The sequence below is a fragment of the Eublepharis macularius genome, chromosome 3 (assembly GCF_028583425.1).
Source record: "Eublepharis macularius isolate TG4126 chromosome 3, MPM_Emac_v1.0, whole genome shotgun sequence".
NCBI classification, from domain to species: domain Eukaryota; kingdom Metazoa; phylum Chordata; class Lepidosauria; order Squamata; family Eublepharidae; genus Eublepharis; species Eublepharis macularius.
The window spans coordinates 22,924,697-23,165,444 of NC_072792.1; the positions used below are offsets into that span (position 1 = coordinate 22,924,697).

Below are 240,748 nucleotides of genomic sequence, written 5' to 3' on the forward strand. Positions count from 1 at the left end.
GAAAGTGCGGTCTCAGAAAAGGCGCTGAAAAAATGGAAACCAAGCATTCTGCAAACAGAGACGTCTGGAAACCATGGAGAAAGGCCGCCAGCATTCTGTGAGTGGGCCGTCCCTATAAGAACATGTGGAAACAGCCATTAAGCATGTTCAATGGATCCCAGAAATCAGGTAACTGTAACAGACCCTCTCTATGGCTGCTACCTGAATAAACAGCTCAGCAATCTAAGGACTGAGGCAGGCAATGTTTGCTTGTTAATTTGGGTATATTCATTCAATTTACCTGAGTTTTTCAATTTCTGGGGCATGCATATTTAAACAGACAATTTTGCTGTTGAACTGAACATACTGAGCTTTTGTTTTGAAGCTTAGAAATTACTGAAACCAATTTGGTATGCGATTCTGCCAGGACACTGTTATAATATTCCAAGAATAGTGTCAGGTCTGTCTTCCTTCTGTCATATCATGAGCCACTCATCCAATATTCCCTTTTAAACTTTTTTTTTAATAACTGCACTGAATCTTGTTCAACAAATTAGTAGGCTGTGTCATTCTGTACCACTGCTTAATTATGCATGTAAGAATTCGTATTTTATCAGAAAAATACCTTTCTTGTGCAGGTGGCAGAGAACCAAGTTACAGTGGAAATTAAACTGATGTCTTGTTCAGAAGTGTTGCCTATGCTCACAGATGGCATTATTCAGGCCAGGTTGGATAAATATTAGCAGGGCTTTTTTTCAGCTGAAATGTGGTGGAACGGAGTTCCAGCACCGCTTGAAAATGGTCACATGGCCAGTGGCCCCCGCCCCCTGATCTCCAGACAGAGGGGAGTTTAGATTGCCCTCCGTGCCACTGGAGTGGCACGAACTGCAATCTAAACTCCCCTCAGTCTTGAGATCAGGGGACGGGGCCACCGGCCATGTGACCATTTTCACTGAGGACGATTTAAACTTTAAAAAACTCCCCCCTTGTCCCAGCTGACCCAAAGTGACGTCTTTGTGCAGTCCTGAGTTCCACCACTGAGTTCCACCACCTCTTTTCCCAGAAAAAAAGCCCTGAATATTAGCCAAAGAGAACAAATTAGGTGAAACTTTTCAAAGGGAACTTGAGAAAAGTCAAAAATTTCAATAGATTCCTTTGGAGGGATTCATCACACATTCCAAACTGTGACCAAGAGAAATTGAGTCCTCTCTACTTGGAAAAACATAGCACTGAAGTTCACTGTTGTAAGAGACTAGGAGCTCAAAGCTAAGGAACGCCAAGTATTTGGGGGCAAGTGTGGAAGTCAGTAAAAGAAAAATAGGGGACTGGGTAGTTTGTTGGCGCAGAGGGGTAAGCCTGGTAACCTCCTTCAGTAACAAGTTGCCCAGGCTGAAGACATGGAGCAGATCTGAAAGCTTTGTGTTATGCGGTAGTATATGATTGACTCTTCTTCAGCACCACCTGAGGCACAGGATTAGGACTCTTGGCTGTTTCTGAGCTTAGCATGACTCCGTTATTTGTTTAGGTGTTTCTTAGAGCATATGTGGGAAAGTGTGTGTAGGTAGAGTGAATGTGGACATAGGATTGCCTGCTACAGCTGCTGTCGCCATCTCAAAGGAAGCTTGCAGACTCACCGTGGGTAGGGTTGCCACCGAGGGCCAGGCGAAGGTGGGAGCAGGTGTGGTCCAAGAGGAGAAAGAGGAGGAGCAGAAGGAGGCCTCTTCCGAGGAGACAATGTGCTGGCACCATTCCAGTGCAGCACCAGCAGGAGCAGGACGCTTTCCCGCCCACCCACTGCTTTCCAGGCGGGCAGTGGGTTGGTCACAATTTTATGGGTTTGGCGGTTTTGAGGCATTGGGCCGGATCCTCAAGGGGTGAGCAGGGCATAATGGGCGGTTCACCCCTGTGGAATCAGGAGGCAAGGGCCAGCCAGCAGGGCTGGGGAGGAACACTACTTGCCCCCTTGGGGCTAGCATTGGGCGGGGGCATCATGCATCGAACTGCTCAGGGCCTTTTGATGCCAGATGCCTGGCCAATGCTCCAAACTGGCGGTAATCAATCAAGTTGTGGCCATTCCAACCAAAACGGAGGTGTCTATGTATCATTTACTGGAATCCAGCCGAAACATAGCACATAGGTGGCAACGCCCAGTTTTCACCAACCGCAACAGCTTTCCCAAGTGGTTTACATTTCTTCCCTTTGGATGAACAATACCAAATATTCTATGTCAGTCAAAGTCAAGCAGATGGATTTGAAAAGGCCAGTGGTGTGGGAGGAGGAGGCGAGAACTGCTTTTTGCCCTTGGGCCATCATGTTCCAAAGCTGCTTCTATTCATATTGCCCCATCCTGAATGCTGTTCCTTGGTCACGCCGCAGTGTGACAGAGGACTGGAAAGTGGTTAAGTCTTGACTCATACATTCAGGAGTGGGAGGCGAGAAGGAGGTGATTCATACATGCAGTACCCGGAGGTGGTAAAACGGACTCAAGACTGCAGGTGTAAATTCCAGCTCCGAGGGTACCTTTGCATCAAAACTTCTCTCAGATTTTTGCAGGAAGTTTTTAACATGGGGATGCCTTCCGAAGTGTGACCCCCATACAGACCCAAAGTTACAGCACTTTTTATCTCTTCTATCCATTGCCAACTCATCCCCCTGCATGTACAAACTAAGCTTTATACGGTACATTGTGAAAGATGCAGGAAATTTCACAGGTGGGGAGGGAAGCAATTGCTGCTCCCCCAGGTATTCTGCTGCCCAGATCACTCTCTTCCATTCATTGCATTCATAATTGTCTTCTTGTGCAAAACAAGCCATAAAAACTCACTCAGGTCAACATAGATCTGACTGTCATTGTTACTCACAAAACCTTGTTTGTTCATGAATTCCCCTAGTGCAGAACCTAAAAGCTTTTTTTGCAAGCTGGTTTTCGCCAGACTGAATTTCTGTGACACGAACCACAAGCAGATTACTGAACTGCACACAGATGCTGGGAAGTGCTGCTGATGTAGCCGTGTCTCTGACAAAGTCCTCGTTTTATTTGCTTTGCTAAAAGATAAGCTTGTAGGTTGCCTCCCGGCATGTACTGTGCAATGTGGATCTCGCTGCTGTATATATTTATCACAGTGAATATCTTACGGCAGCCTAATGAGATTTTAGGAGTATAAAAATTCAAGTTTTGGTACTCACTAACCGTGCAATCCTAAAGAGAGTTACTCCAGTCTAAGCCCATTGAAATCAATGGGCTTAGACTGGAGTGACTCTGCTTAGGATTGCACTGTAAGACAGGTTTGTTATGTTCCACTCAACTTAGCTAAACTAGTCTCTTTTGACTGAAATGTCACTTGATTTCAAATATGCTCTAGCCAGGGAAAAGGGGCCCTGGATTGGGAAGTAATCCAGGGGATATCTACTCTAATTCCCCCTTCTTCCCACAGCTATAAAACATGATTATCATCCTTCTAGTCCCGTCAGAAAGCATCACATCTCATCTAGACCTCAAAGTGTCATAAGCAGAGCACAGAAAGGTGCTTATAGAGCTAAGAGTCAGGCAGCGCAAGGAGAGAGCAAAAACTCTTGAGAGGAAGACACTTCCGTGCACCCACATATAGTATTAGTCAGCTATTGAGCACAAGCAAAACATACAGATCTGAGTGCAAGCTGTGTACTCATAGCAGATACTGGCTGTTTCCCTATGTCCTTAAAGGGGTGGCCCACTCACCGAACACTGCTGGCTTTTCTCCTTCACTCCACACATCTCTGATTTCTAAATGGTAACAGACAGTTTGTCAGTGCCTTTGGGGGGACTGCAAGGAAGCGTGTTCTCAGAAAAGGCACCAAAAAAAATGGAAGCCAAACAGCCTGCTACCATTTTGAAATTGGAGATGTGTGGAGTGAAGGGGGAAAGCCAGCAGTGTTTAGTGAGCGGCTTTAAGGACGTGTGGAAACAGCCATCCTCTCCACCTGATCATACTCATAGGACTTCTATACAATACTGAAAAGGAGAAGGAGAGAGAGAGAGAGAGGAAGGAAGGAAGGAAGGAAGGAAGGAAGGAAGGAAGGAAGGAAGGAAGGAAGGAAGGAAGGAAGGAAGGAAGGAAGGAAGGAAGGAAGGAAGGAAGGAAGGAAGGAAGAATATCTGGCAGAACTGGAATCAAGTCAGCATTTCATGTTTAGCCATGGCAAATTCTTCCAAGCAATACGCGTTTATCTCTCTTCATATTCTACAGATACGCAATTAAGGCGCTGCCTGATCTAACCTTTACAAACCAGTACTACACAGGCTAAGTGATTGGAACATGAGCAACAACAAGGCACCCAGCTCTCCCAAACAACAAAACAAAGTCTGCTCTTCTTCTCCCTTCCTCATCAGAGTGGAGGTGAAGAAGAGCTTTTGTCCAAGCAGAAAGCAGCTTCTTCTCAGGAAGAACACAAAAACATCAGCAGTTAATTGAGGCTAGGCCGCACCACACTAACACTGAGCATCCAACTGCTAGCTCATTAGCCAGTGCAAAGATCTTAAGAGGCTCTGTTGGTCAATGGATTCCATAGAAAACAGTGGAGGAGCAGAGTTGTTCCACGGAAGGTAAGAAATGGTTTACGGGGTGAGTCGGTGGCTGAGCCAATGACCAGGACTCGCATTCTTTCCTTTCACTCCTGGAGCTCCTCCTCTTCCATTGTGTCTTCCTGCTCTTGAAGAGCCTCCCTTTACCCTGACCCTTTATGGGATGCTGCAGCCGCACATCACTGGATATTGCACTATTGTCCCGTTCCAGTTATTTGCAGTTGGATTTTCCTGTGTGGAAATAAAACTATTGTGCGAGCACAGTATCCAGCGCTGTGTGGCTGCAGCCTCGGTAGAGAGGGACTTGGAGGCTGACAGGCTACCACCACTCCTGCGTAGGGCCAACCCCTCTCTCCCGGTCCTGGCATCAGGTGTTTTGTGGCAAACTGGAAGCTGCTCAGTAACAGAGATCCTTTCATGCTGAAGATATTACAGAGCAATTTCAGAATGGTAAAAATGCTTACCCCTCTTTTCTCCACTATAGGAAGCCAAAGCAACTTACAACACCATTCTCCTCAATTTTATCCATACAATCACTTCCCTGTGAGGTACTTGAGGCTGAGAGCAGGGTGGTATTAACCCATGGCTGGGCCCCTCGGCTTTCAGGTATTTCAGGCCCCCTCCGGCATGTCAGTCTTTCACCCTGCTACAGCTGACAGCCTGACCCTGGTACAGTAGGTACTAGACTGCAGTACATAGCCCTACATCCATTTTACATTCCTGAAGAATTTTATTCAGTTTTTAAAATATTTTTATTATGCAAGTAGAACTCTTTAGGAAAGCACATTTTGGGAGTATAATTTTATTTATTACTGTCACCTGTTGGGATAGAGATATGGACAAAAAAGGAACCAGTAAACAATATGGCATTAAAGTAATGTATATAAATATATATAGTATACTTATGAGTGTGTGTGTGTGTGTGTGTTGCTACAGCACAGAGTGCAAAGTGCCTTTAACCATTGGAGCCCTAGTGTGCAAGTAACAGTGCCTCAGCAAAAAAAATTGGCGGGCTCCTCATCCCTGCGGGGCCCCTTGGCTTCGGCCTAGTCAGCCTTATGAATAATACAGCCCTGGCTGAGAGAGTGTGACTGGCCCAGGGTTGCCCAAGTGGGCTTCCACAGCAGAGTTGGGTTCAAATGTGGCTTATCCCCAATCATCTTCTGGCCCTTTAATCATTACACTACACTGGTGTAGGTATCCCAGACCCCTCTGACTGGGTAAATATATTAACAAAAACAAAACAAAAAAGCCCAGTCCCCCCAGAGCTTCCTCATTGTGGATTCGTTGCATGGGTGGCCCCCCCTACCCCCCACAGTAAAGAGGTGTGGTGTAAGCAGGACCGTTTCACAGAACTGGGAAGCCAGTGTGCGTTGGCTATGTGAGGATATCACTGAGAACAGGTGAGGACAATGGTGCCTGAGAGGAAGATAGGGAAATGCAAATGAATCCAACAAACATTTTCACAAGGCATGCAAAAAAAATGCTGCTAAAAGGCTGGATTTTTCACCCCTGCAAAAATACCCCCCCCCCTTCCGGAGTGGTTTTGACTTTGCCCCAGTTGCAATATAGTGCAATTAACTAAGTTCGTAAGACTACATTATTTTATTTTGGAGTACTGATGCTAGAACAGCTATGTCTAACCTCATAATTAATTACTTGGAATTTAAGTTCCATTTGATGTATAATTAGGCATTGAATATAAATAGGATGTAAAATTGTCCTCAGATTTCATCGAAAGCAAACAGTTGAAATCTGGAGTGTCTCACACAAACAAAACATCCAAAAAAGAGAACAGAAAAGAATGTTTCAGGCACCTTTGGCATATCAGTAAGGTCCCATCTTCCTTACTTTTGTTTAAAGCAGAGCGTGGCTGTAACTTTGACATATCCAGGGCTTTTATTCAGCTGGAACACAGTGGAACGGAGTTCCGGAACCTCTTGAAAATGGTCACATGGCTGGTGGCCCCGCCCCCTGATCTCCAGGCAGAGGGGAGTTTAGATTGCCCTCCGTGCCATGTGGTGCCGAGGGTGATCTCAACTCCCCTCTGTCTGGAGATCAGAGGGCAGGGCCACCAGCCATGTGACCATTTTCTCCGAGGGCAACCCACTGAGTTCCACCACCTCTTTTCCCAGAAAAAAAGCCCTGGAAATATCAGACTGTTCTTTTTCTTTTTTCTTTTCTTTTGTTCTCTTATTTCTGGTCAATGTCAAGCACCAGTCTAAGGACTGTCAGAACGTGAATTTAAATGGGTATATATCGGCAACCCAAATCAGGAAGATGCAAATCGTCCTAAGTACCTGCCATAAACAAACACTTTTGAGATGGTGATGCTTATTGGAGCTTGTGTTTTAACTGTGCTATTAAAGACATATTTATTATCCATTCTGAGATCAGTCCAATGATAGGCTTGGTATATTCTGGGCGACCTTGCATCATCTTTGACTCCCGTTTATTAAAAAAGAGTGCCCTCTAAACAAGGAGCCAAATGCACGGAAAACCTCAACGCAAATTGAACTCTCCAAGCAAGTTCACCCGCTGACACAGAGAGAGCAGCCAAGGCTGAAAAGAAAGGAACAAAGAAAGATAGAAATGTACATCGTAATCTAATGGAGCTAAAGAAACAACTCGACTGTCAATTTACTGAGCTGGAGATGTAGGAGCAGGCTGGGCCTTTTCAATTCGGCTGCCTCCTCCCTGGGGTTAGAATCAAGACTGGTTGCCATGGATATCTTGGATTCCTGCAGCTAATGGGAAGGAGTTCTGAAGCCGTGGTATCCTGGGGACTGTCTAGGACGAAAGATGAAAATGAGGCCTGTGGGTGTGGCGGTGCGGTAGTGGGAAGCAGGAGGTTAAAGGGTCAGCTTCCAACTGAGTTAAAACTGAAATTTCATTTCAAGTCACATTCATCTGGCAATCTCCATGTCAGACCTCGTTTGTTCTCCTCCCCTGTCTGTCTTTTTCCAATATCGTTGCCTTAAAATGGTTATTATCGGAGCACTAAATATCGTACATAATTGGATGTGCGCCAATGGGCCAGGGGATCTTTTTAAATCACATACCTTCAGCACTGGTATAATTTGAGCAAGCTATGGATTTTTTTTTTAAAAAAAAACCTGCAATTCCAATTTCTAAACATGAGATAGCAACGGTACTACCTGGATTTACATCTGCTAAGGGCACAGTGGAATTTAACAAAAGCGGGTGGGGGGGGATCGCAACTATGCAATTTGGAGGCTTCTACGATTTTCTTATTCATAGTTTTAGAATCAACGTTTGTACAGTTTGACTTGAACAAAATTTTTGTTCATAGGCGCCGTTGCAATTAATGACTATAATCTGCGGGTATTTAACCAGTGCATTTTAAAAACTGGTTTTTAATAATAATTATCATCTCAACTGCTCTCCTCTGGAGCGTCCTCAGAAAAGGGGGCATTTCTTCAATTGGGGGGAGTTAAAGGCATCCGTCCCAGCTCAGCTCAGGCCTTTATATCTGCAGAAGCAGATTTTTCGTTGGAAAATCCTGTATGAAAAATGGGCATTGGCACCCAAGCAAACGAGCAGTAGGAATCGGCTTTTTAAAAGTGGTACAGCCCAAGCTTACATGCAAACACCTGGTTAGTTCAAAGTAAACTTTAAAAGGTACAGTATCAGTCTATCACAGTCCCACTCTTATACCAAGGTCCCAGTAGTTTTCTCTAGATAATCATCAGGTGGCACCAATGCTGGAGAATCAGTCATTCCCAAGCTATTCGATGGGCCTTCCATTATCTGAGGTGGAAGTTAAAACTGTGATGTTTCTGCTATGCAAATCTAAAGTTTTCTCTGAGTTTGCATGTTAGAGCCATGATTTTACCTGTCAGCATTTGTTCTCCATGGAAAACCTGTCCCCAAGTCTAGTATGGGAGCCAGTACTATGTAATGAGTATCAGACAAGAATCTGAGGGCCAAGCTACAAGTGACGAATGACACTTGAACGGCAAGTGGATTGAGTGGAGGGCAAGTGAACAGGGAGAAATACACTTGCTGTTCAAGTGTCATTCGTCATGTGTAGCTTGGCCCTGAGAGCCCAGGTTTGAGTCCCCATTCTACCATGGAAGCCTGCTGGGTGACCTTGGGCCAGTCTCTCTCAGCCTAGCCTACACCACAGGGTTGTTGTTGTGAGGATAAAGTGGAAGAAGAGAAAACAATTGTTGTAAGCTGCTTTGGGTTCCCATCAAAGAGAAAAGTAGAGTATAAATAAATAAATTTTGTGCGGTAAGTTGTCGCTATTGGCATCCATCAGGGAATTACTGATCTTTTATTAAGATAGGCACATTCTACTTAGGACAGTTTAAATGTATTCCTCCCAAACTGCCCCATCTTGCTTGTAATTGGATGCTGAGAAAGAAAATGTGTAGCCCTGTGATGGATCTCCTGGGGAAAAGATACCACCCCACAGGATTTTTCCTGTCACAATTTCTTTCTTACCTCACTGCACCAGGATTCCCAGTAGGACATTGAAACAGTTGAGGCGATTTCGGGCCCAAGGGAGCATGCCATGCTGCCCAGGAGCACACCCATGAAGCCTGTGCTTCTCCCGCCAGCCAGCCAGGTAAGTGGGGGTGGGGGTGGAGAGTGGGAGCGGGGGATCCTCTGCCCCCTACACCCAACATCTGCACTGGGCATTCTTAGGAGAAAGCTGAGCTTCTCCCAATGTTTTTGGAAGCCTGGAATAACTTTAAAAAGTAGAATTTGAACAGCTCATTTGAATAGCTCATAGCAAATGCATCACGCAACACCAAGGGGAGACGAACAGCAAACTCCTGAAGCAAACGAGTCCCACTGCACGCACACACATATAATAACACCACCACCAAATGTGTCTTTTGAAACACTTAGATAAAATTATAAGGCAAAAAATATTCCTGAGAATGTTGTTGGAGGATTTCAGGCACACTAGACTATTCACCCACAAGCAACGTTTGCCAAGCAATTTAGACAGTATTTTTAAAAGTTAATTAACCAATCAATTAATTGAGTAAAAAGCTCAATATCACTGGGTCTCAACAGACCTCTTGAAGTTTCTTCCCATAAAAGCACACAAACCCTCAGAGAATGGATTCCTCTCTGATTCCCCAGGCCTAGAGACGCTTCCCCCTCCCAGATATGTGCACAGTTGTCTAGAGATTGACCTGTGCACCACTGCTAAGAAAGAGGGCTGCAAAGACCCTGCCTAGCAAGCACAGGATTGAATCAAGACCTAGGCTTCCTGTCTCATTATCAATGCTGATTTCTCCGCACCCATCACCTCTCTGCATACCCCACTCACATTCTAGCTGCATCTGAAGAAGTAAGCTGTGGCTCACGAAAGCTCATACTTCCACAATTTTTGTTAGTCTTATAGGTTCTACAGAATTCTTGCCCTTTTCTACTGCTACAGACAGACTAACATGGCTACCCATCTTGATCTAGCAAGCACTGGTTTGCTAAAATTACTTTTAAATATCTACAGCGAAGCCATCTGCAAATTGCTCTAAACCATACAAAACAGATTTAAAAAATCATGTGGAAGATGGCACGAATATGTGGATATTTCTTTAAAATATTGATACCCCAGCTCTCCATATAAATATCTGTGAAGCAGCTTGCAGCATAATAAACAACAATAAAACACCAAACACAATAAAACAACAGTAAATCAAATAAAACAAACAAACCTAGCAGCACACATAGGATTACAAAAACAGCAAAATGTCTCATGAAAATTAGTATAATTGTCCTGAAAAGTAGCACACTGTGAAAGCTTCTGAGCCCCTGGTAGTATTAAAAGAAAGAATAAACAAACTTTTTCTCCCAAGGGGATTAAAAAAAACTTGATTAAAAAAAAACTTCACCGGTCCCCTAAAAAGATTGACTTGGACCCGATTTCATTTATTTATTTGAAAAGTTGATGAGCTGACTTTTTTCCAAAGGGTCTCAAGGTGGCCTACTAAGTAAAATACAAACTACATTGGTATATCAAAGAACAACAGTTAAAAAGAGAGTTAAAACACAGTTACCATCCAGCCCCCTTTAAAAAGCTATCCTAAATAAAACAGTCTTTCTCCTGTGAAAGTCTCATGCATGCTAGATATAGGATTCCGAGGTGCCCACCAGCAGTGGGCAAACTCCCAAGGGTATGCCTTCTTGCCCATCACCCCCGCCAGTGATCGGCGAGAAGTGGCGAGCCCCCGAAGGTCACCCACCACCAGCAGGCATGCTGGGAATACATGCAGTGCGCACACTCCCTGGGGGCATGATCAGGGCTTTTTTTCAGCGGGAATGCGGTGGAACAGAGTTCCGGCGCCTCTTGAAAATGGTCACATGGCCGGTGGCCCCGCCCCCTGATCTCCAGACAGAGGGGAGTTTAGATTGCCCTCCATGCCTTGCCTGACCTGTAGCCTCAGAAAGTGGAAGCATATAGAGTAAAGCCTCCGTTGATGATTGTAACCAACGGGTTGGTTCATAGAGGAGAAAGCAATCCTTCTGGTACCAGACTGCGCAGAGGATTGGAGATAATAAGCAGCGCTTTGAATGGTGCCCAGAAGCAAAATGGCAACCAGCAAGGTAAATTTACCAAGATGTGATCCCTGTAACTTGAACCTCCCAGCAGCCTATCCGCTTCATTTGGCTCTAATAGAAGTGTTCATAGGCAGCCCAAATAACAGTGTCGTGCCTTTAGGGATGCCAGACCCAGCTTGCCAAACCGCAGGAGATAGGTTGCCAGGCTCAGACTGGTAACCCCATAATAAACAAGTCAAAGAAACAGGTCGTGTTATCCACGCTCAATCACCAGATGAGTCCAGGTAAGTACAAGTATGAAAATCAAAGTCCATATAACAAGGAGCCCCGCTGAAAAGCAGGTGGAGAGAAGACTCGAGGCTGCACAAGGCAAAGCCCACGATGCCCTGCAAGCCGCACCGGCTTGTTCCGCTGTTCCGTCGTCCTGACCTCCTCTGGGGGAAGTTGTCTCCAATACTCCAAGAGTTTAGTCAATTCAAGCACGGTACCAATATAACTTTTCAAAGCGCTGCACCATCTAGTCAACATAGGCTGAAATACGCCGATGTGACTGTGTTGACTCAGCCTCGTGTCTTCTCTCCACCTGCTTTTCAGCGGGGCTCCTTGTTTTATGGACTTTGATTTTCATACTTGTACTTACCTGGACTCACCTAGTGATTGAGCGTGCATAACACGACCTGTTTCTTTGACTTGTTTATTATGTGATTTATGTGTGATTACATCACCTTTTTGTGAAGTATATTAAGTGTTTTTGACTGCTTAGGGCCACTCACTCCTGTGGTTATCACTGTTTGTTATAACATATGTTACGGGTTCCTCTTTCCGTTTTCTGCGTGTCAGACTGGTAACCGGCAGGAGGATTGGGGCTGGGGAAACGGAAGGAGTGTGCGACATTGGCGGCATCACTAGGCAACCCTGGAAAAAATGTGGAAGTGATGTAGGGTAGCTCTAAGAATCACTAAAAATTCTATGGAAAAATCATGGAAGAATCATGTCTTACAATCTCTGGGAAACCAGAGTCTTTATTCAGAAGGAGTCTTTTTTGCTGCAACTTTGGACAAAAGCCAAGTGCTGAGGGGCGGGGGGCAGCTCACCTTACCAGGGCCTGCAGTGGATGTGCACAGAAGTGCCTCCCAGGCCCTCCGCACTTCCCCGCCCCTCCTGCAGCATGGCAGCTGCCATGTCCCCCCCGCCCTCCTCCCTGCACGGCCCGCAAACTGGGCCCCCGGTGAGTCTGGGGGCCAGTGCATATAAAACAACAGTGCTAATTTTCAGTGAAGTGCACATAGCCTACAGATTTTTTTCTTGCATGCTGCCAGTGACTGTGCCAGTGACCATGGCAGAAGTTGAAAGAAGTTTCAGGCGTGGGGCAAGAACAGTTAAGCCACCTAGTCATCTTATCTATTGTGTGTGAATTTGCAAGAGAAATTGACTGGGGGGGGCAGCAGCTAAGGGTCTCTCTACACCAGGAGTGGGAAACCTTTTTTCTGCCAAGGGCCAATTGGGGAGCGCCCTTTTTTCCACCCACGTGATGACGTCGCTCCCGAAAATGACGTCATCATGCAGCGTGCATGATGACGTCACTTCCGGGAGCAACGTCATCATGCGCACGGGAGAAAGGGCACTGGTGTCCCCTTTCTCCCTGCCACAACTGCTGCAGCCCACTCATGGTGGTGGCAGCAGCAGCAGCACCTTGCTATCAGCAGTGGCAGTGCCACTCGCTGTCACCGCTGCTGCCGCTTGCTCTTGCTGCTGCACCGCTGGCACAAGCCGCTTTTGCCACCGTTGTGGCTTGCTCTTGGTGGTGGCGGTGGCAGCAGCCGCAGCTCTGTCGCCAGCACCAGTGGCCCTTGTTGTCGCCGCCACTGCCGCTTGCTTTCGCCACAGCTGCACAAGCCGCTTTTGCCAGCGCTCAGTGGTGGAGGTGGCAGCAGCGGACGGCACTGGCAACAGCAGGAGGCGGCAGCAGCGAGAGCGGCCTGCTTTCACCACCACCTGCTCTCACGGTGCAGGAGCACATCCCCTTGGGAGGGGGTGCCCTAGGGAGCACGCCCCTGCCAAGTAGGTAAGTGGGAGCAGGGGGAGGGGGGATCGGGGGATCCGCCCGCTGTATTCACCTGCAGCGCCACTGCTGCAGCCGCTCATCTTTCTTCGCAGCATCTCCCCACTGGTGCTGGAGCTGCTGGGCCCATTGGAAGCTGGACATCTAGGGCCAGATGAAATGATTTCACGGGCCATATACGGCCCGCGGGCTGGACGTTCCCCACCCCTGCTCTACACAATACGTTTCTGCATGCGCATGCACTGGTGTTAACATGTTCCTTGCAGACACACTTCAGCCGTGGGGAGCTGCTCCTGTTTAAAAAAGGAGAGCTTGAATGAGCTCAGAATAGAACTGCAGGGGGAGGAAAGGCTCCTGCCCTCCCCCCAACACAATTTTCTCATAGATCCAGAGGAGTCAGCTGTGTTAGTCTGCAGCAGCAAAATAGCAAAGAGTCCAGTAGCCCCTTTAAGACTAACCAACTTTATTGTAGCATAAGCTTTCAAGAGCCACAGCTCTCTTCATCAGATGCATCTGATGAACAGAGCTGTGGCTCTTGAAAGCTTATGCTACAATAAAGTTGGTTAGTCTTAAAGGGGCTACTGGACTCTGCTATTTTCTCATATAAAAACCATGTGCACGGGGAGTTATTTCACTGAGTTTGCAGCTCTCTGTGCATTGATTCTCCACGTGGAGCAGCAAAGTCGGCAAATAACTCCCCTCCCCACATCCTGTTTTTGCACAGAAAAATGGCTTGGGGGAAGGCCGGAGCGCTCCTGCTCCTTGGGGCTTTGTTTTGAGCTTGTTTGAGCTCTCTCTTTTTAAAGAAGCCATTCCTTTCTGCTGAAGTATGTCTGCAGGGAGCACTTTAAAACCAGTGCATGCCCATGCAGAAATGTATCTTTGTGCAAGACCCCAATTCATGATTTTGCAATGAAAAGGGTAAAAAAAACCCCTTAAAGTTAATTGGTCTCATGTTTGCAGCCACGTTGGTCCATTAGAATTAAAAAACAACAACACTTTGGTAGGTTAAACCCTTTTTTAAATGACCCCAAAGTTACAACATAGTTAGCAAACTTGTCGGAATCTCAAGGCAGGTGTTGCCACTAAACAAAAGTAGCAAGTAGAACAATACTCGGGAGGAACAAAAATAACAACTGTTATAGTAAAGTCTATTATCACAAATATTTACAATGGCAACACTCTCCAAAACTTATATAGATTACAATGGATCATACAAAACACAGTTACAGCAGGCAGATCCTATCTGCAAACATAATATACACAGCAAAGTAGTTTTCTTATGTATTTTGAATGTCCAGAAAATGGATATGCACAAAAAGATTCTTAAAGGTGCAGGATGTCTCAGAAATGAGGACATGCAAGGTGGATGTTCCACAGGTAAATTCTTCGATAGTTCAGCAGAGATAGTCAGATCACACCCGATCCGGGGCCGGCTAATTACCGCAGATTTCGTGCCCTTGCTTCCTCAGGGGCGTGATTCTTAAGAATGACATTAATTCTGAAATTTAGTGCAAACAATTCCAAACATCTGTTGCATGTAAGGCGTTATTCTTTAGCGTGCAAAACATTTCTCTGCAACATATGTAAGCTGCTTCTTCACTAAACAAAAGTAGCCAAGGTGGCTATTTTTCAGAAATGTAGAACATGTAATGATAATTAATTAAAACAAACATTTTCCACAGCTCATGAGATTGTATGTATGGGATGACAAACTGTGGTGTTGGTGGGGGGGAGTGAGAGTTATAAGCAGGGCTTTTTTTCAGCTGGAACACGGTGGAACGGAGTTCTGGAACCTCTTGAAAATGGTCACATGGCTGGTGGCCCCGCCCCCGATCTCCAGACAGAGGGGAGTTGAGATTGCCCTCTGCGCTGCTTGGCAGTGTAGAGGGCAATCTAAGCTCCCCTCTGTCTGGAGAGCAGGGGGCGGGGCCACCAGCCATGTGACCATTTTTGCCGCAGGCAACCCACTGAGTTCCACCACCTCTTTTCCCAGAAAAAAAGCCCTGGTTATAAGTTTGTACCTGGCTGAAAAAAATAACTCTTGGGCCCTGTTAAAAAGTGCTGCATGCCACAAAGAAGTTTTGTGTCTCCATCTGAAGCCCCAGACGTAAAAGACACCCAAATGGCACACCTGCCCTTTAAGGAGGAGTGCAACCCCATCCAGAACGAGCCAGCCAATCCTGGCTCCTTTAGATCCATTTGATCTGCAGGTATTAGGTGCACCTCATATTTGCCTCCATGCCATGAAAAGCTTCCCAGGTGATCCTTGCAAAGTGAGCTTCTGTTAAAGGTATAGAAACAACCTTCGCCATTCCTTCTTCCCCCTTCCCCCCACTTCCTCCTCGAACAGCCATTAGTTGGGGACGGATGTAACTTTTCTGACAGGCAGATACTTTCTGCTGATGTGTGATCAGGCAGGAAATGCACGGCCATCCCTTTTTAATGAGGCTACAATCTGTTCCCGTGCTAACCATCACAGTACCATAAATCCAGTGCTAAAACTTTATTGAAAATCCAGCGGAAGATAGAAGGATGGAAGCATTAGGGAAGAAATGTTTTATGAAATAAACACAGAGAACTCTTACCTGGGCAATGTAGCTGCTGGTTTACAGGTTGCTATTGGGGATATCGAAAAGTTTTTTCTACCCTTGTGGCTGAGGTTCCTTGCAGGGATATCTAACATGGAAGCAACAGACTGCCAAAGGAGAGCATCACTTACATGGAACCGAAACATAAAAAGAACTTCCACCCCTCCATATGGGTGGAAGTTCTGAAATGATGCTGAGACCAATATGGAAGCCTCAATATCGCTGCTAAAAAGGGTGTCAGAAGCAAGCTTGAGAATATTTATTCTTGGAGATACTATTTAGAAAGCCCAATGTGTCTGAATAGGATTTATTTATTTTATTTTATTCCTTTATTAAAACATTTTTATCTCACCCATCCCTGTGTAATGTATATGTATACCTTAAGTGAGCCATCCTAGTCTTTGTTTTCCCCCTCGAGGTCTGTATGGGAGGGGCCACCCTTAAGTCTCGTTCTGTGTGGGCAGGGGTTTTTTTCTGGGAAAAGAGGTGGTGGAACTCAGTGGGTTGCCAGCACAGGGGGAAACTCCTGGCGGGAGGTTGTGCCCCTGGTACCACAGGTGCATGTGCAAATTGTGTGCACACTCCCAGGACTGCACAATGATGTCACTTTGGGTCAGCTGGAACAAGGGGGGAGTTTTTTAAAGTTTAAATCACCCTAGGTGAAAATAGTCACATGGCTGGTGGCCCCGCCCCCTGATCGCCAGACAGCGGAGAGTTTAGATTGCCCTCCGCACCGCTCAACTCCCCTCTGTCTGGAGATCAGGGGGCGGGGCCACCATCCATGTGACATTTTCAAGAGGTGCTGGAACTCTGTTCCACCGTGTTCCAGCTGAAAAAAAAAGCCCTGTGTGTGGGTCAAGCTAGATGTGCAGGTTTTTAAAGAAATGGCTCCGTGTTCCTCAGACCCAACTCAGGTTCCTTGCAGCCACACAGCAGCTGTGGGGAACGGCTGTTAAAAATGAAGGAGAGCTCAGACAATCTCAGAATGCCACAGCAGGGGAGGAAGGGCTCCTGCCTCCCCGCTTAAGTTGTTTTCCAAAATAGCAAAAGGGTGGGTCTGATTTTGCTGCTCCAGTGGAGTATAGTGGAGTATTCTGTGCACATGGAGCAATAAAAGCAGGGAAACACCCTTTCCTGGGATATTTAGCTCCTGCACAATTCCACAGAATGTGTAAAACTGAATTGTTCAGGAGGCACTTGTGTATACAAAATAGGGCTGTAGGTTACGGCATTGTTTATTGATGTTATTCTGACGGTATTCCATGCAATCCCATTTGTGCATTGCTTATATGATATGTCTTATGCTGATTTTTTGTTGCATGTTTTTTCTAATTTTGCAATCCAATCTTATTGCAGATTATTAATAAAATAATACATTAACTGAGGCGATCATACTTTGGTCCCATCATGAGAAAACAAGACTCACTGGAAGAAGACAATAATGCTAGGAAAAGTTGATGGCTGTAAGAAAAGAGGAAGACCCAAATTCAGATGGACTGACTCGATAGCCATGGCCTTCGGTTTGCAAGATGTGACCGAGACTATTAACGATAGGACATTTCGGAGGTCATTAATTCATAGGGTCGCAATGCATCCGAAGCGACTTGATGTCACATAACACAGGCAAGTAAATAAATAATCCATTAGTGGTACATACTGAGTGAGTGTACACCTCCTGTTAGAAATACCAGAAGCATGCAAAAGTTTATGCCTGCTCCTCTTTGGTGTCATCACTTATCTCTTCTTCCAATTGTTGTTTTGAGCTGTGGGTGTGCCCTATGGTAACCAAAATTAAGGTTGCATTTCTGTCTTTGACGGTGTTCATCCTTTGCTAAGCTCTCCTTTTTCCTTTGTTGTTCTCTCCACTATCAAAATTTAGATCATAAATTCTTCCAAGGCAGGGTCCTGATTTCTGATGCTCTATGAAGTGCCATGTATATGGTCCTTCTAATATGCAGAGTATATCATAAGGAAAGCTGGATTAGATCTAGAAGAAGGTGGAGTGAAAATTGGTGGGAGGAACATTAACAATTTGAGATATGCAGATGACACTATGTTACTGGCAGAAAATAGTGAAGACTTGAAATGTCTTTTGATGAAGGTTAAAAGAGAAAGCACCAAGGCAGGATTACTGCTGAACATCAAGAAGACAAAAGAAATGACTACTGAGGAATTACACGATTTTAAAGATGACAATGAGGAAATTGAAATTTGTTCAAGATTTTCTATTCCATGGCTCAATCATCAAGCAAAAGGGAGACTGCAATGAAAAAATCAGAAGATTGAGACTAGGAAGAGCAGTTGTGAGAGAGCTAGATAAGATCCTTAAAGATAAAGATGTATCTCTGGGAACCAAGATCAAGATAATCCAAATAATGGTATTCCCCCATTACAATGTATGGATGTGAAAGTTGGATGGTGAAGAAAGCGGACAGGAAGAAAATGGATTCATTGGAAATGTGGTGCTGGAGGAAAGTTTTGTGGATACCAAGGACAGCCAAAAAGAAAAATAAGTGGATACTAGATCAAATCAAGCCTGAATTCTCCCTAGAAGGTAAAATGACAAAACTGAGGCTATTGTACTTTGACTTCTCTCTGGAGAAGTCAATAATGCTAGGAAAAGTGGAAGGCAGTAGGAAGAACTAAAACAAGATGGCTTGATTCAATAAAAGGAGCCATGTCCTCCAGTTTGCAGGATCTGAGCAAGTCTGTTAATGACAGGATGCTTTGGAGGTCTTTCATTCATAGGGTCACCATAGGCCATAACACAATAATAACAGGGGGCAGGGAAGACTTAACACAGTGCAAAAAGTAGATGTGCATACAGTAATCTTAAATTATGACAAATATTTGCAAAACAGATTTTCTTCAGTAGGGAACCTCATCAGACCAGCATCGGTAAAGAAACTGAAATTCATAATCTGAAGGGTTTCAGTACTTTAGGGGGCAAGCCAAACAAGTCCTACCCAGAAGTAAGTCCTATGTCATTCAATGGGGATTACTCGCCGAAAAGTTTTTTTTTTTACGGCCGCCGCTTTAATCATCGCACCAGGCACGCTATTAACAAAAAGCCTCCATGGAATGAGCTCTCATCTATTCTTTAACCAAGGGACGCATCCCGCCGTTGCAGAGAAACGGTTGCTGCTTTGTAAGTCTTTTTTGTTTCGAGTGTTTGTCCCAGGAGTACTGTAATATGTTAACCTGTTGGACACCAAGCTTCAAAAATCAACAGGAAGAGGAATGTTTTTTTCCAGAAGCAGATGGGGGAGAGCAAGGGAGATTTTTTTTTCACATGAGAATCTGCAGCAGAAGAGAACACGCTGTAGGTACTATCAAATAGACAAATCCCTCTTCATATGGATGTTAGATATATGAGCTTGCTTCTATTCCCTTTCCATCACTTCTGTACAGAAGAACTTTTCCTGCACCAAGATAATGAAAGAAAGGTGGGGTTATTTTCTGCAGCAATTTTTGTGTGTAAAATTAAACTAAGGAATGTGTTTCATGGAGGCTCTCTCTTCATAAAATCATGAGCTGGCAACCACGCATAATCTGCATATGTGTCCGTCTGTTTACATTTTTACAGAACAATAACCTGAAAAATCAGGTTGGGAATCCTCCAAACCATAAACGTCAATCATCTGAAAGTACTCAAAGTTATGTTGCCATCTAGTGGTCACTTCAAAAATCACAGTGCCTTTTGCAGAAAACTTTTATTTACGGAAATGTTTTTAGATTAAGAAATCTGGCTTGACAAGAAATGGAACATAACCCACAGCGGAGCATGTCGAAGTAGGTTTTCTCCAATCAGGATTCTTGCACTATAACAAGAAAACTGCTGTGGATACCTCCAGCGAGAAAGGTGCGGTAAAAATGTCTAAACAAATGCATTTTTGTGTAAAATATTTTTAAAAATTTTAAATTTAAAATAAAATAAATATTTAATATTTTTTAAAAAATAAAAAAGCAGGGGGCACCTCATTTCCCCCATATCCCCCCTCCCCAACTATTTTCTCTTTCCCTTTCTTGGTAGTTCCCATGGTGTCTACCCTTTTCCTGCTTCCTTCCCTTCTTCCCACCGAGCAGCCAACAAAGAGCTACCTACCAGAGAGCCAATTTTGTATAGTGGCTAAGAGGACTCTAATCTGGAGAACTGGGTTTGATTCCCCACTCCTCCGCTTGAAGCCAACAGGGGGACCTTGGATCAGTCTCAGCTCTTCCAGAGCTCTCTCAGCCCCACCCACCTCACAGGGTGATTGTCATGAGGATAACAACAACATACTTTGTAAACCACTCTGAGTGGGTGTTAAATTGGCCTGAAGAGCGGTATATAAATTGAATGTTGTTGTTGTCCTCGTCACCATCTATCTTCTCCCCTGTCTTCAGCTTTCCCTTCTTCCCTCTACCTGGCAGCCTTTCCCCAAACAAAGTCCAAGTCCACCCCTTCTCCCTCCCCATAGCTTTGCTTCACAGGAGCCAAGGCTTAGAATGCTTCACAATAATGTGGTTGCCTAGCAACTTCCAAAATGGCAACTCAGAGCTCAGTGGGCATTCTTTTCTTAAAGTTCCAGGCATTGTTTTTATTATTGGTGTGTGTGTGTGTTAATTTCCCTTTTCTTTTTTTAGATTTCATATTTTTTAGCAAACTTGGAACATCTGATTTGTAGAGAAATCATCTTTCTGTCCCAGCTCCGTTTTGTGGATCCATTAATCCTTACTCTGTAGTCTGGTTTGGGATTAAATATATGATTGTCCGTCCCTGTGAAGGACCAAGTACATATCTGGTCCCTATGTTATGAATGGAAAACTATATGGAGGAAAGTGAAAACCATGCTAAAGCTGTGGAAAAGAGCAAGAGTCCAGAAGCACCTATAAGACTAACAAAATTTGTGGTAGGGTATGAGCTTTCGAGGGTCACAGCTTACATCTTGATCTATCTCCATGGACAAGCAGACAGTGCTGGAGTAAAAATTAAGCCTGTTCCCCACTCTTGGTGACTCCAGGGACTGCCACCATTAAAAAGCAAAACTGCTTCTTATTTGCCTAGTTCCAGCCAGCTTTGGTTTCTTGGTCCCACTAGAATGTGAGAGAGTATTTGTGAGGAAATGGAGATCAACAGTAGAGGAAAAGTCCCAAAGGCAACACAGCTGGGATTACATTTCTGTGGGTTAGAGGGCATTAGAGATTTATGATGTCTTTAGAGAGTTAAGATTTCTTTGCAATAATTGCTTTATTTACAAAATAACCAAGCAGAATAATAACAACAACATTCGATTTATATACCGCCCTTCAGGACAACTTAACATCCACTCAGAGTGGTTTACAAAGTATGTTGTTGTTATCATCATGACAATCACCCTGTGAGGTGTGTAGGGATGAGAAAGCTCCAGAGAGCTGTGACTGACCCAAGGTCACCCAGCTGGCTTCAAGCGGAGGAGTGGGGAATCAAACCCGGTTCTCCAGATTAGAATCCTCTTAGCCATTATATCAAACTGGATCTTTGGTAGGTAGCTCTTTGTTGGCTGCTGGGTGGGAAGAAGGGAAGGGAGCAGGAAAAGGGTAGACACCATGGGAACTACCAAGAAAGGGAAAGAGAAAATAGTTGGGGAGGGGGATATGGGGGAAATGAGATGCCCTTTGCAAATCCTTGCAGGTTCCCCACTTGTATTCCCCAGGCAGAATGTATATGGAGGTAAATTTATTCCTCTATGCAGCCTGCAAAGGCATACAAAAATACATATTAGATTCTAATTTGGCTTAATCTTTCCCCCTTCCCCAAGTTCACAAAGAAAGTCCAGCTCTTTGACTAATTCCAGCTTCACAACTGCAAAATGCTTGTTTCTGTCACACACACACATACACACATTGCAGAACACAATCCTCAGACCTGACCTCTGCAGGTCAATTGCCATTTAAAGGAAAACATCCAGGGCCATTAAGGACCACGATGTTCTCATGTTAACTAGTCCCCGACTCCCATACAGCAACGCTTGAAACAAAAGTTTAGGGACAGACCAAAATGATCAAGTCAGAACATACATATGAAGAACAGCTCCCACCTGGAACTGCACACAAAGATTACCATGCATTTCCACAGGGTTTAGCGTTAGCAACAGCTCCCCTTTGTGGACCGTGGCTTCTGCATAGAATAGGAAGCCGCAAGCTCTTGGGGCTATCTCCAGGGAACGGCCTATTTTGAGCTTGCCTGCCGTCCTCTCCCGGCATTATGTGCTGAATTTTCACGGAAGAATGATTTAATCTCCATTGCCATCATTAATTTTTGACGGAGGGCAACGTTCGACATCCTGTTTACAGCCCACTAAATCTCCATTATGACGCTCACACTTACAGAAGGCAACCTTATGAAGAGCCACATTAACTTTTATGATTGCATTCCAACTCTGAAAACACAAAGGAGGAGGATTAAAATTGCCAGTTTTTTTTAAGGGGGGGGGGGAGAAAACAGCTTTCAAGGGCGACAGAAAAAGATATTTTCTAGCTGATTAACATAACCCCAGCAAAGTCAGCTAAATAACAAGTATGCTGTTTATTGATCCTGCCGCATTTACTGGACGTTGTATCAAATAGGGAGGGTAAATCTGAGTGACGGTGAGAACGCACCTCAGTGTGCCACTAGGCACATGTCGGAAGTCAGCATGGAGAAAGTCCACCTTTTGTGGCAGATAATGGCAGCAGCCAGTCAACTTCCATATACTTGAACTACACATGAAACGTTACCTCACACATCTGGAGAGCCGGGTTTGATATCCCACTTCTCCACTTGAAGCCAGCTGGGTGACCTTGGGCCAGTTGCAGCTTTCTCAGAGCTCTCTCAGCCCCACCCACCTCACAGGGTGATTGTCAAGAGGATAACGACAACACACATTGCAAACTGCTCTGAGTGGGCGTTAAGTTGCCCTGAAGGGTGGTATATCAATCAAATGTTGTTGTTGTTATCGTTATATTGTTGGATATTGTACAACAACATGTCCCCAAAGGGTACTCTTACTCTCCAAGGTCTTATAATAATAACAACAACATTTGATTTATATACTGCCCTTCAGGACAACATAACACCCACTCAGAGCAGTTTACAAAGTATGTTATTATTATCCCCACAACAGTAATCACCCTGTGAGGTGGGTGGGGCTGAGAGAGTTCTGAGAGAGTTGTGACTGACACAAGATCACTCAACTGGCTTCAAGTGGAGGAGTGGGGAATCAAACCCTGCTCTCCAGATTAGAGTCCCTCACTCTTAACCACTACAGCAAACTGGCTCTCTTCTGAAAGTCTTTCACCTTTGGTCCTAGCTGCTACAGGGCTACGTTCCAGCTGCTGCTACTGCTTTCTTGAGGCTTTCTGCTTTCTGCTTTCTGCTGCTACTGCTTTCTTGAGGCTCTTTCTCAGGTTTTGCTGTTCTCATCCCTGGACACAGATAGCTTTTGACTCCCTTTTCTTCTCAAAAATTACCTTGGGAAATTCTTTCCTCAGGCCAGTTCTATGACCCGCCTATCAGGTGCAAAATACCATTTTACCACCCCCCGACTCCAACACTGGGCCAAACCCATAGGGCTACAGAAGGGGTTTCTCACAGTGGAGCACAAACTTCTCACCTTCTCCCTGGAAGATGAAAATGCACACACACACCCCAAGAGTGAAATCATGCCTCTCTAGGAATTGCTGGAAACTGCATGTTAAAACCATAGTTGTGGTAATTATTAGAGGACTGACATGACTTCTGAGTGTTCTACTTCATTTGAAACTCAAAGAGAGACTTCATTTTTAAAAACGTCTTTAAAATTAAAGACTTGAGGGCGTTCAAGTCTTTGGACAGTACGATCCCACATTGCGATACGCATCGATGAGAACAACCAATAAGCAAACTACCAGTATCTTTTCCCTCTTGTCATACAGAGACTGAAATGACAAGGTATATTTAACAATAATTAACATGAAACTGTTCAGGCTGGCCGAAGCCGGGCAGACCTGGGGTCTCTCAGCCTCCTCTGACTTTAACCAAGCCAGTCTCTTGGAACTGAATGGGCCCACATCTCTGCTCTACCATGGTGTGTTGTCTGCTCATTATTTTATTTATTTATTTATTTATTATAATCCACCTTTCTCACTGAGACTCAAGGCGGATTACGCAGTGTGAGATTAGTACAGTCAATTTCAAGGACATTTCCATAAATAATGCCGTAGGGTAAATAAACACAATTTTACAAAGGCATCGCGTTAGTAAGAATCCAATACAGAGTTGAAGAAATGCTGAAACAGAACATAAGCAATTCTAGAGCTGACATTAGACCACATGAAGCACAAGTAGCTCATAGAAGAACATATTTAAGACAACGGGAAGTACATAAGGCAACATAGTGGTGAAGTCTACGGTCCTTAACTCATTAGCGAAGCACCTGAGAGCCCCTCCCTACAATACAAAAGCCTTTTTGAATAATTTGGTAAATACAGTAAATATCAATAAATACAGGGCTGGTCAAGATGAGCTTCCACCATTCAACAACTTTCTCCCTCTCTTCTTCGACTGAGCCTCTGGCATTCCCGGTTTCTGCCCAAATACCTCACCTTGCAGCTTCAGCCATTAGGAAAAAAAAGACGAGATGATCAATGGTGTAATGGCATCTCCCCCTGCCCCGCCCCCATGCTTGTTGCCTTGGAACTTGCCCTCACTCCGTAGCATATTGTTCAGCCCACCAGTTGAGATTCTCTTCCAAACCCCTGCTCTTTGTGTGCCTCCCTGCAGAGGTAAGGTGGGCGGTGACCAAAGACAGGGCTTTTTGGGTGGTAGCAACTCACCTTTGAAATGCACCTCCCCAAACCCTGCCTGGCACCTTCTTCAGAATCCTTTAGGCACCATGCTCCTGAGGAATACCACATGAGATGAAGCATGGGGAGGTGCACACACACACATAATCCTTATATTGGCTAAACACAAACACAAAAGTAACTTTTGTGCAAGGCAACCACAACAGGATAGGAAAATGACATGTCTGTAGTAGCTGATGACACCAGCCATTTCTGCATGTCCTTAGAGGTGTAGTTCATCCTCGGAACTCAGGTGGCTTTCCCCCAAGCGTGCACACTGTGTGCATACTTTTTTTTTTACTGGGTTTCTGCATTTTTCTCGGACCACACTTGCTCCGATGTTTTCTTTTACTGCGGGTTTCCAGTGGATTTTTTTTTTGCAATTTTCTGGCATACGAATTTGAAGAAACTGCCTACTCCTCTCAATCTCCGTCCTGTTCTTCCCCAGAAGCACTTTCCCTTCCTTCTTCCCATTTCTGTTCAGCCACAGAAGCCTGCTTGCAACAGTAGCTGCACGCAACTGCGCATGTGCAAAGTAAAAAAAAAAAAATTAAAAGGAGGACAAGTGTTTTTAGTCTATGATAATGAAACTGTCCAATCTCCCTTCAGAAACCACTTTTTGGGGGGGGGGGAGGGGAGTCTTCAGGTTTTCCTGCGAGTTCACAACCAAAGGGAAGTGAAGACTCGAGCTTCCATTCCTCAACATAGGAGAAGGCATGTGCTGCTAACTGGGGACTCCCTACTGAGAGGGGTAAAGTGTGCCGACCGGACTTGTCGTCTCAAGAGGTATGCTGTCTACCAGGTGCACGCATCCAGGATGTGACAGATAGGATAGGAAGACTTATCAAACCCACAGATTATTATCCCTTCCTCCTGATCAGGCCCAGCGCCACCATTGAGGCAGTGAGGTGGGAACCGTGGGTGCTGCTGGGCCAGAGGGGGCGCCGGAGGGGGTACCGGGGGTGGAGGCGCACCACAGAGCTGGTGTGCATGGCCCGCGCTGCCGCCTGCCAGCCCCACACCACCACTGCCGCCACACGCCCCTGGGCGGGTGCAGCAGCCACGGGCCAGGGACGGCAGGCGGCTGGGACGGTGTGCAGAGTGCGGGCAGCCTCCTCGCGCCACCCCAGCCACCCGCTGGTCAATGGCCCCGGCTTTACTGCATGATGTCATCACATGATGTCATCATGCAGTCTGGGGGGGGGGGGTCGCGCACAAGCCTGGCGCTGGCGGTGCTCCTGATGCACATGGGAACAAATTATATTGCCCGGCACAGTCCAGAACGCATTAAAAGAGACTATGTGGCTCTGGGTAAAAAAGTTAAGGACCTGGGAGCACAGGTTGTGTTTTCATCCGTTCTTCCTGTCATAGGCCGTGGTTTAGGAAGGGAAAGGAGAAAGAAGACTGCTGCAAATAAATGACTGGCTATGTAGATGGTGTCATCAGGAGCGTGTCCTTTGCTGGCCAGAAGCCTTCTGTCTTCTTCCACTCTCTTGCCAGGAGTCAGGCCCAACAGAAATGAGAACCACACTATTTTCATAGATTTGTATATATGTCCATTCCGGAGTTATTAATGAGCAACTGATACTGCCTACACAAACATATGACTGGAAAAGTTTTAGAGCACTTTTAAAAAACCATTAATTGGGCACTTCAAATCTAGGCCTACAAGGAAAAAAAAATTCAAGGCTTCTTCTCTTGAGGTTCAAGTGTCCCCTCAAGGAGTGAAACTGGCTATAATAAATAATAACATTCAATTTATATACCGCCCTACAGGACAACTTAATGCCCACACAGTGTGGTTTACGAAGTGTGTTGTTATTATCCTCACAACAAAACACCCTGTGAGGTGGTTGGGGCTGAGGGAGCTCTGAGAAGCTGTGACTGTCACCCAGCTGGCTTCAAGCAGAGGAGTGGCTAGACGTACTAGATCTGATCCTGTTAGTCTGGCTACTGTGGCGTAGAAAATATGAAGCAGCTACAAAGAAAAATCAGGAAACAAAATATTTTCCACCTTACCTCAACCCTCCACCCCCAGTAACTCCGAGAAGCCCTCAAAATGTTTTGGCAACACAGATATCAGATCCCCGGTAGCAATGGTCCTAAATGTTTGGAGTAGAATTCCAGATACAATGAGATAAAGTTGCCGCAAGAGAAATCTAAGCTGCTGGTAATTTCTCGCTCAAGCCTAACCCTTGCTTTGCACAAGAAGAAATTGCAAGGTAGGTCACAGAAAAAGGTCTCATGTCTTTCCCCTTCACTTGGAAGGGAAATGTTATTTTGCTACCTTTTAAGAACCACAAGGTCCTTGTCCCCTCAAGCAAAATCATGAAAGTCGTACATACACTGTGATTGTTTCAGAGCACAGGACTCGCTGTTCGTTTTAAAAACAAACGCAAGTTTCCAGTCTTCATGGCTGTGAAGAGATGCTTGAAAGCAATTGGTCAGTGTCTTGCTGAAATCTCAGAATCCACAGGAAGTGCGGAATAAGATTTTCAAAGGATAAGCAACCTTTAGTTTTCTTGACCAACTTGGAAAACCCAAGATGAGGAAAATTACAAATTAGTCAAATAATGAATTCGCACGATATATAGAAGTTATGTAATTTCACAGAATGTTAGTAGCATGAAATACACAAAACTACAATCGGAATATTTTGGCACGTTAAAAACCATCACAGCTGTAGCCTGGCTAATTTGCTTATATTTAATAGCGATCATCTTTACAAGATTAGAAATCACACATCATGATGCAAACAATGCTAAATACTTCTAAATAAATGACACTCGATGATGTATCTGCATAGTTTATTCCTTCTGTCAGTAATTCTGCTGCCAGGTTCAGTCCCAGATGTTTTGAGTGGCCCCCAGAGAGAAAATAGGCTTCGAATGTTAATAACTTTCCTACCATTCTATTTGTATTGATTGCAATTCCTTGATGTTTTTGTGGGGAGTTTTTCCCCATGGTGTAAATTTTGCTTCAGAATCAGAAAGCAAGCGAGCTGGATCAGATTAAACATACCAAGGGAAGCGGTGGGGAGATTTCTCTACCCAAGCTTTCCGTATTAAAAAAAAAAAATCCATATTACAAACAGAACCAAGCCAAGGGAATTGCAGCAATGACATTTATTGGAAATGTCCCAGGTGATGAATGAACAACTCAAAAGTCAACAGAAGTCCAACACAGAGTAAAATGTTTTGTGCCTTTCAAAGAAATTCAAAAAGAAGTGCAAGGTGTGTCTGGACAGCTCGATTGTTGCTGTATACAGTTCCACGGTTCTCTGGGACTTGATTCCGTATGCACCAAATTAGCTCAAATGGCTTCTCCTCTCCCTTGAACTGGTGAAACACAGTATTATTGCAATGCCACCTAATCCCGTGTGAATTTAGTCACTCAGTAAGAGGCAATAACTAATGGCATGTAAAGAATACTGGGTACAATCTGTCCAATTTTTCTCTTGCAAGACAAAAATTAATACATCAACGCCTAGAATTTCCGTTTTTTCCTGCTGGACAGTAACCATGAAAATCACATCAGTACTAGAAGAGGACAGATGCTGAAGCACACACAAAAAAAGCAACATAACTTTCTAACACACACACACACACACACCCACCCCATTTTGCTTGTCGCTTGCATAATGCATGTTACACAGAAAGCCCTGGCACCCTCCACATACACACATACACACACACACCTGCTGTGAGTAAGACAACTTGGCAGAATTTGGCACTTTTCTTATTATTAAAAACAATGTGACAAATAATAAATCCCTACTGAACCTCACAATAATTCAAGCATTTTCCAAAATGCACATTTCCTGTGTATGACTGACAGCTATTTTCATAGCTTTGTCATTCCCTATATATCGTCTATTTTTTTTACTCCGGCATCTGGCAGAAGAGAACCCTCTCCCAGCATCAAAATAACGCAGAGCAGCAGCTAAAGGCAGAAGCTGTCTGAAGAGCATCAAACGGTATCTACAGCCTTCTTTTTTTAAAAAAAAAAGAGTAAAGGAAAGAAAGTGTGCTACAGAGCAAATATTTTCAGCTGAAATGTATCAACCACTAGATCTAGATTACAGCCTCCCTGGAGAGTTAACACAACTAAAGCCTACGTGCTTCTCTGGGGCGAGTGCATCTTTGCTGTGTTGTGAACTTACATATTTAAGGAACTCTTAAAACGATTTCAATTTTATCCAGTGCTCTAGTTCCAACAAAGAGGAACGTCGGAAGGATCACTGATCCCAACGGTCCTTGAAACACAAGAAAACAACGAAGCGTCTTACAAGATTCCTTTGGCTCCTTGAAATCCTGTAATAACGGCACATGCGCAATTGCAGGACAAACCATTTGCACTCAAAAGTACACCAAATCTTCCGCTCCTCAAGTGCTAAAAATGGATGAGGAGAAACCCCATGCAAGGAACCCACTGCTGGGCTGTACCACGTCAGGCTGTAGGTGGGAGATGAAACATTTGAACGTTCTCTCTATGAACAAGGCTTGCACATACAAAAACCTAGCGCCTTCTTCCCGACAGGTTAGTTGCACGCGCGCTTCGGCATTTCCTCTCCCACTGACAGTCTGGGATGATACGGGTCAGCAGTTTCAGCATCTTGGTGAGACTGCTGCCATTTTAGCTCTTCGTGGAGTAAGGGGTCAGGAGCCGAAAAGAGGTACTTCCGACCTTTATCTTCTCCCTCCTCAACTTTGGGAGACACAGCTGGAAAAAGAAGGCCAGGCTACTTCGGCATGCTGCAAAATCCCCTTGGCACTGGCAATTCTCAGTAGCAAAGTCATCTCTGGGCAGCCGGTGGGGATTATTGTTACATACACACAGTTGTCAGTAGAATTCATTACAGGCACATGAGAGCTTGTCGAGATTTTCCTCATTTCCCCTCTCTCCTCGCCACCCATCATTGCCTCTACAAAAGAAATTCCCCATTACGATGAGAAACATGCTTTTCTTTGGAGGGGAAAAAAATTACATTCTTGTTTCTTTTTCAAGTATTAATTAATGTACAGAAAGACACAACAGTGTTCCTTTTACTACATGTCAAGAAAACATACCGAGGTTGACATTTTTAAAGTTATCAGTGATCTCCATTAGTGAAATTTCACCCCCCACCCTGCCACACACACACCACCTGTAGATCAATCCTAAATATATATAATCTAATTGTCTTCATTAGATTTTACCTCCCCCCTCCTCTATTTTTTTTGCATTGCAGTTTATGTACACACATTATGAAAAACATTTAACCTGGGATTTGCATATCAATGTTGAAAAGGCCTCTCTTCGTGCTCTAAGAATCCCGGTACCCGTGTAAGGTGGAGCAGATATTCTTTACATCAGCTGGTCTGTCCCTTTCCTTTATTGTCAGAAATGGGGTTGCCTGCGGCTCTTGGTTTATGGCTTTTTTCTAGATTATGTTTGGTTTACAGTCTGCCTCCTTCAGCAGCTGCTCACAGGCCGACAATGCCTCGGCAGACAGGTACTGACACATCTTCTCAATAGTCTTTCGGTAAACCCCCTTCTCTTGTTCCAGTGACACAATCAGGCTCTTCATTTTGCTCTCTCTCGCCAAGACGTCTTCCAAATTCAATTCCACGCTCTGGAGCCTAGCATGAGCTGCCTAGCAGAAGACAGCAAGATGGAGGTGTTAAAATAAGGAGGCACTCAAAAGGGGCATCGCACCAAGCTCTCGGAGCGACAGTGTCTTCCTGGCACGATTTTGCACGAGTTCACACAAAATCGTGCCAGGAAGACGCTGTCATTCGGGGAGCTTGGCGCGATGTTCCATGGCTGGTAAGCAGTGTGAATACGGCCACATTCTCATATGTACACACTCACACTCCAGAATACTAGAAGCTGTTACAGATTTTGCCACCTTACGGCTTCAGGAGTCCAGTGGACAACATGCCCAAATGCTCAATCTTCCCTCCTTCTCCAGGCAAATAACACTTTTTAAAGTTAAAGTCTTTTGAATTCTGATTCAGAAAGTGTCTGACAGTGACCAGATGTTTAGGAAACACCACTATGTCAGCTACAGCTGCAAGGGACTCATGAGAGACAGAAAGGTCCAGCAGATGCAGCCATTAAAGGGCTTAATCTGGGAGCACTATCTTCTCTGTTATAGTGACAAGAGATTTAGGAAGCCTTTCCTAGAGAGGCCTGTCTTTACTGTGTTTTAGGAAGGCAGGCTTTTAGAGATGTTTAAATGTGCAGCCGTCAATTTTGATGGTTTTAGCTGGTTGTTGTTATGACTGTATAAAGGACAGTATTACAATGTCATCTACCTCTGCAAACCTATATTTAGTATAGATATGTCATACCTTAAGACAGTTTTCTCGCTTTAGGGAGTTCTTTACCTACACTGATTGCTTTCTTGCATCAGTTTTTTAACTATTTGCTTGCACCGTCTTCCAATCTTAGCCCGCTGCATTGTTTTGTTTATTAATGATCTGTGCCGTTTCATTGAATTTTTTTTCATATTTTGTAATCCACCTCGAGTTTGAGTGAGAAAGATGGGCTGCAAATAATGATGCTGCCACCACGTGCTAAGGAGATACCTCACTGACTCTTAGATCTGGGATAAAATCCAAGTCGGCGAGGGGACCAAAAATTCCAGCCCAAACATGTGGTGGACTGTGGAAAATAGAGATGATGATGACGATGATGATACGTCAATTCTGCACCAACAGCTTAAAGTGATACAGTACAGCCAAACATTCTGCTAATTGGCTACATGCCCCACTGAAAGCAATCAGATGGGACTGCACCATAACTAATTTGGTGGATCCTGGTCCAATACAGGTCCTAAAAAGCCAGTATGGTGTAGAGGCTAGAGGGCTGGACTAGGACCCAGTTCAGATCCCCACTCCGCCATGAATCTCATCAGGGTGTCCCCTCAGGACTGTTCGTCTGTCTGTCTGTCTGCCTAACCTACCTTGAAAGGATGGTGTTAGGATAAAATGGGACGAAGGGAGAACGATATCTATGCCAGTCCCTGAATTCCTTGGGGGAATGGCAAAACACGTATGAGAGAGAGAAACAGGGATAATGATTGTGGCCAGGGATTTTTGTCTGGGAAAAGAGGTGGTGGAACTCAGGACTGCACAATGATGTTACTTTGGGTCAGCTGGAACAAGGGGGGATTTTTTTAAAAGTTTAAATTGCCCTCGGTGAAAATGGTCACATGGATGGTGGCCCCGCCCTGATTTCCAGACATAGGGGGGTTTAGATTGCCCTCCACGCCGCGGTGCAGAGGGCAATCTAAACTCCTTTCTATCTGGAGATCAGGGGGTGGAGCCACCGGCCATGTGACCATTTTCAAGAGGTGCCGGAACTCCGTTCCACCGCATTCCCGCTGAAAAAAAGCCCTGATTGTGGCCAAACTAAATATGCAGAAGTTGCGGAACTCCAAACATCTAAAAAAGCAGTGAAGATGTGATTTGGAGGGGATGTGATTTGGGACCCCGGATGCATAATTCTTACCCCCCCCCCTTCCCTGATGCCTCCCTTCCACAGCCAAAAGAAACGTGCATGTGGAAAGGCCATCTTAGGAATGGGCCTGTGAGGAAATTAATCACCCCTCTCCTCCTCGCAACAAGTTTTAGACATTCAGCAGCGGTCAAGAGTCCTAGGATCTATAGCTTCTGTTGAACTCTGAGACCGGCCCTTTGCCATTTACCTGCAGTTTCTCCAAGAGCTCCATATTCTGTTTCTTGAGCTGACTGTTCACCCTTTCAAGTTTCTCCGGAGCCTCGCCATCGTCGCACGGGTTCGAGTCATCCTGAAGTTCGTCCTGCAGAACGTGGTACTCTACCTCATAGGCATGAAGCTGTTTAGAAATATCCATCTCAAATACCTACCAGGAAAAGAGGAGAACAGTGTGCTTGTAAAAGATGCTGGTCATGACAGATATTACATGGGAGAATTTGAGAAAGGCAGGCTTCTTTAGGGAGGGGCTCAGTGGTAGAGCTCTACTTTGCATGTGGAAGTCCTGTGTTCAACCCCCCAGGCTCTTCAGTTAAAAGGCCCAGGTAGAAGGCTGTGCAAAAGACGTGAGGACCCTGGGAAACTGTGGCCAACAGTGACCTTGACAGACCAAAGTATCAGGCAGCTGCATGTGTTCAGGTAGGTGCCTACTCATCTCCTAAGGTGAGATGGCTTTGATGGCTCCCCAGGTAAATTAAGAACAGGAGTCATGTAACAGCAGGAGTGTCTGAAAGGTTTGCGATTTCTAGCTAGCATGCTTAGGATTATCTAAAGAACTCAAAAAGACTTGCATGGAGTCATGTGACAGCAGGAGTGTCTGAAAGGTTTGCGATTTCTAGCTAGCATGCTTAGGATTATCTAAAGAACTCAAAAAGACTTGCATGGAGTCAGCAACTATTTGGACTTTTTTTAGAATGCGGAAAGTAGCAGGTAAAGTTGCTACACTGGCCCACTGAAAAAGAGTTCACAACAGCTTTTATCACAGGGTACATCCAAAACAGAAAGGCACCCAAGCCTGTTGCTTCAAGCAGAGGAGACACAGAACAGACAGCTTTACTCATCTCTCCTTCCGAGTATGCACAAGAGGACTCATCTAGGGATTTCTGCTTCCAAAGAAAGATTGCAGTCCAATGTGACAAGGGGCAGGCTGGAGATATTTGTCCTGGTCAGAAGATCTACACATAAGTAACTCATTCCTATTTGCTTTCTGGGTTGTGGCTTGCAAAGAACACTTTCTGATTCAAAGCAGTATAAAGTAAATAAAGTTGAAGAACACCACTGGGTCAGACACAATCTATGAATCAGGACTTCAGGAAGCTAATATAAGAATCTCTCTACATGAGACATCTGACATGTGAAGAACCCGTGTCGGAAGATGCAATGGTAGCTGGAAAGAGTAGTTTAAAAAGACACAGCTGGCAGCAGGGTGTGTGAAGTTGGAGCTGTGTGCAGGGGCTATGAAATGCCAGAAGAGAAACTTCAGCCCATTATAATCAATCCGGGTCTAAGCCCATCTCTGGAAGGCAGCTCCAGCCCATTTCCATTCCCCACTGCCCTCTGGTTGCAATCCCACACAGTTTTAGACTGGAGAGGTGAAATTGACAGAGCCTTTGGGGAGGTGAAGATGAAATTAACAAACCCTCTGAGGAGCAATCTCCACCAACTATGTACTTTTAAACTTCCCTACCTGGCTTACATTACATCTCCCTACACTTGACAAACATGCACTGAGGTGTCTCATGTAGAGAGACTGTAAGAATCCACATCGTGATGCATTAAATTGGTGGGAAAGGATGGCAATTACCTGTGTGATAATCTTCTCCATCTGGGGCTTCGTCATATCCGGAAGAGTGTTCTTCAGAAACTCCACTATGTTCTCAAAAGTTTCACACATCATGATTTGTGTCTCTTGGCTGCTAAGCAGGCTGAGTGCTACTTTAAATATAACTTCTGTTCCCTGAAGAAAAATAATATCTGGGGGGTGGGGACAAAAAAGTGATTCAATTACTATTCAGATTTAATCTCCCATTTCATTACTGTCAGTTATTAAAACTGAAAAACATATTTGATACAAGAGACACAAGGACAGACAAAAAAATGAACACAATGGACCGTCGGCTCTTTCATCTTCCAGGAAATGAGTGTGGTGGTGTTGGAGTGATTTGTATGTTGATTTGAGCCTTTGAAAAAGACATTGTCGAAACGGGATAGCAGGCTGGCGACACCCGTCAGGCTCTTACAGCCCATTTTTGGATGGTCTCAGCTTTAACCACTGGGCAATGTTGTTGTGTGAAGATATTCCATACGGATATGAAGAGTTCTGAAACTTCTAACAAATATCAACAGTTTTGAAACAGAACAAAGAACAAGATCATACAGGTTTTCATAGCCCAATCTTGGAGATTTTTCAGCTGTAACCACTAGGCAATACAGTCATTTGAGGATACTCCACACATATTTATAGTTTTCAAGCTCCACACAGATATTAACAGCTTTGAAATAGAACAAGAACTAAGAATATACAGTTTATAACTCTGGCATTTGGAATTCAAAGTGGACTGGAAGGATTGGACGCTTGATGAATATTTATGATTATTTATGAAGGTTTATTAGCTGTATATTTACTGTAGTATATTTATTGTAGAATATTTATCACATTTGAACACTTGCACTTTTGTAAGAATTAAAAATATAAAAAATTACAAAATATATTTAACATATAACCTTCGAGGTTTGTAATTTGTTTTAGAGTGTTCTACACTTGGAGGACCCCTCTTATCTGGCTATATCTTTTTATTAGGAACAAAAATTGTGAAAGAGTTCCAAGAGCACAGGAAAAATGTGTCAGTCCTTATTTTAAGGCAATGGGGAGTTTTTAATTAAATGAAGCCCAAGGTCACAAGTCAAAGAAAGCCAAATTGGGTTGATATCCCCTAGTGCGGGAAAGGCAAGAAATCTCCACAAATGGACTCTAATCTCAAATCATCTTGCAGTGGACTTGTGTGTAACAATTTCCATTATAAGAAAATCATTCATTCTTCTCTGTTGCTCACACACGTGCACACACTTTAGGTCAACAATTAAAACCAAGACAAGACAGGGTATTTCCAATCTAGATACAAATGATACGGGTAAGAACTTGACCATAGGATCTTCTTCTCTTTTTAAAAAAATCCCTAGCATAGAAAAGAAGGATCAAATGCCTTCCAGAAAGGTATTGTTAAATTGCCAGCTTAGAAGGAAGCACTTACAGCTATCAGTCCAGAATAATAATATTAGATTTATATACCGCCCTTCAGGACAACTTAATGGCCACTCAGAGCGATTATTATCCCCACAAGGTGGGTGGGGCGCAGAGAGCTCTAGAAGAGCTGTGACTGACCTGAGGTCACCCAGCTGGTTTCAAGTGGAGGAGTGGGGAATCAAACCTGGCTCTCCAGATTAGAGTCCTGCCGCTTTTAACCACTACATCAAACTGGTGTAATGTATAATGCTAACCCAAAAAGATACTATGTTCCACGTATCAATTAGGTAAAGTGCTTAACTAGAGGTAGTACTTGAAATATCAAGATACTTGCCCCATTAAGAGACTATCATGCATGATTTCAGTTTACATTGTGTTCTTATAGTCTAATGTTGTTTTTTCTAAATACATATTTCCTTATTTGATTTCAGAGGACTGTGATCTATGCTGCGTGTACTCAATTACAAAATACTATGTTTCCTTAAGAGGCGATTTTGTAGATTATATGCTTGATGTGGACATCAGCGTGGCAGACAAGTTGCAACAGTTTTGTAGGGAGGCAAGCCAGCATGTGTGCACACATGCACACACTAAATAAGAAAAGAAACAAATAAATCAAGGGTCAGTCTGTCTGAACGTCATGCAATCCTTGGAAACTAATTCTTAAGCAATATTAATATATACGGTGAGCCATGTGAGCCACATGAGCCATTTCTGCACTAGAAGCTACATGGAGCAAAGACTCAACAGTTTATGTTTCGTACAAGGCTTGAACGGAATGTACACCACAGAAGTATTCCTCCCACTCTCATGTCTTCAGTGGAGAAATGACTTCACTTGCAGGCACCAAAGTTCCACTAGCCACTCAGTGGCCGTGTGCTTGCATGGTGCAGCCATCATGGGCTCAGCTGACCCTCCTGATGCCCACTGGAAAAGCAGTGCTTAGTGGGACCCACTCCACAAGCCGTTTTGCTGCACCGCTTCCCCCCAAAGAACACTGGGAAAAATTTTATGCTAACAATTCCAAGCCCTTCTCGCAGAATTAGTTTCCAGGGTGACATGGGAAAGGTGACGGATGGACAGAACGATCAGCTTATACCTGCTGTGTAAATACTGTATTTTATATTTATTGAGGTTTTTATCCGGTCTTAAATTAACATGTTCATATATTTTATGTATGTTGTATTCCGCTCTGAGCCCATTCGCAGGGAGAGCAGATTTAGAAAGAACAACAACAATAACAACAACCATCATCATTATCTGCCCACAAAAATGCATCTTAATACACAGCTAAAAACCCGGACATTGTTTGTTTGTTTTATATATATTTGATTTATATTCCGCCCTCCCCACATCAGCAGGCTCAGGGCGGATTACAACTAAAATTTAAATTACATATCACAATTTATACGATGTAAAACCATAAAACATTTAAATACCATAGTTAAAATACATATATATAGAATCACAGTGGCACAATGATCTAGCCGACCACCTTTTTAGCCATCTCCAGAGCAATTTGGCAGGGAAATATGTGAGAGATGGAGGGTGTAACTAGTAGGGAGGGCATGAGATGTACTCCTCCAGCTAGGAGGCACCACCTCACATCAACCATATGCCTGGCGGAACAGCTCTGTCTTACAGGTCCGGCGGAAAGGTAACAAATCCCACCGGGCCCTGGTCTCATTGGACAGAGCGTTCCACCAGGCTGGGGCCAGGACCAAAAAGGCCCTGGCTCTGGTCAATGCCAGGTGGGCCTCCCTGGGGCCAGGGATCTTTAACAGATGTTTATCACTGGAGTCCTCTGGGGTTCATATGGGGAGAGGATTCTTCAGGATAGGAGAAATCTGAACACAGCCTCAAATTTTTAAAGAAAGATCAACCGTTTTATCTTCTGGTCTACTCTCATTCAGTCAGATTTCTTGGCTAAAAAGATAACTGGAAATCACCCGAATGGTGCACAAGGGTAAGGGGGGGGGGTAGGTGGAACCCTGCTCTGATCAGGCCAACCTCAAAAGTTAAGCATTGTCATTCCCTTTACAAATGTACCAAAAAGGTCTTACCAAATACTCTGGCTACAAATCCCAGGGGAAACTGTGAAGCCAGTAAGGTGAGAAACCAAGGTGCAGCATAAAGGCAGGGGCTGATTTCGTTCTCTTCAAGGTGGTTGTAGAGATCCCTGTGGTAGTCATGGAGAAGCCTGGACAGCTGGTACATCTGGATCTAGGATAACATATGGAAAGGGAAAGCGATTAAGATCATCTTAGGATTCATCTAATGGCTTTGCCTGAAATGGGAAAAGCGGCAACAGCTCGCCTTCCAGGTTTGGAGCAGGCTGTAAGCCGCTGTAGGCCAGAGGATCATCACATTACTGACTTTTGGGGGTGGGGGCACCATCCCAAGTCATCACTTGGCGAGATATTTCTTAAACTTTTCCGGCATGAGGATGGCTCTGGTATCCTCAGACTTTGGAGAAGGTAAAAGACACAGGACATGAAGGAACCCCTAGGGCAGTTTGGCGTAGTGGTTAAGAGCAGCAGGACTCTAATCTGGAGAGCCGGGTTTGACTCCCCACTCCTCCGCTTGAAGCCAGCTGGGTGACCTTGGGTCAGTCACAGCTTCTAGGAGCTCTCTCAGCCCCACCCACCTCACAGGGTGATTGTCGTGTGGATACTAATAGCACAATTTGTAAACCACTCTGAGTGGGTGTTAAGTCATCCTGAAGGGCAGTATATAAATCAAATATATATAAATGAATGTTATGTTATTAGGCAAAGATAATTCCTCATTGTTTGAAATGCCTGAAAGATGACTCTGTGGAGAAGGGCGCAGGTAAGTGGCAACTCTTTCGCTGGGACATTGCTCAGCTTTTGAGGCTTTGGATGAACAATATGGGTACTCTGCATTTCCCCCTGTGAGTAAGAACAGCTCGGGGGTATGTCCTGTTCTCCAGGGAACAAAAAACAGCAGGAGGAAGAAAGGATTAAACTCCCCTCATGCCCACCCTTTCCTCCATGAAAAGGCAAGCCCTTCAGTTGCATTTGCAAAAGAAAAGAGCATGGCTTAACATATACATGGAACAAGTAGCAGGGTGTAGCTGAGCCCTCAAGCGGAGAAATTAGTAGACCCCTATCACAAAATGCCAAGCTACTCCCTGCAGGAAGCTGAAATCTGGAACTGAACAGTTAAAACTCAATGGATAAAGTTTACTTTGCAAGAAGGTTTTCAGTAGGTAGCTATGTTGGTCTGAAGTAGAACAGCAGGATTTGAGTCCAATGGCACCTTAGAGACCGACAAGATTTTCCCGGGTTTAAGCTTTGGAGAGTCAGAGCTCCCTTCTTCTCTGCCTCTCAAAAGCTTATACCTTGAAAATCTTGTTGGTCTCTAAGGTGCCACTGGACTCAAATCCTGCTGTTCACAAGATAGATTGATGCTCTGACTCAGAGCAACCAAAACAACACCTGGAATGGAATGCTGAGTTGCCGGAATTCATGCGCCTCATCAGGTGGTAGCAGAGTTCATTTACCTCCTCAAGGAGTCAGGAACATATATCTCGGTTTGCAAAATGCTCTGTTTCTTGGGCATTTTATAGACTTCCCTCCATCCCAGTCATCTTTCTTCTACCCTAAAAAGCCTTCCCAAAAAGCCTTTCTTTGATCCAATTTCTTGATCGTTCAAAAACGACCGCTCCTCAGTTGACAACAACTCCGCACCACAGGCTGGTCACCCCCATAGGAAATGGTGTGCATTTCCTTGGCTTATTGCCATTCTGAGCACACAGACTCTCCATATCCTCCAAAGAGAAATGAGGAGCAGGCAGGTATTGATTAGTTGTCAAGTTCTATTACATTGTTAATGGAGTTTTTAAACTTGAGAAAGAAGCCATTCCTAAGGCAGAAAACTGCTGGTCAAGAGAGCAGTGTGCTTCCAGGCAAAGCTACCCTGAAGTAAGTTCCACTGCACTGAAAAGGACACAATTTCCAAAATATTGTCACCTCTGCATGCTACCCTTCATGGAGTATTTGACTACATCTGTACAACAACACACACATTTACTGCTGCAACCTAAGCAAGAATTATAAAATGTTGAACCACACCTAGCTGGGTAGCTCCCTCAAACGAGCACCCAGGAATGATGCAAAAAGCATCCGGGCGCAGCTTGAAGGAGTACCCAGGGAGAACACGCGCAAACATTCACACGTCCCACACCACACTTCCAAGTCACCTAATGCCTCTGGTTAAAAGTCAAGAGCAACCGGGGAGGCGGCTGGTAAACAGGAGTCTCTCCGTTCTGAATCCTGGGCCTTGAAACCAGGCTCCAGCAGATGCCGCTTGAAAACGTGTTTATGCCTTCCAAGTAGCTGGCGAGCTTCTACTGCAGACGCCAACTCTGTCCAGTACTGACCTCCAACGGCCTGTCAGATCGGGAATCTGCGTGGCTTAGGAGAGAATAGGCAGACAGCCCAAATATCTCCCCAAACAGAGCAAACAGCAGCTCCATCTGGAGATCAGAAACACTGCAGTGGGGGGCGGGGCGGGGGGGGTAAGAATTGTTCCTCGTCGCCCAGCCTTGATCTGCTCCTTTCCCATCAGCAACTGATCAGTAGAATATGCTCAGCAGTTAAATCTGGCTGATATATACTTGTTGCTATTTTAGAATACATTTTTTAAAAAATATATATATATATATATATATATATATATATTATTTTCTAAACAGCAAAAGGGTTACAAAACAAAAATGGAACAAAAATACAAATTATACTAAAGGAAGATTAAGGTGACCATTACAAAGATTGCCTAGAATACAATAACCATATATCCAGGGCTTTTTTTCTGGGAAAAGAGGTGGTGGAACTCAGTGGGTTGCCCTTGGAGAAAATGGTCACATGGCTGGTGGCCCCGCCCCCTCATCTCCAGACAGAGGGGACTTTAGATTGCCCTCCGTGCCGCCGAGCAGCGCAGAGGGCAATCTAAACTCCCCTCTGTCTGGAGATCAGGGGTGGGGCCACCAGCCATGTGACCATGTTCAAGAGGTTGCGGAACTCCGTTCTCCCGCATTCCAGCTGGAAAAAAGCCCTGCATATATCATTTAGATATATTTGTATTTATAACAACCGGAAACATTTCCTCTATTTTACTATATCTCACTTTTAGATCTAATATTGAAGATATAATATTCAATATTTTGTACTTTTCTTACCTCCAAACTAATTACTTATAACATATTATGATCTAAACATTTCTAATACTAATAATAATATACTATAATATACCAAACTTTGCTCCTTATACTTTATTAGTTAAATAATATATGTTTCTACACCATTTTGAAAAATTTGAAACTTAAAGTAAACAGCATTTTCTATTTTAGAGTACAATTTGATGAGTTTTGTGTGTGTGTATGTGCAGTAACTTTGCGTACGAAGAACAAAAAGAGAGTAAAAATACTTTCCGTATATTAAAAATCTTAGAAGAAACAATTAACAGCTCTGGGCTCTTAGGTGGGAACCTCTTATGATAACCTGCCTCGGGGGAGGCAATTCAGCCAGAGAGAAGAGAGACACTTAACGATAATAATAAGTAAATGATAAAACTCCTCCCAGAATCTAAATTGCTAAATCAGCACAACTCCAAAGCTTTATTATGTCTGCAACAGCCACATCCTGAAGGACTAGCAGTTGCCTTCAGCTGCAGCACTCAATGATTCCATGAGTGTTTTATTTGCCACTCAGAAGTATGCATTGGATGCTCTGGTCCACACAAAAGGAATCAACTTTGGTTCTTCAGTATTTCGGAGTTCATTCTCCTTGGAGTTTTCTCAATTCTGAAGTTACTTCCTTCCCGATATTCTCCTCCAGCAATTGTGCTACCAAGTATTTCAGTGTTCAGCCCACCACTTTCACTCTGCCACTGCTTTTCTCAGTTCCAACAGAATGAACAGGAAGAGAAAGGAAGCCAACTTGCCACCTCACTTCCTATCCTGCACTCTTCGGGTCTGTTCAGTAGGCTTGCTATTCGCCCACTGAGAATGGGCAATCCCCTGCTCTCAATGATTTGAGGAGTGGGAAGAAAAAAAAAGGGAGAGCCTCAGTGGTGATGCTCTAGGAATCTCCCCAATCTCTATGGTAAAGTTCACAGTGACTTCACATCCTCCAAACCTCCACTCAGAAGGAACGGCACATCCTCTGTGATGGACTATGAATTTAATCAGTCTCCGTGGTTTTTGTGAACGAAATTCCAAGAATGTCACGGAGGATGTGACGTCCTATCCCCTGGAACTCCACCCTCCCAAGGCATCACCCCAAAACAGCTCCCAGCTTTTTCTGGCACAGGGCTGGCGATCCTACTATTCAGTCACTGCAATGAGCAAATACAACCGCATAGTAGCAAAGCATGGCTAGCAAAACAGAACTGCTGAGGCTAGCGGGCTGGATTCAGCCCATAAACTACCTGGTGTGACATGCACTGCTGTAACACAACAACTTTCTCCCAACTGATTTTTGTTATTTTGCCTTACCTGTAGCGACATCATGTCAGGCCTGTACTGCTTCCGGAAGCCAAGGTCATACATGAGGAATTTCAACATTTCGAAAGCTTGCTCTTCGCTCATGTGCAGAAGCAGCACTCCAGCCACAAAGCTGATGCCTTGGCAATAGCCCACCTCCTTGTCCAGCAAGGAATAAGCTTTCAGAAGATTGAAGAGGGACAGCTGCCCTGCTCCCAACTGAGTAGAGAAATAAGGGTGTGTCGGGAAGGTCCTTCCTGGAAGAAGAGCAGGGAGAGAGAGAAAGAGCTGCTGTCAGTTTTTAAGAGTCATTTACATGCTTTTATAACAGAAGCGGCAACAGGTTCATATAATGCAGGGAACACACGGATCATTTAACCAACGAAATAAAATGTTAAACAGTATGCATGCAAATGCTTGGGGAGCTATTAATCTGAATAATGAACTGGTTTTCCAAGTGGTTGCAGACACATTGCCGTAACGCTTTTTCATTTTACCACACATCTGCCTCTACGAAACCTGGAGTAGGATGGGAATGGTGAAGTCAGGACTGAGGCAGCTCCATCTCCCTTCCCCTGTTCCTCACACTATGCAGGTTGCAACATCTGCCATGCAGAAAAATAGCATGAAAGCAGAATCACCCCGAGCTTCCTTTCCTTAACGAGGAACATAGCGCTTATCGACAGCAGTTTTTTCTCGATATTCCGACCAGCAGATCTGCTTGAGCGGAGCTGCATGGAGGTCACAATTCCACGGCAGCCCGGGAGGAAAAACTGAAAATAGGAATTTGGCAACAAGCAAATCTCAGCTTTTATTTTTTAAGAAAATACTGGAGCGGGGTTAGCGCCCCACATCAAGTTTGCCAAATGCAGCTTGGCAAATTCCTGATGACTTGGAGGTGGTGCTCGGGGGGGGGGGGGCGAGGTTGGGAAGCAGAGCTTAGTGGGGGAGAGTCCACCCTCCAAAGCAGCCATTCTCTCTAGGGGGAGATCAGTTGTAATCTAGGGAAAACTCCAGACCCCACCTAAAGCTTGGTAACCCCACCCTTCGCATGCTCCTGCCCCTTTGATTAGCAAAACTGGAATATAAATTGTGCAAAAAAAAGAAAAAAAAGAAATTAAAACACACACATTATTTTGCATAACTTATATAGGTCATCTGAGCAAGTCTGTTAAAGACAGAACATTTTGGGGGTCTTTCATTCATAGGGTCGCCATAGGTCGGAAACGACTTGATGGCACATAACAACAACCAATATAGGTCATAGAAACCACTAACTTTGGGTGTAAAATCTGAAGTGGTTTTTAGCCTGCCTATGGTTGACCCAATATGGATGGCTCTTTCACAAAACCATGCCGTCATGCAGGAATCACAGTTAAGAATGGTTATGTGCACAGGAAGAAGTGTTGCAGAATCTAATTAACTCTAACGCACAATATGTGTAACAGCCACAATCAAGACAGAAGCATGACAGAACTACCAATTGTGCACAAAAAAACCCAAGATGGCTAAGCACAGTAAGGCACAGTCACCACACAGCACAAGAGAACTGATCTCCTATCTGGCACATATCTCCCTGTGCGCCTGTCAGCAGTCCTGGATGGTGAGGAGTCTTATCTGGCCTATATGCATAGCAGACCTTCCTTCCCAAAAGGGGATCCTTGAATTACCTAGATCTACGAGGATGGCATGCTGCTGAGTCGTCAACTGTTTCAAGAGCTCTTTGTAGGAGATGTCAGGGGGTTGCTGCTTATTCGTCAGCCGATGTCGTACACGATGCTGCACAGCCAGGAACTGCCAAATCTCTCCACGGCGACTTTTTGGTACACCTGAAGATAAAAAAAAGAAATTACATTGGAGGAGGAGAAACTCACCAAACCAAGTTACTTAAGCAATTAAGCAGTATTGCTTAAGAGCAGCAGGAGTCTAATCTGGAGAGCCAGGTTTGATTCCCCACTCCTCTACTTGAAGCCAGCTGGGTGACCTTGGCTCAGTCTCAGTTCTCTCAGAGTGCTCTCAGCCCCACCCATCTCACAGGGTGATTGTTGTGAGGATAATAACACACTTTGTAAACCGCTCTGACTGGGTGTTACGTTGTCTTGAAGGGTGGTATATAAATTGAATGTTATTATTATCATATTATTATAAATGCTTAGGATTACTCAATTTCTATTTACAGTTATTTGCATCATTACTTTGCCATTTTATACATCATGTCGTGGAAAACTTGAAGACTTCTAAAAATAGTAGCACAGAAATAAAAAGGCGGGTACGTTTATAGAGAGGAATATCGTTATTGTACATATTTAATTCCAAACTGCCTGGAATTTCATTGATATGTTGTTTTGTTTGTTATTAAAAGTATTATTGTAAAAAAAAGAAAAAGAAAAAGGCGGAATTTGGAGGGCACTGATGCTCTGTCATACATGATGAGGAGACTGTAGACATTCACACAATACCTTCTTCTCGGCCACAACAGTCCCGGTGTTTTGAGCTACTAATTTATAGGGAAGGTCACCTGAAAGTTTCCCCCGAGGTTCACAAATTTCTTCGGGACCATGTTGATATCTCTATGACATCTCTACATTCAGATAATATAGCCTTCTTTTTTTGTCTGTACATTTTGACGGCTGCTATTTTTTCCTGTTTCCTGAGAACCAGTGTGGTATAATTGGTTAGCATGTCAGACTAGGACATGAGAGACCCAAATGCAAATCTCTACTTGCCATGAAACTTACTGGGTGACCTTGGAGGCAGTCACTCTCTCAGCCTAACTTAACTCATAAGGTTGTTCTGAAAACAACATCGGACTACCACGTAGACCACCATGAACTCATTGGAGGGGGTTTGGGTAAAAAGGGTAACAGACATCTGCCAAGTAGCAGAGGTCTTGCAAACCCTTCTCAGGCACTGAGTACAGTTGTACTTATTGTATGAATTTAATTTTAATGACTTTACACTTCCAATTTCATAAAGAGCATTGTTTCATGCTCTAAAGTCTAGGTTTGCTGTCCCCTCATGCACTTGTGAGTTCTTAATTATGGTTGATATAGTTTAAAAGTTGGTTAAGTCAGTCTGTATTGAATATAGCTGAATTTTCAAAAAACACGTCTGGGTTTTTTATTATTTAGAACCAACCGAAATGACACAAAGTAGCATGCAAGTTTTCTTATACATTGTGCAATAAGAGTTCTCTAGAACTTTTTCTGAAGCTGAATGTTACAATTAAAAAAAAAAGAAAGACGAATAAGTGTGTGTGAGGAGGGGGTAAAGGAGGTGTTCCAGGGAATGAAACAGGCCTTTTTGCCAGTATCTCTGTGCTCAGAGCTGGTGGGCAAGTAGATACACATTGGTGCCTTTGGCATAGGCTTGCCAGGGCGAGCCTGGCAACCAGCAGAAATGTTGGGGGCCCGGAAATAGGGGGCGAGTAACAGTGGCTGTATCGTGATATCACTTCCAGGTGGAACCTGGAAGTGATGTAGGGTAGCTCTAAGAATTGCCAAAACTTTTTATTAAACTCTATGATTTAGCTGGAAGTGATGTTGTGACGTTGCTTTTTTTAAAAAAAAATCTCCCAACACAGCTCAGTGGGAGGCCTTCTGCCACAGTAGGAAGCCCGGCAGCCCTGCACCCTAGTTCCTCTGAGCAACAAGGATGTTTGCACACTGTCATTTCAGGTCGATCTTAATAAAAGGTATAACATGGGTTAAGGTTTTGAATTTGGATTTCGGACCAGCACAGCTATAAACAACTTTTTTTTACCTTTGCCCTTATTTTGGCAAGAACAAAGATGCCCTGCCTTATTTAAAATCATTCAGTATGGACACATTCAAGTATCCGGATCTCATCACGTCCTCTTTTACTTGCATACGAAGTGTGATCAAAAGCTTCCAACGAGGGGTGCGCAGATAGGTTTGGAATTCAAATTAAAATCCCAAAACTTGGCTGATTCGGTGAAATCCAGGTACTCTGAATCAACAATCAGGAGTCCTGAATTTTTACCGAATTTTCAGAAAAAATTCGGTCAAATTCAGCCATTGTTATCTATGGGAAAATCACTCTGGGAGTTATCCGGTGGGACGGAGGGGTCATTTTTCAACCAAACTTCACCGCATTTGGAAGGAAACAACTCCTGACTGTCTTCTAAAGACATCCCAAGTTTCATGAAGATTGGACCCTTAGGGCCAACGTAGCCCAGCAGAACCAATGTCATTCACAGCAGCCAGGTACTGGGTTCAGCCAGTGGGGAAGTACCACAGAACAGAACCAAACAGTGCCCAACCACAAGAACAAGGCATCCCCTTGCTTCAGTTTGTTTCTGTTGGGCTAAGCTGCAGCAGTGTTGCATGCTTCAGTTTGCTTTGAGCAGAATTGATGTGATTCTCTGATGAGATGTTGGTATCCTTTCTTCACTTTGATTCTGGAAGGATTCCCATTCCTGTGCTTCAGTTTGATTCTGTCTGGGATGAGCTCAGCTTGCATTTGGGAGTGTGACTTGGCCATGGCAGCATTGTCCCAGTGTGTTTCTGCAGTGGGAGTCAGCTTTGAACTTTTTCCCATAGGAAACTATGGAGTGGCTGGGGGTACATTTTTCAGAGGCCTTTAGCATTGGCCCCTGGGGTCCAATCTTCCTGAAACTTAGACTTTAGAGGACAGTCAGTAGTAGGTTTCCACCAAATTTGGTGAAGTTTGGTTGAAATATAACCCCCCCCAACACACACACACACACACACTAAATATCTCTGAGTGATTTTCCCATAGAAAACAATGGCTGAATTTTTCAGAAATACTCGAATCAAATTAGAGAATCAATTCAGAATTTGGGGGATTCCATTTTTTCCTCAGATTTGGATAAAAATTCAGATTTACCAAAAAAAAATTTAGGTGTACACCTCTACTCCCAAGTGTGTGAAGCCTTCCAAATTTGCAATAAACACTGATTTAGATACTAACTAGCCCAAGATTGCAATGGAAACTAGCATTTGATTGACAGCTCTGCATATCAGAAAACTTGCCACTGTACTTTGCACATGAAGGGAGGAAGCTCCAGTACACATGTGCCTGTGACAGGGAATCAGAGGTCTGTTGTGTGACATCTAAATAGTGCCTTTACCTGGTCTGCAAAAAGCATGCTCCAAGAATGATTTGGGTATGCAGGGCCTTTTTAGTTTAAATCTTTTGCCTTGAAGCTAAATTTAACCCATGCAGTCATATTATCTGGTTCTGTTGGGAAGCCCAGTTTTAATCACTACTGTTGAAACACTGCTGAGCATACAGATGCTTATTCTGACCAGTGCTAAACTAAGGGGTCAATAACTCAGTTTTCCAATTGTAAAAACCATGACAAAGAAAAAAGGACATGGCATCACCCAGTGGTTTGCCAATTCTGCATTATGCTCCTGTGTTCCCTTTAGGTCACCTTCAAATGGGAAAACCCAGAGTGAAATAACTCTTGCCTTTCTCTACTTCGACAGAGCTCTCATACTGCACAAAATAAATTACCGTCTTTCAGAGTAGCATGAATATCTTCCATGTCACATCTGATTTTGGCTCTGCAATTTAAGAGCTTCTTATCCCAGACATTGATAACATCTTTCTGACAAGTGCCCACTTCCTCATAGTCCAATTTAACCTTTCGGGATTGGAGCTCATCTCTGCTTGCTGCAAGAGACACAGAGACAGAAAGAGGATGTAAGGCAGGAGCTGCTTCAGATTAAGGACCACATGTTAGCAGTTTACACCAAGCAAATCATACATATGTTGAATTTTATGCACATCAACCAAAGGTTACGTCTTGCAGGTCATTTTCCACCAGCCAGGATGAAGCAAGACCTGCCTGAGGGAAGGCGGATGTAGGTTCTGCCCATTTGCAGCCTGGTCTGAACTGGCTCTTATGTGGTGGCCTTCCACAACGTTTTGTCGTAAAGAAAAATAAATCGTAAAAGACTTAAAGCTTGTTTTGAATAAGCACTAGAATTTTAGCAAGTTATGAAAAAAATAGTTAAAATGCACATAAAACATGCACAAAAGAAGCTACATTTCTACCACAAGCCAAACTGTCAAACACAATTAAGCCCAACATCAACTGATGCTCATCGTAATCTTTTTGGTAACTCGCACTTCAATTCTAAGCCAGTTACAGCCCTTCAACAGTCAATGGGCCTGGAAGGGGGCAACTCTGCCTAGGACAGCACAGTCAAATACTGAGGCACGCAAACCTAATAAAAACGACTCCAATTTTATTTCCAATAAAAGTACCTCTGCCAAGGCCATTCATCCTCTCCATATGGATTCTGATACTGGTGGTAAATCTATACATCCTACAATGACCAACAGAAAATACAATGCGGGGGCTCCACAGTTATGCTCTCTTCACAGATAAATCAGTACTAACTTTAACAGTAAATTAACAGTTATTAATACTAACTAGGGTTTGTTTCGCAACGTCAAATCCTAGAGCCAAACTAGCTGCGACGGCAGCCATACATCTGCCTCAAGGATGTCCCTGCCATTTTGAAGTTGTTAAAGAATGTTGCAAGGGCCCTGTCAGGATTGAGCCCATGTGGAATTTTTAAATATCTTTTTAAATGGTGGCCGCGTCATTGTGGGTGACACAAGGGCACGTCATTTCCCATTTGGTCGGTAGATAAAAGGGAGAACTTGATGAATGTTAACCATGCTGAGGCTAATATATATCTGCGGGACCGCCTCTCCCCATATGAACCCCAGAGGACTCTCCGTTCCAGTGAGAAATATCTGTTAAAGGTCCCTGGCCCCAGGGAGGCCCGCCTGGCATCGACCAGGGCCAGGGCCTTTTCGATCCTGGCCCCAGCCTGGTGGAACGCTCTGTCTCAAGAGACTAAGGCCCGGCAAGATTTGTTATCCTTTCGCCGGGCCTGCAAGACGGAGCTGTTCCGCCAGGCATATGGGCAGTGCTAGGCAGAGCCCCCCTGGCCGGTTGATGAGGCCCTCCCCACCACCAATACCCCCCCCCATTTTAAAAACATTTTAATGCAGAGGTGCTCTGAAGTTATTTTAAATTTTTGATCAGTCAAATTCTGTGCCGCTATGCTGATATTTATAATTGTATTTTAACTGTGTCAATGAGATGTTTTTAGAATCATTAATTATAATAATTGTTTCATATATTTTAACCTTTATGTATCTTGTAATCCGCCCTGAGCCTGCTGGAAATGTGGGGAGGGCAGAATAAAAATCGAAAATAAATAAATAAAATAAATAAATATCCTATGACCAAAACTAAAGCAGCAGGAGTAAGTTCGCTTCAGGAAAAAAATGAACAACTCCATGGGTCTTAAAAGCTATTTTAAAAGCCAGCATTACATTTCTACTAACCCAGGAGAGATTTATATTTGTCTTTCTTGTAGGCACTGGTTTTGCATTTGGCTTCTGCCACCAGTCTCCCTTTTCTGTTTAACTGGGGACAGCTACATATGTGCATTCAATCTGAAATTGTAGGATGCACGTTCTTGCAGGACAAATACAGCCCCCGAAGACTTCAACAATGTTTTATTAACTTTATCCTTACAAGAACGTTATGAAGGCTGAGAACCTCACTCATATTCACAGATGCAGGTGCAAAACCGGGGCCTGGAAAGCTAGGCTTTCTTGGGCCAAGTGGAGAAAGATTTTCAACTCTGCATCACACGTCAAAATGTTGAGGCATAACTGTGAAGTGAACTATGAGAACGGTTAGCCGAGCAAGGTCACAGGAGTTAGCCGAAAAAACCAGTGTGAGAATGAAATGGGAACACTGCAGCTTGTCACCAGTTAAAACGTCAGGAAATACTAATATGCTTCCGCTGTTCAAAATCTCTCTGAAAATTAGTAGGCTGCTAGACTTCCACTTTATCTTTCAGTTGTTGTTTAGTTCTCTGCTATGGGCTTCTGGAAGACAAGTCACCCTAAGCCGTTTCATGCAATGTTTTGGTCTGGGGATTCTGCATGAGATAATATTGCGAAAGAGCCCCAGGCTTGCACAATCCCTGGTCCCCATCTTTCTTCTCCATTCCTCTGCCACCGAAATACTTAAAATACGTCATCTTCCTTGATTTGGCAGCCTTAACACTTAAATCAGAGTACTTCATTGTCATTATGTTTGTCCATGAAGTATTCTTCTGTGAGGACTTCTTCTTTAAAATGGGGAACTGGGGAGTCAAACGGGTTTTCTGGTAGTTTTCATCTAGCGCGGTGTGTTGATGTCAGAGTGAATGTTTTGTAGTTACAGCAACATAAAAATTCCGTGAGGGAAATGTTCAGTAATTGTTTTAACCAGTTTGAGGCTTTGTTCAGTAGGGCATTACCCACAATGCAATGGGGTCTCTACCCACTTCCAACATCACATGACTTGTAATCACTCAGCCCAGCAATGAGGTAAATCAGTGTGGCATATCCTTTCATGAGCTGCTGTAACATAGTGGTTAAGGGGTTGGGTTGTGAATCAGCACTCTTCTGGTTCGAATCCCACTACAGTCATGAGCTCAGCTGGAGGCCTTGGGTAAGCCACTCCTCTCTGCCCCAGCTCCCCAGCTGTATTGTGGAGAGGATAATAACACTGACTTCGTTCCCCGCTCCGAGTGTGGCACTAATCTGTCCAGAAGGGCAATATATAAGCACACTGTTTCATCCCCAGGGTGAAAGGGATCTCAGTTTGGCAGAGCTCTTTTGACTTGACTGTAGTTCTTACATTATAAAATTCTCAGACTGTGTCTGGGTCTGCTATGAGAACTTGGCAGTCAGACATGCATGGCCAATTCTGTGCTCCAGACTCAGTTTCCAAGCAAGCAGGGCACCTAATTCAGATCGGAGCCACGGTGCACAGGAAGAGGGTGCTTAAACCTTCCCCCCCCCCCTCCATGCCATTTTCCTGACCTGAAATAGCCTGATTTGGGGGGGGGGGGGTAAGCACCTTCTCCCTATGTACCATGGCTCAAATCTGAATTAGGTGCCCTGTTTGCCTGGAAACTGAGTCTGGAGCACAGAATGGGAAAGCCCATTAGTATACACAGAGCCCCCAATGGGACAAACAATGCTCCCAGGGTCTGTTCCTGGTCAGGAAAACAGCATGGGAGAGAGGGTGGTTGAACTAGATGACCCTGGAGATCCCTTCCTATGATTCCAAGGTGTAAACTCCTCTCCTTGTATACTAGAGTCCCAATCAAAATCAGACGCCCAAGCAATTAGGAATTGAGTTCTAAGCAGAGGTCTGATTGAAGGTCCTTGTGGTCAACCCAAGGATGTCATAACATACAGTTAGGCCCTAAGTGTCAAAACAATATTATGTTCAGTAAATGCAGGATCTTGTATACTCTTTACTTCCCAAATATGGCTAGTAGGGGAGAAAAGTGTGAGACTGAGCTTTTAAGTTGTAGGCCCCCTCCTGATTTCACCTCCACTAGAATCCCAAGACCAAAGTATAGAGTGAAAATCCTATTGCAATTTGCTCACATCCAGGCCAGCACAACATGAGACTTCTGCTGGCCTGGGCACCCATCTTTTTGCCTGTCAAATGTTCTTTAGTGTACAGAATTTACTAGCAGGAAGAACCTCCTACTCCGAGGATAATAGAAATGACGGTGTAAAAAGTTCTACTTTTCATCTCACCCCTCAGGCTTTTCAGGTTGTGACTGGAATTATTGAAGTCACTAAAATGTTTTGAAAAGCACAGGAGAATGGAGTCTGTGGTCTGGAGAGAAACAGAAAAGAAAATCATCTCTACGTGCATCTTACCTTCTGTAAATACAACAAAGTCATCATTCAAAGCCTCCTCGACAGCATTAGAAAGAAATAGTTTATTAGTATTTTGTTGACATATTTCATGCAAAGACCATTAAACAGATGAAAGCGCATGCATGCAAGAGACAAACAGACAGACAGACAGAGAATGAATGGAGAGAGGAAGAGAGTAATTTCACAACTGAAGGGTGAGGCCCTCAGTAACCTGAGTGTGGAAAAGAACAGGTTTCAATCATTCAATTTTACCATAAGTGATATGTGGTATCACAATGAATTTGGAGTTGCTGCAAGTCAACAAAGCTAATTCTGAAGACTGTGTGCCAGGAGAATGATTTTCAAGATTCCTACCTTCAAGGAAACTTCCCCTTTCACCTCACCCACCATGAAAACTTTGCACAATGCAGAGGCGACCAGTGTATGTCTTGGGGCTCACTTACAGTCCATACGAGGGAAAATGCTAAATAAAACAACAGTTTAACATACTGAACTCCTATAGGTCTCCCCAGGGCTTTTTTCAGCTGGAACGTGGTGGAACGGAGTTCCGGAACCTCTTGAAAATGGTCACATGGCCAGTGGCCCCGCCCCCTGATCTCCAGACAGAGGGGGGTTTAGATTGCCCTCTGCGCTGCTCGGCGGCACGGAGGGCAATCTAAACTCCCCTCTGTCTGGAGATCAGGGAGCGGGGCCACCAGCCATGTGACCTTTTTCTCTGAAGGCAACCCACTGAGTTCCACCACCTCTTTTCCCAGAGAAAAAGCTCTGGGTCTCCCAGCTAAGATCCAAGTGTCTTGCCTGAAAGTAAGATGGATTCGGCAGGTGACATGGATTTAACCAGGATTCTACAGGGAATTCACTAAAGTGGATCCTACCCCTCAAACGAGCAAATATTTGAAGCCTTTCTCCAACCTAAGTGGTACTTAAGTTACAGGAAGGCTCCTTAAGATGGATATACACCATAACCGATACACTAGACTCCTGTTTCTCCCAAGGCAGAGTGCCATTAAGCCTCTCTCTTAACCTTCACTAACCTTCCAGTTTCTGGTTCTCTTTCTCCATCCGAAGCAGCAGTATTTGTTGATGGATAGCTTTTCTCCACAGGCTCTGCAACTCTTCTGAGTTCTTCTTCTCCCCCATTTTATCTTGGGCATCCTCGTTTTGCAATATGGAAGCCAGGGGATCTTCTTCCAAAGATGGTGCAAGAGGAGACAGGGGCAACAACTCACTCCCATCGCCTTCATCTGCAAAGAACTGTGCATTAGCCATGGATTAACCTTCCTGCTTACACTGTTCATGGTTTTACAGAAGAACACAACCAAACCTACATGCATTTAACTGCCGTTGCTCATATTCACCCTTCGCTGTCTTGCTCATTCCTCCTCATTGTGGACCATAAGTTGTTTGTAGCATGGACTTTGTTGTGTTTTTGCTTTTTACTTCTGTTGTGGAGCACGGTGACCATTAGCAACATCAGCAGTAGCATGTCTGGGACAACAGTCCATTCTGGACTTGCAGCCACTGCCGCTCCCACCTGGGCAAGACGCTGCCAGTCCACTCAGTGAAGACCAGGGAGTAGTGCCTGGAGAAATCCCACCCACCCCGAGCCAACTCACCAGGGATGGAGGCAAGGAGAATGCGGCCGTAGCCACCCACAGTGAAAACATGGGAGGCGATGGCCAAAGAAGCCCCCAGTGCCCAGCCAGTCATGTCATCAGCTGGTGCCTCAGGAGAGGCTCCTCCCCAGTGTCCCGGGAGCCGCATCCGACTAGACAGGGCAGAACATGCAAAGCTGGGAGAAAGGGGAGGCATCAAGAAGGGGACAAGTTCCGAGGGGGCGGGTGTGAGACCTACAAACCCTCTCTGCCAGTCTGGGCTGGGAGAAGAGCCAGAATGAGGAAGAGGGGCAGGCTGCCAGCCAGTGCCCCTTCTCCTACCATCCTTCCGGGGGGGGGGAGGAGTCAGGCAGTTGGAAAGGTCATTGGCTGCCCATAAAAGGATAGTGCCATAAAAGGAGAAACCGGGCATGACACAGTGATGCGGACACGACTCTGGGCAAGAAGAACAGTAGTGATGCAACCCCTTCCCCTGAGGTCTGGGGGAGTCCTCCTCAAGCATCCCATAGGTCGGTCAAGTGGCAACGGGAAGGTGCCAAGAGGACAATGGCTCACGTAGCACACAGGCTGCCAACTTATACAGAGGCACAGCCATCATCACAAATTCACCCGGCTTCTAGGATGATCCCAACGTAGGATTTGACCGTCACACCAATATTGCTATTTGCTTATTATATCACGCAGACCAAACTCTCAGTTTACATAATCTCGCTACACTATGAAGAGGCAATGTGGTCTTTAATCACACTCTGTTTTGAACACAACGGACAGCGTCATAACTTTCTCCAGCCTAGAAAGGCTTCATCCGCTTTAGTGGTTCTCCCACTGGAGGAAAAGTCACTTAAGTCAGAGGAAAGTTTCAAATTTCAAACTGGTTAGTGGAGTAGTACGATGCACGCCAGTGGGTTTACTGTACAGTCCAACTAGGAGCAGAGAGAATTTACAATTCCACAGGTTTTATTTTCAACAAAGAAGTACCTGGATTCTTATACATGTAATAAATTGGTTATATAAACTGGCTTCAGAAGAAATATGAAAGCTGACAAGACACTGAGTAACGGAATGAACTGTACGGGGCCTCTCTTGAATAAATATGACCCTACAGGTAGTTGCCAAAAGCAATTAGTACTTCCTTTGATTTATCATTTATTACTGCTATTAAGCATCCTGAATAGCCCAGACTAGCTTGTTAGCTAAGCAGGGTCAGTCCTGGTTAGTACTTGGAAGGGAGACCACCAAGGAATACCAGGCCTCCTAAGCAGAGGCAGGCAACAGCAAACCATCATCTCTTGCCCTGAAAAGGTTGCAACTTGATGATGCTTTACTATTATTGCTGCTGCTATTAAAGCACTCTACTAGCAGCACCTGACAATGTTATTGGGATAAGAAGCAGAAGAACTTGGAAAGAACAGACTCAAGAAATAGAATTTAGAATATGCCATCATTTCCTACGAACTTTCCTACAAACCCCCACAATTCCAGACTTATTTGGTCAGGGATTATAGATGTTGGAAGCAGGGCTCATTTCGAGGGGGAACGCGCAGGAATGGAAAGAGGTCACATGACAGGTGGCCCCGCCCATCTGACTCTCAGCCATTTTGGGCCCGTTTTGGCCTGGATTGGGGCTGAAATAGCCCAGATTGGGCCTCTGACAGGTGGTGTATCACTCTCCCGCTCAGCAGCGGCCCGATCTTGACCATTTCATGGGCTCTTTTCGGCCCTTTTCAGCCCCTTTTTGCCATTTTGGGCCCAATTTTGGCCCTAAATGGCCAGGATTGGGTCCAAAACAGCCAGGATAGGTGATGTCAGGGGGTGTGGCACATGCAAATCAATTATGCTAATGACACACTTCCAGTGATGGCAAGGGCGTGGCATATGCTAATGAGTTATGCTAATGAGTTCCTCCAGCTCTTTTTCTACGAAATGACCCCTGGTTGGAAGTAAGAATTCTTATCATCACTTGTATAAGACAGCCAGGCTACAGTGGACCTCATCATGGAAGTCTTAAAGCTGTCTTCTCTCCATTCCTTGGCCCAGAAGATAACATCTAGAGGGTATCTCAAAAATTCCTAAATAAAGATTACAGCAAAGCATAAAGAGAAAACACGCTCGGCCAAACCCGCAGTAGAAATAGCTACCTCACTTGCACCTGGGAGGCAGCCGAGTACTAGCATTGGTCCCGGAGCACCGACATAATTGAGTTCCAAGAAACAAACCCTTATCCATCATCAGGCTGCCACACTGTATGAACCATTAGAAGACTAGTTCTACACCAAGCTCTTGAAGTGTTACCCAATGCATGCTTTGCATGAGAAACCTCAAGGCCTTTTGAAAAGTTTTCATAGGACCAAATGGCATATTTCCCCCTTAAATCTCCAAGCTACTGCCACAACGTGGCATGGGCTCAGTAATCAGGTATCATCCACCCGGCTTGTCATTCAAAGAGGATGCCGTAGCCAGCTTGGGAATTGGTAAATACTGGTTCCTTAAGCAGGGTATTGTCTCAAACAGCCCGTCTGGAAAGAAAGTAAAAAACACTTTTCCTAGCAAAGCCCTCACTAAGAATGTGCACTTACTCACTCACTAGACTGGTGAGCAACACCAACAGGAGATTATTCATACAAGCAGGGCACAGATAAGGTACTCTGACCCCAAGTTTTGACTTTGTACTGGAAAGATTATAAAGGGTAGGAACTGGTTTTGAAGCCATTAAAAGCTATTAACAGTTAACCAAAGCCCAATTCACCTGCACTGCTGCCTTCATTATCTTCCTAGAAAAATAGTTAAGATCCAAACTGCACATTGCATGAACATGCATCTATTCCTGCTTCCAAGTCACTTATAGTTAACACATGGTATGAGAGCACTGCACTCAGTGCTACTTTTCCTCCTATGATTCAGTGGGTTTTTTCTTCGTGGGGGAAACACTGAGCCTTGTGGCATCCTATCATGAATATTCAAAAGCTCAATCCTACTGCCCCGTGGTGCAGAGTGGTAAGCAGCAGTACTCCAGCCCAAGCTCTGCTCATGACCTGAGTTCGAGCCCGGCAGAAGCCGGGTTCAGGTAGCTGGCTCAAGGTTGACTCAGCCTTCCATCCTTCCGAGGTTGGTAAAATGAGTACCCAGTTTCCTGGGTAAAGTGTAGATGACTGGGGAAGGCAATGGCAAACCACCCCGTAAAAAGTCTGCCAAGAAAACGTCATGATGTAACATCCCCCCATGGGTCAGTAATGACTCGGTGTTTGCACAGGGGACTACTTTTACCTTTAAATCCTACTGGGGAGATATGGGAGTAGACATGGATCAGTAGCAGCCATGTATTCGTGGCTAAATCTTCCATACAGATAACAAAGTATATTCAGTAATATGAACACCTGTGGCATACTGAACCAAGGGTGTCAAGTATTTGAGTTTAATCATACACTTTGCTTAACACACAAAACAGAAATGTCAACTCTTGGAGAGAAATGCGACCAAGAGACATTGCACAGACAGTTCTCTTGATGTTCACGGACCTTGGTTTTGCATTGCTGAGGGCGATTTCTTCATGGGTGACGCCACCCTGAGGAAGATTCTCTGACGCCAGGAGATCCGGCGGGGGGTAAGAACAATTCCACCAGCATTCATAGAGTCATTGCTGCAGACAGAGGACGTCCTTTTGCGTCTTTCCCCATTACTGCAGAAAGGAGCAGGAGAAAAAGAGACAAACCAGCAATCACTGTGAAGTTGTACCGACAGAGGGCCAGTGAGGAACAACCTAGGAAAAGCCTGAAAAGATGCAGAATTACTCCGCATGATGTAAACCGGTTGTCAAAAGATCCTAAATGTTTTCTCAATGGCAGTCATCGAGCCGGTCTTGACTCAAGTGATATCCATGCATGTCAACCCTTGGCACTGAATTGCTCAACCCACAATACTGCAGTCAAAAGCCTGCCAACCTAACCATAGCAATTCTGTTAGTCACGGATGGGTCCCAAGCGACCATTCTGGGATTACTAATAGTTTTGAAGGGCAAGGGAAAAAATATGGTTAAAACTGGGCACCGTGTAGGAAATATAAAGGAGTTACAGTATGCTGTAGAATCTTACCATTCAAATCCTGACAATGAGTTTCTCCAAATTTGTTATGTGCCCCTCATGTCAGCCTCTTGAATACAGAACAGCATTCGTAGTTATTTCAGTATTTGAAGAATCAGGAATGCTTCAAGGATTTTTGATAGTTCAAGCTAAAAAGTGCATGCAAAAATGCACTGTGGGGGGGGGGCTTATACTAAATTTATCAAAGCCTTCTTTTTCTGGCTGCCTTGATATTATTGCACGCAAGGAAGCAAATCAAGAACCAGGTTAATCGCCCATCTTAATTCTCTTTGTAATATGATCTCTAGAGCCATTAAAGGGTGGGGCCGCGAAGACAAGGCCTCCTCAAAGAAGCTTCTCCCCTCCCCTTTTGTTTTCGTTTATTAAAATATTGCTCCAAATGAAAAACAACTCAAGGAAGTGAAAGAAAAATGATCAGGGATTGATGGTCCTTATGAAATTATGTTCCTTCTGCCGAATCAACCAATGGAAACCCAAGGAAGCAATAAGCATGCATAAGCCAGCCAGATCTTTGTTCATCCCTAATGCACTACTGTTGCAGAGATAAGCCTCTCAAGGTGAAAAGCAGCTTGGCTCTTCAGCAGACAAAAGAAAGTGAAAAAGTCTAGCTGCACATATGGTTTCCCAGCCTTGCATGCAAATCACTTGTTTAGATTGTCCTCATGGTTTTTTAAATAAAAGTCACTGCTTATCAAAATCACATCTGGTCTCCATCAAGGAATAATGTTGCATCTGATCAATCAAGTTGCCTACTGATAGAAGAATGAATTGACTACCATGCCAGACCCATTAGTAAACCTTTTGCTTGTTTGTTACCTACCTGTGCTCTACACTTCAGCATATTATGACAGTGACATGCCCTTTGCATATTAGGAGGAGGGCCTACAGTATTGTGCTTTGCATATGTGAAGTTCCAAGCTCTAAAGGTCCTGTTAAAGGAAAACACATCCAAGACTAGAGGTAGACATGAACCAAAATACAAACCAAAGTTTGTCATGAAGCGGATCATTTTTGTGAGCCAGCAGTTCATCGCAGGGCATTTCTGATGAACTGCAATGATTTGCCGGTCGGTTCATTTGGTTTGTTTTTCAGTTTGTCATTGCAGTCAGCCTGGCCCCGATCAATCAGTTTCCTAGGCAATGGGGGGATGGGCTTTCTGCAGACCTTCTGCTGACCCGGAAGTGACATGTTCATGAAACAAACGAATCAGTTCGCGAACCAGGCAATTTCATGCCAGTTCATGGTTCGTGAAACACGACGAACCACAATGAACTGCCGTTTTCCCAGTTTGTGCCCATCTCTATCCAAGACCTTTGAACGCCAGTCAAACTAAGACAGTACTGGATTAAATGGACCAATGATCTGACTCTATATAGAGCAGTTTCATACACATACCATCACACCTCTAAGGTGTGAGAAGGGGCCATGAAAATAAATATAGCTGCTACCGTGCATGGCAATGCGAGAGGCAGAAAGCACACCACCGTTAAGTTATATTCTCTCTTTGTGAACAAAATCAGCAACAGATGGTGGTGTTAATAGCGTAACAGGTTCTAAATCTCAAGATGCAGTAGTCTGCACAACAGAAGAATTAAACGGATGGATTCAATCATCCTCTGTGTAGCCTTCCTTCAGCTTCAATGCCTCTTCCTCTAATGGAGGAAGGCTTCAAATCTGAGCCAAAAGGAAATCTGGGATATAAATATTTTAACAGATAATTAAACTTGTCTCAGTGGAAAGGTAGAATAGGGGTAGAATCCACCCCATTGTTTTCAGAACTTCCTTAAGCATCTGGATCTGGGATGACTAGATTCAAGTCATTATGAGGCAAAGAAGGAGTAGCAATCACAAGTTTTCATTCACAAACTCAAAGAAAGCTTCCCGCAGTCTATACTTGAAATCGAACTCCAGACAGCTTAACATGCATCATTAAAATGTCAAACATACTGAAAAATCACAACTCTAAACCTGTTTCACAGAAAGCTTGCCCTAAAATACAAGTCTCAAACATCCACTGTTAACAAACAGAAAGACAAAATATCAATGCAATTTTTAAAAATCATCAAGCAAAATCCTCTGAAATAAATGTCTCTACAATGTCAAAAATGTCAAAGTAGGAGTTTTTAGAATATCCTAACAGACAAGCCTGGAGCGGGGGAGCAAGGATGGAGAACTCAACTACTCGCATAAAAAACCCCCAGAACTATACAAAGGAAGAAACTAGGACAGGAGAACTAAAGAGTGAGGGGCTTTTGTTAAAGCATAAAACATGTCTCATTCAAACTTGCTCGGATTTAAACACATTAATTTCTGAAATGCAAAAAAGTTATATGGAGTCCATTTATTTGGTAATTCTTGACTTTCAAGGAGTGGACAGAAGGGAATAGGTCTGCACTCCCACCCCTTTTTCAGTAGCTGAGATAATAATTCTCCCACAAATCTGTCCCAAACTTAATTTGGTTATTTGAGTGCAAGAATCTTATTAGAAGATTTTTTAAATAAAAACTACTTTATGTTTGTAAAAACTTGAATCAGGATACTTTTTATGGACAAAGTCAGAGTCACACTTAAATTAACCAGAAGCTATACTAAATGGATTCCTGTGACCAGGAAATGTAAGTACTGAATAAAGAAGAATGAAGCAATATATTCATTCTCAAGTAGTCTCTTATTGTGAAAAGTACATCATCGAAGAGCATAGCTTCCCCAAGCATAGATCTTTAGTGGAAGAAACCTCAAAACTGTTGGAAAGAAAGTAACCCCTGCCACGCCTGAGGGGTTATTGGGTAGAGTCCACAACAGGGGGTGAAGCTGATAGACTTATTATCATGTTTTTAGTGTCTAGCACACATAAACAAGGTGTGCTGGCAAAAACGAGATGTGTTTATGGTTTAAGTTATTCCTTGCACTTTTAAACATGCAGCAGTACACACCCTTTGGCTTCAGAATATTTTCACAATACTACATCTCAGTTCTGAAAACAAGAGTCAGTAAAAGTTTCCCAGAAATAACCATTATTTAGGACATAATATGACTAATTCTCCTCTGAAGCCTCCCCGCAGCTATGTCTTTGCAGTGAAGCGGTAACTAAACCAGAGGTACCGTGAAGAACTTTGGGTTCATCCCTTTGCACTTTAACCTTAAGCAGCTTAAACATTGTGAAATAAGCAAAAGAGACATACAAAATACGTCACCTACCGGTAGGACCACTTAAAAAACAACCATACATCGGTAGCCTCTTTAGTTCAAAGATCCTTTCAGAGACCTGCTACCAAAATTCACACTGAAATTACAGAAGTCCTTTCTTCTTCCTTCAAGTTTCAATAAATGCCTGCTGAGCTTCTCCAAATGCAAAAAAGGTTCTTTCCTCAATTACAGGGAGGTGTCTCCCCCCAAACGAAACATTAAATCTTTGTAGCAGTTTTCCAAAACAGGGATCCCAAAATAATACCTTCCTCTCCTTTAGAAGCATTCCTATAGGCACAATAGTTTAACCAGCCAGCTATACCTGACCAAGGATTTGTACTTTACTGCTGTTGACAGAATTTGCGCCGTCTCTCACACAGGCAGACACGGTTTGCTTTCAGTTCAACTTCTCCTTTCCTCTGACAGAAAACAAACACACACAAAAATTACAGCAAGGTCACCTTACTTAGTAATCTTGAAATCAACTGGGGGGAGATACAAGAAAAGCACTTTAAATTCTTACTTCATCAGGGTAAAGAGAGCTGTAACAATCAAAGCAATCTTACCCTGAAGGTGCAAACTACTTATCAGCTGTGATCTTCCAACTGGCAGATCCCAAAGTAGTTCATCTCTGCACATCGGTCTCATTATGGTAAAAACACTTCCAGTTTTTTTGCTTACTATTCTGTCCTGAGCTTGTACACAGAAAAAACCTAAGCCCAAACTGTGCTGCTAAAACAATCTGTATCTCCTATAACAAGATACAATGTGGTAAAATGTTAGGAAGCTCACCAGCTTTATACTGAGATAAATCACTTGTAGATAACAGCAGAATACACCATTATCCAGTTACCACAAAAAGCCAACATTATGGCGTTTCTCCTCCCACACATTGGGAGGGGAGATGGTGTCTGGGGCTGCATCCACACATCAATGGATATTGTGCTACAGCAATCGTTCTCAGCGGGACTGTCTTTCCCCGATAGGATAATCCAGCTGCAAACAGTTGCTATAGTGCTACGATGGCACATATCCAGTGATGATGTGGCCTCCTCTATAGCTGTAAAGCATGGTGGAATATGGGCTCCAAAGAACCTCTGGGGTAGGTAATTAAAGACTCTCTGGGTCCTCTCTTACACAACCTGGTGGTGGGGAGTGCCATCAAGACATAGCTGACTTATGGCAACCCCTAGTAGAGTTTCCTGCAATCCTGGTCTTCACTGGAGGTCTCCCATCCAATTACTAACTACGGTCAACTCTGCTTAGCTTCTGAGATCTGACGAGATCAGGTTTGCCTGGGCTATCCAGGTGAGGGGCCATACGTGACCTAGACTGAACCAAAATACCACATGAGAATAAATGTCATAACTTGCTTGCTTCCATAAAACCCAGGTGATCAGAGCCCTGAAATTTGTCTCCTACCTGTAACTGGCTCTATTATGAGGAATTTTTGATCTCCATTCGGATACCATGTGCAGAATGAAATGTATAATGTAACTGATAATGCATAATTGAATATTTTGGCGCTAAACTTTCAGTCCATGGCTTGGATCCAGAGTAAAGGCAGCTTTGTCAGTGGAACAGAATCCTCCCCATTCCCCAAAATGCTGCTCCTGGGAGACAGGGATCTTTGATCTCTCGACTGCCTTAATTTGTTTTGTTCTCAGTTCCGGGGGTTAGATTTCTGCCTTTTAAAAAGAACTCTCCTTCCATTTGGCATCCATGCTAGCAGCATCTTGGACCTGCTTGGACCTTTCTCAGTTTTCACTGCTTTGCAAGCCACAATTATTCTGTAGAATGTAGACTCTTGACCCTCCCTTTCAGCTTCCTTCTAATGAATCTCCTCACTTTAGAGACTTCCTCTTACAAAATCAAGTATGAATTTGTTGGACTTTCTGGACAACGTTCCATTTATATGTATCAAAGTTGACGGTGCTGTTCAGTGTTCTAATTGGCTCAGTAATACTTAGATCTTGTACAGAGTCACCTCCTTTGTTCCTAAAATTGGTATGTTCCAGAACACTAGTGTGATAGTAACTGTTATTACCCACTATTATAACTTTTGTTTTGGCTTCCCCATTTTCTCTTCCATCTCAAAATTATTCTCAGAGGGCTTTTGGAGGGGGAGCGGGGGGAACAGGAAACAGATCTCAAAGATAACAGTGCTGGAGATGAATTAGATCTTCCAATCACCATCTCCGTCTTAGCTTCAGCTTTCTTAGGCTATCTATCACATATTTATCCTATTCTACCTTCAAGGAACTGAAGGCAGCATTCATAGTTCTTCCCACCTCCATTTTATCCTTATAGCCATTCTCTGAGTTGGGTTACGTTGACCAAAAGTAACTGTTTCAAGGTTGCCATTTAGGAACTTAAACCTGTGTTACCTACTCGAACCATCACACCATATTGGCTGTCCATCAGACACCTATATTCCTATCTTGAAGATAACCCTCCAAGATCTCAATAACTGTCAATTTCTCTCCCTTTGAAATATTGAGGTATTAAGTTAACAGGCAGTTTGGAATGTCACATAACATATGATTTCCATATATTCCATACCAGATTTCCAGATTTCCATACCAGACATAAGCACTAATTGGTACTTCTCAGTGTTTTCCCTCCCCGGTTTTTGTTGCTTTCATCTGCTGATTGTAAGCGGCCCTCATGGGCCCAAAACGACTATATACGAGACTGTGCAATGAGCGCTGCTGAGTGTGGATCTCTGAAGTGTATTTGCTCTTTTATGCTACCGGTTTTATCTGTTTTATTTTATGTCTTTTAAATTGATGTGATCCGCTTTGAGCCGGCTTGCAGGGAAAGTGGACTATAAATTCAATAAATACATTTCAAACAACACAGAAATGATTTGTACATTGTTCTAACTGAACTGTGACTGAACTTTTTTTCCCCGTCAACATGCCCTGTCTTCTGTGTTGCCTTCTTCATAAGTATGATTCTTTTAACATTTTCCCAATGACCATTTCAGTCATACAACCCCAATGTTCTCTTCTTAGGGGCTGTTTTCTCTCTCCTAGTACTTCAAATTCTCCAAAGAAATGAACTGTCTTTGAATGAATCACTGCGAATAGCTTTTGAATCCTACGTGCTAGGTACCAACTGACTGGCATACTGACAAACTATTGTAACAAAGAACAAAATTCCAAAAGACCACACCCATCCTCAAAGTTGTGAGTCAACAACTGCTAGATATTGTCCATAGACCTCCACTGAGAGTAGGTAGTTATCACTGAACAAAAACTATTAAGGGAAGAATATAGAAGCATCACATATGTTATCATCTTTGTAGTAGTGCAATGCTCTGTTCCATTCACCATGGTAATTTCACAAACCATTCAAATACAGATCCTGACCAAGGAAATTAAATCAAGATGGGTAGCCATGTTAGCCTGTCTGTAGCAGTAGAAAAAAGCAAGAGACCAGTAGCACCTCTAAGACTGGGAATGAGCTTTTGTGAGCCACAGCTCACTTTTACAGATATAGCTTGCTGTATCTGAAGAAGATGTATCTGATATTCTAATTGTATCTGAAGAAATGAGCTGTGGCTCATGCAAGCTCATATACCTTACCACAAATTCTGTTAGTTTTAAAGGAAATTAAAGATTACTTTATTATACTGAAAGCAGAATAGATGCTCCCACCGTGTAGGCATTGTGAGACTTCAAAAGTATTTGACCAGCTGAGTGAGAATATATATCTTTCTGCCCACCTCTAAGGCTGGAAAAGAGCTGTCAGATTGGAGAGCTTGGCTTCACATATCTCTCAACCCCAAGCTAGAAAAGCTGCAGGTTCTACAAATCTGAGAAGATGGATGGCCCGTCTGTATTTGTGTACTTGAGTTATTCATCAAGAAGCAAAAGCTGCAGCCCAATACAGTTGTAATTATGGGGTGGCATCACAATACGAGCCTTTTGTTTTTTAGAAATATAAATATTCAGGTTGGCCAAAGGGAGCCATCACCAAGGATCTACCAACCACAATCTACAACAACTTGTGCTGATACTGGTCATTAGCACACAAACACAGCTGATGAAAGGGCAAATTCTGTGTAAAGCGTTTTTTAAAAAAATATCATGCCAATGTTAGTCTGTCAAACATCCTTAACACAACACACACATTATAGAGAAGTTAATTAGTAGTGAAATACTCACTAAAATTATCAACATTGCCAGCTCTTACAACCTACTATTCAGTCTTTGGAACATTTTTTTCTTAAATTCTGTTAATTTAACAAGAACATTTAGTTTGAGAAGCCGATAACCTCCAAGTTGCAATGAGTGAAAGACTGTAAATATGGAAAATTTTCATATGCCAAATATTCTATAGTAACTCTCTCAATCATCCTTACAATAATTCCATAAATCAAAATTATTCTCATTTTATACATAGGAAACAGACACACATTACTTGCCCAAAGCCAGCAAAAAGCACAAGGACTTCCCAATCCAGGCAAATTAAAGGATAATGGATATAACATAAAGAGCTTTGCAAGATCTTAATTTTTTTTAGGTGGATAAAACAATGAAATTGTCGCTAACGGGATTTGGCAATGCTGATTTTTTGTGTGTGTGTTAGAACGATAAAACAGTGCAGTGGTTAAGCAAGGCTCTCTGCGCCGTAACTCTCAAGAAGCAATTCCACAGAATGCTCTGCTCAGAGGTTCGCCAGTATTTCACTTAGCAGCAACTCCTATCGCAAGCCAGCTGTGTGGGAAGTGCGGCAGGGCAGGCAGAAAGCCAGCGCTCTCACCTCTTGGGAAGCTCATGTTCAGATGGTGGAGGTGGTTTTCCTGAGCTCTGGTAAAAGCTTTTCAGGAAAGATGGGGCAGAGAAAGAAGAAGGGAGACTGGACGTCGCAGATGATTCACTCTCACTGCGAGCGCGTCGGGAAATTGTCGGCCTGACAGCAGGCAATAAAAGAAAGCGTTGCAAATAAGTACTTAATACAACATTTCACCCCGCAAGAGTTCCCAGAACTTCATGTATACTTACCATGTTAGAGCTCAGTCCTGGCCTGAATTATAATAAGTGCCAATAGCCACAACAATTTGCAAGAGGGTTATGAAACTTGGCAAAAGACAGTAGGCATCAGTGTAAGAGCGCCCAAACATACCTAAAGTGCATAATTTCATTACTCAAAACAAAGACAATGTTGGGTAACATGCTCCTCGCCTATACAGGATCCCTAAAAATGTTAAGTTTCCATGTTTTTGACAAGACACAAGTCATCCCACATGGAGGCAAGCGATACTAGCGGTATTCTAGTAGCTGAATTAGACATGAAGTTAAACCCGAAACTGCTGCAGAAAACAGCAGCTATGCGTCTAACTTACATTTCTCACATGCCCACATTGTGACAGCACAGTGTTAAGTGATATTAAACCTCAGAGAGAACTAAATGCCTTTATAAAAAATGGAAGTCACAAATGTGGTCCATGAGAAGTAGGTAGTTTCTGTCTTCAAGGGTTCTAGTATATGAATGCAAACTTGCCAAAGTGCTTGTCCAGCACTGGAGCATTAATTCACCATTAGATTCCTTGCATTTATACTTTAGCCCCTTTGCATTGATTTAGGTTGGCCCTTTCTCCTGGAATGCACCCTTAAACCCCTGTTGGCCACAGCAGTAGGCCAGTCTCTAACAAGACAAGATGAAGTCCTTTACCAGGTTCCCCCTCGCCCCCGAGAAAAAGCAAAAACATCCACTGATCCAAAAGTTACAGCATGTAGAAGGAACTGTAATAAATACTATGGCCAGAGGACATACCATTTTAATAGCAAGTTAACAAATACAACTTAGCTCTACCAAAACAGAACGTTGTGAACATTTCTACTGGAGGAAAGTGTTAGATGGAACTCTTAAATCTCATGTAAATCTTCTTTCAAACATCAGTATCCAACCTCTCCAGATACCTTCTCAGTGGCTAAATGTTTCCAATGAATGGAATTAAAAACATTCAATGACATTCAAATTATTTCACTTCTAAACATCTCTAGGCTGATCATTTGGAATCTACATGCAACCATGAAAAGAACAAAGAAGGATCAAGCTGTCGGACGTTTGCTGTTTGAGTGGAAATCGGGCTGCCCGAGCAATCACTAGTTCTGTAACGAGCAGAGAAACACTCCCAGTATGTCTAAACCACAGCTATGTTTCACATTTCCTGTTTTAATTATTAAAGTTTAGGAACAAGGAAACAAACAGAAGTCAAGACACTAAATCTGTCTGCAAGTCACTATTATGACAGACAATAGTGTGATCCCTTCCCCCCTCGTCTTTCCTTAGTAAGATAAAGAAGGGCCCCAAGGCAAGGATACAAAAGGGGATAAAATTGGCAAAAGAGCACCCTATTGAGCACACAGGCTTACCAGTACAGGTAATTCATTGCCTGCTGCTGAGAAGTTTCATGGAGGATAGGTCCATGAGTGGCTACCAGTGGCTAAAGGAAGAAAACCTCTGAATAGCAGTGCTAGAAGGCAATATAAGGGGAAGGTCTTGCCCTCTACCTCTGCTGTTGGCCCTCCAGGATAACTGGTTGGCCACTGGATGAGACAAGGTGATAAAGTAGATGGAGCACTGGTTTGAGGTCCAGTGAGACTCTTTTTAGAAGATTACTATACAGCAAAGCTTTAGTAACCTCCTGAATTCAGAAATGAATTATACTCATAGTAAGACTTGACAAATAACGAATATGAAAGTCTTGAGCTCCTTGCTTCTCCATCCTGGGATTGTATGCCGTGTTCTTTAACACAATCCTATCTGAAAGGGAAGGACCCTCATTGGGCAGCAGAGATGTGCTCACTGGGCGGATCGATACGCAACTTGGCAGCAAGGATTGGTGGCCACCAGGGCTCTTGCAGTTATCACCAGTTGAACATTGGGCTATTTTTAACAGTCATGGTTTTCCTATTGAAATAACGAAACGAATCATTCGTATGTTAACATTCTTCCCCTTCTCTGTACCAGAGTGGTGGTGGGGATTACCAGTTTCGGTAAAGGAATATGACATCTTGTTAAAAACGAAATGTAGATATCCAAGAACCGGAGGTAACGCCAAAAGCTCTCCTTGCAGCCAAGTTGCACGTTCAATTTTCCAATCAGCACAAACATCTCTACTCCCCAAACGGAGCCTTTCCTCTTCAGCTAGGGATATGTTGAAGATATTCCAATGTAGATCATTCCAACAAGCTCCTGTTATTAGTCTCAGTAACTCAAGAAGATAACAACAACAACAACAACATTCGATTTATATACCACCCTTCAGGACAACTTAATGCCCACCCAGAGCGGTTTACAAAGGGTGTTGTTATTATCCTCACGACAATCACCCTTTGAGGTGGGTGGGGCTAAGAGAGCTCCAAGACTGACCCAAGGTCACCCAGCTGGCTTCAAGTGGAGGAATGGGGAATTGAACCCAGTTCTTCAGATTAGAGTCCTGCCTCTCTTAACCAGTATACCAAACTGGGTCTCCATAGATGACAGGCCATGCGAGGAATGTTTGGAATCGGAGCCTTCATGCTTCCCTCTGTACTACTTAATAACACCATTTCCTCAGTAGATGTGAGAAACATCCTTGATAAAGTGATCGCCAGAGCATGGTGGATTATTGCTCCCAGAACTGGTACAACCAACCCTCTACAGCATGCCCAGGAGATTCTTGTCTCTCTCCTCATACAAAGCATAACTGCAGACCTACGTGCAAGGAAGAAGATTCTGGACTTTCAAACGCAAGAACCACCGTTTTATAAGATGACTCTCCCTATCCATAGAGCTAGATAATTGCTACAAGTAATCTGGTTTAAAAGACTGCAATTCAACCTATTACAGGAGGAGGAACAAAACGTATTCTCGTTATGAAATTACTGAACAATGGAAAGGAAAACGAATCACTACTGCAATGCAAACAGAACCAGATTCAAGCACACACCAAAATATAATTTAAGAGAACTCGTACAACTCTAAATGAAACCTGGTTGTCTTACCCTGTGCATAAAGCATTAAATCTCTCTCTTTAAATTCTTCAAGAGATGAAAACACAAATCTAGAGCCCAGTTTTTCCTCCCATTCATTTCAACTCACCTCTGCAGCAGCCAAGATCAATCCTTAACCTGCAAACAGCAACTCTACCAGTAGACTAGAATGGCTTTCCAGTTTATAAGTATAGCCTATCATATTTTTATATCTTGCCTTCTGAGCATTTTTGTTCTGTTTAGATTATTTATTTGGCATTCTTTCTTTCACATATTTTTTTTTAAAAACCCTTGATCTTAAAAAAAAACACTGATCAGAGATCTATGCATATAAATGCACAGCGCTCTGTCCTATGCACATGTACTTGGGAGGATTCCCAACTGAATTCAGCAAGGGTTCCTCTTGAGCAAAATAGGCTGGAAGTGCTATTCTCAGTTTCATTTGGCAGCCTACTAGAATTTGCTAATTATTCTAATATTTTTAAGTCCCACGAGATAGGTCCTCTTCAAAGAAAAGCTGGGAAGGGGGCGGGCACATCCTGAGATCACCTAGCTGTATGCGAATAAAATGATTTATCTCAAGTGTCTGTGTCCGGACTCACCTGCTGTGTTCCACAGAGTTCTGTCTCAGGACAGGAGACCTGACACTTTGGGATCGCCCGTCTTGGAAAGAGATTTTTTTCTTTGCGCTGGACGGTGGGTGGCTGAATGTGTGTGCACGTCTTCTGAACTGCGGCGAATCAGAATCCTCTTCGGGAAACGGCTGCCAAACTGAAGATATCGGCGAACCTGGTGGAGTTGGGGGAGGAGACTCCCCGGAGGAGCAGTCCTAAAAGAAGTCAAACGGGAATGAGGCTCTCTTCTTTGTGACCCCAGAACACTGCAGAGTGATCCCTGCAGCTAAACAAACAAAGCTGAAGCCTTACTAGCCTCGTTGGAAAATAAGAGACAATTCTTTGGCACTGACTGTCATTAGCATTCAAGCAGGCTGAGTCAAAGACCTGAAAATGCCATCTTCTCTAAGAGAAAATATTGCAAAAAACAAAAAAGCATTCAAAACATCCTAGAGCTTACTGGGCATTGTATCAAGACTGTTGCATGCCTTCAGAGACGGGAGGAAAAGAGGAATATGAAGCTATAAGCCCGGCCTCCAATCAAAATTGGTTTCTTTACTCATTTCCTCGACATATCAGGCACAGATTTCCTGTGCTGTCAAAGCAGTATCCTGGAAAAGGAATCTATTATTAAACGGAAGCATTAAGAGTAACAGCAGCAGCATAATTGTGGATCACAATGGCTGTTAACATAAGTAAATCTCTAGGGAGAAAAAAGGTAATCCAGAGTTTGGAGAAGCTATTTGAAAACAAGAAATAAACAGAAACTGGGCAACAAACTATTTTCATTTCAGCCAACCTAACAACGGATAATCAATTTCATTCGATAAATAATAAGCACTTTGCATATGCATTCATTTTCCTACTACTATTGTTCTAAGGGAAAGTCAATTTGCATCCAGAAATCATGAAAATTTCCCAGTTTATTTCTCTCAGAGATACTCTCTTATAAAGCTCTAGGAAAATAAGATGTTGGCTAAAAAGTGCTATCTGATAAAAAAGTACAGGGGAACTTTCAAAATAAAAAGAACTAACAAGACAAGAGATAAAGGCAGTCTTAGAGTCTCTCTACATGAGACATCTGACATGTGAACAACACGTGTCAGAAGATGCAATGTTAGCCAGGAAGGGTAGTTTTAAAAGACCAAGCTGGTGGCAGGGCAAAGGCTTTGGCTATATACTGGAGCTGTGTGAATGGGCTGTGAAATACCAGAAGGGAAACTTCAGTCCATTATAACCTCTCCAGGTCCAAGCCCAGTTCTGGAAGGCAGCTCCAGCCCATTTCCACTCCTCACTGCCCTCTGGTTGCAATCCCACAGAGTTTTAGACTGGAGAGGTGAAATTGACATAGCCTTTGGGGAGGTGAAGATGAAACTAACAAACCCTCTGAGGAGCAATCTCCACCAGCTCTGTCTTTTTAAACTACACTTTCCAGCTAACATTGCATCTTCCTACACTTGACGAACATGCACCAAGGCGTCTTGTGTAGAGAGACTCTCAGAGACCCTCTACAAGAAAGTTATTTGTTCACAAAAATGCTTTTTAGCCCACTTGTCTATGTCAGTTGTTTCTGGGAACTTGATGGCTTGAACGGAACAGGAGACGAGCTTTCTACCAATTCACACAAGCTTGTCAGTCAATTTGTTTGGCAGTTATTCTTGTACGACACAAGTTAACAGAGCAAGGGACATGGTTCTGGGGCTCTGACCAACTTACTGGCCCATGGAGCCATGCAGACACATCATGCAAGTGGCTCTCATGATATTTGGGCAAGTGCCTGGTGCGAGTTAAGGGCCCTGAGGGAATCTTTGTCTGGAGGTCCACGCTGGCTCATGGCAGCCCTGCGAGGCAAATGGCTCTTTCTGCACATGGATAAAAGTTATTACTTAGTGTTTCATATAAAAGACAGTCAATACAGTATTACAGCAGACAGTGTACTCTTTATTTTTAAAAAAATTTAGCAGGACAATACATTAGTATGTCCTGCTTCCAGTGGCTGCCGAGTCTGCAGAGTGCTGCTGACAGGTAACAAGGTCCAGCTGGCAAGGCGAGGAATGTGCAAAGTCCGTAAATCAAGGGAGTAGTCAAGGACAAGCCGGGTCGGAGGTCAGAGAGACAGTTCCAAGGAGCAAATGCAGGCAGTACAGTAGCAGCTCAGAGAACTCGTTGAAGCCACGCTGAAAGGACCCCTCCCTCTGGCTTTTATACTCTGACAGCATTCAGTCAGCTCGCACAGCTGCTTCAAGTCTCCTCCTCTGAAGCCCCTCCTTCCTCTGAGAAGGCTGGCCTGTTCAGAGCCTGGAGGCATGCAGATTGACGTCGGGTCTGTAAGTCTCTTCTGTCCCTGCTACGCTGACGTTGCTCTCGATAGTCTGGAGATGTTGGAGGGGATAAGGAAGCTGGCTGCGTCTGGGCTGGTGGCTCTGGGTGGGGAAGGGGAGCTTCTGGCTGGGATTCGGCATCTGACCGTTCAGCTGTGGTCGGCTGCTGGGAGGCAGGCTGCTCCTCCTCAGGAGGAGCAAGGCCGTCAGCAAGCGTCAGCTGTTCCAGCTCCTCCTCCTCTGAGGACTCGTCAAGCTCAGGCTGTACTATGAACTATAAGTTCTCGAACTGCATGGTTTTCTCCTTAAAACTAGCTACTTACTTTGTCAGAGGAGAGGTTGTTGCACCTATCAAAGCTGTCCATGCTGCCCAAACGGCCACGCATTCTGTTAGCTCCCTATAGAACATTAGAAGAAGAAAAAATAAGCTCTTCATTTATGCCCCCATTCTGTGTCACCCACAATAAGTATGTAGAAACCCCCTTTAAGTTAACAGGAAGGAAAGCCAAGGCTGCAGCTACACATTGTTGGATACTGCAACTCAGTCTTTCTGTCTGGACCAGACAATTCAGTTGCTAATGAGTGCTCTAGTGCAATGATAACTAAAACTTGGTATTTTTCTTTGCTGGTTCATGCGAAACAAGGCTAGAGATCTGGCCTATCATCTAAAGCTTTTGCAGTACTAAAAATGTTAACACCTGGTTGCTAATGCATACAGCCACTCTCCAGACAGACAGTCCTGACCGCCCTCTGATTTAAAGACATTCTCATCAGAACATTTTCCAGGCAACCAGATAATTTTCCATGTGCATGTCACTTGAAAAATGCCTTTCTTTTTACAAATCCCTGCTGTGTTCACTGTCCAGGAAAAGATAAAGAATTTACCAAGCAGGTCTGCAGTGCTCCAATGGATACATCCAAAACATTTGATGATGGATATATACAACTTTTGCACATAGATCACACGATCTAGGGTGAACATCTTACAACAAAAATGAGATATGATTTCTGACGCAGAGGGTACCATGACTATAAACAAACATTTAGAGTTCTCCTTATTTTCACACAGCTGAGGAACAAAGGCACCCAATTCTTGTTTTTTAAAACAGAGGTGGGCCTTTAAAACTAATTGAGCATTAATGCTTTCTACATACGCTATATTTACTAGGGATTATCTTTTTTTAAAGTTCATGAAATATAAATCTTTATCAGCACAAACAATCTGTAAAAGACCACGGCAATACAGCCCGGAAAACCCCCAACAACCATCGTTCTCCGGCCGTGAAAGCCTTCGACAATACATCAATCTGTAAAAGGTTCAGGGTTTCTCTTCAGGAAATAATTGATTTCCTATAGATGGTCAAAAATGTGCTTACCATTCATATTACATTTTTCAGATACCAAGAATTTTAGCTAGGCATGTGCCGACAGCAACAGACAAATTCTGCATTTATGAGATCTGGGGCTGAGTACAAGTTATATTGATTCAACTAAAAAACAATCCCCACCTCCAGACACAAAACTGTACTTGAGCTATTTACTTTCAATGAAGACTAAGAGCTACTAAAAACAGCTGTGAAAATCTTGATTTTTTTTCTTGCTTTGTGTTGTAAACTAAATAGTTAAAAACCAACTGCAGATCTTTCCTCATCCTCCCTTCCTTGCCAGGAGAGACAAAAAGCAGTGACATGGTTGCCAACTCTGGGCTCAGAAATTCCTTGGGATTTTGGGGGCAGAGCTTGGGGAGGGACCTCAGCAGAATATAATGCCATACAGTCCACCCTCCAAAGCAACCATTTTCTCCAGGGGAACTGATTCACCTGGAGATCAGTGGTAATTCTGGAAGACTTCCTGGCTCCACCTGGAGGTTGGCAATGCTAAGCCATGAGGAGCAGGGACTATCGTGAGCGGAAGAACTGGGCTGAGGGAGAAAATCCCTCTACAAATTATACAACAAAATGTACAAATCACATTGTTTTGACAACACAAATTAGTCCTAATTCCAGCAGTAACTGTTGGATACAAGGCAATCTTGAAAATAATTAGCATACTCTATCATCCAACCATAATTTTGGTTTGCGTGACAGATTTAGGAAAGCCCGAGGCCAGAAGCAGATGCCAGCTCCTCCTACTTAACCTGCAAGTAAGAAGCTAACAAAAGACGTAAGAGGAGCTGACAATACTGTCCGTGAATTATATCCTAAAAACATGTTGATGCTAAGTAATCTTACCCTTGAGAAAATATTTTCCAGAGAACTAGTCAAGGATTTCTTGGCCTTGTTTTTCAGAACATCAAGTTTGAACCTGCCACCGCTCACGGCAATTTCGGGAACTGAGTTGCTGCAGGTATTCTGCTAAAACAAGTGGGAGAGAATACAAACTAGTTTGGGTTGATATAGCGGTCTGAAGACATCCAATACTCTATATAACCCACATTCATATTAGCAACAAAGCAGGAAAGAGCTGTATGCCTCTCAGTCTCTTTTTGAGAGACAAAATGTCACGTTTAAGTCTTTGCTAGGCTAGTTTCCTTGGCATTGTTCAGCCTACCCTGAGTTGTGTATAGGATTTACAGGCCTCCTGGGCTCAACAGTGAGAGGGGGGGTGCTGTTACTCTCCTTACCGTCCTCCCTCACATGCATGTTCTCCCAGCTTCTGCTTGATGACATCACTTCCAGAAGTGACATCATTGCACCTGCCAGGAACGTACACGCTGTGCTTGTGTTTGAGGTGCCTGCCAGCTATGAGACTGAGCTGAAATCAGAAATCTGTGGTTCATCACAGGTTGGCCTTAGGGAAGCCACTCCACTAGCTTCAGTTCCCCCCTCGATCACGTGGGGCCTGCCTTGCAAATATTACTGAAACTGTATGCGAAGCACTTTAACAGCTCTAAAAGCTCAATATCGAATATTAATCCCCTCCCCCCAATTTTTTGAGAACAGTCAGTTAGGACTAGAGATGGGCATGAACTGGGGGAAAAACAAACCGGGTGATTCGTGGTTCGTTGCGTTTCATGAACCACGAACCATGAACTTTCACGAACCTGCCCCAGTTCATGAACTGGTTCGTTTGGTTCTTGTAAACATCACTTCCGGGTCAGCAAATAGTCACTTCCAGGTCAGCAGAAGATCTGCAGAAAGCCCATCCCCATTGCCTAGAAAACTGATTGATCGGTGCCAGGCTGTCTGCAGTGATGAACCAAAAAATGAACCAAACAAACCAGCCAGAAGTTCATGGCAGTTTGTCAGAAATGGGCTCTGATGAACCACTGGTTCGCAAACCACGAACCAGCCCAGTTCATGCCAAACTTTGGTTCGTATTTCGTTTGTTGCCCATCTCTAGTTAGGATCTTTAAGCAAATGTATCAACAGCAAAGTGAACTAAAGAGTTTATGAAGTCAAAGAACACTTAGATCTTCTGACACCTTTCATATGCATGGCCAAACAGGCTAAAAGAAAACCTATCAAAAACTATAGCGAGATTTGCAGGAGCACAGCTGGTGAAATGTTTCACATTCCCAGTTCCAAGCAAACACGGAACTTATTATTTCCTCAACCTAGGCTTCTGCATTTAGTTTCTTGGGGTCTGCCTCCCATAAGTAGTTCCCTAGATGAAGAGTACTATATTCCCTGTGACTGCCTTGCAATGAGGAAACTCATTCCCAAAGAAAGTCCATGTCCTCTTGACATAGCTTAGGGAGGTCACAGATGCTGTCATTTGGCATGGGGGATATGTGAACTGCAACACAAATTTTGTTCATGGCTTTTTCTGCTATTCTTATTTTTTGCTGAGTTTTATGGTGCACCATTGGTTTCTACTGGCTATGTTTTTCTCTTAAGAGGTGCCTCCAATCTCTTCCAATCAAAGGGCATATTAGGGCTGTGTTATAAGAAAGAGTTCAAAGAAATACCTAGGTAAGGAACAGGGACTATAGACTAGGCTATTGCGTACTGTCTGATATGGAGATATGCTCCTACTGTGTAAGTAGTTCAACATTGCTAAAGATGTCATGTTAATTACTTATGCTTTAATTCAGAAAGGTTTAATCTATGTGTTCGACTTCATGTTAATCTTCAAATTTGTGGCTACCATACACCATATCGTATCTGTTTTCAGATACAATATGTTGATCATATTGTATTTTTGTCTGTGAATGTCCCAGCTATTTATTATATTGTATTCACTTGCAGTATGCAATCTGCCTTGTATCTCAATGAGAAAGGCAGGCTATAAACAAACAACAGTAATAATAATAAACAGTGACTAAAGATGCTTTGAATGCACGAAAGATTTGTCAGTGGCCTGAAATGTTGTTGTTACACATAAAGTAAAGGTTTCTCTCCATCCCAGTAAGCATTAAATTCATTGGTCTCCAGGAGAATTAACAGGGCAATCCTATGTATGCTGATTTCAATATAAGGGTGCAACTCTAGGATTACGCTGTAAATTGTACAGGAAAGATCTCTACATGTAGCAACAGATAACTGGTTTGTCACTCTGATCTGAACAATATTCCTTCAGAAGTCAGTCCCATTGTTTTCAAGGAAACTTTAGATCCAGGCAATAAGCAGGCTTAGGATTGCAGTGTGCCAGCATTAAAATAACAGAACCCCACCCCTGTACACAGAAGCATTGATGCCATATTGCTCCAATGTGTCTTCCTTCCAGCATTACTAAACGGGAGAAGAGAGTAAAGGTTTTACCAGTGGAGCCTCGCCAATGTGCATGTGAGTCTTCTGTTTTGTTTCACACAACTGTCGCAGGTGCAAGATCACAAGCTCATTTTCTTCCTGGTCTGTAACAGGCTTCATTTTCTGCCAAGAGGGAAATTAGTAAGATCTGTTTGGAAACTCTGACATCTATAATGCAACTCAGTTTGATTTTTAAATGACAGTAGATTACCTAGTCTTTTAGTAACAGTGCCTCTAAAATTAGATTAAGAACCAACATAGTAGGCAACAGTGAATGACTGTGTGCCCAAAATGGATGGGGACAAGGAAGCTGATACGATGCTTTCGATTCTCGGAGTCTTTGATCTAGTAGCTTGATCCTGTACCTCTTTTCCAGACAAAGAAATGCCAACCAATTCCATTTATTACCTGGACACGTTCAAAGATGTCTGCTTGCTCATTGTCACTGAGGGATGACAAATGTCTCTGAATCACAAGTTTGGCTCTTGGTGGGTAAAGACCTTTTTTAAAAAGAGAGAGGAAAAAAACATTCAAATAGCCTGATTAACATCTATAAGCAAAGGTTACATTCATTCAACAGGACATCCATTGTTTTTGCTTGCACAGAGTCGTATACCTCCAAATACGAAGTCTGAACTGAAACTTTAATGGGAAGTTTATAGCCTATTGAATCATATTCGACCATCCAGAAGATCAGCCTTTGTGTAAAACATGGAGGCCATTTTCAGGGTCTTGCTCACCCCAGATTTTTAACATCAGGCTAAAATAAAAATCAGACCTTGATCAGATTATTTTTAAAAAATCTATTTCCATCCTACTTTTCTTCCATCATGGACCACTAGACAATCTCCATACAGTTCCCAGGAGGTCATTGATCTAGGCACTGGCCAAAGTCCAATTTGCTCAGCTGCAGCAAGACTGCTCAATCATACGCCCTCCAACCATAACCTGGGACTTCAGAAGTTAGCCAGCATCAGTTCCATACTCAAACACAAGGCCTACAGGTTGGACATAGGCTCAGAATCAAAGCAGGAAAGTGGACACAAGCACAATTTTCATGTCTAAAATTCTCTCTCTGTTTACAAACAGAAAAAACCCTGCTTTCTACAAGCATTAAAAGACATTAGATGGTTTCTAGTAGAAATCCCTGTGCAGTCTCCCTGTGCAGTCACTATTTTATGCATCAAAGTTTCATTTTTAGAAGAGTAATTTTTTCCTAATGTTTTGTGCAATAGGTGCATCAAATTTTGGTTTTCTGGATTTTCACATGGTACATTAACCACCGGGGGAGGGCACAAAAGTCAATTTCCATAACGTTATCTTAGACTATTTATATATCAGAATGTCTAATCTCTGTCATAAAGAAGCACCCTATCTGTTTCGATACTTCCATAATGCAAGTGTTTTTTATGACCAAGTATTAATACATGGGAAATTATATATAAAGAAAAAGGTTATTGGATTCTGGCTATTCATTTCAAAATTCAGACTTCCCCAAGAATTTCAGTTTTGGATCTCAAGAAACCTATGTCAGTTATTACCAAGTAGAGGTGGATACGAACCAAAATACGAACCAAAGTTCGTGACGAACCGGACCGGTTCATGGTTTACGAACCAGCAATTTGTGGAAGCACATTTCTGATGAACAATGATGAACTTTAGAGCCGTTTGTTTGGTTCGTGGTTCGTCATTTCCAGGGGCCCTAGAATGGCCCTCTTGACTGAGATGCCAAACTCGCAGAGAATCTTCAACAGGCTCTCCTCCAGCCACCCTCCAAGTTTGGCAAAGATTGCATTTTGGATGTCCGAGTTATATACCCCCAAAGCAGCTGCCCCCAGGAAAAGTCCACTGCCAATTGACTTGCATTGGCTCCATTGAAATACATTGCAGCACCAAAAATTTGCCATGAAACTGTGGGATGGCGTTACAGAATCTTCTTCTCCATCCCACTGCAACTTTTCTCCATCCCACTCCATCCATTGCAACTTTTCATTGTGAGTTTGATATCTCTGACTGTTCTACAGTCCCAGGAAGTGACGAACTATGAACCAAACAAAACGGTTCACGAACTGGGGCAAGTTTGTGAAAGTTCGTGGTTCATGAAACGTGACAAACCACAAACCGTGGTTCGTGGCATTTTCCCAATTCGTGCCCATCTCTATTACCAAGCAAAGCAGAAGCCTTCCGCTTATAGTCTTGCTAGAACCTAAGAAGTGGAAACTATTTGTTAGGTAATGTGTAAGGTTGTATTTATTTTCCTTTCTTAACTTATTATGCAGAATATAATATTAAAAAAATAAAAAGTTGAAAATGAAAATGTTGCTCCTGTTTTTGTCTTGCCTCAAGACAATCTCAGTTTCCTTGCAGCGAAGGCACAACACACCATATTAATTGGCTGTTTGGTCACCAGAGGGAGCTAAAAATATTTAAGTTCTTGCTATTGTGATGATAACATCTACAGTTTCAGAAGAGAATCAAGCCAGAGAGAGAAAGTGAGACTCCTCTCTCTGCCAAGAGAAGCAGTGCAATCCAGGTACAAACAAGTCGTGCCAGGGCAAGCAACCATGGGAAGAGAGGCAGAGTAAATCCTGCTTGAAGCTTTTTGAAGCTCTGTCCGTTTGAGTAAGCCCTTCTGCTCTCTTTACTTTTATTTGAAATGTATCAGCTGCACTTTCAAAATAGATGTCCTACACTTAACAGGAAAAGTCACTAACAAATTACAGCAGACCAGATCCCCCCAAATATTCAAAAACTAAAAAGTAACATTTTCACTGGCAGTTATCCTGTCAATGGAGATTCTTTCAGGCCTTTCTCAGAAGTGAATTCCACAGAGTTCGTACACAAGAGAAGGCCCAGGCCTGCAGATGTGCTAATCTAATCTTGTCAGGCCCTTCCTGCAGGTTTTCAGGAGTGCAATGAAAAACAGTGAAGCTGCAGGAACTGAAAATAACACTGTCAGTATCACAGTATCTTCTATGTTAGCCAGGGTTGCCATCTTGAGCCTGGCAACCAGCTGGAGGGTTGGGGTTGGGAACAAAGGGAGTATGGAATGTAGGTTGTGTGTGTCGCTACGTCTCTTCTGGGGAAAAAATGGAAGTGACATAGGGTAGCTGTAGGAATTGCAGGAAATTCTATGGTAAACTCAGGTTTTTGATGAATGTGATGCAGCGTTGCAGCCAATGTGGCATCCCCCATATCTCCACCCCCTTAATCTCCCACCAGTTATCAATCTCGGCCTCGCAAACTAACAACAACAACATTCGATTTCTATACCACCCTTCAGGACAACTTAACATCCATTCAGAGAGGTTTACAAAGTGTGTTATTATTATCCTCAAGACAATCACCCTGTGAAGTGGGTGGGGCTGAGAGAGCTGTGACCTACCCAATGTCAACCAGCTGGCTTCAAGTGGAGGAGTGGGGAATCAAACCCGGCTCTCCAGATTAGAGTCCTGCCGCTCCTAACCTCTACACTAAATTGGGTCTCTACCAGAAAGTGATGTCAAAGCATCACAGTGATGCTTTCCCCTTCCAGGCCTGATTCCCAAACACCTCTCAGGGCACAGGTTCCCAGCATACCTACCAGGACTTGTTGGATGGTCACCCAGCAATACAGAATCCACCAAGATGGGGGCAACAAGGAGGGCTGCCGCATTGCTGCAACAGCAGCAACTCAGTTTGGGCCTTTTAAGGCTCTAATGCAGCCACTACTTTCAACAGCTGTTGGCAGTTTAGCCAGCGCAATGGGAAGGGGGGGAAAGAGAGGAGATGCAGTACAAGATGCCCCCAAAGTCTTATGAGACGACAGGAGAGCTGGCTGAGCACAGGTAGCCTGCTGTACTGCCTTCACAAGGGGCTTGGAAGCAGGTCAAGCAGATCTCTCAACTCTCTTCTCAGGCTGCAGAGGAGACACCCAGTAGGAAAGGGGGAACTAGGAACTGCAGACACTGTCCCCTCTACAGTTCTGATGCTCTGCAAGACCCAAAGGGCAGAAAGGGCCACTATACAGGAGGGGACTTCGGAAGGAAGGGGAATAAACATTCCTGAAACCAAAATGCTTCTAGGACAAAAAAAACTAAATCGATCAAGACACTGCAATTCATACTAAGACAATTCTTATTGTCTTTTTTCTTTCCTTTCCTTTTTATCTTCTTTGTCTTCGTGATTTTTTAAAATTAACTTGGAATAATCTTTTAATAAAAACTCTTATAAAAAAGGATCAAGAGACTGCAACACCTTCCTAATGAGAAGCACTAATAGTGAACGCCAGATGCACACCCTTCTGGGTGGCTTCCAAGGAAATATCTGACTGACCACTTTGGGAATCCAAGATGTTGGATTAGATTGGGGATTCCCAAACTTGTTGCATCTCTAAGCACTACTGGGGTTATTATAACAGGTTGTCGGCACCACCCAAAGATAGCTGCCATGGGGATTGGCGCCAGTCCCAAAGTGTTTTAGGAGGTCTGGAGGTACATGTTTTATGGGGAAAACAACTACAGCAGGGCTTCTGTAATCTTGTACGAGAGTCTACCCAATTATGGACCAATCCTAGGAAACAATGCACACAACAGGGCTTATACCTGCAACCTTTTCATACCAAAAAAACAGCTCTGTTGCAGTGTGAAATGAGCAACCCCATCTATTTTTAGCCCAGGCCTCATCAGGGAGACTAAGTTCAGATCTCGGAAGCTAAGCAGGGTCAGCCCTGGTTAGTATTTGGATGTGAGACTAGCACGGCAGTCCATGATTGTTACACGTGGGCAGGCAATGGCAAACCACCTCTGTTAACCTCTTGTCTTGAGGTTACTGCAACCTACAGGGTTGCCGTAAGTTGTCTGCAACTTGACAGCACTTTACACACACACATTCAATTTGAAGGAAGCAAGAAACCAAAGGCCCTCGGCTACCTTCAATCCTTTCGCAGAGCTTATGTAGCGAGTGCATCGGACAGGCTTCACACAGCTTAATCTGAGTCTTGGCATTCTGGAGGGCTGCAGCAGTGCTAAAAGCTTGCTTGAGAGTGAGCATCACCTCGTCAACCTGACGGAAAACAAAAAGCAGAACATTAAACCCACACGTTTTAATACCACTTATCATCACACAATAAAAAATGTTCAGAGTCTGAAACCAGCGAGTAGAATTAGAAGTCAAAGGCACCGCATGATGTAAAGTGCTGAGCAAGCTTTCGTTCCTGCAGGAGAATTTTCCAGAATATTATGCCTGTAGCTCATTGTTTGTGATGCACATGCTCGCTTTAGGCTGCAATTCTGTTTCATACTTGCTTTATTAGCATGAACAATGGTTTGATGCATCAGACAAACTATTTGATAAAAGCTGGGAAAGTTCTGATAACCAGGGCTCATTTCGAGGGGGAATGCGCAGGAATGCAGTTCCGGCACTTCTCCAAAGAGGTTACATGTCAGGTGACCCCGCCCACCTGACTCTCGGCCATTTTGGGCACATTTCAGCCTGAATTGGGGCCAAAATGGCCCAAATCAGGCCTCCGATGGGTGGTGGATCACTCTCCCACTCAGCAGTGGCTTGATCCTGACCATTTTGGGCTCCTTTTGGGCCATTTTCAGCCCCTTTTTGCCATTTTGGGCCCAATTTCGGCCCTGAATGGCCAGGATTGGGTCCAAAACAGCCAGGCTAGGTGATGTCAGGGAGTGTGGCATATACAAATCAGCTATGCTAATGACACACTTCTGGTGCTGTCAAGGGGCGTGGCATATGCTAATGAGTTGTGCTAATGAGTTATACTAATGAGTTCCTCCAGCTCTTTTTCTATGAAATGACCCATGCTGATAACCATAATGAATGTATCAAGAATCCCACACCTTCACTGATGGTAGAGAAGCTAGGGGTACTGCACCCTTAATATTCTGGGATATGGAGGAATGAAAGAAAAGCTGAAGCCCATTTGTAACCAACTGAACAACTCGTCTGCCTTTATTGTACCCCGACGCCAGTCTGGGTCTTGCCGTGACACCATCACAAACAGAGGAGTGCAAGATTCCCACACTCTCCCTGTTAAAGGCTGCCAAACTTGGCATTCTCTACGGGGAAACCGGGTCAAAGGTTAGATGGTTTCCCCTCAACCAGTATAGAAATTCAAATGCATTTTCATGCCTTAGTAAAAGCTTTTCAAATATATGTGTTCTCTTCCTATTTTTTAAATGAGGAGACTGCGCCGTTTAAGGCACCTAGACTTTGAAGGGGTGGGGAGAATTGACCAAGCCAAGCAAGCCTTTATCGGCATATATATAATATAAAATTTTAAATACAGAAACGAGTCCATACAGAGTAAGATTAAAATTACAGATAGGAACAGGACAACAGTGTAGCAAAACCAATACAGGATATTACTTGTCAGGGCGTACAGCCATGGCACTGTAGAGAAACTTTGCTACTGTTTCAGTTATTTCCACATCTGGGTTGTCAAGCAGAAACTGAACCTTAAAAACATCTAAACGATCAGTGTTTTCTGATCTGGAATAACATTAGCTTCTTGTCAGCTTTGAACTTCTCTCTTTATATTTGGGTACCAAAAAAAAAAAGATGATGATAATTGTAAGGAAAGAAATGAGACCTTCATCTTTGACTAGAGAACTTTACTGGAAGATATAGGGGCTATAACAATTTTACTCTTTACAAACAAATTATACACTCAGTTGTCACATCTTACCTGTTCTATTAAAGTCTTATAGATCACAAGAGCTAAAAAATTCATTTTCAGAGATCTTGGTTAAAGAGTCTTTTGGTTATTTGCTCAATTGTGGTTTTTTTATTCATTTGGGGTTGCTTTCCTAACATCCAACACTCAAAAACTTTTCAATTTGAAACTTTTAATGAACTAACACAGCCGAATACTAACAATTATACATGGAGAGCATGAATTCTGAGGCCATCCATGGTTGCCAGATCTCCCGTGTAGGTGATATTTACTATCCATACAGCAGAACAGTCCCGCCCACCCCCCGCCAATACACTTTTGATATCTGGAGTAAAATTCTAGACTCACTCAAGACCACCCATCTTCTTTGCAACTGTGGGACGGCTCCATTTTTAATGATTTCTGAGCAAAGTATTCGTCCAGACAATCAGGGTCAAAAATGTGCACTTTATAATTATAAGGCTTCTGGGATTCCCGCATTCTCATTGGCTGTAGTGCAGACAGCAACAAAGACTTTTGATTTCCACACTGAGTCTCAGCAAGAAAGATCAAAAAGAGTCCAGTAGCACCTTTAAGACTAACCAACTTTATTGTAGCATAAGCTTCTGAGAATCACAGAAGAGAACTGTGATTCTCAGAAGCTTATGCTACAATAAAGTTGGTTAGTCTTAAAGGTGCTACTGGACTCTTTTTGATTTTGCTACTACAGACTAACACAGCTACTCCTCTGCATCAGCAAGAAAGGTAGAATATAACCAACAAAGGAAATAAACAAAATCCTAGAGAGCATATCATATTCCTTACTCCATGGTGATGCAGCTGACCATGTATTGGTGGAGAGGAGGGGGGCGGGGACTAATAGAACAATGATTCAACTGGAGTGGCTGGTTTATCTGTACCTCATTAGAGCTTCTGTCCTGACCTGAATAGCCCAGGTGAACCTGATCTCATCAGATCTCAGAAGCTAAGCAGGGTTGTCATTGGCTAGTAATTGGATAGAAGACCTGAACGAAGACCAGGGTTGCAGAGTAAGGCAATGGCAAACAACCTCTGTTAGTCTCTTGCCATGAAAACCTCGCCAGGAGTTGCCATAAGTCAGCTATGATTTGAGGGCACTCTTGACTAGATATGGGCACGAACCAAAAAAAATTATCGAACCAGCAGATCGTGGTTCGGTGCGGACCACGATTCCGAATTCCCGAACAGCAATGAACATCTCCCGTTCCCGAACCGGATCGTGGTTCGTGGAGGGCAAAGTGGGGCGCGCCAGTGTTCCCAGCGATACAGGAACGGTGGGTGATGCCAAGCTCAATTGTACTCTCAGTCTCTCTCCCCAAAGGCTAGCAAGTGGCAAGCAAGAGCTCTGTCCCACTCCACTGCTCGCAGAAAGTGAAACCCAGCCTGGGAGACCATGGCTATTTATAAGAATGGGTCCCATTCAGCAACACAGGAGGTCTGTGTTTGGCTGTCAGAGCTGCCTATCAGGGTTTGCAGGGATGAGATTGGAGTGCCCATGGCTACAGAACACCCCCTCCCCCCTCCCTCCCCTGAGTGTCTTCTCCCAACTTGTAACTGCTTTGCAGCTCCGTGGTTGGAAGGAAGCCCTGCTGATCAAGGAAAGCTGGGCTTCCATTTGGGTTTCCAGGGCGACAGAAAAAGGGCAGACGGAGCTCAGGCCTCCCCCGGGCTCCATTGCCAGAGGAATAGATTGCTGGTGCCTGAGTGTCTGGCTTCCCGAACTGCACCCGAACACCCCGAACCAAGCCTCTCCCGACCGCTGGATCGTTGGCCGTGGCCGATCACGATCCGCCGGGTCACGATTGCACGATTGCCATTTTTGTGGGGTTTTGATGTTCATAATGCGGTTCGTGCCCATCTCTACTCTTGACTACCATCATTAGAGCTTCTAAACTATCCAGCATGGAGATTTATATCACAAAATTGGGACAGTCTCAGAATTTCACATAAGGTCCGAAAATAAGTCTCTCTTTAGAGACCTTGCTTCTCAGGACAAAGTTTTTATGTGAGTTCTTGTATATAGAGACTTTCTTTAGAGTTTAAATCTTTATTGAAAAAAACTCTAATCTTTTTAATTAAGCAAGATACTACAATATTAAGGCATATTAAAATTATTCTAATTACTAGCAATTACTACATATTAAAATGAATCAATTACTATCTTGGAATACACGTAGAGCAAGAGGAAGATGGGAACTATCTTAACCAGAAACAGAAAATTCTAGAATTTCTAGACCACATGAACATGAAAGGAGCCAGACCAGTAGGCACTTCAGGTTTCACTACCTGAAACAAAATGGGAACAATGAACCTCTACTCAACAACAAATGGTACAGAGAAGCAACTGGAAAACTGTTATACATATGTAGGGTGATGGCCTGACATTGTAGCAGAAGTTGGAATACTATGCAAGAAAAATGAGTCACCAAACAAAAATGACTGGAATGCAGTCAAGAATCTAGCAAGATACCTAAGTGGCACTGCACATCTGAAAATCAAGTCACCAGCAAGTGATAAGTCCAGATAAGTGGGATAAATATATGCCGATAGGGTAGGAGACACTACAGACAGAAAGTCCACCGGTGAACAATTGTTCTTCTATGATGGAGAAGCTGTCAGCTGGGCAAGCAGGAAGCAAAAAACTGTAGCGGCATCTCTAATGAAGCTGAATATGTATCAGCATTAGAAGTGTGCAGTCAACTCAAGTGGATGCTACAACAAATGGAAGACTTTTCTTGCAAAGATGGAGATCAACTCGAGAACTGTACACACAGATATAAAGCATTACATAGCAAGAAACAATTGCTTAATTGTTTATTGGTCAATGTTTAGTGAATTGTGATGGCCTATGGCTATAAACTCTTTTGATCTTGATCTTTGATCTAGTAAGAAACATGCAAGAAGAGTTTGTTGAGTTATAGTATTGTCCAAAAGAAGAAATGATTTCAGATGTTCTCACCAAGCCACTTTCTCGAGAAAAGTTAGAAAGTCTACATAAGAAGATGACTCTTGTGGATTTTGTACACTAGACTTTGAGAAGGGGTGTTGAAAGAAGTAATGCCTGGTGCACAAAGAGAAAGAGAAGAAGATCCTACAGAGACCAGCAAGGGTTACTCAGATAGGAACGTGAGAGCAGCACCTCTTTTTCTGTTGAGTGTCATTTCCTTGTTTTGCCTCCAGAATGCTACTCTCAAGGCAATATCCTGCTTCTTCTTGGAAACTCTCTCAGCCCACTAGATAACTAGAGGTGTCTCTCTCTCCACTTTACTATCAAGTATTTTAGTTCTAAATAAACTTTCTTTACTCTTTAATTAGGTCACATGAGTATTGTTGTGTAGATACTCTGCCAACATGGCTTACAACTGTTAAGATGAAAACCACTGAACAAGCCGAAACCTGCAGTGGGTTGTCCTGGGTTGTGAGAGAGGTGGATTAGAAGGTTTTGTAATTAAAATTAAAATACAAGAGAAGTTGTAATACACTTACCAATGATTCGTTTGCACACTGGAATACATAGCAAACATATTGATTTATCCCAGGTTCAGTAGATTCACGACATATAAAACCAAAGTGATCAATGTTTTTTATGCCCTATATGAAGAACGGGAAAAATAACCAAATTTTACTGGAGTTAGTTGACGTACATTTGCCAATGGTTAGTAATTTTTATCAGGATTAACAGTACAATCTTACACAGTTATTCTAGTCCAGTAATCCTCAACATGGTGCCAGCCACTATGTTTTCTGATGCTTGCTTCCTTCTTTCCCTAAAAGCATATTTCCCCCAAAGCTAAGAGCTAATCCTGACTTTCCTCCATCTCTTTGAAGCGGCAGGTACTTTAGAAGATTCCAGGAGAATCAGCTTTCTGTCTGCAAGGAGCACCCACACAGAAACATCTGTTCATCTAACCGGAAGACCCTTGGCTAGGAACCTTCCAATATTTGATGCTGGACTCAGACCCTATGGCAGACATTTGGTGAATGGCTGTGCCACTCCCCCCATGGTGGTGAGCAGGACTTTTTTTCTGGGAAAAGAGGTGGTGGAACTCAGTGGGTTGCCCTCGGAGAAAATGGTCACATGACTGGTGGCCCTGCCCCCTGATCTCCAGACAGAGGGGAGTTTAGATTGCCCTCCATGGCGTGGAGGGCAATCTAAACTCCCCTCTGTCTGGAGATCAGGGGGTGGGGCCACCAGCCATGTGACCATTTTCAAGAGGTTCTGGAACTCCGTTCCACCGCGTTCCAGCAGAAAAAAAGCCCTGGTGGTGAGTATCCACTCAATGTTTTCAAAATTCCAAAAGTGCCCGTAGGCTCAACAAGATCGGGGGTCCCTGAAATAACTGCACAGGACTGCACTTAAAAATACAGTTGTCTCATAAATTAGAGACTATCTCCCCAGGACACAGGTGGAGACAAACATTAGTCCTTGGTTTTGTTTTACTTTACTTTTTTTTTTTAAGTGAGTGTGGGCACATACCCCTCTTTTGAACAGGACAGAATACAGTCACTCAACAGCTGGCCAAGCCAACAGAGGGTTATCCATATAACCACTGAATATTTTATAGAGTTACACCGAAGCTTCCACAGAGGTCAGTAAAGGAGGTTGTTTGCTCCCATTTGATGCACTAGGAGTCACTTCATCAGTTCCTTCTTTTCATATGATCACCCTGTCTGGTCTAGGGCCCATGGACAAGATACCAACACTGTATTCCCTTTAATGGTAAAGATGGGAGGGTATAGGGACAGAGAAACCTCCAGAAACCTCCTCATCAAGAGAACCTGTCCTACACACATGGTCTATTCTTTACTTTAGAGTCCTCTTGCATATCCAACAGGACTCTCAGTGAGATTTTTCTCTGTGGAGCACATGGAAAAATCTGAAATTGTGAGTCTCTCTCTTGCAGTAATTCCAACTTTTCTGGGCCTTCCCATGCACAGCAGAGCTTTTGGCCTGGTGGACTTATTACTGAAGCAAGTATCCCACTCACCAACCACAATTATTACTATTAGTTCTCTTGTTTGTTTTCACGTAATTGAAATGGAGGGTTCATTTTCACTGTGGTTCACTCCTAGCAGGGTGATTCAACATTTCAAAGAAAACTATTTTTACTATTCGTTACAGGATGAGGAAATTCACATAGCGTAAGGATGTGCCAGGTAACCCTCAAAAAGACTTCACTGTATGAATTAATGAACTTTATCGATAAGCTACCAGTTTCAGGATTGTACGCTAGCTTTGACAGAAATGGCAATTCTCTACAGGCATAAAGCATATATAGGATTCTAAGCATGGGTGAACTCCCAAATCCCCACCCCCTTGAGGTAACGGTCAGCTAAGTTCAAGAGGAAGCCTCTAGGCGGGAAAAAGCAGAGATGATGTAGGAAAAGTCTCAAGGTCATGGGTGTCCATGCAAGCGCCTCTTCCCAGGCTCAGGCGAGAGGAGTGTAGGAGAACATACAAATAACAGTAGAGACAGCCATTGCATACTTTCACCTCACAGTCTAGAAATAGCTTCAGCCTTTAGTTATACCTAGAAGTGTGCAGGAGGGGGTTGATTCGGGAAAAAATTTCGGAAATACCTTAATTCCGAAGCGGCTTTCTGCGCCTCCTCCAGCCCTTCCTGCCCCTCAAATGGCTGCTGCGGTGCCAGTGTGCTGCAGCCATTTGAGGGGCAGGAGGAGCTGGAGGAGGCAGCTCCAGCCTTCCCCAATGCCCCGCAGGCTCAGGCTGTGGCGACTGCCGCCAACAAGGTGGGTGGGGGTGGGATGATGTTTAAAGAGCCCTGCCACTGCTTGCAAGCAGTGGTGGGGCCCTTTAAACTCAGCATGCTGGCCCCGATTCAGATATCCAGAACCTTTCCGGATCGGGTCCGATTCGGGTAATTTACTCGAATCGGAAACCTGAAGCGCACAGCCCTAGTTATACCCAGAGCATCAGAGCACAAATAAACATTACAAAGAGTCTTGTTGGGTATGACAGGTGAACACCTGACACGTAGCTACTCCAGGCATGCAATGTTATGTCAGTCAGTTAGCCTTTATTGGCATCGGTTGGCACAATGTACACCATACAGAAAACATAGAAAAACCAAATTACTTCTGGAACCACTCCTGATGGCATTCTATAGCTGTATAGAAAAACATTGCTACATTCTTGGTGGTTTTAGGAAGGGAGTCATTCAGAAGGTGAAAGACCTTTAAGGAATCTGGGAGGCCCCCCATATTAACTAATTCTGCATTTAAGTATTTGAAACGCAAGTCTGCATATAATTGGCAATTAAGCAGAACATGCGAGACCGTGATTGCAGTGGCAAACGTAAATGCTTTATTATACTGATAAAGCATTTACGTTCATAATTGAGCAAACTGTACAAAGTTCTACACATACACCTACATCTACTTAAAAACCACTCTGGTGCTACCATTACAGTCATTCAAAAGCATTTTCAAGTGATGTTATTTTAGCCTAGGAAAATTAGAGAACGCAGAAATAATGTAATATCTGCAGAAATAATGAAATGTGGTTGTTAAAAAAAGCAAGACACTTTGTACAAAAAGGAAGGCACATTGTACAATGCACTCAACCCCAGATAATTATGTAGCTAGGCACTACCTTATGGCAACTTTTGAAGAAAAGTAGTATTTGCCACGATCCAGCAGTGAACAGCCTTACACATGACTGTTCATGTATAATGAATGGGTATGCAAATACGCACCCACAAAATGAGGCTAAAAGCGTCTTCAGGCGCATGTGGAAATGCTCGTTCTCATTCCAAGCCACCATTGGTGATGAACAATTTGTAGCCCTCAGCCAGACTATGATCAGAGCCAGCATCAAGAAATGCCCTGTCATTCTTCATCTCTTTAAATTGAGAAAGACGTGTTTTCCTTGTATGACTGAACCAAGACTGAAATTGCTTGTTTCATAAGTAGGTTAGTTATCAGATCAAAAGCATTCAGTGGTGAGGATATAAAATATGACCTTTGGCAATCTAAAATATTATGGTTAGAGTCCTTCTAGTATGGGAGGCACTCAAGTGAGAGACAATAATTGTACAGCATGCACTTCAGAAGTATCAAATCTTCAGTTGTCGCCAATTCTACTTTTACTATTCTCTACGACATAGAATCAGGGCTTTTTTTCAGCAGGAACGCGGTGGAACGGAGTTCCAGAACCTCTTGAAAATGGTCACATGGCTGGTGGCCCCGCCCCCTGATCTCCAGACAGAGGGGAGATTAGATTGACCTCCGTGCCGCTCAGCGGCACAGAGGGCAATCTAAACTCCCCTCTGTCTGGAGATCAGGGGGCGGGGCCACCAGCCATGTGAGCATTTTCTCCAAGGGCAACCCACTGAGTTCCACGACCTCTTTTCCCAGAAAAAAAAGCCCTGCATAGAATATAATATAAATCCCCGTGTTTATCTTGTATGCTTCAACTGTAATGGCCTTTGGCCTCATACAATAAATGCTATCTGAAAAAGTGTATAAACAATTGAAAGCATGAAGTAATAATGACCAAGCAATCTCTCTGTACATTCATTCTTTCTTTCATTTTTCCAGACTAATTTATTTGCTCGCAAAATGTTAATGCCTTTTCCCCCAAACAGTCTTTGGTCTAACTTTGAACACCTACCTGAGAACATGATGAGATATCTTTAAAGTTCTTCTCAAACACAACAGATTTAGAGTCTGGACTGATGAGGTTGATTTCAAATCGACCAACCTTGAACAGAAGAAAACGCACATCAATTCAAGAGATTTAAGATTTTATGTTTATTTTTTTAACTCAGATCATTTGGCAAGAAAAGCTCATGCAAGAACTTCAAGGGTTTACAAGCAGCTATAGGGAAGTATTACTTATGCCAAACACGGGCCAATCCAAAAATGGTAAGGTACGGTAAACTAGAGAGCATCTTTAAGAACCTAAACCAAGCGTCCTTAAGAGTGAGGGAGCCAAAATAAGCCATCTTCCTTAGACTTGGGCAATTTTTGTGGGATTGGCTGGAATTGGAAAATGGGTCATATTTACACCAATATGTGTCTAGAGTACACGTCTGTTATATAGTTAACAGGCTTCCTTAACTTTTGGAGCCATAGTTCTTCCCCAGTGCTTCCAACTACAATTCTGGCCTTACAAGGGACAACCAACCAGTAATGGGTCAGGAGATGCCTCCTAACATGTGTGACTACTTACAAGCTTTTTTGGAAGTATTTTCCCTCTACTTAGTATCTCATTATACTTGTTCAGCCATTTATACTCGCAGGTCGGTATGCAAAAAGTTCTTCAACCAAAGGTTCATCTCTCCGTTGTGAAAGCATCTTATAGCAACACTACCCTGAGCCAAAGGTCCCCCAAGACACTTGGGAAAACCCAGCAAGAATAGAGGTCAAAGAATCAGAGAAAAAGGAGAAGTACAATGCTTAAGGATCTCGAACAGAATAACTGAACAGGATTTTAGCAGTTCTGAGAACATGCAGGGAACAACCCATTCTTTTGACCCACCATTATAGACTTTCAGCTGTAAAAACTGGAATTCCTAACAATCCATTCCACAAGATATTCCATTCCATAAGGAGGGGGGGGGAAACAAACCAGTAGGATGGTCCTGTTAAGCATCTTTTTCATTGCTGCCATCGGAAAAAAATAAGGACATTGGAGAAGTTTACAGGAAATATTTCATAAAGAAGGAGCTAGAGGTCTTAGAAGATCATATGCTGAACATGAGTCAGCAATGTGATGCTGAAGCTAAAATGGCAAATACGATTTTAGGCTGTATCTACAGAAGTACCACAGTTTGGATACTATGGCTTTAATTTTTTTTATTGTGGTGTTTTCATTTTATCCGTTTATTATGCATGTTTATGCTTTTTACTGTATTATTGTTATGTTGAGCCCGCTTGCAGAGAAGGCAGACAAAAAGTCCAATAAATTAAATTAAATTAAGTATAGTGTCCATATCACATGAGGTGATGGCATCACTTTACTCTAGTTAGACCTCATTTGCAGTACTGTGGTGCCCTCATTTGGGCACCACAGTTTAAGAAGCATGTTGACAAGCTGGAATGTATCCAAAGGGGGGCAACAAAGACGGTCAGAGGTCTGGAGATCAAGTCCTATGAGTAGAAGGAACTGGACATGTTTAGCCTGGAGAGGAGACGACTGGGAGGAGATAGGATAGCCATCTTTAAGTATTTGAAGGACTCTCATATAGAGGATGGAGAAGAGTTGTTTTCTGTTGCCCCAGCAGATGGGCCAGAAACTATGGGTCAAAATTAAAGCAAAAGTGTTTTTGGATAAACTTGCTGACACATTGTATTGTCGAAGGCTTTCACGGCCGGAGAACGATGGTTGTTGTGGGTTTTCCGGGCTGTATTGCCATGGTCTTGGCATTGTAGTTCCTGACGTTTCGCCAGCAGCTGTGGCTGGCATCTTCAGAGGTGTAGCACCTCTGAAGATGCCAGCCACAGGTGCTGGCGAAACGTCAGGAACTACAATGCCAAGACCACGGCAATACAGCCCGGAAAACCCACAACAACCATTGCTGACACATTGATTCATCAGTGGAACAGGCTTCCTCAGGAGGTGGCAGATGTTTCTTCCTTGGAGGTATTTAAGAAGAGGCTAGATGATAATTTGCCAGCTATGATGATTCTCTGACTTGATCTCTAATAGATCAAGAGACGGAGTGCATGAAGTGGTGAGCCAACGCTTGGCTCTTGTGGCCCTTCCTTATATGCCCAGGGTAATGCTGATCACCACTTTGGGATCAGGAAGGAATTTTCCTGCAGGGCAGATTGGCCAGGAATCCTAGAGGGTTTTTTGCCTTCCTCTGGCCATAAAGGAAGGGTCACTGAGGGAGGTGGGGGCGCGGGGTCGGAGTGAATTTCCTGCACTGTGCAAGGGGCTGGACTAGATGACCCTTAGAGTTCCTTCTAGAACTTACACACTTGCTTGGGTCTCTCCCTGGCTTCGACCCACACTCCATGGGTTTGTATTATCTCCTTTAAGTTACCACTTCCATAACAGTTCTCAAACATTATAGGACCCACTTTTAAAAACTTACTGTCCCTTGGGGAGCCTATTTGCAAAGCAATCCCATGCTACTTTCCCTCCTCCCTAACATAACACACCAAGTTTCACATCGGTTAATAATGAACAAGCTTCTATTTAATTTTTACAGTTTAGTCTTCATTTGTTAGTGAACAACAAGGACATTTTCATTTTACACAGAAGGATCTCAAATTTGGCACCAAGCTTCCCAGGAACAGCCTCTCCCAGTTCACACCGTTCCTTCTCTTCCCTCTCACTTTGCGTCCCAATCCACCATCTGAGAACCCTGCACATTACTCAATGGGTGTTATGGCCACAAGTGCTTATCCATTCCAATAAAATCAATGAGGAAATCATTGCCCACTTTTTCTGAATTTCATTTCACATCAGTGAAGATGGATAAAAAGGAGGCAGAGGATAAAAACAAAACTGGTGTCTGTTCATGGTGCTAAGTCCTGCTTTCCTTGCTGGCTCAATTCATGTCACATCCAGATCACAATGAAAGAAGATTAACTACAATCACTTCCACACATACTGAATAAAGCACTTTCAATCCACTTTCAATGCCCTATGCCACTGGATTATACTGTGTGGAATGGGGAAACCACTTGCAAATGATCGCTAAAGTGCATTGAAAGTGGGTTGAAAGTGCTTTATTCAGTGCAAGTGAAAGTGCCTAGATGTCTGAACTGACAAACCGCAACCAAGGCCCTTGTTCTGCGAACAGAGCTTGTTGCATTGCAATGATGGGAATGAACTTATGAAACAGAGTAGTGTATTTTTTTTAGGAGGCAGACAAGCAGCTCCAGAATCTCAGTCTTCCTGCTGGACCTTTGTTCATTCATTAAAGTGCCCTGTTTCCCCCTCCATTCAGGAAGCATAAAGCATCTTTCAAATCCACATGAACCTAAATTAGGCACAGTGCAACGTCAGTTAAGAATCACCGCCAAAGTGGCCAAACTGCCTATCTTGTTGAGAGGAGGGGGGCCATTTGGCATGGCCCCAAGCTCTTCAAAGGAATGGCAGGGTAAAAATGCATTAAGCAATAAACCCACCTAAAACATGAGTCTTCTCTGAAGACCCTCCTAAACAGTATTGCTTGGGGAATCCTGGTTAAGATTCTTTGGTGTGGTTAGCACAAACAGGGTTTTGGAATGGTGTGTGAATTGAGCCAGGGTGCGGCGAGAGTTGGGCAGAACAATTTTATGATCTAGAAGTCATTGCGTCTTTGGAGAAAGACTAATCCCAATGTCTAAGCAAAATAAGTTTGAGAATACTGAGGTTTTACCACTTAATATCCAGAAGCAATTCAAGCTTCAAGAATCAATTTGATTTTGAGAATAGATAAAGTGATAGCGGGAGTGGCTTAAGAGTTAGATACATCTCAAAACCTTCTTCACCACTCTATGGTCACTTTCACATCCGTTGGATAACACATTTTAGCACTGGTTTGCAACTGGATTTTTCTGGGTGAAACTAGAAAATCCAGTTGCACATGATTGCTAAAGTTCATTGAAAGTGTATTATGTCATTTAATATACATGTAAATCCTCACCATTTTAGATGATAATCCAAAGAGATAAAAACACTTGGTTCTTTCAAAGCAGTATTTTATGCATTTAGAAGATTTCCTTAGAAGGTTTTTTTACACTAATCAATGTGAAGTATAATCTAGGTACAAAGCTACAATCTTGAAACTCCTTAAAATACAATCTTTAATTCTGTAGCACCTATAAGACTAACAAATTTTGTTAGTCTTACAAGTGCTACTGGACTCTTGGTCTTTTCTACTGCTGCAGCCAGAATAACATGGCTACCCATCTTGATCAATCCTTAATTGTTTTACAACTTTTAACTCCATCTTTGGCTCATTATAAGTATAGAAGAACGCTATGAAACTTTTTTTTTAGATTGGATTTATTTCACAAATGGAATTGTTAGCAAACTGTAACTACCATATCTAGGTTTGGAGGGCGAAATCTCAGTCCAAGGCAAGTGACAAAACTGATGCTAATATTTACAATCAAGTGTAGAATGTGCTAATTTTTATGAGTCATTTTAAAAAACAAGTGTTAAAGCTAGCAAGCCATCTGGATCCTGCAGAGTGTTTCTGTGGGTGGACTGAGTTCTGCCTGCGGAGTGGGACTTTTTTTGGCAACCCTTCCAACGGCAGCCCTAAATGCCTCCTGAAATACTACTCTTGGGGGACAGGGAATCTGCTGCCCAAGGAAATATCTGCTGGATCCAAGCAATTTATCTCCCCTAATGTATGCGTCCATATACCGCACTAATCAGCAACAAGGAAGGGCAATGAAGATGGAAAATCAACAGTGCACAATGTGAGATGTTTAGAGCTGCGGTAGATATTCTGCTCAAGTTCTGCCTTCTGGCAAGCAAACAAAGAGGCATTTTATCACTCACTAAGAGGGGTTTACTAGTTCATGGAGTCACCTGCTAGTCGTTTACGATGCATGCTCTATAAAGAATTAAGCTAAAGAAGAGGATTCGTATGTAAATTCATCTGCTTTCTGCCCCAAGGGCTAGGAATGCCGTATTACCCAGAAGCCATACCTGAAACAGCATGGTCCTGTTCTTCTCAGAATCAGAGGGCTGGACGTGGCTGGGGGCGCTTGCGTGTCGTCTCCGTGACTGCGTTTTTAAGGTGTTATCATGCACCTTCTTTTGCATAACGCCAGTGACACTGCTGCACCGGGACCGGAATTCCTGCTGATCGTCAAACCCCGAATCCTCCAAAATCCGTTCGGGGAACGAGAGACGGGAGCTAGCCAGGCCTGCCAGGTTAGTCTGGCTTCCGATCGTAAACATCCCAACGTTGCTACCACCAGAGGGGTTCGCGTCATCCATCTCCTCAAAGGGACTGTCCAAAGGAGAAGGCGGCGTGTCACCATCGTTCTCAGCAAGATCTGCACTGGATTCTGCACTGCGTTGCTCACTCAACAGTTTCAGGCGCTGGCGTTCGTGCAGGTTGAACTTCTCTATGCAGTCATCGATCAGAGTGGAGGGGGCCTTTTTGTGAGCCACGGTCACCTTCCCACAGTACAGGACTTCGAATTTCTGAGAGTTATAGAAGGCATCTTCACTGTCTTTATTGGGTTTGACCTCCTCCTTGAGGGCTGCTTTGGAAGCTTGCCTTATGCTGCTGATCACATCTGGAACCTTTACCAAAAAAAAGAGAAGAGACAGAGAATCTTCATTAAGAAGGCAAAAGAATTATATCCATTAACTTTATTTCAGTTTTCCCACCTGGTGGGGAACCTGCCACAGCACTTTTGTAAGATCTGTGCCCTCAAGTCATAGCTGACTTACGGAGACCCTAAGTGGGGTGAGGCTTGTGGTTAACAGATGGTTCCCGCCTCATAATAGCAACTGCCAGAAGAACAGGTAAGTTGTCAGCCTCCCTGAGATGCAGGCCTTGTGCCAGGTGTGGAAGTAAAGGTGGCCCTTTTGGTGATGGTTATTACAAATGTGGCTGACAGCTGCAGAGTGAGTGCCAATGGATTAGAAAATATAACCACTGTTTTTTCTTGATTTTAACCAAGTTGATTAAGTTAGTATAATGAAAAAGATTTGCCGAATTAAGGCTGGTTGGAAATATCTGAGAAACTTTGAAAAATAATTAGTTTATGGAATTCCTTGTTCTTTGCGACTTCAAAAGATAGCATGACAAAGTTATTTTTGTTGATACATGTATGTTCAAACACTATCCCTATTTGTTCCATTCATATTGTGAGATTAGAATTATACAACAAAATAAAGAGCACTTGTGTGACAGACTGCACTTAACAGCAGCTTTCTTCAGTGCAACAAAATCAAAGAGTTGGGAGGAGAACGGTTAACTATTCCCTAGAATGGAGAGTTTAAATGACAGGCTGCTCTCTCTTCCCTCATTGGTTAGTTAGAACCAGACTGAAGGCAGTCAGTTGGTCTCTGACAGGATTTTAGTGAGTAAGTGACAAGAAAAGTCAAGAAATACAGGTTTCCCTTTGGAGTGAGGAGAGAAGAGTCTTTTGCCTTAGGAAGTCTTTTGTCCTGAGGAAGAATTCTGTCTAAGAATTCAAAGTATTAGTGCCAACATAAGCTGAAATACGCTTTATACAGACACAAGAGAATATGTTATTCCTGAGAATAACATAAAAATTGCAGGTAGTTAAAAATGCACGATTTATTTATTTATATTCCGCCCTCCCCACACCAGCAGGCTCAGAGATTACAGCCAACATACAATTTGAAATGACATTAAACAGTTAATACAGTTTAAAACCATAAAACATTCAAATTTACATATTTAAAATACATATACATAGCGGCACAATAATCCAACCGACCACTCTTTACCATCTCCAGAGCATCCTAGCAGGGAATATTTAATAGATGGGGGGTGGGGTGTTACTAGTAGGGAGGGCATGTTCTGTACTCAACCGGCCAGGGGGCACCGCCTAGCATCGCATGTACGCCTGGCGGAACAGCTCCATCTTGCTGGCCCGGTGGAAAGATAACAAATCCCGCCAGGCCCTGGTCTCATTGGACAGAGCATTCCACCAGACTGGGGCCAGGACCGAGAAGGCCCTGGCCCTGGTCAATGCCAGGCAGGCCTTCCTGAGGTCAGGGACCTTTAACAGGTGTTTATCACTAGAATGAAGAGCCCTCTGAGGTTCATATGAGGAGACGTGGTCCTGCAGATACGCCAGTCCCAGTCCGCATATGGCTTTATAGGTTCATACCAAAACCTTGAATCTGATTCGGTATAAGACTAGTAACCAGTGCAGCTGACGCAATACCGGCGTTATAAGCGCACACATCGGCATTCCGGTGATGACACACGCCGCATTCTGCACCAGCTGTAAACGCCGGATCAGGTTCAGGGGAAGCCCCATGTAGAGTGTGTTACAGTAGTCTAACCTAGAGGTGACCATTGCCTGGACCACTGTAGATAAGTCGCGGGACAAAAGATACGGGGCAAGCTGCCTGGTATGTCGAAGGTGGAAAAAAGAAGACCTGGCAACTGCAGTGACCTGGGCCTCCATTGTCAGGGAGGCATCCAGGATCACCCCCAGGCTCCTAACTCTTGGAGCTGGTGTAAGCACCGCCCCATCGAGTGTGGGGAGCTGGGGTCCCAAAACCACATTTCCATGACTCAAGTACAGGATCTCTGTCTTTGCAGGGTTTAGTTTCAGCTGACTTTGCCTCAGCCATCTGGCCACAACTTCAAAAGCATGCTCCAGGACATCCAGGGCTGATCCAGGCCGGCCATCCATCAACAGATATAGCTGGGTGTCGTCCGCATATTGGTGACACCCAAGCCTGAAACTTCACACCAACTGGGCGAGGGGGCACATATAGATGTTAAAGAATAATGGGGAGAGTATTGCCCCCTGTGGCACACCACGTATTAGTGGCCAACAGGATGATAACTTCTCCCCCAGCACCACCCTCTGTTCCTGACTGTGAAGAAAAGAGACTAGCCACTGTAGTGCCATCCCCTGAATTCCCACATTGGCAAGGCGGTGGGTCAAAAGATCGTAATCGACCGTATCAAACGCTGCTGAAAGATCTAATTAAAATCAGCAGCGCTGACTCACCTCGATCCAGATGTCAGTGAAGATTGCCCGTGAGGGTGACCAGCAATGTCTCCACCCCGTGTCCAGGGTGAAAACCGGACTGGAAGGGATCTAGGGCCCAGGTCTCCTTCAGGAAACTCTGCAGCTGTTTCTCCACTGCCTGCTCAATCACCTTGCCCAGAAACGGGAGGTTCAAGATCTCTGCCTCACAAAAAAATATTAGATTGCAAAGGCATGCTGGAATAGTTCTGCCTTACAGAGCTTCCAAAACATCAATAAGTCTTGTTGAGCACAAGTGTCTTCCAACAGTGCATTCTAAAGGGAGGGCACCACAACTGCAAATGCCCTCTTCCTGGTGGAAGAAAGTTATGCCACCCCGGGGCCAGGAACCACCAGCAAGCCATGTGAAGATGAACGAAGTGGGGAGCAGGGTCATAATGGGAGAAGCAGAAACGAAGATATGAGGGTCCCAGACCCTGAAGGGCTTTAAAGGTGAGGACCAACACCTTGAATTGGATCTGGAGGCTAATTGGTAACCAGTGTAGCTGCTTCAAAATCGGTGTTATATGAGTTGACCATGGTGACTTTGTCAGCAACCTAGCAGCTGCATTCTGCACTACATGAAGTCTCAGGAGCATCTTCAAGGGTAGCCCTACTTTGACCGCATTGCAGTAGTCTAAATGAGAGATGACCATCACATGGATCCACATGGCAAGGTCAGACTGAGATAAATATGAGGAAAGTTGTCAGGCCTGGCGAAGATGGGAAAATGCTGTTCTAGCCACCATGGATGCCTGTTTGTCCACGGAAAGCTTAGATTCAAGCCAACCCCACAAACACTTCACAGAGTCCTTAGCAGAAAGCTGGACTCCATCAAGTAATGGACAAAAGGCAGTGTTTGGGAGTCAAGAGGATATTTATATGCTTGTTTTATCTTCGGAGCTTCTGTGGAATTTTAACTGAGTGCTAAGGAGGCTTGGATATCACTGGTAAAGATACTTGACTGAACTCTACCTGCTTGCTTTCTGTAAGGAAACTCACACTGAATTTCCAGAATAAACCCAAAGAACTGAAGAGCTGTTACTGCTGTCATTGCTAGGACTCTGGGGTTCTCTCTTAAAGATGGCAGACATTTATGCTTAGAGCTCTTCTCTCAGGAATAATTAAGTCTGCAATACCAACGGCTGAATGAGGAAGAAAAAACAGCTAAAATACAGTTGTTTGCTGGAGGCACTTTAGCTGGAAAAGTGATTTTTATCTGCTTGTTGGAACGTTTGGTAAACTATGAAGCTCCCTTCATAAAGCTGATGAGAGCCATGTATAGGAGGAATCGATTGGGCTGGTCTTAACTGTTTATGAGCTCAAGAGTTACCTTTAAAGACTTTTAGAACTGCAGCTGACATATATTGGAATATCTGAATCTACCATACTTGAGTTTATGCAGAGAAGAAACAGCTGGCTGGGGAGTAGTGAAAGACAAAACTCTGCTAACAAGACACCTAGTGATTGATTTATGTTTATGTAATTGGCGTCTGATATGCCTCACAAAAAGAAAAGATCCAGACCATTTAACGATCCTCCTAATGGCAGCCCTCTTCCTTTAAAGTAGTCTTAAATTGGATAATTATCTGCAGCAGCACAATTTATGAAAAGTTTATGATGAGGGTAGGGTTGTCAGGTTCAGGCTACGAAATTCCTGGAGATTTGGGAAGGTGGAGCTTGGAGAGGGTGGAGTTTGGGGAGGGGAGGTGCCTCGGTGGGGTATAATGCCATAGATTCGCCCTTCAGAGCAGCCATTTTCTCCAGGGGAACTGGTCTTTGTTGCCTGGAGATCAGCTGTAATTCTGGAAGATCTCCAGCTACCCCCTTGAGGCTGGCAACCCTAGATGATGGAGTCTTCAAGGATCACTGGATCCCCAGGAACAATGTGGAGCAAAGCAGGTATTTGGTATGAGAAAAGGGGATTGGCAGAAATTTTTCCCCCAGTTGTTCTGCTGGTGGAAACGCCTTTCATCAGCCAGAAGTACAACAAGGATCCAAGGTACACTGCGATGAACAGCTCTGCATATTAGAAAAGTCGAGTAATTGCCTAGAAATTCTGGCTTGGGCTAAAAGCTGCTGTTTGAAATGTTCAAAGCTCCTGCTGTTTGGTTTTATAGAATCCAAGAGTACAGTTCAGAGGCAGGCAATGGCAAATCAGCTCTGTTCATCGCTTCCTTTGAAAACCCTACCCAGTTGCCCTAAGTCGAGAGATTGCTGACCTGAGCCAATGGGCACTATCCAAGATTTCACCCGCTCATTTTTTCATAACTGTCCTAAAATCATACAGCATGTCAGCCTTCATGCTAGCTTTGTACTAGAAGGTTTTACTACAGGGTTCATTCATAAGCATAGTCCAGATGTTCACATGGCATACTATTATGTGATAAGTATACCATTTGCATCCACAATATTTATCATCAACTCTTAGCAATTAATTACATCAACTCCCTAAACTATGAGTATGCACTTTGCTAATTAAGAGGCTTAGCTTTTTAAAATACTTTCTATTCATCATGATGCTTAAGTTCTCAAGGGCTTCAGGTCTGCAAACGTTTAAAAAAATCACTTTCTGTTATAATGTAGGTGTCACCAAATGGGAAAAGCAGCTTCATTATGACATGGCATACATCACACTGTAATTCTCCAACTGAGAGTCAAAACATCAGCTTGACCTCATTCTGAAGGGGCTCAGAAAAGATGTAACATACCCTTCAATAGACTATCACCTTGAACACAGAATAAAACAGCTATGTGCTTACAAGATTTTTTTAAAAATCTCTCCATTTATTTTATTTATTTTTGACTTTTATTCCATCCTCCCTGCATTTCCAGCAGGCTCAGGATGATTACAAATACATAAAGGTTAAAATATATAAAACAGTTATTATAAATTAACAATACTAAAAACGTCCAAATTTACGCAGTTAAAATACAAGCATAAATATAAACATCAACATAGCAGCACAGAATTCCACTGATCAGATTTAAATCAACTTCAGAGCATCTTTGCAGTAAAAAAGTTTTCAAAATGGGGGTACTGGTGGTGGGGAGGGCCCAATCCATCATCAACCATCCAGGGGGGCTCCGCCTAGCACTGCCCATATGCCTGGCGGAACAGCTCCGTCTTGCAGGCCTGGCGAAAAGACGACAAATCTTGCCGGGCCTTGGTCTCTTCAGACAGAGTGTTCCACCAGGCTGGGGCCAGGACAGAAAAGACCCTGGCGCTGGTCCATGTGAAGTTTAAACACACATCAACCCTACATTCCTCCAACATGTATTAAAGAAAGATGTGCAAGATCTGATATAAGTATCTGAGACGAAGCCTGCAGAATGCTATAAGTAACAAGTATATTAACATTTTTCACTGATAAAAGAAAGTTCTTCTGCTATAAAATTTATGCAAATGAAACACAAGTGCTAGTTAATTTTAAATATCTGTATTAACTAATATATTCTAGATGAATGAAGATTCACTTTATACTTTAAGGTATAACCAAGTAGATCCAGAGTAGTTAGCCGTGTTAGTCTGTAGTAGCAAAATCAAAAAGAGTCCGGTAGCACCTTTAAGACTAACCAATTTTATTGTAGCATAAGCTTTTGAGAACCACAGTTCTCTTCATCAGATGCATGGAGGGCAGAAAGAAACTGGTCAAATATAGAGGAGGAGAGGGGAGGGGAGGAGGAGAGGAGGGATGTAAACAACTCCTTTGATATGGAGATGCAAACAGCTCCTTTTGATGTGGGGATCAGTTTGCTTGTGTAAAGGTTCAAAGGAGTTTGCTGTGTTAGTCTGTAGTAGCAAAATCAAAAAGAGTCCAGCAGCACCACCAAGACCATACAATTCCACTGCAGCACAAGCCTTCGATAAGTAGAAACAAGTAGAAACCAAGTAGAAACAATCTCTTCCCCTTAAACATGTATATTACCTTTTGGTTGGAATTCCAATGGAACAGCAGCAGCATTCTCAAATTTTGCAAAATTCCAGAGACAAAAGAATGACTGTGCACTTAAGAACAGACCTTTCCTCCTATAAGCAGAAGGAGTTTCTCTTTCCCCAAAACTGGCAGTGATTTCTCTGCATTTCCTTAGACTCTTTTCAGAGTTCTCCCAATTTAAATAGTTACACAGCTTTTTAACAGTAACCGTTACTGATTCAAAAGGAAAACGTTTCCTGATATTTCAGACACAGGAAATGCATATTTTGTCAAGCATTTAACTAAAAGGCTTTTTGACTCCCTTTACAAAACTAAACAAGTAGAGCACCTTTTCATACGGATGGGTAAATATTTGCAAGCTTAAGAAACGTAAGCAGAGTACAAACTATGGATAATAAATAGCATGGTGTAGGCAGACATTTTAAGATCTCCAGTCATACTGATCGCAAGAGTACGCCTTCAGTAGTAAGGACACACAAATGGTAGGAAATGAATCCAATTGGTACAAAAAGTAATCATTTCCAATTACAAACCCATTAACGAGAAACAAACGCCATCTCCTGAGAGTTAGTCAGCACTTACTTTACTTTCAATGCAAAAGTAAATACATTGAAAAAGTAAACGCAAAAGTAAATAATCTGCCATCTACTCTTTAAGTGTTACCAACATGATCAAAAAAGAAAGGTGTACATACAGTATATATACAATATATTGAATTTCTACTAGAAATCATATACAAGGTTTGTATTTAAGGAGCTGGTCTAAAGGCTTATTGATCGGTCACCTCAAACGTCAAAGGGATTTGCTACTTTGAAGAGTTATGAAAGTGGCTAGCCAAACTGCTTGAAACTCAAGGTCTTACAGCAGGAACCCAAAACGTGGCACTTGTGGGCATCCTTGCACCCAATACCTTTCCAGGAATGCACCAAGTGTTTTAGGGGAGCCAGGTGGAGCTTTTGCTCAGCAGGGCTTCTGATTGGTCACTGGAGATCCAGTTGGCCGTGTAGATTTTTTAAAAAAAAAATTGTTTCAGCAGCAGCTGCCTCTACAGGACAAGAATCTTCACTGTCTGACTGGTGGTAAGCTGTATGTAAGCAAGAAAGTATTTTAAAACAATATGTGCATTTTAAAAGGCATCCTGTTAAGCAGAGTTTTTGCATGACAGGTTGAAGAGCTAGGCATAACCGTATTTCCCTCTCATTTTGTGGTTGGCTCAATTTCCTGTGGCAACCATTTTGTGGTTGCACCCGACATCCTGTGTCAACACCTCAAAGGTGTCTGGAGGCTTAAAAGGTGAGGAAACCCAGTCTTATAGATTACATCTATCCCTGCTAAAGAACAAACACAGCAACTCTCAAGTCTTGGCTTGGATGTCATACTGTACCTGCTAATATACTTTCAACACATTTAATATTTGTTTCGTTGCATGCATCTTTTCTAATCCCCTTCTCTTATGTTTTTGGGAATGTTCCTTCTTTGTGTTTCCCTCTGGCGTTGAACTGGAGCCCTCCATGCTTTTACTTCTATGGTGACGTCACTTTTTTCACCATGGAAATCACGGTGGCTTACATGTGGCTTCCCTTCCAGGCCCAGATCTGCCAGGCTTCAGCCAAGTTGCTGTATCTTGTGTGTTCCAAATCATGCCATGATAACCCAGCCAATATCCAACCAAGGCACCCCAATCTAGGCCTGTTAAGGTGTTACTGGTTTGCATGGAAGTCACAGGTCTATCCCATTCCAATGCATGCAGGCGTCTTTGCCACAGACGCCTGTTTATGTCATTGTTGAGAAATTTCACAAGGATAATCCATCCTGAAATGTCAAGAAACTATTCCTAACTCTTGAGATTTTCTTATTAGAGAGTCGATTAACCGAGGGCCCTGTGAAACTACAACCAGATGATCGCCATGAGAGGAATGTTAGTTCATAACATCATCTCTTCCCAGTCCCTACCAACGCCCCCCCCCCACACACACACAAACGTTGTCCCGCTCCCTGGCTCAGGTGGAAGCTGGTATCTTTAAAACAGCAGGAGCAAACTAGGATAGTGCAAAGGATGAAAGCTCATGCTAAGTCTAGGCAGACACAGTTTAGAGGTCATGGCAATGACATTAGAGATCTTCCATCACCATTATGTTAACAAAGAATGTCTTCCAGCAAAGCCGTTCTGGATAGCAACACATCATCATCTAGTCAGTCTCAACGGACTCCATGTCTGAAAAGGATTATAAGCGTGGCCTTTCACAGGGACAAGTTTCCAGCTTTATTAAAAGAAATGGGTATCAAATTCACCCTTCCCCCCAAAAGCTCCACATACTGATTAACTTCTCCATTTCTGCGAAGTAGAGTTCGAGGCTGAATCCACATGTACTGGCATCGCGCTGAACTGTCAGGATGCCAGCATCTTCCTAGCATGATTTCTGACATCATCGCGCCACGATGCTGCTCTCGTGACGCGATGACATCAGAAATTGTGCCAAGAAGACATTGACATTCTGACAATTTAGCGCTACGCAGGTACATGTGGATTCAGCCCAAGTCTTCCTTGAACGAAGCAAATTTATTTGAACCATACCAACCTAACTTCAGATATGTCCTTGAGTCACAGTTCACTTAGTCCTCGTTGACTCTCTTTTGACCAGACTTCTCAAGCTACTCTGAATACATGGCAGCTATTTCATGATTTTCTCACAATTCTCTCAAAATTCCTCACGTGTCAAGACGCAGCAAGGTTGGAAGGTCCAGAACTGTACCTTTTACTGGATCCTTCCTGTATTTAAGATTGTCAAGTTCCAGGTGGCGACTGGAGAGCTCCCAGAATTACAACTGATCTCCAGGTGACAGACATCCGTTCCCTTGGAGCAAATGGCTGCTTTGGCGGGTGCAAGTAAGTGAATGCTTCTTCACACAAAAACTAGATGTCCAAGAAAAGGGCTCTAGCTTAGCAATGGCATTTTTTTTTACTGCAGGTGCTTATTTTGTACAGAGAAACATTTACAACCACAAAGCTGATGTGGTACAATAAACTACATCAGTGAAAACTAAGCTAAGGACAATACGTCATGTGGGGGATCCATAAAAAGATCTACTGAACTTCTCTTTCATGCTAAAATGCAGCTTTGGGGACATAAATTAGCTACACAGCAGGGTGGGTGAATTTCTCCCTTCTCTTTGTGCAATTTCCCCATTAGCAGCTGGGAGGCGGAGAAGGGGCTTAAAGAAAGGAAATCAGCTGGGAAAAAAATCATTAAACCTTCGTCCTCAGAATACCAAAGCCCTGATTTTAAATTCAATGGATCTTTAAGCTTAAAAGTGTCATGAGATCTCATCTTGAATCTCTCACTTATGAGCAATGTGGGTCCTAGTCAAACTATTTCAAAAGTATTGACTCATCTACTTTTTCTCTCTGTGGCACAGTTACAGAATCAGGCACAGGAACTGGCAAGCATACATCTGGTCATCTAAAACAGTTCAACTTGATTCCAACCCTTTATTCATGCAGGTTCCCGAAAACACACTCAAATCAAAGTTGTTTTGTAAGAAGCAGAGATCGACTTCCATGAAGTGTTTGAACATGAACATAAATAATTGAACGGAGCAGGTGTTTTTCCACTACAAAGCCTCTGACAAGGAAGTGTCGCATAATGGCTTCACTGTCTAAGGAAAAACAGCATAAAATTAGAGATAGTGATCTGTGTCCGCTCTATATCAAAACAAAGCTCTCTCATAAGATGGGATGTCTTTGTAATAATCAAATAAAGGTCATTTTGAACACTGCTAACAGATCTTAGCTCTTTCAAGACTGTAGCTAAAATAGAAGACAACAATAACAAGATGAGGACTATGCACACACACCTGACATAATGTTATTTTATTGTTGCTGCACAAAAGCCAGTGTCTACAAAAGAGATAAGATTTTAAGGTAGGTAACCAAGGAGGAATATCAAACAGAAACCCAGAAGCTCCATAAAGAGAAACAAAACTTATTCCATAAGCTTTTGTGAGGCAGAGCTCACTTCATTAGATGCACCGAAGGGAACATTCATTAGGGCGATGTGCAACAGAAGAGGGAGGAGGAAAATATATGGAATTATTATTATTATTTAAATGATGGTTTAAAATGTCTCTAATCTAGCATCAGGGTTTTCTTACATTTTATTTAATTTATTTTAATTGAGCTTGATAAAATACTTTAAAAATACACAGAGAGAAGAGGAATACCTCTTCTAAGATGTTGTGTGCTGTGATGCCTTATTTAACTAAAGGAATATTAAAAGCATATAAAGTTTAATTAATTGAGCGCCAGACCGTTTTTTCCGTAAAGTTGTATTTTATGTGAAAAACTCACATTGATGCTTTATTGAGACTAGGGTTGCCAGCTCCAAGTTGGGAAATTCCTGGAGATCTGGGGGGTAAAACCTGGAGAAAGGGGGTTTGGAGAGGGAAAGGACCTTAGCATGGCATAATTCCATACGGTCCACCTCCCAAAGTAGCCATTTTCTCCAGGGGAACTGATCTCTGTGGCCTGGAGACCAGTTGTCATTCCGGGAGATCTCCAGCCACTACCTGGAGGCTGGCAACCCTAACTGAGACTCAAGCTGGATTACACTGTGCAAGTTGATACAGTCAGTTCCAAGGACATTTCAATAAACAATGTAATAGGGTCTATAAATGCAAATTTGCAGGGATTTAAAAACAACAGAAATCTAATCCATGTAGTAAATTCTATGGCCCCTATCCTTCTCCTAATGATGAATCTCTCTCAGACCACTTGCTTACAGTACAGTCCTATCTGACTAAAAAAGCCCTCTTGAATCATTGAGTTTTGCAACATTTGTGGAACACCAGGAGGGCATGAGCTTTCCTGACCTCTTCAGGTAGGCTGTTTCATACGGTGGGGGCCATCACAGAGAATGCAGGTGTATAGGTTGCTGTTGATTCTGCTCGTGTGCGAGGGGGCACTGGCCGAAGGCCCTGTTCAAAGGAGCGAAGCTGCCACGGTGGAACCGAGAAAGAGAGATGATGGACCAAGGCTGTGAAGAGCTTTGGATGTGATAACCCGGGAGCTAATAGGCAGCTGCAGTGGGAAGCCCAGGCCAGGATCAGGCGCAGAGCAGGCGGCAATGCCTGCTCCCCGCCTTCACCCAGCTGGGATCAGGTGCAGAGTAGGGGGTGATGTCCACTCCTGCCTTCACCAAGCTGGGATCAGGAGCGAAGCAAGAGGCAATACCTACCTCCCCCCTTCGCCAAATTGTGATCAGGCATGGAGCAGGTGTCAATGCTTGCCCGTCACCTTTACCTGATCACGATCCAGCATGGAAGAGGAGGGAATGCCCACTCGCTTCACCCAGACATGATCAGGAACGAAGCATGAGGCAATCGGGGCCTACCTGTCCATTGAGACCGGCCCGGCAGGGCACTAAGGCGCCCAAGGGGCACCGGCCTGGGGGCAGGGGTGCACCCCATGGAACTGCCGCTGCCACCACCAGCCAGGAGTGCATGCTGGTGGCAGCTGCGTGGGGCAGCCTCCCATTCAGTTGCTCTGCGGGCCAGGTGCAGACGGTGGCCAGGGTGGCCGGCTGCGCCTGGCCCGCAGAGCAACTGAACGGGAGGGCTGGAAGGCCCCCCGTGCATGCACCAGCCCTGTGTGATGACGTCACACACAGTGATGTCATCATGCAGCCCGGCATGTGTATGCACACATGCGCACAGAGGCAGCCATTAAGCTGCCTCAGATGCCGGCGATGCTGGAGCCGGCCCTGGAGGCAATGCCTACCCCCCTTCACCCGGCTGGGATCAGACACAGATCAGATGGCACTGCCCACCCCCTCCCACCTTCACCCAGCTGGGATCAGTCATGGAGGAGGAGGCAATACCCGCCTGCCCACCCTCCCCTTTCTACAGCCCATTGTATTTTTCCCCACAATGGGCTTTATTTCTAGTCTTTCAATATTTCTTTTTTTTATTACTTAGTAAAATAACACTAGAAATAAGGCGGCCACTGCAGGTAGCCAACACATGCTCTTAACTTTTAGGTCCACCATCTGAAATTGGTACCCGCCAACTATCCATTAAAAGCTTCTGTTGATTATACATACAAGTTTTCAGTGGGTGGACCAATCTTCACCCAAGTAAATTTTGCAAAAGACAAAACTTATTCCTACCGCAATACACAAATATTAGCTGCACTCTCACCACTGAAACCTCATACCAACAAACCCTCTCTCAGCACCGGGCTGGGACTTCGCAGAATCTCCAAGGAGAGGGGTGTTCCATTGCTAGGCTGCAATCACGAAGAAAATACTTCTACAGTTAAACTAGCCATTGGCTGCCTGCTTACAGAGGCAATAAGCATGTTTCAGCCATTTTTAACTAAAATCAGGGCTTTTTTTCAGCTGGAACGCGGTACAACGGAGTTCCGGCACCTCTTGAAAATGGTCACAGGTGGCCCCACCCCCTGATCTCCAGACAGAGGGGAGTTTAGATTGCCCTCCGCGCCAGCAATCTAAACTCCCCTCTGGAGATCAGGGGACAGGGCCACTGGCCATGTGACCATTTTCGCCGAGGGTGATTTAAACTTTAAAAAACTCCCCCCTTATTCCAGCTGACCCAAAGTGGCGTCATTGTGTGGTCCTGAGTTCCACCACCTCTTTTCCCAGAAAAAAGCCCTGACTGCAATAAAAATATGATAGACATTTCACCCCCCCAAAAACTCTCTTTTTCCTCAGAAAAGTAACACCTCAGACCTGGTACTACAACCGGATTGCCTGAGGTAATGAAGTGCTCTCTGGATAACTTGTCACCACTTTGCCATAACTAATCGGTAGCACCAGGGTCATAATGGCAAAACAAAGTAGTTCCAGACCTCTCTTGTGTGTATAAAGGGCTGACAAGTGGCAGCCAACTTATGACAACTCCGTAGGGTTTTCAAGGCAAGAAACGAACAGAGGTGGCTTGCCATTGTTGTCTCTGTGTAGCAGCCCTGGACTTCCTTGGTAGTCTCCCTACCTAGTACTAACCAGGGCCCACCTGGTTAGATTTGACAAGGTTGGGCTAGCCTGGGCTATCTAGGTCAGATCTGTTTGATAGCCTACCTAAAGGAAGAGGCAATATTTCTCCTGAGCAGATTAGTTAATGGTTGTTGCAGGGGAAGAAAAGTGGCTCCAGAGATAGTGTTTGCTTCTCCCTGATGAAAAGTGTGTAAAAGATAAGGCATCTGGCCAGTTAACTATTGTGTGTGAGTTCTGTCACTTGCAATACAAACCTGGTATACATACAAACCTGGTATACATAAAGTATAACATGAAAAGAGTAAGAAGTCCTAGAATCAAAACAGGACTTTGGGGGTAAGGTCAAGGGGAAAGGAACAGAGTTCCCTGAACTGAGAAACTCCTGAAGATTTGGGGGGGGGGTAGAGGCTGTGGAGGGTGGAGTTCAGGGAAGATGGGTAATGCCATTTACTCCAGGAGAAACCCAGGGAGATCAGCTGTAATCCCAGGAAAATTCCAGCCCTTATCTGGAGGTTGACAACCCTAGGATGGTGGGAGAAGAGTCTCTATATGTAAAGCCCAAATCATTTAAGCCTTTTGAGTAACAAAAACAAAACAACTCAGATATAAAAGACTGCCAAAATACTACTCCACCGGCATTAAAATACAGCATACCAGATACTGACCGCTTGTGGCTAAAAAGAGCTACTCTCATGGGAACCCTGATTTACTTCAGCTTTACGGGCTCTTCAAGATGCCAGCCAAAGGCAGTCTTATACATAGTGCCTAGTGCACAGGTCTTCTAGGCTTCTATGCCACATGCTCCAACGTGGACATAATAATATGTAATGTCAACAGATGAACTCTTACTCTGCTCTGCTAAGTGTGTATATTTTTATAAGGTACCAAATGAACCACTGTTAGCATAAGCAGCGTATTTTTAAAAGCTAGATCTGTATTTAGATGGATAATTACTATGTAAGGCAGTCTAGACTTCATAAACCAGACATGGGATACAGATATAGAAGGCCCTCTGTTTGGGTGATCCAGTTCTACTTTATCCCATGCTCACTTTGTGATTTATACCCTAGGAAGGCATAAAGACAGAAAAAAGCTGATAGAATTCAGCTTGTGCCATTGTATAGGAAATGCCAATGTTCTCTGGGTAATGTATTGTCGAAGGCTTTCACATAAATGACCTGCCAACATCTTTTCCACACTGTGACACTGAGAGATCTCTGTCTTTTGGTGCTACACCTCTGAAGATGCCAGCCACAGCTGCTGGCGAAACGTCAGGAACTACAATGCCAAGACCACGGCAATACAGCCCGGAAAACCCACAACAACCATACTTCTCTGGGTAATGTTGAGAAAGCACTTACAGGATATCATGAAAAAAGAAGAATGAAAAATCTTCTCATGTAGTACAGAAAATAGCAGTCCCGCTATATTTTATTAACAATCCTCAATTTCCTTTTTTAAAATTTGTCGTATCAGTTCCCAAGTCATATGATTACCCAACAACATTCACAAATACTTGATTTCTTAGTTTATAGCATACTAGCCACTTTTTGAAATTAGTTGATACGTAACTGTATTATCTATGTATTATGTATTGATTACTCTGTTTTATCCTTGATGAAGACAAAAGCTTTTCTTTTAAGGTTAACGTATGTTATAGATTGTTATGTTGTATTTGGAGTAATAAAAATGTTAAAACTGAAAATAAAGCATTTTTTTAAAAAAATCTTCTCCTTGTCAAGAGGATCAATGTTGTTCTGCACCAAAAAAATACTATGTCTTACATCTTTGTAAGTCAGCTTGATACACAGAAAACTACAGATTGGATCTGAATTCAATACTTCCAAGGATTACCAGCCAATATTGACTAACAAAAATATCAAAGAAAGCAGCAGCTGAAACAATGTATACTTCCTTCTGTTTTCCCTTAACAAGCCAAACTCTGATTAAAGATGCAATCCTATGCAAACTTCTGTGGAAAAAAAGAAGCACTCAGAGATACTTTGGATTAAACTCGCAGAAGAAGCTGTCAGGCATTAAGCACAAGTTTTCCTAACTGCATACCTACAGATTTATGGAAAATAAAAACCGTTCCCAGGCAAAGGACATTATTGAATATGGGAAGAGTACATCCTCCCATCCCGCTGCAAACCAGAGATGCCACAAGTTATTGACATAAATATGTCAGGCAGGTGGCTATTCATTGAACTATCCACCACAAGACCTCTATCTATCTGTCTCTATATTGACATATATCTCACTAAAAATGTCTATATATCTATAAAATTTGCACATCATCCTTTAACACATCGATTGCACTTCATGAGGAACACAATGTCTAACAGCGATTGCCATCAGACCCAACAGTTACCATCCTCAAAACCACATTACTTTTTTTTTGGTTTAAAGTCAAGCTCAACTTTTGCAGTTAAGAGTACTTCTCATTTTCTGGCTGTGCATCAATGTTTGCAGGCCCAGTGTTTCACTACATCAGCACACACTTCCTCCCCCACAGTGATATCTGAGAGGCTGTTATGTTACAACACACAACCTGGGACATCTGCTAGAAATGCACCAAAGTCATTGTACGCATGCAAACAAAACCTACAATGGCTGAACGTGAGCCAGATTTCATGGTCGAAATACAGTTCTCAGTGACACTTCTCAGTGATGAATCATAGTCCACCAGAAGTACTCAGATAGCCAGGATACCCAAGTCCTATCACCTTTAATATTTATCATTGTCCTGCTTAATTCACTCAAGTATCTCTTTTTATCCCAGTCTATGGAAAACCATTTAAACTTTATAAACACAACTGGAGCCCTCTAGGGGCTACTTTGGTAACTCTAAAGTTGCCCAAGTCTACTTGGAAGTAAGTCCCACTGAACTCAGTGGGACTTATTTCCAAGTAATCTTGCACAGGATAGACTGTAAGAAGAATCTGCAGACCACACAAAATAAAACTCTGAGACACTCATTGCCCTTCCCTCTATTGTAGGACAAGAAGTCTGTTTTGCAAGACCTGAGGGGCGCATGCATATTTTTCTCCAATTTACAAGGCTAGTTCATTAACGCAAGCTTCGCGTTCAAGAATTGTTTGTGAAAACTGTGCTTGTACTAGCATAAGTTTTTTTCCGTAATTAAAAACCTGGAGCTTCAATGTAAAATGTGCAGTTCAGATCTGAATGTATTTACCAACTTTTATTCAGCATTTCAAGGGTGTGAGGATTGTTGAAAATTTAAGATTAAGATTAAGAGATTGTGACTAGAGGGGAGCAGGATTGCACCCATTGACCGTTCACCTGTATGCATCAAATACAATTTGGGAACAAGCGCTTCTGTGAGTGCAGGTGCCTGTGAGTTTTGGCCTGTACAAGCTAGCGGAACCTGCAGTTGGCCAGGATTCCAATCAGGTTCTTGTTCATTGCAAGTTATACTCAGCACAGGTATTGGGGAAAGATATAAGCCCAGCAGATGCAACCTTCTTTCCTCCCAATCTGCACTCACCATCTTCTGGATGGTAACTTGTGAACAATCCTTTCACTCATTCACCCAAAAGATGGCGAAGAAAATGCAAATTTTTAAAAAGACCCCATTTCACTGCAGCAAATAATGGACTCCACTGCAGACTCCCTGGCCATAAATACCGTCACAGTTTATCCGTCAGGAACACAGAGGAAGAATCCATGACCTTCCCCATACAAGGATTAGTTCCCCACTAGCCATTTAATCTGGAGTGGCCATAATCAGGACAGGCTGTTTTTACGGAAAGCCATCAGTGCCAATCCACTGCATTCCAGCGTCTTCTGTATTTGTTCCCCTCTGGTTTCAGTCCCAACCTGAGACTTAATTTAATTTTGCACTGCAATGCCAGATGCCCACATTTAGACCAAAACTCTTCCAAAGCTTCTCCAAGGTAGCATCCCTTTCCACTTTCTTGTTTCAAAGCAACTGGATGCCTTTGCTCTGGTACGCTCTGGCATTCCTGAATTAGTTCTTATTCAGTTTGGGAGAGGTGAGGTTTTAATTACTGCTTTTTGTTTTACGGTTTTAATTGTGTAATTACAAAATTATAATCATGTTTTTTAAAGTAATAAAACAATCAAGGTCTGCTGAAAATAGAAAAGCAGTTAATTAAAACTCTCCCCCTGAAACAAATAGATGAAAGATCTATTCCAGTGCCTGAGTGAACAGGAAGTAACCAGAGGGACACAAAGCATCTGTAAAACAAAAAAAGATAAAAGAATATAACCACAGAGAAAAGTTGGACCTTTTGTTAATGGGGCTTACTTTTAAGGGAAAGGGCAGGGCTTTTTTTCAGCAGGAACGCGGTGGAACGGAGTTCCAGCACCTCTTGAAAATGGTCACATGGCCGGTGGCCCCGCCCCCTGATCTCCAGACAGAGGGGAGTTGAGATTCTAAACTCCGTTCTGTCTGAAGATCAGGGGGCGGGGCCACCGGCCACGTGACCATTTTCGCCAAGGGTGATTTAAACTTTAAAAAAATCCCCCTTGTTCCAGCTGACCCAAAGTGACATCATTGTGCAGTCCTGAGTTCCACCACCTCTTTTCCCAGAAAAAAGGCCCTGGAAGAGGCTGTGGCTTCGTGGTAGACTTGACAGCACTTTACATGCACACAATAATTTAGGGAATGAACTGCCAAAAGATGTGGAAACAATAGTCACACATGTGCAGGTCAATGGCTTAGCTATAACGACTCTTTGAACAGGAGGTTTTGAGTCCAGTGGCACCTGAGAGACCAAGAACTTTCAAGAGTCAAAGCTCCCTTCTTCGGATGCAAGTAGGAGTAAAGATACCTGAGCCTCTGAGGGATCTCCAGTCTTATTTGTATCTGAAGAAAAGAGCTTTGATTCTCAAAAAGCTCATACCCTGAGAATCTTGCTGGTCTGTAAGGTGCCACTAGACTCAAATTCTGCTGTGCTAATGCAGACAAGCGTAGCTTCCTACCGTAAACTCTTGGGGTATTGAAGTGCCATTGAAGACCAGTGGGAAATAAATGAGGTTAAGGGTAGCTTCTTGAGGGCTTCTTGGGATATTAGGTTGGCTACTGGACTAAAATGACATCTTTCAGACTGCAGAGGAGTTAGCCGTGTTAGTCTGTAGTAGCAAAACCAAAAAGAGTCCAGTAGCACCTGCATCTGACGAAGAGAGCTGTGATTCTCGAAAGCTTATGCTACAATAAAGTTGGTTAGTCTTAAAGGTGCTACTGGACTCTTTTTGATCTTTCAGACTGCATCCATAAGTCACTGGATATTGGACTATCACTGGGATCATTTACCTCCTGGACTGTCTTGTCTATACTGGAAAATCCAGTGGTACAGCACAGCTGTATAGTGAAACATCTCAACAGCTGCAACCTGAGATTATTACATTTGCCAGGTAGTACGTTCTGCAGGTTTCTGAAGAAACAAATTGAATCAACTTAAAGCTACACCCATAAAAAAGGAAAGTGAAGGGCTGTTCATCGTTGGTTCAAAACAGCTAGATTATTATAATTGTTGTTGTTGATTTATAGTCTGTCTTTACCACTGAGATCCAAGGCAGATGACATACTGCAAGAGAATACAATATAATCCATAGCAAGGACATTCACAACACAAAAATACAATAAGATCAACATTTAGGACATTCATTGAAAACAGATACAATAAGGTATGGTAGCCACACAACTCTGAATACAAGCAAAAAGCTGAATACATAGATGAAACCTTTCTGAATTAAAGCTTAAGTAATTAACATGACATCTTTAGCAACACTGATTTACCCAGTTGGAAAGTATCTACATCATAAACAGTACCCAATAGCCTAGTATTCATTCCCTGTCCCTTACCATGGTATCTCTCTGAGCTATTTCTTATGACACAGTCCTATAATCTGAGTAGGAAGTCCTCCTGAATAATTCATTCTGAGGGCTTTCCAGACTTCTTCAGGCAGGCCAGTCCACAAGGTAGGTCCTACCACAGTTAAAGAGTGCATGCAGACAGCTGTCGATTTAGCCAAACTGCAGGGTGGTATTTGCAAAAGGCCCTGTACAGATGAGAGAAGCTGCCAGGGTGGAATACAGGGAGAGAGGCAGTTCTGCAGATATGAGGAGCCAACGCCATGAAGGGCTTTGGATCAGTACTTAGAAGTGGACCCTGCTCCCCTTTCCAGCAGAGTACAAATACCACAGGAATAGTGGGACTTCTTCTCTCAGTAGTATTCACTCTCAGACTTGTCAGAAACAGTCTGCGATATATTTCTGTTTACCTAGCAATTTTCATCTGAGGAACTTCGGATGCCTTGCCCTCTCTGTAACCCAAGTTAGAAATGTGTGCATAGCCGAGCACAAATTTAGGGCTGTAAGAACTTGTCTTGTGCACATTTTAATAAAAGTGATTTTTATCTGTGTCCTTGAAAGACTGGCTGTTCCGGCTTCTTCCTCGATGAAAAAAATACCAACACAAGCAGTGGAACTTCAGTTAATGGATACTGGAGGAATGCAGGTCGTTTCTGGCTCCGGATAGTTCCTGCCACTGGAAGATTTTTCTCGTATAAGCCACTTGCTAGCGCTTGCGTATGTCCTTCAAAGAGTTCTGTGTGTCCACAACTTTTTGTGAACTTTTACTTCCTGAAATGAACTGGTAACCAATTGGCAACAGCCCATGTACAGCCCCCCTCCCCTTACTCAGGGTCTTTCTAAGGAAGAAAGCTTATCTCCCTGCTATTCTACCATTCAAACCTTGTTGACGCAAGTTACATGTAAGAAAAGCAGCACAGCTGTAATCAAGGAACTGCTCGCACGTTATACTCCATTTTTTCAATGTTTTGTGACAACCTCATCTTGATCATTATGGAAAATCGGTGTATGTAAGAACAGGAGCTGAAGTAACAAGTATGAAGGGAGCTCGCAAAACATGCCTGAAAGCTCCAGGGAAGTAGAAAATGCCTGAGAGCCATTTAAGGACCTGGCAGAAGGTCACTTAGGGCCTTTCAGTCCCGTAGAGATGGGCTGTCACATGAAACGGCAAGAGCTGAGTTAAGGGCCAGTTTGCTCTGAGACCCAAATCTATACTAGCTGAAACCACAGGTGAGGGCTCACGTGACTGGCCGATGAGGTCAGGAAGGCTCCTACATTTCTATCATTCTGCAGAATGTGCAAAAATGAACGTACAGGGCAGTTTCGTAAAAGAATTATAATTGTAGAAGAGGAAATCCTAGAGCGTCACTAAGTGGAGCGACATCACTTGGGATCTTCCCCTGGAAGTGACATCACCATATTGAACAATGCTTGTCTGTCTGTCTGTCACTGCTCATACAGCTATTGCCTTGATCAGGCATGCTTCCCTGTCCATATCGCACCCATCCCAAATATCCCAGAATTGCTAGACTTGTGCCTGGTGTCACTAACCTTTATAATGGAATAAGACTATAGTCTACTCCAGTGACTATTGGGTATTATATTGTGTTTACTACCTCGCTTGCTACCTTTGTAACTCTACTGCAACACTGTTTATAGCATATCTTGCCTTAGGCACTTTGTTGTTTGCATTGTTTTCTAATTTTGTAATCGTATGGCATTGTTCATTGGATGCTTTTATGCTCGATCTGTAACCTGCCTAGATTCTCAGTGAAAAAAATCTGGCGTTTATCTGCAGAGTAATTTAGTTTGATATTTAGAAACCTTGTATGAATGACTGCTTGCATTGTTGTTTCCAAATTAAAGTAGTTTGTAGTTTATGTTTGTAGACAGAAAAACATTTTTTTTAAAAAAAAGGAGGCATGCTCAAAACTTTAATGCAAGTTGTTGTTTCAGTTCACAAAGCAGATTTTTGGCTCACAACACGGCACAGCTTAGAGGGAACATTGCAATGACCAAGTTTGTACATGTATGAGCTGTGAGATATTATTTTCTTTCTAAGCCCTTATATCAGAGGTCCCCAAACCTATATCAGAGGTCCCTTTGGAATTGGGCGAGGGCAGCAACTACAAAATGCCGGCTGTAGAAGATGGAGCCAACCACAAAACGTCAGAAAGTGAGGTTATGCATAACTCTAAGAGTAGCATCTCAACATTTTAGGGAGAAGGTCTGTTTAACAGACTGCCTTTTAAAATGAGCATATTGTTTTAAAACTTCTCTCTCACATACACACACACAATAATACAGTGAAAATCACTGTGCTGTGGTGGCAGCTATTGCAGAAGCGACTTTTTTAAAATCTGCAGTCAACCAGATCTTTAGAAGTCGATCTGAAGGCTGCTGGGCAAAAGCCCCCCCTGGCCATGAGGGGGGACATGAAAGGTCGGTACTGGGCCTCCAACCTCTGACCCAGGGGGGCCAGGGGCCTGGCAACCCTACACCTGGCCTTGACCACTTTCTAAAAATACTTGGCAGGCACCAAGAATGCTGATGGGGGCACCACAGTGACCATGGGCAAAATGTTGGAGACCCCTGCCTTATATGTATGCCACATGTACCACAGGGTTTGACAGATCCCAAGTACCCGGTCACCCTTAAATTTCATTGTTGTGCCTACTATCTTCAGCAATGTGAAGCAGGGGAGCACTGCCAGGAGGACCCTGGAGAGCTCCTGCATTCCATCGCAGGCCAATTTATGCCCCAAACGGGCCCAATTTGGCCCCAAACAGTCCAAAATTGGCCTGCACTCCCAGGGGCAGCACAAGACCCTGCACGGTGCCACGCAGTTGGGAGCGCGTGCGGGCGAGGAAACCCTACCCTGAATCCATGCATAGCCTTCACGGAGGACCAGGAAGACTAAATGGTCTCAAAAGCCTCAATTATAAAAATAAAAGTATAGAAATAAAAATACAGTTTGTATAGTGTGGAATTTAAGTCCACAGGGTGTTGTCGGAAAAGGGAAACCGAATAAACAAGAGGCGAGACCATCTGACCTCCTAACATTGGCTGGGATCTGAAGAGCCACGGGATTGCAGGCCCAGTCGGGCTTAGGTCTCTCAGAACAGCTGTTCTGTCTCTGCCATAGGGCAAGCGACTTTTGAAACTGAGGGGTGTTTCGAAAGCAGTTTGGGATACTGTACAGACAGTCTGTTATTCAAAGGGCGGGGGGAGAAGACATGTTTTAAGTTCTCCTGGGCCTACAAAAGCCCTTAGGCAGCCTGAAGTAGCTCCTTGGATCACAGCCACCACTTTAATGTCTCTCACAAATGCACAAAGCATCCCATTTTATAAACTGGGAAACAAACTTCTACCCAAGTTACTCACTCATTGCATTCCCATAATAAGATTTGGTTCTGGGCCTAGAACGCCTGCATCCAGTAGGATAATTAATTTGATTTATTACACTTCAGTGTCTTAACGTTTTCTCATACTCAGCTCACAGAAACCAAACTATGCAAGGTCAATTAGCTTTCCCATCAACAGCCTTTTATCTTGAATCCATCATCTCCTAAATAATAAAAAAGCAGCACTGCTGCTGGGAAAAACGTAGCAGAAACTTGTGTATAGAACTACTCCCTGGGCAAAGATAATGATGTTCAGGCCAACCAAGTGTTTTGGCGAGGCTGAGCAGACCTGATCATTACATGCAACGAGCCACAGCGTCCCTCCAGCATTTTCTTTGTACAAACGCTCAGATCACCAGCAACTAAGATAAAAGTGATACGCCAACACATTTCATTGCAAGTGCAAACAATGCCATGAGAAGGGTTACTATACTGACAGCTGCAGTGGTAAGTAACATCTCAGATGTTGCTTTTCACACACACACATACAGACCAACTAGACTGTGAAAGGAGTTTGCCAGCTTCAGTTTTTCAGATCAGATACAGACATTGTGGTGGAGAGTAAGTTATTTACTGAAAGGCACAGTTATAATACAAAATGCATCCTTTTTTTTTCCAAATCAGTGACTTTGCTTCTCCCAGATGCATACTATTTATATAAATTAGCTGTTGCCAGTGCTTTCTTCTAAAAAAATGTTTAGGGGTACTCTCAGTTTGACTAAAGAAAATCACCATTTTATAGTTCATTTTGGAAAAAATAAGTGCAGTCAATGGACAAAATTACCAAGAACATGCGTTGCCTCATATTACACAGCTCACAATAACTTTCATCAGTAAAACACCACACTACTTCACAGATTAAACATTTGCTTCCATCTGAGACTCAGGAAACACTGTGAAAGGAAATGACATTAGAAGACAGTCGGTGATGAGAATTATGGGTATCAGTATACCAACCAAACCCCTCTATAGTGACACAAGTGCACAACCAAAGAGTTTTGGTATAGACAAACTCTTTGTAATCTGCACAAAACGTACACAAATACACAAATTGGTTGCCACCATCGGAGGTAGCAACAAGACTGACCAATCACCGTGCTAGATTCCAACTACCAGAGCTCCAAGTGGCTTAGAGAAGACTTGTTTGTATTTGTCTGCACCCTAACGATCACCCATTATGCCAGTGAGCTCAGTGGCATGTTCAATGCTCAAGGACGTTCCATTTGTTGTAAGAAACAGCGCTCCTAGTGAGTTTAAATATAGCTAAACATCTTTGTTGCCAACATACACTACATAAAACTTAACAAATCACATAAATATCCATAATACGTTTGGAGTTGGTTTGGCGGGAATTCCAACATTTTAAAATTTTTACTTTCTCCCGTTAGATTCACAAAATGTTTAGGGGTACGCGGACCCCTGCGTCCCCCCAGAAAAAAAGCACTGGCTGTTGCTAAATTAGTCACTTGTGATCACAGCAAATAATGAGTCACTTGTGATCACAGCAAATAATGAGTATCTATTTGGTTAGATTTATAATCCGCTCTTCCCACAAGGGGGCTCAGAGCCAATAACAAAAACAACTAAAATACATTGGGATAAAATTGTCATATTACCTGGCCAATAAGATTTGATCACATGGTAGCCTCACTAAGGGCAAAAGAGGCCAGTTAAATAAGAGACGGCTCTTGTCAGCAAATAAGCAAACATTTTTGCAAGAAGTGCCATAAAATTATTGAAAGCGAGCTGTTCCTGTCCATTGCCAAAAATCTTTGCAAAACAGAATGGGTTGTCTCTGCTCGGCCCAAATATCAACACAGGTCGGAGCCAGCTCCGTGGTTGAGAGTGGTGCTCCGAATACGCAGAAGGCTATCAATGCACAAAGTTGAGAGCAGGACCAGAACTTATGATCCACCACACCACCCACTTGTTGACTGCTGTTGAATTTCGGAAAAACAACCACAAGTCCCTTCAGCTAGTTTTCTTCTAAATGTCATCCTCCGAGTCAATTAAGGTGACCAATTTGCTACAGAACAATATTACCACACTTGTTTCTTGGAAATGAATATATTACGGGGGGGGGGGGGGAACTGTATTAGAAATGATGGAAAAGGTTACCCAGGCCTGATCGCTCCTTTCCGAGTCAAATTATGTGGCTTAAAATGCCCATGGTGTTTTGTAATTATGTGGGCAACTTTCCTTCTTCATTTGTGCTGTCAGGAGAACAACCCGAGATTTACATAATAACTGAATAGATATTTTTAACATACTGTAGTAAAACAAAGTGTATTGGGGGGGGGGATGAGATGAGGGAGAAAAAGCTCTGAACAATTTTAGTACGTGCCGGTAGCAGTAAGTCACTATATTTCACTCATTCCCTTCATTTATACCCTCCGCAAGGGGGACCCAATGTGGCTTACATCATTTCCCCCTCCGCCATTTTATCCTCACAACAACCACCCTGTGAGGTAGGTTAGGCTTAGAGTTTGGACCAAGGTCATCCAGCAAGCTTCCATGGAAGAGCAAGGATTTGAATCCGGGCCTCCCAGATCCGTGCAACCCTCTTCACTACTACAACAACACTATTTCGGACCATTTTCATCTGCAAAGTAAAGAGCTTTACAGTGCTACCCTAAGCAGAGTTACTCCAGTCTAAGACCATGGATTTCAATGGGCTTAGACTGGAGTAACTCTGTTTAGAATAGCGCTGGTAATGTAAATATTATGGATTTTATATAGTGTCAACAATTCATTCCCCCCCCCCAAGAAAACAGACTTCCTGCACAGAGCAAATTGTAAAAGACGTCATTTCAAAAAACTGGTTCTGCTTTTGTGTCTTTAACCGGATCCTGACTAGGGTTGCCAGTCTCCAGGTGATGGCTGGAGATCTCCCAGAATTACAACTGATCTTCAAGCCATAGGGATCAGTTTCCCTGGAGAAAACTGCTGCTCAGGAGGGTGGACTTTATGGCATTATACCCAGCTGAGGTCCCTCCTCTCCCCAAATCCCACCTTCTCCAGGCTCTACCCTCCAAAGCTCCAGGGATTTCCCAACCTGGAGCTGGCAACCCTAAGCCAGGCTCATGGATATCAAGCAGGAAAAGCTTTTCTGTTTATTCTGTATGCAATAACTACTTAAAGCAAACCTCAGATCTTGCTTCCATCAGTGGTAATTTTTTAAAAAAATCTCCCTTTGAAATGCGCTGGAAAGAAACGGTTCAGAGAGTGACAGGAAATGCAGACTATACTAGTGGGTGCTGTCTGTGGGTAGAGATAAAATCCTACTGGGTGGTTTCTGCATTGTTTAATAGATCAGCAATGTTTCATCTCTGTATTCCTGAATGCAAATGTTATGCTTCTTTTCATATTTCTTCTATGTGCGCCTACTGACCACATAGACTTACACTGTGCAGTTAGCCTTGGTGTGAGAGGCAGACTATAAATAACATAAATAAATAAAATCGCAAGTCTTGGCAGGAACATCAATGTGTTTTTGAAACACCCTTCAGTTTCATAAGCCATGTCGCAAGGGGGCCACAACCAGCCCCATTTTCAGAAACAGACAATCAAGACCTCCTCGAATATGCAAAATTGCTGCTTTTGGATTCTGCTCTTTACTCATCCCACAGAGAGAGGCTGATGCTGTATTTCTAAATAAGAGTCTTAAAGGCTAATAAACATATTGGGACATAAGTTTAAGTGGACCAGAGCCCAGTTGGTTAAAAGCATGCATTGGCCATTTAAGTGTGTAGCTATTTCCTTCTAACAGCCCAGGAACGGTTAGTTTTGAGGACCAATAATCCGCAAAATATGACCACCCTGACTATGCAGTACAGTGCTGCACAGCAGAGAGAACCCACGGCTTTGTACACTCCCCCCATATTTGTTTTTTTTTAAAGCTGCAAAAATGATGCGTGTGCATGCACAGAAATGCAGTTCAAGCAACAAACTGGGCTGTCCCAGCAAACCGAAATGGTACTCAGTTAACCAGAGGCAGAGGAAACAAAAAAACAGCAAGAGGGAGGGAAAGCACAGCTGGAGCCAGCAGGAGGTATAACAGGATATGTGCACACATGTAGATTACACCCCAAGTACGGAAAACAATAATCGTATAAGAGCAGGGACAACTATTTTCCATAGCAAGCAAACCCCTACCTTGTCCACTATGAAGTTCCACAGCAATTAAATTAAGGAACTTTGCAAAGCTAATTATGTTACTGGCTGCTACAAAATGGTACTGAGATGCTTTAATGTAGCTTCTTAGGCTTTGGCATGTTTAAAAGATCTGATTTATGCTGCCATCATAATCCATAATATTGTTTTTGCTGTAGCAGAATTAAGACAGCTGCCTGTCCGGAATTTGTTATATTTCTGCACGTCAGTATGCTGTTAAAGGAAAAGGGCCAGTAAAGAAGTCACAGTCCTATATAGGAAAATACCAGGAACAGGTAATTCCAGCACACGTCACGTTTCTCTGCAACCTCTATTTCCTAACAGCTGTCCTGGTTCTACAAGACACTTTGTCTTTACACAGAAACTGTCGCATATCCCTTGGAAATAGCATCTGCTTTTGCACACTAGGTCTCAGAAAAAGAAAATAACCCCAAAGATTCATGGATTAAATTCAACATCACCAGTTTCAACTTCCTGTGGTCAAGGAAATAATGAGATTCCTCTACTCACCGCTTGAAGTCATGTAGTCATGTAGAATGTAAGAGCAGCTTTGTTAAGAGTCCAGCATCTGGTTTCTACACAGCGGCCAATGAGATTCCCCAGAAGGCCCACAAACAGGGGCCGTTTTCACACTGCTTACCTGGCGAGATGTTCCGTGGCCAGTAAGCAGTGTGAAAATGGACAGGGACACATCAGCCCAAACCTTCCACTGGTGCTGCCCCTCAGCAAACGATATTCAGATTTTTCATTCAGCTTTCATGGCTAACCAAGAGTGATGGACTTATCCCCATGAAGCTATCCAAACCCTTTTCAAAGTCACCTAGTTGCTATCACTACATTCTTGGGGCAGTGAGTTCCACAAGATAATTGCCAATTACATGCAGAGATGTTTAATATGTCCTGAATTTACAGCCCATCAATTTCATTGGGTGCCCTTGCGTTCTTCTATTTTGCAAGAGGGAGAAAAGTTTGCCCTCTTTTTTCTTGACACCGTGCATAATAATATAAGCTTCTTTCATGTTCCCCTTGAGTCATCTTTCTTCTAAACTGAAAAACCACAAGGACTTTCATTTGTCCCCACAGGGAAGGCTCTCCAACTCTTTTAATAATTTTTGTTGCCCTTTTCTGTTCTTCCTGAGGCAAGACAACCATTATCAACTGGCATATGCATAAAATTAGGATGTTTTGCCTCAATGGGGCACTGTCTTACACTCACCTACACTGAACCTTATTTACCACATTACTGTCTACTCAAACAGCTGGAGAGATCCTCTCTCAGAGTGCTTCACAAATGTTATCTGGATATACTAACATTCAATTTATATACTGCCCTTCAGGGCAACTTAACACCCACTCAGAGCAGTTTACAAAGTGTTTTATCAGGGGTCATTTCGTAGAAAAAGAGCTGGATGTGCTGGATTAGCATATGCCACGCCCCTTGCTGTCACTGGAAGTGGGTCATTGGCATACCTGATTTGCATATGCCACACCCCCTGATTATCACCTATCCTGGCTGTTTTGGACCCAATCCTGGCCATTCAGGGCCGAAATTGGGCCCAAAATGGCAAACGGGCTGAAAATGGCTGAAAAGGGGCCCAAAATGGTCAGGATCGGACCGCTGCTGAGCAGGAGAGTGATCCACCACCCATCAGATGCTCGATCCGGGCCGTTTCGGCCCCAATCCAGGCCGGAACAGGCCCAAAATGGCTGAGTCAGGTGGGCGGGGCCACCTGTCACGTGACCTCTTTGGGAAACTGCCAGAACTGCATTCCTGCACGTTCCCCCTCAAAATGAGCCCTGTGTGTTATTATCATCCTCACAACAATCACCCTGTTGGGTAGGTGGGTCTGAGAGAGCTCCGAGAAGCTGTGACTGACCCAAGGTCACTCAGCCGGCTTCAAGTGGAGGAATGGGGAGTCAAACCCGGTTCTCCAGATTACAATTCTGCTGCTCTTAACCACAAACTGGCTCCCAGTGTGAACTAGGTTTTGGAAGCCAGCATCATGCTATATTTCTTTCCTCCTCTATTATTGATTTCAACTTGGACATTAGCTGATCCACCAAAGCATGTTTACCTTATCAGTGGGAGCTGCTGGAGGGGTTGGTGATTAGGGCTTTAATGGGGACAAACTGGCAAGAGAACAAGCGGTCAATTATAGGTCATTTTCTGAGCAATCTCTACCAGAGAAACTTCAAGCATGCCTCTGACTTTGATCCATTTCAGCCTGGCTTCAGGCCAGATTTCGGATCTAAGAGAGCCTCCCTCTCCTTCTTGACGCCATTTGGCAGGCTACCAATATTTTAAATAATTTAAAAAGTACACAAATCTACTTATTCAGCAGGACTGCTCACATCTATCTGCTCCACATCTTGTACGTTTGTATAGTAGAAGGGTAGAAGATAAACTTCATAGCATTTAAACAGACGTCTCACATTAAAAGCTTCAGGCTACGGGCTCAGCGGTGCACAGATTTCAAGAGTATTACCTAGTATGATGATCTATCAATTCCAGTTACTCCCTAAAGCACTACAGCAATTAAACAAACACATGGATGCCGCACAGAATGGAAAATATTGCCTACAATAATAGAAGGGTGTAAACCATTAACAGATACATGTTTCCGTGGGGCAAAGGGAATGAATACAAATGCATGCAGTGCCAGAAGAATCCCTTATGCTTTCCTGGAACGATAATTCAAGCATTCATATTTTTCTCCATTTCCTCAACACCCAATAAGAAAGCAACTAAAAGTACTAAAGGTTTTTAAATAAAGCCTAGAGCTTTAGGTAGGTTTTAAACCAAAGATGGTGGGTGGGGGGAGCGATGCACGGTATTAGCCTACATTTGTAGACTACTTTTACTGCCCATGGTTTTCCAGTGGCATTTGGAGGGGGCCCTTGGGTTCCTTAGAAAAGGGCAAGAGTGGAGTAGCACTTATAAAACTAACAAAATTTATGGTAGGGTATGAGCTTTCGTGAGTCACAGCTCACTTCTTCAGATACACCTAGAATGTGAGTCCATCTGTCCTTTTATCTTGGAGAGTGGAATGATTACAGATGGGACTCGCATTCTAGCTGTATCTGAAGAAGTGAGCTGTGACTCACGAAAACTCATACCCTTCCACAAATTTTGTTGAGTCTTACAGCTGGAACTGGACTCTTGCTCTTTTCCACTGCTAGAGACAGACTATCATGGCTACCCATCTTGGGGTTCCTTAGACATGTTCAGGAGTTTTTTCAATGCAAGTAGCAGTTTTAGCAGACAAGCTCCTGGGACATACAGCTAGCCTGCAATCTTAAAATACAGGAGAACTTCTGGCATATTCTAAGGCACATTTTCAGGTCATACTGCAAGATCCAATAGGCATGAACAGTAGTGTATATGATGCGTGCCCCCCCTAGCACGTGATCCAGAATCCAGTGGAAACTTCAGAGGTTCTATGGCAATAGGTCTTTGGTAAACAAGCCAATGTGAGAAAGATTCCCATACTGGAAGTTAGTAATTTAGAAAGACTAGAATTTATTACACTGCAGGAAAACAAACTCTATGATAAGTAAACCCAGTTTTGAGGATTCCCACTGGCTTCCTTTTAACACATGTTATTTGCTCAAAATGTTTTACATTCTGCATTCTTAACTAGAATTTGTGAAGGTAGCCCATAAACTCCAAAACAGAAAAAAAATAAGATGTTTCACTAATATAATACTACAATCACATTGTAAATGCAATCAGATACAAAATATGCATTTATGGTACTAGTCAAAGTAGGATATCAATTTGATATAATTTCTTGTGGCTAAAGATGAAGGAATTTGCTGTTACCAAACTTTCTTAACCCAATCACCAATTAAGGAGACAAAAGCATAACATTATTTTCAACTTCAACTCCCTTACAGGTTCAATCACATTAATTCCAGTAAACCCAACACCAGTTATAAGTCATTGTCACTAGAATCAAGATCTTAAATTACTCTTCACCACATAACAGTAAGCAACAACTGCATGCTGCTTAAGAAAGAAACATTTACTTGCAAATTATGACAGACTTTCTTTGTTTCCTTTAAAACAACAACAACAACAAGACCTACACAATTGTGCAAACGTGAGCAACAGCATAGCAGCTGGTACCTTAAGACTTACTTTAGTCAAACCTCTTCTTCGGTATCTGGCCACAAACTGGAACACTGCATAAGCTTCCATAACACAAAAATCAGGAGGAAAAATGGGTTTCTTCTGATGCAAGCTACACTACAGTTAAAGGAAGCTATCATAAGGCGAATCTTGGAGGAGGAGGAACATTCAAACCAAGCAGCTGCCAGCAAATCTTTAGAGTCTACAGTGAGTTTATCGGGCCAGTTCTGCTGCAGCAACGCTACTGACCCAATTCAGCTTTTCCTCCACACCAGTGTTACTCAATAACACACACAACTCCTACTCTAGACCTTACCCTGCTGTTGTGCTTTTAGCAACAACTTAAGCAACTTAATGTGCAAAAATCAGTAGGAGACGCTTTTCTCAGCACAGAGATATTGACACCTGGTGACACTTACACATCCAGAGACTATTAAAGTAATGCAGTCAAATCCTACTCAGGTTGTCTCAAAAGTTCCATGCCCTCAGTTCAGTGAGGCATTGTGTTCACCAAGTGTGCATATCCTGTTGGATCTTGCAGTATTCGCGTTCACTTTCTCTTTCTCAGCAAATGGAATCCATGACACTCATTCTTGTATCAAACGTATGTTCTCTATGGTTAGAGTGTTGAGCTAGGGCTCTGGGACATGGGTTCAAATCCCCATCCAACCATGAGATTCACTGGTTGACTTGGGACCAGTCACTATCACGCAGCCAGACCTACCTCGCAAGATTGCTGTAAAGATAAGCTGGTGGAGGAGGGGAGAACTATATACACTGCTCTGGGGTCCTCTGAGGTGGGATAAAAGTTGGATAGCTAAGTCCTGGGGGGAAAAGAAGCCCCTTCTGAGGTTTGTTCCTGCTGGTCATTCACTGGTTTAATGACTGTCGTCAAGCGATAATTGAATTCATAACCTCAATGTTACCATTAAATCCCATAACAGCAACACTTTGGTAGGATTGCCAACATGCCTGGAGAAAAAAGGTTCTGTCCCTTTAATAGAGGCTTAATATGTGGAAATGGGCAGCTGATGCTTTTCATGGCATGCCAGGAAATAACATCTTATTAAGCCTCTATTAAAAGGACAGGACATTTTTTTCTGCAGGGAGTACAGAATAACCAAAACAGAATTTGAGAGTACTGGAGACATTCTACTTCTTTGTATTCCAACATGCCTACGTAAACACTAAGTAAATGAATGCCCCATCCAGTGTAGTTAGTGCACTCATGTAGAATTTAACATGTCTCGTTAACATTCAGAAGCACCAAGAAATGTAAACAATTGGGCTTTTATCCAGTTTTTTAAAAATCGAGCCTGCATGTGCGCACCTTTTTTACACAGTGCGATTTGCGCATCAAGTATAAAAAGTCAAGACAGGCTTTCATATATATTGGGAAGAAAGACAAAGGAGTGTTATTGGAGGCTAGTTTGTGTGTGTGGAGGTGGAGGTACATGTTACATTTGCAAAGAGCAACCTCAATCATTTTGTAATCAGTCCCAGAGGAAGTTAAAGAGTCAAGAAGAAACAAATATGAATGTCAAAGCATAGGTCTAGGGGATTGAGAAACACATGTCCAAACTAACACATCTTGACCATCTTTTACAAGCTCTTGATCTGAAGTCTGAGATTCCTGCAAAAGCAGAGAAAATTATCCTTTTATTTTTTAATAGTATAGGAACTGCCTTGCTGGATTACACCAAGATGCATCTAGAGCTCCTATTCTGATTCCAAGTGAACTGCCAAATGCCTCTAGCAGCTTACAAGGAGGTTGTGAAGCTCCTGTCGTTTGGCTCCAGTAATAGGTATTCAGAGGTAGAATGCTTCTGAACATGGAAGTTCCACCGGTTCTCAAAACAAATAGCTAATGAAAGAACTATTTTCCGTGTTTTTGTCTATTTGTTTTAAATAACCCATACATATGTTCTAGATTTGATCTTCCATATTATAATATCCCTCATCTCTCTGTGGTATGAACAAAGAAATGGGCATGGAAAAGAATTTTCCCAAGGTGCCAGAATACAAAACTTCCTGCCAACTGTTGGCAAGCTAAAGAGCATACGCCCCTTGCTATTCAAAGCAAATAGCCTAGTTCCTTAATTGTCAGCCCAAGCATTAGGGCGATACTGCTGAGGTGTTGTGTGTCATCCTGTAGCATGAAATGGGACTGTGAATTGCAGCACGCAACTAAATATAGCAGCTGCTACCAGAATAAATACCTCCAATGGAATGATTTTACCAGAGTCTTCTTGCAGGCTGGTCTAACTGGTTCATGCAGAGACGTGTTCGAAGCATACTTTCCTCCGGTTTTTATGATGTTTATTTTCTAATATGAAAACCCATGTTGTGAAAGTTATTTAATGGGCAATAGTTCGGGGCAACAATTTAGATACATAAACGCATCTAGAAGACATTTTTAAACCGAATCATTAAGGGCCGTTTTCACACTGCTTACTGGCCATGGAACATCCCGCCAAGCGCCTGGAATGACAGCATCTTCCTGGTGCGATTTTGCAGTTCTCATGTGAAAACAGCCAAGGGCTGTTTTGTGTGGGCCAAATAACCCACGAAATCGGGCCAGCTACAATGGGTATTCCACAAACCTGGGGGGGGGGGGGGAACCACCTCAGGCTGGAGCAAAACTTTTAATTTCTTTCAAAAAATAAATGGGAGATTACAAAGTCCCCCCCCCCCAAACAGTGACAGCAATGACTGCGCGTGTGCAGAAATCGCAAAATAAGATCTTAAGAATTTAGGAGGCATCTTGGTAAGCTGCAGTAACTCAAAACGATGCCTCTTGTCATGGCAACAGCCTCTTCAATGAGTTTAAGAAGAGATGTAGATGAGGCAAGGCGGGCAAGAGCGAAGGAAAGCACAGCTGGAGCAAGGAGGGAATGGAGATGGGGCCCGGGCCTGGGGAAGAAACCAGTCAGCTGGAAAGGGGATGAAAACTGGAGCTACGGTGGGGGTTGGGGGAGGATACTGTTCTCACAAGTCTCCCTCTTGTTTAGTCTATTCCGGGACCGTTTTCACACGTCCTAAATTTTCTGCTAATTTTGCGCTTTGTTGGAGTGATTGCTGTTGTTGGTTGTGGCAAACTGTGTCCATGTATGCAAAAACGGTCTACTTTTGTGTTTCAAGGTTACATAACCTGTTACAACGTTTCAGAAATCCTATCTATGGTACTCTTCAATTAAAGGCAAGCATTTAAAAAAAAATCCAAGTGCACACTTGAGCACTTGTTTGTTTTCAGTAGCACAGTCCCTCTCGTTCCATTGTGCAAATGGGTTCTGGTTCAGGCAGGCACTCGGATTCCAAGGACCCACTTTAGTTCCAGCAGCACAAAGAGGACAATGTTCCCACAGCCAATGCAGGCCCAACTCAGACATCATGGCCAAACAATGGTTTTGCTGTTGTGGATGAACTTCATACGCACATCCTTCCTCCTCTCCCCCAGGCACTCAAGTCCTCTCTCATACTTCCCCCGTTCACAGTAACTATGGTTTCCCATGTCATCTGAAACAGGCAAACTCTGGTTACTACAAGCTATACTTTGCCCTCAAACCAAAGTTGAAAACCTGCTTCAAACTCTCGTTTACAAACAAACTGTAGTCAGAGATAACTATGGTTTGCCTACTCTGGACATTATGGCAGAGTATCTTCCCCATTCAACCTCATTAACCTTGTCTTGGCTCATGGGCTGAACAACTGAGGTAAGAAACACACACACACAAAAGCCTCTATTACCATCCATACTGCCAGAATGGAGTTAAAGAGTTGCCTGACTGTTTCAGCTCAAGAAACTAGCCAGAAGGGATAATAGTGGAGCCTTGGTTCTGTTGTTTAGTTAATCATCAGTCCAGAGGATTGAAATTGGGCCTGGGGCTGCTTGTTGCCTCTCTCCAGTATAACCCCCACCCCCAGCAATAAAGCAGCTGTAGGAATGTGAAGGGGGTACAATAACCCCATTAAAGTGTCAGGTCAGCTGATTTGTTTTTAGGAAGGTTACACATTGCCACACAGTTCTACGTTCTTCATCCGCGCCAGTTCTGAAAGAAAATATTTTATTGACCTTGGTGAAAGTCTACTGACCTTGCTGAAGTTCTCATGACCCATCAATAAAGGAAGGTTTTGGGTTCAGGACAAAGATTACTCATGTTTTTATTCTTCAAAGTTATATTTTGATATAACATACATATAGAGAGCTGCAAAGAATACTTGACTCTTATTCTAGCTTGGTGCTGCTCAAGATTACATCATCACATTTTCTCAAATGGTCTTTTTAGGACCAATTTTATTAAAGAACACGCCTGTCTGATTGTTTTGGGCCTCAGATTAATGTCTGGAGAAGACCCCATGAAGGGAAGAAGCTGGCCAGTGCTGCCTTTTTTGATAATAAAGCAAACTGCAGAATATCAGCAAGTTACAAAAATGCTGGAGGTCTGACCGGATTCTTAAAATTCCTTGCAAAAGGTTGTATCACTTCAGGCCTACAGGACTGCAGGGGAACAAAACAGAGGGGTCAAGTTACAACCTAAAATAAAACATATTTAGAAAGTATTTATTATAAATGTGCACATATATAGATTAAAAACAAGTTTAAAACATAAGGCCTGCAGAGCAGAATGGAGATCTGAACACATAGAGTCCGTAGCTCGGACATAACCTCTTCCTGCCACCTGTTAGTAGCCTGATGTACATAAGGAATACGAATTCTCAAACAATCCGTTACAGCAGATCTTGTGCCTTCCACACAAGGTAATTAATACTTGAAGGACTAGATGTTATGAACTTAATGAAGTAGCTCATTCCATATTAAATCTGTTAATCATAGTAAGATTTTGCTGTTTTGTTACTTATAGCCAGAGAAGCTATAAAGAAGAGAGAGTCATGCTGGACAGATTGGGTTTTGTTTTGTCTCTTACAAAATGGATACAAACTTTTTCCATTCACACTGCAAAAACACTATCCTTAAAACTAACATTTGATTCCCTCCCCATATTCACGTTTGAAAAACTGTCATATGACCTCTGCAAATTTGGACCTCATGTAAGATTAGAGTAAGAGGAAAGTTGCCAATATCACATCTAAAAATAATGATATGTACAACCCTTGAATAGCTCACTACAAAGATCTGCTGGGTAAATCTTATTTATAAAATACATGAAATAATTTTTTGTGAAGAAAAAACAAAATCACATGCAGCCAACAATAATAGCCAAAAACACTCCAAACTCTGCAGACTTCTTCTATTAAGAGGATTTGGCAGAACTCCCAAGACAGTGGATTTAAAAACTGCCCTGGCACCAAAGGGGGATAACCTCTCTGGGCTCTACATGGTAGCCAAGCTACAAGTGATGCCTAACACAGGTTGGACACTTGTCAGCTTCCCTCAAGTTTTGATGGGAAATGTAGGCATCCTGGTCTTGCAGCTGTAATGGAGAGCCAGGCTGCAAAACCAGGATGCCTACATTTCCCATCAAAACTTGAGGGAAGCTGACAAGTGTCCAACCTGTGTCAGGAGTCACTTGTAGCTTGGCTCATAGAGAAGGAACTCTGAGCAACATCTCTCCAGGAGATCTTAACCAACATGCAGGTTCTCTAGCATCATCTTCTTTGTTTAAAAAGTGCAATCAATTATTTCAAAAGTTGGAAAACCGCCCCAGAGAGGAAGAGGAAGGAATCCTAGTGATATCATAGCCAGACAATCAATGCTGTGCACAGCCAGCTTCAGCGGCAAACAGCGAAGATGGGTAAGACTGCACATCAGAAAAGGCTGCAGTGAGTGTGCTTCCACAGGGGTCTCACTGCTCAGGCTGCTTATTTGTTTACGTCATTTATAGTCCGCCTTTCTCACTGAGACTCAAGGCGGACTACACAGTATGAGGTTACAGCCACCTTCAGAGCCAACAGTGGCTAGAGTTACATTTAACCAGTGTTTTTGCTAACTGTGGTTAGCTTAGATCATGATTTGCAATTACACTTCTAACCACAGTTTGCATGCTGCCATTCACCAGTGAAAATGTTATGCCGTAGTTAGCACCAAAACCAAACAGTTAAGAGATCAGGTAACACTGGGTCTGCACTAAAGCCTTAAAAAAAGGCACGCATAAAGTGTAAAAATTGGACTCAAGTTTATTAAAATTATTATCAGGTTAGATTCCCTCACAGCAACACTTGCCTGCCAAGCACAGAGAGATACATATGGAAGAACAGATTCTCTAAGATATTGGAGACTGACTGTATTTGTTTAAGTTTGATTTATTTTTTCAGAAAGGGCATGTACAACTACATATTTTAAATACAGTAGGGAAGGAAGAGTTCAGATACCAGGAATAAATCTTTCTTTTGCAACTGACTTTAGAAAAGCATTTCAGTTATTATTATGTGTGCTATCCTTCCCTGGCATGGAAAGTAATAATATGAAGGATGCAGATAAGATCAGAACAATGTCTTAGAAGATCTGCTGTGCTGAGGTGATGTTAAAAATGATGTAGGGTGTTTTCAAGGGTAAAATCTGGGTACACAACAAGAGAAGTGTTTTTATTTTCTGTACAAAGGACACTGCTAAAGTATTACAACTAATTATTCTCAAACGGTTGACATTAGAGATACCAGGAATTAAGTTTCAATGACACAGGAAATGTAAATTATGTAGCCTTTAGAATTTGCCTCTCGACCAATTAGACTTTCCAAAGATTCAAGCACAATTTCTTTGCATTTTGCAAGTGCAACCCAAAGCATTCACCAGAGAATGAAAAGAGAGTTGAATAAAGAAGTTCGTACTTAATTAATGCGAGCAGTATTCCCTTTGCAAGCCTAAAATATATTGAGTGCCTGCTGAAGCAGTTCTGCCTTTAGGATGCTGTATTTATCTGCAAATTACTTATTAAAGCCTTTAACTGCAGCCTATTCTCAACTACCTCAACAAAGCAAGGGCACCATTTCTGTTTCACTTTGTTACACAGACACCTGTTAGAAAAAAACTAGATTCTTCTTATCTGTCTTGCACAATATTGACTTTACAATCATCAAGTTAGAATAACACTTCTAAAAAAAAATACACATCATGGGACTGATTGTGCCAGCTGAAAAAAATGTGCTTCAATAAAACCACAGACCAAAGTCTCCCAATAACATTCAACTTTATTGTGGCGCAGAGTGGTAACCTGCAGTACTGCAGCCCAAGCTCTGCTCATGACCTGAGTTCGATCCTGGTGGAAGCCGGGTTCAGGTAGCCGGCTCAAGGTTGACTCAGCCTTCCATCCTTCCGAGGTCGGTAAAATGAGTACGACGTCCCCCCATGGGTCAGTAATGACTCGGTGCTTGCACAGGGGACTACCTTTACCTTATTGTGTCAGATGGCTTTCAGCATTCCACACAAATCAGTGGATATCAATCAATTGAGCGGCCCAACACATTTATGAAAAGCAAAGATAGGGGAAGGATACAGGGCACCTCAATACACTGCTTTCAGGCAGATCATCCAGGTGGAATACTCCCAGGTCACTTTAAGGAAAGATGGCAACTTGCTGTAACCCAGAGACGGTCAATCTTTCTACCGACAGAGTACATTGACTTGTCTGTCATGGAACTTCTGTGGTTTGCAGAGAATCCTGGGATGAGTTGTAGGATACACATTCAATTCACAAATAACAACAAGCAGGTCTTTTAGATCTCAATGCAGCCCCAAGTGACCAAGAATGTGTCCTATAATAACCCCACCGCAGCCACAACAAGAATGAGAGTGATGAGCAAGCCTTTTTTTTCAGGAAAGTTTGCCATTATTGATCTTCTTACAGAGGAACACCAAGGTCCATTTGAGTGCCACTGGGCCCGCAATAGCAGAGTCCCCTCAGATTCAACACCAAGGCAAGTGAAACCTCTGAAACACCAGAGAATTTCCCAGCTCTACTCGTGTGTTCTCTTTCAAGAAATGCTCCTACTCTGAACATCTTCCTCTCCAGCTATGACAGACAAAAGCCCTTCCACCGTGCCATCCTAACCAGAGTTGCACCCTTCTAAGCCCGTTGACGTCAGTGGACTAAGAAGGATACAGCTCCATTCAGGATTACACAGTTAGGCTTTCCAAGAAGGGCTTCAATCTCCAGTGATAGCTCTTATTTCTAGGGTCTCTAGCAAAAAAACAAACACACATATGGACACTGTACTTGTGCTAGAAGCAGGTGGTCAGATATTCCATACAAAATAAGCAAAGCAAACATGCCATTTGATCGATTGCTAGTATCCCAGTTGTAATCTGTGAACTGGAGTAGGAAATGCATGCCCAAATACCATGAAAGACTAAGATAAAGAAGCTGGAAAGGGAAGAGCAGGGAAGGGTTAAGTCTTTATTTACTTCATTTTATTTCTTTCATCTTCCTCCCAATGGGGACCCAAAGTGACTTGTATCATTCTCCATTTTATCCTCACAACAACCCGGTGAGGTAGGTTAGGCAGAGTGTGTGACTAGACCAAGGTCACCCCAACAAGCTTCCATGGCAGAGTAGAGAATTCAGAATTGGGTCTGATATACTAACCACTACACAGCATTGGCTTTCATCTCAATAAGAGTATGAATCAAGACTCTTTATCAAACCCCTAAATCCTAAAACAGTCAGGTGAGTTAAGATATATTATAATGCTGTGAGTTAATTTAAAGTGAGGTCCCCACCAAATTCTGAACTTTCAAGATTTCTGCATTACTAAAATAGCAACCAATTACTCCAATCAGCTGCAATACTCAACGCTGTTCCAGAATGGGAGGGAAAATGCATACACAACAGGCTGGCACAAAGTCCTTGAAAATCCCTCTTTGTTAGCATCCACCTCAAAAGCATTAAGTAGGTTATGCTGAGTCATCATTCCAGGTTGCTTAAAAGTGCTAACCAAGAGGAGACACAAAAAGGAGCCCCTTGGGACTTTTAAGGCTGAGCCCATGAAAACTTGTGCGGCAACAAATCTATGGCAATAAACAGATTAACAGTACCACAAGACTCCTCTTTATTTTCTGAAGCAACAGACTCCCTGGAACAGAAGAGAGATGTTGAGTTCTCCCAGAGGAACAAGAGAAACAAGGTAATCTCCATGAGCAGCTAAGGTACAATTTCTCACCCTGGATTCGTTAGGCTGTTTCATCGACTTCTGCAATCAGGAAAACAAAGGACCAGTCCTAAGATCACTTCAGAGATGCTACACACAAGGCAAGGCACTGACATTCAGAGTCAATAATATATAGTATGAATAGAGCTGGATGTCATAACCAGAATCCTTTATACACTTACCTGTGTCAGCCCCCTAGTTTTTCAGAGCCATTTAGGTTTCCCTGACTGAAGTTATCTATAGCAGAGGGTTAGCCATGTTCGCATGCTTTAGAAATATAAAACAAATGTCCGGTGGCACGGTAATGTTTTGCCGTGTAAATAATATGTGTGTTTTGTTTCTGATAATTAAGGTGGGTTTTTAAAATATTTGTTACTTAGGTTTAAATGCAGGCCTCTGAGGAAAGAAGGAGGGAGGCTAGAAGGGTGAGTGGAGTGTACTGTGATCGGATGGTAGCTGTACCCTGCGGGGGGGGGGGAGAGGTGGAGTGAACTTAAGTTTGAGTCTGAGAACAAAAAGGTTTTCAGTTGGTCTGTGTGGAAGTCTGCGTGTGAGAGGGGAGAGTGTTATTCTGTGAGGGAAATGCTGAGAAAAGATGTGTGTGTGTTTTATTTTGTTGATGGAATCTGCCTATGCGGCAACTGTGCATTGTTCAAGGGTTGTAGAGGGCTATTCTGGTGACAGAGGGAGAGGAGTAAAGTAATCTGAGGGAAGATTGTGTGTTCTTCTTTTTTGTGTGGATATAATTTGCCTAAGTGGCAACTGAGGGAAAATATGTATTTGTGACTTAGTCCTTTGAAAAACGTTTGCAGATCTGTAGCTATTTGAAACCAATACTCTTATGAATTACTCTGAAACCATTACACATATGTACTTGTAAATAAGCTCTATTTCTGGTTAAGTAAATTGTCTATTTCATTTAGTATAAAAGGTCCTCTTTCACCTCACAGCCACCCCAACATGCTAATTGTGCTGTCATTCTACCAACTGTAACAACTGACAAACAACCATTCTACCAACAATAACTACAAGTCAAACTGAGGGGACTGAAGTGAGAGCCTTTGGTGGCAGGGAAAACCTTTTGGGAACACTGAAAAAGTCAGAAAGGCAACAATATACAGGTCTCATAAAGGAAGCAAAATGTCACAGGCACTTTTACAGATGAAAACATTTATTTATCATCTGCATCCTTTGAGCGGGCTACTTGTGAAGACAAGATGCAAACACAGTACTTTGTCACTTCCTGAAACACTGGGAACTTAGCTTTATCAGATGTAATAATTGAAAACACACACACAAGCAAAGTTATTAAATTTTTGCATTTCTATCACTTGATTATGTTCAGCATTAGGAAGAAACAGCAAAGTAAGCAGATTCAGCAGGTGTCTGTGAAGGGCTTTTTCAGAGGATGCCATAGCTACAAGATATTTAGCTACATAAACCTCAGTTAAGAGGTATTGCAAAATCAGTTTACCATGATTACAACTGTAAAGGGCAGGAAATCTTGGAGTATCCAAAGAAGGGATCAGCAGTGACAGAGGGCCAAACTACAAGTGACAAATGACACAGGTTGGACACTTGTCAGCTTCCCTCAAGTTTTGATGGGAAATGTAGGCAGCTTGGCGGAATGTCAGAGAGCCAAGCTGCAAGACCATGACACCTACATTTCCCATCAAAACTTGAGGGAAACTGACAAGTGTCCAACCTGTGTTATTCATCACTTGTAGCTTGGCCCAGAGTTGTATGGCCAGAGAACCTTTGGGATCTTTTGCTGTCATTTCAGAAGTAAGGGGGGAGGGAATAGAAAGAGAGGTAGCAGTGGTAATGTTGACTGCCAGTCATTTTGCAGATTTCTGGATAGGTGCCATATAGATTTTCTAAATAAATGTTGGGGGATACCAAAGTTTTGGTTCACCCACCTCCCTCTCTTCCTCAAAGTGACCCTCTACAACTAGTTATTGACAAGGAATCTAATGAAAGAACCTTTAGAGGCTGTGCCTATGAAATAACTATTTTAGATAAGAGCTTATAATATGTTTCTCTTGCATTTTATTACACGTCACGCCATAACATCTTGTATCAAACTTTTGCCTTTTCAAACCCTGACCGTATTCCTGTCACCATGGGACACGACATTTCTGAGAATGAACCACTCCCATATTCTTAACATGCCCAACTGCAATAGATAAGAATGGAGGGTGTTGCATCTGACAAAGAAATCCAACACAAATATTTCTGTTCGAAACGATTTTACTCTGATTCCCAAAACAGCAGGTACTGTGGTGTCCCTTTAAAGTTCATTTCCCAAGGCACTCTGGATTAGAATTAGAATGCACAGTGAAATATGAAAACAGGTTTATTTTTTTAAAAGTTCTAGCAATATTAAGTCTATGTTTTTCTTCATAGCAAGCAAACTTTTAAATAGTCATCTTCATCTTTGCCGTCATGATTCACAGACATCAGTCCAAATGAAACAAGGAAGGATAAATTATAGATGGTGAACACTTTTTAATAAGTCATCCTTTAAAAAAAAAAAAAAAGCTTGTTAAAATGTTTCCCAAAGGCAAGAGGTGGAGGAGGCAATTTCCCCTTTCAAACCACAATCTTCATAAGGAAATCTATTTTTAAACCATGAATTCAACACAGAAGTGTCAAGCTAAAATTCAGTTCACTTGCAAACAACAGTGCTTGCTATTATATAAAAATGGCCAGACCTCTTGGATTCACAGAGGTACTCAAATTATTGGGTTGCTTCTCCAAAAAGTTAGAGCCCTGAAATTTGGTTATTGCACCTTTAAGGACAACCCAATTTTTTAAAGGGCATGCTACTATTTTCCCTTCAAGTGAAGACTCAAAGTGGCGTGTCCCAAAATGCTTAAGACATTTCCAGGCCACCCAAATTTGGACTCGTCCGTGATTTGCTGACTACTAATAGGCTTCCACAGACTTTGGACCACTTCTCAGCTAGACAAGTTTTGTGAGCATCATTATTTTCCCTCTCCTGACTCACAGGAGGGATTTGGGAATTTTCAGCTAAATTGGTTTCTTTCGATTAAAGTCTGAAGGCGCTCTGATTTTAATAAAGCCTGGATGCATTTAGTGAGTCGGATTAGGATCTAGGAGACCTCAGTTCGAATCCCTATCCTGCCATGGAAGCCTGCTGGGTGACCTTGGACACGATTTCAGCCTAAGCTACCCCGCTGGGTTTGTTGTGAGGGGGAAAAATGGAGGATATAATGTTGTAAGTCGCTTTGGGTCTCTACTGGGGAGAACAGTGGGGTATAAACGAAGTAAAATAAAAAGAAGACTGTTTTGGTTTAAAGTGACCACATCATCATTACGCTACACAAGTAAATATCATTGTGTTGTAGTGAATAAAGTATCAGACCAGGATCTGAGAGGCTGCAGTCTGAAGCCCCGTCTGCCATGGAAACTTGCATGGCCAGGCAAACACTCTCAGCCTAGCCTACCTTACAGGGCTGTTGTGGGGATAAAACTCAGGAGAGGAGAATCATGTAAGAGACCTTAGGGTCCCCATTGAGTTGAAAGGTGTGGCATAAATAAATAAATACACTTTGTGAAATATTTATATCAAAAACTCAGTTAAAGTCAAATGAAAATAGAAAAACTCCTTGCTGCTCCCTAAGCCCAATGTAAGATCAACGAGGACACACCCTCCAATATCCAAAGGTTTTTTTAAAAGGTCTTTTCGCTGGCAAATACATTTGTAAAACCCATCAAGAATTGGCACATTTTTGCAACTAGCCATCCAATCACGAGGCATCATTAAAAGTTCCAGGCCAGAGCAAACCAAGCTAGACATGAAGTGGGAATATTAACTCTCAGGGGTTCAGTTGCCACTTCAGACCTTCATTTCCCGTAAGCCCTAAGAGCAGGCATTCAGAACGCATGCTATATTGACTTAACACAGTGGCAAAATACCTGGGCTCTTATCACTAATTAAGTCTGCAGAAGTACAGCTTCTGAAAGGCACCTACTTTTTTTTTTCTCCTTGCCCTCCTATAGTTTACCTTAACTAAAAAGGTCAACATTCACACCCAATACATTCTGATACACAAACAAGCTGGGAACATATTTTGCTTCCAGGCTCCTGGCACAGATCCAGGAAACTAATGTGGTATGCAAACTGACAGATCTCCATCCTCCACAAAGCCTGGCTGCCATCAGTTCTGACTTATACAAGCAGAACATTATTGCAGAACCTTTTAAAAAAAAAAGTTAAGGTGCCAGTTCTCATACACAAGGTCGCACTGATTTCCACCAATCCCCCCCACCTCCATAGATCTCCACTATGCTATTCGTCTTTTTAAAGTGCCCATCTCTCTCCTTCTCTCTCTCTCTCTCTCTCTCTCTCACACACACACACACACACACACACACACAAAACGCCCTGGTAAAACCCACAAAATTCTTACCTCCTCCACTATATGGGATATTATTTTCTTTGCATCACGCGATACTATCCTGACTATACACAGAAAACTCCTGAAATGATACCAATTTATGAAATTTTTAGCTGACCCTTCTGTAAATCAGTTCTTATAAATACCTCATTAAATGTTGAAAGGCTTCCTGATTTGAACAAAGCCAGGATGTATGTATTTATGTTAAACATTTATATCTAAGAACCCAGTCAAACCTCTACGCAGGCAAGACGATTAAATTAATACGACCGTCCTTTTAACCATTCTGTGTGTGATTACATATATCTCAGTTGTGGAAGACTGTCTTGGAGGGGATGACCCAGATGCATAATAGCATGAAATTAACTTGGGGAAAAAAGAAACTGTAATGAATTATTATTATACAGCTTTGAACAAACTTAGACACCGTTTCAATTTTTTTCCTGTCAAGATGCAGCCAATTTACAGCAACTAGGGATGTACACTTTAAAAATTTAAGTATTTTTTGGATTCGGACAGTAGGTGGTGTGTCAGCTGCACTGGCTTCGGGTTGTGATCTCGAGCAAGTTCATTTGGGTCTTGACCTTCAAAGCCCTTAACGGACTGAGACCAGCACACATATGGGGCTGTCTCTCTCAATATGGCCCTCAGAGAGCTCTTCAGTCTTCTGACAAACATCTGCTGGTGGTCGCTGGTCGGACGAACGTTCGCCTGGCCTCAACTAGAGCCAGGGCTTCTTCAGCTATGGCGCTGGCCTGTAGCAATCCGGACCCTCCAGGCCTTGTTATACTTCCGTAAGGCCCCGTCCTACCTGCCTTGGATTTCTTTGGTGGCTGTATCCATCTATTTCTATTAATTGGCTTCTCTGCAGACGTATTATTCAGATGTGTTCGTTGATGCCTTTTACATGGTTGTATTTATCTGATATCTTTATGGATTGTTGTTTTAATGTGATTTTATGCTATAATTTATATTGTATTTTGTGTAATGTTTGATATTGTTGCAGGAAGAGTGGGCTATAAATCTAAATAAAATAAATAAATAAATAGGAAGGCCATAAATATTGGTATTCCTGATACTTGGGTTTAAAAATACCAGGAATCTGACATTATTCTGCTCTATTATTCCTTATGGAGGATTTTTTCTGAAGGACTGGAAGGGGCATTTTTTAAAAGCAAATTACATCAACTGTCATGGACCTAACTGCTGCTTATCCACTAAAGATTCTCCAAGTTTAACATAATAATAACATTCGATTTATATATCGCCCTTCAGGACAACTTATTGCCCACTCAGAGTGGTTTACAAAGTATGTTATTATTATCCCGAAAACAAAACACCCTGTGAGGTGGGTGGGGCTGAGAGAGCTCCCAGAAGCTGTGACTGACCCAAGGTCACCCAGCTGGCTTCAAGCAGAGGAGTGGGGAATCAAACCTGGCTCTCCAGATTAGAGTCCTGCTGCTCTTAACCACTACATCATCCTCTCCCACCATGCAGTTCCTTTTGACTCCCAGATACATTATTCCTGGAATCGCAGGGCATGTGTGGGCAAAATAGTTGCATCAGTCAGGTAGCTGCAGTGTGGAAGGGAGAAAGGTGTGATTTTGTAACAAAGCTACTAACTGAAGTACAATCATGCCCCCGCCTCACCCCTACCTCCCACCCCCTGCAATTTCTGGCCATGCAGATCTTGTAACCTCTTGAAAAATCTATCTGGGAGATGAAAGAAATTATGGGGCATGGGGAAGAAAATCCATTCCTTCTATTGCAGTTTGTTGGATACAAGTGTCTGTCCTGCTTCAATATTAGTCTAACATAGAAACAGAAATGCCATCTCAGTTAAATCAACAGGAGTGTTCCTAGGAAAATCCTGTGGATACACTTTAGCCTCAACTAAACACCTTTAACTCTTGCTGATTTAAATAGGATATAATTAAACTTGTTCTCAAATCTGATGTTCAAATCCATGAGACTTAAACCAAGTTGTCAAAAACCCAATGCTGGGATTAAAAATCTGAATTATCTTCCTAGTTCTGGTTTAATGAGATGAGATTCCCAGAGTACTTACTAAATCTACCTTAGCTCAGACAAGTAGCAGAGACGCCCCAACAGACCACTCCTGAGAGCTTACAAGGAAACAAAGCAGACCTTTTCTCTTAAGGATGGTTGGCTATTCTTTTTTAAACTGGGATTAAAAACTTGCTTTTTTTGAAAAGCCTGGGGTCTTGCTGAGCACTTAGCTGAATGTTCTTTCTGGGGAACATTCAAAGCTCACAATCAGCTTGTCCACTGCCCATGAGTCCTTTGGTGAAAAACACAGGGCTGATCCCAACATTAGCCTTACAGAGGAACACCTGAGCATTCATCCCATGTTTGGCTGGGTCAGCTCTAAATAGCACGCATTGCAGGTACTAGGTATTATTAGGGGTGCAAAAATGTTTGCAAAAATTAAGAAACTGCTAAGAGGAGAAACCTGTGACCTCTATAACACGTTTGCCCATCCAGATTTTATTTTAAAAGATTGCAGCAGCTACTGAGTACCTGAATGTATTAAATGTGTATTCCACTCTGCTTCCAAGAAGCTCAGAGCAGCATACATGAATTCTCCTTCTTACCCTCACAACAACCTTGTGAGGGACAATATTTCTATGCTGCTTCTTAAGAGCCCTGCTCAAAGCAGCTTACAATAAAAAAACAGTATAAAAACAAGCGATTATAAAGCAGGCTATTAAAAAAACAATAAAAGACAGAAGCAGCATAAAGCAGCCTATAAAACAGAGCAGACCACTAAAAAGTAATTACGATAAAACCCCCTAATTAAAAGCATGAGTAAAAAGATATATTTTAGTCTGGCACTTAAAGTAAAATAGGTGCCAGGCAAGCCTCAAGGGGAAAGGCATTCCAAAGGTGAGGTGCCAACACAGAAAATGTCCTGTCTAGGGTTCCCAGGTCCCTATCCTCTCCTGGCGGGAAATGGGGTCTGGGGATTTACCTTTGGAAGCAGCTTCCAGGAAGTGACACCATCATGCCAGCCACGGGCATGCTCCCATGCTCTGTGCAGGGCTAATTCTGGCCCGTTAGGGGCCAAAATTGGCCCCAAGGGCATACAAAAACATAGGAACATGCTCCGTCGCTACAGCAACATGCCCATGACTACAGCAACATCACTTTAGGAACTGATGTCATCGCGCACCCTGGGAGTAGACACACTGTGTGTGTTCACAGGGTGACTGCCAGTAGAGGGTGATCTCTGGGCAGGCCAAATAATAACTGCACATATACCACTCTTCTAGACAGATTAGTGCCTCACAGAGCGGTGAACAAGTTAGTGTTATTATTATCCCCAAAAATACAGCTGGGGAGCTGAGCTGAGAGGCTTACCCAAGGCCACCTACCGAGCTCATGGCAGTAGTGCGATTCGAAACAGCAGAGTGCTGGTTTGCAGCCAAACCACTTAACCACTGTGCTACAGTAGCCTCTCTCCAGTCACTAGCAACCAGCAGGCACCTGGGATCCCTAGTCCTGGCTCTCCTCTGTAGGCAGGGGCTAGTGAGCAGGGCTTTAGTGGCAGATCTTAACTGGTGGGCTGGATAGAATGGGAGGAGACAATCTTTCAGGTTAGGCGGGTAATTGGCCAAATGTCACCCAATGAACTTTATGTCAGAGAATCTGAATGAGTGCCTAGCCCAGTCCTAGGCCTCCTCTGTTTGGGCTCTGGAATTCTCTCCCCACAGATGCTAAGCCTGATGAATTTTGAGTGCCAGGTAAAGATCATTCTCCCCCTCCAAAAATATTTTTTTTAATTAATTTTGCCTTTGCCTCTGTGCTTTGATCATTCTGGATTCTAAAGTTCGGCACTGTGTTCTAAGCTTTCTATTCCTTTCATTTCTATGATGTTTTAATACTGGCTTCGTACCATTCTTACTGCTATTTTGCAGTCTTTTTTATTTCCTGCCACTGAATCATTTCAACTATTATTCAGATATTTTATATTATTTTTAATCTGTCCCTTCACCATAGGATTATTATTTTGTATTTTAGTTCTCTTCATTGTTAGTAACGTTCACATGTTGATGGTCCACTGTGAAAAGAGCTGAAGAATACTTCATATTTGTGGAGTGGAGAGACTTTTGTGATATAGTTGGGAGGGAGTCTGAAGAATGAGAAAATATGCCACAATACAGGCAAAAGTACGCTGCTACATTGGAGCAGATGGCAGGCTTTGGTCTATACAGATATCTAACCTTATTAGCATTTCAGTGAGAACTCTAAAGTCTGACTGACGCTTGGAAAATTCACTGGGAGAAGAAAAGAAAAACACTGAGATCTGGGAATATATGTGCCTGATAAGAATTTTGTTTTGTCCATATTACTGCATTGGTAGAATTTTTTATTGTCAAGATGCGGTGAACACAGAAGCACGTTATGCATTTAGATGGTGTATTTTAGTGCTTAATTAGAAACAAAAAATGATCACTATGCATTCTACTCCCCCCTTCCTAGACTGTTGGCTCCCGGCATCCAGTTCAGAAAACAGCAGTAGGAGACGTTCCTTCATTAATGCAGTCACAGGACTTGCATGACTGATTTGGTACAGCAGACAGGATTCAGCAAAAGCGTTCGCTGCAGTGCTCAAGCTACTTCCCCCGAAGGAGTTCTACCAACATCCACAACTTTACCTCAGTATAAATAAAAGCAATAACCTCAACGTTTCCCTTAAATGAGACATTTGTGGAGCCGCACTGACACATTCACTAACATTATATCTGTGTCTCCCAAACTGGAACTGCAAACGACCTCTAGCAACCTCACTGCTTTTACTTCTACCGCTCTGGAGCCCCTAGCTAAATGTCCAAAGACTTAAAGGGTTAGGAGCCTAGTTGTGTATTGCTGCCTTCCCCTATTACATTGTAGTTAGAGTTACAGTCTAGGATCTGGGAGAGCTAGATTCAAATCCCCGCTCTGCCATGGTGACCTTGGGCTAGTCACATTTTCTGAGCCTAACCTACTTCTCAGGATTGTTGTAACAAAAGATAAAATGGAGGAGGGGAGAACAATGCTGTAAGCCACTTTGGGTCCCCATTGGGGAGACGTGGAGCATACATTTAAAGCCAACTACTTATGCATGTTACACTTGCAGTCTCATTGAGCAGACAGCCTTAAAATTGTTGCCCTTTGGGGAAAGGGTTGTTTTTACTATGTTGCTCTAGAGGCAGACAACAACTCCTTCCTGCACAGAAGTTTCTTGCCTATGTATCAATTCTATCCTGAAAGGTGGATTAACAAAACGAAGCATCCGTGCAAGCCCCTTCTCAAGTCAACAAACATTTTGAATGTCCGTTCGAGAATGAGCTTTTCCTGATGAAAATGTACTTTTATAACTGGATGGGACATTTTTTTTAACATCTACTTCGATCTAAGTGTCAATAGATTATCCCTCAGTCTCGGAGCAGTGTTTGTATCCCATTCTGGGCAGATAAAGCCAGTACCTATAAATGGGAACAATTACACAAGGTTGGGAAGAGTGAGTGAACTCCCCCGCCCCTCAACGAAAACTAGCATGCATGCTCAAGCTCTGTCAGGATGACAAATAGGGAGATATGTAATGGAATTGCACTTTAATGATAAGAGAATGGCGGGCATCATGTGGGCGAGCACAAGAACTGCACTGGTCCTTCCTTCAAATCCAAGGTACAGAGACATCTAATGTCTGGAAATGTGCATTCTCTTAGCCTCATGCAGCTGATGCCAAAGCTTAGGCCAGAAAAATCAGTCCACCTCTTTGCTTTTCCCACTGATGTTTACATTTGACGAAGTGAACTGGGACTCCCGTTTTATTTTGTAAACTAACACAGCTAACCGATCCAGCATCAGACTATCGCTCTGGGAACCTATTATCCTGCGGCACACAGCACAGAGCCATCAAGCGAGACCTGTGGAGGCCGCTGTCCCTTCATCCACTGACCCTCCCGGACAGCCAGCCAGGTGGGTCCAAAAATATTTGAAGGGAGGTGGTGCAATGGGCAGAATATCGGTTTGGGTTGGAAGAAGACTGCGAGCTACCTTTCGGGGAGCTTTGGAAAGCCTCTCTCCTTATGAAATGTTGGCCAAAAATCAAACAAAAGAAGCCGAGGGAGATCATAATTGTTTAATGATAATAAAACACTGTTTACTGGAAGATTCAAGTTCAGTAGCACCTTAAAGACCAACAAGATTTTCAGGATATAAGCTTTCAAGAGTCAAAGCTCTCTTAACCAGCTTTCTTCTACCCACCTGAAAGTATCATTTACTGGAGGTCTGCAACTACACTATGAAGTAAGTTACATTGAGAGATGGCGACTAGCCCGAGGATGCCCAGTGACAATTACTATTTATAATATTAATGAGATTATTCAATAACACTTGTCAAGGGACCTCACTGCACTGTCCCAGGAGAAAATGATCAGAATCGTAGGGGGTGGAGCCTTCTTCCTCAAGGCACGCTGGCAGAGACCAAAAACGTGTTGAACTTCTGCAAGCAAAACTTCCTCCTTTTCTGATCTCATCCTCTCTCTGAGTAGAGTAGCCAGCATGGTGCGGTGGCTAGAGCAGGATCTGGGAGACCCAGGTTCAAATCCCCCCTCTCCCATGGAAGTCTGTTAGTGACCTTAATAACACTAATAACAATATTTGGTTTATATACCGCCCTTCAGGACAATTTAACACCCACTCCGAGTGGTTTACAAAGTGCGTTATTATTATCCTCATGACAACTGCCCTGTGAGGTGGGGCTGAGAGAGCTCTGAGAGAGCTGTGACTGACCCAAGGTCACCCAGCTGGCTGCAATCAAACCCAGTTCTCCAGATTAGAGTCCTTCCACTCTTAACCACTACACCAAACTGGCTCCTAAATAATTATCTCATTCTGCCAATTCAGTGCACCAAGGACATAACAGAAAACACATCAGTGTCGTATTTACGCCCACCACTACAACACCTTCTCAGCCTCACCTATCTCACAGGGCGGTCACGAGGACAAAATGGAGAGACCTATATAAGCTGCTTTGGGCTGCCACTGGGGAGAGAGGCGGAATATAAACGATGTAAAATAATAACAACGACTGTGCTTATATAACGGCTCTTCTTGACAGATCAGTGGCCCACTCAGAGCAGTGAACAAAGTTACTGTTATTATTATCATCGACACAATACAGCTGGGGCGCTGGGGCTGAGAGGAGTGGCTTACCCAAGGCCACCGGCTGAGCTCACGGCAGCGGTGGGATTCAAACCAGCGGAGGGCTGATTCGCAACCCATCCACTGAACCAAACGGCCTACGTGGTTGTTCTTCGGGCTGCCCTAAGTTCACCACGAGCCTGTGAAGCAGGCCGGGCTCAGAGGCGGTGCCCGGCCCGAGGAACTCCTGCGAGTTTCCGAGCGGAGTTTCGAACCCGGATCCCGCCCCGTGAGGGAAGGAGAGGCGAGCAGAGAAAAGCGGGCGCGGGGCGGGCGCGGGGCAGGCGCTGTCCCAGGCGCCGCAGCGCTCCTCGGGCCCCCCGCCCGGGCCGCGACTTGCCTGGCTGGGCTCGCTGGCCCTGAAGACGTGGCAGGCCACCTGGGACTCGGGGTCGTCGGGCTGCGCCTTGATCAGGTAGGCGAAGTAGGTGAGGTCGTGGCTGTTGTGGATGAAGCGCGAGATGTGCTGCGCCTTGTGCTCGAAGATGAAGACGGCCGGGGCGGCGGCGGCGGCGGCGGCGGCCGGGACGCAGCGCAGGCTGGGCGAGGCGCCCAGCAGCAGCAGCACCTCCCGCGCGGGCACGGCGCTGGGCTCCTGCCTCTGGCTGCGCCGCCGGATCTCGGCCACCAGCCAGGGCAGCATGGGCAGCGTGGTGCGGCGGTCCAGGCACGAGCAGCCCACGTACCACAGCCTGAAGCGCTTCTCGCCCGCCGCCGGGCCGGCCTGCGCCTCCGCCTCGGCCGCCAAGGGGTGCGAGAAGGGCTCGCCGCCGTCCGCCTTCTCCATGGCCGGCCCCGCCGTGCGGCCTGGCCGCCTCCGAGGCTCCGAGCGGGCGGGCTAGCGAGGGCGCATGTCGGGGCGGCCGCGGCGAACTCGCCCTGCACGCAGCCAGCCAGCCACCCGCTCGACGGCGCTGCGAGGCGCCCCGTCGCCGCCTCCCGGGCCGAGTCACTCCCCTCCTGCGGGGCGCCTTGGGAGCTGCTGCGGCTCGGCCGGCCCACGCCCGCCTCCCGCGCCGCCCAGCCCCGCGGACAGCGCCAGTGAGAGCCGGGCCGAGGGCTGCTCCGCCCCGTCCGCCCGCCCGAAGGGGCTGGCTGGGGGAAGCCGCCGCCCGGGGCGGGCCCGTCCTCCGTCGCCTGCAGTCGGCCCGCAAAACAGGGCAGGCGACGCGCCCGCCCGGCAGCCACAACAAAGCCGAGACGCGCCTCCCTCAGGAGACGCTAAAAGGCGAGCGCGGGAGCAACGCGGCCGGGCCGGGCCAGGGTGGACCCGGAGCTCCGACCCCCGGCCTCCTCCCGTTGGTGCCAGTGGGGACACCCGGCCCAATTGGCGCTCTCAGACCCCAAACCAAAAAGCAGAATCTTCCGCCATATGTATAGATATTATTCGACTAGCCCTTCTCAGGCGAGGGCTTTTTGCCTGGCGGGGCTAAATTCTCATTCTTCTCAGGCTTGCAGGACCAATTTTTGAATGTCCCCCTGCAACGATCGACTTTGCCCAAGCCCTCGAGGCAAGATTGATACCTCTTTCCATTTTATGAGGATCTTACAGCCTCTCTTAGCTTGTCATTCTGAATGTCTAATTTCAGGTTCTCTTTTTAAACTGAGGGACAAAGACCCCAAAGTTAGTCAGTAGCCGTTTTTTCCCCAGCCTTTTCATTCTTTCAGTCATAATTATTTCTGCTGCTCAAGAGTATTGTCTCATGGCGCTTCCATGGGAGAAAAGAAAAAGAATTGGCTGACCAGAAGCCCAGCACACATGGATGGCAGGTGTTTCGTCTTGGGCTGGATTTCAACAAGTTTTCACAACAGCAACTGCCCAGCCCCTTCCCGATGGCCACATGAAGAAAGAGGCGCTTCTTTCCCGAAACCTGGGTCTCCACAAAATGGTAAATAGTGCCCAAAGGCATTTATTTACAACTGGATTTGCCTGTGTGCCCCACTTGCAAATTTCTGGGCAAGATCTGAAGATGTGCGGGTGCCAGCTGTCATCCTAGCCTACCTCACTGGGCTGTTGTGAGAATACATTGGAAGGAACAAAAAAGCCATGCACTCTTTGGAAGAATGGTGGATAATTTTTTTAAAGAATCTTTTAAAACTGAGCATTAATGTTCAATAGGCTGCCATTAATCGTACATCAGATTTTTAGTCCACCTTTCCTCAGACAGATCAAGATGGGTAGCCATGTTAGTCTGTCTTTAGCAGTAGAAAGGACTCCAGTAGCACCTATAAGACTAACAACATTTCACCTCTTCTGCCACAAATTTTGTTAGTTTTATAGGTGCTGCTGGGCACTCTTTTCTACTTTCCTCAGACAAACGATTCCCATTTGTTTGTCACAACAATCCTGTGAGGTAGACGACACTGACAAGGATCCAGAGCTCCTGTTTTCATGCCTGCTATGCACACTACAAAAGATCTTTGGATCTGAACTATTTCCTTAGAGGTCCTGTGCTTTTAATCCTTTGATTAAAACTAACAAAATTTGCTCTCAGTGGAAAGGCATTCTGCACGTGTTCTTGTGTGCTATGGTTTTAAATCCCTTTTGAATGACATGTGTGCTTACAGATGATGGAGGAAACAGTACAGTAAGGAGCCACACGTCATCAATGCAGCATGAATTTGGGAGTTGTCTCATTCCCCTCCCTTTTTATTTTGGGTGTGAAATGGTCTGATTAGATCGTGCTTCCTATTAAAACAAATGAGAAATTAGCCTCTTTTGTTCTGCAGGGCCCCTAATGGCAGATCTTCAAATTTTGGTGCTCTAGTGAGGGTAGGCCCTAGACTAATATCCACCCTTTTGTGTATCCTCTACAGGCAGTGCCAGTATATGTGTAGTTGGGCTGCCAATGTATTTTATGTCCTTTATACCTCATCTTTTCCCTCAGTAGGCACACAAAGCACCTTACATTGTTCTGTTCTCCAATTTATCTTCACAACCACCCTGTGAAGTTGGTTAGGATAAAAGTGTGTGAGAGCCCCAAGTTCACCCAGCAAGCTTCCATGGCAGACTGGAACCCAGCTCTCCGAGACCCCTGTCCACTGGCTGTCATTACCTACAGCAGATGGAAGGCAGGCAAGCAAAATTCACACCCACGTCCTTCTCCCACTGGCTTTTGTGTAGAAGGGCTGTCAGTTTCAAAAGTTTATTTAGAGCACTGTTACAGCCTGAATGTATTTCCTCAGGCCTCCTTATTCATAAACAAATACACAAAGGATGCAACCATACTGGGAAGTAGTGTTAAATCAATGGGACTTCAAATAAGGCCAAAGGCAAAACGCAAAGGAGTCCTGTGACACCTGGAAGACTACCAGAGTTATTGTGGCAGAAGCCCCAGTAGGACATGAGTTCTGTTCTGCCGTACTGCTTAGGATTTGCTTCTGCAAAGAGGCATAGGACCTTGAATCCGTTTTAGGAGAATTGTGGGTTTAACATGTTTTAAATAAACACTGCCCACATGTTCAGGATGAGGGCGTAAGAAAAGGCCAAACCACAGAAGGCACAGGGGGATCTCTGATAGGCTTTCCTGTGTTTTCCATAACATTAGAAAGCAGATAAACTGATTACACTGCAGTGTTTGGAGGAAAATGTTTTTAATACCTTTACTTTGTGTTGTTTGTCCATTAGTAATACCCCCAACCTACGCCACTGCATTTAGCTGAGGTAACAAAAACCAGGTACCTTTTAAATAGTCTTGATTACAAATTAGTTTTTTTTCTTTAAATCATATCAAAGGAGAAGGAAGAAGCCCTGCTCTCAAAGAGTTCACATTCTCATTTTATAGATGAGAAAAACATATACTGCAAAACCCACCACCACCTTCTAAAAAATAATCATCATGTCCAGCCTGTTTGTTTAAGGTGGCAAGCAAACTCCCGCCAAGGAAGGGGAATAGGTGGGGAATGACACATGCTTTGTATGGGCCCAGATCCTGAGTTATAAAAACTAGACAGTTGGGGCTTCCAAGTCAGAAACGTTGGTCTAGAAGTCTTGCCAAGAATTCCTGGCCTTCTCCCCAAACTGTTGTTTCCAGGGGTCTTTGGTACAAACAATGATTCTTGAAACTGGTTTAAGGTATAAGGTGAGAGAAGCTTGAGAACTAAATGTAGTCTAGCATGCTGTATGTGGAAAAACCCACAGGTAGCCTGAGGCCACGTCCTTCCGAACCTTTTTCACAAAATTGTCCTAAGAGTCAAATTATGCACGTTTAGAGCTCAGTGATTTATTTGTTAAAAAAAAAACCAGTGCCCAGAATCTATGCTTTTTTAAAATTCATGTTTAAATGTGCTCTGGAGTCCTGCATAGGAAATTTAACTAATTTTATCAAATAAACATGCTAGCTAGAGTTTCTGTTACACACAAACTTTCACACACTTGGCCCAGTATTCCCTTTAGCCTTGTTCCTTCTCATCCCTCATGGGCAAAAACACACTTTATATATGAGAGGGAGGGCAATATTTGAATAGTAGACACTCATTGGTTTTAGAATGCCTTCCTTGTCCCCAGAACTCTCTATTTTTGGATGGGTTATCTGTGTTCCCACTGTGTCAGCAATAGTGAAGTGTAAACATCCAATCCAGTTCCAAACCAGAATTCTTTGCCTCCTAACCAAGAATCCCTGCAAAAGGGCTACTGATTAGTATCTAAAGAAGAAGAAACTGAGAGCAGAGATGCAAACTCTGATCTACAGCATTCTTGGGAAAGGGTTTGAGGGGTGTGATTACAGTTAAACCAGTGTAAATTGGAAGTACAAATATGTCATGTGTACAGATGACTCAGAACTGTTTGGGCATAGGTGATAACTGCACTCAGCCGTCACTACCTCTTTTAGTAAAATAAAATGTCTCCCAGCATCCTGACTACCCCATTTGTCCAGAGAGGAGCCAAGAGAGGGTTTGCTCCTGCTTGGTAGAAAGACTTCAGAAGAATGCAGCAAAATCACAAGGAGGAAAAAACCTGGGGGGGGGGGGAGATAACACTGGAGGGGATCTTGGGCTGTTTGTTTGGTTTTGGCATTGGAAAAGGCTGTACAGCCATGTTTGCCCACTTAAAACCAAGAAGAAATCTCTATAATACTTTTTATGATGATCAACCCAATTGACACAAAACTGTGCAAGCTTTTGAGCTCACCAGAAGTCTTTGTCAGGCTGGATGTTACAAAATTTAAGGAAAGAGAAGGGTAGAATGCAGATTTTTTTCAGGCCATGATGTTGAGCTGATCTTACATGGGTCCTCTGTGAGATGCAAGCGGGCCATAAGCTTCACTTTCTCGATAAGGTGTTGAGGCCTAGCAAGGTTCTCTGGGAAGCTATATTCCATCCATCACCATCGTTGTTTGTTCAGGGACAGATTGGCCATTCAGAGAACAGTCCAGTGGGCTGATGGCCAGGCGGCCTGCTCCCCCCTCAGCTGGGACCACCCAATCTAGGGTGACACCTCCCCTGCCAGAGCTACCTCAGCTCAAAGAGAGGTTTGTTCACTCATTGAAATACACAAATCACCCTTGTCCATTAAAAAAAAAAACACCTCAAATGCTGAAGGAAAAACAACAATGAACACCTGATGGAGCTACAAGAGGACTGCTGACCAGAATGGGGACTCAGCCATTGATTTATTTACTTCATTTATACCCCAGCTTTCTCTCCAATGGGGACCCAAAATATCTTACATTATTCTCCTCTCCTCCATTTTATCCTCACAACAGCCCTGTGAGGTAGGTTAGATTAAGAATGTCTGTCTGAAGGGAGGGATTTTAATGGTCTTAGACTGTAATAACTGCTTAGGATTTCACAGCAAATGGTTTGTAAGCATATTCAATAGTAGGCTGAGGAAGACTGGCCTATATTCTTTGGATAATGTTACTGTGGATGCCTGCAGTTTTTTTTTAAAATGGGAAAACAGACATTATCAGAAAATCTGGACTGTGCATGTCTTGTGTTTTTGAATGTGAAGAAAGCGGTAAGTGAAGCTCACAGTAATGGGAACAGAGACAGGAAATGAGGAAGAAAAATGTTTTCATCAAACTGTCGAAAACAGGACAGTTGGTTTACCAGCTGTGTACATGTGAAGAATTGCAACTGAGGTTCACAAGGGATGTAGACTTGTGAGAAGGAAAGCAACATCACAGACTGAACCAGAGACCAATTTCTGAGAGCAGAACCACAAGTGACAAAAGGCACAGATTGGACACTTGTCAGCTTCCCTCAAGTTTTGATGGGAAATGTAGGCATCCTAGTCTCGCAGCTTGGCTCTCTGACTGCTGTCCAATGGACTTTTCAACTGTCACTTGTCCAACATTCCGCCAAGCTGCCTACATTTCCCATCAAAACTTGAGGGAAGCAGACAAGTGTCCAATCTGTGCCTTTTGTCACTTGTGGTTCTGCTCTGAGATAGAGAAGAAGGTTGTAGCCTACTTACATAAGACAGGCAGAAGCTTTCAACTGCCCCCCGAAAGGACTGTCAAAGGGACAAACAGAAGCGGGCCGACCCTTCTCCATCTTGCCAGGATCCAGTTCAGCACCATTATGCCTCCACAGAAAACGTTTGTACTGGATTTTAATGTATTTTCTTTTGTATCTTATTCCTGTGAGCTTATTTTAGCTGAAAGCCAGGGCAGCAAATAAAACAGAGAAATGCTTGTTGTGGTGTGGAATCCTACAGAGGAAGGAATAGCAAAACTATAAAAGCGATAAAGATGGAAAATTATACATCAGCGGGAGGGGCATGGAAGAAAACAAAGCAGTGGTAGTTATAAAATGAGATGCGGAAGTGTGCCTTGCAAGGCACATGCTGGGTGCATTCTTATAGGCCAAGTCTACGCATGCTTATTTGGAAATGAGAACCAGTGAATCCTCAAGCAAGTTGCCTGGAATCGCCGCCCAAGGCACCCGTTCTGTTCACAGAGCATGGGAGTGATGCCTAGTAGGCCTCACTGCAACTTTGCATGCAGTTTAGAGCATACAGTAGACTCTCTCATTAGGATTCTGTGTGGCAGACCTTATGGGATTCCTTAGCATAAGCTGGTGGGAAGCCGTCCCTGGAGGTTGACCGCTTGAAAACTGCTGCTTGAAAGTGGTCAAAGGACAGCAGAGTCCTTGTATTCACTGATGTATTTGGAACTTTTGTCCTGCCTTTCTGCTAGACAGCACACACAGCAACTTGTGCATCTTCCGTAGTTGTGCAAAAGACTCAAATTTCAGCAGGTGCAACTGCACCTGTGTGTTTGTGTGTGGGGGTGACCCATCTTCTGCGCATCTATTAAAAATACAGGAGCTTTGTTCCACTTTACCTTGGAGCAGCCTTCTGTTCTTTCATACCATCCATTTAGATTTTTATTTTACTGCATTTACACGCTGCTGTTCTCCCCAATGGGGGACCTAAAGCAGCTTCCATCCTTCTACTAGCCTCCATTTCCCCCACGGATCGCACTATGCAATGCAGGGAGGGGCAGTTTGGAAGAATAAAATGAGTGAGTGCCCTTCCTAAGTATAGGAAAGGAAGCAAGCAGTTTTCCAGTACAACAGCTGTATGAGATCAATGTATTTACTCCAGTTGCAGAATATGAACACAAGGTAAAAAGTGCAGCTTAATCTTCACCGTGTGTACTCAGAAACAGCTCCCATTAATTTTCATGGGATTTAGTTCCCATTGTAATACTTGTCATTTCTTACATGCCAAAGATGACTAGATGAATTTGAAGCAGAGAGGAAAACAAGCTACAGCCTGTGCCTTTTTTTTTGGTAGAGATTTGCCATCAACCCAGTTCTGACACACACTTCTGCTACCATGTCTAGCTGCATCTATTAATTTACACAAGCAAACTTTCAACTCTAGTGAGGCTAAATTTCACTCCAGAGAGCTGAGGTGTTACAATGGTTAGGGCCTCAGATCTGGGAGATCCATGTTCAAATCCCCCCTCTGCTATAGAAGCTTTCTGGATAACTTTGGACCAGTAACACACTCTCAGCGTAACCTACTTCACAGGTTTCTTGCGAGGATAAAATGGAGAACAGATGGTTTGGATTCCTATTGGGGAGAAAGGAGGGGTGAAAAGAAAGGAACTCCTAATCAGGATCTCCTCATTTGTCCTGATTTCTTCTACTCAATTTTTGAAGCACTTCATGTAAACGGCACATCAGTCCTTGCCTTTCGGTTGATGGCTTTCCCCTTTGAGACAATTTACAGCTGCAAATGAAGTATGTTTCTATCAATATAAGAGACAGTAAAATCAAAAGCCCTCCTTTTAGAGCAACTATGCATACAAATGGGATGTAAAGACCACCATCGCTACAAACTCCTGCTCTCTACCGCTCCAAGTATCCATTCACAACATCGCTTCCCATAATCTTCCTCATCCGTTGTCAGGCTTATCCACTTATTTCTCATTTGGCTTATCTTTTAATCCTGCTATCGTTGGTTATCCTTAGAGCCCAACAGTAGCTATTTCACAGGGACTTATGAGAAAGTTCTTCAGTTGCATTCACTCTTGAAAGTAGGATAATGCAGCTTGATGTTTTAGCTTGCTATTATAGACACAAATTAAGCACAGGTTTCGTGCAACCTTACTCATCGTCTGATAATACACAAATGCTGCTGGATATCTGCATAGGTTGTGATTGCTCAATCATTCCTGGTGTAAAAATGCAGCAAAAGGACCCATTGGCCATTTCCACACACGTTGAATAATGCACTTTCAATGCACTTTCGCAATCCTTTTGAAGTGGATTTTTTGTTCCACACATGGAAAATCAGTTTCAAATGTTTGAAAGTGGATTATCCAACGTGTGTGGAAGCAGCCATTGTCTGAGGAGACTGCCCACTGCATATGTCACTTAAGTGGAGCTACGGCCCCCTATCCACAGATTTCAAGACTCCTGCTCTCAAGTTGTCCTGTAATTTACAGGTATATACTGGAAGACAAGCTGGCAGATTCCTTGAATAAAATTTTTAGAAATAAAGCTGTAATTTGGGGCAATAATTTTTCATTTCATTAAGCAGTAGACTTGGTGGATTAAATTAAGCTAACTCTAAAAGTATTAGAGAAAGGCATAACTTGTGTTTTTCTAAAGGTGATTGACTTGACTTTCTGCATTCCCGTGAGAGTGTCGACATTTCGGTACAGTAAAAACACCAAGTTTTGGAGGGTCATTCTTCCTTCATAATCTACCAACACATCAGTCAGAAATACTGGATTGGAACTGAGGCCTCTCTACTCATGACCTTCTCATATGTTCATGCCCCCTTCTGCTCCTCACTTTTTGGATAAAGCGGGAACAGAAGTGACTTGCACTTATTTGAATGTGGCATTTCTCTGACCAAACTATTTGTCCAGACTTTCTAGTCTGTATTTAAAAAAAAAATGCCAGCACTCATGAAGTTCACCTTGGGTGCCCAAGCCTACTGGCTGAGGTGTGGAAAGAAGTACTAGTGCATATCCCCAGGAAAAAAGCCCTGATCTTTATTTACTCCTTACCAGGGCTTTTTTCCTGGGAAAAGAGGTGGTGGAACTCAGTGGTGGAACATAAGACTGCACAATGACGTCACTTTGAGTCAGCTGGAACAAGGGGGGAGTTTTTTAAAGTTTAAATTGCCCTCGGTGAAAATGGTCACATGGCCAGTGGCCCCACCCCCTGATCTCCAGACAAAGGGGAGTTTAGATTGCCCTCCACGCCGCCGAGCCCTCTGTCTGGAGATCAGGGGGTGGGGCCACCAGCCATGTGACCATTCTTAAGAGGTGCGGGAAGTCCGTTCCACCACGTTCCTGCTTTAAAAAAGCCCTGCTCCTTACATTTCTGAGCAAAAATTTCTAGCTGCTATGGATCTTAGGTGTACATTTTCCTCTGCCCCTCAGCACAGAAGAAAGTAATGTGTGAGTGAGAGAGTATCAAACATATTTGTATCTGTTATTTCCATGACCACCTCGTGTCCCTACATATTAGGCCAAGTAACCAGGAAAATGCTATACTCTTGCCCACTTCAGTCATTATTTTCTGTCTAAGAAAAACAAGGTCTATAACAGATAAATTATCAGTTACCACATTATTTCCCTTTTTAACTCAGAGCTCCAAACAAGTATTCCCTCGACTTCAGAGCTCCAAACAAGTATTCCCTCTTCTTTTAAAAACTGTGAAAAAATTATACAGCAATTAAGCTTCTGTCATAAAAAGGCACTAATCTGAAAATTATGGCAACAGGGTCCACATATTCCCTGAGTATTCCGGGGAAGAATCTTTAAATAGAATTTCCTCAACAGAAAACTACTGGCAAAATTTACAATTGTATGAAGAGTCTCAGGTCTACTTGTGGGAATTCCCAGGAGAAGCTCTTATTAGCCGTAGACTTCTATTTGCAGGACCTGTTCGGCACCAACAGCATGCTTTATTCTAGTCGTGATCCACTAGAAGCATGTACTCTGCTTCTCATTATTATCATTCTAAAATTAATAAAGTATAAAGCAAAACACAAAACAAAACCAGTTTACGCAATTAAAATAAAGTGAATGCACCAACAACTGTATACCCTCACCAGATTGTTGGCAGAGATATTTTTATAACAGACCAGACGCTAACAGGAGAAGAGGGAAATGCCCATACATATTGAACACTGGACAATTAGTATTTCTAATGTAATGCTGAATAATCTCAATATTGCAACAGATCAGTCTTCCCGTGACGGAGATGACAAGCCTTAATCTCCGGGCTGTAAAGTTTGCCAATTAACTGTTCCTGCTTCTCTGCCAAACCTAATGCAACCAGCACCAGGTCTCCACTTCCGCAGGGCTCACCTTGCCAAGCTGTGCTCAGGCTCCCCCTTGCCCATTAAGAAGCGTGCCAGTCTGCATTTGCACGTCGTGTCTGGACCCAATTCAAAGTGGTGGCTTTGATCATTTTAAAGCAGAAACACCCTGCTCTGTGCCCTTGTGTTGTCAGAGGGGGGAACAGGAATGGCTGTAGGTCCCAAGGGCCTTCTATGTCGCAGCTACACAGATCAGCGGGATTTCCTTCCCAGGGAAGGCCTGCCAGGCTAGCTAGTCTGACTCTCTATCACAGCGCAAAACATAACAGTGAACAAGGCCTTTAATACACCACCTTCCATCTTAAAACATCTATTGCGTTTGAACCAGGGTGATGAAAGCAACAGTAGAATGGGGATAAAGGTATAGCAACATTTTTATTAAGTTTAATTAAATGCTCTTTATAAGAAAGGAATTTTGGCTTCCAGAATATTGCATGGCATTCCATTTTGCTGTTAGTAACGTACCAGTTATACATAACCATATACAATCCACGCTGCTAGTTTAGTTAGTTCCCTGAATATGGGAGTGCTACAGTTTTGACAAAAATTTTAAGATTCATATATCATGCCTTAATTTTTTCTGTTTCTCTTGGGTGCTTGTGTGTGATGGGAGTTCTGCATTTCAGCAATACATTTTGGAGTCAACAAGGAAAAAAATGAAGTCAGTAGAGGTCGAAAGTCTTCAGAAGTGCCTTCAAACAAGAATGGTTCAAGTAGATGGACACAACAAGCCATAGTTTGCTGCCAGATCCTCCAGATGGCATATTCCCGCCTCCCTCCAAGCACGGTGAAATTAGCAAGTCCAGGTGTGCAGCAAGACATAGTTTATTTGTGCAAACATATCAGCAAACCGTGGTTTGCAGTTGCCAGCAAAAACATAATTTTAAACTGGGAATATGAGCACTGTTCCAAAGCCTGGTTTACAGGGCAAACTACAATTTGCCAACTGTGAAGTATCAGCAAACTATGGTTTGCCTCAAAGCTTGAAATAACAAATCACCTCACCGTGATATGAGGAAATACACTCTCTCATGAGCTCTCTCAGGTTCACTCATGCAGCGGTGAATTAAACAAAAGTTATTAAACGCAGGAGGATATTTTGCTTAATAAAAATAGTCTGTCTCATAAGCAAGATAGGAAGGCCCACTTGGTTCAAACCAGCTGCTAAAATGATGTTCAAACAGTCTCGAGAACAGACGCCATTTCCTTGAACTGACTGTAAAAATTCTAAAATGGAAGAGGAAAAGATACAAAATTATTTCACATTGCATTAATGAAGAGCATAGCACAGGAAGCTTTATATTTATAAGAGCTTAAAGACTCATTCAGGGCTATTGCACACGTTGGGAGACTCCATGGGCTTCTCAAACAGAAATTCTCCCTCACCTTCTCTGTGAGATGATCGCGGTGATTTGATTTATTAGACCTTAACCTGCTCTCCCCACAAGAGGGCTCAGGGAAGGTAACAACATCAATACAATAAAAGACAAAAGCATACAAAACACGTAATAAAATACGCCAGCATTTTACCAACTCAAAAATACCAGCATAAAATAAAGGCTATGCTACAGCCCATGCTAAAGAAGGAAGGGTGAAAACCATGCGTGAGAGGGGCGGAAAGAACAGAAAGGAGCACGTAACCATAAGGCTAGATCTGTGCCAGGTTGTTATGTGGCAATAAACACACATGCTCATCTGTGGGCAAAGAGCCACTGCCCATCCCAGTTCCCTGACATTGCGCACTTGTAAAATACATGCATTGTGTGTCTTCTTTGATTGAAAAGACAACATATGCATTTTTTTATGGGTACATGTAGGAAAAATGCCATGCATGAAAGAGTTTTGCAGCCATAAATAGCTTTACGAGCTTTTTGGGAACACCTTCATGTTTCTACCCAAGTGCCCTCATGGAATGCTGAACTAGATGACTTATTTATTTACAGGTATTCATAAGTGTACACTAGCATCTGGTTAGCACTTTTTAAGACCTATCCAAGCCAGAAAGGTTGGAGTATGTATGTGTGTTTTACATTTGGACGACACTTGACATCCAATCAAGAGGGTACAAACAGTAAAAAGGAGTTAACTTAACTTACAACTTCAACAACATTTGGATAACTCAACCCCAGGGATACATTGTTCCTTACATTTGAACTTTCAATCCCAGTTCATTCCAGCAGCCAATAATCACAAAGTATCAGTCCTCAGAAGTCAGCTTTATTCAGGCCGCTCCCTTCACAAGCTCTGACAATCCCTCCCTTTAGACTGCTTCCTCTCTTCTTCCAACTGTTCTAACAGAACCGCCATTAGCCCCAGCATTGTACAAGCTCTCACTGGCTGCTTATCCCAGCGAGAGGCAGAACCTGTCCATCACAACACCCTTCTGGTTAACCTGTTCAGCCCACTTGCCTTTGTGGCTCATTCTGGACTCCAGTATTCCCAGCAGAGGCTCAGCTGATGCCAAAGGAAGGAAGAAAAAGCATCAGGGGGAGGGAAGACCTTTTCCCTTTGCGATGCACATTTACAGGATCTGGAAGCCAGAATGGCCTTCACTTTTTCCTAGACCTGTCCAGACTGCTAGATATGAACTTGCTTTAAGAAGGGCCCTGCCAGGAGATTCTTACTTCACTGGACATCTGCCATGCTGTGCCAGGGATACCAGGGGAGATGGCGCAGCTCAAAAGCAAGTGAGTCCAGCACAGCGGCAAAGCAGTAGTAGCTTGGGATAGGAAGCCTGGGCAATGCGACACCATTTTCTCGATGGTCTGAAGAACTGCAAATCTCAGCCTCTGAAAAGGTCTAGCCAGACCGAGTGTACATGTAAGAGTATCTTAAGCTTAAAGCAAACCTATTATTTCAACAAATGTGATTGCCGTTGCTGTTATTGATATTTTCTTAATTCTGCAACTTAAGCTTATATGAAATTCACAATAGATTTGCCATTACCCAGTCAAGAACAAGATAGCCTGCCAAATTAGACCAGTGATCAGTCTAGTCCAGCGATGGCGAACCTATGGCACGTGTGCCACAGCTGGCACGCAGAGCCCTCTTTGTGGGCACGCGAGCCAAGTTGCTGGATCGCTAGGCCCAGGGCTCATTTGGAGGGGGAACGCCTGGAACGGCATTCCAGTAGCTCTGAGCAGAGATCACATGGGTTTTGGCCCTGCCCACATGATTTCCTCAAGGCTGCCTCCCTGCTGCCCGTCTCTTTAGCAGCAGGAAGCGGAGGCAGCAGCCGGGCTGCTGGGGCTGGCTTTCTAAAGGAGAGTAAGCTGCTTTGATTTAACTTGCTTTACTTTCATTCGTGACTTATGAGTGAGTGAGAGACAGACACACTGACTGACTGCAAGCCGGGCTGCTGGTGTAAAGAAGGGCAAACTGCTTTGATTGCACTTGCTTTATTTTCATTTGTGGCTCCCGAGAGAGAGAGAGAGCGAGAGAGAGAGCGAGAGAGAGAGAGAGAGAGGTTAATTAGTTTGGACAACTATGAGTTGTTTTTTCTTAACTAAAACCTCAGTATTCAGGTTTAATTGCAGTGTTGGCACTTTGAAATAAATGGTTTTGTGTTGCAGTTTGGGCACTCAGGCTCAAAAAGGTTCGCCATCACTGGTCTAGTCTATCATCCCGTTTCACGCAGTGTCCAACCAGTAGCCCTGAAGGTTCAAACAGGGCATAAAGGCCATCGCCCTCCCCTGCTGTTGCTTCCCAGCACTGGTAGTCAGAGGTTTACTGCCTCTGTAGATGGAGGCTCTATTCAGTCACCACAGCTAGCAACCACTGATTTACCTCTTCTCCATGAATCCAACCTCCCTTGCAAGTCATCTGTGCTCATGCCCATCTTTACCTCCACTAGCACTGAATTCTACATTAATTTTCAAATACTCAGTACGGACATTACTTCCTTCTCATTTGCTTTAATGACAGGCTACATCAGATCCTCTTAGTCTTCCAACTTCAAGGGCCAAATCTGACGCTGAAGTTTCGTCGCTGAAATTCCAGATATGTCATTTGCCCCAAAAGACAGCCAGTGAGGGAAGAATACGTACAAATCAGGGCAACCTCTCCCCATCTAGCACCATTTCCTCCATCAAACGTGTCCCTGCCTTGTTGCTTTAAGCTTCAAAGAAACAAGACAAGCGCCTGGGTTTTTTAAAAATGTGCTTATCGTCTTTGTGTGCTACTGTGGCTTAAAGTACACTCCCCCAACGTGGTGGAAGGGAAGTGAACTTTCTGTTACCTGACACTGCAGTCCGAATCCATAGCATCCCCCACGTACAGCTGCTTTTTTGAGGCTTATGACATAGCGGGCGTACCAACCATGGAATTCCTAACTACATGTCGTTTGGCCCGAATATACCTAGAAATCAACCAAGGTCCCATTCTATCATGTGCTAGTGTTGATCTTCAGAAATACATGACAACCTTTAAGATAGACTAAGTTGATACTACATACCTGAAATTGCGGGACTGTCATTTCAAAAGATTTGCTTGTGACGTGCCCTGAAGCATCAGCCACTTTGATTGCCATCGTAACGTAAGGGCATTTCAACGATCGACAGCTGTCCGAGCCGACGGCCACCCCCAGTTTCCACTGAAAATCAATAAGCTGCAAACAAACACAGACCATCCATCTTGCATCTGACAAAGAGAGCTGTGGCTCTCAAAAGCTTATGCTACAATAAAGTTGGTTAGTCTTAAAGGTGCTACTGGATTCTTTACTATTTTACAGACCATCCAGACACTTATTGAGGAACCATTCACTGTGACCAATCCAAAATCTATGGAACAGATAACAACAAAAACATTTGATTTATATACCATCCTTCAGGACGATTTAATGCCCATCCAGAGTGGTTTACAAAGTGCGTTATTATTATCCTCACGACAATCATCCTTCAAGGTGGGTGGGGCTGAGAGAGGTCGGCCTGACCCAAGGTCACCCAGCTAGCTTCAGGCGGAGGAGTGGGGAATCAAACCCAGCTCTCCGGATTACAGTCCTGCCGCTCTTAACCACTACATCAAACTGGTAGGGAATCCAAGCTGTCATTCAGGGGCAAATAATATTGCACAGTTGGAATTTACCAATTTAATTCTTCAACTCATTTTTTAAAAAATCCTACATGCTTGTGCTATTTTCTGCCTTGAGGAAACACTTTCTACAGAGATCCTGTATGCTGGTGAACATTCTGGGAAATGTTTATGCAGGTTCTTATCAGTCAAGCCACGCATCACCAATGCCGAAGAACTTGAAAGGGAACTTTAGAGTGTAAGCTAACACTGCCATGCAGTACCACATTACAAAGGAAGATCAAAAGCAGAGAGCAAACAGCTGTCTGGGGAAGTTGGACTGCTCCTACTCATCTTGTTATTGAGGAACACTCAATAAGGTTCACAGGAACTTTAGGATTTCTGGAAATTCACCGCTATACACTGTGGGATAGTCACTGAGTCTTAAGGAGGCCCAATATAATATTTTGTATCACCGATAAGTCACCAGGTTGCAGTTAAAAAATGGTTCTTTTTAAATTGGATTTTAAAGAAATATTTTTTTTAAGTTTCACATAAATAAACAGTTTAAAATGAAACCTGAACATGGAGCAAAATTCTGGGCTACAGAAGTCATAACCAAAAAGATCACACAGACCCAGAATCTTCCAGCCCACCAGATGCAGACTTGGATCCACAATAGCATATACGTAGGTTGCAAGCTCTTGCACCCACAAAATGAGATTGCCCACCTCCCCTCTCCTACAGCAGCCTGAAATGACCCCCTGAAATCCTGTTTTTGGAGAAAAAGGATCTCGGGAACAGGATTTCAGGGGGTATTTCAGGCTGTTGCGAAGGGTCATGGAGCGGGAGAATCTCGTTCTGCCAGGGAAAGAGGTTGTTCCTGTGGACATGAACCCAAGCCCCAAAATTCACCCCATAATCTTTCAGCCCACCAATCTGATGTACAAGACACATCAGATTCTATGACCCGAAATACAGACCGGGGGAGGGGAGGCCTAGTCTGATTGATTTGAAATATATCTGGAAAATCTCCAAGAGATTTAAATGAATTCAAGTTCAAGTTAGCCTTTATGGGCATATATCAACAATTCAAGTTATCCACTTACAAAAAAAAGAAAAACAAAATTAAAAGGATACTACATTACAAATACATAGATACAATTATAGCTTATTTCTGCGATATCCTTTGACACAACTTCAAAGCGGAATGGAGAAACTCAGCCACCTTCTCGGTGACATCAGGAATCATTCAACAGTCTATGGACTTTGAGCGAGTCAGAGCAACCCATCATACGAGCTAGAACAGATTTTAAATATGTTTGACGTATACCAGCGTACAAATGACAATGCAAAAGGACATGAGTAACTGACTCAACACATTTCTGTTCACATAGACAGCATCTAGCTGAATAGTCTATCCTGTTAAATCTGCCATGTAGAATGGCCGAAGGCATAGCATTGCACCCGGCCAGAGAGAACGCTCTATGAAGTTGTGGCACCTGCAGGATATGGAGCCATCCTTCCTACAGTGAGAGGAATTTCAAAGCTCAGGGGAGAGCAGGTTTTAGTAGCCAGGCTATATAACTTCTGGCGCTCGATATCTATCATCCTACTCTTAATTTGTTGAAATGCAGCCTTTGATGTTAACATAGACAGTGAGTCCACAGATATACCCATGCCTTCCATTTTTTCCACGATATACGCTGACCAATTTGACACATTGGACTCTGAAAGCATTTGATATATAAAGCTCCCAGGGTCACAATTATAATGTAACCGTAGCCAGTATTTAAATGTCATAAGCCAGGCCCTTGTTTCCACTAAGATTAAACCAGTTTCTAAGCAAATAACTGCATATGGAACACACTTCAGTAGGCCCAAAAACAAGCTTAATAGCCTGCTCCGTAGGGCTATTCTTCTGTAAAATAATAGGTTCCGAGTTTAACTGTAAGGAAGCCAGTACAGAGAGACCAACTTGGAAGCGACCTCTTGTGTTAGTCCTGAAAGCTGGGAGGGCGTAGGATCTATAGCCTTCCAGCTGAATTTGGCTTTGAGACCACGTTTCTTGAAGTAATATGACATCAAAACCCTTAAGGTAACTTATAAATTCAGCATCCTTGGCCTTATTCCACCAGCCGGCCACATTCCAGGAGATAATTTTGATGTCCAGGATAGCAGAGAACTTTGATGACGGGGGTGAAGAGGGATTTATGAGTCAATCTCTTTCAGTTAATTGTTCTAAGGAGCCATTGGTGTCATAAAATACACACCCATTATCCATACCTCTTGATATATTCTTGATTAACTGAGTTTTCAAAAACGACCTGCAATATACAGCCCATGCGTATTAACAGGAAGACTGAGAGCCAAACTAGACGTGACACGGATGCTTTCTGTGGCCACGGTCACCATTCTAAAAGTATGTGTAGGTCTTTAAAATTGCCGTGCGGTCCCAATCCAGATTGCGCGTGAGCGGCAGCAGCTCTGGGAGCTCTTGTCCCCCTCATGCTGTTTAGGGTACAAAAGAGCTCCCTTCATTACTGTATCAGCATCTGAAAAGGTGTGGAGAGGGGTACTAGGAAGAGCTCCTGGGGCTGCCGCACCATATGCATCATCCAGATTAGGCCCTCAAAGCAATTTTTCAAAGAACTACAATTGTTTTTACAATGGTGACGGTGGCTACGGGAAGGATCCTTGGCCGCTGTCACTTCCAGTTTGGCTCTGAGCCAACGAGTGTCTGAACAGAATTGCGACCAAGTAGTGTAATTCAGTTATAACCCCAACTGTCCAGTTGTTGCTTTTTAAAGTTATATATAATTCAAATTCCGGAAGGACGTCCAGAAAAAAGCAATGCTATTATAAAGCATCAGGCTTCCCCCGGCCCCTGCAAATGCAACCCAACATTTGGCAAAAGCAGGCCACCCCTCCCCCCAAAACCCTACTGAACATTTTTGTAGCCGTGCTCTGCTGAAGTCTGCCGTTCCGCTGCAAACTAGTCCTGAGGTGCTTACCTGGCCAACCATTCCTCTGCTTTTAGCATCTTCAGACCCGGTGATGGATTTCCCCTGTTCATTCCACACATGCCGAATAACCTGTAACGCTTGTTTTGGCAAAGTACCGACTGCACTGCCTAGCCTCATAGAAAGTTCTTCAGTGGAGAGGTTATCTTTTGCTGCTGTACTATTTTAAAAAAGAGAGAGAGAAAGAGGACTGTGGTCTTAAAAATTATTAATTATAATGTTTTTTAATGTAAATCAGTTTGTGTGTTTTATCTCTGGGTCTTATTGTGGGGTTTTGAATATATGTTTACTGCGGGTTTAAATGCAGGCCTCTGATGAGAGGAGGAGGGCGGCTGGATGAGTGAGTAGAGTGCACAGTGACTGGATGGTAGCTGCATCCTACGGGATGGAGAGAACTGCAGATTTGAGACAGAGTGCTGAGAGAGAGTATTCATTCCGTCTAAAGCCCCTTTCATATTTCTGTTTTAACCCAGTTGCTATCAGTTGTTGCCCGACTTCCTGTACAACAACGTGGGGGTGGCAGTTTCTAACAGCATTTACATCTGTTTATGAACTGTATTATTGTGAATTGCTGTGGCCATTTCGAACAGTGCTGCTTTTTCTGGTGTGGGATGTGGCTACCCGTGCCCCTCCCCTGGGCTACCAGGTCTTTTTCGTTTTTTAAAAAATGGCACAAAACTATCATTATAGCATAGCGTTGTAATGATAAGTTATCAGGTTCTCTGAACTCCCAGCTTCAATTTTTTTTGGGGGGGGGGAGGTAAGATTCTAGCCCCTTCCCTTGCAGAGACACAAGAAAAATATGTTAAAAAACAAATGTACTGGAATTGGTTGGGAAAATAAAATAAAATAAATAAATAAAAATAAACTTTCAGTGACCACCCCCTTCCATATCTACAGATGAGCATCCTGAGTCTCTGATTCCCCTACTGTATATTGTTGAAGATTCTCCGATACAGGAAAATTCGTATGCAGAATGCAACCAGCCCTTAAAGCTCTGGATGAGCTGAAGGCCATCAGGAACACACAGAACTCTTCTACAGAACTCCAAATATTAGGAGGAAGATCAGCATGAGTTAGCAAAATGCCTCTCACAAAAGTTCACAATTAGCTCATTAAGGAACCCCAACAAGTTTTCAAAAAATGCCAAGGTTCTCCAGAAAAAAATGGTCTTAGGCCCACAAAACTGAGCAGGGAGTTGAACCCCATTGTCCCAGTTCTCAGTGGTAGAGCACATGCTTTCTAGAGAGTCTGAATCCCTGGCAACTACAACTAAAAAGATCACAGGAGCAGGGCTGGAAGAGACTTTTCTGTACTTGAAACCCTGGAGAGCCAAGTGCTACTCAGAGATTAAGATCTGGGGCTCTATTTTCCATGGGCAGAAGGCAATTCTAGGATCACCTAGAATCAGGCTAAAGTAGAACCCTTCTTTTTTTGTGTGGAAAAGATCTTTTTGTATGAAGAAACATTCTGTCTCGAAAGCCGTCACCTGCACTCTGAAGTGGTACAGTCCTCACACAGGCTTACTCCTTCACCTCCTGTGTGCAAGGACTAGACCTTCAGAATTCTTTGTTTCCATTAAAAAAAGAACTTAGAAGCCACATCATTAAACAGAATGGTTTATGTCTTTGAGTTCACAACATTGAACTACAAGCCATCCAATTAGGCCTAAGGAACATCTAGAATTTCCATAACATTTGGGTGGTGGGAAAGCAGTTTTAAGAAAATACTGAGATAGGCTTCATGTATATTTATTTGATTTGATTTATATCACGTCCTCCTCCTCCCCCAAAACAGGCTCAGTGCAACTAACATCAACAAAATATCAATAAATATAGGCTTAAAAACACTTAAAGCTATAAATATTATAACCAATCACAGTAGTTCAATTCCAGGCATTGTTAAAATACATAGGCCACTATAAAAGGTATAAACTCAAATTCTACAGGGTCAGATGTGGAACGGTACCCAGAGTGGGATGGAAAATGGGGCATGGCAGTCAGAGCAAAAGATGGAAGAGGGGACGGATGCCGTTCCTCAACCAAAGGCCTTCCCTCACCTACCGAACATTTCCCCCTTTCTCTGCATAGCTTAGTGCTAAATACAGGAGAACCAAAGACTGTTTTTTTTTTTGCTTACCTAAATACAGAAGAAACAACATTAACCACCTTTGCCAGGTCACTAGCAATAATTTCAATCCCAGCTGCTTGAAATCTCTACAGAAACAAACACAGTTCAAAGTGTCACAATGAAAATAGTACGGGGAAAATGTACCTATAAGAGCTTTCCTACAAAAGCTAGTAATCCGTTTTACCTGACATAATTCCACAGTATTTACACCTGGGATCTGACACTGAAGATACTGGATAATTTGCCCACACTATGAAGAAAACAGATTTCAACGTTAATTAGACAGTAACTACATATTTGCAAGTATGATTCATGAAGTTTATAAATCTCCATTTCCTGAAAAGCGATCTAAATCCTTTGCCTTTAATGCAGATACACAAATTAATACCAAAAAGGCAAAGCAACAAACCAACCTGTAGTCTTCGGGAATACAAGGCTGGCTCATGACTTTCAGCTCCTGAGCCAGAACACTGGCATGCCACCTTCTACAGCAAAAAGCAATAAATAGTCATAAAACTTATATAACCGGCAATCAGCCTCATGGTGGGCCTAACTCTGATGAGACAACTCGAGTAACTTGCTAGAGCAGCAGGATTTAACTTGCAGATTGAGTCAAGGTTTTGTTGCGTAATTGTCTAGGGTACATTTTGATCAGCGAAGCAAAAGATTTCAAGGCACTCGGGCTTATTTTGAGAAAGGATTACAGTAAGCAAAAAGCAGAGAATGAACAGGAAAGTCTGTTCTTTCCTTCTAGCAAGTGTTGCCAAAAACGCACCTGTATCGGCTTTAATCTGCAAGGTAATCATTTAAATTTAAAAGATGATCAAGAAAGCCTCATCGGCTAAGAGTCATAAGTGTTATTTTGTCATCAGGCTCAATCGGGTCTAGAAAAGTGATCAAACCAAACCTTATGACAGCTTCCGACTTCTCAATTCAGAGCTGATGACATCTGAACGAGAGAGACGGTTCTATAAGCCACAATTAATTCTCTAATAAAGAAAGTATTATCTAGACCAGGGGTGGGCAAATTGTGGCCCGCGGGCCACATGCGGCCTGCTACAGAGTTTTTTGTGGCCCGCCAAGACAGTCATTAAACTGATTCTAAAATTAAATGTGCTTGCAGCTATAAATGATATGAAATTAGCACAATAAATAAATTGAATAAAACTACCACTATTTTATTTAATTTATATTTACTGATTTTTATGATACAATTTATACCTTTTCTGAAATGCAAAGTTAACTAATGAATGCAATCATTTTAAAAGGTGCGGCCCTCCACTAACCTCCGCTCCCACAAAATGGCCCCCGAGCCAAAACAATTGCCCACCCCTGATCTAGACAGATTAGAATATATTTTTATTTATTTACATTCCTTATAGTCCATCTCTCGGGCAGCCCAATCCTAAGAAGGGCAGAGAAAGTGAACAGGAACCGAACTAAGGCTTGCAACCGCGCATCTAGCCCGTACGCCCGCGTAAGTGGCCCTCCGCCCGCGCTGGGACGTGGCGCTGGCCCGCCGGCGGGCCAGCACCGGTGCAAGCCACAGGCACCCGGGCGGCGGCGCAGGAGTGGCGTAGAGCCCTACGCCGACGCAGGGGGGGGGCGGGGAGCAAGGCGGGGTCGGAGTTAGTCCGCTCCCTAAGCTCCTCCAGAAGCGGGAACGCCCACAGCGGCGCAAAAAAGCTACGCCACGGAAAAAGAAGGCGTAGCCCATAGGCGTCCATGGAACGGCGAAAAATCAGCCCCCTCTCTGAGCGCCCCGCCCCGCCCCTATGGCCCGAAGGAGCATAGGATGAGAACTATCCCGGGGACCAATCAGCGTGCGCGCCCGGCGTGGACGAGCCCCCCTCTCTGCACCCAATCACCTGCGACCGCACCCTACAAAACATCCGGCCAGCGCCGCCCAAACCCCCAGGTAAGTGAGCACTCGGCCGGAGGCTCTGCCCGTCTGCTGAGTGGCATTGCCCCTTTGAAAACCGAAACGGGCTGAGGGCATTCACGTTGGCAGGCGCAGAATGCACTCGGGGGACTTTGCGAAAAACCGGGGGAACTTCACATAAAGGGGAAGAGGTGCAAATGTCTGCCTAACTCTCTTTCTACCGTGATAGAAAGAATGACTCAACAGCTAACTGGACTCATGCATGCTAGTTGCTTCTAACTAAGCACAAACAAACTAACCCTTCCGTGGCAGAAGGGAATGACACTTTGCAAATTAACCGCATGCTCTCCCGTTTCCTTGCAGGTGCCCTGACTCTGGCGCTCCCACCTGGTGATGACCGACGGAGCGCTGACAGGTGAGGAGGAGGTGGGGGGGGCATTCCGCAGATTAGTGCAAACTGCCCATTCACCTGAACCCACCCGCTCACTTGCCGCTTTGGGTGAGGCCCAGCAGGGGTGGGGGGCAACCATGGCCGCCCCTGGCTGCCTCAGAGGCAGGCGCCTCGAAAACCACATGTGGCCAGGTGTTTGTTGTGACCAGCTCATTCCCTCCCATAAAGGTAAAGGCTTCCCAAGGCTGAGTGCATCCTCGCCAGACCGTCAGGCATCAGCTGCTGCCCTCGACCATGTGCAACCCCCCCCGGATGGCGGAGTGTGGGGCTTGCCTTGCCAGTGGAACGAGGCAAAGCCCACACGTGTCTTTTTCCCCCACAGGCACGTCCAGGGCATGGCTGCTCCCCCGCGCCCCGCCCTCCCCAAACATCTCTGACGGACGGTTGGCTGCAGCCCAGGAAGCACCGTGGCGCCGCGGCCTGCATCCCAGCCCCGCCCCTCCGCGCGGGAAGGAGGGCTGTGTGGAATGCTCCGGCTCCCTCGCCAGCCTAAATGCAAGCCCGCTCTTTCCAGTGCAATAAAACGAGATGTACAACAACTGTCTTCTGTGTCTGCGAGTCTGACTTCGTCCTCCGCCCCTCCCCCAACACTCCCGTCACATCTCCCCACCTGCACATTGCCACAAATGTATCCGACACACCCCATCTTGCCTCCCCGCCCCCTCCCTTCCTCCTCCTCCCCCCCTCCTCCTCTGTATTTGACCAGTGTCTGTACCACCCATCTGCTGAAGAGAACTTGATTCTCAGAAGCCTATGCCACAATAAAATTGGATAGTTGTAAAGGTGCTACGGAACCCTTTTTGAATTCGCTACCACAGGCTAACACGGCTAACCCCCCTGCATCTATGGCCAGGTAGAGGGTTGGGGCGGGGCATGTGAGCGGGGAGGGGGATCAATCCCCGGTGGGGAGAGTAGCTGGCACCCGATAAGCCAGGGAGAGGGTGGTGCGAGCTGCCGCTGCAAGGGGGCGGGAGATGGCAGGGCAAACGGTCCGGTCGCTGGAACCCTAGCCCCCACCAATGGAGAATCCAGGGTGGTGGCAGGCGGATGCCATATCCCGGGCAGGAGGTCTCGCGCGCCTGGGGAGGGTCGCCCCCATCGCAGCCGCAGCCCCAGCAACACAGTCCCATGAGCGGCCGCCTCCCAGAGTGGGTCCAGCCCCTCGGGCGTCTGCAGCAGCCCCATTGGTCATTCCAACACCTTCCACCCCAGGGCGTCCTGCCTCGCATCCAATCCCGTGGAGCAGTTGCCAGCCTCCCACGCCAACAGGCCATGGTTGTTGGGAGGGGTGGGGTGTGTCCGAGGCTGCACGTGGCTCCGCCCTGGCTTGGCGCCATCTCCTGCGTTCAGCAATTGTGGCCGCTCGCGTTGCCCTGCCGGGGGGGAACCACTCCGAGGCTGCCAGCCCCGCCAATCCTGCAGGGAAGGCCACTGGCCCCGCCCACAGGGGCAGTGGAAGAGCGCATCAGCTGCGCAAAGTTGCTAAAATGCGGGAGCCTGAGGCCCCCCGGCTGGCTGCCACAGCGTGCCCCTTCCCCGGCCGGGCCATGCAGGCTGGGTGGCGACCCCAGGCCCCGGGAGGGCCCCCCGATGGCAGGTTGCGTGACTGCCCCAGCTCAGGGCGGCATGCCAGGCAGGGCAGGTGCGTTAGGGCAATATGGAAGACATGCCAGAGCGGCCCCTGGCCAGTCCTTGTGCATCCTAAGCCCCCCCCCCTTGGAAGGGATGCGCTGTCACCGCGGGCCTGGTCATGCACTCATGGTGCCAGGGCAGTATATGGCTGGCAGTTCACCAAAGTATCGCAGGCAGACACGGGTCCATGTGTAGATGAGCTTTATTCCCAGTCCCACGGCGCAACGTACAGCCAGGCCCAAGGGTTCGCGTCCCGCAAGGATGCACCTGAGCAGCACAGCATCCCCGCAAGGGAAGAGGGCCCTGGGGCCATAGGAAGCCAACCACCGCGGCCCCCTCCCCTCCAACCCACAGGTCTGAGACGGGGGGGCCTGTGCTGAACCTATCCATGAACTATGCAGCTGCCAGACAGAAGATAGGGAATTGTTACATCTCAGACCCTCCAAGGTCATGCCGGCGGGCGGTGTAGTTCGGTGGGCAGCACAGAAACACTATACCCACAGCGGTCCCGGCTGCATGGAGGGCGACGGGTGGCGGGAACAGTGGGCGGCCAGGCTCGGGGCCCAGCTCATTGCCAAGGCAGCCGGGAATGACCTCCTGGCAGATGAGGGTGCGATGACTGCGCGGCCAGTTTACCTGGAGGAGCTCTTCCCTGGCTGTGCGGAGGAGGCCCACCTCATACGAGCGTGGCTAGACACGGCGCTGTGCGAGGTGGAGCATGACCTCCTGGAAGAGGAGGTGGCTGCGGTCCCGGCTGCATGGAGGGCGACAGGTGGCGGGAACAGTGGGCGGCCAGGCTCGGGGCCCAGCTCATTGCCAAGGCAGCCGGGAATGACCTCCTGGCAGATGAGGGTGCGATGACTGCGCGGCCAGTTTACCTGGAGGAGCTCTTCCCTGGCCGTGCGGAGGAGGCCCACCTCATACGAGCGTGGCTAGACACGGCGCTGTGCGAGGTGGAGCATGACCTCCTGGAAGAGGAGGTGGCTGCGGGCCCCGCGCGCAGTAAGTCGGGGTCCTCGGCGCCATCCAGGGGGCCTCCTCCGCTGCCACAGAGGGCAGGCCGTAAGCGCCCGGAGGCGTCCCAGCCACTTCCGTCGAGGCGCAGGTTGCAGGTGCTTGCAGCAGATGCCGGGCTGCCACCAACGGGTGCCCCCCTCCCTCTCTCCCCCCTCTGCAGGGACCATCAATGACAGGTGGATGGCTGCCATGGACCGGGTTCACGGGGCATTCCAGCAGGCGCGGGCAGCGGCACCATGTGAGTCTCGCCAACAGGAGGGGCACGGGCATGTGGGGTGGGGCGGCCTGCGGCCGCGACGACAACCCCAGAGCCCACTGGGGCCCTGACGCTCCCATCCCCCACCTCTTGCCCCCACAGCGGCGCCCGCCCGGAGCCCCTCGCCAGATGAGGAGGAACTTGGGAGGGGCTTCACCGCCTGGTCTCCACCCCGCTACCCGCCACCCGCTGAAGACCCAGAGGGTGACCCAGTGGAGGGGCCTGGCAGGAAGCGGCCGAAGCTGGAGCCCGTCCCTGCAGACGGCCGGGCAGCTGCCGATATGCCATCCCAGGCACAGGCATCTTGGACCCCAGCCGGGCCCCTGCTCTGTAACGGGGATGCCGTGGCGGGGCCGCTGGCCTCCCCCTGCTCCGACGCGCTACCTAGCCCTCACCCTCTTGGCTGCTGAGGCCGGGGTTCTGGGTTGGCAAGCTGCTCTCTGGGCGCCTGATGCAGCCCTGGAATCGATTGGGAATAAAGACAAGTTCGTTAACTGCTTTTCCCGTGCAGCCCGTCCATGGGGGGCGGTGGCTGCTGGCCGGGGCGGCTTTCCCATGCTCTCTACATGCAGGGGTTGAGGGAGCGGGGACTCGGAGGGGCCGCCTGGGACACCATAGGGGCGTAAGGGGCGAGTGCTTGGCCGGCCGAGCCCCCCATGGCCAGGCATGGCCCTCAGCACGCAGCATGCCACAGGTGCTCCACGACCCTGTCTCGCACAGCTCGGTCATGATCCTGGGCCTCTGCAGGGGCATCAGGAGAAAGGCGACCGGCGGGCGGCAGCCAGGGGTCCTCGCCTGGGCCCTCTGTGGCTGGCAAGGGGAGCTGCTGGCGCACGGCAATATTGTGCAGCATGACACAGGCAGCCGCAAGCTTGGCGACGGTGAACGGCTGCATGGCCAGGCGGCCGCCCGTGTGATGGAGGCATCTGAAGCGCATTTTCAGCTGACCGAAAGCACGTTCGATCACCATCCTCGTGCGCCGGTGGGCCTGGTTGTAGTTGGCTCTGTCGGCGGGCTCATCCGCAGGGTATGGCGTCAGGAGGTAAGGCAGCAATGGATAGCCACGGTCACCTGCAAGGGGAGGCGGAGTTAGGATCTCCCTTCCCATCCCCGTCCCCTCACAGCTCCCCCACCAACTCCTGACCTAGGAGCCAGCCTCTCCCCTCAGGCCATGATGACAGGAGCCTGTTCAGGCCGGAGGTGGTGAAGATCTGTGCGTCGTGGACGCTTCCCGGGAACTTGGTAACGAGGTCCGTGAAGATCCCCTGGTGGTCACAGGCTGCCTGGACGTTGATACTGTAGAACCGGTGCCGATTCCTGTAGACCTGCGGCTCCTCTCTGGGAGCGCATATGGCCACATGCGTGCAGTCGACTGCTCCAATCACATTGGGGAAGCCTGCAAAGGAGGAGAAGCCAGCCCGGATGGGTGCCAACTCTGCCTCTGAGGTGGGAAAGTGGATGTGCTCGCGGATCCGACCAACTAGGGCGTCCAGGAAGGCATGCAGGCAGCGGCTGGCGGATGACTGGGAGACCTCCAAGGCCTCAGCCATGACTCCCTGGAAGGAGCTGGTCGCAAGGTAGCGGAGGGACAGCAGGACCCTCTGGAGGACGGGGATGCCCCAGGGAGCCGCAGCTTGCCCCTGAAGGGCGGGCGCGAGCTCCTCGCACAGAGCCTGTATGGCTGCCCTGTCCAGGCGGAAGCAGTCCAGGCAAGTCATGTTGCCCAGGAGCAGGGATGGCACCCTGGCCTGGAACCGGCGGCGGCGTCTGAGGCGGCGCCGCCTGAGGGCCGCTCGGACAAACACGGCTGGCAGGAGGTGGCTGGTCCGGATGGCTGGGAGCCGCGGCGGCAGTGGCGGGGATGATCGAGGTCCTGCCTGGAAGGAACGCAGGTTGAGTTCCAGCACCCTGAACCCCCCCCCCACGCACCTGGAAGCAGCAGGCCTACCGGTCTCAGCGGCCCGTTGCAAGTGGTGCTCAGGAGCAGGTCCTCTGTCCGCTGCATGGGCCGTCCCAGCCACCCTTCCCGGTCCTGCACCCCCTGTGCCCTCCTCCATCTTGCCGAGGGGATGGGTGAGCACATGACTAGGTGGCTGGTTCCCACCACTTATCTCGGGGACCGGACATTCCAGCGGGCACTACCCCCATGTCTGCTGAGAGCACTAGTGGCGGCGGAAGCCAGCGCCAGGCAAACTGGACGGAGGCCGAGAGGGTGCTGCTTTTTGGGCTCGTGGTGGAGAATGCGGAGGTCGCCCTGAGCACGCACAGGGGCGCCTCGTCCCGGTCTCGACGACGGGCATTCTGGCAGATGGCAGCTGACAGGGTCTCGGCTATGGGCAACGCGCCCCGCACTGCTCACTCGGCAATGAAGCGCTGGAATGATTCTTTCGGGCCCGCGCGCAAACCAGTGTGCCTCCTCATGTCTCAGGGGGTTCCTTATGAGCGGGCCCTTGACGAGGGGCTCCCAGGCCCAGAGGCGGTCATGCGAGCGGTCATCCCGGAGGCGGTGGTGGGCGGCCTGGGCGTTGAGGTCCTGCCCGGTTAGTATTTGTGGGTTCAGGGAGGCGAGGGGGGGGACGTATGGATCGTGGCACATGTGTGACAGGGCCTCTCCCGTGAGTAGGCACGGCCCCTGAGGGTCCAGACCCAAGCCAGGCGGAGGCAGAGGCAGCGGAGTCTGTGCCCCCCCTGGCAGAGAGCGGGGCCCAGGAACCGGCAGCCCTTCCACCGCCACAGCAAGCCCCTGCTGCCAGCGACGAGGAGCCTCAACCGGGCCCGTCGGGGAGTATGGATCCGGAGCACGGTATGTATCTGTGGCCCTGCTGCTGGTGGGGCCAGGGACCGGCTCGGCCGCCGGCCTCGGCCACACATCCAAGGCCCCTCATGGCGCCGACCGGTCTCAAGACGAGGGGCTGCGGCCGCAGCTGGAATGGCTGTGCTTGGCCCGGCTCGGTGGCCTGTGGCAGCCCATGTTGGGCCGCTGCTCTTCCCTCCCTGGGGCCTCTTCCCACCCATGTCTCGCTCCAGCAGGGACCATGCGCCTGGAGATAGGCGGGGAGGTGATTGCCCAGCTGCGCGAGCTGCCACCCTCCCGGAGGACCTCTGCTGCCGGAGCGGCTCTCCTGCAGTCGCTCGGCTTCCCTGTGTCGGTGGAGGGTGAAGGTGGCCCTGGGACTCCGCCGGTTCAGGACACCTCATCGACAGAGCCGCTCGAGGAGCTGTCCCAGCCTGCAGCACCATCCCCTCCAGCCCCCCCACCCCCGGGTGCCATGGGCCGTGTGCGGGAGGGACCTGGCTCCGCCTCTGAGGAGGAGGGGCCCATGGAGGGGGTCCTTCCAGGCGCACGGGCTTGCGGCCCCCGCCCTGCCCAGCGGCTTCCCCCGACACTAGCCGCAATGTGGGCGGCGATCGAGAGGGAGCGGTTAGAGGTGCACGCTGCATGGGAGGAGGCGAACAACCGCGGCCGGGAGTTCATGGCTGCGGTACTGGAAGTGGGGGAAGGGGTCCGTGCCTCTCAAGTCCATGCCGAAGCCCTGCTTGGGCGGCTCGTCGCCATCCTCGACCCTCCGGCCCCACCCGCTGCAGCGGCTCCACCCGCCCCAGAGGCACCCCTCCCTCGGGCCCAGTTGCGTGCGAGAGGCCGGGCCCGTGGACGGCCAAGGGGGTCCGGCCGCCAGCCTCACCGGTGACCGCCGCTGCCGCCTTGGGGGTGGGGTGGGGTGTTTTGCTGCACAGGCGGCTCTCCTACACGCCTCCCCTTCCTCACGTCTGCTGGGGGGTGATATAATAATAAAGGCTGATTTCTGTGCAATGGGTGTCTGTGTTCTTTGCCTTGGGATGGGGACGAGGGGGCAGGCCCGCTGTGTCTGCCTCTTGGTGGCGGCCTCAGGCCAGCCCTCCCCTTCGGTGCCACTTGGGGGCTGTCCCCTGCTGCCAGAGACTGGCTCCTGCCCTGGATTCCTCATGGCAGGGCGCCTGCCAGTCCCATGCCAACCTCTCTGGACGCAGCCGCCACGGACTTGGTGCTACATTGGGCAAACGGGGGAAAGGCTTCTCAGACTACGCCCACCCCTCTCCTTCCTGACTGCGAGCCCCGCCCGACACACGAGCCGAGGCAGTCTGCCGGCATGGGCGCGGTTTGCCTGCTGCTCTGGGGCCTGGCCGGGATCGCGTGCTGCCCATAGGCTGCGCCTTTCCTGGCCCCTCCCCCTGACGCTTGTCAGGAACAGCGCCCTTTGGCTGCGCCTGGCGGGGGCCGTGCATCAGACCCGCCCACAACACTTTCTGGTTCTCCGAATTTGCATCTCTGCGCCGCTGCGGGCGCTGCTGCGGCCACACTTCGCTGGCACAGGATCCGGCCCGGCGGCGCCACCACACCACCAGTGCAGCCACGTCGGTGTTGGGGCCGGCCATAGGATTGCGCTGTTAGTGAGACTCAAGGACGATTACACAGTATAAGTCCACTGGAGTTAGCTGTGTTAGTATGTAGTCGCAAAATAGAAAAGAGTCCAGTAGCACCTTTAAGACTAACCAACTTTATTGTAGCATAAGCTTTCGAGAACCACAGTTCTCTTCATCAGATGGATCTGACAAAGAGAACTGTGGTTCTCGAAAGCTTATGCTGCAATAAAGTTGGTTCGTCTTAAAGGTGCTACTGGACTCTTTTCGATTTTACAGTATAAGTCAATTATGTTTTATATTTTTAAATGCAAAGCCTGAGCTAGGACGACAAAATATTCCTGTATTAATGATATCACACTTAAATGATGCAAAAGCATTTGAAAATGATACTACAGAAAAATGAATATTTTCTCTTTAAATGTGAGGTGGTAGAGGGGAGAAACATATTTACTACTGATCTTAACAACAGCCTAAAACATTCTAGTCCCTTGGGGGGGCAACATGACCAGGCTACCGTACACCTGCAGAAAAATAACGCTCCAGAAACACAAAGATAAGGGAATCACTGAAAACTGTTAAGATGCATGACACAGCAAGAATGCTATCAAAATGATACGAAATTATTTTTAACAAGGACATTTCCTAGTGTCATAAGTCAGGGCTCAGGATAGATGCTACTTACCAGCTCTGCAAGCAAATCTTGTGGTATTGTTTTAAAGATATCGGCTGTGCTGCCAAAATCTACAAAATAAAAAAAAAGTTACCTAATTGTGAGTCAGTTCACAAAATCAATGTTGAGTAACGTAATCCTCCCCCTCCGAGCTCCTTGCAGGAATTGTGGGACGCAAATGTGAACCACATGACTGTTAAACAGGATTGTTCACACCTATTGGCCTGGAAACCAACTGATGGAAGGGATTTCCATTGATGGACTGGGATTTCCCCACTGCCTCCCATTCACTGCCATCATAAATGCTACTCCTTGGGGAACTGGGAACCTCTCATGGAACAACAAGGTGGTTAGATGTGCAGTGGAAGGAAAGAGGAATAGCCAAAAAGTGTCCACTTTCCCTTAGCTGAAAGTTTCTGCAGATTCCAATATATTATATTTACTGATATTCCTTTTAGATTAGTTTAGCCAGCTCAAAAACAAGTGGTTTTATATGTATCATTTAATTATTAAATAGAGAACCCAGTATTTTTCTATGGTGTTGGCAGAAACTTTGATCATGAGAAGTATGAAACTGACATACGTAAGGGTTCCAGGAAGTCACAAAAAATTTAATATATTGGCCCGACGGCGGGGGTGGAGAGTGCCCTCAAGTCACAACCGACTTACGGTGACCACTTCTGGGGTTTTCATGGCTAGGGACTAACAGAGGTGGTTTGCCATCGGCTGCCTCCGCAACCCTGGTCTTCGTTGGAGGTCTCCCATCCAATTACTAACCAAGGTGGACCCTGCTTAGCTTCTGAGATCTGACAGATATCCATATAGCAAGGGGAACTAGACAAGGCTGTCCCCTTTGTATTGTCGAAGGCTTTCACGGCCGGAGAATGATGGTTGTTGTGGGTTTTCCGGGCTGTATTGCCGTGGTCTTGGCATTGTAGTTCCTGACGTTTCGCCAGCAGCTGTGGCTGGCATCTTCAGAGGTGTAGCACCAAAAGACAGAGATCAGTGGTGACACTGAGAGATCTCTGTCGTTTGGTGCTACACCTCTGAAGATGCCAGCCACAGCTGCTGGCAAAACATCAGGAACTACAATGCCAAGACCACGGCAATACAGCCCGGAAAACCCACAACAACCAATGAAGCCCTTCCAGCACAGGCACCATGTTTTACTAGTCTGAATGCTCAAGCGTTAGTCATTTTTTAAAAAGTATTTTTCAGCATACAACAGCTTTATAAGAGGTCACCTTGAGACTTTTAAAAAAACTTTACCCTGATAGTCCATGCAATTCCAGCTAACTGCAAGAAAAGCATTCTTCAAACAAAGCACTCAGAAAGACATGCTCTGGCCCATACAAAAAGTACCCCGAAATCCCATCTCTTTTAATGGTGGCCTTGCTTTGTTTCTGCCCCCCTACTCTCTTCCAGATGTAGCTCAGAATTGCTTGAAATGGTTGAGACAGACGGATCAAAATCCACATGAAACAGCTGCTCTCAAGCTTCAAATGAAGCTAAAGGACTTGGAATTTACAGGCAACTCCAGAGGTACGGTGTGTCTTCAGGGGGCTTCCTGTATGTGGCTGAGCAGGTCTTCCCGAGTATTTTGGTGCAAGAAATGTTTTTGTTGTGCAAGCTGGAGGCCAGCTGTTTATGAGCCAGACTGTCTGGTGTGTGGGCGACCGGGCAGGTGGCAAATTATAAGCCAGCTTCATTTTGCTTCCCAACCCTTCTCCACACATCGTGCCTGCAGCTCTGTAACACCCTTTCCAATTCTACACACATGCACATGCTGTCCCTGTGATTCCTATTGTTTATGAAGCTCATCCCTTGCTTGTACGCCCTTAACCTCCCTGTATATGGTTCCTTTCCAGCAGCCTGCCTCATTCTAACAGCAGCCTCTCACTCCTTTTTGTAGGATTTAGTAGAGGTTAGAATGTCTGGGAGAGCCAGCTTTGAATTGCAACTCTGCAGGGAGACACACTCAGCTTAGCTGTGTGATTGTTGTCAGGATAGAAGGGGAAAGGGCAGAACAATGTTGCAACCTGCTAGTTATGCATAATCCTAGCAAGTAAATAAACTAGAGTCCATAAGTCTCCTAAAGATCCCTACAGAGGAGACAGAACCTCATTATTTAAAAATGAGATTCTAATCCTTTTTCATGCAGGACCATGCCTCCTTCCTGTCGTCAGTTTCAAAATACATTTATGAGACCCACGTTAATAACCAGCTGCCAATCATTTAACCACCTGCCAGTCATTCTCCTCCCAACATGAAGGAGGGAGACAGGGGACCAGAAATGATGCCACTAAATTGTGTGTGTGCGCGTGCACACACACACACACTTCATCTTGCAGGGAACATACATGGATAGGCACTGTGGAGTTTTTTCTTGATGTTTTCAGCTTTTCACCATGTTATTTTATTCCTTTCCCTGGAAATTCTTTGCAGGTAGCTAAACCCTGAAACATCAAACTCTGAGGTTTTGCAATCTTATTCTCAGCACCCTTCCAACCTTTATTTTATTTACATAGCTAACATCGTACTTCTCTCCTCCATGTTATCCTCACAACAACCCTGTGGGGTAGGTTAGGCTGAAAGTGCACGACTGGCCCAATGTTGACCCAGCAAGCTTCCATGGCAGAATGTGGATTCGAACCCAGGTCTCCCCATATCCTAGTCCGGTACTCTAATCATTACTTTATGTTGGCATCCTTAAAGCACAGCCCATAGAGTGAATTAGCCTATCCCATTTCCCCAGCATCCTTCCCACGTACCCCTTGGCCATTCTAGCAGCACCACCGTCATAGCCACTGTGTGGGCAGCAGGGTTAGCTACATAAGCCAAACAAGTCCGTCTTACACCTCAGGACCAGAGAATATCTGAAGGGCTGCCTCTTCCCATACTGTCCAGCCTGCCAGCTAACATCTTCCTTACAGACCCTGTTCTCTGTGGCCCTGTCTTGGAAGGTGAGAAGGGTAGCAAACAAACGGGGTATTTTTTTAGTGGTGGCGCCCCACTTGCGGCATGCCCTTTTCCTTGAGGCCTGCCTGGAACCTGCGGTGAGGCCCCAGGCCCAAACATTTCTGTTTCCCCCCCAGCCTTTCAGCTAAGGGGCTGATCTTTTAAACATCATTTTATAAACTATTTTGAGGTGTCGTGTTTTATTCGGTTCTGTGTTTTGAATGGGGGTTTGTAATAACTTTCTTGATGTTTTTTTAAATTAATTAATTAATTAATTAAATTAAATTTATGTTCCGCCCTCCCCGCGACAGCAGGCTCAGGGCGGACTACATACAGTATAATTCATTAAAATGTATATATTAAAATATATATTAATATATTAAAATGTATATATATTAAAATACAGATAAAAACCTCATAAATATTTAAAACAGTATAGCAGCACTTCTCAAGAAAAAATCTTTTTTAAAAAAATTTTTATTGGATGGGTTCACAAACATACACAGAAATCATTAACATTATCTACCCCATATCTATTTCCCCATCCTTCCCCCCCCCTTTTCTAGTGACTCCCAGCAGTTTTCCATACCCAACTTAATCTAATAAGTATATCATATAGATTATTAAAGTCTATACTGTATATCTATATTATGCATACTAATCAAATCTCTTTACTCATCTTAACTATTACACTTGCTATATTACTTATCTTAATTAAAAATATAAAATTTTTATAAGTATATAATAATTACTACTAAATATACCAACTAAAAAGATACATATATATGTGTAACATACTATTCCTTAAATACCTATTACTATAACACTATAACTCCATACTAATCCAATAAAATATAATAAAATATACCCCTTTTTGACCTTAAGTTAAGTTCCTATCCCCCCTTTAATTCTCCAAGACCACAGTTTCCCCTTCATGTCCCACTTTTTCTCCACATATTTCTTGAATTTTTCCCAAGTTACTGTATATTCCAATTCTTCTTGTTCTTTCAATTTCCTTGTTAATTTGTCCATTTCTGCCATATTCAAAACTTTCAGAATCCAATCTTCCATAGATGGTATCTCCTGAGTCTTCCACAACTGTGCATAACACATTCTGGCCGCCGTGATCATATAAAACACCATAACTCTGTCCATTTTATCAAAATCTTCTAGGTTCATACATAATAACAGCAATTCCGGGGTTTTATTTATATTCCTTTGTAAAATATCTGACATAACTTTTATTATATCCCCCCCAGAACTGCTTAGCCTTATCACAAGTCCACCACATATGATAGAATGAACCTTCATGCTGCTTACATTTCCAACATTTATCAGACATCTGGCTATTACCATTGGCCAACTTCTTCGGTGTTAAATACCACCTATACAACATTTTATATACGTTTTCACGCACAGTGGTACATGCTGAAATTTTAACTACATTTTTCCACACCTTTTCCCAAGCTTCCATTGAAATTTCCCTATTACAATTTATTGCCCATTTGACCATCTGAACTTTAACAACCTCCTCCTCCGTAAACCATTTCAGTAATATCTTATATATTTTAGAAATTATTTTCTCCCCCCCCCCGAAGCAAACAGTTCTCAATCTCAGAATTTTGTAATCTAAAACCATTTTTCCTTTTGTCTTTCTCATATAAGTCTTTTATCTGCATATATTGAAACCATCCATATTGGAATGGCAATTCGTCATTGCCTTTAAGCAAATAATTGTTCTGCTTTATCTCAAGAATCTCTTTATATGTCAACCAGTCTTCCCCTGAATATTCTGTTCTTGGATTTACTACTTCCGCAGGGACTTCTCAAGAAAAAATCCACTACCCAAACATCTCCACAGATGTTTAACAGAGGCTGGGTGGTAGATATGGTTTTCTTACATTTCGTAAGCCGCCTCAGGCAGGGAGGTTCTCTGGAGAGATGGTATCACCCCCCCCCCCCAATAAACTTTTTAAGCAAAGACAGCAGTACTTCAAAACCAGTGGGAGAAAATTTCTGTCTCCAGGGATATTCTCTTACTGAATTAAGCATTATGGGTCTTCTGCAAAAGAAATATAAAAGGAAAACACCTAAATGAATTATTGGAATTTATTAGGAAATTTGATGGTACTACTTAAGTCTTGAATAAAGACAAGGCATTTCTTACTGTAGATGTTTACTAGTGTAGCAAAACAGGAGACTGGATGTTATTATCAGTTACCGCCCTTATAAACGATTACTGAGCTTAGATGTGAGTTTTACACAAAAGCAACACAGTCTACTCTTCTTGCATTTCATGGCCCTTAACACCTTGCTGTTGATAATATTTTTTCTCCACACACGTCTGTGAACAGATGTACGAGCCATGTATAGTACATGCTTGATTTTTCTTTATATGTACATTTAGTAACTCTCATGTTACCTTCAATACAATCCATGTGATACAGACCCATGTTACCTTCGATACAATCCATGTGATACAGACCTCACATTCAGATACTGGTCTCTGGTTTCATTTGTAAAGTAACTGTGCATGGCCCTTTCTTACTAAAAAATGAAGACACCCCCCCCCCCATGAAATGTCCAGAAAAGCTCACACCATGATTATTCTGTAACCTTTCAAGTGCCACACCAGGGCCATTTCCACACACATTGAATAGTGCACTTTCAATGCACTTTCGCAATCCTTTTGAAGTGGATTTTTTGTTCCACACATGGAAAATCAGTTTCAAATGTTCACTAATGGGTACTGAAAGTGGATTATCCAACGTGTGTGGAAGCAGCCCAGTTGTCAACGCCAGCCATGAGATTCCTTTTTTAGCCCCATCAGCCTTCCTGTCTTATGACGTTAGTGCCACCACCCTCGTTTTCCTATGGAAATTGGAACGGCAGCGACTTTTGTCACAGGGAGGTTAGGCTGCTGTGCCTATTGACTTGGGGAATTCGTGTCACCGAACTTTTTAGGAATCACTTCCGATTAAACAGAAGAGAACTGCCCAGAGCCGGCCTCCCGCTGGCAAAGATGGATCGACGCTTTGCAATAGCCAGGTTGCAACACAACAAGCCTAGTCACTTGGAAACCAAGTCCCAGCGACCTTAACTACCTACTTCCGAGTAAAACACGGGTAGGAGCTGCTCGCGCGTGACAAATGAGTGAACAGGAAGGAGCAGCTGGTGACTCAAGCCAAGCAGACAGCGCGGCCTTCAATTCCCTGTAATTGCAACCCAATCCTAGGCACACTGATTGACCCCCAAATAGCCCCCGTCACGTTCACTCGGGCTTACTCAGAGGTAAGGGCTACACGCTCGGCAGCTCCTTCTTTTTGACACTCTTTCCCTACCCATCTAGCTACCGCATCCCTGAACTACGCACACGCCCCCCTCCTCGCCTTTGCGCCACGCGAAACCGCCCCAGGACTCACCCCAGGGCTCCAGCGGCCTCCCCAACACCATCCCGGCAGCTCCCGCGGCCATTATGGCAAAACCAGCCGCCTACGAACCTTGCAACATTCGGGCAATGACAGCGGCGCCCTGATTGGTCGCTGCCAGGCTACTAAAAAGCAACATTCTGACTCAGAACGTTGCCTGCCAGCCAATCGGAAGCTGCAGTTCCCCTCCCGTGGCTCAGCTTCAAGGCGAGGCAGCGCTTCCTACGCTCGCCCAACCAGGAGTTCTTACGGTTCTCGTTTACGGTTTTAGGGGCGGGAGAATGAAACACTGGTGAGGATCGGGAGGTGAAGGTTTGGACTGGGCTCCTGTTTGCATGTGAGCTTTGTCTTCCGGGGGACTCGCTTCGGAGTAGTGAATCATTCCGATTCCTACGCAAAGGAGAACTGTAGCTTCTTACAACCATGGGGAAAATCTCGCCCACGGTCACCCCTCCTAAAAAAATGCTTTCTTTTGATCTCGGAAAGTAATTGCAAAACCGGGGTTGGCGTGCGTTTGAGAGAAGAGATACAGCTTGAATCGTTTCTGCAGGTCAAAACTTTCTTCTTCCATGTAGTTATAAAGGCTACGATCAGATGAACGTTTATTTGGGAGCTAGCTTGGTTGGACGTAGTGGGATTCACTCTTAAACCTAACGCTAGACGAACCCTCTCCTTAGCATCTGCTTATCCTATGCATAGTGTCATGGCTAAGAGAAAAGAGCCCAGTAGCATCTTTAAGACTAACCAACTTTACTGTAGCATAAGCAGATGCATCTGACGAAGAGAACTGTGATTCTCAAAAGCTTATGCTACAGTAAAGTTGGTTAGTCTTAAAGGTGCTACTGGACTCTTTTCTATTTTGCTACTGCAGACTTAACACGGCTAACTCCTCTGGATCTATGGCTAAGACAGAAAGTACATGACTGGCTCATGTTCACCCAGCAAGCTTCCATGATAGAATGAGGATCCCAGATGTGTCCCAGATCGTAGTCCCACACTGTTAACCACTACACCACAATGGTGTGCAATGCAGTATTTACACTGCTGCCAAATATTGCCATTAATGTATCTTTTTGATGTTTAATGCTACACGGCACAATCATGGGCATGTCTACTCTGAAGTAAGTCCCACTATGTTCAATGGCATGTAGTCCCAGGTAAGCATGCATAGAATTGTACCTACAGCTAAGCAGGCTGCACTATTGTCAAAAGCTGAATTTTAAAGAAGACAGTTTATACTTTTTGTGGCCTGTTAGCACACTAATTTCTCTTCTGTGCTGCTAAACATATCAAAAGTGATGCACACACACCATAACTGTAACTGTACATGGGCTTTTTCTGTGGAGGCCTCTACCCTGTGGAACGGCCTCCCTGAGGAGGTCAGGAGAGCCCCCACTCTCCTAGCTTTCTGCAAACGATGCAAAACTTAGTTATTAAAAAAGGCTTTTGTATTGTAGGGAGAGGGTCTCAGATGCTTTGCTAATATGTTAGGGACCATAGACCACCACTGTGTTGCCTTACGTACTACCTGTTGTCTTAAATATGTGCTCCTATGAGCTACTTGTGCTTTATGTGGGTCTAATGTCAGCCCTAGAATTTTTTTCTGTTTCAGCATTTCTTCCAACTCTGTATTGGATTCTTGCTAATGCTATGTCTCTGTAAACTTGTTGTTTTTACCTTATGGCGCTGGATATGTCCTTGATACTGACTGTATTAATCTCACACTGTGTGATCTGCCCTCAGTGAGAAAGGTGGACTATAAATGACATAAAATAAAAATAATAATAAAACATCTGAGACTATGCAGCAAACATGCGCTGGAATGGTATGATAAGCTGTGGCTCCCTGATCGCTGTGCATTTGAAGAAGTACATCTCGCCCTTGCTTTTTATGTGTTCTCTACTGCAGCTCTTCTCCCCACCCCACATATCAGAATGAAACATGTGAGTGGACATATGTGCATTCCACATAGCCCATAAAAGTTCATACGATAACAAAAAATCCAAAGCAAGTATTAATTAAGAAAGAATTATAAGAATGGGCCTCTGGAAGGCCCATAGAATTGTGGTTATTTGCCAAGATGGGTGAGTTAAGAGGGATATTATGCTCAAGTAATTGATCCATATTGACTGCTGGAAATTGGTGTAAATAACCATGAATAATTCCTTAATGGTCCAAGCAGTATTACCTAATGAAAACTGGTTGCCAGCCAAATGTATGGCAAGGGGAACTTTATTTAGATCACATCACTCAATGTTAGAAGGGGGGGAAACCCATATTATGCTAACAGCCCATATCTCACAAGGGAAATTTTATATATTTGTTTACTTCTTTAAAAATATTTTTAGTCTGCCTTACTTCTATAATGTCTTCAAGGCAGTTTACAGAGGGGGAAAAAACCCCAAATATAAAATGAAGAAATGGAGCTTCCATGTTCAGACACAGTGTATCTGCAAGTACTGGAGCGAGGGACAGGCAAATGGGTTTTTTGGTTGTTGTGGATTTTCCGGGCTGTATAGCCGTGGTCTTGGCATTGTAGTTCCTGACGTTTCGCCGGCAGCTGTGACTGGCATCTTCAGAGATGTAGCACGGTTTTCTTTGTTGTCTTTATGCTCTGTTTGTTCATTTCCAATCAAACCTTTGGCTGCTCATTGTTGGAATACAGGACAAGACTGATCCAACAAGTCTCTTCTTTTAATGCTTTACTGGAATGAAGATGGCAAACGGGAGCGGCACATTTGTATGTTAAAAGAATTATTTTGCTACCAAGCACTCTGACATATCTGAAATAATGAAAAATTTAATAGTATGAGAACAAAGACTACATGTTGAAACTGGATATCACAAGACTTACTTCAACTCCCACGCCACAATCCTGTTTATATAGGGCAAGTGAAGCCTAAGTAAAAATTTCCACCTTGATACACCAGAGGATGGAAGAAGAAGCCTTCTTGGAATGCTGGAAGGCCTTGCTCTTTCCTGTTCCAAATCATGGAAAGAAATTGCCCTTGAGAAGGGTTGGTCCAAAGCAAAATTCAGACAAAAGTAATGGAATACCTTTTATTACTGAAAATCCAAATAACACCTAACAATGTGCAAGCTTTTAAATCCCCCAGAACTCTTGATCAGACTGCTTGTTTAAAGAAGAGAGAGAATGGAATAGACAAAAAATATGTGCCAAGAAAAGACACTACTGAACATGAATACGAAAGACCAAAGACCTTTTTCACCCACAGGATCTGGAACAGAGATCTCTAGATTTTTGTAGAAGGGTACCCACGTTAGCCTGCTGCAGTCACAGAAAAATCCAGTGGAATCATATAGACTAGCAGAATTATGGTGGCATAAAGCATCCATAGATCAGAGACTGCTTCATCAAAAGTATAAAGTATTTACATTTAGTTGTAAATACCCATTTAAACCCAGGATTACAAACAGAGTGGATAGATTCCCTATAGATCAGTCCCTTTTATTTGAACATATCCCAATGATCTATCGGGAAATCAGTGTGTTCCTATATTCCAAAATGATCAACATCCCAATTGTCATTCTCATTCTTGTCATTCTACAAACCACAGGTTTGAGGGACATATTGTAAAACAGTTGCAAACAGGAGGTATATAGTACTTAAATAGACTTTGTAAACTTCTTTCTACCTTAAAGACTAACAATGTATTAATCCAGCATAAATTTAGATCATACACAATGTGGTTCTTGCAAATTTACATTTATATAGCCTATCACTGTTTCTTGAACTGTCTTTGTCATCCGCCTTGACTTTCAGTGAGAAAGGTGGTCTACAACGTAAATAAATCAATGTATATAAAAAGGTGCCTTGAAATGCAAGAAAAACAACATAAGAAATTGTGTTTATTTAATGACGTGTTTCCTTTTAGTGTCTCACAAATTAATTTTAATTATTATTTGTAAGCCACCTTGAACCAAAAGAAAAGCAGGGTAGACATATTTTAAGAAATAAATAAATCATTACAGTTTAAAAACCAATAACCCCACTCCAAATTTCTCATTTAAAAGGTGACCATTATATTACAATTCTAACGCGAGCAAGAAAAGCCCCACTTGGCAAATGCTGGACAGGAGCGCTCCCCCCTCCCATTCTGTCGCCTCAGCTGTGGCACGTGACCTCAATCCCGCAACCTCCCAGCGTCTGCCCTCAGTAGACGCTCCGCCAGGGCGGCCGGGAGAGCCCATGTAAGCCAAGATGGGGGAGGGAGGCTAACGAGAGAACTGTAATAGTGGTCTTTTCTTTTCCCTCCGGGCCCGTGCCTTAATCATTGAGACGTGGGGGGAAAAATCTGCAAGCGTTCTAAATGGGATGAGAAGAGAAACGGCGGATTGTATTATTTCTTTCCCCCCTCATCCCTTGTGTGGTTGGTACAGTCCACACTAAGGGTTTTAAACGAGGAGGGAGGAGGCGGAGCGGCCATACGCGAGGCATTCGGGAAGGAGGGGGGAAGAGCCGAGCTGTCAGTCGACCCGGGACGGTTGTGCGCGTGCGCGGGAGAGCCGGGGAGCCGCCCCTTCTTTTTTGTGTCTCTTTCCCTTCGGAGGCTGGAAATGGACCCTCATCGCTGGCTGCCCCTGGAGGCGAACCCAGATGTGAGACCCGGCTGGTGTGGTGGGGGGGAGGGTGTCTGAAGGCAAAGGGGCGGCGGGGGGGGGGGAGGGGGAAACGGCGCCTTTGACAGGCTGGGGAACGTTGCCAACCTCCAGGTGGAGCCTGGAGATCTCCCGGAATTACAATTGATCTTCAGGCGACATAGGTCAGTTCCCCTGGAGAAAAATGGCTGTCGTGGAGAGTGGGCTGTATGGCATTCTCACCCACTGAGGTCCTTCCCCAGTCTCCAGGAATTTCCCGGCCCTGAGGTGGCAACCCTATGGGGGAAGTGGGCGTGGTGGGTATGGGGGGCGGGCTGGAAGAAGGCACCAATGGACTGGGGGTGCCCTGTGTGGTGTGCTCCAGCACAAAAGGTCTTCCTAGCCAGGAATCATTCATTGCATTTCGTCAAGACCCCCAAGAGCTTATGCCGGAATAAGCTTTGTGCCACAAAAGGTGCTACAAATTGCCACTTTATGTCAGACTTGGAAAGGTTCAGCTGAGAAAGCATGGCAAGAGGGGGGAAGAAAAAATGCTAGAGAAGAAATAAATTTCTTCATCCCAATAATTAGGAGCCTTGTGGTGTGCTTTGAAGCTTACCGCAAATTTAATTCCAGTTTTAAACTTTTTGGAACCAAAGCTGTTTTCTTCATTTACAATCAGAGAATCCTCCCTTAAGCAGTCATTTTGTGTCTGGGGTGCAAAAAGATTGACAGGGTTTCTCTTCCGCTGCTGTAGGCTAGAGCCTACTTCTGTAGATGCAATGAGCGACTCTTTATATGGCAATAATTTTATGTAAGAGTATAAAAAGCAAACAATTGGGTCAAGGAACCATGAAACGCAGAAAATATGGGACGAAATGTAACTATATAAAATTAAAATCCAAACAGGGACAATGGAGACCATTAGGATATCTAGCTGACATGCATTTAGATATCTAGCTGATGCCTATATTAGATGGGAAGCCCCAGGTTTTGTTAAAATAGGTGAAAACTTGTCACAAGTGAGAAATCACAATTTTTCTTGTTCTGGCCAGTGATGGGAAGAAGTAGTGTGAAGCAGGTTCGTTCATTGAGGTTAATTGCCTTGTGCCTGTAGACAAAAGGAAGAGTATAAGTATTTCAGTAAATTGAAGAATGTGCATGGTGGCTTACAACTAAAACTTTCAGTTGAAGAGATCTGTATGCTCCCATCTAATAGAAAAACAGTGGCATTAATTCTGTCTATGTCAGTGTTAACAAACATGGACAGTAGTAATCTAAAACCAATAAAACTGGAGATCTTGGGACAGATAGTTCTAAAAGCCTTCCTACTTCTCCTTTTTGTGTTTTGGTTTACAGTGGTGGGGCTTATAGGACCAGAGACTTGCCAGGTATCCCACAGCAGTATTCAAGTTTTTGAATGTTTAGCACACTGTTTGTAGTGTTTTGGTGAGCCTCAATGAAAGGTATCGCACAGCTTTTGTTTGGCTTTTGGTTTGGGTCAACACAGCTACCTTCAACCTCTGTTTTCTTTGTTCTTTTTCAGGTCACGAATCAGGTGAGCAGCTTTCTCCTGCTTTTTTGTTTCGTCTTTAAGTAGTGATCTCTCCCTTTGGGTTTGCGGTCTTCCATGTTCCTAAAACAAAAGGATTTTCTCTTTCTACTTCTGGCCTTTCCACAAAAAAATGGCGCTTTTGCCTGTCTTTGCAGAGTATGCTTTTGGGGAACTTAATTTTTTGAAGGTGGTTCAGATGGGTGGGGGGGAATGCATCATGAAAATGCAAAGTGTTAGGCATTTTCGTAAATGATACTAAATTCACTATTTGGTTTTCCCCAGAATCTTAACTAGAATAAGAGCTTAATTGAGCTGATGAATGGAAGATTAATATAAAATTTAATTTTGTTTCTCTGAGGTGCATGAACAAGGGATGTATGTCATGCTATAAAAAAGCATTGTCAACTCCTGTGAAACCAGCCTTTGTCTCTTGTGTAATAATAGGGTATTTGAAAAAATAGCTTATTTCTCCTTAGGTTGGATTTATAGTAAGTTGTGATGATACCCCTTCTTTGATGTGATAGGAACTCTGGCCACAGATTAATGGTTCAGGTCAGTTTAAATTGACTGAAACCCTAGTTGGTACAGTATACTTGGATTTTAAAGCCGTAGTAGGAGGAAAACTACTAAGTGAGTGTGTATCGCTTAATGGCACATAAATGCGAAAAGGCCAGAAATTCCTACCTGTTTAGGTAATCTGTAAAAAAAAAAAAAAAAAAAGGAAAAGCAACTGACTCGGCAGATTTGTGCTATTTTATAAACAGCGATGGCCAGTATTTCACTTCTCTAAATCTCTTCTCAGTGCTTACACCTCTTGTAATATCTGTTCTGCCTCACTTTCCCTTTGTGCCTCTTGCTTGGCCACCCCATTTCATGAATCCCTCCTTGTTTGTATGTATTTGAGAGAGGCGGGCGTATTAGCCTGTTGCCTCCAAAGCAAAAGGAAATCCCTAACGAATTTATCAGGACCTAAGCTCTTATAGGCTGGAGCTTGCTTCATCTAAGGTATAACGTTGTTTTTTCAGGTTGCCTGTGTCACCCCAAGACTCCCTTCCTGCGTGTAAAATATGCAGACGGTGATGTGCCACTTTAGCATTCTGCCACTCCTCTCATCCTTCTGGCTTTGAGTCCTGTATGACCAGTCCTGGGTGACATGAGAGCAAAGGAAATGGGTTTCCTGAATGCTTCAGCAACATGACAGCCTTCTGCTAAGTGGCAATAATTAGAAGAGGGTAGAATTCAGGACCAAGTTGATGAGGAAGGAAGAAAGGAATTTTTTGAGAGTGTGGGTCAGAGGAACAAGAAGGGTGTCGCAATTTGAAATTATCAGTGGAAGTAGGCTTACAGGTAACCAGGCTAGGTGGGAAATGGTTATTGAACCCATTCTAGCAGTTCTGGATGAGTGTCCCTGGACAAACTCTGGAATGTATGTCAAATCTGAGATGAGAATATGTGTCCGAAGCTCTAATTGGATATTTCCCAAGTGCTATGCTGGTGTTAGGGGTGTAAGATCTCTTCCTTTGTCTGTCTTAGGGCCAGACTAGATGGGGTTGCCACAAGGACACACTGCCATTCTAAAGTCATTTTAAAATGCCACAAAGGGTCAGTCTTGATGGTGCCCGCAGTATGGTGCTCTAGTCTCCCCCCCCCACCCTGTGTCTTATAACATGCCAAGATGGCGGGGGGGGGTGCAGCTGTTACGGCTGTTGATAAATCATGGAGCTGGGGACAGGAGTGCCTCAGCCACCATCAGGATTGGGCCCTCACAGCATTTTAAAATGGCAGCTTCCTTGTGGTGGCCACAAGGACACTGCCATGTCTAGACTGGCCCTCAGAGTGGCCTCCAAGAAGGTAAGTTGATGATTGCTCATGTGATAACAGGATCTTTCACAGTAGACGAGTCTGGCATGCCCAGAACCTAGTGGGGTCAGCACGCTTGATTCCTGGAGGGATTTCCTTGTAGATCTGTCTGGTAGATGACTGCGTGCCTTTGTTTTTCTTTCAGTATAGCAAATCTGGCTCGCTTCAGCCATCTTTCTGTGCTTACTGGATTTAGCAAACTTCTCTCTACCTGTCCATTTTTTCCTTATTGGTTGCTTCACATCAATCAGATTACCGTGTCATATCTCAACCTTGTAACGAAGCAGTCGTCAGATCTCCTTTGATGAAATGAGACGTGTGCTTCTCTGCCCCTCCTGCCTGACATACAGACTGAGCTCAGTGCAGTGATATACTACGGCAGCTGCTGTTCCCTCCCTCGAGTCGTGGAAAGTCAGAATTGGAGCAGAAGTGCTGAGATAACAGCTACCATTGCACGGCACTCGAGTCCCCGCACCTGTCCTTAACCACAGAAGCAGCATGTGTGACTGACTGCTGCCATAGTGAAGTGTGGTGCTGCGTTTCCCCCAGCTGGAGAGGCATATGTAGATTTGCTTGGGTTCTTCTAAATATATATCGGCCAAGGTGGTTTTATGTAGAAGTTTTAAAAAATGCATAGATGCAGAGGAGTTAGCCGTGTTAGTCTGTAGTAGCAAAATCAAAGAGTCCAGTAGCACCTTTAAGACTAACCAACTTTATTGTAGCATAAGCTTTCGAGAATCACAGTTCTCTTCGTCAGATGCATGGAGGGCAAGAAGAAACTGGTCAGATATATAGGTGGAGAGGGGAGGGTGGAGTAGATGCAAACAGCAGCTTCTGATATGGACATCAGTTTGCTTCTGTTAAGGAAGTCAGTTACTTCTGATAATGAGATAACCATTCATAGTCTCTATTCAATCCCAGCTTGACTGAGTCAAAAATGCATAAAACCCATGCAATTTTAAACAATCTAAACACCAGCCTCAAATAGCAATTTAAAAAGGGCACATTGCAGAAAGAAACAGTTGAGTAGCCACATGAGAACAGACCTGCAGCGCACTGAAAACTTACTTTGGGGCAGAAACTTTGTGTCTGAAGGTCAGGAGGTCTAACTAGTATCCTGCTGAAGACCACAGTTGCCAAGCAAGCCCTGTCTTGCAGAACAGACTCCTAGCTTCCATCGCTGGGCATAAAGAGCAGCATCTCAGCAGAATATGAAAGGTCATGCATATCCACATGAGGTTTAGGGTCGCCCTTCAGTTACCCTGTTTGTGCAAAGCTGGAGGAGACAAAACTTGTGGGATGAGTACTTGCAAAACACGCTTATCTTTTAGATGGATTTCATTATGAAAGATTGACATGAATTCTGCTGGAGGCTCATATATGCCACATGCATGTTGTCAAGATCTACTGAGTTCCAGCGGTGTGTAACCTGTAGAACAGGCTGCCGTGTAACCCTGCTATCTCTGTGTGATCTGGTGCAGGGTTGGTTTAGTCTTTAATTAAAGTTCTGTACCCTGTTTTTGCGTGTAAAGGGGTTGCACCTTTTCCAAGAGAGTGTGAGAGATGACCTAGACCACAGTTTTGAAATCTGACTAAGACGAGAGATCCTGCTATGAATAGATCCAGAGGAGTTAGCCGTGTTAGTCTGTAGTAGCAAAATCCAGGTGCTACTGGACTCTTTTTGATTTTGCTATGAATAGTCTACTTTTCATGGTCTCAGTTATAAATTAAGAGTTTACTGATTGTTATTCCCTAGTAAACGGGGGCCTGGGAATGGGGAATAAACTACTAAATGTTGCCCACAAAGGTTCTTGTTGACACCAGACAAGAACAAAAGGTGGCTGGCATTTCCAGACATTCCAAAAAATGCTCAGTCGTTTTGATAAAGCTAGGTGTCTTTTTCATTATGATTTTATTGTGATTAGTGCAAGTGTTACCTGCTTTCTAAATTAATGCAAGTATGTCACTTCTCTTAAAGCAGAAGGCCTATTTGATCTTTGGTGTGATGAAATTACAATTTTTTTCATTCGAAGATGTGACAGGCATGCTGCTGCAACAGCAGAGGTATTTTTGTAGCGGATACAACACTGGGGTAGTATATTATTGTTTCTCAGTTTGTACACCATCTTCCAACCACTGCCCGTCTCAGGATAAGTTCAAATAACTGTGTGGCCAGGAAGATATTTAGAACTGACTGAAATTACTTAGTGAATTTTCTATAGGCTGCCTTTTTTGTGATAAATCCTACCAGTGAGGTTTCAAGTGTGCTCTCACCTTCCAAAGGTGTGCTGTGAATGTACACTTCACCTTTCCCCAGCTAGGTTATTTAGAAGGAACAGCTTTATCTGCTTGTGAGAACCAAGGAGGAGTCCAGAGGTAATAAAAGCAAGAACTTTGATTCCCTGGAAGGGGAAAGAATCATTTTGATATTAAAGAAAGATTTAACTATGTTTGTCACAACATATGGGACATAGAGAATTTCATTATACTATCTATATTTTTATAAAGACCATTACAGAGCCAGAAACTGCCAATCTACTGTTTGGACATAGCCTTGATGAGTTCTCCACAGGGTTCCCAAACCTTAGTTAGCATTTACGGGAGCTAATATGGGAAACTGCCTTGAACTATATGGAAAGGTAGGTTATAAGTGTTTTAATAAATAATACCATCCAGATATCAACCTGCCTATTAACTTCCCACTGCCTAGGAAGACCAAGTTCAAGAACTTAATGACCAACTTCCACCCCTCCGGGGGATGGCACAAAACTCATCTGCTTCCATCAGAGGTCAGACTATGAGTCTCTCTACAGGAAGAACTCGTGTCGGGAGATGTGTTGTTAGATGGGAAGGGTAGTTTAAAAAGACAGAGCTAGCGGCAGGGCAAAGGCTTTGCTATGCCCTGGAGCTGTGCGAAGGGGCAGTGAAATGCCAGAAGGGAAACTTCAGCCCACTATAACTCTCCAGATCCAAGCCTGGCTCTGGAAGGCAGCTCCAGCCAATTTCCATTCCTTCCTGCTCTCTGGTTGTGTTCCCAGTTTTAGTCTAGAGGTGAAATTGACAGAGAGGTGAAAATGAAATTAACAAACCATCTGAGGAGCAATCTCCACAGGCTCTGTCTTTTAAAACTACGCTTCTTGGCTATCATAGTATCTTTCTACATGACGAACACACGCCGAGGCATCTCGTGTAGAGTGACTCTGTGAGAGAGCGCTTTTCCTTACCTGCCTTTTAGACTTCAGAGCCCTCTCTGAAGAAGTAGCTATTTTAAACCGCTTCTTGCTTCCTACTTACCCTCCAAACTCCTCCTGATTGTTCTGATCGTTTGCTTCTGGCCATTGCACTAGATAGGGTTAAAGGGCCTGGTGTCTGGTGGAGTTAGGAAAAAGGGGCGAATTAGCCCTGTTTGTCATGGAGGGCATGTTCCTGGTAAGGTTTGTTAGGATGTAAATAGGTGCTTGATGGTAGTAATTACAGCTTTCCTCCATAAGGAGCTAGGACTCTTGATTATATGTGTAAATTTCAGATAGACAACTGTATTGGATGTCCTAAAAACAGCAGCCTTTAAAAATAGCTTGTTTTTAAACAATGATTCTTGCAACCTTGATCATCAAAATTTGAAAGTCCTAGGAATCACCCAGTTATTATTTATACAAATTACTGTAGGCACAAAGCATGTTGGTTTTATAAGAAAACTGGCTTTCAGCTATCTATTTAGAAAAATTTTGTGCCACCTCTCCAGTGACCTGCTCAAGGCAGCTTACATTTAAAACAAATAAAACAAAGAGTGCTACTAGGACAAGATACTGAAAAAGAAGCCAATATCATTAAAACAGCCAGAGCATAACAGCATAAAACATATACTGTATAGTCTAAAATACTGTAGGTAAAATAAGTCTTGGGCCAGAAGTAGACTATAAACCAGTTAAGAGAGAGAACCCCTAATCTGTTTTTAGCTTGGTACCTAAAAGAAGTTAAGGTAGATTCCAGGTGGGTCTTAATAATAATAATAACATTCGATTTATATACCGCCATTCAGGACAACTTAATGCCCACTCAGAGCAGTTTACAAAATATGCTACTATTATCTCCACAACAAAACACCCTGTGAGGTGGGTGGGGCTGAGAGAACTCCGAGAGAGCTGTGACTAGCCCAAGGTCACCCATCTGGCTTCAAGTGGAAGAGTGGGGAATCAAACCCATTTCTTCAGGTTAGAATCCTGCTGCTCTTAACTGCTACACCAAACTGGCTTGCGGGGGAGGGTATTCCAAAGATGACATTTATAGACTTTTTTACATGTTATAGATAATAGCGATTTGATGGAATGTGGGTTTATGGATTAAAGAATACGAACTTTAGAAAAAAGGGCTTTTATTCTTAACATAGAGTAAGTGAAAATTTGAAAATGATTGATAATAATTTAGTCACGCAGAAGATTGGAACCCCGCTTGTAGTCTATTCAGTCTTTATTTTTTTTCCCTATGTTTTCTTTTTCCTCTCATTATTATCCCTTTTCTTTTTTCTCTTTTATGTTTATATGTGCTGTTAGTTTGGTTTGTTTGTTAGATGATTTTGTTTTTTTATCTTTTATCTTTTGTTTATTGCTTCAATAAATAAAAATACCAAAGATGAGATGCCGCCACAGGGGGGAAAAAAACCCACCTGTCTTTGGTTGCTGCCTGCCTCCCTTCTGAGGCAGAAAGAGCAAGGCTTCATTAACTGATGGCCTGGATAGAACAATGGAGGTACTCCTTCGAGTACCCCAGACCCAAGCTATTTAGGGCTTTGAAGGTAAGAACCAGCACTTTGAATTGTGTCCGGAAACAAATGGGCAACCGGCGTAGATCTTTCCGCACAGGGTGGATGCATTTTCTCTATCCATTCTCTGATAAGAACCTGAATGCTTTTATTTTGGGCTGACTGATGCTTCCAAACACTTTTCAATTGTAGCCTCACATCAAGTGCCTTATAGCCGGGGCTTTTTTTCAGCAGGAACGCGGTGGAATGGAGTTCCGGCACCTCTTAAAAATGGTCACATGGCTGGTGGCCCTGCCCCTTGATCTCCAGACAGTGGGGAGTTTAGATTGCCCCCCGTGCTGCTGGAGTGGCGCAGAGGGCAATCTAAGCTCCCCTCTGTCTGGTGATCGGGGCGGGGCCACCAGCCATGTGACCATTTTAACCGAGGGTGATTTAAACTTTAAAAAACTCCTCCCTTGTTCCAGCTGACCCCAAGTGACGTCATTGTGCGGTCTTGAGTTCCACCACCTCTTTTCCCAGAAAAAAAGCCCTGCTTACAGCAATGTGTCCTCAATGTGATCAGAGCATGGAATGCTGTGGTTACAAAGCGGATCTATCCGGACCAGGTTGACTCCTCATTCCTCAAGGCATCTTTGTCACTGACCAACAGGATTTGTTTGGATTGAGCTTCAGTTTTAGTGGCCCATTACTTTCTCTGGACACCTATTCAGAACTTTCACAGAACCACCTGCCTTATCTGATAAGGAGAACTAGAGCTCGGTGCCTTCTGCATATTGGTAGCTCCAAATTCCCAAGTGATTTTTCCCCGGTGGCTTCATGTAAATGGTAAAAAAGCACGGGAGCCGAGATGGATTATGCTGTAGGGCTGAGCGGCAGTCCTCCAGCACCACCTTCTGGAATTGGTCAGGAATTAGCCAAGAGTAGAACCACCAGCTCAGCCAGCTTCTCCATGGTCAATGGCGTTGCAAGCCACCAAGAGGTGCAGGAGAATCAAGAGGGGTGCACTCTCCCAGCAGTGACCATCTGTCAGGGTGTGACAAGGCTGTTTCTGTCCCAAAGCCAGGACTGACTCTGGATTGAAATTCCAGGCAGCTTGAAGCTCCGTAGTCACTCAAGCCCAGTGATGGAATGTTGGCCACTGGGTGGCAGTTGCTGAGGACGTTTGGGCCCAGGGATACCTTCTTCTCGAGGGGGCTCGTTCAAAGTCGTTGGAGTTCACGTTCCTGCAGGGAGATGTTTATCTCCTGGACCCACTTGACCAACCTAGTCTGTTTTGACACTATCAGTTGATCTCCGACTTGATGGGCCACACACTTCTAAGCAGCTTGGCCACGTCATCAGGCGTCATCAGCTGAAATTCATCCACACAACTAGGACCAGGCTGCGTTATAATAATATCTTGAGATTTAACGGAACCAACCGCAGCATCTAAGTAGCAGTTTTATCTGCAAAATGTATTGTGGAAGAGTCACGGTGGGCCTGTGGGGTTTTTGGGGTGGGGGCGGTCAACGTACTTGGGCGCCTAGGCTAAGAGCCCCTTAGCAACGCTATGGTAGTGCAGTATTGGTAAGTGTAGCGACTCGGTCCATGTGGCAGCTGTGCATGTGCATGTGCTTTTTGCTGTACTAGATTGAGCAGAAGACTTAACCGGGGTAGAGCTGAATTCTAATCCCTGCCTAGCTATGAAGCTTAGCAGCTGGCCCAAAGCCATATCTGAGCCTCCCCTCCCTAACAGGATTATTGTCAGGATAAAATAAGAGAAGACCCCTTGCACTCTGCCCTGATTTCCTCTGAGAAGGTGCAGGAGATACGCTGGTGGGTGACCATGCCAAGGGCAGGTTTCTTCCTCCTTCCTTTCGTGTTGCTTAAGTGACCCTTGTAGAATCTGTTTAACTCAAATGTGAAAGTCAGTTCTTGCCTCCGATTAACGTGCTAGGTGAGCTAAATTGGCACAGGAGGGGGGAAAACCCTGTTATCTGAGCAGTGGAATTGCAGTATAAAGTTCATATGGCTTTCTGAATTACCTGAACAACAAATGCCATGCCAGGTGTTCCTTTAGCCTTTAAAGATACACGGTTGGCTCCAAAGTTCCATTTCTGATAATGGAAGGCACTTCTGTTGGCAGAGCAAAACTTCTGTCCATTGAGTTCCCTGAGGAGCAGCATTTTGGGGATCTCATTTGAGTGCTGGAGGAAGAGGGCAGAAAAGTTCTGTTCTGTTGACGGAAGTGCTCTCCATTAATGGAAAGTTAGTCTGAGTTCCACCGTGACCTGGATAGCCCAGGTGAGCCTGATCTCATCAGAACTCAGAAGCTAAGCAGGGTCAGCCTTGGTTTAGTACTTGGGTGGGAGACCTCCAATGAAGACCGGGGTTGCAGAGCCAGGCAATGGCAAACCACCTCTGTTAGTCTCTTGCCATGAAAACCCCACCAGGGGTTGCTATAAGTCATTCATGGCTTGAGGGCATTCTCCACTCCAGTCTGAATCCAGCCTCTGACTGTTTATAGTCTTATGCACTAAGTGTACATTTTAAAAAGTCTCCTGCATTGATATGCTCTTATTCAGACTGATTACAGGTATCACTAGCAGTGTTTCCTAAATAAAAGAACTAGGAACAGGAATAGCTTCTATAAAATATTTCAATCCATTCATGTAGTGTAACTTGAAAAATATCCGAACCTGTTCTGTATAGGGATCATGAGACATAAAGGAACCTTATGTTAAGAGATTAATCTTTAAGTATTCCTGTATACCAGACTTTCATTTTTCTGTGGATATGAGTGTTCAGGTTGAATTATTGTTGTTTTCCTGTTTGTGGCTGCTGACACAGTCGGGCATGTAGAGAGATGCCCTCAAAGACTCAAAGCCAGGGCTCATTTCAAGGGGGAACGCGCAGGTACGCAGTTCCGGCTGTTCCCCAAAGAGGTCACATGTCAGGTGGCCTCGCCCACCTGACTCAGCCATTTTGGGCCCGTTTCAGCCTGGATTGGGGTTGAAACGGCCCGGATCGGGCCTCTGACAGGTGGTGGATCACTCTCCCACTCAGCAGCGGCCCGAACCTGACCATTTTGGGCCCACTTTTGGTCCCGAATGGCCAGGATTGGGTCCAAAACAGCCAGGATAAGTGATGTTGTGTGTGGCATATGCAAATCAGTTATGCTAATGACACACTTCCAGTGATGTCAAGGGGCATGACATATGCTAATGAGCTATGCTAATGAGTTCCTCCAGTTCTTTTTCTATGAAATGACCCCTGGAGCTTGCCCAACGGAACGATTGGACTTTATTGAAACTACAAACCCCCGTGCCTACCTCAGACTGCTTATACCACTCCCAAGTTCTGAAAAGCTTTTTGCAGTGCAGCCACACACTTGTGTGAAAGAGGTTGTTTAAAGATCACAAGCCCACAGTCCACTTAAACACAAATGACACTTTCATGGCTTTTCGATCTTGGCCACAGTTGAGATTACCCCTCATTCAGAAGCAGATACTTCTTTTCTTTATCATCAATTTCAGTTTCTTTCTCATTCATTAAAACTTCCTCAGAGGTATACTGCCTGGTCCTACTGTATCAAAATTAACAAAACCATCATCTCGATTGTAGTAAAATTTAAGGTATCTACTTACCAGAGAGGTTTAATATCTGTCTTTCTTTCCCTTACTAGTTCCTCAGGCAGCTAGGCATACATCCTAGCTGGCAATTTGTAGATGTGTACGGAATGGATCCAGAGCTGCTAAGCATGGTGCCGAGGCCCGTTTGTGCTATTCTTCTACTATTTCCAGTAACCGAAAAGGTAAATATTGGGACCTTTTACACTGAGACCTTGATTACACACCTGAACACCTGTATCTTAATATTGAACTAACAAAAGAAGACCTTGTTTCATTAATGCTGGATAGGAAGTATTCTTTATTAACGTGGCCTGAAAGGATAAGTTTCTAAGTTAATACTTGAGGTTATCTTTTTAAGCAGCTCTTCCACGTTGCAGTTTGAATGCTTCAGGATAGGATGACCAACTTCTGTGTTTTCAGAGGCTGCTGTAATTTTCGGATAGCAGTCCACAAATACGCTAGTGTGGCTTTCCCTGTAAGGGAGTCCTCCTGGGCGTTTGGGCTTGATGATAAAGGTTAGCAACATGAGGGCTTCACAAATTAATGGTTTTTTGCATTAATAACAACAACAACAACAACAACATTCAATTTATATACCACCCTTCAGGACAACTTAATGCTCAGAGTGGTTTACAAAGTGTGTTGTTATCCTCACAGCAATCACCCTGTGAGGTGGGTGGGGCTGAGAGAGCTGTGACTGACCCGCGGTCACCCAGCTAGCTTCAAGTGGAGGAGTGGGGAATCAAACCCAGCTCTGCTGGCAGTTGGACACCAAATCTAAATCAATGCAGGGCTTTTTTTCAGGGGGAACGCGGTGGAATGGAGTTCTGGAACCTCTTGAAAATGGTCACGTGGCTGGTGGCCCCGCCCCCTGATCTCCAGACAGAGGGGAGTTGAGATTGCCCTCCATGCTGCCAAGCAGCAATCTAAACTCCCCTCTGCCTGGAGATCAGGGGGCGGGCCCACCAGCCATGTGACCATTTTCTCCGAGGGCAACCCTCTGAGTTCCACCATCTCTTTTCCAAGAAAAAAAGCCCTAAATAAATGGAACGTGAAATGGTGTTCATAGCTTTTTTGCACCCCTTTCCCCCTCTCCACTGCAGCTTCAGAACACATGTGGCTGCTAGTTCACCTGGGTCCAGGGAATCGACTTTCCAGAGGTCGGGACTTCTGGAAACAGTTGAACCCGGCAAAGATCCATGTGCTTTCCGTTGATGATGTTGTGGATCCAGCCCCAATCCCATCCATTGTGGGATGGATCCTATGACTCCTTTCCATCCTGCGACTTCTTTCTTCTTCAGAAAAAGTTGTTCTCCATTGCCTGCCTTCCTTTTGAGCTCCATTGATCCAATGATCTTGAGCAGCGGATAAGGAGTCTTTATTTCTTTAAGGAAAATATGGTGAAGAGATGCTTGGCCAAAGCCAGACTGATCCTTGGATCTCTATCCACCAGCAAGGAACTACATTGTCTTTTGATACAGTAGGAGGTAGTTCAGTTCAAATAGGAGCAATTCACAATTTCTGGAAAAAAATCTAATGAAGGTATTCCAATATCGTATAGGACAAAGAGTTGACCTCCGTTGGAGGAACTCTTTCTCCCTTGAAAGGATGCTTAGCAAAAGATAATCTCGGGATCCAACCCTACATGTTTTATTTATTGTTATACTGAACGGTGGCAAAAGTAGACATTACATAATGAAATGTTAGCTTGCATTTTCTCTCTCTCTCTCTCTCTCTCTTTTTTTTTAAAGTTCAATAAATTTAAAAGGATTTTTTATTTCACATTCATAGATCATTTTCCCTCTTATGGAAACCATCTCTAGTATAGGCATAATCTGCACTTTCTGCTAAAGCAGAGAACTTGCATATTCTCGATAAACAAGCAGCTCCCTGAGTTGTCCCGTTTGTAGGATGCTCCACTTACATTAGCAGAATATGCTAAACTTTACCAGGGAGAGCAAATAGCCATGGCAGCTGATCGTGCTGTATGTCAGTTGCACAAACAGTACACTGTACATTAAAGATAATGCATAAACAAAACTAGTTTCTAAAATACATCTGATTTGCTTTCATTTGTGTTGGTGCTTCAGGAAAACTGAAATACAGCCAATAAGAACATGTATGAAAAGGAGTAGAGTAACAGGGTGAATGCAATGATCCTCCAAGGAGCTTTTGTTTATGTTAAGGAGGCTTCATCCAGCTTAAGTGGTTTTTCCTGCAATGGAAGAGCCGCTTAAGGTGGACGAAGGCTCCTTAGGCTGGGGGAAAGCTTCATACTTCTCTCAGTGATAAGTTAGGGTAGGATTCCAGGTGGTTGAATGGCCTTCAATGATTGTGCCTTGCTAGGCCAGACCAAAAGTACATTAGTCCAGCATTTTTTATTTTATTTTACTTCATGTATGCCCCATCTTTCCCCCCAAGATGTCTTGCATAATTCTCCTCTTCTCCATCTTATCCCAACTACAGCTGTGGGAGATTGGTTCGGCTGAGTGTGTGTGACTTGCCTAGATTGTATTCTGACACTCTGTATAACATACTTGCTCTCACGCTGGCTCATCGTAATACCGATAGCAATTAATTGTATCCTTTTATGTCCTGCTTTCGGGCTTTCCGAAAGCAACAGTGTGATGATAAAATAGAAGAGGGAAGAATTGTGTGTGCGTTCTTCCTTCATGGGAGGGCAGGACTAGAACAAGATGGATGGAAAAATGAGATAACGGACGTGTCCAACTAAAAGCCATCTTGAGAAGTCATAGGAAAGTGACTCCTTACAAGATTTCATTGACAGTGATGTATCCCACCTCACAGGGTGATTGATTGTTGTGAGGATAATAATAATTTGTAAACCACTCTGAGTGGTTTACAGTAATTTGTAAACCACTCATAGTGGGCATTAAGTTGTCCTGAAGGGCGGTATACAAATCAAATATTGTTGATGTTGTTGTTATCAAGTTTATGTGTATATTGTTTCTCACCAACAAGCTAATAACATTTTTTCTGAATATCTATCTCTGCAAGATTGGAGGAGCACTAGCTCTACTGGCTGTGAAAATAATGTTTGAATAGCAGGCAGGCGTAGGCCCGTTATTAAACTGGCCTCCAACGAACTAGGCAGCAGGCTTTTCATTCTTTAATATGTAGATTTTTGTTGTTGTTGTTGAATACTTTTTATTCCATTGATAAGTTTAAAATCCCAATAAGAAGGGAAGAGAAAAGAGAGAGAAAATAAAAAAGGAAATAAAGGAGAGAAAAAGAAGAGAACCAAAAATTGAAGGAAAAAACCCAAAGAAAAATAATACATATATAAGAAGTCAAATATGTCGATTTTAATACGAGCGCTGGAACTGCAAAAAACAGGCACCATCTTAGCAGCCTTCCAGCATTTCCCTTCTCAGATGGTGCCTGGTGCGGCCCGTTGTGTATGCCTTGTCTGATGTTTTCTTCTAAAAGATGCATTTAACTCTTGGGGAAATGTATGCAGGCTTAAAGAAATCTTCTGACGATTGAGGGCAGTGGCCCCGGTCTCTAGTCACGGTGCCTTCTAACCTCTGCTTTCCAGTACAAATTCTGAGGCTTGATATTCCATTTGAGAATGTTTGGTAATACTGCAGTGATACGATACGCTTCCCTCTTTAGTCGACATCTCTGATGCTTTACGCGTGTTGAGGAAAGTTGGTAGGTGCCCGGAGATGATGGCTGGGCACTAGGGTTGCCAGGTCCCTCACGTCTCCCAGCGGGAGACCGGGATGCTGGCTCCTACCCACTTGGCGCTCTTGCTGTTTTGGCTGCGTGCGAGCTCCCGGGGGTGTGATGATGTCACTTCCGGGAGTGACATCATCACGCAGGGTCAAAGCTGCCTGCATGACGATGTCACACGCACCAGGGAGGGCAGAGAGAGCGGGCAGCTCTCTTTCACTGCTGCCACCGCGTCCCTTGTCCCTACTGGCACAGGCAGCACAGGGGCAGCGGTGGCCACGGTGAGAGAGTGAGCGAGCTGCAGTGGCCATGGCCTGCTCCCTTGCCACAGCCGTGGCCGCCCCTGTGCAGCCAGCACCGACAGGGACAAGGGGCGCGCGGTGGCAGCGGCGGTGAGAGAGAGAGCAGGCTGTGGCCACTGCAGCTTGCTTTCTTGTTGCCGCCACTGCCGCACCCCTTGTCCCTGCTAGCAGTGGCTGCACTGGGACGGCAGCGGCCGTGGCGAGAGAGCGGGCTGCAGCAGGGGCGGTGAGAGCAGCATGCTCTTGCAACCACCACCTGCTTTTGCTCTACTGCCGCTGCTGCCTGCTCTCGTGGTGTGGGAGCGTGCCCCGCACCCAGGGGTGTGCTGCACCACCCCGGGAGGGGGTGCTCTAGGAAGCCCCCCCGCCAGCCAGGTAAGTGGGCATGGGGGGATTGGGGGATCCCCCACCCCCAGCAGGGGGATGGCAACCCTAAGTGGGCACCCCTCCCCAGACTTACAGTGCAATCCTAAGAAGAGTTGCTCCAGTCTAAGCCCATTGATTGCTGGAGTAACTCTTCTTAGGATTGCACTTAGTCCTCCCAGCCCAGCAGACCCACCATCTAGCCACTGCCCCCCCCGAAGCCTGCACCTTACCTCCAGACCACCAGAGAGAGAGAGCTTCAGCTACTCTGAGCAACCTGCAGAAGGGCTATTGCCTGCACTCCCACCAATGCTTCTGGGAGCCAGCCCCGACATACCTTGGGCTGATGACTCTGTCATGAGGCAGCCTCATGGCTGGCTCGGGAGGCTCGCACACGGGGCCCTCATGTGGCTGGAGAGGACAAGCTGTGCCAGCAACCACCTCTGCGCTGCGGATAGGAAGCATCCCTCCAGCAGCTGAGTCCAGGTTCCACCTCTCCCCATCGCTTGGGTAGATGCCAGGGAACTTGGGAAGTGTCAGGCAAGCCCCAGTGCCCAACCGACCTCCATGCGAGGCCGTGGCGGCCAGGAACCCGGAAGGGCAGGGCCCAGACAGGGCAGGTGGAGATAGGAAGGTGTGGCTAAGGAGGAGGGTGGGGATAAAAGAAGGCTCTGCACACAGGCCAGGGAGAAGTGGAAGAGAAGTGGAAGAGGCTGAATGAGAGAGAGAGGGCATCACTGTTCTCTGAGGGCAGCGAGGGCTGTAGGTGAAGCAACACTTGACGGCCATCCCGTTTCTGAGGTCTGAACGGAGCCCCTAGAGAGGGGAAGTCATGACGGTGGCCAGCTGGGAGGCGGACCCCACCCATCCTGAAGGCTTACTGTAGGTAAAGATTAAAGCCTCTGTATACAGAAAACGTAGCAGGAGATGAAAATAAAATGCCTTGCATAATGAAGGAAACTGTCCATATTGTGCTTTGTTCATTATTTAACAGAAGGGAAGGCACAATGCTTTTAACGTGGGGGAGCCCACGTAGCTTGCTTCAAGCTGTATTTAATAATAATTTCCTTTTACTCGCTCTCTTTACCAGAACGTAGTGTTTCTGCCTTAATTTATCATGCTGAGAATGTAACACAAGTGGCACTTGACCCATGTATATAGAAGAGCTGGAAATAAAACAGCGGGGAAGAAATCAGATGTTTCAAAAAGTCTCCCACTGGGAAAATTCTTCAAAAACTAGAACAATCTTTGTTCCTAGGTTCTCTTTATAATGACACCAGCAGGCCTTCACTGCTTTCTGTTTTGGAAGAGGAGGGAACAGAAAAAACCTCTCCCCACCCCTTCCCAACTGGGTGAATGTTCTGGAACTGATGTTTTTAAAATTGGAATTCGAATGTATTATTATTATTATTTTTTGCAAAGTGAAAGTGTGTTGTGTTTTTTTCTCCTTTTGTTTCTAGTATGAAACATTCCGAACAGAAGAGGAAGAGAGAATAAAATCTCAGGGACAAGAAGTCAAACCCTCCGTGTATTTTATGAAGCAAACCATCAGCAATGCCTGTGGGACAATTGGGCTTATACACGCCATCGCAAACAACAGGGATAAAATTAACTTTGGTAAACAGTTCATTGTTGTGTTGCCTTTTTTGTTTGTTTCAAAGGTAGATGGCGCTCGTGAACTGCTTTGCATCTGGGACTGGCTGAAAAAATAAAGACGTGTACGCTGACTGTAGTGCAGGAAGATCACAACTGCCTGAATAATGTTTTTCAATAAAACTTAGAGACAAATAGCGGATCTAGTGAAGTCCCTTTAGATGTCTGCCCTCCAAATCCTGACCGCAATTACAGATTCCCATTTATTTCAGAGGCACTTTCAAGCGAGCATGTAGCTTTATGCTCTGAATTGCTCTTTATCCTTGTAGTTTTGGGTTGCTTTAAGAAACACGTTGATAAACTGGTCATGTTTGTTGCCTATCTTGGTGAGCGTAATCATGGCTTTGATGTGTTTTCCATTATGCCATTAGTGTTCTGAACTGGCCGAATGAAATAATTATTTTGGCTGGAAATACAGTGAGCAGCATGTGGGTGAGAGTCTTGTAATGTTCATTCTCTTGACTTGTTCTAGAAATGCAGTCGTCATTGAAAAAGTTCCTGGATGATTCTGCATCCATGAGCCCTGAAGAAAGAGCCAAATATTTAGAAACCTATGAAGTCAGTACAACGCTTTTAATGTATATTATTTGTCATACATTGTCTCTAGCGTTTCTTGTTCTGTGAAATTGTCTGGGTCTTGGATAAAGGAATGAGCCTGTGATATGAGTAGGGTTGCCAGCTCCAAGTTGGGAAATTCCTGGAGATCTGGGGGGTGAAACCTGGAGAAACCTGGAGAAAGTGGGGTTTGGGGAGGGGAAGGACCTTGGCACGGGATAATTCCATAGAGCCCCCCCTCCAAAGCAGCCATTTTCTCCAGGTGAACTGATCTCTGTGGCCTGGAGACCAGTTGTAATTCCAGGAGATCTCCAGCCACTACCTGGAGGCTAACAATTCACAGAGAGCAATGTGGTAAAGAGTGCCAACTATACAAAGAAATTAATTACCCACGTTGTAAATTATGTCTACAAATTTATTCCTAACTTTACACACGTACATGATTCAGTTAATATCATAGGAAGAAAACCACATGTAAGAAATCAACAAGTCAGAAATTACATTTGTTCAGGCGTCTAATATCTTTTCTACATTAATAACAATAAAGTGCTGTGTGCTCAAAGTGCTTCTTATCTTTCTAATTGCACATATGGATAAAGTGCAAATGCTCATTTAGCACCATACAAACACCAGTCCTTATAATGCCATTCAATCTCCAAGATGCCCGATGTTCCAACCATGCGGTAGTACAAAGTCAATGAAACATGGCAGTTGACCGTAGAATTCACAGAACGAAAAGTCCTTGCTTATCCCTTGTGCAGTAAATCAGTTCTTCTGTGATAATAACTCCTCTAACGGGTGGTCTAGATCCTTATCATGCCCGTTTCAAAAATCTCTTTTTCAAAGACTACAGTCAGTACAAATTCTTCAATCATTTCTTCAGTAACCACTAATACAATCATTTCCTGTGTCATGGGAAACTTTGTTTCCTGCTACCAGTTTGGTGTAGTGGTTAAGAGCGCAGGCCACTAATCTGGAGAGCCGGGTTTGATTCCCCACTCCTCCACTTGAAGCCAGCTGGGTGACCTTGGGCTAGTCACAGCTCTCTGGAGCTCTCTCAGCGCCACCCACCTCACAGGGTGTTTTGTTGTGGGGATAATAATGACATACTTTGTAAACCGCTCTGAGTGGGCTTTAACTTGTACTGAAGGGGGGTACGTAAATCGAATGTTGTTGTTGTTATTATTACCCTAACAAAGACCCAAAATATTCTCAAAAGATGAATGCTTCACCTCTCAGCTTCACCAATAATAGCAAAAGTTCTAGTCCGTAAATTAAAGCATACTGTTGTTTTTATTCAGTTGCATACAAGTGTACGCTAAGCTCTATGCAAAAAATAAAATAGACTGGTCCCTGCCACGGATTACACTTGAAGTACTGCTAGAGCCCAGTATACTTCCAGGAGCTTTCCATGGAAAGGAAAATTCTGTTAGTAGAAGGGCTGGTAATATACTGCAGGGGTAACACACCCTGACTCATCTCGATCGCTGGCCTTTTCTGGTAAAGGGTTTTTGGCAGCAGGTGGGAGAAGCTGCCAAGACCCTTGGAGTGACTGATTGGCAGTAAGCAATATGAAAAACACACAAGAGTTATATGGCCCAGCCGACTTTCAGCAAATTCGTGGTGGCTCTGCCTTAATCGAAAACCTAGGAATTGGTATCCTGCCCGGGTTTCCTTTGGCAAAGTGAATAGCTGGTTTTGTAAGCAGTTTGGTGTAGTGGTTAAGAGCGCGGGACTGTAATCTGGAGAGCCGGGTTTGATTCCCCACTTTTCTGCTTGAAGTCAGCTGGGTGATCTTGGGTCAGTCACAGCTCTCTCGGAGCTCTCTCACCCCCACCCACCTCACAGGGTGATTGTTGTTGTGGGGATTATTTATTATTTATTGATTATTGATTTGATTTATACCCCGCCCTCCCCACAAATGGGCTCAGGATAATAATGGCATACTTTGTAAACCGCTCTGAGTGGGTGTTAAGTCATCCTGAAGGGTGGTATATAAATTGAATGTTGTTGTTATTATAAGCAACATAATTGACTTCAGAGTGGTAGCTGATGTTATTTAGGATCAAACACTACTCTAGATCTCAGTGCAAACAACTGCGTTGAGCCACTATTCATTGTTGGGTCCGAGGGGACGTTCTTTCTGAAATACGGCTTAATGTTCTGGTTGCTGCTATCAATGACAACTTTATAACCTGTATTATGTTGCACGAAGATCTAATGAGGAATGTTGAAATTTCAGGCGATTCGTCTTACTCATGAATCCAGTGCCCATGAAGGTCAGACTGAGGTATTTAATTTTTTAAAATTTAATTCTTATTCCTCCCCCCCCCCTTCCAATATAGAGCAAACTATATTGAATGGACGTTGGTCGAATGGAGGAAAGTTTGTTGTGATACTGGAATGTGGCCAAAACCTTCAAGTTGGAGTATTACCTAATGATTTGTGTTCCTTTGGCAAGGAAGCTGAATGTGCTTATGAGAGAGAAGGGCATTGTGTATGGATGGTGAGGGGAGTGATGTGTGTCTTGCCTGTATGCTTCATCAGTGTTGTCTTTGCTGAGGCCTTGAGTACATGTTCCCTGTTGTCTTTCTTAGCAAGGTTTTCTTACATATGTGGGAGTTTTATATTGATTATCTGGTGAATCTGGGTCAAATAATAAGGCATAAAAACTCTCTGACATGGTTGCTTTAAAGATGGAGATTACATGTCATTTTTTTCCAAGGTCCATGCTCATAGACTCTGTAGGGGTTCTGTGTCTGTACAGAATAATATTTACAATTTTCCAGAGCCAAGTCCTATAAATTGGGTTTTAAAGCACCTCTTATTGAGTGTATGTAGGCGGGGGTCTGTGTCTAGATGGGGTAAATACCGTCTTGCTTGCTGTTCGTGCATTAGGAGTATAATTCAGAAGAGAGGAAGCTCATTCCACATTGTAGAGAAATAAGTGTACAGTGTGTTTTTTCTTCTTGGGTTTGAATTGGAGCCTTTGTTTATGCCACTATTAGACCGGCAAGGGAAATTTTTATTTATTATTTTATTTATGTTTATTTATCTGTTTTATAAGAGACAAAAACAGTACCATTGGCATAGCAGTAATGGGATTTGACTCCAATAATTCTCTCTTGCGGAGCTAACTCGCAAAACAGCATCCGCTTACAAGGTGGCTTCTTACGGAAGTTCTGCATCTTAACCAACAGCTACAGCTGTCCTGTCCTGTACGATACATTTTGCACAAATAGCCACAAATGACCTTGCTGCTGGAAAAAGCTTCCATTATTCTGGCAAGGGCCTGGCTCTTCCTCTGAGCCTGAAGAAAGATGGAAGAATCTCCCAGACTTCCTCCTGTTTTTGGAAAGGATCGAAGTAACGAGACCTCTCATTGCCTTCCAAGCCTCTCCGAGGTTCTGTGCAAGAAGAATGAGCTTGTGCCTCCTCCTAGAGCTGGGGGGGGGGGGGAGTGTTGGGGATTGCACTTGTGCGCACCCACGATTACATATTCCCAGGGCTTTTTTTCTGGGAAAAGAGGTGGTGGAACTCGGTGAGTTGCCCTTGGAGAAAATGGTCACATGGCTGGAGTGGCGCGGAGGGCAATCTCAACTCCCCTCTGTCTGGAGATCAGGGGGCGGGGCCACCAGCCATGTGACCATTTTCAAGTGGTTCTGGAACTCCGTTCCACCACGTTCCAGCTGGAAAAAGCCCTGCATATTCCACAGACGAAACGGCTCTTCAGTCACTGTTTCAAGAACACAAAAATGGAGGGCCCTTTTACAGACACATTAATAAGAATTAGTTTATTGCATTAGAAGTGAATTCTGTTTTTTTTAAAGAGTTCATTCTATGTCTTTTTGTATGTTTTAAATTCTTTTCTCCCCTTGCGCCCCCGCCCCCCCCCCCAACCGCCGAGCCCTGGATTAAAAAACTACATTTTTTCCCATGTGCTACAATTACACTCCCAGCCAAATCTAGTCTAATATTTTGTGTTGGATTTGGAGCTATCCAAACTAGTGAGGCATGGTAAAGCTTTCTTAAAATAGTCTTACGATAGCAAAAAGCAGAGTAGAATTCTTGCACATGGTGGGTTTGATTCAGCACAGTTGTACCTTCAGAGCACACTTCCCTGGCTCCCCTCTCCCAGAGCAACCCCAAACCCTGGTTGGGGAGGAGTTCCCCACTCTTCCAGGTGCAGGAGGTTGGGGGCAGGGATTTCAGGCTGCTGGGTGGGGGGTTGTCCATCACATGCAGCAGTGCCTGCGGAAATGCAGTGTTGGATCCAGCCCAGCCCTTTTAACTTGTATAGGGTTAAAAAGTAATGTACTATAGAAGCATGGGTTTGCAAGTTTTAAACCATGTTTTCGCTGCATTGAATTTTTAGATAACCCTCAAGTATGTGTGGTTGGAGCCAGAATTTTTTAAACAGATATTTTATGGACCACAAACTGAGTAACAGCCAGAATCCAAGACTTGCTGTGCTAGCAAATAAGTGCTTAGGAATGGGATTGAGATACTTCTGTGAGAACAATTTATAGTTATGATCCAAGTGCCTGCACTGAAGAGATATTATGATTGCATTAAAAAGTGTTCCAATAAGTTATAAATATGAATACTCAGGATCACAGCTGGACAAACTATAAAACTTCTTCTAGTCCTGCGTGACATAAGCGTGTTAACATCATATATTCTAATAGGCAAGTTTGGCCTCATCTGTAGATACTTAACTCTGTTGATCAGGGCCACAGTGGCAGAAAGCAGATTTTTCAGTGAACTAGGTGGACCCCCTGGTTTGTAGAAAAGTCGAGACGTATAAAAAAAGTTGAAGGGGGGGGTTAACCCCCCAACAAAAACATTGTCTACAAGTACAGACAAAGCTAAGCTGCAGGCCAGCAGGGGAGGAGTTGTCACTGTTGTTGAGGTAGTAAAACTGCAGGTGGGTAAGTTGCCATGACTAGGAGTGTGTGCTTCAGGTTTCCTATTCGAGTTTTTAACCCAAATCGGGCCCTATTTGGAAAGATTCGGGGTTCCCGAATCGGCCTCAGCATTGCTGAGCTGATTGGGGAATCCTGAAGCAAAGCTTCCCAAAGCAATTTGTATCACTTCAGGAAGTTTCAGGCAAAAAGCAACACTTTTCTTGCCATTTGCAGACAGCAAGAAAAGTGCTGCTTTGAGCTTTGGTGTGCTTTGTAAAGATTCCCAGATCTTTACAGAGCATACCGAAGCATTTAAATACCCAAATCCCAAAGCAGCTTTCCATTTGGGGATTTGGGTTATCTTGAAATGTTTTCCTGCTTCGAGTGTAAACCCAAAGTGGGAAACCCGAATATTTTTCGGGTGCACACCCCTAACCATGGTATCATTAAAGCTGTGGGGTGGCTGAAAGAGTCTCTGCTGTGGCATCGGTGAAGCTGCGAGGTGGCTGGGAGAGCTGCTGCTTCCATGGCTGTTGAGCCAAAAAGAGAGAATGCAGAAGTGAGTCAGAAAGAGAGAGAGAGAGAGAGAGAGGGTGTGAGGGAGGCAGAAAGAGTGATTGGGTGATAGAGTGGGAGAGACGTAAAGTGAGAGAAGGGTGGAGGAGGGAGAAAGAAGCTGAGAAAAGTGGATGAGAGGGAAGGAAGCAAAGGTGTGTGTGTGGGGGGGGGGGAATTGGATAGCTGCACCCGCAAGTTCCTTATGGGTCCTCGCTTACTTTTACATTAGGTATGTCTTTTCTGTCTTTGACTAGCATATACTATGAAAGATGCTTTGTGTATGGGTGAGGAGAGATAAAAGGTGATCCTAAACTGAGGCTCAGAATCTTGATCTTGCAGCCTCTGAGTTCATCCTGCGTACGTTGATCTGTAGATCGAGATTGCTCAAGAAACGCGTCGGAGAGATTCATTGGGGTACCACAGCTGAGTTGCTCATCTGTTCTTGGTACCTGACCACAGATGTTGGTCTCTGACTAGCTTGGCAGTTTCGGTTATCTGTATCTTCCCTTTGGAATGCCGTAAGAATGTTCAGACACTCAGATGGACTGTTAGTGGCGAAGATGGGAAACTCGAGAGCTGCAGGGTGCCCTGCTGCTGCAAAGCGTTTCAAACAGTCTTTTGTTTTATCTGGCCTTACAGTTTATGGGCTGAGGAATAACATAAAAGGCCCTGCAGTGAACTTCCCTCCTTCCTGCAGAGCATGTGGTGTTTTCTGTGTTGACATACAAGCCATGTTTTTGTGTTATCGTTGGTGAACAGTCCACGCAGTCTCCTTCAGGAATGTCTGTTCCTTGCCCCTGCCCCCTTCATCTCCTTGTTCTAAGATTAGTTCTCCTCTAAACAGTATTAATTTTTCAAACTATCCGTGTCTCAGCAGCAAAATCTGTTCTCTCCAGAAAACAAGAAGTTCAAAAGCAATGCTTTTAAAAGTTTAGATAACTAATTCCTGCTTTGTAAATGATGGGTATAACATGCTTGCTTGCTCTGTTCTGGGTTCCATTTAAAATCACCATCTCGCACTCCGTGCTTTGATCCGCATGCCACTTTCACCTATTACGTTGCTTCAGACTGGATAAGTCAGGGTATTTTTGAACAAAGCAGACAATGTGGACAGGGTTTGTGACAGCTGTGATGACCTTAGTACATAGCTGCTCTTACCTTATTGTACGCTGAGGCTCTTGATCTAGATGGACCCTCGCTGATCCTGGTAACAGGCCCTTTTAGTTGCTCTTGAAACTAGAACAGCCCGTCTTGGATGTGTCTAAAACGCTAGCCATAGCAAATGGAAGCAGATGTAAAGGGTTTGAAATCATAACACACAGACTTGTCAGGTAAATTGTAAATTTGAAGAAGATTAGCTTGACTTTAGAGTTGATCCAGAGAAGCAGGAAAAAAACTTTTTCTATTGAGATTTATTCAGAAACAGCACAAGTATAATAATGCCTTTATGGTGCCCAGATAGCTTTCAAGAAGATTAAGATTATTTATATGACAGGCAGGTTAATTCTCAAAATGTCTTCAGCCTGCTCATTGGTAACTCTAGGGTTTTTAAAAACTAGTTCCAAAATATTTGGTTAGAAGGTTCCGTTTAGATCTACAGCTGCCACTATTTGGATTTCTAGTGCTACTTTGATTCATTGCTCTTCAAAGAATTAGAATGACGCCAAATGTTGCCAGGCTTTTGAATGTCTCAGATGTAAAGTTAATCTTCATACGTTCCCAGTTACACTTAAAAATAAACTGGATTGGCATGAATTCAAGGCTGCCATGGCTGTTCCTTTGTGCAGAGGACAAATTTAAGCAGGAACTTGAGAGCTAGCAGTTTCCAATTTTAAAAGGAAACACATAAGAAGTTCAATTCTGCTCCAAAATCACCAACAACGCTATAATATGCACCTAACCTTGCTTTAGCTTAAATTGTTCCAAGCAAAAGATCCTCTTTTGAGATCTATGAACTGGTGATTGGTATGTTGAAATAGGTCTAGGGGTTAAATCCCCTGTTCCTTCTCCAACAGGATTTGGGGGGGTCAAATCTCAATTCAGCCATGAAGGCCACTGAGTGACCTTTGGCTGGTCATTCTCTCTTAGCCTAATATACCTCACAGGATGGTTGTAAGGATAAAATGGTGGATAGAATGCATACTGCCCTGAGGTTGGAAGAAGGAGCAGGATAAAAACCTGGTACTTCCAAGGCAAGGATTTTCTACGAAGATCCTTCCATGATTTGAGGTGTTCCACCAGGCAGAATAGGTTGTTATGTTAACTTTTGCCCCAAAGCCTCCAATTTCTTTTTCTTTTTTTGTCGCTAATTGTCATAACATCCTGTAATGTTAGGCCGGCCAGCAAAAATTAATCCCACTTGACACATGAGGAACTGAGGCTGGCTTCTGATAGGAGTTTTTGGAATGCCTTTTAAAGCAAAGAGGTCAGATTCCTTTAACGTGGGTTGGAGGAAAGATTAAGTGATTGTACTTAAGAATGCGGACAAACTGTTCTTCAGAGTGTCTTGTGTGCCCACCGTTCATTGTGCTTTCCCCAGTGAAATAAGTAGCAGATTAATAGCGCGGTCTCCTATTGAAAAGCTTCCCTGTGGGATTAGGGCCCGTCGCTTAATGGGCTTTATGTTGAAAATGCTGTAGAAGGTCATCAGTGCTAAAGGATTATCATTGGATTAGTGTGATGCAGTGGGGCTGCGTGGGTGTAGACATGGGAAATGCAGGTCTTCAGTCAACCGTAGAACAATGGGCTGGAAATGGGCATGTGTGGGTTTTTTTTCCAGCCAAACCCTCTTCTATTGCTATGGAAAATGAGGCTATATGTATTTATGCAACCTGGGCTATATAGCCTCTTGATTTGGGGGTGGGGGGCATAATTCAAAACACATTTTTAATGGTACCCTTGTAAATGGTAGTACGTGGTTCAGGTAGAAGGCCTTGATATAAAAGCTTAATGTTCCCAACCATAAGATCAGTAGTAACGTCCTAAGGATGTCCAATGAGAATATGACCAAGCCTGGTTTGGAAGCCCTCTGTTCCATTTTTCCAGACACATTTTTTATTACAGTATTACAGAGAGCATAGATGTTGTGTCCATTAAAGGAACAACGTGGGAGCCAATGGCTTCTTTGCTACTAAAAAGTGTAACGTTACCTTAAAATCAGTTGAGGGATAAGTCTATTGTATTTATGCCAGCACAAGTCTCTTTAGTGTGTGTGTGAGATGTATATAAAGACAAGTGTCCTGACTGATTCATCAATGCCCAGCTAAACCCCGGACCTAGAAACATGAACTTTGAGAAGAACATTCCTTTCATGATATAACACCCACTAAGAAGGGGTTTTAAGAAATTTGCCCCCAAGGGGGTAAAAAGGGGTAAAATGTGTTTCCCCAAAGGGATACAGCTTCCTTGTGTGGCTGGCAGGCTGCTGCCTGCTTGCACCCCTGCCCACTGCCAGCTCAGCCACTCTTCCCTGATTGGGCTGGCCTTTCAAGGTCATTTGCATATGTAGGCTGATTGAGCCTCACAACATTCCACACCTCATTCCCGCCCCCCTCTCAAGACAGTTGGTACTATGCTATTATACTACAAAATCAACTTTAAAAAATGTTACATACCCATAAGTATTATAAATGGATTTAAAGTAGTTAAATACTGTAGCAAAGCACAGGTATCAAGCTAGTTATGTATAAATTGGGGGTGCTGATGCATGTGTGCTAGCTCCCCAAACCACAGGTGCAGCAGAGATCTTTGTCCTCCTGTTATGCAAGTTGCAAGAACTGTATAAAGTAGCTGGGATGCATGGAAAATACAGCTTTTGGTGAACACCTAGCTGAAATAAACCAATAGAAACACAAAGTTACTCACCCAAGATTTATATGCTTATTTTTTCATATGTGCTACGTTTGTACATATATGTTCTTTCTTTAATTGGATTGCAATATGAAGTGGTAACTTGCATAAGTTGACTGGCCATCATCTATAAACGAGAACTTTGTGTCGCTTGACCCCGCCTCCTACACATAACTTGCCCTACCGTTCGCTGAAAGCGATTGAGTGATAAGATGCTGGTTGGCACATGCATGTGTATAAATGAAAGATTGAGGGGCATCGTATATCAATCTGTTGTGGCATTAATTGAGATGTGACAGTATTCTAACGATTTTATTCTGCCAACTGAGTACTGGAAAGCATTAATATCTGAATAAGTAATGGAAAGCATTTCACTTTGAAATCTATTCAATTCCTGCTTCCCTGAACACATAAAATGCTGTTTATGTGTCCATCGATGGCCTAATTACATTTTTATGTGAATTCCCAAGCCCCATTTTTCAGTGAAAGTATGTATGCTATAAAATTGTTTCCTGCCATTGTTAACCTGCCCAACCCACGTTTTTGTTTTGCCATGTTTTTAAAGCTTATTTTTTTATTGTTTCTAGGTTAACAATAGAAGAAAAAAATAAAGCAAAAACCTCTCTTCTCAAACAAGGATGAGATGTGAAGGAATGCAAAGTTAAATATCTGGTGCTTTGGCATTTCATTTATGAGAGGACTTTAAACCCCTAGGCTTGTCAAGGTGTGCATTCTGCAGCTTGCCTAAATATTTTTCTGACCCAACAGGATTTAACTGACAAACTTATCCATAACCTGTTGGAGTCTTCTAGGTTTTAGGCTCAAAGGGATTTTAAGGGCACTAGGAATTGATCTAGGCCTAAGTATTTAAAGTGCCCTAGAATTGGCATTCCCTCAACATCACTTCTTGCAGTGGAGTGGATCCAGCACTCCGCTAAGAAAAGTTTGTTTATTAAAATATTTATACCCAACTTTTCCTTTTTGGCTCAGTTTTGCAGGAGGGCTCCTTAGGTTGGAGGAAGACCACATGGAGGATGGTTGGATCCATTCTAGTTAAAGTACCTGATTAGAGGTTATTTATTTATGCCTTTGTGGACTGGGGTAGGAAACGAGGCACAAGAAAAGGGGAAGCTAACATATCCTTCGAGCTGCTATCTATTTTTGGCACCAGGTGAACACTGGATCCAGCAGCACTCCCAAGCTGTGAACCTGATCCTTGAAGGGGGAGTATGATCCCATCTAGAGTGGCCTGATTCCTCTAATTCTCATTGGTAGTATTGTTGATCCACCTTGAACATGGGCAAAATCAACAGCTGCCCATAGATGTGCATTCTCTGCAGTGGCCCCCACCTTATGGAAGGTTAGGAAAGCTCCCACTCTCCCGGTCTCCCACAAACAATGCAAAATGGAATTATTCAAGAGGGCTTTTTACTCAGATCGGAGGGCTGTACTGTAAAGAAGTAGTCTCAAAAAGATTCATCAGTAAAGGAAGAGGGAGGGACCACAGACTTTACTACTATTGCTGTAACTAACGAGGGACCATAGATTCCACTACTATTGCTATAAGTATGATCCTACTAGGTAGTTCCTATTTTGTTTGATATGCCAGTAGTAGAATGGCTTATGCTGTTTCAGCATTTCTTCAGATCTGAATTGGACTGCTGTAGTTTTTAAAAAATCCTGTATGTATATGCCCATTGCACGTTTTATTGAAATGTCTTCAGTATTGACTGTACTGGCTCTCACTGTATCTGCCTTTCTCAGTGAGAAAGGCGGACTATAAAGGACGCAAATAAATGAATAATGAGATATGAGAATGGAGAAAATCCGTTGTACCCAGGGGTCATTTCATAGAAAAAGAACTGGAGGAACTCATTAGCATAACTCATTAGCATATGCCACACCCCTTGACATCACTGGAAGTGTGTCATTGGCATAACTGATTTGCATCTGCCACACCCCCTGACATCACCTGTCCTGGCTGTTTTGGACCCAATCCTGGCCATTCAGGGCCAAAATTGGGCCCAAAATGGCAAAAGGAGGCTGAAAATGGCCAAAAAGGGGCCCAAAATGGTCAGGATCAGGTTGCTGCTGAGTGGGAGAGTGGTCCACCACCCGTCAGAGGCCCGATCTGGGCCGTTTTGGCCCCAATCCAGGCCGAAACGGGCCCCAAATGGCTGAGAGTCAGGAGGGCAGGGCCACCTGTCATGTGACCTCTTTGGGGAACTGCCAGAACTGCATTCCTGCGCGTTCCCCCTCGAAATGAGCCCTGGTTGTACCAGTTATGAAACTGCTATGGAAGGGGGAGCACATGCAGGCTGTTCTGTCCTAAGAGTGCTAGTGTTTGGAACAATATACTTGTCAGCAGTGAAACAACAGGTTTTTGCACATAGCGGAACAGAATTTTTCACCTGATAACCCATCCATTGCTTTTTCAGTTGCTGTCTGAAAGAGGTCGTGAAGGTATTAAAGTTGCCGTTGCAAGGGGAGAATCAAGAAAATCACAGATTTTCTTTTCATATGAGAAAACAGCCTTTCAGAGAGAAGGCCGAAAAGTCATGGTATTTGTAGAAAAGAGCAAGAGTCCAGTAGCACCTGTAAGACTAACAAATTTGTGGTAGGGTATGAGCTTTCGTGAGCCACAGCTCACTTCTTTGTGTCTGAAGAAGTGAGCTGTGGCTCACAAAAGCTCATTCCCTATCACTAATTTTGTTAGTCTTGGTGCTACTGGACTGTTGCTCTTGCTCTTTTCTACTGCTACAGACAGACTAACACGGCTACCCATCTTGATCTACCTTCATGGTATTTGTTTATGGACAAGTGCCCGCATACGGAATCCCACTCACGCAAACTACCTAAAGCAGAATGTTGCAGGAAAAGATAATTTAATTCTGCGGATTGTACAGTCTAGCCCAGGGGGTCCTGGCCTTGTTGAATCTGAGTGCATTTTTGGAATTTTGAAAACATGTAGTGTTGGGTGGAATCGCCTCAAAATGGCTGTCTTGGACTCAGTGGGCCCAATCATAGAATGTTAGGAAGTTCCAAGCCGAGCATCTTCCTATAAGGGAGGCAGCTGTTTCCAAATGGGTGGTCCCTTCAGACACAAAGGTGGAAGAAGGTCTCATTGACTCATTTCATTGGGGAAGAGTTCGAAGCAGATGCCATTGGCAGGCTGTGTATCCTATGGGCAGAAACGGTTTCATATGTGACAGTAGGTAGGACTAACTGCTCATGTATAAACTTTATAAAAGTGAAAATTTAAGCATTCATTTATTAAAAGTTACAGCCTTTTTGCTGCTTAAAAATTCACATTTAGACTAAAGTTTTGAAAATGTTTATACGCAGGAAATATATACAATGCTGTTGGCTGTCTTACATAAAATTTTCATATAATACCTTTTGAAAGTAAAACCCTTTTATGATTTAGATTTCTAACAGGAAAAATTCATTGGAATGTTTTTGTTGTTCCTCAAAATTCCTCAATTTTATCATTTAGAAAATTTGAAAAAATCCCTTGGGGAAGGGGAATCTAAGTGTTTCCAGCTCTTTTTTTTCTAAGCCATCTCTAGCATTCTCCTCCCCACTTTTGCCCTGTCTACCATGGATATTTTTCTGAGGGGACAAAGTGATTGTTCTCTTGATTTTATCTTATTCCCTGTGGTTATCCTCCTAATGAGTGGGAGAACAAGGCCCTTTCCACATGTCCTTAAAGGGCTGGCCCACTCACCAAACGCTGGCGGCTTTTCCCTTTGTTTCCAGACGTCTGTGTTTTCAAAACCATCGTGAGCTGTTTGGCTTCCGTTTTTTCGGCGCCTTTTCTGGGACCACAGGAAAGTGCGCTCCCAGAAAAAGTGCCCAAAAAACAGAAGCCAAACAGCCCACGACCGTTTTGAAAATACAGACGTCTAGAGTCAAGGGGAAAAGCCACCAGTGTTCGGTGAGTGGGCCAGCCCTTTAAGTATGTGTGGAAGGGGCCCAAGATTCGAGTCCAGTAACATCTTGCAGACCAACAAGATTTCCAGGGTGTAAGCTTTTGAGAGTCAAAGCTCCCTTCCTCGATCTGACAAAGGGGGCTTTGACTCAAAAGCTGACGCCCTGGAAATCTTGTTGGTCTTTAAGGTGCTACTGGACTGGAATCTTGCTCTTCTACTGCTGAGCAACACATCTACCCACCTGAAACTGAGTGGAAAAATTCTTACAATTCCTTGGGAGATTATTGCTTGAATTCCTGAAATTCATACCGGCATGCAGTTGCTGATTATTTGGATACAACTAAATGTTTCAAAATCATTCTTCTCAATCTGTTTTCTGTTGTTTAAAACAGAACAGTGCAGCGCGCTCTTTGGTTAAATGGGAGCGTGTAGCGGCGAGTGAAGCTGTATGATTGCCTTTTAGTCCAAGTAGGTAAAGTCTCTCTTTTTTGTTTTTAATATTCATGTAGTCACCGACCTCCTTGCTGCCCTCACCATCCACCTCATCACAGCCTCAGTTTAGCCACTGCAAAATGAAGGCGTCTCCCTTGCGTCGCTCTGCATCCCTGACGCTGATCAGATGCAATCATGTAGCTTCTGCAAAAGCTACAAGCCCCGTAAAGGCGACAAGTCCACCCGTCTGCCTTCAGCGTTGGCGGCCCACAATATCATTATCATCTATTGCGCTCCATTCTGTTGTAAGTGTAGCTTTCTCTCTGTCTCTCTCTATGTCTCCATCTCTTCTCTGCAGCAGCACCTGCCACTCAACATTTAGATTTGAAGATCCTTCTTTCCACTTCCGCCAGTCTGTTTTAGGACTTGCTTGGCTGCTTTTAAGATCTTCGTTCAGATTCTCTCGTAATAAGCCCCCCCCCAAATGGTGATCTCTAGTGGGCGCTGCTGCTTCTATCCCATCTGCTCGCTGCCTCTTCTTTCTCATTGGTGTTTCATCTGGGCCTGCTGACTTTAAATTCTCTGCCAAATTGGTTTCTTTTACATCTGATTAAGCAGGACTTCCCCGGTCATTTTGCTTTATCGTGAGCTCACTGCTCGTCACGCTTTCCAATCTCTCTTTAAAAAAGGAAAGAAAACGTGGGTTAAACATTCTCTTAGCCTCTTGATTTTGTTGCATTTATAATTAAAATCTTCCAGCTATTGGCAAAAATTGCCCATTGTTCTATTCATTGTGATTAAAACGTAGTTGATTTTTTAAAAAAGAATTTTAAATCGTGCCAATCTCCCTTGAAATCTCCCTTTCCCCCGATATATTAACATGCGATTTATAAGTTCAGTTTTGTAACCTTTTTGATTCCCCAGGAATTGTTATCCCCAACGCTTTCTAGTTCAGGAGAGCCCTTGTTCCCCGGAGGGAAACTTGAGCATTAATTCCTCTGTGCTGCCAATAACACTAATATTTGAGCTAAAAATGGTCCCCCCCCATCCCATACCATGTAACATATCACCAATATTACAGGCTTCACATGTGAAAATGTTCTTGGCTTCTTTGTTAATATGAAAATGAAATTGTGCCCTCAAGTCATAGGTAACTTATGGTGACCCCTGACGGGGTTTTCAGGGCAAGAGCCTAACAGGATGACATTTCTATAAATTATGGCGGGAAACCAGTCTTCAGTACGAAGCATTATTCTTGTAGGTCTATGTCCTGTGTGTGTCGTTGAATGGCTTTGCTAACTAGGAAGGTTTCAGTAGCCTGGTATGGCTGACATAAGTGAGAGCAGTCCCCCTTCCTTGTACGAGAGCTTCCTAAGGGGGGGAAAAAAACCTGCATCAAGGCACATGGTGCACTGGGAGTTGAGCAGCTATCGTACCTATGGGCTTTCTCAAAATATGTCACCTTTCATGTTTACACCCCTCCTGAGTGACAAGAGACCACTGCTCCTGCAGGTTCCAAGATGTTCAAGTAAAAAGCTGTGCCCAGGTCAATCGATCCCTGCTTTGAACAAGCTAGCTCACAAGCACTGTGGCGGTTTAACAGATTTTATTTTATTTACTTATTAAAACATTTATGCCCCACCTTTCCTTGTGGTTCAAGGCAGCTTACAACAATAGTTAAAAACATTTCCAGTTAAAACCAAAATAAAACAATGGATACCCAAGATACTGATGTGTAAGAACAGAGATGTACATGCAGATGTGAAGAACAATTAAAACGGGTCTGTTCCCCGGGCACAAAAAAAGCAGTGTCAGTCCAGGATTTGGTGAAATGTGGGACTTCTCTCCAGGATTTTGGCCAAATAGGGTGGGCACACTGCGGCCATTATGAAAGAGCTCTCATTTGGCAACCTACCCTTTCCCTAATATATAGGTGTCTCTCTAATTCTATAAAGAATATAAAAATGGATGCTGTCTTATTACAGATACGACCACTGCTATAATACCTAGCAGAAACTAACTTCTAGCTCATCAATAAAAACCTCTTTGGATGTTTTCAGGCCTGCTTCTTATATCTCATTCCAAAAAGGGATAGTGAAGCAAGACTTGGAGACGTGTGGCAATGCATGTTAAGGCCAGGAGGCAGCTAGGGATGAAAAAAAGTGATGGGCAAGAGACTTTATCGTCCTCTGGTGTGTGCTTACCTTAGGGAATTTCTTGGAGAATGTCCTCTGTGTGTATATATGGTCACACCTTAATGTAATTCTTGGCCTAAGAGCACAAGGTACACTGCTAGTAGCCCTGGAACTAGCAGCTCAAATGCAGAGCTTGCAGCCTTTGAGGAATGGAATCTTGTTCAGTGCATCTGTTTGTCCCATGACAACTGGAGTCTGTCTGCACACCAAACCACAAATTCCTATGTAGCCTAGGCACCAGTAGCTTATCCTTTCTTTTTGCCCATTCTTTAAGCATTCAGAGCATTCTTCTTTAAGCATTCAAAGCAGGGATCCACACATCTCTTCCCTGATAACCTTTGAGAGGTTTTTCCATACACTTTTCCTCGCATAGTTCTTTGGAAACTTCCTCCATGCCCTCGCCTCTAGCAGTAGCTTTTTTTGAAAACTTAAAAGTCTTGAAGTCTGTTTTTAGATGTTTTTATGGAAAGGGATTTCAACCTCTTGATCGCGTGAAGCTGCCTTTATGCCAAGTCAGTCCATTGGCAGAAAGGTCAGTCTTGTCTGCTCTGACTGGCAGCAGTTCTCCGGGGTCTCAAGTGGACGTCTTTCGTATCATCTGCAACCTGATCCCTTTAGCAAGGGATGCCAGGGGATTGAACCGGGGGGCTTCTGCATGCCAAGTAGAAACTCTGCTCTGAGCCACAGCCCCTCCCCTTCAATCAGCTCTCCTTCTTTGAATTTCTTCCAGTTCTGATGCCAGCCTTCCAGTTAATACCCCAGACCTCAAAGTATGTGCCAGCGTATCTGCTTATGGCAACATTTCTGCAAATACGGCACATGTTTTGCAGCAGGGTGTTGGCTGAGCGCAGTTGGTTACTAATACTACGAGCCTTGGCTTTGGAGGGCTGGTTACTCTTCTGACTTCAGCCACCGTAAAATGGATACTCCTGGAAGCTGCTTTGGCAATCTAAGGTTTCAAAACTGGTATTGATATTAAACAATCTTTACAAATGCTTGGCTTGGATCCTGCACTAAATCTCTACTGATGGAAGGGATTTGCATCAGTGGAGCGCAATGTCCTCCCCTCCCCTTCTTGCTGTGGTCCAAAATGCTGTTTCTGGGGGACAGGGGACTCCTGGCAACTGCACAAAGGGTGGAGTTGGAAGGCTTCAGGAGGAGCAGGGGATTGGCAGAAGTCACCTCCTCTTCTGTACGGGGAAATCCTCCACTGGATCTAACTTCTGGTCGTCAACATTGGTGTGTGGTGGACAGGGCTTTTTTCAAGAAAAAGAGGTGGTGGAACTCAGGCCCGCACAAGGACATCACTTTGGGTCAGCTGGAACAAGGGGGGAGTTTTTTAAAGTTTAAATCGCCCTCGGCAAAAATGGTCACATGGCCGGTGGCCCCACCCCCTGATCTCCAGACAGAGGGGAGTTTAGATTGCCCTCCGTGCTGCTAGCATGGAGGGCAATCTAAACTCCCCTCTGTCTGGAGATCAGGGGGTGGGGCCACCGGCCACGTAACCATTTTCAAGAGGTGCCGGAACTCCATTCCACTGCGTTCCAGCTGAAAAAAAGCCCTGGTGGTGGATATTCCTTAGGCCATTACCTGGATAATGATGGGTTGTCTGACATTAGGGGCCGCTAAACTACAGTGGTACATCTGTTTCAATTATTTCTTTAAATTCTCTCTGTATTTCCAGTTCTCATGCTCAGATTTGCAGAACAGGTTTGACAGTGTGGAAGCTTTTGTTGCCTCCAGCTTAGGGGCAAAAAAGGATATTGTCATGAATGTTTTGGAGGTTCCTCCTGGAAGTTTTACGAATATATTACCGTGCAGGAAATTGACACTGGATTGTGCCCTATGGGGAAAGGAGACTGAAAGGTTAGCATGCCAGTCAATTGACCAGTTGGATACTATCCGCAGACAGCCTGTAGAACGACTGAGGTCAAGTTGTGCCATGTGTTCCATGAAACCAAGAATGCTGCTAGAGGGGGGGGCAGCTTATCTTCTGTTGCTGTTTTTTTAAAATGGTAGTGTCATTTACAAGCAAGGGCAGGAAGCAGACCTGTGGCAGAGCACAGCTTGTTTCTACTGCTCGCTTTCTAGAATTGCTTGCTTCTCCCACCGAGCCTTCACTTCTTGTCTCCTTGGTACTTTATAATTTTTGGATTGGATCCAGACTAAATTTTCTACTAGCAGAAGGGGAGAAGTAATTCCTGTCGATTTCTCCTTTCCTGCTGCACATTCCCTATTTGCCTCTCATGCACTTCTTGAGGGCACCGTATCCCCCAGGAGCAGCAATTTGGGGAGCTCAGAGGGCTGCAGTGGGAGGGGGAGCAGAAGAGTATCTTGCATGAGCAAAAAGTTCATTCAGGCCCCAGCCCTAAGTGATATCTTCATATAGCACTATCAGCGTACAAGGTGCAAGCAGCCAAGTACTAAAAGCTTTACTTTGCTCTGTTTCAGTTGTGAAAAATCTGAAACTGTAGGCTGGTCTTTTTGCGGTCCAGGATAGAAGCCAAATAGGGAAAAAGTTTAGTGAATCATTCACATTTACAGAAAGCTTTATATTAAGTTATAACTGGTCAAATGTTCCTTCAAATTCAGGTTGGAATCTTTTCTTCTAAAGTAACAATTGGCTGTAAAAAAAAAAAAGTGTCAATACATTTTTAAAGCGAATGCTGTTTTGCTGTAACAAATTAAGGAATTTGGTGTTTGTAATACTGTAATGGTCAAATTTGTTGACGTTTTTAGATCAAATAAGGATAATGCTTTGAGAAGACGTTATTAATTTTTGCCTGTGTGGATGGTCAGCTCTGGATTGAGGGCCTAGCCACACTGTTTCAGGTCCGCCCTGTCAAAGCAGACGTGTGCTGGAGATTCAGAGCTTTGAATCTGTTCTCAGGTGTGGGTGGCCCTAATTTGGATCAGGGACATAGAGAGAAGAGGCTTAAACTTCCATCCTGTGCCGTTTTCCAGACTTGAACAGACTTGCCCGGTTGGGAAAACATAGAAATGGGAGGCCCTGAGGCCTGGCTGGGTAAAAGTGAGATCATGCTTTGGCTGTTTGATCCGATTCTTCCTCTCCCTCCCTCGTGTGCTGTGGTCCCCTCCCCCTTTTTCCCTGGCTCCGACAAACCACAGCCTGCTGTTAAATGGGAGCTAGCCGGTTGTGGTTCTGCCCTCGACCTTCAAAGCGGGACTGGAACCTGTGGTTTGATAGAGGCTTCCCATTACAGCTTAGTGGGCAAGAGCAAGCTAAACTGTGTGCTGCCTTGAACCTAATGGCAATGATTGCTTGCCACAAGCAGGAAGTCAGTCAAGGTAAGGGAGTAAAGGAGGGGATGGGGTCGAAGAAGCGGGTGGGCTTGAGCCCTAACGGCAAATGTGTGCTTTGATCTATTGTATCCAGCCTGGCCTGTGGTATTTTTTAGCATAATTGCTTTGGTGTGGGGTTCTGTGCACAGTAAACTTGTGCGTGCTTGTGTGTATGTGCGTGCACACTTTTGTCTTCTTGAAAGATTTATTTTATGATGTTAACTCCTGCCTACCATTCCTTCCATCCTTTATCAGTATCCCTTCTCTATTGGCGGTCTTCAAAATGGAGAAGGGCTGGACTCCTGCCCGGCTGGCAGCCACTCCTGTGTCCCTGAATCCTAGAGGTGTGTGGACTGGCTCAGCAGTCAGGGAAAAGGTGTCCTTTGAGTCCTTAGAAGCCCTCTGGTCGCAAAGCTTTGAATCAAGGTTCAGAGGAATGTCTTCCTATTTTACCTAAATAGGGTTTCATTCACCATCTGTACATGTTCTTTCTTCTCTCGCAGGCCCCTAGTATAGATGAAAAGGTAGATCTCCACTTCATCGCATTAGTAAACGTTGGTGGCAATCTCTATGAATTGGGTAAGTTCAAACTGCTCTCCTTTTCTACAACTGGAATAAATTGTCAGCTATATACAGTAGTTCCTAATACTTGATTGTATTCAATCTCGGATTTTATTCTGCATTTGGCCAAGGTGGATGGCAGTAAGTATTTAAAAAGTCATAACCTGGTTCAATTAATTATTTTTTTTGTTTGAAAGTCTCACTACAATTTACCATTTATCCAAAAATAATTACACGCTTCCTGTTGAGAGCAGCATTCTTAGAATCCCAGGATATTAGAACATTGAGTTGAAACGCAGGAGGAGAAAAGGGGTTGTTGTTTTTTTAAAGTAAACTGTGCTGATAAACAGCTTTCAATGAAAGAAATCCATACTTTCGTATGACCGGTAGAATTTTCTTCACTATCTTGAGTGTGTGATGGATGATTTCTTCCGAATTGGGATACCTTGTTATTAGGATACTGACATGCTCAAGATGCAGTGCGGTGCCAGTCGTAGTGAACTATGTTGGTGCTGTTCAGGAATCTGGATCCATGTTTGAAATTCTGAATTTCTCTATGTGACTCATTGTTCATGATGCCTTTTCACATGATACCATACTCAAGGAAACATTCTAGGAATTGCTGTTAAACATGTACTCTGGTTATCCATTATGGTCAAATGTATGCAAAAGAGTTAACTGGGGTTAGTCCCCTCAGTTTCTAAATCTAACTTCTAAACCAGGATTTTAGTCCAGGCCCCGGATTGAGTTTCTCCCAATTAATCAGGGTTCTCACTCAGATTTACCCATGGAGGTGCATTCGTATGTCCCAGATAACCAAAGCCACTGTTTAACTGATTTTTAGAAAGTGCTAGGTGCATGCGTGAACCTGATGACAAATCAGGTTCGTGCACCTTTTTCTTTAATTGAGTTTATACATGACATCTGGATGCAGCCTAGGTGTGCAGCAGTGTCGATTTCTGATTTGCAACTAGATGATTTTATATTCCCGGCAGTCATAATTCCCCGTAAGGCTTGCTGTGTAAACACTCACAGAAACACAGGACAGGGCAACTCTGTCTTACATTTTTAAGACAGGTTTGGATAACATAGCATGTGGCTGTTGCTTTACAGTGAAACGTTTACAAAGAGCAGAGAGCATGATTGCCAATCTCTGGATATACAGGGTTTCCCCCAACATGTTATTTACATCATTTACACCCTTGGTTGTTGTGGGTTTTCCGGGCTGTATTGCCGTGGTCTTGGCATTGTAGTTCCTGACGTTTCGCCAGCAGCTGTGGCTGGCATCTTCAGAGGTGTAGCACCAAAAGACAGAGATCTTTTGGTGCTACACCTCTGAAGATGCCAGCCACAGCTGCTGGCGAAACGTCAGGAACTACAATGCCAAGACCACGGCAATACAGCCCGGAAAACCCACAACAACCATCGTTCTCTGGCCGTGAAAGCCTTCGACAATACACTTACACCCTTGCTTTTCTCCTCAAAGGGGACCCTTTTCCATTTTATCCTCACAAGAACCCTGTGAGGTGGGTGAGGCGGAGAGGGCGTGACTGGCCCAGGGTCTCCCAACAAGTTTCCATGGCAGTGGAGGGGTTTCAGCCTGGGTCTCCCAGATCCTGGTCTGACGCTCCAACTATTACGCAATGCTGGATTTTCCTCATCTTCGTGCACCGATTTTAAACGTAGGTTTTGAAGCAGCAGCTTCACGCCCTTTTCTGCCTTGAGTTTTATAAGCCTATGTAATAAGGGAAGGCTCGGCTAGATGAGACACTGGAGATCTGTAAGCTAGATCTCGTCTCTTTAAATATCCATTAACAGCAGCTGTGTGAGTGTGCGAGTTGACTTGCGGAGGAGGGAGTTAATGCCTTGCCTGGAGCAGATATTTGCAAAATGGGGAAAACTTAAGGCACTGTAGGTTTTCATATCTGTGCAAATGGTGTTTTCGGAAGAAGTGGAACACTGGGCAGGGGGAGAGGTAGGGCAGAGGGAATCCTTTCTCCCCCACCAGCTGTTAATGGAAATGTAAAGAGATGGGCTATCGAGTCACAGGTCTGTCTCCTCCAGCTGAACTCTGGGACTGTAGGGCAGTTTTTTTTTTTAAAAAAAAAAAAGCAGAATTCTCATCTTTGATACTTTTTATGAGAATGAGTTGCATGTGGAACATCGCATTCAGCCCCTGCCACCTCTGATTAAAAGATCTCTGTGTATGGTTGGAGGGCACATGATAGAGCAATCTTGCTAAAGCTAAGCAAAGCGGGGTCTGGTAAGCTACTGTGGTGGTATCTTTTATATAAATTGTCTTTGAGTTCCATGGTGGAAGAAAGGTGGGGTATAAACGTAGTCAGAAATGGCTGCCAGCAGGACTTACTTGACCTTTCAGATCTGCCCCCACTCCTATTACAAGTCATTAGCAAAACTCAAAAAGAAATCGGAGCAACTGCAGCCCTCAAAATGTGCTTGTAAATTATAATTACCCCAAATTCCTAAAATCTGCTTTTACTAGTCTGTCCAAATAATAGTTTGCTTTTGGTTCCAGGAGCACCACATATATAAACACAGAAAGCTAGGCCGTTTATATTTATAGGTTACCATTTCCAATGCCTTTTCCCAGAATTAATTTGGGAACTGAATCAAAAAATGTTGCTTGCAAAATATGGGTGCGTTCAGCTCTAGGTCTGTGGAACATAACCAAGAATGTGTATCTCCTAACTGCCTCTTGGACTGGGAGACATTCAGAGGCCGTCCATTGCAGTAAATATCAAAAAGGGTCCAAATGTAATACTTCATAATGAACCTTATTTGGATGGGCTTCATAGTCGGTTTAAGCTGCTTATCTTAGTACAAATACATGTAGTTTGGCAACAATTTCTAATCCATTGTAGACAGTCTAGCCTGACAAGTTCTACGGGCTTGGGGGCAGAAGCTAGAAAAATGTCCTGGTATCTGTGGCTGCTACATTAAATAGCTTTTTTGGAAGAGCTGTTGTGGGGGATATGGAAACAGCTTGTTAGCCATGGGAGCTTAATTGAGATTCCGTATCAGCCTGAATACGGAAGTCCAGTAGGGGAGGGCTTTGGGTGTATGCTGATAGTGTGCATATTTCTAGATGAAATATTTGCCATGATGTTGTTGTTGTTGCTGTTAGAGAATCCCATCTGTTAAAGACTCGTTAGTGCAAGATGCTTATGAAGAGCAAAAAATGGTTATTATCTGCCACAGACTCTCTGTTTAATATTAGACTGTATCCTACCATGCTGGTTAGCTGAATGTGGAGCCTTCTTCCTGCAGAGGAGAGGAGACCCTCCAGAGGAGGGCTTCAGTCCTAGCTGAGTAGAGTGACAGGATGCAGCCCAATATGTCAACCTAAGCAGCCACGTAACTTCCACTTGAGACTTTATTTTGTGACTTCCAGTTAACATCAACACAAAGTTCAACGGTCCTCTTGACTTGAGCTTTTTATGAATGAGTTGTATATTCATGATACTCGCAACTGTGTTGGGTTGCGTGGAAGAATTCTTAAATATCATTGATGGCTATGATCAATTAATAAGTGGACAGCATGAAACGAGACCCTAAGAACCGAAGCCCGATTATTCCCGGCTGTGTGGTTTTCATCAATAAGCTGATGCTGGAAGTGTCAAAAGAGAAGAAGGTTCGGTTCGGTTAACTTATGGAAAGCATTAAGAAAAACCATAGTGCTGTTGTTGCTGGTAGAGAAGATGTCGCTTTCTGAATGCGGTGTTTCATCTGGACTTTCCTAAAGCGATATTAATAAGTATGTTTATCACAACAGATGGACGGAAGCCTTTCCCAATAAACCACGGGCAGTCAAGCGATGACACGTTCTTAGAGGTATGATTTTCAAGCACCTTTGTACCACCAGCGTTTTACTGACATAAAATTACATGTCTGTTACAAAAGAATAAATGGACACAAATCTGACATTAGAAATGGAAACGTCCAAAAACCAGTGGGAGAACACTTCAATCTACCAGGACATTCCACCAAAGACTTAAAGGTCGCTGTGGTTCAACAGAAACCTTTCAAAAACAAAATCCAACGGGAGGCTGCTGAATTGGAATTCATATGCAAATTTGACTCTGTCAAGCGGGGACTGAATAGAGACTATGAATGGTTATCACATTACCACAGGTAACAGATTCTCTTTACAGAGGCGTGATCTGGGGGAGCCCAGTGACGCCTGGTGTGGGCTTTCGGGGACCACAGTTCTCTTTGTCAGATGCAACTGGCAGGGAGAGCTGTGGTTACCGAAGGCTTATACTACATAGGAATTGGATACCTTCACTGCTACAAACTGACTGCACACCAAAAGGAGATGTTTACATTTCCAAGCAAAGGAATGTTTTGATTGCCTCTATGCTAATTGCATTCTGTCTCCTTGTGATATATGTCCCCTTCTTTCCCCCCTCTCTCCTCCTCTTCTGTATCTGCCCAGTTTTGATCAGGCATCTGACGAAGAGAACTTGATTCTCGAAAGCTTATGCTACAATAAAATTGGTTAGTCTTAAAGGTGCTACTGGACTCTTTTTGATGTTGTAACCCTGTAACTCTCGTATATCAGGTATATAGCTTCAAATGGCAGCGGTTAAATTTGCACAGTGAATACCGTTCACTGTTGGCAGTATTCTCTTTGCAGTTTGGACTTAAAATTCAGTTCTGATCGTTCTGAAAGCTTGCTGAACCAAAAGTGGGAAAGACTTTTTCCCTGTGCATATTCTGTCAGTGAGACAATAAATAAGTCCTGTGGCTTGTACCATTATTTCTGTAAACTGAGTTACATTTTCTGCTTTTTTTTTTTGGTTTCTCACTAGGATGCAATAGAAGTATGCAAGAAATTCATGGAACGTGATCCGGATGAATTAAGATTTAATGCAATTGCTCTGACTGCAGCTTAAGTTATTCTTAAGTGGTGGTGAAAACCCCCCCGTGTGTCTAAGTATCGTAACAATTATGCTTTTGTCATGATTACACTTTTGATACCTCCCAAGTAACATGTCGACGCAGATTAAAATTCCGATTTGTCCTATGCCTCTTGTGGACCATTCATTCTCCTTGGTTATTTTTAGTGACTCTAGATGACAATATGCCCTGACCTGGATAGCCCAAGTGAACCTGATCTCGTCAGATCTCGGAAGCTAAGCAAGGTCGGCCTTGGTTCATAGTTGAACGGGAGACCTCCAATGAAGGCCAGGGCTGCAGAGGCAGGCAATGGCAAACCACCTCTGTTAGTCTCTTGCCATGAAAACCCCACCAGGGCTGCCATAAGTCAGCTATGACTTCAGGGCATTTTCCACTTTCCACTCCAGATGACTATATAAGTATGATAACAAAGCAACAGCACAAAAAGCACTGTGTAGTGGCTCACACTACTTTTTTTGTGAATGTAAGGAGTCCTGATTATCTTGTTAACAGAAACACAGGTGAATTGCACTGCGGTAAGCAGACAGTTGAAGCGGCCTTAATAACCCAGACTAGCTTCGTCTTGGTCTGAGCCTGAAGACTTAAGTAGGTTGGCCTTGGTCACCAAGGAAGACTGGGGCTGCTCTGCAGATGAAAGCAATGGCAAACCGTGTCTACTCCCTTCTTGTCTCGAAAACCCCATGAGGTGGGACTGCATGAGGTCACATGAATCGGCTACGGCTTGACCATTCGCTTTACCTAACCAGGCAACTGCAGGTATGGCCACCTGCACATCCTCCCATGGCCACAGCTGGGGAACACCCTCTTCACAACAGTAGAAACCACTACAGATCCTTCTCAGCAGAAGTGTGTGCAGCAGGTCAGGAGAGTTCCAATTCACAAAGGAACTGAAGTGGCCTTCTCCGTTTTATCACGAGCTTTTCCCATAAACAGTTGCCAACGATAAGATACTCCTAAGTGAATTAAAAGTTGATAGGCATATATACTGAAACAGGGATGCCCCACAGTGGCATTTTTTAAAAGCACTCCGTTCTTCCATCAGGGAGCCAGAAGCATCGTTTTTTTTTCTCTTGGTACATATATTGACCACCTCTCGGATGAAATCTAGTTGGTCTTTAAGGAGCTACTGTACCTGAATCTTACTCTCATATAAGGCTCTATAACAAATGTAGTGCTGCATAGTGGTGATGTCCGACACTACATCGCTTGAGAGTGTCTTAGAATGTGCCCCATAGTCCTCTGCGATGCACACAGGCTTCACAGCAAACAAATCCATGTGGAAATCTTTTCTGAGGGTAAGAAGTTCTGACATTCCTGAACAACAGTAAGGAAGGCTAGCTGTGAGTGATTCCGCACACGTTGGATAATGCACTTTTAATCCTCATAGATCATTTGGAATGGATTTTTTTGTGTGCGGAACAAAAAATCCACCTCAAACGATTGATAAAGTGCATTATCCAACGTGTGCAGAATCAGCCTGTGTCAGCTATGAGTGTGAGTTCACATACTATCTATCCCAATATTCCCCGTTGTGGTGCCTGTGAGCACTGTGGTGCCCTTAGGCACCTTTCCTGGCACCCATTCATTATTTTTTAGACAGTGGGCAGGGCCAGGTGGGGCTTTTGCCCAACAGGGCCTCTGACCGGCTGCTGGAAATCTGATCGGCTTTGCAGATTTTTGAAATGCTGCCTTGGCAGCAGCTTCCACCACAGCCCAAAGTTCTTCACTGTATGACTGAAGATAAGTTGCGTGTATGCAAGAAAATATTTTTAAACAATATGTGCGTTTTAAAAGGCATCCTGTTAAGACACAGCTTCTGCCTGAAACTTTGAAGAGTTACTATTAGAGTAATGCACAGCCTCACTCCCTGAAGATTTTTGGCTGGCCCCACCTCTGTTGTGGTTGCGTCCGCCACCCATTGTCTGAATTCCAGAAGTGCCTGCAGGCTCAAAAAGGATGGGGACCTCTGATCTATCCTTTCACTGAAGTAATTAGGTAAATTTATCTCGCTTTGCGTGCAATTATTCCCATGATCGATTACACATTCTACAGTCCAATATGAGAATGTTCTGTGGGAATAGGTCAAAAATATGACTGAACGTATTACCATTCCTTTATGGCAGGAGCCAAATAATAATTCAGAGACGAAAACTCAGATTGTCTAACAGTCTTGTTTTTCAGCCCTTACTGATTGCTAGTTGCTTATTCCTGTTTCCTTGAGGGTGCATGCAAGTGGCTCTTACTTGCTTTTGTGACTTAACAGAAGTCAAGCTCAACCCATCCATAACTCCCTGGGTTTTATTCCTTTGAAGAGAGGAACTATGTTTACTCTTCTCCAGATGTTTGGGAGCACACCAAATATCCAAGAATCCTTGCAATAGGGGAGCAAATGGCTCTTGTATTTGCCCAGCTAATTTAGTATCTTCAGGGAATGTCTTCAGCTCCCACCCACCCCCAGCTTGAAGCCATTCAGATGGTCTGTGACTCTTCAGCAGACTTTCTTCATTATCCCGACCTGTGACCTCTTCCGTCCTTATTCTCGTCAGCGCTGCCAAATATCTCATCTGAAAGCTGCCTACAAAAAACAGACACCAATCGGACACTGAGCTTTTAAGCCGTTTTTGTGTGTCTAATATCTGTAATAAAGTCATGCAAAATATTCTGAAGTGCTTTGGAGGGGCTGAGGTGTGTTTCATAATGTACAAAGCAGATCCTAACTGCCTCTGAAGGGCAAAAAGCGAGGCTGTACCCCACAATGAAGCTGAAAGGAGGGGGTGGATAAACTTCTGTTGGGGAGCAGCAAATTAATTGGGAGGGGGGTTAAATAGATATGTTTCAAACAATGCTGTTTTTCAGGGAAACTTTAAAACTGTTGAAATAGGTGTTTAAAATGTTTAATATAATATGCACTGGGAGAGATTCTACGGATCAGTTCTGTTGTTGGAGGTGCTTTCGTCCAGCAGGAGGGTTCTGCCAGAGATCAGTGTCTCTGTAAGTGGAAGAGATCCAGAGCCTCCAGCCACTGTTTGTGATTTTATATAGGTAGGGGGAAATACTTCTCTAATCCAGGGTCTTTTGAACTCTCTCTTGTGCCTGTCTGATGGGCTACCTGGAAAAAAGTGAATTTTCTTTTCTTAAAGGGTCTCCTGAAGAACAACAAAATGAAAATGAATGCACAATGGATTTTTTAAAGGGTATTAGTCTCCCCCCCCCACTTGTATGTTATTCTCATCACTCTCTTTTGCTATTGAAGTTTTGATTAGAGATGGGCGCAAACTCGGAAAAAAACAACTGTGCAGTTTAAACGCAACGAACTACGAACTTTCACGACCCTGCCCTGGTTCGCGAACCGGTTTGTCTGGTTTATGAAAACGCCACTTCCAGGTCAGCAAATCATCACTTCCAGGTCAGCAGAAGGTCTGCATAAAGCCCATCCGCTGTTGCCTAGGAAACTGATTGATCAGTGGCAGGCTGTCTGCAGCGATGAACCCAAAAATGAACCAAACGAACCAGCCTAAAGTTCATGGCAGTTCGTCAGAAATGGGCTCTGATGAACCACTGGTTCACAAACCACAAACCGGCCTGGTTCTTGCCAAACTTTGGTTCATATTTCAGTTTGTGTCCATCTCTAGTTTTGATTAAATGAGACAGCTCTATACATCTCTCTTTTGGGGAGACAGCAGTCTCCTAAATCTCTGGATGTACTGGATAAGGGAAAAGACAGAAATAGCTCCACACACCTTTCATTTTTTAAGGGCCCTGGCTGAGTGAGCAAAGGATGGATACAGCCCCACTTTCGTGTTTAAAAGGAAGCTTAGTAAAACTGGAGGCATAGACTTGTCCCAGTTCGTTTTTTCCATTTTTTGCATCCTTATGTAGCTAAAAACCCAGGTATTTTAAAAGCTTGCATGTTGCATGCAAGAACCCACAGGAACCTGTGATAAAACACTAAAGGGCATGGCTGTCGTATCTGAAACAAGAACCACATGTTCCCACACACAAGAGAGTGGTGTTGAAGTGCTGGAAGAATGCAACAGGCTTATCTCAGGATTGCTACCTTGCAAGAAGACACCTGGATCCTATGAAAGAAATAACCGTGCAAGGCTGTTAAAGGAGGATCCTGGAAAGCTGGCTGTAAGAACAAATTATGGAAAATAAAGGATGCTTGAGACAGGGCTCTAGCAAGAAGCGACAGGTGGCCGTGAAGGTCTGTTCTGCCCTGTCAGACCAAGAGGCTATGTGATCCGACAGCTGCTTCTGCCTATGTGCAGATGGGTAGATGTGTTAGTCTGTAGCCTCAGAATAAAACAGGAATCCAGACTAAAATCTTTTCAATGTTAGAGCTCACTTCCTCAGATGCACTGGAGTGTACATCTCTCCGGCCAATTGATAGATGCCTTTGTAACCTACAAAGAGGCTGTTTCAAATATCCCCCATTTCTGTTGTTGAATGTACACCCTCTCCCTTTGCAGCGTAAACCTTGTGGCTCATTAGCTGTAAGAGGGTGATGGTCAAAGGTGCCCAAACCCACTGTGCAAAACTTTATTTGCTAGCAATTGAAGCAGGACCCTGGAATGTCCTGACTAGAAGAACATTTTGTATAGATTACAATGTTTATATAGTGTCTCTATAATGTCTATTTTTCTTTGAGGCTTTATATACATTTACAAATGACCTGAATTAATCTTTTCACAGTTATGCCTTGAGTTTCTTTGGTTTTTCTCTCTGTGAGTTAAATAGTGAGTTGGTAAGCTTAGAAGCAGGAGTATTAACAGTGTAATCCTTAGAAAAGTTTGAAATCTTCTAAACACATTGATTTCAATGCATTTAAAAAGAGCCAGAGGGGTTAGCCGTGTTAGTCTGTAGTTACAAAATAGTAAAGAGTCAAGTAGTACCTTTAAGACTAACCTACTTTACTGCAGCATAAGCTTTCGAGAGCGACAGCTCTCAAGGGAGCTATGCTACAATAAAGTTGATTAAAGGTGCTACTGGACTGTTTACTATTTTAAAAGGGTGTAACACAGTTTAAGATTACACTAAAGATCTTCAGCTAGGTTTTCAGAAACTGGCGTGTGAAGAACATCAATTACAACAGTATATTTAGTCCTACTTATAAACTCTCTGGCTATAAAGCTAAATATGAGCTATATTCTAGGGGGTGGGGGAATGGGGTATGTGTGTGCAAGCCTAACAGCCTCGATAACAATTTGAAATATTTGAGGCTTCGTCTTTGTATGGGGGAAGAGGCACCTGGAGTTGTCACACGACACTGTGAATCTGTCTCCTGACATCTCCCCTTGTTAGACTTTCCGAGACAACAAAAGGCATGATAGATACAGATAAAGCAAACAGAATGCCTTCCGTTCCCCCACGCGACTGTCACAAAGGCCTGCATTCTTTCAGGCAGGAACAAAAGCCACAATCTCTGGGCTTGGGGTGACGTTGGAATAAGCAAGCATTTGGAGTAGCGTGGTAGTTGATATCGACTGTGTTAGTTCCTGATAAGGAAATTGCTTTTATGGAGGGGTGGAGTGGTCCAAAGTTTACCAAAACGTGGGAGCAGCTTTCATGCCAACCCTTGCCCCGAACTTCCTGAAAATTCTAGAATCCATTGCAATTTTTTGACGTCCGGGTTGCTTTAAGTAAAAGCCACGGATTCCTCGGTGGTGGGTTGTGGATGCAGAACATAGGAAGAAACGATGCGCTGTAGCTACGAGAGGATTAGCAGAAACGTTTCTTCTGATTAACTGAACAGGCAGTTCTACGTGGATCTCTTTATTACTATGCTTTCTGTTTTGAAGGCATCACGGAAGTGCAGAGAATATTTAGCCATCTTAATCCAAGCTGCTCTTCACGTAATAAAAAAGAATGCATCAGTTAGACCCCTCCCCCACACCCCAGTCTACTTGTAATCCTGTCTAGCATTTAAATGGGTTCACCTACATTAGCACAATGGACCTTAGAAAAAAGGAGTGAGAGATCAGCAGGTTCCATAAACCAATATACCACCACAGCGGTCCTAACAAAACCACTTTTCAGGGGTGTTTGAGGCTGTTCAGAATTGTCACGTCATCTCTGTGTGGAAGTGACCCGGGATTGTCTTAGCCAGTGGGCAACAGGGACCCCGTGCTCGGGAGGGTCTTGACTTCTGATGGCTTCACCTCCAATGGAGGAGGGGAGAGAAAAGAGCAGGCTCCCAAGGATGCTGCTGGCACTCATTCATCTGGGGCTCAGGCACTCATCTTAAGAGCAACCATTTCTACCTGTTCCATCCAAGGCTCCTGCTTCTGGCTATGGCTCCCACCCACTTCACATGACGGGAGAGCCACTCCTTGCTTGGCCCTGGTATGGGGGAGGGCAGTGAATCTGGGTCCCCATCCTGGACTTTTGCCTAGAGCCTCAGAATCATTAAGACTGTGCCTGGAGGATAATTGAGGTAGGCAAATGCAGGGGTGCAGAGGGGTCCTATGACATTCTTCGGTTTGCAGTTCTGTCTGCCCACTATGAAGCTTTTGCTCCATTGTGGCTCGTGCTTCCTCCATTGCTAGCACTTCTGTGGGTGCAAGGACCCCTGGGGGAAAAAACAGTGATCTGCTAGCTAGAGATGGGCACGAATCGAATTACAACCCAAAAAACCACACGAACCAGGCTGGTTCGTGGTTTGCGAACCAGTGGTTTGTGGAAGCTCGTTTCCACGAACTGGTCTACTGGTTCGTTTGGGTCGTAAAGGGGCAGTTTAAATGGCCATTTCCCCAGGAAATGGCCATATAAACTTTTCCTGCGCTTGCAGGCAGTTCCATTTAAACTATCAGGTGGCGGGGGGCGGGATCCTGACACTTGCAAGACCTGACAAGGGGGGCGGATCCTGACACTTGCAAGGCAGGAAAGGGCCCTTTGAACTGTCAAATGCCCCTATTCTCACCTTCATTTATCCTTATAACAATGTTGTGAGGTAGGTTAGGCCTGAGAGAGTGTGACTGGCCTGTCACTTTAACCACACCACCAAACCAGCTCTCACAGTACAGAGTTACTAAGGGATACAGAATTACTAATGGATGCTGTAATTATGCAATTGTCAAACATCATGTATGATGTAGATGGGGAAAAAAGGTCTTCTCCCTCTACTACAAAGCTCAGGATGACCAGTGAAGCTGATTAGCAGCAGGTCTGGTCCAGAAAAGGAAAATACTTCCTAGGCTTCTAAACTCTAGGATGAGAAATTCCCAGAGATTTGAGGGTGAAGCTAAAGGAGGGCGGGGAGAGGAAGGACCTTAGCAGGGTATGCCATAGATTCTACCCTCGAAAACAGCCATTTTCATCGTTGTGTCTTCTGTACAGTCTCACATGGGAACTGCGCATGCGCAGGCCAGCGCATGCGCAGTTCCCATGTGTACCTGCACAGAACAACACTTGATAAACAACAGTTACTGGTAGGTGCAACCCCGTTTTCATTGTCGTGTCTTCTGTGCAGTCCCATGTGGGAACTGCGCATATGCAGGCCAGCGCATGCACAGTTCCCATGTGTGCCTGCGCAGTAGAGCACTCGATAAACAACAGTTGCAGGTAGGTGCAACCCTGTTCTTCATTGAGACTGCAAGTGCGCAGGCCAGCTGTGGAAATGAATTTTCTCCAACTTTCTAGTGCTTTCCGAGGCACTCCCCTTCCCTTGGCACCCGCTGGCATTTTCTCGCACAAACCAAAGCACTTTCTTAAGGGTGCTGATCTCTGTAGTTTGGAGATCAATTGTAATTCTGGGAAATCTTCAAAACGCCTCA

The 240,748-nt window shown here is 44.2% G+C and overlaps 3 protein-coding genes across 10 annotated transcripts; 1 reads left to right on the forward strand and 2 right to left on the reverse strand.

Annotated features, from left to right (window-relative positions):
• Positions 1-27,669: 27,669 nt before the first annotated feature.
• Positions 27,670-148,635, reverse strand: TBC1D4 (TBC1 domain family member 4). Of its 5 annotated transcripts, none has more exons than XM_054973659.1 (20): positions 148,033-148,635; positions 95,391-95,996; positions 90,402-90,491; positions 86,255-86,359; positions 80,985-81,117; positions 76,483-76,574; positions 76,087-76,197; positions 73,615-73,734; positions 71,707-71,781; positions 69,051-69,277; positions 65,231-65,380; positions 56,693-56,853; positions 52,596-52,805; positions 47,314-47,472; positions 43,482-43,640; positions 41,824-42,068; positions 37,367-37,526; positions 33,864-34,033; positions 32,253-32,429; positions 27,670-30,194 (listed from the first exon to the last, which is right to left on the reverse strand). In XM_054973659.1, the coding sequence occupies exons 1-20, from the start codon at positions 148,477-148,479 to the stop codon at positions 29,982-29,984; spliced, it is 3,810 nt and encodes a 1,269-aa protein (XP_054829634.1). In that variant the 5' UTR covers positions 148,480-148,635; the 3' UTR covers positions 27,670-29,981. The 5 variants fall into 5 exon arrangements, with proteins under 5 accessions (XP_054829634.1, XP_054829631.1, XP_054829636.1 ...); XM_054973656.1 differs by having other exon boundaries at positions 73,615-73,737; XM_054973661.1 differs by lacking the exon at positions 65,231-65,380.
• A 10,208-nt stretch (positions 148,636-158,843) lies between these two features.
• COMMD6 (COMM domain containing 6) lies at positions 158,844-185,410 on the reverse strand. 4 transcript variants are annotated; one of them, XM_054973663.1, is made up of 7 exons: positions 185,337-185,410; positions 178,969-179,027; positions 168,832-168,897; positions 168,657-168,733; positions 166,509-166,677; positions 162,941-163,093; positions 158,844-159,714 (listed from the first exon to the last, which is right to left on the reverse strand). In XM_054973663.1, the coding sequence occupies exons 1-7, from the start codon at positions 185,386-185,388 to the stop codon at positions 159,664-159,666; spliced, it is 627 nt and encodes a 208-aa protein (XP_054829638.1). In that variant the 5' UTR covers positions 185,389-185,410; the 3' UTR covers positions 158,844-159,663. The 4 variants fall into 4 exon arrangements, with proteins under 4 accessions (XP_054829638.1, XP_054829642.1, XP_054829640.1 ...); XM_054973667.1 differs by lacking the exons at positions 168,657-168,733; positions 168,832-168,897 and having other exon boundaries at positions 185,337-185,356; XM_054973665.1 differs by lacking the exons at positions 178,969-179,027; positions 185,337-185,410 and having other exon boundaries at positions 166,509-166,672; positions 168,832-168,882.
• Positions 185,411-191,491: 6,081 nt separating this feature from the next.
• On the forward strand, positions 191,492-233,079 carry UCHL3 (ubiquitin C-terminal hydrolase L3). Its single transcript, XM_054973668.1, has 8 exons — positions 191,492-191,499; positions 201,780-201,908; positions 207,548-207,704; positions 208,213-208,298; positions 210,538-210,585; positions 227,975-228,050; positions 231,826-231,884; positions 232,865-233,079. The coding sequence occupies exons 2-8, from the start codon at positions 201,834-201,836 to the stop codon at positions 232,946-232,948; spliced, it is 585 nt and encodes a 194-aa protein (XP_054829643.1). The 5' UTR covers positions 191,492-191,499; positions 201,780-201,833; the 3' UTR covers positions 232,949-233,079.
• Positions 233,080-240,748: the final 7,669 nt, after the last annotated feature.

Coding starts and splice junctions, on each gene's coding strand:
- TBC1D4 (XM_054973656.1), bottom strand. CDS start 148,479: ATGGAGAAGGCGGACGGCGGCGAGCCCTTCTCGCACCCCTTGGCGGCC. Junction 47,473..52,595: donor AGAGAACCAGAAACTGGAAG/GTTAGTGAAGGT, acceptor TGTCTCTTGCAG/CAAGCAGAGATGAGCTCCAA. Junction 42,069..43,481: donor TGCCATCCTCGTAGATCTAG/GTAATTCAAGGA, acceptor CTCTTCTTCCAG/GAAGGACCTTCCCGACACAC.
- COMMD6 (XM_054973663.1), bottom strand. CDS start 185,388: ATGGCCGCGGGAGCTGCCGGGATGGTGTTGGGGAGGCCGCTGGAGCCC. Junction 179,028..185,336: donor GAGGCCGCTGGAGCCCTGGG/GTGAGTCCTGGG, acceptor TTTATTTTGTAG/ATTTTGGCAGCACAGCCGAT. Junction 163,094..166,508: donor GCAGAGGAATGGTTGGCCAG/GTAAGCACCTCA, acceptor GTTTGTTTGCAG/CTTATTGATTTTCAGTGGAA.
- UCHL3 (XM_054973668.1), top strand. CDS start 201,834: ATGGATCCAGAGCTGCTAAGCATGGTGCCGAGGCCCGTTTGTGCTATT. Junction 208,299..210,537: donor AATATTTAGAAACCTATGAA/GTCAGTACAACG, acceptor TTGAAATTTCAG/GCGATTCGTCTTACTCATGA. Junction 228,051..231,825: donor TGGCAATCTCTATGAATTGG/GTAAGTTCAAAC, acceptor TTATCACAACAG/ATGGACGGAAGCCTTTCCCA.